The sequence below is a fragment of the Lagenorhynchus albirostris genome, chromosome X (genome assembly GCF_949774975.1).
Source record: "Lagenorhynchus albirostris chromosome X, mLagAlb1.1, whole genome shotgun sequence".
In the NCBI taxonomy this organism is placed as follows: Eukaryota; Metazoa; Chordata; class Mammalia; order Artiodactyla; family Delphinidae; genus Lagenorhynchus; species Lagenorhynchus albirostris.
The window spans coordinates 59,768,534-60,056,891 of record NC_083116.1 but is presented as its reverse complement, the minus strand read 5'-3'; the positions used below and the strand labels follow the sequence as shown (position 1 = coordinate 60,056,891).

At 35.7% G+C, this 288,358-nt stretch overlaps 1 protein-coding gene across 1 annotated transcript; it reads right to left on the bottom strand.

Moving 5' to 3' along the window:
• Positions 1-46,520: 46,520 nt before the first annotated feature.
• Positions 46,521-195,458, bottom strand: HDX (highly divergent homeobox). Its single transcript, XM_060138433.1, has 9 exons — positions 195,312-195,458; positions 188,954-190,072; positions 148,173-148,226; positions 111,204-111,350; positions 80,278-80,485; positions 68,719-68,798; positions 65,777-65,860; positions 51,781-51,903; positions 46,521-46,646 (listed from the first exon to the last, which is right to left on the bottom strand). Exons 1-9 carry the CDS (start codon positions 195,456-195,458, stop codon positions 46,521-46,523), a joined length of 2,088 nt encoding a protein of 695 aa, XP_059994416.1.
• Positions 195,459-288,358: the final 92,900 nt, after the last annotated feature.

Sequence of the window (288,358 nt, the reverse complement as noted above, 5' to 3'; positions counted from 1 at the left end):
CTTATAATTCGAATGTTGTTGCATTTAATGTTGTCCCAGAGGTTTCTGAGACTGTCCTCAGTTCTTTTCACTCTTTTTTCTTTATTCTGCTCTGCAGTAGTTATTTCCACTTTATCTTCCAGGTCACTTATCCATTCTTCTGCCTCAGTTATTCTGCTATTGATTCTTTGTAGAGAATTTTTAATTTCATTTATTGTGTTGTTCCTCATTGTTTGTTTGCTCTTTAATTCTTCTAGGTCCTTGTTAAACGTTTCTTGTATTTTCTCTATTCTATTTCCGAGATTTTGTATTATCTTTATGATCATTTGTCTGAATTCTATTTCAGGTAGACTGCCTATTTCCTCTTCATTTATTTGCTCTGGTGGGTTTTTACCTTGCTCCTTCATTTGTTGTGTGTTTCTCTGTATTCTTATTTTGCTTAACTCACTGTGTTGGGGTCTCCTTTTTGCAGGCTAAAGGTTCATAGTTCCTGTTGTTTTTGGTGTCTGCCCCAGTGGTTGAGGTTGGTTCAGTGTGTTGTGTAGGCTTCCTGTGGAGGGGACTGGCACTTGTGTTTTCATGGATGAGGCTGGATCTTCTCTTTCTGGTGGAGGGACCATAGCCATCTGTGTGTTTTGGGGTGTCTGTGACTTTTTATTATTTTAGGTAGCCTCTGTTAATGGGTGGGGCTGTGTTCCTGTTTTGCTAGCTGTTTGGCAAAGGGTGTCCAACCCTGTAGCTTGCTGGTCATTGAGAGGAGATGGGTCTTTGTTTTGAGATGGAGATCTCTGGGAGAACTTTAGACGTTTAATATTACATGGAGCCAGGAGGTCTCTGGTGGACCAATGTTCTGAACTCGACTCTCCCACCTCAGAGGCACAGGCCTGACACCTGACCAGAGCACCAAGACCCTGTCAGCCACACACTCAGAGAAAAAGGGAGAAAAAAAGGAAGGAAGAAAAAAATAAAATAAAGTTTTAAAAATAAATAATTATTAAAAATTTAAAAATTAAAAAGTAATAAAAGAAAGAAAAAATAAGAAAGAAGAGAGCAACGAAACCAAAAAACAAACAACCAATGATAGCAAGCGTTAAAAACTATACTAAAAAACAAGCAAACAAATAAAAAAACGGACAGACAGAACACTAGGACAAATGGTAAAGGCAAAGCTATACAGACAAAATCACACAAAGGAGCATACACATACACAGTCACAAAAAGGGAAAAGGGGAAAAAATATATCTATATATAAGAAAAAAAAGGAAAATAGCAGGAGGAAGCAGGCAACCAAATCAAGAAACAAATCCACCAATGATAATAAACTCTAAATATTAAACTAAAATAAACTTAAAATCAGAAACAATTTAGATGAAGAAAGCAAACCCCAAGTCTACAGTTGTTCCCAAAGTCCACCGCCTCAATTTTGGGATGAATCGTTGTCTATTCAGCTATTCCACAGATACAGGGTACATCAAGTTGATTGTGGAGATTTATCCTGCTGCTCCTGAGGCTGCTGGCAGAGAATTCTCTTTCTCTTCTTTGTTCACACAGCTCCTGGGGTTCAGCTTTGGATTTTGCCCTGCCTCTGCATGTAGGTCACCTGAGGGCATCTGTTCCCTGCCCAGACAGGATGGGGTTAAAGTAGCAGTTGATTAGGGTGCTTGGCTCAATCAGGCCTGGAGGAGGGAGGGGTATGGAATGTGGGGTGAGCCTGTGGTGGCAGAGGTCGGCATGATGTTGCAACAGCCTGTGGCAGGCTGTGTGTTCTCCTGGGAAAGTTGTCCCTGGATTATGGGACTCTGGCAGTGGTGGGCTGCACAGGCTCTTGGGAGGGTAGATGTGGATAGTGACCTGTGCTTCCACACGGGCTTCTTGGTGGTTGCATTAGCAGCCTTAGAGTTTCACGCCAGTTTCTGGTGTCTGTGCTGATAACCGCAGCTTGTGCCCATCTGTGGAACTCGTTTCAGTGGTGCTCTGAATTTCCTCTCCTTGTGCACCCTGAAACAATGGTCTTTTGCTTCTTAGGCAGTTCCAGACATTTTCCTGCACTCCCTCCTGATTAGCTGTGGCACACTAGCCTCCTTCAGGCTCTGTTCATGCAGCCAACCCTAGTCCTCTCCCTGGGATCTGCCCTCCCAAGCTGGAGCCGCAGCTGCCAGCCCCCATCTGCCCTTGTTGGTGAGCAGACAAGCCTCTTAGGCTGGTGAGTGCTGGTCGGCACCAATTCTCTGTGTGGTAATCTCTCCACTTTGCCCACTGCACCCCTTTGCTGTGCTGTTCTCCGTAGCTCTGAAGCTTCCCCCACTGCCACCCTCCTGTCTCCACCAGGGAAGGGGCTTCCTAGTGTGTGGAAACTTTTCCTGCTTCACAGCTCCCTCCCAGAGGTGCAGGTCCCATCCCTATTTTTTGTCTCTGTTTTTTCTTTTGCTCTACCCAGGTACATGGTGGGGGGGGGGTTCTTGCCTTTTGGGAAGCCTGAGGTCTTCTGCTAGAGTTCGGTAGGCGTTCTGTAAGAGTTGTTCCACATGTAGATGTATTTCTTATATATTTGTGGGGAGGAAAGTGATCTCCACCTCTTACTCCTCCGCCATCTTGAAGGTCTCTTTGGGGAAAACTCTTTAAAAATAATGAAAAGAAATTTGTTGGCAGGGCGTGTAAGGGCAGGCTGAAGCTGCTCTGGCGTGAGGCGATCGGACGTAACATGTGTTTCTGAATTAGATGCTGGATCACACAAAGCACATTAGTGGGGTCACTGGTGAAATTTAAATAAGGTCTGTAGGTTAGATACTACCATTGGATCATTGTTAATTTCCTGATTTTGATAGTCATGCTATGGTTATGTATGATGAATCTGATGAAGGGTACTTGATAATTCTTTGCAACTCTTTCTGTAAGTCTGAAATTGTTGTAAAATGCAAAGTTAAAATAAAACTTAAAAATTGGTTCATATTTCTGAACACAGCAGATACTTTTGTTCTTTTATTAACTTGCTATCACATTTCAGAGAGACAAGATGCTCCTTAATATTGGCTTGTCATGTCAATATGTCATGTATTGAGCACGTCCCATATGATAGGTACTGGGAAATGTGGAAGACACTAAAATAAGTAAGACCTAGTCTCACGTCTCAGGGTAATAGAAAAAAAAGACATACTCAACCAAGATGAAGAGCTGTGGATACTGTTATAAGAGAAAGGCAGATCACGTGTTACAGGCACTCAGAAGAAGGAGAGCTTATTTCCTGCTTTAGAGTATCAGAGAAAATGCAATTGTTAAAATAATCTTTGGGCTAGGCTTCGAAGGAGGGCAGGATTTTGACAAGCATGATTTGGGGATATTGTGGTAAAGTATATATAATGTTAAGAGAATAGCATGAATAAACTTCAGAGGAAGAAAGAAAATTCAATGGCTCCAACACAACACATTTGTACATTTTGTTTTGGGTCACCTTATTGGGATATTGTTTGATTATTATAATTTTTGATTGCTCATGAAAACTGTAGGCTCATATCCACAATACACTAGATTTGGAAGGTACCTTAGAGGTCTTCTTACCCAGCTACCTCATTTTAGTGCTGGAGAAAATGAAGAGGCTCTTTCTTATAAGGATTCACACAGTTAGTAACAGAAGTAGAACTAGGACTCAGAGCTTTTACTTCTAATTTTAGTATTCTATCTACTCTAACATTGTGAAACTTATAAATAAGCATTGTGATATCAGCCAGACACATTACCATGCAGATACAGGAATTCTCCAGATTCCTATCACCCCCAGAATCTAGTCATACTGCAATTCTGTCCTCCTTTTCCTATGCCCCTCCTATTTTCCTTATGAAGTTTTATACTGAAGATTGGGCAGAGAGGCACAGTTTCAGGGTGCTCTGTGACAGCCAGCAAGTAGCCAGCTATTAGCTAACTTTGATGGCGCTGAAATTCTATTCTCATGTAAGGCCACTCATGTGTTCATTTCTTCTGACTATAATTGGTTGATGAATCATTCCTTAGTCTGAAACAAAACAATCAACAGAAAGCCAAATTATCCTGTCATTTGTATCTTTTCAGGTAAAGCCTTCATAACCATCCTACACACCCTTCCTTCAGATTCACATGCTTTCTTTTTTGAAGAGATGACATGAATTCTGAAAATGCATTTGCTAAAATAATAATATCCTCAGAAGGCATGAAGCCATGCCAGGGCACCAGAGAAGGAGAGTGAGGGAATTAGGTCAGAGGCTGGGAATTAATACTTTCTACTCCTTACACATGCAACTGACTGTGTCTTCTCTGAAGGCCCATCAGACAATTTGTTCCTCACTGTAAAAACCTCCCTATTATCTTCATGAGTGTAGGTAAAATTTGTGCACATAGCTCAGTCAATTGTGAGAAGGAGGCAATGGAGACTTAGAGATCTTCTCACCTTACTGCTCACTAGGCCTGCAGGGTCAAAGGGAGGCCTAGAGACCCTTTTAGAATTCTAAGCAGTCTGCTGGTAAATCTTAAGATTCATAGTTCAGTGGAACTAGCCTCAGTCATGCCTAAATTCAAGGTTAAGTCCATTTAAGTTTGATCCCAAGAAACCAAGCTGGCAGTGAATAGTAATTAGAAAAGAACAAAGAGATGATGGGAATGGAAGCAGAACTTGTCCTTTCTCAGCAGAAGAAACGTTGAGGTTTCCATTGTTAATGGGTTACTAAAGAAGGGGGAAAAAAGCAGCTAGCTCTATAACTCTCCTATTCAGGAGCAGCTTCTTTATGATCAGGATCACAGCCAGAGCTTCAGAAAATCCTGACTTCCAGGCTGATGTGCATGTATCCCCAAAATTAGTATGTTCAAGAAAGTAAATTGAGGACAGATATGATGAAGGAGGTCAAGATTAAAGTCTTATGTTACCATTCTTGTTTTTGTAGATCTCCAAATTTTCCATGCCATCTACTTCAGTTCTTTTCCACTGACAGAAATGCCTGGGGAAAAAAATACTCATTTCCAATTTTCTCTTCCTACTTAACACTACTCTCAGTTCCTTTCCCTCCAACCACCAATATTTGCCTGTCCTCTGTCACAATTTCTCAGAATCCTGCTCAAGGAAAAACTAGTTGAGATGGTTGAGACTAATGATGGTAATTAGTCAATCACTAATCCCCTGCCCATTTCAGGTAACATTTATATTCTAACAACGGCTTTTAATCCTTTGTTGATGGAAGTAGCAAGTTAAGGAAGGGGCAACACTTTGGGGATGGGATGCCTCTTACTGCTCTTCATATCACTGCATGGAGCTGGCCATCTATTTCACTCTATGCGTAAGGCTGCGCAGTATAGTAGGGAGCCATCTGGATAGTGCTAACAACAAGGACACTACAGCCAGTTTCCCATTCTATAGTCCATGGGTATAGCTTAATGAGTTAATAATGCAAAGAACAAACATATCAAGCTGAGTTTTTAACATGTGGCTAGATTCAGTGAGGAAAAGTGTTACTAATTTGAGTTTTTCTTGAATTATCCCCACCCTCCCCATATATATATATATCCCCTTGCGATCTCCCCTAGGATTGCTAAAATAATTTCCAACATAATATTCATTATTTAGCTTTTTCTAACCCACCCCACTCTGGATTCTGTTATTTAGTCATCTTTATGGATGGGCACCATCTGAGAATTATGAGAACAACCATGAGGTATGGGACTTTTAATCTTTATCTCATGTAGCTGCTTTGTAGATGGTTCTAGCCATTCTGAGCCAGGGAAAGTATTCATAATTCAGATGCTATCATATGAATAGGATTTTCTGCTTTATATATTGGCTACAAATCAGTTTTTGAGATGGTAAATCAGAAACTGGGAGCCACTTTAAACAAATTAAACAGCACCATAGTCAATTTGTTATTCATTTCTTTCCACTGTTCCTGTAATAGGTTCAAAGTAACAGAGTTGTGCATCTCAGCCCTGGGGAGGCAAATTGTCTCCAGGGGCAGCGTGACATTCTCTAAAAGGAAATTATATTTAATTCTTAACAGAAAGAAATAAATATAACCCAGAAAAACATTTTTTAGGAAGCAGGTGGGGCCATGAGTTTAGTAAAATCAAACAGATGACAAGGTTGTCCTGACTTTCCCCAAATCAGAAATAAATGCAAGAGTGTATATGTGAAGCATGCAGGTGGTGAGAAAGCAGAAGACAAAGTACTCTCAACTAAGTCTCTCAATACACCAGACTCAGGGGAAAGCTGGACTAATAATATGTGTCTTACACAATCCCCTGAATGTCAGAGCCACAGGCAGAGAGTTCTTTTGCAGCAGGAAATTCCAAAAGCATAAAAGCTATTTTGACTCAAGGCAGAGTAGAACATTTTCAGGACCTGAGGAGTGACAGGTGTGTCTTCTGGGTAACAGCATGATTAGAAATACCCACTGCACAGCTGTGTGTGTTAAGGGAGGATCAAAGAATGAGAGATCCTTGATTCTCCTATAGGGAGATGACAGTTGACTAAATATCTAAGGGGTTCCATTTTGATATTTTGCTCAAGGTCCTGGATTTAAATTAACTGTTATAAGAGGCAGGGGAAAGCACCTCAGAGTTGTGCAGTGGGAATAAGTCAAATGTTAACACTTTCAACATGTTCATGAACAAAGTTGTAAAGTTCCCTTGCAAGGCATCTTAGGGCATTAGGAAAAAAGAGCTAGTCTAGGTGAAAGAATATCTGAGTGCTAGTCCTGGCCTCTGCTATTGGTGAGCTATTTGGTCTTGGGCAATTTTCTTCTTCTTTTTGGGCCTCAATTTCTTTAATTTATTATTATTGTTATTATTATTTGTGGTACGCGGGCCTCTCACTGTTGTGGTCTCTCCCATTGCGGAGCACAGGCTCCGGACGCACAGGCTCAGCGGCCATGGCTCACGGGCCTAGCTGCTCCGCGGCATGTGGGATCTTCCCAGACCGGGGCACGAACCCGTGTCCCCTGCATCGGCAGGCGGACTCTCAACCACTGCGCCACCAGGGAAGCCCAATTTCTTTAATTTTTAAATAATTTATTCTTTCTTTGTATTTTTCAGACCTAATAAAATGGTGGGGTGCAAATTTGGGGTTGCTTAATTTTTATCTTACCAATAAAGATACTTTAGAAGATAATTTAAAAAATACTCTACCATCTACTATTGCCATCATCAAGAAACTAGGAACAAAATGGTACTTACCTCACAGGGTTGTTGTGAGGATTAAATGAATTAATATATGTAAAGTGTTTAGAACAACACGTGGCCCATAATAAACATTTAATTTATGATTGTTATTATCATCATTATTATTAATTCAATACACAAAAGATATTTTAACAAAATTAATAGGATTAATAAGAGCAAAATTATAGGAAAAAATAATTCTCAAAGTTACTTAAATTCAGGTTTATGAACAATTGAATTTGTCTTTATATTTCTCATAGAAAACTCATAGATCAGGACAGGTCTCACATTTGGTAATCACTGGTCTGGATAATATTAAATAGTCACTTCTAACACTAATATTTTATTCAGGGGGGCATTTAAAATATAAAAGATAACTAATTGATAATTTAACGTATTGAACTTCATGGGTCTTCATAAGATTTACCAGTAAATTTGTTAGGAGAGCCGCTGACTGAAACTGCCCGCCCTGGCCAGGCAAGATAGTAGCCATTTGCATGAGTTATCTTAACAACAGGAGGTCCTGGTAAGGAATGCGGAACTGACAAGCTGCCACCAACTGAAAAAATTCGGGAAAGGTCAAAAGGAGAGAGGAGACACCAACCCATATGTCCTACCAACCGCCCAGAATCCTTCTCACTGTAATCCATCTTGGCTGAGAGATGCATGCACCACCAGGAAAGACCCTGAGTCAGAATGATTGGACAGAGACAACCCGGAAACTAACCCCATCACCATAAAACTGGAGACTGTGAGCCATGTGGCAGAGCAGTCCTCCTGGGTTCCCTTACCCTTCTGCTCTTGACCCGGGCGCCCCTTCCCAAAAAAGTTTCTTGCTTTGTCAGTACGTGTGTCTCCTCAGATAATTCCTTTCTGAGTGTTAGACAAGAGCCCACTCTCAGGCCCTGGACGGGGTCCCCCTTCCTGCAACAAATTCAAGTAAATTTATGACAAGATTGAGAAATTTGCAAATCAATTTTTGGTGCCCCCTTCCAAACTTTAGCAGATCCCTTTTGTCTTTGTTTATCCAGAGCTTGTTCTGCCATACATTCTCACTAATTCCTGGTAAAGATTTTATATCACTAAAACTTTAACATTGCCACTCAGGCAAGGATGTTGGCTAGCTAGTTGAATTGAAGCTCCTTAAAAGCGCAACTCTTGAGGCAAAGGTAGGGGGTGGAGGGTAGTCCATTAAAGGCTTGATTCACAAAGTTAGTTGGGTGAATGTTTGTCCATAGGTCATCATATTGCTATAGGTGATGTAGCCAAATGAAAAAAAAAATCCTCCAAAATTTAAATATTACAATAAAGATCTACTTTCTTTGCTAATTACTGTAGTATCTTATTGAACAAAGTATTTTCCATAGAAAGTTAATTAGTTCTAACATTCCAGTCTTGCCTCCCAATTCTTCCTCACATGAAACTTCCATTTGGCCAAAATTGACCCCTTAATGTTCATGCTTTTGTTCTTCGTTTATGCCATTTTTTCTCTTTGGAAAACACCAGCCCCATCACTTTCCATCTCTGTCAATTAGAATTCTACTAATTTTTCAAAGTTTGTCTTTATTTATTTATTTAACATCTTTATTGGAGTATAATTGCTTTACAATGGTGTGTTAGTTTCTGCTTTATAGCAAAGTGAACCAGCTATACATATACGTATATCCCCATATCTCTTCCTTCTTGCGTCTCCCTCCCTCCCACCCTCCCTATCCAACCCCTCTAGGTGGTCACAAAGCACCAAGCTGATCTCCCTGTGCTATGGGGCTGCTTCCCATTAGCTATCTATTTTACATTTGGTAGTGTATATATGTCCATGCCACTCTCTTATTTCATCCCAGCTTACCCTTCCCCCTTCCTGTTTCCTCAAGTCCATTCTCTCCATCTGCATCTCAAAGTTTGTTTTAATCACCATTTTTTCCCATGAAGCTTTTCTTAATTCCTTCTCACTGGATATGATAGTCTCCTTCTTTGAGTCTTCATGATACTGTTTAATGTTATTTCTCTTTAGTTTAACACAATAATTAATCCTAATTTTATAAGCCATACAATTACCATGGGGTAACAGAAATAAAAATGAAGTACAAATTTCTTTTCACTAAAAGAGTAGTGAGCAATGTAAAAGCTAAGTCTGTGATGGTTAGTTGTGTTTTTCACCTTTCCTTAACAGTAGATTATTAGTTCAAACACTAGTACTAGGAACCTAGGCACAAGGAATATCCTCTCCCTGGAAGTTCTCTGAACACTTCCACCTGTAGGGGAGTAGAATTTGCCACCCCAAAATATGTATTCTTGGCATGTTAATTATTTTAAGCTGGTTATTGTCTAAGAAACAGCAGGCACATGGAAAAAAACTCTGAAAACCAAGTAGCAGTTACTCTTTTGTAAGAAATGTTTACACTTATAAGAAAAATCTCCATTTGTAAGCATGTCTCCCTCTCTGTACCAGGAAGAGGAGAATGACCAAACCTCTAGAAATCTATCAGAAAAAGCAAGGACAAATCTGAATAACAAACTTATCCTTGTTTACTCTGTTTTTTTCCTGGTGGCATTCCATAACTGACTCCTCATTCTCAACATCCCCTTTTGTCTTTAGCTGAGGATGGTATTTAAGGTGAGGGCTTCAGTCATTTTGGTGAGTTACTCAGTTTTCCTACATCTCTCCCATGTATACAAGTCATTAAAATTTTGTGTGATTTCCTCCACTTAATCTGTCTCATGTCAGTTTAATTCTTAAGCTAACCAAAAGAACCTAGAAGAGGGGAGGAAACATTTTTCCCTTACACACCCCACCCACACTCTGACCTTATTTTCAAAGAAAATGCAATTTTCTAAGTTGTTCTCCGAAAGTCAGATGGACTTCGCACTAAAGGTCAGCCTGAAAGTCATACTGGAAACTTTTCACACCTAGCTCAAGTGCAAGTAGAAATTTTACACACACATGAAGTGAAAGCCCAGAGGAGGTCTTAGGAAATGTGACCTTGAATATTTATAACATCTGGAGAAACAATGTGAATGTATCTGTATGGCTGTGCTGCCCCCTTGTAGTGAATGCAGATAAAAAACATTAAGGAGAACAGCAGTATCATTCATTTAAATTTCACAAATTAAGCCCCATTCAATGCTTGAGATGAATGGGATATAAAACTTTAGGCTTCCAAAGATAGAACAGTGATCAATCACTCACCGTCATTTGGCTCATTTTGCTGGCCTTTTAAAAGGTTGCCCACTTTTCTCAGCTGATTGAGTCATACAGCCAACTAGTTTGACAGATTCTTTTTACCCAGCTGACAGAATCGATTGGTTATTTTGATACCAAGTAGGCTCAGCTTTAATATCTTCAGGGAATCTTTCTAGTGAGCACATTATAGACAATATATTTCATTATAGATAGAAAAAGAAATATCTTTTAAAGAATTAATGGCTGCAGTTTATATCAGGGGATTAGGAATTTCAGATTTTATTTCAAGCATTGCTTACCATTTTCTAAATATTTATTTATTTATTTATTTTTGGCTGTGTTAAGTCTTCGTTGCTGTGTGTGGACTTTCTCTAGTTGTGGTGAGGAGGGGTTACTCTTCGTTGCGGTGCTTGGGCTTCTCATTGCAGTGGCTTCCCTTGTTGTGGAGCACGGGCTCCAGGTGTGCGGGCTTCAGTAGTTGTGGTACATGGGCTCAGTAGTTGTGATGCGTGGGCTCTAAAGTGCAGGCTCAGCAGTTGTGGTGCATGGGCTTAGTTGCTCTGCGGCATGTGGGATCTTCCTGGACCAGGGATTGAACCCAGGTACCCTACATTGGCAGGCAGATTCTTAACCACTGTGCCACCAGGGAAGTCCCTAGCTTTCCATTCTTAACATAAATTTGGATGAGTCATATAACCTCAGAGTGGCCTTATTTTCTTCATTTACAAAATATAAAATTATACCAGCTCTTTAATGTGATGTCATTGTATTTTATGGCTGTATTTTTCAATATCTGCTATGTATCCATATCAGTTCAAGCATCAAATCTTCAGTACGGTCACTTCCAACAAATAGGCCCCTGAGATCGTACTATTGGAGTCACTGCTGGCTAGCATAAAAGGGATTCTACCATAGTTCACACAAACTGGCTGAGAGCTAACCTATCCATGGTTTCAATCTCTTGACTGAGATTCATGTACATCACATCATTGTATTCTTTATGAAGGTACAGAGCAGAATCATTATTTCTTATTGCTTAAAGACGGGAAAGAGAACACTGAGGTAGTGTCATCTAGTTCTCTAAAGAACTAGAAGGCAGAATTATTTCTCACTGCTTAAAATGTAGTCAAACTTACCTCTCATTTTCCAGACTTTTCACGTGTAAAATGAGGAAAATAACATATATAACAGTATTTACCAATGGTTATCAACATTTACACCATCTATCTATTAAATACTATAGAAATATATATATAGTATTCTGGTCCATACTACATAAATAAATTTCTGGTCCATACTACCTAAAGAAATCTGCAGATTCAGTGTAATCCCTAGCAAATCTCAATGGCATTATTGCTGAAATAGAGGGAAAAAATTCTATAATTCATATGGAATCTCAAAGAATCCAAATTGCCAAAACAATCTTAAAAAAAAAAACTCAAAAATTTGGTGGCCTCATACTTCCTAGTTTCAAAATATACAAATCTACAGTAATCAAAACAGTGTGGTACTGGCATAGAGACAGACACATAGAACAATGGAACAGAATAGACAGTCCAGAAATAAACCCTTGTGTAGTCAGCTAGTCTTTGACAATGGCACCAAGAACACACAATGGGGGAAAAGACAGTCTCTTCAGTAAATGGTGTTGAGAAAATTGGATATCCACATGCAAAGAATGAAGTTGGACCTTTCTCTTACATAATGTAAAAAATTAACTCCAAATGGAATAAAGACTTAAAATTAAAATCTTAAACTATAAAATTCCTAGAAGAAAACACAGGGAAAATACTTTTGGACATTGGCATTGTCAATGATTTCTTGGCTAAGACATCAAAACCACTGGCAAAAGAATAAGGCAAATAGGACTACATCAAACTTAAAAATATCTGCATAACAAAGGAAACAATCAACAAAGTGAAAAGGCAACTTATGGAATGAAAGAAAATAATTGAAAATCATATCTGATAAGAGGTTAATATCTAGAATGTACAGAGAAATCCTACAACTCAAAAACAAGATCCCAAATAATCCAATTAAAAATTGGCAAAGGAACTGAATAGACATTTCTTCAAAGAAGATATACAAGGTAGAAGGACATGCTCTCACCTCCTCTTGCAAGAACACCAGAATCACAACTAGTTGCTGGATAATCATTGACAGGAAGACACTGGAATTCACCAAAAAAGATACCCCACATCCAAAGACAAAGGAGAAGCCACAATGAGATGGTAGGAGGGACACAATCACAATAAAATCAAATCCCATAACTGCTGGGTGGGTGTATCCCAGACTGGAGAACACTTATACCACAGAAGTCCACCCACTGGAGTGAAAGTTCTGAGCCCCATGCCAGGCTTCCCAACCTGGGGGTCCGGCAATGGGAGGAGGAATTCTTAGAGAATCAGACTTTGAAGCCTACTGGGATTTGATTGCAGGACGTTGACAGAACTGGGGGAAACAGACTCCACTCTTGGAGGACACACACAGAGTAGTGTGTGCATTGGGACACAGGGGAAGGAGCAGTGAACACAGGGGAGACTGAACCAGAGCTACCTACTAGTGTTGGGGGGTCTCCTGCAGAGGCAGTGGTTGGCTGTGGCTCACTGTGGGGACAAGGACACTGGCAGCAGAAGTTCTGGGAAGTACACCTTGGCATGAGCCCTCCAGGAGTCTGCCACTAGCCCCATCAAAGAGCCCAGGAAGGCTCCAGTGTTGGGTTGCTTCAGGCCAAAAACCAACAGGGAGGGAACTCAGCCCCACCGACCAGCAGTGAAGTGGATTAAAGTTTCACTGAGCTATGCCCATCAGAGCAACAGTCAGCTCTACCCACCACCAGTCCCTCCCATCAGGAAACTTGCACAAGCCTCTTAGATAGCCTCATCCACCAGAGGGCAGACAGTGGAAACAAGAAGAAATACAATGCTGCAGGCTGTGGAACAAAAACCACATTCACAGAAAGATAAACAAGATTAAAAGGCAGGGGACTATGTACCAGATGAAGGAACAAGATAAAACCCCAGAAAAACAACTAAAGGAAGTGGAGATAGGCAACCTTCCAGAAAAATAATTCAGAATAATGATAGTGAAGATGATCCAGGACCTCAGAAAAAGAATGGAGGCAAAGATCGAGAAGATGCAAGAAATGTTTAATAAAGACCTAGAAGAATTAAAGAACAAACAAACAGAGTTGAAAAATACAATAACTGAAATGAAAACTACACTAGAAGGAAGAAATAGAAGAATTGCTGAGACAGAAGAACAGATAACTGACCTGGAAGACAGAATGGTGGAATTCACTGCTGTGAAGCAGAATAAAGAAAAAAGAATGAAAAGAAATGAAGACAGCCTAAGAGACCTCTGGGACAACATTAAACACAACAACATTCGCATTATAAGGCTCCCAGAAGGAGAAGAGAGAGATAAATAACCCAATAAAATATTTGAAGAGATTATAGTTGAAAACTTCCCTAACATGGGAAAGGAAATAGCCACCCAAGTCCAGGAAGCGAAGCCAGTCCCTACAGGATAAACACAAGGAGAAACACACCGAGACACATAGTAAACAAATGGGCAAAAATTAAAGACAAAGAAAAAGAATTGAAAGCAGCAAGGGAAAAACAACAAATAACATAAAAGGGAACTCCCATAAGGTTAACAGCTGCTTTCTCAGCAGAAACAGTACAAGCCAGAAGGGAGTGGATTGATATATTTAAAGTGATGAAAGGGAAGAACCCATAACCAAGATTACTCTACCCAGCAAGGATCTCATTCAGATTTGATGGAGAAATCAAAAGCTTTACAGACAAGCAAAAGGGAAGATTATTCAGCACCACCAAACCAGCTCTACAACAAATGCTAAAGGAACTGCTCTAAGTGTGAAACACAAGAGAAGAAAAGGACCTACAAAAACAAACCCAAAACAATTAAGAAAATGGTGATAGGAACATACATATCAATAATTACCTTAAATGTCAATGGATTAAATACTCCAACCAAAAGGCACAGGCTCACTGAATGGATACAGAAACAAGACCCATATATATGCTGTCTACAAGAGACCCAATTCAGACTTAGGGACACATCCATACTGAAAGGGAGGGGATGGAAAAAGATATTCCATGCAAATGGAAATCAAAAGAAAGCTGGAGTAGCATTAATCATATCAGATAAAATAGACTTTAAAATAAAGAATGTTACAGAGACAAGGAAGGTCACTACATAATGATCAAGGGATCAATCCAAGAAGAAGATATAACAATTATTAATATATATTAACCTAACATAGGAGCACCTCAATACATAAGGCAATGATAACAGTTATAAAAGAGGAAATCGACAGTAACACAACAATAGTGGTGTACTTTAACACCTCACTTACACCAATGGACAGATCATTCAAAATGAAAATAAATAAGGAAAAAGAAGCTTTAAATGACACAATAGACCAGATAGATTTAATTGATATTTATAGGACATTCCATCCCAAAACAGCAGGTTACACATTCTTCTCAAGTTTGCATGGAACATTCTCCAGGATAGTTCACATCTTGGGTCACAAATCAAGCCTCAGTAAATTTCAGAAAATTGAAATCATATCAAACATCTTTTCTGATGACAATGCTATGAGATTAGAAATGAATTACAGGGAATAAACATAAAAAACACAAAGACATGGAGTCTAAACAGTATGTTACTAAATAACCAAGAGATCACTGAAGAAATCAAAGAGGAAATCAAAAAATACCTAGAGAAAAATGACAATGAAAACTCGATGATCCAAAACCCATGGGATGCACCAAAAGCAGTTCTAAGAGAACTGCTTAGAACTTAGGGAACATAGGGAAGTTTATAGCTATACAAGCCTACCTCAAGAAACAAGAAAAATTTCAGATAAACAATCTAACCATACACCTAAAGCAATTAGAGAAAGAAAAACAAACAAAACCCAAATTTAGCTGAAAGAAAGAAATCATAAAATCAGAGCAGAAATAAATGAAATAGAAACAAGGAAAACAATAGCAAAAATCAATAAAACTAAAAGCTGGTCCTTTGAGAATATAAACAAAACTGGTAAGCCATTAGCCAGACTCATCAAGAAAAAGAGGGAGAGGATTCAAATCAATAAAATTAGAAATGAAAAAGGAGAAGTTACAACAGAAACTGCAGAAATACAAAGCATCCTAAGAGACTACTACAAACAACTCTATGCTAATAAAATGGACAACCAGTAAGAAATAGACTATTTCTTAGAAAGGTATAAGCTTCCAAGACTGAACCAGGAAGAAATAGAAAATATGAACAGACCAATCACAAGTAATGAAATTGAAACTGTGATTAAACATCTTCCAACAAACAGAAGTCCAGGACCAGATGGCTTCACAGGTGAATTCTACCAAACATTTAGAGAAGAGCTAACGCCCATCCTTCTCAAACTCTTCCAAAAAATTGCGGAGGAAGGAGCACTCCCAAACTCATTCTATGAGGCCACCATCACCCTGATACCAAAACCAGACAAAGATACTACAAAAAAAGAAAATTACAGACCAATATCACTGATGAATATAGATGCAAAAATCCTCAACAAAATACTAGCAAACAGAATCCAACAACACATTAAAAGGATCATACACCATGATCAAGTGAGATTTATCCCAGAGATGCAAGAATTCTTCAATATATGCAAATCAATCAATGTGATACAACATGTTAACAAATTGAAGAATAAAAACCATATGATCATCTCAATAGATGCAGAAAAAGCTTTTGACAAAATTCAACACCATTTATGAAGAAAAGCTCTCCAGAAAGTGGCCATAGAGTGAACCTACCTCAGCATAATAAAGGCCATATATAACAAACCCACAGCAAACATCATTCTCAATGGTGAAAAACTGAAAGCATTTCCCCTAAGGTCAGGAACAAGATATGGATGTCCACTCTCACCACTATTATTCAACATAGTTTTGTAAGTCCTAGCCACAGCATTCAGAGAAGAAAAAGAAATAAAAGCAATTTAAATTGGAAAAGAAGAAGTAAAACTGTCACTGTTTGCAGATGACATGATACTATACATAGAGAATCCTAAAAATGTCACCAGAGAACTACTAGAGCTAATCAATGAATTTGGTAAAGTTGCAGGATACAAAGTTAATGCACAAAAATCTCTTGCATTCCTATATACTAATGATAAAAAATCTGAAAGAGATATTAAGGAAACACTCTCATTTACCATAGTAACAAAAATAACAAAATACCTAGGAATAAACCTACCTACAGAGACAAAAGACTGGTATGCAGAAAACTATAAGACGCTGATGAAAGAACTTAGAGATGATACCAACCGATGGAGAGATATACCATGTTATTGGATAGGAAGAATCAATATTGTGAAAATGACTATACTACCCAAAGAAGTCTACAGATTCAATGCAATCCCTGTCAAATTACCAATGACATTTTTTATGGAACTAGAACAAAAATCTTAAAATTTGTATAGAGACACAGAAGACCCCGAATAGCCAAAGCAGTCTTGAGGGAAAAAAGCGGTGCTGGAGGAATCAGACTCCCTGACTTCAGACTATACTCTAAAGCTACATTAATCAAGACAGTATGGTAGTGGCACAAAAACTGAAACACAGTTCAATGGAAAAAGATAGAAAGCCCAGAGATAAACCCACGTAGCTATGGTCAACTAATCTATGACAAAGGAGGCAAGGATATACAATGGAGAAAAGACATTCTGTTCAGTAAATGGTGCTGGGGAAACTGGACAGCTACATGTAAAAGAATGAAATTAGAACCCTCCCTAACACCATACAGAAAAATAAAGTCAAAATGGATTAAAGACCTAAATGTAAGGCTAGACACTATAAAACTCTTAGAGGAAAACATAGGCAGAACACTCTATCACATACATCACAGCAAGATCCTTTTTGACCCACCTCTTAGAGTAATGGAAATAAAAACAAAAATAAGAAAATGGGATCTAATGAAACTTCAAAGCTTTTGCACAGCAAAGGAAACCATAAACAAGATGAAAAGACAACCCTCAGGATGAGAGAAAATATTTGCAAATGAATCAACGGACAAAGGTTTAATCTCCAAAATATATAAACAGCCCATGCAACTCAATATTAAAAAAAAAAAACAACCCAATCCAAAAATGGGGAGAAGACCTAAATAGACATTTCTCCAAAGAAGATATGCAGATGGTCAATGAGCATATGAAAAGCTGCTCAACATCTCTAATTATAAGAGAAATGCAAATCAAAACTACAATGAGGTATCACCTCACACCAGTTAGAATGGGAATCATCAGAAAATCTACAAACAACAAATGCTGGAGAGGGTGTGGATAAAAGGGAATCCTCTTGCACTCTTGGTGGGAATGTACATTGATACAGCCACTATGGAGAACAGTATGGAGGTTCCTTAAAAAACTAAAAATAGAATTAGTATATGATCCACCAATCTCACTACTGGGCATATACCCAGAGAAAACCATAATTCAAAAAGACACCTGAATCCCAATGTTCACTGCAGCACTATTTACAGTAGCCAGGTCATGGAAGCAACCTAAATGTCCATCAACAGACGAATGGGTAAAGAAGAAGTTGTATATATATACAATGGAATATTACTCAGCCATAAAAAAGGAACAAAATTGGGTCATTTGTAGAGATGTGGATGGATCTGGAGACTGTCATACAGAGTGAAGTAAGTCAGAAAGAGAAAAACAAATATCATATATTAACACATATATGTGGAACCTAGAAAAATGGTACAGATGAACCAGTTTTCAGGCCAGAAAATGAGACCCAGATGTAGAGAACAAGTGTATGGACACCAAGCTGGGAAAGCGGCGGGGTGGTGGGGGTGGTGGTTTGATGATTTGGATGATCTGGGATTGACATGTATACACTGATGTGTATAAAATTGATGACTAATAAGAACCTGCTGTATAAAAAAATAATTAAAATTCAAAAATTAAAAAAAGAAGATATACAAATGGCCAACAAACATATAAAAAGCTGTTGAAAATCACTAATCATTAGAGAAATTTAAATCAAAGTCATAATGAGATATCACCTCACACCCATTAGTATCACCATTTTCAAAAAAACCAAAATAAGTGTCATGAATTTGTAGAGAATTGGGAACTCTTTGTGCTGCTGGTGTGAACATAAAATGGTGCAGCCACTATGGAAAACAGTACAGAACGTCCTCTAAAAACTAAAAAATAGAATTACCATATGATCCAGCAATCCCATTTCTGGATATATATCCAAAATAATTGAAAGCAGGATCTCAAATAGGTATTTGCACATTTGTGTTCATTGTAGCATTATTTGCAGTACTCAAGAGGTGGAAGCAACACAAATATCCATCAACAGTTAAATGGATAAAGAAAATGTGGTATATACGTACAATGGAATATTATTCAGCCTTTAAAAAGAAGGAAATCCTGTCCGATGCTACAATATGTATGATCCTTGAAGATATTATGCTGAGTGAAATAATCCAGTTACAAAAGAACAAATACTGAATGATTCCATTTAAATGAGATATCTTGAATAGGCAAAATCATCAAAACAGAATGTAGAATAGTAGTTTCTAGGGGTTAAGATGAGGGGAAAATTGGGAGTTGTTTTTCAATCAGTATAGAGTTTCAATTTTTCAAGATAAAGAAGTTCTAAAGGTCTGTTACATAGCAATGTGAATATAGTTAACACTTTACTAAACTGTATACTTAAAAATGGTTAAGATGGTTGTATATTTTGTGTCTTTTTACCACAATTTAAAAATATTCTAGAAAGAATGATAAACTTATTTAAAAATAAACGGTATGAATAATTAAATGAGAAATCATTTTCATGAAATGTCATGCTATATGCTCCCCAAATCATTTTAATTAATACTTTAAAGTTTCACATCTTTGGATGGAGATCAAGATGGCTGAGTAAGAGGACGTGGGGCTCATTTCTCTCACAAACACATAAAAATACATCTACATGTGGAACAATTCTCACAAAAAGCTAACTGGAAACTGGCAGAAGGTCTCCTCTATGACCAAAGCTGCAAGAAAGACCCCCACATAACTGAGTAGGACAGGAAAAAAAAGGCATCAGTGCCCCTGGGAGAGATCTGTAAGGAAGAGAAGGTCCACAAAGGCAGACACTCACCCTGGGGAGACACTTTGCCTGCTGAGAAATCCACTGGGACAAATAGAGGGTATGGAAAAGCCTAGACTCTACTCAGGAGGAGCATTTGTGCTGGCTTGCTAACAACCAGGGTGGAGAGAGATTTTCACTGGCAGCTGCTGCCTCCCTGTACTTCCCCATCTAAAGGGACAAACACCTTGGCCCACTCCACACCACAGACTGGAATGAGATCAGGGCAGAAAGTTGGTCTAGTTGTGCAGAGACAGACAAGGGCACCTGGGGTGTGATCCAGGGGGAACTGTGGAGCTCGTTGTCAGTGCACACAGAGTGGGGGCAGGTCTGACCATGGTGAACATTGTCAGTGCCTGCACAGGGCAGCACCACAGGAATGTGCAGTGATTGGGCACTGAATCTCGGGCAGACAGGCCCTGGGGGAGGACTTGATCTAACTACATGGAGAAAGCCCAGAGGGTCTGGAATGTCATCTCATGGTTCATTTCCTCGAGGGATCCTCCCACTCCCCAACTCAGCTTGGCCCCGGATCAGGGGCTGACATGTCCTGGGAGAAGTCTGCCACAGAGACAGCCCAGGTCTTAGGTGGCAGCATGGCCACCTCAATTCCTGTAACCGTAATGCCCCGGCCCCCAGCACCAGTCTATTTCACAGCAAAGTCTTGCACCAGGTCTGGGACAAACACAACAGAGAAAGGGGAATGACCTTGGGCTGCTTCTGGGGGGAACCTTGGATGCCTGCATGGGAAGTGCATCAGTGCACTGTGACCACAGAGGTCTTACTTGCTTCAGTAGTCACCTCCTTTGAGGCAGGGCATGCTCTCAAGGGCAATGTAGCCTGATCAAGTCCCACCCTCAGGGCTTCTACTCCAACAACTGTGGAGCAGACCACACTCCTGATAGGATGGTGACAGTTTCAGAGCAAAGAGGAGGCCCCACCTCACATCCAGCATAGACTATGGACACCACAACACCAATCACAGCCCCTATCAAGGGGATAATGGCCAGCATACCCTGAGGAAAGATGTGGCTAGCATCCGTACTAAAACCAGCCCTTGCACCAAAACTATTGGACACACACAGTCTACACAGGGAGGCTCCCACATAAAAACACCCCTTCAAGATGACAGTAGATAACTATTTTTCCTAAATTCATAGAGATCTGGCTATGAAGAAGAATGAAGCAGAAGGAAGGAAATAATAAAGATCAGAGAGGAAATAAATAAAATAGAGATTAAAAAATAGAAAAGATAAATAAAACCAAGAGCTGTTTTTTTGAAAATATAAACAAAATTGATAAATATTTAGACAGGCTCACAAAGAAGAGAGAGGACCCAAATAAATAAAATAATAAATGAAAGGGAGAAATAACAACAGATACCATAGAAATACAAAAAATCATAAGAGAATATTATGAACAGTTATATGCCAACAAATTGGACAACCTAGAATAAATGGACAAATTTCTGGAAACATACAGCCTGTCAAAACTGAGTCAAAAAGAAACATAATTTGAAGGACTGAAGAGCTTCACTGGGAAATTCTACCAAACATAAAGAGAAGAACTTCTCAAACTAGCCTTCTCAAACTATTCCAAAAAATTTAAGAGGAGGCAATACTCTCAAATTCATTCTATGAAGCCACTATCACCCTGATACCAAAAACAGACAAAGACACTACAAAAAAGAAAATTACTGGACAATATCTTTGATGAATATAGATGCAAAAATCCTCAACAAAATACTATCAAACCATATCCAGCAATATATAAAAAGGATCATACACCATGATCAAGTTGGATTCATTCCATTGTCACAAGGATGATTCAACATATGCAAATCAGTCAACATGGTACACCACATTAATAAAAGGAAAAATAAAAACCACATGCTCATCTCAATAGTCACAGAATTTTGTTGACAAAATTCAGCATCCATTTATGATAACTGTCACCAAAGTGGGCACAGAGTGAACATATCTCAACATAATAAAAGTCATTTATGACAAACTCACAGCCAAAATAATACTCAAAGGTGAAAAACTGAAAGCCTTCCTGCTAAGGATGCCCACTCTCACCACTTCTATTCAACATAGTATTGGAAGTCCTAGCCAGAGCAATCAGACAAAAAAAGAAATAAAAGTTATCCAATTTGAAAGGGAAGAGGTAAAAAAAACCCATGACATCTTTCACAGAACTAGAACAAATAATCCTAAAATTTATATAGAACTACAAAAGACCCAGAATTGCCAAAAGCAATCCTGAAGAAAAGGAACAAAGCTGAAGGAATAACCCTTCTAGATTTAAGACTATACTACAATGTTACAGAAATCAAAACAGCATGGTATTAGCACAAAACAGACATATAGATCAATGGAAAAGAATAAAGAGCCCAGAAATAAACCCATGTACCTATGGTCAATTAATTTACAACAAAGGAGGCAAGAATATACAATGGAGAAAAGACAGGCACTTAAACAAGTAGTGATGGGAAACCTGTAGAGCTACATGTAAATCAATGAAATTAGAACACTCCCTCACACCATATACAGAAATAAACTCAAAATGTTTTAACGACCTAAATATAAGACATAACACCATAAGACTCTTAGAAAAGAGCATAGGCAAGACATTCTTTTACATAAATCATAGCAATCTTTTCTTAGATCAATCTCCCAGGGGGAAAAATAAATAAATAAAAGCAAAAATAAACAAATGGGACCTAATCAAACTTAAAAGCTTTTGCACAGCAAAGGAAACCACACACACAAAAAGAAAAGATAACCTATGGAATGGGAGAAATTATTTGCAAAAGAAGCAGTCGACCTGTGGTTAATCCAAAATATACAAACGGCTCGTACGACTCAATATCAAAAGAACAAACAACCCAATCAAAAAATGGGTGGAAGACCTAAATAGACATTTCTCCAAAGAACACATACAGATGATCAGCATGCACATGAAAAGATGCTCAACATCACGAATTATCAGAGAAATGCAAATCAAAACCACAATGAGGTATCACCTCACACTGGTCAGAATGGCTATCATCAACAAATTTACAAAGAATGCTAGAGTGGGAGTAGAGAAAATGGAACCCTTCTACACTGTTGGCAGGAATGTAAATTGGTTCAGCCACTATGGAAAACAGTACAGAGGTTCCTTAGTAAAAATAGAGCTATCATATGATCCAGCAATCCCACTCCTGGCTATATATCTGGAAAAAGATGAAAACTCTAATTCGAAAGACATGTGCACCCCAATGTTCATAGTAGCACTATTTACAATATCCAAGACATGGAAACAATCTAAATGTACATCAACAGACTATTGGCTTAAGAAGATGTGGTACACACACACACACACACACACACACACACACAATGGAATATTACTGAGCCATAAAAAGCATGAAATATTGCTATTTGCAGTAGCATAAATTTACCTAGTGATTATTATACTTAGTGAAGTAAGTCAGACAGAGAAAGACAAATATGATATGATAGCACTTATATGCAGAATCTAAAAAATAATACAAATGAATCTGTATATAAAAGTGAAACAGACTCACAGACATAGAAAACAAACTTGTGGTTACCAAAGAGGAAAAAAGAGGGGTGGAGGGGTATATTAGTTGTATGGGATTTACAGATACAAACTACTATACATTAAATAGATAAGCAACAAGGATTTACTGTATAACACAGGGAACTATATTCAGTATCTTGTAATAATCTATAATGGAAAATTATCTGAAAAAGTAACTGAATTACTTTGCTGTACACCTGAAACTATTACAATATTGTAAATTAACTATACTTCAATAAAAAAAGAAAAAAAAAGGTTCACATCTTTGTATACATTTCTAAGATACTGTATTTCAATCTTTAAGCATGACTTAATTGTAACATTTGGCTTAGTCATATGATCTGTGTAAAACTATTTTATTGCAGTAAATTACTGCAGTCAAAGAAGGAGGTGCAGCTCATTCAAATTTCTTCATCTTGTATTCTCAAATTTATAGTTATGCAGTCTCACTCTAAATGTTATTATATTGGTCTCCTGACTCTGGCAACACAGGAGCTTTAATTTAGTCAGGAGGTTCTCAGGAGTCTCAAAGGGTCATGTCATAGCAATTCACCTCTGAGTCCCCTCTACCTTTTTCTTTAAGATGATAGGATACAGATTACATTACAGCTCTAAGATGCTATCATTTTATGCGCTCTCAACTCCTTGTATATAATTCAGCCACATGGAGACAACACCCTTGTAAAACTGGAATAATCCTTATCTGAAAATGAGGTGTCAACTTATTATAAATTATTGGAATTGTACAGTCAAATGAGTGGTGCTCCCTTCAAAGTAATAACTTTGAGAGCTATGTGTTTTGTTCTAATGGTGCTGCCTTTGCTCTAAACAATGCAAGAACTTCTCTTTTGGAGCTTCCAGCAGAGCAAATTTATGAGCAACATGAGGAAATCAGTCCTACCACTTTATAGTCATGCCTCGTATAATGTTCGGGACAAAATGGCAGGACTGTTTCTCTCAGTGGGCACTCATCTGTGATTACATCCTTGCTACCATTATAAATGAGGGAAAATTCAGACCTGGCTTAAATGCCCAACTATTTCTGAAAACTTTGTCTGATTCTCTTCAATCAGAGGCAAACCCTCCCTCCTCTGAACTGCCAGGGTACCTCGTTGATACCTTTCTCAGGACACTGAGGTCATATTATTTTTGGTTACAGTTAATTCTACACCTTTCCCTCTTTTAAATAAACCTCCTTAGGAACATGTCTTATTTAGCTTTATATATCTCTCACAGAGTAGGCTATCAACAAATATTTATTGAATGAATAAATGAATGAAAGACCCAAAGGGAACCATCTTTTGACATTGAATAAAAAACTTTCTGGGCCTCATCTATGAAATGGGAACAGTAACAATCATATCTAGTCCACAAGCATGCTGTGAAGACCAAATCAGAAAAACTGAAAAAATGCTTTGAAATAGCTAAATGCTATAAAAATGTAAGGTATTGTTATTAATTCATTTTTTGTAAAAATGAAACCATTCAAAACTTTCAGCACATATTTATTGGCACTGTAGTGAAATAAAAATGAATCTCACAACTTTACTGCTTGTAAGGAGTTTCCAACCTTCTTCATAGCACTTTATCACTCCCTAAATTATATATTAATCAATATGTTTTTTTGTCTCTTCCACTAGAATGAAAGCTTTAAAAAAATAGAGATGTAATCTATCATGTTTAATGCTGTATCCCCAGTAAATGTTTGTTGAATGAGTGAATGAATGAATGGCTATACCTAGGAGAAAATATAGTACTTTAGTCAGTATTCAACAAATATTTACTGAGTTCCTACCATGAGTAAGACACCAGAGGATCCAAAGGTGAAAAGAAAATGCTCAGACATCTAACATAGAAGGCAGAGTGTGAACAGAAAGATGAAAGAGTTATAAGCAAAGTTCTGTGTGACTCTATAAGATTTCACGGAGTTGGCATTTAATCTGGACGTTGAAGTATGGGCCAAATTTGGGCCAGTGGAGATGAGGTGAAAATATTTTAAGCAGAAGTAGTCTCATGAGCAAAGCATAAAAGGTAGGAAGGTTTAGGTACATTTGGGAAATCCAGATAGTTCAATATAACTGGAGCATAGGATCCAGAGAAAGAAAATGGTTGAATCCATACTGGGGAGGGCTTTGAATACCAGAATAATTCAGCTAAACAATATTCCTGTTTGAAGAAAGAGGAGTATTGTACAATATTGCTGGGAAGCATGGGTTAGACTTGATGACTTAGAAGTTCAGTTTGGACCCATTATTTCCTGACCTTTTAATGCTGTTGCCAGGGTTAAGTTATTTTACTTTAAAATCCAATTATAACAAAAGTTAGGGTCTGAGAGTTTGGTGTTATTCAAAGATCTTTTCTGACCCTGTAGAAAACAGTTTTGACATGTTTGGAGAATCCGCTTTTTTGTTTTTGTTTTTGCTTTTTTGCCAGCAATGGAAAATCTCAGATAAAACAGGGAACAGCAGAAATAAGACATTTCCTTTTGTTGTGTGGTCTTCATAACTTTGACCAGAGACTTACTTATATTTTATTGTGTTTTAATTTCCACAAATCAGTACAAATCAAATAGTATCAAACTCTGGCAAAGAAAATGTAAATGAGATTTTGAGAAAATGCTTTCCAAAGACTAATGATCAGAAGAAATATGTAAGAAGGAGGTCACTAGGGTCAGTCTCAGCTGGTTACCCAATTTCAAGGATAGTACCAATGCCTTCTTAGAGGAATATATGTGAACCTGAGAACAGTTCTCTTCTTTAGCAGATCTCAACAGTGAGATTTTTATTTCTTCATTCTAGTTCCACTTCATTTTCGCACACACTCCGGTCTATAAAACATTTGGGAATGGGAGTTGTTGCTTTATTTGTCCCCCACTGAACATTTAAATAAATGAAAATGCAAACCAAGTCATTGCTTTAAATAGTCTCCTCCTTGTACACCCACTCTTATGTAGAACTGAGTCCTTGATGTCTGCCATCTTTATCCATCCATCCATCCGTCCATTCATCTATCTGTGCATCTATCCATTAAAAAACCATTTACAGAGTAGGTACATTTTCAGATACCACGTCAGGTACTATGGGTTCTGTGCTTTCTCTTAACAAAGTAACCTACATTTATTTTCAGTATATCCACATGTGAAATCTAGAATGGGTATAGAAAACAAACATATTAACCTATAGATGGAGCTATTTGAAAACTTTTAAACATTTAACAATATACTGATTTATTTTAAACTCCCAGTAACTGAATGGATTACCTCAAGAGAAGTGTTCCTTTTAAAGTCAGTTTGCTTGAGGAGTTGTAGTTAATCATTGAATTGAATCTTTCTTTCTCTCTTTAAGGAAGTCCAAGAATCTAAGAGTTAGAATGAACCATGCAATCTGATCATTAAAAGGCTCATTTACTTCATTCTGTATGACAGACTCTAGGTCCATCCACCTCACTGCAAATACCTCAATTTCATTTCTTTTTATGGCTGAGTAATATTCCATTGTATATATGTGCCACATCTTCTTTATCCATTCATCTGTTGATGGACACTTAGGTTGCTTCCATGTCCTGGCTATTGTAAATAGAGCTGCAATGAACATTTTTGTACATGACTCTTTTTGAATTATGGTTTTCTCAGGGTATATGCCCAGTAGTGAAATTGCTGGGTTGTATGGTAGTTCTATTTTTAGTTTTTTAAGGAACCAAGTCAGAAAGAGAAAAACAAATACCGTATGCTAACACATATATATGGAATCTAAAAAAAAAAAAAGGTTCTGAAGAACCTAGGGGCTGGACAAGAATAAAGACGCAGACGTGGAGAATGGACTTGAGGACACGGGGAAGGGGAAGGGTAAGCTGGGACGAAGTGAGAGAGTGACATGGACTTATGTATACTAACAAATATAAAATAAATAACTAGTGGGAAGTAGCCGCATAGCACAGGGAGATCAGCTAGATGCTTTGTGACCACCTAAAGGGGTGGGATAGGGAGGGTGGGAGGGAGACGCAAGAGGGAAGAGATATAGGGATATGTGTATATGTATAGCTGATTTACTTTGTTATAAAGCAGAAACTAACACACCATTGTAAAGCAGTTATACTCCAATAAGGACGTTAAAAAAAAAAAAGGCTCATTTACCTACCATTCTCCAATGAGGAAAATCTGTTATATTTGTTCTTAAATATATAGTGTGATTTTTTTTGTTGGTTTTTAACTGACACAGTGATGATCAATAAAAAGAGCACTGAATTTAGAGTGAGAATTTTGGGTATAATTTTCACTTCTACAATTTATTAGTCACATGACCAGAGGCAAGTCATTTAATTCTTTATGAGTCTCAATTTCTTTATTGAAAATATGAAAAATAAAGCTGCCTTGTCTACCTCATGAGGTTGTTATGAGAATCAAAATAAATAATGGATATGAACACCCTTGTTAATCTGCCAAAGACTCTTTAGCTATAAAAAGGAAATTTTTTTCTTCTTCAGCCTGCATATCCAGAAGGATCAATCTGTATTGGTTAAAGTTAAGCTGTTGGAAATTTTCAAAGAATTGTTGTAGAAACCTAAGGAGAAGAGAGATATTTCAAGTCAAGGGCAAAAACAAAATAAAACAACCCTGCAAAACCCCCTTATTTACAGCAATGCATTAAGCAGGCTCAAGGTCATCCATATTTCCTTCTGGATGGTCTTTTTTATTCCTCTAATCTCCAATTCATCTATTTTGCTTTGAGTTTAAAACATGTCTGAGTAGTAGAGCTGCCCCTAAGGGTTGGTGGTTATTACTCGAGGCCTCAGGATTTGTGTGTGTGTGGTGGAAGCTCACTCTAGGAACTAGGAAGTGACTAAGAGAAGCAGACTACAGAGGAGAAGATGATGACTCTCTTAGATGATATTTAAACAAACAAACAAAAAAATAGAGGCCTAAGTCCAGTCCATAAACTTTCACACTAAAGTGAATAGACTGAAAGAGACATAAGGATAAAGATGGTTCCTGCCTTGCTAATAATTGTCTTAATGAGTGGCACATTGTAAATGTTTTATAAATATTTGTTCACTGACCTTCATCTTATAACAAAGGGAAGGACTTTACAACTCTAACTAACCCTCCCACAAAGCCTTCTAAATTTGTACATTTTTTTGTGTCTTCGTTTCTGTTTAATGACTAATTTAATCTAAATATAAATGTCTGAGGAAGAGCAAGGGGTAAAGCACAAGTATTGTCCTAGTGTCCCCAATCAAAGTGGTTTTATACAAATGCTGTTGACCTGTTCCATTTCTGACCTGGGCCAATTCACCTCCCCCTAGGCAATCAGGTGTTCCCCTATTCCTGGGAGGTCACCATATTGATACCAAACTTAGTGTGGACTACAACCCAGTTCTCCCTCCTACCCCTCCTTGTTACTTGAATGAGACCTCAATAGGTTTCCAATCTGTGCACTTTCCCTCTGACATGGGACATTACACCCAGGAAAGGTCTTTCCTGGCATTGACGGACAGAAGCTGCTGAAACTGGAAAACCTGACTCTTGATCAGTGATGCTTTCAGAGAAAAATCGTGATCAAAAGAGGGAAATATAAAAACTAATAAGTAGAAACATCAATTAAAATAGAGTTGGGAGCTTAGAAAGGGGTGCTCTCAAGCCCTATGATGATAGCAGGGCCCAACAGGAAGAAGAAATTCTCCCTCTTCTTGCCTGGTAAGAGCTCAGCCAGTGAGGGACTGTAACAACTCATCCAATGAAAGGCACTATACTTTGAATTCTCAATTCCTCCAATGGACTTTTTGTTTAACACAGCCATCCCAACTTCCTTTTCCCCTCTTTAAAAATGTTCTCCTTTGCTTGCTGTGTGGGGACTTGCATGTGGCTTGCCATGGTTGCAGACCCCAAATTGCAATTATTTACTAATCCCAAATAAGCCCACTTTTGCTGGAGAAATAACTGACAGTATATTTGTTTAAGATCAACATTACAAAACAGTGTCTCTTCTGGCCTGGTGAATTTTAAAAGGGTGCCCCTTTTATGCTGCCTTCCATTCTGAGGTTGCAAGTCTTAACAAGGGGTGCACAAATTGCATTTCAGCACCCATTTTATCCCTTGCCTGGGTACATAGGTACAATGTGGAAACTGTACAATAATATGCACCACCACTACTCCCAATATTATCACTATCTCTTAGAGATAGTCCATACTCTTCTAGAAACAGCTCTGATAACTACTAATTACTGCTAATAGTTTAATTTTCTTCTTTATTAGTAATTTTGTGATCTTGTGGTTTAGCTTGCATATCAAAAGTATTGAAAATTTACTCTTTACTCTTTATTCCCTTTTGGAAATAGCCATGTTCTTAAAACATCCATCTTTCTAAAGGCAATTTGCACACTGTATGAGAAGATCTATTTTATATTAACCTTTCTGCAACTGTGCAGAAAGTTTAAGTACAGTTGTAATCAATGATAGGTTGTTTTATAACACAGACATAGAGGAAGGCATAATTAATGTCTCCTGAAAATAGAAGACTTCGTTCTTTTTTTTTTAAGACCAGTTGTTAAGAATTCAAGAAGCAGAATATTTCTTTGCTCAGCAATTTAGAGATTTTAAGGGATGTAAATGACTATAGTTGGCCATTCCTAAACATGTTATTAGTTATACAGATCTCCAAATTTCAATAGGATGCTAATTTGAATAAAGTAAAAGATGTGAGAGGTTCTTTAGTATGGTTTCAGTATTTTAGCTTTTCTAGTATGTAGCTCAGGCTTCTTTAATTGTATAGAAATCCAGAGCAACACCATTAGTAGCTCTACTTTACTCCTGACTGACTATATTGCAACTGGAATTTTATTTCTTTCCAGGTGCAACAATCTCATATTCTACAGGAGAGTGACCAGGTTAGCTTTGAGTTTAGTTATGAAGTCAAATGTGGAATTGTTGGAAATTGCTATGACTGTTTGACATGGGAAAATGCTTTTTAGGGATGAAAATTTGAGTTCTGGATGGAGACAGAGGCCATGTTTATTGGATTCAAGTATTTACAGGGATTTTACATACAAAATGGAGAATTCCTCTGTGTCAATTAAGAGGCAAAATTTAGATTAATATGTAGACGTTATAAAAAGTCTGAATTTAATTATTTAGAATGCTTGAAGGATGTCACAATGGAATAGACTGTCTTTTTAAGGAGAGATCACTAGAAGTGTCCAAGTAGAATCTGGAGGACTATATGCTGTGATATTTGAAAGGATCTTTGTTAGCTTAAAAATTGATCTGGTGTTGTTTAAAGTGTCTTTCTAGTCTGAGGCTCTATACCGAAATTGACCTAGTGGATTTTGTCCATAGGATTAGTATTTTTAGAATAAGATATCACTATCAACAAGTATATTTGATTGAATATTATATATAGAGTACTGTATTCATTCTTAAAATTAGATATATGGTCACCACAATTTTTTGATTAGATATTGGTGAAAAACAAAACCTCCAGCCCTTAAGATAAAATGTGAGAAAGTCTGCTTTCTAAACATTGCATATTGTGATTCCATTTTGTTTCTGGGAAGTGTAAAACACACACACACACACACACAAGAACTACTAACTCTGGGAACAGGTAACCTCAAGTAGCCGCTTAACATATAATTGTTTGGTACAAAGGGTATAAGACAGTGAACACAAGATTCCTGGGTTCTATCCTGGCTCCTGAGCTCTTATGTAACTCTTGGACCTTGGACAACTTACTTTCCTCATGATAAAAAATGTTCAGGGCTTCCCTGGGGGCACAGTGGTTGAGAATCTGCCTGCTAATGCAGGGGACACGGGTTCAAGCCCTGGTCTGGGGGGATCCCACATGCCGCAGAGCAACTAGGCCCGTGAGCCACAACTACTGAGCCTGCGCATCTGGAGCCTGTGCTCTGCAACAAGAGAGGCCGCGATAGTGAGAGGCCCATGCCCTGCGATGAAGAGTGGCCCCCGCTTGCCACAACTAGAGAAAGCCCTCGCACAGAAACGAAGACCCAACACAGCTTAAATTAATTAATTAATTAATAAACACCTACCCCCAACATCTTCTTTAAAAAAAAAAGTTCAATGATATTCAGTCTTAAAATATTTCTGTGCTACTGTTAGGCTTTGGAGTGCTATGGAGACTCAAGAATATCCAAACTCTACCATACCAATAACCCTTTCCCCACTGTGAGGTCACTGAAAGAGAAATCACATGAGAAACAATGGTAAATGAGAAAGTAAAGTGTGACTGTATTATTAACTGGGTTTGTAAAAACCTAGTGCTGAGATAAGTGTAAAAATGATTGGAAAACAAGTTTAGACTGGGAACTTAACAGAGGTCTTTTTCCTGAGCCCAAATCAGTCAGATCAGCCACCAACTGGCTGCATAGTATAGCATACTGAAAAGATGTGCTTGAGAAGAGGTGAGCAGGCATCAGTGGACCATGCCTTTTGACACTCTTTAGTTCATGGAAGGAGGAGGTAAAAAAGGTCCAGAGAGAGAGAGACAGAGACACCAACATTAATGATATTTTCACAGATCGTTGCCCCACCCACTAGCAACAGGTGACCCAATTATTTTCCTAGAATCTGATCCATCAGCTGGTGCCATTCCTATTTGTGGATTGTTGTTATGTGTGTTATGTGTGTGTGTGTGTGTGTGTGTGTGTGTGTGTGTGTGTTGCTTTAGATAGACTTTTACTGTGACCTTAGAGGCCTACATCTTCCTTAGAAGCCTACATCTATTGTCATCAAGACATGGTTTTAGTGTCTGCACTAGGCACCAGTTGTTCTGTTCTAACATAGAATCCTTTCTAATTTTCTGAAAACCCAGACAGGTATTGATTCATGAACAACCAACTCAGTCTGGGGCCACTGCTGTGGTAGTAAGGGTATGGGGTAGTCATTTCTTATTCTATGATGAAGGAACTAAAATTTTCAAGGCTATGGAAGACGTCAATGTAAGAAAAGAACTTAAAGTGTAGGCTTTTTATATATGCAAAGACCAAGGCTGATACATATCAATGAAGTCCTTAAAATTATGAAGATTATTAATGAGTAACGGCAAATCACAGAACAATGAAACTATGTATAGTCATTACTTAAAACTTTAATACAGAGTTTCTCCAAGTGTGAGCTGAGGGCCACTATATCACAATCACTTGGGTAAATGACAAGGTTAAAAGAAAGTAAAAAAGCAAAACAAACAACAAAACCCCAAACAAACCAAAACCCCAAGTCTCAGGTTTCTAGAATCTCTGGCTATGAGGCCTAAGAACTTGCATTTTAAACAACTCCCTCCCCAATGATTCTTATGCAATTTTAACTTTGAGAACCATTGTTTTAAAGAGGTAGTTTAGAATCAGTAAAATAAGGTACTATTCTATAATCTAGTATGATGGAAATCATACTGATCTGGGTAGGAGGAGACCTAGGGTCTAGTTCTAGCTTTGCCTTTTATCATCTGTGAGATATTGGCTAAGTGATGTCATCTCTATGAGCCCCATTTTCCTTCTTTTTACAATGAGAGATTTGATCCAGAGAAACTCTAAGGTCTTCAGCTCTAATATTGTATGAATCTACACAGAGGACATTAAATTAATTGAACTTCTTCCAGGAGGTCATAGAACCTAGCACCCAGCACAATTCCTGGCACATAATATGGATTCAATATCAATTATGTGAATGAAAACAGAAAATATAAACATGTTTAAACTGGAATTGAATAAGTTCTCAGGTGACAGATATGTAATGAACAATGCCTTAATAAAAGCTAGGAAAATGTTTGGGAGCTCTCTTTAAACCCATGAAGACAAATCATGTATTTTTCCCCACATCATCTTTGGTGACCCTCAGGGATGAATTCTTGGCTGGATCCAATCAACTCAAGCTAACCCTCTTACACAAAGCTTCTTTTGACAACTGCCCCTGATTTAGGTCCCCTCCAAACAACTCCTCACCAACCTCTTAGTAACCACACCATGACATTTAACACTCAATTGTAAGTTGCCTTGTATGTTACATTTTATCTGTTTAAGCATAATTTTTAAAAGTACACCAGGATCCTGGAAGCCAGTGAAAATACTCCTTTCCATATGGCCCCCAGAGCCTATATAATGTTGAATATATAGGCAATCAATGAGTATTAATAGATGGTAATCATTTTTCTGTATTGCTTTGTAAGTTGTAAAGTGCTTTTAAAACTAGTTCATGATTTTCACAACCACTGTGAGAGGCAATCAGAACACATATTATTTCCATTTCATAGATGAAGAAATTGAGGCTTAAAGAATTTACAGCTTGAGCAAAATCACATAACCAGTGACCTTTCTTTTCTACCACACTACAATGTATCTTACTGGAGAAAAGAGAGGCTGGGGCATAGGTTTTAAGATCCAGGAACTTTCCATCTCAAGAATTTCAGCCCCTTCTACTAAAAATGTTGGTACTAGAAAATACCAAAAGGAGTGGGGAGATAAAAGCCCAGAATATTTTGAGTTTCAAATTAGGATGAGGAAGAACATTAATTACTGGATAAGTAGCTTTATTACATTTTGACCTTGATATTGTCTTGGTTCTAAGGTTTTCTAAATTCCTTTACCTAGACTTTTTTTTTTCCTTCCTAGTTTCCAGCAAGCATTTATATCCAGATGGGTCAATGTATCTTATCCTTGTGAACCCGAGGTCTCTTTCTTCTTATGTCTGAAATTTTGTTATTGCTGTTGTTGCCAGTTTTCCAGTTAAGATGTGTGTTAATGCTTTAAAAATGAAATATGAATATAAAAATTTATAAGGCCATATAATAAAATAAATCCATTGAAATATTTATCTAATTTCTCCAGCACCTATATTAATAGATTTAGTAAAAGAGCCTTGCATCTAGTAACCAGCCTTAGGGAAGGTAAACAGCCCTTTCCTCTGACCCAGTGTGTCAGTGAAGATACAGGTTGTACAATCCTTGACACAGGGGTGAACTAAGTATTTTCAAATGGCATTTGATTAGAAAGAATAACCCTTCCTTAGAAAGCAAAATGTGTGCCTATGAATAGACTGGAAGGAAACCTGCCTGTAAATATAGAACATGTAGTTAGAAAACCATAATGTGTTTTCAAATGATAAATAACATGTGCTTGAACAAAACAAGTTAATGTATTCCAGAACCAGTAATAACTGGCTAGAATTCACTTTTTTTTTCTATTGCTCTAAAAAATTCCCTTGTGCCAGCTTACAGTCTAAGTCCTGCACCTACCCCAATCCCTGGTAACCACTGATCTGATTTCTGTTTCTATAGTTTTTTCTTTCCCAGAATTTCATATAAATGGAATAATACAGTATGTAGCCTTTTGTGTCTGGTTTCTTTTTACTTAGAATAATGTTTTTGAGATTCATCCAAGTTGTTGCATGTATCAGTGATTTGTTCCTTGATTCACTTGATTAGAAACTGAAGACAAACCACTAAAAAGCAAGTAATCTAAAATTTCTGCAGGTAATTTCAAAAATCTGTCGGAAATTCACCTGCATACACATACATCATTAAGCTGGAGACCAGCACTTGGTGTATAAACAGTCGAATGTTTAAAGAAATATCATTTTCCACAACGAGTTTAACTCATGTAAGATTATAAAACTGTACACATACAGATAACAGATCAATGAAAGTGGATGAAATATCTTATATGGCATCAATATTTTATTCAATGCAAGATATGTCTGATTTGCTCCAGTTCCCACGGCAGCTCTTTGATAGAGAGGAAGAGCTATTAAATCTTTAAGGCAGTAAGAAGAATACTGAGGGCACTACCAATAAACTGTGCCATCCTTTGAATGTGACAACCCTGCTAGTAAGAAACCAAATACAGGTGAAATTGTTTTGAACTGTGTTTTGATTCTCCTAGATGTTTGTTTTGAGCCATTTTTGTCCAGGGTAAAATTGGTAGTTGGGTATTACATTTGGATCCCCTCAATTTCCTTTCTGTAAGTAATAATAATAGCATTGGCTAACATTTACTGAGCACTTACTGTGTGCTAGGCACTGTGCTAAGCACTTTATGGTAGGTTATCATATTCCTCACAACAACGCCATGAGATAGGTATTATCACGTTCACATTTTGCAAAGAAACTTAAACACAGAGAGTTCAAATAACTTCTCCAAGATCACAGAGCCAGTAACTATAAAACTCAGATTTGATCCCATGACTTAACTCCTACAATATTCTATCCTAACCCCTGCACTATAATACTCTACATACATTTAACCGTCTATATTTTAGAGCCTAGATTTCCCTCTTTCCTGCCCACCAGACACTTAGTGCCTTCCATTGTTATGCCTCCCTCAAGACTTCTAGAGGTTCTAGAGGTATTTATCCCTCTCTGGTTTTAATTACCCACCTCCCCAGCTATCCTTCTCTCAGTGCCCCGATCTTCTTCACCTAATGTTGTAAAGAATGCGGCTGATTATAAAAGAGGACATCGACAGTACAACAATAATAGTGGGGGACTTTAATACCTCACTTATACCAATGGACAAATCATCCAAAATGAAAATAAATAAGGAAACAGAAGCTTTAAATGACATAATAGACTGGATAGATTTAATTGACATTTATAGGACATTCCATCCAAAAACAGCAGGTTACACTTTCTTCTCAAGTGCGCATGGAACATTCTCCAGGATAGATCACATCTTGGATCACAAATAAAGCCTCAGTAAAGTTAAGACAATTGAAATCATAACAAGCATCTTTTCTGACCATAGCACTATGAGATTAGAAATGAATTACAGGGGAAAAAAAACGTAAAAACACAAACACATGGAAGCTAAATAGTACGTTACTAAATAACCAAGAGATCACTGAAGAAATCAAAGAGGAAATAAAAAAAATACCTAGAGACAAATGAAAATGAAAACACTATGATCCAAAACCTATGGGATGCAGCAAAAGCATTTCTAAGAGGGAAGTTTATAGCTATACAAGCCTACCTCAAGAAACAAGGAAAGTCTCAAGTAAAAAATCTAACCTTACAACTAAAGGAACTAGAGAAAGAAGAACAAACAAAAAACAAAGTTAGCAGGAGGAAGGAAATCATAAAGATCAGAGCAGAAGTAAAAGAAATAGAAACAAAGAAAACAATAGCAAAGAGCAATAAAACTAAAAGCTGGTTCTTTGAGAAGATAAACAAAATTGTTAAACCATTAGCCAGACTCATCAAGAAAAAGAGGGAGAAGACTGAAATCAATAAAATTAGAAATGAAAAAGGAAAAGTTACAACAGACACCGCAGAAATACAAAGCATCCTAAGAGACTACTACAAGCAACTCTATGCCAATAAAATGGTCAACCTGGAAGAAATGGACAAATTCTTAGAGAGATAAAGCCTTCCAAGACTGAACCAGGAAGAAACAGAAAATATGAACAGATGAATCACAAGTAACAAAATTGAAACTGTGATTAAACATCTTCCAACAAACAGAAGTCAAGTACCAGATGGCTTCACAGGTGAATTCTATCAAACATTTAGAGGAGAGCTAACACCCATCCTTCTCAAACTCTTCCAAAAAATTGCGGAGGAAGGAGCACCCCCAAACTCATTCTATGAGGCCACCATAACCCTGATACCAAAAGCAGACAAAGGTACTACAAAAAAAGAAAATTACAGACCAATATCACTGATGAATATAGATGCAAAAATCCTCAACAAAATACTAGCAAACAGAATCCAACAACACATTATAAAAGGATAATACACCATGATCAAGTGGGATTTATCCCAGGGATGCAAGGTTTCCTTAATATAGGAAAATCAATCAATGTGATACACCATATTAACAAATTGAAGAATAAAAACCATATGATCATCTCAATAGATGCAGAAAAAGCTTTTGACAAAATTCAACACCGATTTATGATAAAGACTCTCCAGAAAGTGGGCATACAGAGAACCTACCTCAAGATAATAAAGGCCATATATGAAAAACCCACAGCAAACATCATTCTCAATGGTGAAAAACTGAAAGCATTTCCTCTAAGATCAAGAACGAGACAGGGATGTCCACTCTCACCACTATTATTCAACATAATTTTGGAAGTCCTAGCCATGGATATCAGAGAAGAAAAAGAAATAAAAGCAAAACAAATTGGAAAAGAAGACGTAAAAGAGTCACTGTTTGCAGATGACATGATACTATACATAGAGAATCCTAAAAATGCCAGCAGAAAACTACTAGAGCTAATCAATGAATTTGGTAAAGTTGCAGGATACAAAATCAATGCACAAAAATCTCTGGCATTCCTATATACTAATGATGAAAAATCTGAAAGAGAAATTATTAAAACACTCCCATTTACCATTGCAACAAAAAGAATAGAACACCTAGGAATAAACCTACCTAGGAAAAAAAAAAAGACCTGCATGCAGAAAACTATAAGACACTGATGAAAGAAATTAAAAATGATACCAACAGATGGAGAAATATCCCATGTTCTTGGATTGGAAGAAACAATATTGTGAAAATGACTATACTACCCAAAGCAATCTACAGATTCAATGCAATCACTGTCAAACTACCAATAGCATTTTTTATGGAACTAGAACAAATCATCTTAAAAGTTGAATGGAGACACAAAAGACCCAGAATAGCCAAAGCAGTTTTAAGGGGAAAAAAAGGAGCTGGAGGAATCAGACTCCCTGACTTCAGACTATACAACAAAGCTACAGTAATGAGGCAATATGGTACTGGCACAAAAACAGAAATATAGATCAATGGAACAAGATAGAAAGCCCAGAGATAATCCCATGCACCTATCATCAACTAATCTATGACAAAGGAGTCAAAGATATACAATGGAGAAAAGACAGTCTCTTCAATAAGTGGTTCTTGGAAAACTGGACAGCTACATGTAAAAGAATGAAATTAGAACACTCCCTAACAACATACACAAAAATAAACTCAAAATGGATTCAAGAACTAAATATAAGACCAGGCACTATAAAACTCTTAGAGGAAAACATAGGAAGAACACTCTTTGACATAAATTACAGCAAGATCTTTTTTGATCCACCTCCTAGTGTAATGGAAATAAAAACAAAAATAAACAAATGGGACCTAATGAAACTTCAAAGCTTTTGCACAGCAAAGGAAACCATAAACAAGATGAAAAGACAACCCTCAGAATGGGATAATATATTCATAAACGAATCACTGGACAAAGGATTAATCTCCAAAATATATAAGCAGCTCATGCAGCTCAATATTAAAGAAACAAAGAACCCAATCCAAAAATGGTCAGAAGACCTAAAAAGACATTTCTCCAAAGAAGACATACAGATGGCCAAGAAGCACATGAAAAGCTGCTCAACATCACTTATTATTAGAGAAATGCAAATCAAAACTACAATGAGGTATCACCCCACAGCAGTTAGAATGGGCATCATTAGAAAATCTACAATCAACAAATGCTGGAGAGGATGTGGAGAAAAGGGAACCCTCTTGCCTTGTTGGTGGGAATGTAAATTGATACAGCCACTATGGAGAACAGTATGGAGGTTCCTTAAAAAACTAAAAATAGAATTACCATATGATCCAGCAATCCCACTACTGGGCATATACCCAGAGAAAACCATAATCCAAAAAGACACATGCACCCCAATGTTCATTGCAGCACTATTTACAATAGCCAGGTCATGGAAGCGACCTAAATGCCCATCGACATTCAAATGGATAAAGAAGATGTGGTACATATATACAATGGAATATTACTCAGCCATAAAAAGGAACGAAATTGAGTCATGTTTTGAGACGTGGATGGATGTAGAGACTGTCATGCAGAGTGAAATAAGTCAGAAAGAGAAAAACAAATATCGTATATTAATGCATGTATTGGAACCTAGAGAAATGGTACAGATGAACTGGTTTGCAGGACAGAAGTTGAGACACAGATTTAGGGAACAAACGTATGGACACCAAGGGGGGAAAACCGCTGTTGGGTGGGGATGGTGGTGTGCTGAATTGGGCGATTGGGGTTGACATATATACACTGATGTGTATAAAATTGATGACTAATAAGGACCTGCAAGAGGAAAGAGATATGGGAACATATATATATATATAACTGATTTACTTTGTTATAAAGTAGAAACTAACACACCATTGTAATGCAATTATACGCCAATAAAGATGTTAAAAAAAAAGAACCTGCAGTATAAAAAAAAATAAAAAAAACAACTAATACTAAACTTTCTTTGGGTTATTTGTATGGAAAATGTTAATATAAATGTTTCAGACATTACATGAAATTTCTAAAAATCTTATATGTTCTGGTATAATGTTATGTCATAATTCTAGTTATTACTTTAAAATGTATATTTCAGAAAAAACTAAATTTCCTTGTCAATTGCATCATTATGAACTTTCATCAAATCTTTAACCGTGGTCATTTTTTTTTTTTTTTTTGCCATACGCGGGCCTCTCACTGTTGTGGCCTCTCCCGTTGTGGAGCACAGGCTCCGGACACGCAGGCCCAGCGGCCATGGCTCACGGGCCCAACCACTCCGCGACATGTGGGATCTTCCCGGACTGGGGCACGAACCCGTGTCCCCTGCATCGGCAGGCGGACTCTCAACCACTGCACGCCACCAGGGAAGCCCTAACTGTGGTCATTTTTAAGTCTTTTGTCATTTACAGACAGTTCTGGGTGTACTCTGATGCTTTCGCAAAAATGTTTCTATTAAAGGGTTTCATCTTCAAGGAATTCATGGAAAAGACTAAAAAGTACAAGTTTCTGGTAACTGACTATACTGCTGAACTGAATGAATAAGCATTTTCAGAACTCTAATGGAAAACTAATGAATTCATAAAAGTGCTAACAAAAGATCAATATAAAAAGAAAATTTAATTACATGGGACTGAGTGAACTGATGAGGATGATTATAAATTTTGTGACTTTCTGTTTGAATAAAAAAAAAATCCCACAAGGACTCCGAGGCAAAAAATATACAAATCAATTTTCACTTCAAAGTAAAGGAGCTGTTACAGTGGAGGATTACTGGACTGAATGTCAATATTATGACATAGTATGACTGTGTTTCGTGTTTGGTAATTGCAATCATTGTTGCTTTTGTTGTGGTCATCCACTTACGATGCTTGGTGTCAGTTTATCTCTTGTAAAAATGAAATACAGTGTGTGTGTGTGAAAAAAAAATCTTACAATTTTATCCATCAATTATACCTCAATAAAGCTGAAAAAAGAACAGGAGAATCTGGGAAAAAAAAAGGAATGCAGCTGATTAGGCAAATGCTATTATGGTATGAATACCTTATAGATCCCCTTATCTTTGTCAAAGATGATCACATTTTATACCAAATTATTCCCAATTAATTACTACCAATAAACTTCCAGAAGAGGCCTGGGAGGTGAGTAGGGACAAGAGAACCTTCCCAACATCGATTATTTTATACCATTTAAGCCACATATACAGTTGACTATATCCACCCACATCTTCCCCCCGGGTGCTCTGTGACTACTGATAGACTTCAAGACAAGATTTGAACATGGTGACCCTGTAGCAGAAGGTTTTTTCCCTTTTGTATAAACTAACTGATCTGAATGGAGATCAAACCTGTGACCTGGATCTCAGAACTCTGCTAAAAAGAGTTATTGATACCAGTTCTGACATTATTGAAGCACTGCATTGAATGGTCTCCTAACAGCTTGTAAGTATTAATAAGCCTCCCTACAGATGTAACTTTTAAATAGGGAGTGACCTGGGTACTGGGAAAGATTAGAGTTTCACATGGCCTAGATCACAGAGGAGGTACTTGATTATGATAGTCTTGGTATACATTGTATTATATCATAAAATGGAGATATAAATATTGATTGCTATTTCACAACAAAATCCAGAATTGGTAACATTTTCCAAACTTCCAAAACTGGATGAAACAGAACACTGTAATAAAAAGAAACAGTCTTACTCTTTAGAGAAAAATTGGAATTACATTCCAACTGATTTCAAAAAATTATTACTCCCAGTTCATATTGGTGTACACAGTATGTGACCTTTCATACCTAAAAATGATTTTGTTTTATTTTTCGAGTTTAGAATAGTTTACTAGTATAGGTAATAAAAACATTACTTAGGTAGAAGTATCAAGGAGAAGTACCTTGTAACTTGCAGCCAAAATATAGCTACTTTATTATTGTGAAAGTAGATTAGTAGCATCATTTGTTTTAAATCTAAGTTTAAAAGTACAGTATTTATGTAAAGCAGCTACTTGTTAATTCTCTAGAATAAATGTATTTTCATCAGTAGAAGGTTTGATTTTTTCCTGTATAAATTAAAAAAAAATCCCCTTTAGGTCCAAATGTAATTGAGACTAAAATATCTTTGTGACAAATGGTCACATGGGAAAATGCTCTCAATACATTGTTAAGAGAAAAAGCAGGACACATAACTGCATAATCAGTATAATCTCACTATTGCTGAATATATGCAATATGCACAAGAAATGACTTAAATATACTAAGATGAATTAAATATACTACGATGATAACAATGATTATTATTGGGGAGTGGGATTGCAAGTGTTTTTTTCTTTATATTAGCTACATTTTCTAAAATGTCTGCAAAGAACATCTATTACTTTTATAATATGATATAAACAAGAAATATAAAAAACTAGTCTCAAAGAGTGTGAAAAACATCATTCAATTTTATGGACATACTCATCCATCAACTTGTATTTTAAATATATTTGTAATGATTCCCATTCATTTTAATAAAATCAAAGGATTTCACCACCTTAAGTCAATGACTGCAGATCTGAGAAAGACATGGGTCATTTGAAGTGCATTTTGTCCTTCCAACATTCCTGAAAATGTATCAACTGGGAAGGAAAACTGCTGATGTGCTACTTGAAGCTCATCCCATGCCCTCCCACATTTGATAACATGAAAAGTTTTAATTGGCATAAGACTTTAACCAAAAAAATATGGGTGTATTTCACCCAAACTAAAACCATGTTCAACGGATGTCAAAAAGAGAGCCAGAAGTTAGATGCAACCACTGACACTTAAAAAAAATCTGTTGTAAAAATAGCATTCTTTGTTTATACTGTGGAGATTTACTTGCTGTTTTTACCATTTGAATCTGTTGTCTATTACTGAATATTCACTCTATTCCACTGGTGTTGGAGTAATTCTTTGTTATGTAAAGCCAATTAAAGATGATACACATGTCAGCTTGGAAATCAACCAAATTTCCACTTGAGCACTCCGTGTTCTCCCTTTTCTGACTCCAAATACCTTATTATTCTCTGCATTTTTTGGTCTTTTTATCACAACCTTATTTTGGGGAGGAAAAAATTATCTGTAAAAGGGGAACAATGATTAAAACACAAAGACTTAGAAAAATAAACATTACAAGAAAGAGATGCCTTTATTAGTTGGAAATCATTTATTGCCTCTATAAAAGTTTAAATAAAAACACTACAAAATTTCACATTATACAGCCTGATGTGGTTTTAACATGATAGTATGTTTCAGAGGTAGTGCCAGTAAAATAGGACACAAGATTACTAAAAGTAATTAACAAGTTAATGCAAAATAAAATTTCAATGTGGAGAAATATATACTCAGTATACACTTTAATGGAACAATCATAATATATTTCCATGAAAATATCACTTTATTCTCTTTTATCCCTTAGCAAATCTGTTCTTAATAAAGGTTTGTTTTGGGCAATGGTATATTGACTGTAGGCTCACAAGTTAGTAGGCTCCTCCATTATAACATCACAGAGCATAGCTTAGTGAAGAGCATGATACAGTGCTGTCTGCCAAGGATAACACCAACTTCAAAGATAAACCCATTTATTCATAACTCCTACTGATAACTCCCTTAAAAGGCTAATTTATCAGAATTTGGCACTTTTAGGATCTGAATGAAAATCTAATATTTAAAAAAAATAAGCAATATTCCCTGTATACCACCACTGCAATATGGAGGAAGGACAGGAGTTAGAGTTTTCAGAATTCTTCTTAAATATGATCATAAGCTGTCAGGCCAAGGTGAGGAAACTATTCCTGGAAATGGGCTGAATGCTCCCTCCTCCCTAAAAAGGGCAACAAAGTCAATCTTAGAGGCTAGAATTCTTTTAAATATACCACTTATGCTTTCTCCTACAAACTTACATACTGCTGACTGTGAAAGTGTCTTAAAATAGATGTTACTGTCTTTGGAGAAATTACCTCTTGGACATCTTTTGAGGTCTTGGTAGTATACAGAGCTTAGGATGTAATTGGGTTGCAGCCTTTTCTTCTCCAACAATAACAAACATTTCTATCACAAGATTTCAATGATAGTACAAAATTCCTTCTGTTGATAACTGACGTTACAACAAAACATCCCTAGGTTCCATGAAGAGGCCGATTTCCTTTCAATGTTTTCCTTGCGTGTGCTAATTTTCCTATTCTCCAGGGTAACTGCAGTTCTCATTTTCTTGGGACTAATGTTAGCTTGGCTGAAATAAGAGAGGTACTTCAGGGTTTTTTTTTTTAATACACATTTTGAAAGGTAAGTGCTCTCTTTTTTTTTTTTTTTCTGGCAGAGCCATTGGGAGCTCAGAGTCTTAACCACTGGACTGCTAGGGAAGTCCTGGTAACTGCTTTTAGATACACATTCCCTGTTTAGAAACAGGCCAAAAGCAGACATCAAAGGATAGTTAAAAGAAAAGGAAAAAAAATCATGTTGGCATCTGTCTTTGTGAGAGATAGTATGGCGTCAGATACTATGTTCTGTTTTATTATTGTGTCAAAGCCCTAAAGAAAGAAACACTAGTTGTTTTTCTCCTCCCAGTCATGATGATGTTCACAAAAGGAGTCCATAAACTGCTCTAAAAATCTCAAAATCTAAAAATCTCTCTAAAAATCTCAAAATCAATTCCAATCTATACGTGTGAAAATATATTTTCTTCAAAGTAGATTTTTAATACTTGACCTTGGCATCATTTTCAAAATCTATGGTGTATAATTTCAATTTGCCAATTTTGATTTCTTTTTCTGGATACATCTATTTCCTTTGGTTCCTGCTACAGAAAAACTGTATTTCGTTTTAGAAATGTTTTACATTCAATGATAGTAAAATAAATAATTTTAGGGCTGAAACACAAATGTCAAGACAAAAGGATTCTTAAGTGTACTGTTATGATTTATGCAGTTTCTATTTTAATGGAACTTTAAACAGGGACAAGGGAATCATCTATGCCATACCTAGTAAAATCCTTAAGTCTATTAAAATTTCTACTTAAATAATTTTATTTCTATCCTTGAAAAAGTGAAAAGAAATAATTTATTTGGAAGTTTATGGCTTGCTGAGGAGTAGAAATCCAATGTCCCTATTGCAGGAGTTCAATGAATATTTTTTGATTTATTGACTAATTGCTGAAGTGTGACAAGCGTAATCCATAGAGTTCAAAGATGTAGGAGAGAATCACCTATCTTTACTTAGTAACAAAAACTCAATAATAAGGTGCTTAAATTGAAGCAGGAGAAATTATAGTTTAAAGATAAACTCAACAACTAGTAAAAAGGATGGTAAGAGAGACTTGAAGAGCTGGAGTTTGTTCATGTTACCTCAAGAAATGGTTTCTCTATTTGCTGTATATAGTAGAGACTCTTTATCTCATAGGGAATTAGAGTGACTGATAAATTTAAACGTAATATCCAAGGTTCTGTTACTCGGCCCTCTTTTCTCTGAATGGAATTTGTCCTGTCAACAAGGAGTACTAAAAATTGTTTATGAAGAACCATACAGCTCTCAGCTAAAAGGGAGCATACCTAACAACTGAAATATTTCTGCTAACAAAGAACCATAACAGTAGCATGGCAGCAATATTAAATCAAACAAATAGCTGACAAAGTGAATGATTATCAATGAACCTTACCTATTTGTGTGTGTGGGAGGGGACATTTCAAGGTCAAAGACATTCATGACTGCATTTTTGTATTCATAAGTTGGTACCTGTGAATTCCAAGATCAAACTTGATTTTACTTACAAATTACAAAAATATCTGACATAGAAGCTTGATGGCCAAAAGAGACATCTAGTTACTTCATTAATCTTTTAGGTATAGATAGTAATTTAATCATGTGATACAATTACACACTGCCAACTCACAAATATGTGATACTGTGTGCTCAGGGAGAAACTAGCATTTTCCCTTCTATGGGTCATGGTAATGCCATCTGGTACCCTGGAAGGGAAGGTCTGCAAAAAATTGTCTACAGTGTGGTGCTATCTGGTAGCTACTAATAGAGCAACTGGGTAGCATGCCCATTTTAGGAGTGTACTCATAGAATAGTATCCAGGAAATTCAGAGGACTGTGATTTACAACCAAAGTAGTATAATTCTTTTTGGATATTATCCTTGGCTGATGACTCTGTACAAGTCTTGCATGGAAATGAGGTAAATTTTGTGGCAAAGTTAAGTGACTAGAAAAAAAAAAACAACACAAAGAAAACTCAGTGGCTTACCTTGACTTCTTGTTTCATAAAGTGTAAGAACTGAAGAAATATTATGGTGATGGTGATAAACTTGTAATATTTGTGCAACATTTCGTCTAACTCAGTTATATAAATTTACCAGTAGAATGTGAATCTTATCAATATTTGTCATTTGCAGCAATGAAGACTCCCATTAAGATTAATCTTTTACAACATTTTGTTCTATACACTTAATAATTTATTTGACTTCATGTCCATGAATTACTTTTCCATAATGCTTCCCTTCCCAAAATATTTGGGTTACATAATGGAAGAATACCAATAATTTACAATTATATAGTAGTAATCACTTCAATTTTCAAACATTAACTTAAGTCAAATTCTCATAGGAGTTTAAAAATAAATCCCAAGATTCATCCAGGTTAAAAAACATTTTTAAGGTTTTGTTTTCAATTTTCAGTCCACTTTCCTGAATAAAGGTGTATGTAGATAACAGGAAAAGGAGAGAGGAAGAAAGAAGACGTAATGGCTACAAAAACAAGACTAATCAAGCTTCAGTAACTTGATAAGCTATGTTGAAATATCTTTGTTTTTGTGTCTGGTCAAAACTATTACTAAAACTAAGATTCTTCTATAAAACCAAAAAGACCTTTCAGAAATTAGACATTATTCATTTCATAGCTAAACTGCTCAAAATTAATTACATTTTTTTCCCAGAGTTCCATCAGTTTGGAAAAAACTCTCAAACAATGCTTTTAAATTTTACATACATCTTTTTGCACCACAGCCATCATATCTTGTTAATCCTTCAGTATACGTTGTTCGACAATATCTTTTTCCAACTGAAGAATTTCGGGACAACAGAATGCAACTATCTTGAAATGCATACCTGTTAGGTAGCCAAAAGGCTGTATCACATATCCTCCCCCCACCCAATCACAAACTGTCTGAGGCATTTTTCTCTGATAAAGAAGACACACTGAATGAGGTATCATCAGGCTCCGGTGAGGCATGATTGAAATCCATCTCTTCTAATTCAGGAGGTAAATCTGACAGCAGTGCCTGAGTCAGAAAAATCAATTGTTTTGAATTAGTATGTGGACATATTTTTTCCAATTTTATAGTTGTGGTCCTTTCACATTGATTTATTTTTACAGATTTAAATAAAGGAGCATTTCTCTTTCAGGGCCTTATACAATATCTTACCTAAGAGAAAAATTCTTCATACATTATTAAGGAAGTAACAAAATACTAGATCTTGAGAGCGTGGATTATATAGAGTAGAATCCTGAACAAAAGGGAAATAAGGAGAGAAATGAGCAACTATTCTGAACCAAATGCTTTGAAGTGTTTGAGATAAGTGATTTTCATACTAGTTTTGAGTGTTCACTGATAACTGCTAAAGGGCTTTAACATTATATTCCTTATTAAAATAGTCCTGCTTGGTTATGCTGTGTCCTTCAGACTAAAACACATTTCACAAAAGAGTATTTTGTACTTCAGTGGGAGAAAGAACTTAGCAGTTAGGGGGAAATTTCAGCTATTCTACTTTAGATTAAACTTTAACAATTTAAAAGTCCAAGTGATTTTTTTTCTTTTCTTAGGCCATGCCCATATCTACAGATGGTCAAGAATTCACCAAGACACTGCTGAACCAGTGAATTTGGCTGTGTAATGATGTATCTAGAGGGCTGCTCATTTTTCTGCTGGAGTAATTAGGATAAGCCAAGAGCCATGAACTAAACTTTGCCATGGTGTAATTGTTTCATCTGGAGTTGCAGAACATGCATTCATACTAGAGAAATAAATAATTAATCAAGTTTTATCTGGTTGGTAGTGCTGATGCCCATTTGACCATCAGAAATTGCAAATTAAATGATTAATTTGATGCTCCTAATACCAAAAATAATGTAGCATATCTCGGCAATTTTTAGACAACGTTACTTGTAGTGTGGGCTTTGGGTGCAGTAGTAAACAAAGATCAAGGGAACAGGAACAAATGTAAGCTTGCCACTACCCAAATACGGAACAGAAAAACAGGGCATGTTAGAGAACACATGAAATCCACTGTTGAAATAAGACATTACTCTCCTATTCTCTTTATTAAAAGAAGTGACAGCTTATAAATCCTACAGTTTTTGTCTTAGAGCAAAGAGGAAAGATTAGAGCTTTCTTTCAGGCTTCAAAAGGAAAGACTAACTCCTTCTGAACAAAAATTTATTATTTATTTTATGCTATTAAATTGTCCATGAACTTCTTGATGAAACTGAGCGTACTATTTACAAAGCAGTCACCTAAAGGTACTACATACTCTCTAAGGTTTCTAGATCGCAGTCATAGGACACAGAGCCCTTTTCTGCTAGATCACTTGTTTACCACTAACCCAGTCTAGGTGAAACAAAGACTTTGCTGATATTGGTTGGTCATAGTTTATGAGAAATACATCACTGGATTTATTTCATTTTGCAAGTGTGAAGAAGCCCCATTAAAGAGGGCAAAGTGTTACAATTAACATAGCTTAGAGTACTGGAAAGTCCAAGTAGATGAGCAAAGTTAATGACATTCTAAATTCTAGTGGGGAGACCTTCAAATCAAAGAAGCACTACTTTTTATTTCTTTCTCATTGCACTTATTGCACCTAATGTAGTTGACTAAAATGAGTGTAGTATGAAATAGGAAAACTTTAATATCTGAGGCAGTATAAGGCACAACTAATGCATGAAGTCCACTTTAAAATTCTCCTTTTCAGTATCTTCTGGATTGCAACATTGGCACACTGAACAAATCTTCAGATTATGTCAGTTGCTAGAACTGTCTTTTTCATAGACCAAAGTGAACACAATGAGCTCTCTTCACTTCAGGTTCTTCATCAGTCAGAGCCTGACCTAGTGTCACTCTTCCTAAGAGATTAAGGCATTTCCCAAATATATCATCAGTCTCTATAATACTTATTCTAGGCCCTAGGGTGTGAATGCCAAGTTCCATAATGTTAACCATTCTTATCCTCCTTGCAAAGTGGAGAAATCGAAGTTCAAGAAAGGCAATTGACCTGGCTAGAATCACATAGTGAATTACCAAGGGAAGAAAGACCATAACTAATGACTTAGCACAGTTCTGGGAACATTATTTTTATTTTAAAATGGCTATTGATTAAAAATTTATTTGGATAATCAAATATTTCAGTCAGACATTATCATATATTTTTAAATCCTGGACTGCTTCATTGGAGCAAAGTATTCTGTGGAACACTCATCTCACTCAACTTACCAAAATCAAGATTAATAGAAAAACAGGCTTTTTAAATGAGAAACCAGTGACAATATGGTTCTCTTTTATTAGGCAGAATAAAAATTAATTCCTTCCAGAAATAAACCTCTAAGTATTTCATAGTATAAAGATTAGTAGTTTAAGAGATGACCTGGATAACTTTTGTGGACTACTATAGGTGTCTTCTATATTTTTAGACCATATTTTGAGATCCATTATACCCAATCTCAACTATGAAAATCAGTAGTTTCTATCTGGGGGCTGATTATATAGGCCATGATTTTCAGTACAATTTTTTTTTTTTTTTTTTTTTTTTTTTGCGGTACGTGGGCCTGTCACTGTTGTGGCCTCTCCCATTGTGGAGCACAGGTTCTGGACGCGTAGGCTCAGCGGCCATGGCTCACGGGCCCAGCCGCTCCGTGGCATGTGGGATCTTCCCGGACCGGGGCACGAACCCGTGTCCCCTGAATCGGCAGGCAGACTCTCAACCTCTGTGCCACCAGGGAAGCCCTTCAGTACAATTTTTATATAACTGTCTCTCTTTCCCCCTAGCCAATGTTTGATTCATATCTTAATTCATCAGCCTTTTATCAGAGGAAAAGTACAAGAAAAAGAGAAAAATACAATGTACCATAGGTACTTTTCTTATTTGTTAGTGGTTTTGGGGAAAGAATAAAGCCAGGTTAGAATTAGAAAATAACGTGCAGTTTGTGTGCCACACCTTGATATCAAGAGACGTAAACAACTGCTAAGAAGCTGACCATTCCAAACCATTCTAAGACTTTTGAGACCAGGACCACACTCCAAGTTACTCCCATAGTTGGGCCTAATTCTGATTTTTTTTTTCTTTTTAACATTTATTTAATTAAAATTTACAGTTCCTTTGGGACCATGTTCAAGTGGCAGGTACATATATACACTACCAAATGTAAAACCGATAGCTAGTGGGAAGCAGCTGCATAGCACAGGGAGATCAGCTCGGTGCTTTGTGACCACCTAGAGGGGTGGGATAGGGAGGGTGGGAGGGAGGGAGATGCAGGAGGGACGAGATATGGGGATATATGTGTATGTATAGCTGATTCACTTTGTTATAAAGCAGAAACTAGCACACCACTGTAAAGCAATTATACTCCAATAAAGATGTTAAAAAAAAACAAAACAAGGGCTTCCCTGGTGGCGTAGTGGTTGAGAGTCTGCCTGCTGATGCAGGGGACACGGGTTCGTGCCCCGGTCCGGGAGGATCCCACATGCCACAGAGCGGCTGGGCCCGTGAGCCATGGCCGCTGAGCCTGCGCGTCCGGAGCCTGTGCCCCGCAACGGGAGAGGCCACAACAGTGAGAGGCCCGCGTACCGCAAAAAAAAAGCAGAAAAACAAAACAAAACACTACCACCTTATTTGTTTACAAATCTGCAGTTTTGGTTCTAAAAAACAAATACATGTTCAATATGCCATGGAATATGCATAACTCACATAATAAAGCAAAATGCTTAAATAAAGCTGTCAAAGGTAACTGAAAACTACTGTCTTGGGATGTTTGTGTATGTACAGCATGGGGGGAGCACAATTCATGAAACTGGACACATAATGTACATGCTGGTTTAAGCCTCATGAGTAAATTCTTTTCTAGTTTAAATTTTGTGGTTCAGTACTTTGGTGAAATATATAACGACTTTTTTCTTATAAAAAAAGGAGAATTGTTGGAAGCTAAAACACTAATCTTTTTCCCTAGAGATAACTCAGTTAGGCTGCGTACATGCAGTCTTGCTTGAATATAAGGGATAAATGTTTGTACTCCGGCTGAATAAAAAACTCTGAGACTGTGTGACATACTACTTACACTGGATTTCTCTGATAAAGAATCAACATGGTAGTATACAACTCAGAGGCAAATTTAGTATCTTTTAGTATTAAATGGAACATTTAACATAATTCTATATTCCTTTTTAGCAAGATTAATAAATTATTTCACAAATTTTAACTGAAGAAATGAGACAGAAAATGTGCTTTGGGAGGAATTTGTAAACAAAAATCCACAGCGACAAACAAAAGATGTTGCATTTCATCTTTGGGGTAGAGCAGGGGTCCCCAACCCCTAGGCTGCAGACTGGTACCGGTCCTCGACATGTTAGGAACCGGACCACACAGCAGGAGGTGAGCAGCGGGTGCGAGAGGGAAGCTTCATCTGCCGCTCATCTCACCATCGCTCCCCCTCGCTTGCATTACCACCTGAATCATCTCCCCCACAACCACCTGTTCCGTGGAAAAATTGTCTTCCGTGAAACCAATCCCTGGTGCCAAAATGGTTGGGGACGGCTGGGGTAGAGGAATCAAACACTATCGTTAAATTGGGAAAAGTGAATGTTGCACTGTGGTCACAAAGAATTTCACAAAGTAATCTCACGTTTTTTTAGTGATGAACAACATATCATGAAATAAAAGGTATTCAAACACTTGTGAACTCTAGTAGGGGCTGGAATGTAACTGAAATCCAGAAGGGAGGCAAATGCCTCACTTCTTTCATTCACGAAAGGTCCCCAAATATGTGTCTCTCCAGTTAGTGTAGCCCAATCTCTACAAACATTTTGAGAATTTCTTTAAAACTAATTAAATGAAATAATATGAACAAGATGGGGAATACAGTCAATAATTATGTAAAAAATATTTTAAATGTTTTCCCTACTTAGTGGTGGCTTGGAATTAACAAAGTATGTTAATCAGTTATTTTGATTTTCCACTAAAGTAGCACACAAAATCTGAGTATTTTTTCCCAATCAAACTATGCTTTAAAAAAAGTCACAAAGTAACAAATTCTTCCTTGATGCCAAGTAGGAATGAGGTATAAAAACAAAAAAATATGTAGAACCCAAGTGTGACATGCTACTTTTCAACATGATACATTACAGCTTACTATTCTCTTCTGTCACTTACCTGCTGTTGTTCCTTATCATCAGCTTTTATAGCTAGTATCAAGCTTCTTACAAACGTCTGAAGTTTAAAATATTTTTGCTTTTGAATCTCTAGTTCATTTTCAATGAATCTGACTTCTTCATTCTGAAGGAGAAAACATCGAATAATACAATTACTCTATGCAAACCTAGGACTGTACATGTTTCATGTACAATAAAATTTTTAAAAAGCAATCAACTTAGAGGGACAATAAAGAAGATAACATTTTACCATAAAGGAATATAAAGCACAGAAGTAAATTATCCTTTTACTCAAAGGCTGCCTTTTAAGCAAATCACCAACAGAAAATAATCTGCAAGGTCAAAAATCCAATCAAATAAATTCCAGTAAGAGAAAAATCAAGAAACAGTTCCCTTCTTGGAAAGACTCCTCCTACATTAAACCTAATTAGCATTTGGATTAGGATTAATAATAGAGCTCAATTAACCCCAAGTAAAGAGTGATAGCAGATGCAGTAATGCTGAATGTACTATTCACAAAGCCAAATACTGAGGTTATTATTTTGTACCAAGAAAGGACTCAAAATTTTAATAAGACTGTCTTAAGTAGTTTTCTGAGGTCCCCACCTTTATGTAAGAGTTTGTTATTTAGAAAATATCTCCAAATTTACCACTGATTTGAAACCCAGTCTCCACTATTTTTCCTAGTTGTGTAGGAAAAGAACAATAGACTAGGTTTTGGGAGGATTTTAGTGTCAGATCTACTGATAATTGTGTAAACTTGGGCAGACCAATTAACCTGTGATTCTATTTACTCATCAATAAAATGGATATAATACTAGCAGTCTTTGGGAATTCTAGCTTGAGGGTTATAAGGCTCAAATAAGATAATGGCCATGAAATTGCTCTGAATAGATTTACTATTTAAGCTACAATAGTCAAGAAAGTGTGGTATTGTCAAAAGGGTGGACATATAGATCAATGGACAGAACAGAGAGTCCAGAAATATTTATTATATATTACTTTATACATATATAATACATATATATATGTACATATACATATTTGGTTGATTTTTGATGAAGATGCTGAGGTAATTCAATGGACAAAGAAAGAACAGTCTTTCAAAAAACAGTGGCTGAACAACTGTAAATCCATACCCCCTCCAAAAATGATTATTAACCCTTACCTCACACCATATACAAAATTTAATAAGAAATGGATCGTAGGCCTAAATGTAGAACCTAAAACTATAAAACTTCTAGAGGAAAACAGAGGAAAAATATCTTTATGTCCTTGGGTTAGGCAAAGATTTTTCAATAGGACACAAAAAGCATGAAATTTAAAAGAAGGATTTCATAAAAAAAAAACAAAAAACACAGCCTTTGCTTTTCAAAAGACACTTAAGAAAATAAAAATACATGCTACATATTAGGAGAAAAAATTTGTAAATCACATATCTGATAAAGGACTTACATTCAGAATACATAAAGAGCTCTTGTAGCACAAATATAGGACCAGCAACAGAATAAAAGCAGGCAAAATATTTGAACATACACTTTATCAAAGAAGAAATGTGAATGGCCAATAAATATGTGAAAATGCTTAATATTGTTTATCATTAAGGAAATGCAAATTAAAATCCCAAAGAGATACTACCACCAACATACTACAATGGCTAATGTTAAAGAGACTGACAATAGCAAGTGTTGATGAGAATGTGGAGCAATTAGAAGTCTCATACTTTGCTGGTGGGAGTGTAAAGCAGTACAGCAACTTTGGAAAATGTTTTGGCAGTTTTTTATAAAATTAAACATACCCTTTTTTACCATCTGACTCAGCAATCCTACTCTTAAGTATTTACCCAAGGGAAGTAAAAACACATGTCCACAAAAAGACAGACATGAATATTCATAGCAGCTTTATTCATAATAACCCCAAACTAGAAGAAACACAAGTGTTCATCAGCAGATGAATAACAAATTGTGTTCATGGTTACACAACTGTGTCCAATTGTCAAAACTAAATGTATGAAAAGGTGAATTTTATTGTATGTAACTTACATATCAAAAAAACTGATTAAAAAATTTATTACCCAGCCCTCTTGCCAAAAACTTGAAAATAAGCTGTACGTATTCTCTGCAACAAGAGAATCTGTCTCAAAGAGCATAGCAGGACCTTTAACAGCATTTGCTCAAAAAGCTGCATAAAATTAGTTAATTCTATGGGAATTCTTGTTTCAATTGAGAGGATACAGTTGTATTAATCATATTCTATCTATGAATATGTTTACTGCATCAATTATTTTATCAGCTCAGTTTAGAACTTATTTTACCTAATAAAACTGCTTCCTTTTCAGACCATTTAATATCAAGTGAATGATCTGCAAATGATGATTCAAGCTAAATTCCTTGTTCAAAGGCACTCTACAGTAATCTAAGTTATAAGCAAGCATTATAATAAAATTCCATGTGCTCCTGCTGTAATACACTTGACTAATTCTAAACTTTTTGTATTTTTAGTATTCATTGTCAGAACAGCAGTATTAGTAAAGTGCTGACCAGGAAGTCTTTTTGAATACAGGAGATATCTATCATCATTATCATAGTGTCCTTTGAAAGTGCAGTCCCCTAGAGCTACACTCACAGTCCATTAGAAAACATTTTAAAAACAGTAATTCACATTTGCAAAAGTCAGGAAGCATCTTTTGGTATGCAGATCTCTTCTCATGAAAATATTCCTCCTCCTCAGTATTTATGCAATGTTTTTAAAACATAAACAGCTTTAAGATAATTTAATATTTCAGACATTTTCTTCTTGGAGCTGCTTTTTGCAAGCCTATTAAACACTTCCTAGATTACAGGCAGTAATTTATGTGTACTTTCGAGATTTTCCTAAGCAAATGGTTTGCGAGAAGAACTAGTAAGATAACATCAGTCACTGCATTTCACGAAAAAAGACCTAGCTCATTTTTCTTTTTAAAATCTTCCCTACATTCCCACTAAACTTTGTCAATTCTCCAAGATAACTGTAGGGAGCACTCAAGGCTTCATGAGAACCGGGGCTTTGATCTCTGAGCAGGCTATTGATGGATGCCAAACATGAGGTGTTATTTTATGATATAGCTACTCATGCCTCAGAAACTCAGCTCATCACTTGTGTTATAAACATTTGGGGTTAGTTAGAACTCCTAGCAATATGGATTTCTAGCAAATATCTCAGTCAGAAACTCCACTATGCCCACACTGAATAGTGATGTTTGCATAGTAGTAATTACCAAACACACATAAAAAACATTCTTTCATTTTGCTACAGTGAATCCCAAGAACAACGAGACATTGTTCAATTTAGTGTGGGGGGAAATAAGTTATAATAATACAGCTGCAGATCTTAATTGATTTTATATAATTGAGCACTTGCATAATAATATTAAAAGTATTTCCAAGGATAAATTAATTTATTCACTCACTCAGGAACTACTTACAGGACACCTAGGTCCTAGGCACTAGACCAGGTAACATAAACATGAATAAGATAAGTATCTACAAGAAGCTTATGATGAATATATTCAAGAAACCAGCAAGGTGATTTTGATCCCAAAACAAAGAACACTAGCATGTGTATGCAAACAGAATAAAAGAATGTTCTCTCAATGAAGATTACATTTCCAAACTGGTAAGTCTATTTTATTTATTTATTTTTCTGGCTGCACTACACGGCATGCAGGATCTTAGTTCCCTGGCCAGGGATCGAACCTGTGTCCCCCTGCACTGGGAGTGCAGTCTCAACCACTGGACCACCAGGGAAGTCCCTGGTAAGGCTATTTTAAATCAACTTACTGAAATCAGCATTGAGAACTGCTATATGAGGTTTCACTTACAGGTACTTCAGAATTAAGGTAACAAAATTCACTGATGAAGTGAACCGAAATATCTCAAATAATGATTATAAAGAGACATATTTTCTATATACGTGCTAATTTTTGAGAGTTAAATATTACTCAGCCATAAAAAGAAACGAAATTGAGCTATTTGTAATGAGGTGGATGGACCTAGAGTCTGTCATACAGACTGAAGTAAGTCAGAAAGAGAAAAACAAATACCGTATGCTAACACATATATACGGAATGTAAGAAAAAAAATGTCATGAAGAACCTAGGGGTAAGACAGGAATAAAGATACAGACGTACTAGAGAATGGACGTGAGGATATGGGGAGGGGGAAGGGTAAGCTGTGACAAAGTGCGAGAGTGGCATGGACACATATACACTACCAAACGTAAAATAGATAGCTACTGGGAAGTAGCTGCATAGCTAAGGGAGATCAGCTCGGTGCTTTGTGACCACCTAGAGGGGTGGGATAGGGAAGGTGGGAGGGAGGGAGACGCAAGAGGGAAAAGATATGGGAACATATGCATATGTATAACTGATTCACTTTGTTATAAAGCAGAAACTAACACAACATTGTAAAGAAATTATACTCCAATAAAGATGTAAAAAAAAAAAAAGGTCATGTAGGATGGTGATGTTTTATAAAAGATATCCTTAATAAGGTAGCGAAAGACCCCTTGTTCCCGCAGAATTTACCAAAATGGAAAACACTGGGACGAGGGGAAGATGGCGGAAGAGTAAGACGCGGAGATCACCTTCCTCCCCACAGATACATCAGAAATACATCTACACGTGGAACAACTCCTACAGAACACCTACTGAACGCTGGCAGAAGACCTTAGACCTCCCAAAAGGCAAGAAACTCCCCACGTACCTGGGTAGGGCAAAAGAAACAAAGAAAAAACAGAGACAAAAGTATAGGGATGGGACCTGCACCAGTGGGAGGGAGCTGTGAAGGAGGAAAGGTTTCCCCACACTAGGAAGCCCCTTCGCGGGCAGAGATTGTGGGTGCCAGAGGCGGGGAGCTTCAGAGCCGCGGAGGAGAGCGCAGCAACAGGCGTGTGGAGGGCAAAGCGGTAAGATCCATGCAGAGGATTGGTGCTGACCGCCACTCACCAGCTCGACAGACTTGTCTGTTCACCAGCCGGGGCGGGTGGGGCTGCGAGCTGAGGCTCGGGCTTTGATCGGAGGGCAGGGAGAGGACTGGGGTTGGCGGCGTGAACACAGCCTGAAGGGGTTAGTGCACCACGGCTAGCCGGGAGGGAGTCCGGGAAAAGGTCTGGAGCTGTGGAAGAGGCAAGAGACTTTTTCTTCCCTCTTTGTTTCTTGGTGCGCAAGGAGAGGGGATTAAGAGCGATGTTTAAAGGAGCTCCAGAGACGGGCACGAGCTGCGGCTAAAAGCGCAGACCCCAGAGACAGCTAAGGCTGCTGCTGCTGCCACCAAGAAGCCTGGATGCGAGCACAGGTCACTATCCACACCTCCCTTCTGGGGAGCCTGTGCAGCCCACAGCTGCCAGGTTGCCGGGATCCAGGGACAACTTCCCCGGGAGAACGCACGGCGCGCCTCAGGCTGGTGCATTGTCATGCCGGCCTCTGGCGCCGCAGGCTCGCCCCGCACTCCGTGCCCCTCCCTCCCCCCCGGCCTGAGTGAGCCAGAGCCCCCGAATCAGCGGCTCCTTGAACCCCATCCTGTCTGAGCAAAAAACAGTCGCCCTCCGGCGACCTACACTTAGAGGCGGGGCCAAATCCAAAGCTGAGGCCCTGGGAGCTGTGAGAACAAAGAAGAGAAAGGGAAATCTCTTCCCAGCAGCCTCAGAAGCAGCCGATTAAAGCTCCACAATCAACTTGATGTACCCTGCATCTGTGGAATACATGAATAGACAACAAATCATTCCAAACTGAGGAGGTGGACTTTGAGAGCAAGGTTTATGATTTTTTCCCCTTTTCTTCCTTTTGTGCATGTGTACGCTTCTGTGTGAGATTTTGTCTGTATAGCTTTGCTTCCACCATTTGTCCTAGGGTTCTATCTGTCCGTTTTTCTTTTGTTTTTTTTAAATTTTTTTCTTAATATTTAATTTTAATAACTTTATTTTATTTTACTTACCTTCTATCTTTCTTTCTTTCTTTCTTTCTTTCTTTCTTTCTTTCTTTCCTTCTTTCTTTCTTTCTTTCTTTCTTCCTTCCCTCCTTTAGACAATGAATCATCCCAAATTGAGGAGGTGGACTTTGAGAGCAAGATTTATGATTTTTTTCCCCTTTTCCTCTTTTAGTGAGTGTGTATGTGTATGCTACTCTGTGAGATTTTTTCTGTATAGCTTTGCTTCCACCATTTGTCCTAGGGTTCTATGCGTCCATTGTTTTCTTTAATTTTTTTCTTAATAATTAATTTTAATGTTAATAACTTTATTTTATTTTACTTATCTTCCTTCTTTCTTTCTTCCTTTCTTTCTTTCTTTCTCTTTCTTTCTTTCTTTCTTTCTTTCTTTCTTTCTTTCTTTCTTTCTTTCTTTCTTTCTTTCTTTCCTTCCTTCCTTCCTTCCTTCCTTCCTTCCTTCCCTCCTTTAGACAACGAATCATCCCAAATTGAGGAGGTGGACTTTGAGAGCAAGATTTATGATTTTTTCCCCTTTTCCTCTTTTTGTGAGTGTGTATGTGTAAGTTCTGTATGAGATTTTGTCTGTATAGCTTTGCTTCCACCATTTGTCCTAAGGTTCTATCCATCGGTTTTTTGTTTTTTTTTAAATTATTTTTCTTAATAATTATTTTTTAATTTAATAACTTTATTTCACTTTATTTTATTTTATCGTCTATCTTTCTTTCTTTTTTCCTTCCTTCCCTCCTTCCTTCCTTCCTTCCTTCCTCCAACTGTTCCTCCCTCCCTCCTTCCCTCCTTTCTTTCTTTTGTTCCTTCTTTATTTCTTTCTTCCTTCCTTCCTGCCTTCCCACCTTTCTTTCTTTCTTTCTTCCTTCCTTCCTTCCTTCCTTCCTTCCTTCCTTCCTTCCTTCCTTTCTTTCTTTCTTTCTTTCTTTCTTTCTTTCTTTCTTTCTTTCTTTCTTTCTTTCTTATAGTTCTACTAATTCTTTCTCTCTACTTTTCCTCCCTTTTCCTGAGCCATGTGGATGAAAGGCTTTTGGTGCTGCAGCCAGGAGTCAGTGATGTGCCTCTGAGGTGGGAGAGCCAACTTCAGGACACTGGACAACAAGTGACCTCCCAGCTCCACATAATATCAAACGGCAAAAATCTCCCAGAGATCTCCATCTCAACGCCACCACCCAGCTTCACTCAACAAGCAGCAAACTACAGTGCTGGATACCCTATGCCAAACAATTAGCAAAACAGGAACACTACCCCAGCCATTAGCAGAGAGGCTACCTAAAATCATAATAAATCCACAGACACCCCAAAACACACCACCAGATGTGGACATGCCCACCAGAAAGACAAGATCCAGCCCCATCCACCAGAACAGAGGCACTAGTCCCCTCCACCAGAAAGCCTACACAACCCACTGAACCAACCTTAGCCACTGGGGACAGACATCAAAAACAATGGGAACTATGAACCTGCAGCCTGCAAATAGGAGACCCCAAACACAGTAAGATAAGCAAAATGAGAAGACAGAAAAACACACTGCATATGAAGGAGGAAGATAAAAACCCACCAGACCTAACACATGAAGAGGAAATAGGCAGTCTACCTGAAAGAGAATTCAAAATAATGATAGTAAAGATGATCCAAAATCTTGAAAATAGAATAGACAAATGCAAGATACTTTTAACAAGGACCTAGAAATACTAAAGATGAAACAAACAATGATGAACAACACAATAAATGAAATGAAAAATACTCTAGATGGGATCAGTAGCAGAATAACTGAGGCAGAAGAACGGATAAGTGACCCGGAAGATAAAATAGTGGAAATAACTACTGCAGAGCAGAATAAAGAAAAAAGAATGAAAAGAACTGAGGAAGTATCAGAGACCTCTGGGACAACATTAAACGCTCCAACATTCGAATTATAGGGGTTCCAGAAGAAGAAGAGTAAAAGAAAGGGACTGAGAAAATATTTGAAGAGATTATAGTTGAAAATTTCCCTAATATGGGGAAGGAAATAGATAATCAAGCCCAGGAAGCACAGAGAGTCCCATACAGGATAAATCCAAGGAGAAATATGCCAAGACACATATTAATCAAACTATCAAAAATTAAATACAAAGAAAGCATATTAAAAGCAGCAAGGGAAAAACAACAAATAACACACAAGGGAATCCCCATAAGGTTAACAGCTGATCTTTCAGCAGAAACTCTGCAAGCCACAAGGGACTGGCAGGACATATTTAAAGTGATGAAGGAGAAAAACCTGCAACCAAGATTACTCTACCCAGCAAGGATCTCATTCAGATTTGATGGAGAAATTAAAACTTTTACAGACAAGCAAAAGCTGAGAGAGTTCAGCACCACCAAACCAGCTTTACAACAAATGCTGAAGAAACTTCTCTAGGCAAGAAACACAAGAGAAGGAAAAGACCTACAGTAACAAACCCAAAACAATTTAGAAAATGGGAACAGGAATATACATATCGATCATTACCTTAAATGTAAATGGACTAAATGCTCCCACAAAAAGACACAGATTGGCTGAATGAATACAAAAACAAGACCCATATATATACTGTCTACAAGAGACCCACTTCAGACCTTGAGACACATACAGACTGAAAGTGAGGGGATGGAAAAAGATATTCCATGCAAATGGAAACGAAGAGAAAGCTGGAGTAGCAATTCTCATATCAGACAAAATAGACTTTAAAATAAAGACTATTACAAGAGACAAAGAAGGACACTACATAATGATCAAGGGATCAATCCAAGAAGAAGATATAACAATTGTAAATATTTATGCACCCAACATAGGAGCACCTCAAAACATAGGGCAAATACTAACAGCCATAAAAGGGGAAATCGACAGTAACACATTCATAGTAGGGGACTTTAACACCCCACTTTCACCAATGGACAGATCATCCAAAATGAAAATAAATAGGGAAACACACGCTTTAAATGATACATTAAACAAGATGGACTTAATTGATATTTACAGGACATTCTATCCAAAAACAACAGAATACACATTTTTCTCAAGTGCACATGGAACATTCTCCAGGATAGATCATATCTTTGGTCATAAATCAAGCCTTGGTAAATTTAAGAAAATTGAAATTGTTTCAAGTATGTTTTCCAATCACAACGCTATGAGACTAGATATCAATTACAGGAAAAGATCTGTAAAAAACACAAACACCTGGAGGCTAAACAATACACTACTTAATAACGAAGTGATAACTGAAGAAATCAAAGAGGAAATCATAAAATACCTGGATACAAATGACAATGGAGACATGATGACCCAAAGCCTATGGGATGCAGCAAAAGCAGTTCTAAGAGGGAAATTTATAGCAATACAAGCCCACCTTAAGAAACAGGAAACATCTCGAATAAACAATGTAATATTGCATGTAAAGCAATTAGAGAAAGAAAAACAAAGAAAAACCCCCAAATTTAGCAGAGGGAAATAAATCATAAAAATCAGATCAGAAATAAATGAAAAAGAAATGAAGGAAACAATAGCAAAGATCAATAAAACTAAAAGCTGGTTCTTTGAGGAGACAAACAAAATAGATAAACCATTAGCCACACTCATTAAGAAAAAAAGGGAGAAGACTCAAATCAATAGAATTAGAAATGGAAAATGAGAAGTAACAACTGGCACTGCAGAAATAGAAAAGAACATGAGAGATTACTGCAAGCAAGTCTATGCCAATAAAATGGACAACCTGGAAGAAGTGGACAAATTCTTAGAAATGCACAACCTGCCAAGACTGAATCAGGAAGAAATAGAAAATATAAACAGGCCAATCACAAGCAGTGAAATTGAAACTGTGATGAAAAATCTTCCAAAAAACAAAAGCCCAGGACCAGATGGCTTCACAGGCAAATTCAATCAAACATTTAGAGAAGAGCTAACACCTATCCTTCTCAAACTCTTCCAAAATATAGCAGAGGGAGGAACACTCCCAAATTCATTCTACGAGGCCACTATTACCTTGATACCAAAACCAGAAAAAGATGTCACATAAAAGAAAACTATAGGCAAATATCACTGATGAACATAGATGCAAAAATCCTCAACAAAACACTAGCAAACAGAATCCAACAGCACATTAAAGGGATCATCCAACATAATCAAGTGAGGTTTATTCCAGGAATACAAGGATTCTTAAATATACACAAATTAATCAATGTGATAAACCATATTAACAAATTGAAGGAGAAAAAACATATGATCATCTCAATAGATGCAGAGAAAACTTTCAACAAAATTCAACACGCATTTATGATAAAAACCGTGCAGAATGTAGGCATAGAGGGAACTTTCCTCAACATAATAAAGGCCATATATGACAAACCCACAGCCAACATCATCCTCAATGGTGAAAAACTGAAAGCATTTCCACTAAGATCAGGAACAAGATAAGGTTGCCCACTCTCACCACTCTTATTCAACATAGTTTTGGAAGTTGTAGCCACAGCAATCAGAGAAGAAAAGGAAATAAAATAATCCAAATCGGAAAAGAAGAAGTAAAACTGTCACTGTTTGCAGATGACCTGATACTATACATAAAGAATGCTAAAAATGCTACCAGAAAACTACTAGAGCTGATCAATGAATTCGGTAAAGTTGCAGGATACAAAATTAATGCACAGAAATCTGTGGCATTCCTATGCAGTAATGACGAAAAATCTGAAAGTGAAATCAAGAAAACACTCCCATTTACCACTGCAACAAAAAGAATAAAATATCTAGGAATAAACCTACCTAAGGAGACAAAACACCTGTATGCAGAAAATTATAAGACACTGATGAAAAAAATTAAAAATGATACAAATAGATGGAGAGATATACCATGTTCTTGGATTGGAAGAATCAACATTGTGAAAATTACTCTACTACCCAAAGCAATCAACAGATTCAATGCAATCCCTATCAAACTACCACTGGCATTTTTCACAGAACTAGAACAAAAAGTTCACAATTTGTATGGAAACACAAAAGACCCCGAATAGCCAAAGCAATCTTGAGAACGAAAAAAGGAACTGGAGGAATCAGGCTCCCTGACTTCAGACTATACTACAAAGCTACAGTAATCAAGACAGTATGGTACTGGCACAAAAACAGAAAGATAGATCAATGGAACAGGATAGAAAGCCCAGAGATAAACCCACGCACATATGGTCACCATATCTTTGATAATGGATGCAGGAATGTACCGTAGAGAAAGGACAGCCTCTTCAATAAGTGGTGCTGGGAAAACTGGACAGGTACATGTAAAAGTATGAGATTAGATCACTCCCTAACACCATACACAAAAAGAAGCTCAAAATGGATTAAAGACCTAAATGTAAGGCCAGAAACTATCAAACTCTTAGAGGAAGTCATAGGCAGAACACTGTATGACATAAATCACAGCAAGGTCCTATTGACCCACACCCTAGAGAAATGGAAATAAAAACAAAAATAAACAAATGGGACCTAATGAAACTTCAGAGCTTTTGCACAACAAAGGGAACCATAAACAAGACCAAAAGACAACCCTCAGAATGGGAGAAAATATTTGCAAATGAAGCAACTGACAAGGGATTAATTTCCAATATTTACAAGCAGCTCATGTAGCTCAATAACAAAAAAAAGAAACAACCCAATCCAAAAATGGTCAGAAGACCTAAATAGACATTTCTCCAAAGAAAATATACAGACTGCCAACAAGCACATGAAAGAATGCTCAACATCATTAATCATTAGAGAAATGCCAATCAAAACTACAATGAGATATCATCTCACACCAGTCAGAATGGCCATCTTCAAAAAATCTAGAGACTATAAATGCTGGGGAGGGTGTGGAGAAAAGGGAACACTCTTGCACTGCTGGTGGGAATGTGAATTGGTACAGCCACTATGGAGAACAGTATGGAGGTTCCTTAAAAAACTACAAATAGAACAACCATGTGACCCAGCAATCCCACTACTGGGCATATACCCTGAGAAAACCATAATTCAAAAAGAGTCATGTACCAAAATGTTCATTGCCGCTCTATTTACAATAGCCCAGAGATGGAAACAGCCTAAGTGCCCATCATCGGATGAATGGATAAAGAAGATGTGGCCCATATATACAATGGAATGTTACTCAGCCATAAATAGAAATGAAATTGAGCTATTTGTAATGAGGTGGATAGACCTAGAGTCTGTCGTACAGAGTGAAGTAAGTCAGAAAGAGAGACAAATACCGTATGCTAACACATATATATGGAATTTAAGAAAAAAATGTCATGAAGAACCTAGGGGTATGACAGGAATAAAGACACAAACCTACTAGAGAACGGACTTGAGGGTATGGCGAGGGCGAAGGGTGAGCTGTGACAAAGCAAGAGAGAGGCATGGACATATATACACTACCAAACGTAAGTTAGATAGCTAGTGGGAAGCAGCTGCATAGCACAGGGAGATCAGCTCGGTGCTTTGTGACCACCTGGAGGGGTGGGATAGGGAGGGTGGGAGGGAGGGAGATGCAAGAGGGAAGAGTTATGGGAACATATGTATATGTATAACTGATTCACTTTGTTATAAAGCAGAAACTCACACACCCTTGTAAAGCAATTGTACACCAATAAAGATGTTAAAAAAGAAAAAGAAAACACTGGATCATTAAATGTCCTTTAGAAGTCAATTAAAATGATAATTCAAATTTCTGGGCTGGATACTCTGGCCTGTTCAGGTCTTCAGCTTGAAACCTTCTCAAGTGGGCTCGTGCCCCGGAGTGGAAATGTACTAGAAAGAATCCTCTGAGTTCTGGGTCCAGCCTTATCTGAACTGTTTGCGTGTACTAAGTGGAGCACACTTAACAGCTGTGCAATCCGGTCCTCTCGTTTGTAGTTTCCATAGCCTGTGCCAAGTGGTGGCTTGCAGAGCCATTTTAATTCTGAACTGGGCATTTAGAAATATTGTATGACCATGTGGGAGTGATTACAAGGATCTCCTGCACCTCAGAACCAACAACTTTATAATTTTATTAGCTGAAAATACAGTTTAAATATAGGATTATATTGTGCTCTTTGACCACTTAGCAAATAAATTTCAAAAACTAATTTCCTTCTGTGTTTACAATGTTCAATATTTTAAAGTCTGACATGTTATGAACATTTGGAAAACAGAATCTTTGAATGACATAACTTTCAATTATAGTAAAACTGAAAATATTTTTGAGAAAATGACAGCTGTTGTCTTTTCTGATTAAATGTTATTTATTGTTAATATCTTAAGATTACTAGTCTCTGCTTTGAAGATGTATGATATTTAAGAAAATAGCTTTTGTACATGAAATGGATGAATCTGTTGCCAAATTTCAGAAGGCCCCAAATTACATAGTAAGACAGGATATTGATTAACAAAGGGAAAACAATTACACCTCTATGCAGAAAACATATTGACATATTAGACTGATAGTTTATGTCAAAATTTAATAAAAACAAAATTATGTATGGCACACTGTCAAAGTAAGTCTTTCAGTTCAGTAACAAATGACATTAAGAAAAGGTAATTTCTTTTAATATTCATTCAGTATTTGCTTTGGGAATTGTTTTTAAACTTCTAAAACAGGTATATTCTTATATTCAAAAAATGTCTTCAGAAATTGAAATTCAAGATAAAATTAGCAAGGGACACTGGAGAAAATACCCCCTTTACCATCATTTAAAAATGAACATGGACTTTAAAAAGCCATTGTCATACATTTCACATTAACCACCACTATGCCTTATCTTGCCATACACCATCAATAATTACTCCTGTTCAGCAAACTGTGCTTAAAACCATAACCACTAAACCAGCCAGCATTAATTAAAATGTCCAGCACTCTGACTGATATCCAAGTGCCTGAGAGAGTCAATGCAGAGTCCCAGTATACCTAATTTATCAAATAGAAGTGAAATAAACCGGTATGGAGGTACTGTAAAAGTCTGCCTCCTTTAATACCTTCTCTTAAAAAATTCAGAATCTGAAAATACTTTTACCTTATAATCCAAGAGAGAATTCACTTGTTCTACTTCAGAATTACTTATCATGTCACTTTCTTCATCATCAATAATTTCTATTTTCTGTAACACAAGTAAAGAAGTTTTCCTAAATATATATCTGATCATCACTATACTCAGTAATGTATAGAGCATATATACATTCAATATTCAGTTTTAGTGATGAGGTTATCTAGTCTAGGTTATCCAGAATAACTCTAACTGACTGGTTCCTCAGCTTTACACCCAGTATGTGTCTGAGCCACCTCCCTTAGTAACAGAAAATTATTGTAATACTATTTAAAACAGAAAAAAAACACTTTCACAATATCCCTGAAATAATAGGCATTCGAACTCTGCTTAAATAGTGCCCTCCAGGAAGGGAGCTTGCTTCCTATAAGGGTAGTCTATTCAACGATAACCAAATTTAATTGGTTGGAAGGGCTTTCTTTTTTAAGTTTCCATATATCTCTTTGCAAATTGTAATGTAAAATATCAACATATGACATGTATTGCAAAGTCAAATACAGCTTTAAAAAGAAATTCACTTACTTACGGCACTCCATTAGTTATACAATTAAAAACAGACATTTATAGTGTAATGGCAAAAAGAGCAGGATGATTTGTTTCCTTCACTAGACAGTGAGAAAGAGGAGAGAGCAAGAACAAGAGACACACTAAACTGCCCTTAGCTTTAGAATTAAGGTACAGCATAATTTGTACAGTATCTCGCACACAGTAGGTACTAATTAAATATTTGTCAAAAGAATGAACAAAACAGCTTAGCACTGATGGAAAAAAAAATGACCAATAAGCTCCAACCATGGAGGAAAGGCAAGTTCTCTAATCATAGAACTTTTTTTAAAAAAAGAAAAAGTAAAACGAAAAAACAAAATTGGCTTTAATTTTTCTTTTGCATATGAAAAACACAGTTAAGAAAAAACACTTTTAAACATTTAAGTCCTGCCAACCCAAAAGAAAATTTAAAAAAGAGAAAAGCTAAGCTAGAGTTAGTCACTAGGCAGTCTTTTAAGAACAATCACATTAATAGCAACATGTCGTAGGCAGAATTTGAAATCAAGTTTCCTACCCAGCAATAGATATGGTGATTAAAAATCACAAATGAACTGGGAATGATCATATTTGATATATTGCCTATGAGGATATGATACCATAACAGCGTTTGTGACCTGCTGGTTTCTGAGTCAGGAGGACAGCTGCAATGAAGTTGCTTTCTACTGCTGCCTGGAGATGAATCTAATGTTTTGTTTTCTATTATAATCACTATAAACTTGGGGCTTAATCGTGTAAGCTCTCACCAGAATGCAGATTTGATATCTTTTTTGATGTTGTTTTTTTAGATTTTTCTATTTGGATTGGTTCTTGGAAAAAAGAGCTAAGTAATCCAGGGAGGAAGGCCCCAAGGACCACTGTATAGATTTGCGCATATAAATAGGTCTTATATGTCTTTGTGATTTGTCATCCATGAATAATTGGGGACACTCAAAAGTTATAGGCAGAGGAGATCAACTTTTGAAAGTTTGGAGTTTTGTCTCTGAAAATCAATTGCTCTTGAAAAATTAGGTGCCTAAGTGACTGTGGATCATCCCATGCCACGACTTCATTCATTATCTTCAAATGTCTGCCACAGGGGAGATCCAATGCTGAGAAATTCAGACTAAAAGTGAACATGTCTTTGGGGGAAAAGAGTTCCAATTTGTAAATAATTGTATATAATTTGTAATAGTATTACTCAAATCTGGAGCAAAGGAGATTATTACTTGGTGAAATTAAGAATATTAGCACAATTAATAATTGTGGAAAACAATTATTACTAGCTATCTAATGAAAACACAACTTTGCCTCAGAATAAAAGTATGTTTTCCTATATGTCCATTGAATTTACTCTTAGAAGGGCCAAATATAAACTTAAATCAGGACTGAAATCAGTAAAATGCAATCCTAAATTACACTCTGTATGTGGAAAATACTGTTATATATTGTTGATATCTAACAAAAAAAGAACAAAACTGTATTTTATGTGCTCAACTTTTATTAAGGAGATGTGACAGAATTATAGTGTCAGATAAATAATGTTTGTAATGGAAGCCAGGGTAAATCTTGAAGTTACAGCCATTTTGTAACAGAAAAATCCATTATAGGGACCATTTGTAAAGTTTGCAATCAAGCACAAGCACAAAACTCTGATTCAAAAGCAAAAGCACAATGACATTTGCCTTTATGTCTGACTTTAGGTTAATACCATCTTGATTTCTGTATTATTTGTTGGAGTCAGAATATAAACAGATGCTGCTGATACAGCTGCTTAGAGAAGATCTCTACATATCAATGTTTACATTTTCACAAAACTCAGTTTAATCCACATGTAGGCTGTATCTGCTTGCTATTCAGTTTCTTAATACTGCCTTTCTTCCATTGCTGCAATTTTTAAGATGACCAGCAGAGTCCAATTTAACTAAAAAGAAGAAAAGTTTCCAAAAACAGTATAGATAGGTATGGTCTGAACAAAGAACACAAGAATCAGGAATCCTTGGATACAAGTCCCAGAACTAAGTAAGCCTTCCTCCATGGTCTCAGGCTAAACTTTTTTAACTCTGCCATCTGTCAAATGAGAAAAAATCTGCTCTTTGCTAAATGTGTTGAAGCAAAATAACTTGTTATGTATAAAATGTCACATGTGTAGTAAGCATTAGGTTTTTATATTTGCAAAGCTCCTAAATTAAAAAAAACGGTATAAATGACATTGCTTTAAATTTCATTTATTAAACCCTATAAGACATATCATTGCATTGGTAACAGATCCGTTTTGGTTTGTGAAGTGGAGCAAGACTTTATTCTGACAATGCTGATATTGTCACCAACTGGAAACAAATCCTTGGAATCCATCATATAATGAGGAAAGAATTTCAAAACGTACATACCACATTATCTGAGGATACTGTATGGTGGTTCTCCTCCTTATGAGCCCTTGCCTCATTTAGAACAACTTCACTGGACTCCTCTACAGAAACAAAGAAGGCCATGATTTCATTTTTCATTCCTTAAAACTTTATTGAGAATGCTTTTTTCAAAATCACTTAAATAATTTCTCTATTGTAAAAAGACACAAATGGCAATTCTACTTCTAACAATGTATTCTAATGAAATAAATGTGGATGGATTTGAATTTAAGGATGGTCATCACTGTGCTGCTTATAATTTAAAAAATGAAGTAACCTATATGCTTAACAATGAAGGCTTGGATAAATCGTGTAGGGTTTATCCTTACAATAAATACTAGAAAGCCACTAAAAATGAAGTAGAATAATAGTTGATAATAAAGAGAATATTCATGATCTATTGGAAAGAGAAAAACTGAAGGTGACAAAATCTACTCTATAGGTACACTGTGATCTTAATTTTATAAAAGAAAACAAGTACACATTTTCATGGAGAAAAGAAATACTGATGTTATTTACACCAAAACATTGCCATTATTATTTCTGATTGAAATTACAGGCAACTTTTATTACTCTTCATTTTGTCTAATTTACTTGCTTTAATAATTCTTATTTTCTTTCATTTGCTTATATATTTAAGCTTTATATTTTATATTTTAAAATATTTATATTTTAAAATATTATAAAAATATTTATATTTTTCATTTGCTTTATATTTAAATATTTTCTACAATAAACATGTATTGCCCATTTTAATAAGAAAAAAGTGATACAAATAATGTTCAAATACATGATATAAAGCTATAAATATAGTATATTTTCAATTTTGTAAAAAGGGATGTGTATATGCGTGTACACACACACAAACAATCCTGTATATATGCAGAGAAAACACTGGCATAAATATTCTCTCAACTCCATTTCAAGAGAGGATATCACTGAGGGGTAGGAATATTTCTAACTTTTTCATTGTATGTTCCAATATTTTATATAATGAACATGTATTCTTTTTATGATCAAAATTTAGTATTCTGATACTGTAGGGGGAGTGGCCAAGATGGCAGAGTAGGAAGACCCTGAGCTCACCTCCTCCCATGGGCACACCAAAATTGCAACTATTTCAGAGCAACTACCCATGAGAGCAGCATGAAGACTAGCAGGAAAGAATCTTAACTGCTAGACATATAATGAAGGAGCCACAAGAAGAGGGGTAGGAGGGGCAAAGACACAGTATAGTGAAGAACCATACACCTGGGGAAGGTGACCCACAAACAGGAGGATAATTATAATTGCAGAGGTTCTCCCCAAGGAGCAAGGGATTGAAACCCCACATCAGGCTCCTCAGCCCAGGGGTCCTGCACTGGGAAAATGAGCTACCCGGAAAGTTTGGCTTTGAAGGCAGGGCTTACTTTCAGGAGAGCCAGAGGGCTGTGGGAAAAAGACTCCACTCTTAAAGGGCACACACAAAATCTCACACCCTCCAAGATCCAGGGCAGAAGCAATAATTTGAAAGGAGCCTGGCTCAGATGTACTTGCTGATCTTAGAGAGCCTCCTGGAGAAGCAGGGGGTGATTAAAACTCATCTTGGAGACACAGACGCTGGCAGTAGCCATTTGGGGGAGTTCATTCCACCATAAGGACATTGTTGCTGGTAAGCACTACTTTGGAATCCCCCCTCTAGCTTATTAGTGCCAGGACCCACCCTGCCCACCAACTGGTGGGCACCAGTTCTGGGATGCTGCAGACCAAACAGCTAGCCAGGAAGGGACACAGCCTCACCCATGAGCAGGCTGACTGCCTTAGGATCTCCTAAGCTCCCAGCTGCTCCAGGACCTGACTACATCCACCAGAGTGCCCAGGACCTGGCCCAGGTCACCAGTGCACCTGTGCTAACCCCAGGACTCCCAGGGCCCTATAGCCAGAGACTGTGGGACACAACTCTCTCCATCAGTGAGTGGCACTGTCACCACTTTTATTCAACATAGTATTGGAAGTCTTAGACATAGCAATCAGATAAGAAAAATAAATAAAAGACATCTAAATTGGAAAGGAATAAGGAAGACTCTTACTGTTTACAGATGATATGACACTATACATAGAAAATACTAAATATACCCCTAAAAAGTACTAGAACTCGTCAATGAATTTGGTAAAGTTGCAGGATAACAAATTAATATGCAGAAATCTGTTGTGTTTCTATACACTAACAGTGAACTACCAGAAAGAGAATTTATGAAAACAATCCCATTCACAATCGCATCAAAAAGAATAAATTACTAAGGAATACATCTGACTAAGGAGGTAAAAGATCTGTACTCTGAAAATTATAAGATACTGAGGAAATAAATTGAAGATGACAAAACAGATGGAAAGAAATTCTGCGTTCATGGGTTGGAAGAATTAATATTGTTAAAAGAACCATACTACACAAAACAATCTACAGATTCAATGCGTTCCCTACCAAAATACCAATGGCATTTTTCAGAGAACTAGAAAAAATAATTCTAAAATTTGTATGGAAGCACAAAAGACCCCAAATAGCTGAAATAATCTTAAGAAAGAAGAACAAAACAAGAGGTAGCACGCTCCCTGATTTCATACTATACCATAAAGCTACAGTAATGAACAGTAAGATTCTAGTACAAAAACAGATACATAGATCAACAGAATCAGAGAGCCCAGAAATGAACCCACAATTATAAGGGCAATTAATCTATGACCAGGGAGGCAAGAATATACAATAGGGAAAGTACAGCTTCTTCAATAAATAGTGTTTAAAAAACTAGTCAGCTACATAGAAAAGAATCAAAATAGACTACTTTCTCACACCATATACAAAAACTCAAAACAGATTAAAGGTTTAACTGTAAGACCTGATATTATAAACTTCTAGAAGAAAACATAGGTAATAAGTTCCTTGACATCAGTCTTAGCAGTATTTTTTGGATATATATCCTCAGTCAAGGAAAACAAAAGCAAAAATAAACAAATAAAACTACATCAAACTAAAAAGCTTTTGCAGAGTAAAGGAAACTGTCAACAAAACAAAAAGGCCGCTTACTGAATGGGAGAAAATATTTTCAAAGGATGTATCTGATAAGGGGTTAAGATCCAAAATATACAAAGATATCATACAACTCAATATCAAAAATACAAACAACCCAAGTAAAAAATAAGTAGAGGACCTGAATAGACATTTTTTTTTCGAAGAAGACATACAGATGACCAACAGGAAAAGATGCTCAACATCACTAATCATCAGGGAAATGCAAATCAAAACCATTTTGAGATATCACTTCACATCTGTCAGAATGCCTATTATCAAAAAGGCAAGAAATAACAACTGTTGGCGAGGATGGGGAGAAAAGGGAACCCTCGTGTACTGTTAGTGGGAATGTACATTGGTGCTGGCAGATACTATGGAAAACAGCATGGAGACTTCTCAAAAATTAAAAATAAAACTACCATATGATCTAGCAATTCCACTTCTGGGTATTCACCAAAGAAAATGAGAACACTAATTCAAAAAGATATATGCACCCCTATGTTCATTGCAGCATTGCTTACAATAGCCAAGAAATGGAAGCAATTTAAGTGCCCATTCTAGATGAATGGATAAGGAAAAATCTGGTATACACACAGACACACACACACACACACACACACATATACACACAGTGGAATATTACTCAGCTATAAAAAGAATGAAATCTTGCCATTTGCAAAAACATGGATGGGCCTAGAGGGTATTATGCTAAATGAAATAAGTCAAACAGTGAATGACAAATACTGTGTGATTTCACTTATATGTGGAATCTAAAAAACAAAACAGAGGAACAAACTAATCAAAAAGAAATAGAGTCATAGATACAGGGAACAAACAGGTGGTTGTCAGATGGGGTGGGGTGTGGGCAGGACAGAAATAGTTGAGGAAGATTAATTGGAAGAAACTTTCAATTACAAAATAAATTAGTTACAGGTATGAAATGTACAGTGTGGGGAATTGTAGTCAATAATTATGTAATATCTTTGTAGTGACAGATGACAACTATACTTGTCATGGTGAACATTTTGAAATGTATAGAAATATTGAATCACTATTTTTTATATCAGGAATTAACAAAGCATCATAGGTCAATTATACTCCAGAAACAAACTCATACAAAAAGAGATCAGATTTGTGGCTACCAGAGGCAGGGGTGGGTGGATGGGAGATTGGATGAAGGTGGTCAAAAGGTACAAACTTCCAGTTATAAGATAAATAAATACTAGGAATGTAATGCACAACATGACAAAGATAACTAACACTGCTGTGTGTTATAAATGAAAATTGCTAAGAGAGTAAATCCTAAGAGCTCTCATCACAAGGAAAAAAATTTTCTATTTCTTTAATGTTGTTTCTATATGAGGTGGGGGATTTTTACTAAAACTTTTGTGGTAATCATTTGATGATATATGTAATTCGAATTATTATGTTGTACACCTTAATCTTATACTGTGCTGTAGGTCAATTATATCTCAACAAAACTGGAAAAAGAAGTTTGCATACTGTAAGTATGAATGAGTAGTCAATCACTGGCTGTCATACTAATAAAACAGCAATGAAATTTTTTTAAAAACCCTGATAGTTTAAAAATGAGAAAAGAAAAAATAAAAGAAAAGTTAACTCAGAAAAATCAGTGTACTAAAAAGTTCTCTGTGCTGAGCTAGGAGAAGTGGCTAATTCACAGTATAGTGTGTCTACAAGATAATCCTCTGTCTTAAGATTTCCCCTACCTCTATCCCTTAGAAAAATAGGGCTAATGTTTCTCTCTTTTCTTTCTGCACAGCCATGTCATAGATTGTTTGGATAAATACTAGTGGAAGTTCTCAGCCCCTCGGTAATGAACAATTTATTTCACCATAGAAAGCAGAACAGAAATAGTTATCAGTTCTCCTAAGATTTTTTGAGTCCATTCCTTCCCATGGAAAGACATATAAGGGTGCAGTGTATGAACATGGGAAATGACTAGGAGGAAAACATTGCTCATCCAGGAACTCACATATGAGTGCATTGAGAATTAAAGATATTCAGGGAAGTTTTACCAGAGTTTTAATGCAAAGTCCACTAAAAATTCAACTGATTTTTTTTCTATAAAAGAATGGTTCCTAACCCTCCTACACTGTGGGTGGGAATGTAAATTGGTACAGCCACTATGGAGAACAGTATGGAGGTTCCTTAAAAAACTAAAAATAGAGCTACCATATGACCCTGCAATCACACTCCTGGGCATATATCAGGAGAAAAACATGGTCCAAAAGGATACATGCACCCCAATGTTCATTGCAGCACTGTTTACAATAGCCAAGACATGGAAGCAGCCTTAATGTCCATTGACAGAGGAATGGATAAAGAAGATGTGGTACACATATACAATGGAATATTACTCAGCCATAAAATGAGAATGAAATAATGTCATTTGCAGCAAAATAGATGCACCTAGAGATTTCCATACTGAGTGAAGTAAGTCAGACAGAGAAAGAAATATCATATGATATCGTTTATATGTGGAAACTAAAAAGAAACGATAAAAATGAACGTATTTACAAAACAGAAACAGACTCACAGACTTAGAGAATGAAATTACGGTTACCAGTGGGAGAAGGGTGGAGGGAAGGGATAGTTAGGGAGTTTGGCATTGACATGTACACACTGCTATATTTAAAAAGGATAACCGACAAGGACCTACTATTTAGCACAGGGATCTCTGCTCAATGTTATGTGGCAGCCTGGATGGGAGGCGAGACTGGGGGAGAATGGATACATGTATATGTATGGCTGAGTCACTTTGCTGTGCAACTGAAACTATCACAACATTGTTAATTGGCTATACTCCTATATAAAATAAAAAATTAAAAAAAAGTGGTTCCTAGATCGAGGAAATTTTATTAATTATTAGGACATTTCAAATCACCGTATTTCAAGTCCTGTGTAATCAGCAACTAAATGAAATGAAGGAAGGGAAAATTGTCATCAGATTTAGATGCAGAGCTGGTATTAGTACTGGTGCCCTATAAATAGGAGTTATATTGCTCATCAACAGATCTTTACTGGTATCATTCCTTAGAGGTTTGCCTTACATTTCTGTTCTCACTTGCTCATAGCTTGGTAAACAGTTCTGCTTTACCAGCAACAGATTCATCCATGATTTGATGATTCTTTTATAAGATGCATATAAAAACTGTTTTGAGGATTTCTAAAGTAAAAAGGTATGAAATTATACAGCTGAATAAAGCATGTTTTCTTTTGCTTATAGGTAGCTTACACATCTGTAAAAGTTTGAAAGCTAAATACTGTCAATATGTCTGGTTATTACTCAACAAAAGCAGCTCTCTTAAATGGAAAATAAATAAGTAGAATACTAATCAGTGAAAGCTCTAGTGGGCACTTTATGTGGTGGCCACATGCTCACACTAAGTAGCTGTACGCAGAATTATCTTTCATGTGCATATCCACATACATAATAGGTACAGCTGAAAAGAGGCTTTGTTATAAAATTTAACGAATTTAACATTATAGATGTTGTTTCTATACTTTAGACAGTTCACTTCTCAGGATAGTATAAATCTTTAAAGTTGCTCAACCATAAATATATTTTGGTAGACACAAAACTTGAAATTAAGGAGCTGAGTCATCTATTACATTTGCTAAAGTTTGCAGTTCAGTGTGGGGGGTGAATCCAGGTAGCCTTTTCGTTTTCAATGCCAACCACATATCCTTTCACTTCACCTCCACACATGGAAAGGCAAAGGAAATGGGAGAAACGAAGGTGGAAAGTAGGAGGAAATTAGAGGTAAGTCAGAAGCTCTGTATCAGGGAAGTACCTACTCTCCCAGAAGCAAAAGAATGGACTTGAAACCGCTAAAAGATCAACAGCACTTTTTTGTGACTTTGGCTAACCCTGCCTTTTACTGTGTTTTAAAAAATAATCCTTGTTTTTGCTCGTAGAGTTCTTTTCTAGAATATTTTTAAGTGATTTTAATTGTTTTTTGACATGTAAAATGTGAGCCCTGATTTAAAGACATTTTTTTTCTTCTAAGACATTTAAAAGACTCTAACCCTATTGAATCAACAGCTGTATTATAAAGGACCTTGAGTTTCAAGTTGTTAGTTTTCTGAAATAGTATGGGAAGCTACTCTGATTATCTTGCCTCCATATCTCTAAGATGTAATTAATGGAAACTCAAAGTAAACATACATTCGACTACAGTTTCATAATTGGAAGAGAATATGGTCAGCATATTTTAAAGGTATTATGTTAATCTAGGCCGGATGATACAATTCCCTTAATTGTCACAAAAGAATCACACAGTTAAATCAGATTAGTATTCTCCATCAGTAAAATGAGGATGATAACAGGACAGCACTAGTAGGAAACCATACGGAAAAAGACTCTTCTCAGTATTTGAAAATTCTTTTATGCTTTTATTTTGCAATTTCTGATGAGAATGAAAAGGTTACCATGCAGCTGTGAAAAATAAGCCACCGAGAGGAATCCTAGGCAATCTCACTTCCCATCAAGTGTTTTTTGATTCATGCATTAAATTATCTCTCATTTTTCTCATTAGATCTTGATTACTATGTCAGCTGTCTAGAGAGCAAGCTATTAAATGACAAAGGATGCTAGCGTAGGAGCAGTGGTCCATTAGCAACCTTAAAATTAACTCACTTTTTTCCCATTAACTATTTTATTTTTTAAAATTCCCTTTTAGGTGGGGAAGATGGAGTTGGGGAATGAAACTCCCCTTAAGGGCTTATATAATTTCCTTTTATCAGAATATTTCCTCACAGTTCTCTGACCCACCCATAGAAACACACAAATCCCTACCTCCCCACTATCCCTCAAATAGCTGCCAGACATCATTCTCTAAGGATCTATTTAGAATCACTGAAAATATTTGTACACAAAAGCTGCACATAATTAATGTATACAATTTGGTGAATTTGAACTTGTATATACTTTTGTTACCACCACCACAGTCCAGGTAATAAATGTATCCATCATCTCCAAAAGTTTCCTTGTGTCCCTTTTTTTGTGTTACAAATGCTTAACATGATTTACCCTCTTAAGTTTTTAAGAATACAATCACTTATTACTAACTACAGGCACTGAGTTGTTCAGCAGTTCTCTGGAACTTACTCCTCTTCTGTAACTGTAACTTTATATCCATTGAAAAACAGCTCCCCATATCCCTCTCCCTCCACTCCCTCATACCACTGTTCTATCGTCCACTTATGTACTTTTAACCACTTTAGATGCCTTATACGCAACCTCTATGAGACCATTGAGATAATGATGCCTCTTCCTTCTGAAATCGTTTTCTTTCCTCGGTTTTGGTAATAACATACTATCCTGATTCTCCTATATCTGAATGTTCTTTCAATGGCTCCTTTTTCTCCTCCAGAAATCTGGATATTTCTCAACACACTGTCCTTGTCTATCTTCCTTTCTTGTTTTCCATTTCTCACCTAACTAAATTATCTTTTTCTATGGCTAGACATTTTTTTTTGGCCTCGATATGGGTGACTCCAATATTTCTTCTCATATCTTACCCCTTCTTCTGAGCTCCAGACCCATATTATCCAAGGGTATGCTGGTCAGCTCCACATGGATGTCCTGTCCTCATTTAAAACTCAGCCCATGCAAAACTGCATTCATCTTCCCACATTATCCTATCCATTTAGTGCAGTAACAAAAATCTTAAATGAATTTGGGGAGGGGTATTGGGTAAAGGTATGAACTAAGTTCATCTAGAAGAATCAATGTACTACAAGAGCTAAGAATGAGAGCCTTTCCAGATCTTCAGATATCTTATAAAACCACAATTATAAACAATCAGATCAATCTAACATAATAGGAAATCCAGAATTTAATCCATGTGCGTATGTATACATACATGAATTTGTGTCTATCTCTCTCTCTATTTCTCTATCATCTATCTATCATCTATCTATCTATCTATCTATCTATCTATCTATCTATCTATCTTTGATTAAAAAAAGCTACACAAACTCACTGGAAAAATGCTGACTTATTCAACAAATAGTGTAGGGGCACTTGGTTAATCATTTGGAAAAAACAAAATTAGGTATTGTCTTCACGTATCTTAAAGCAAAACAATTTCTAGGTGGGATAAATATCATGTTGTAAAAATGAAGCCATAAGGATACATGAAGCAAATATGGGGTATGTTTACATAATTGTAGTACAAGGAAGGATTTTGTAATCCTGTCACCAAAGTCACAAACCATAAAGGAAAGAATTGGTATATTTAACAATATAAAAATTACAAACAAAAGTGCTGACATTTGAAAACCCCATAAGCAAATTTAGAAGGCAAAAATAAACTGGAAAATATAGTGTGAATAATACCCTGACCGATAAAATAAAAACAAACAAAATGGGCCAATGCAAAATTCTCTCTTTCTATTACAGATGTAACACCCCCACTATATATTATATGATTCATTTATATGAAATGCCCAGAAAAGACAAAGTTATATAGTCAGAAATCAGATCTGTGGTTGCCTAGGTTTGGAGGTGGGAGTGGATACTGGCTGAAAATGGGCTCAAGGAAATTTTTTGAAGTGGTGAAAATATTCTATAATTGGATTTTAGTGATTTGAAGAGATTATTCTAAAATTTGATTTTAGTGATGGTGATGGTTGTACAACTCTATAAACTTAACTAAAAATCATTGAACTCTACTTTTGCAATGGATGAATTTTATTCTATGTAAATTAAACCTCAATAAAAGTGTTCATAAAAAAGGTGTCAGAAGAGGACTCTTTCTATGCTTGAAGTCAAATGAAAAATACTTCTCATGGACAAATGGTATGATTACATGTTATTATTTGAATTCTCATTTAGGGAAGCACTGAGAAGTATTATAAAGATGATCCAGCCTAATTCCCTTATTTTGCAGATGAGAAAACTAAAGCCTGATGAATTAAATACTTTGCCTGAAGTCACATAATCAGCTAGTGGAAGATCTAGGACTCGTACCCAGATTGTCCAACTACTAGTCTGGTATTTGTCACATTACATCATACTCTCTTTGATTACAATGCATTTAAATTGCTCTGACCCAAATTGACTAGAATTCCAATAAAATTAAAACGATCATATACTATAATTTATGGATTGTTGTAATAACCAATATTTTGAATCATGGAGATCATTATTGTGGTAGATGAGTGTCACTTTTTGTGATGACAATGTGGGAGACTGCTTAGGTGGAAGCATTAAAGATCAAAAAGGTAAAATACAACTGTTGGTGAGGATATGGAAAAAACGGGGTAGAGCCATTATGAAAAACAGTATGAAAGTTCCTCAAAAAATTAAGAAAGAAACTACCATATGATTCAGCGATTCCTCTTCTGTATATATCCAAAGGAAATGAAATCAGTACCCCAAAGAGGTATCTGTGCTTCCATGTTCATTGCAGCATTCGTCACGGGATGGAAACAACCTAAGTGTCCATTAACAGATGAATGGATAACGAAACCGTGGTATACATATACAATGGAATATTAGTCTTTAAAAAAAATCCTGCCATTTGCAACTACTTGGATGAACCTAGAGGACATTATGCTAACTGAAGTAAGCCAAACACAGAAAGAAAAGCATTGCATGATCTCACATGTGGAATCAAAAAATGTCAAATACATAGAAGCAGAGAGTAGAATGGTAGGTACCAGGGTGAGGAGGTGGGGAAAATGGGGAAATATTGGCCAAAGGGTACAAAATTGCAATTACATAGGATGAATAAGTCTAAATAACTAATGTAGAGCATGATGACTAAAGTTAACAATACAGTTGACCCTTGAACAACATGGGGGTTACAGGCACCAACCACCCTGCACAGTTAAAAATCCAAGTATAAATTTTGACTCCTCCAAAACTTAACTATTAATAGTCTACTGTTGACCAGAAGCCTTACCAATAACATAAACAGTTGATTAATACATATTTTGTATGTTATATGTATATTACATATATTTTATGCATTCATGACATACCTTTTTCTTAACTTTTTCGATATTTCTAGGCTACATGGTTTGTCTGCAAGTTTTTCCAAATTGTTGCAAATCTCCAAAAGTTTTTCCAATGTATTTATTGAAAGTAGACCAGTGCAGTTCAAAGCCATGTTGTTTAAGGGTCTACTGTACTATATTGAATGCTGGAAATTTGCTTTGGAAGTAGATTTCAGGTGCTCTCACCACACACACACAAAAAGGTAACTATGTGAGGAGATGGATATGTTAATTAGCTTGACTGTAGTAATCATTTCACTATGTACATGTATATCTAAATATGTTGCACACTTTAAATATATACAACTATCATTTTAAAATAGAATAAAAATATGTCTGTTCTTTTCAAATATTTAACCAAATGTTTTGAGGACTTTAGATTTGAAGTGCGGTAAGCTGAAAAGCAAGTAAAAAACCATCAAATTCACAGAAGATATCATTAGGAGATGGAGCATATAAAATACCTTGCGAGCTTCCTTCAGACAAACAGATGGATACTTCATCATTTCTGTCATTATCCTCTCCTACTTCAGGACCAGCTTCCTCTCCTGGTGTGAGTGCAGATAAAGAACCAGATTCGGGCTGCTCAGAAAAATCAGCAGGGCCTCCTCTTGGAGGTGGAACTTCAATCCCCATTAAACGATATTTTCTTCTTCGATTCCCAATCCAAGTCTTTATAAGAGAAATAGAAGAGAAAGTTTTGTAAAAATAGAAACCTTAGCAGTTCTAGCCATTAAAATAATGAATGGATACAGCATAAAATATGATTAAAAAGAATAAGTAGATACCTAGAATAATGCAGTTTTATTATTACTCAATAAGCTAAAATAAAAGTAGCTGCTTTTATTTTAAAATACCTTATTAGAAGAAATATTTATCTAAATACTCAGACTTTCAAGCAACATGCAACCTGTCGCAGAACACTTTTTTGTTTTTGTTTTTATTTCTGGTGAAAATTATCCACCAAATATTTCAAAAGAAACATGAATTGGTTCTTTTCTGAAAGGGACCAGACATGCAGCTCTAGCTATAGTTCATATCCCATTTCCAGTCTTGCTCTTTGTACGTGAAAATGTGCCTTCTAGTAACTTTGTTTGGCTCCATAATGACTACCTGCGTATTTTAAGTATTCTAAAATTGCATTTTATTAGATTTAGAATCAATTTTTAAAACTTTTTATAGTAAAATAAATTTCGAGTTACAGGAAGTTGCAAAAATTGGTCTTCATTCAGTTTCCTCCAGTTTACATTTTACATAATTATAGCACCATAACAGAAAAAGGAAATTGATATTGTACAATATATGTGTACAATTCTATGTTCCTTTATCACACCATTCTTCTCCTCCCTCCCACCATCCTCAACTCCTGGCATCCACCAATCTGTTTTCCACCTCTATAATGGTGTCATTTTGAGAAAGTTATATAAATGGAGTCATACATGTGACTTCAAAAATTTCAAAAAATTGGCTTTTCTCATTCAGCTTAATTTCCTGGAAATTTATTAAAGTCACATACATCAATAGTCCATTCATTTTTATTGCTAAGTATTCTTCCATGATACTTATGTACCATTTTGTTTCTGTTTCTTTGCAATGTTTTTTTAACCCTTCACTTGGAGGACACTTGGGTTGTTTCTAATTTTTGGCTATTATATACAGCTAAAAATCTTCTATGAACAATCATGTACAGGTTTTTGTGCTGATGTAAGTTTTCATTTCTCTGAGATAAATGCCCAAGAATGCAACTGCTGGGTCAAATGGTAATTATATGTTTAATTTTAAAAGAAACTGCCAAATTGTTTCCATAAAAGTTGTGCCATTTTATATTTCTACCAGCAATGTATGAGAGATCCAGTTTCTTGGCATTCTTGCCAGGACTTCGTATTATAAGTAATTCTTTTTCTTTTAGCTGTTCTCATTGGTGCATGTAGCAATAGATCATCAAGTTCTTAATTTAATTTCCCTAATGGCTAGTGATGTTGAAAATCTTTTCATGTGCTTTTTGCCATCCATATATCAGTGAAATGTCTCTTCATGTCTCTTGTACATTTTGTAATTTTTGTCTTTTCTTTAATATTAAGTTTTGAAAGTACATTATATATTCTAGATATGAATTTTTGTCAGATAAGTGGTTTTGCAAAATTTCTCCCATTCTGTAGCAGATATGAGTTCTTTGTCAGATATGTGGTTTGCAAATATTTTCTCCTCATCTGTAGCTTGTATTTTCATCATCCTTGTCTTTTACAGCACAAAAGTTTTTTTTTTAATTTTGATGAAGTCCAAGTTACTGCTTTTTTCTTTTATGGATTATGCTTTTAGTCCTATTCCTAAGAATTCTTCACCAAGCCCTAGGCCACAAAGATTTTCTCCTATGTTATCTAAAATTTTTATAGTTTTATTTTTTAAACTTAAATCTCTGATCCATTATGAATTCACTTTGTATAAGGTGTGAGATTTACATCAAGGTTAATTTATGTTTTCCTATAGATATCCAATTGTTCCAGCACCATTTCTTGAAAAGACTTCCTCCATTGAATTGCTTCTGCACCTTTGTCAAAAATCAACTAAGTTGGCCATGGTTGTGCAGGACTATTTCTGGGCTTTCCATTCTGTTCCAATGATCTATACGTCTTATCACCCTGCCAATACCACAGTCTTGGTTACTGTAGTTATATAATAAGTCTCAAAATTGGGTAGATGGATTTCTTCCACTTTATTGTTTTTGTCAAGAACTGTTTTAGCTATACTAGCATATTTCCTTTCCATGTGAATTTTAGAATTATCTTGTCTACATCAACAAACAATCTTGCTGGAATTTTATAGGAATTATGTTAAACCTGAATATCAATTTGGGGGGAATTTACATTTTTACTATGTCGAGTCTTCCAGTACATGAACACAGAATGTCTCTCCATTTATTTAGAATTTCTTTTATTTCTTTCATCGGTGTTTTGTAGTTTTCAGCATACAAATCCTGTACATGTTTTGTTAGAGTTACATGTAAGTATTTGATTTTTTGAGGGATTGCAAATAATTTACTCATATCTTAAATTTCAATTTCATTGCATTTATTTTTACTATATAGACATGCAATTGATTTTTATATGATGATCTTGTATCCAGAGACTTTGGTGAATTCACTTATTAGTTGTAAGAGTGTTTTGTAGATTCTTTATGATTTTCTACACAGCTAATCAAGTGTATCTTTTATTTCCTTTTCTTGATTTATTGTGCTGGTTAGAACTTCTACTACTATATTGAATAAAGGTGTTTAGAGTGGACATCTTGTTTTTGGTCTCAGAGGAAAAGCATTCTATTTTTCACCATTAAAGTATGATGTTAGCTGTAGGTTATGGGTACTTGTAGATTCTTTTTTGGGGAGACTTTTTTGAATTCAATTTCCTTAATAGTTATAGGGCAACCTAAATGTCCATTGACAGATGAATGGATAAACATGTGGTATATATATACAATGGAATATTACCATATTCCATAAAAAGAATGAAATAATACTATTTCCAGCAACACAGATGGGCCTAGAGATCATTGTATTAAGTGAAGTCAGACAGAGAAAGACAAATATCATATGATATCACTTATATGTGGAATCTAAAATAATGATACAAATGAACTTATTTACAAAACAGAAATAAGACTCACAGACATAGAAAATAAACTTATTACCAAAGGGGATAGCGGGGTGGGGGAAGAGACAAATTAGGAGTTTGGGATTAATATATATACACTATTATATATAAAATAGATAACCAACAAGGATCTACTGTATAGCACAGGGTACTATATTCAATATCTTGTAATAACCTATAATGGAAAAAAATCTGAAGAAGAATATATATATATATATACATATATATGTATATACATGTAACTGAATCACTTTGCTGTACACCTGAAACTAACACATCATTGTAAACTAACTATACTTCAATTAAAAAATGGTTAATAATAAATAAATGAATGTATATATTTTTATGTTATTCTTTAGGTCCTGTGGTCCCTAGCAGATGTGAGGTCTTTACACCCTTCACAGTCTTCTTATATTTGTTTTATATATAATGTCTAGGGATTTTAGTTGTACTTACTGGGAAGGATAGGGAAAATTATGTCTACTCCAACATTTTTTGGAAGCTGCAGTCTAAAACCAATTTTATTCTCAAGTTTCTCATGTAATTTTCAAAAAGCTCATTTTATATGATTAGAGTTTGTAACCTTTATAATTTTGCCATATGACTCTACAAAGTAGAATTGTCACGCCAATCTACAAAGTGGAAGAAGAATTCTTAAAACCTGTATATTCTCTTTTAGTGTAGAAAGTCATTCAATAGCATTTCATAATTTCAGATCTAAATTTGATTATGGTACCATTTCTTTGTATACCAAGTAGAATTGCTTCTATACAACAAGGTCCACTTCAATACAAAGCCACCTTAGATATTCTCTAATGTAAATAAAAAACATGAATAAAGTTAACTTTTACGTGGTAAGATTTTGCAAAAAAAAATCCAGGGCAAAACAGAAGAACTATTCAGTTAGTCCAAGAAGATTAATTCTTCTTTATAATTTTTTTTTGGGGGGCATTTTCTCTTCAAATTCAGGATATGTAGTACCTTTGATGTATTTAGCATTCAATGCTAAATGTGAAACCTGAAACATATGGATTGCTTTGTAGGCTCCCAAGTGAAAATTACCTGGTAGAAAAGGAAAATATTTATGGATATTATTTTTTCTAGTTTTGCTAAATTCTCCCATAGGTGAAACACTATTTTAAAGAGTATAGTTCCATTTCAATTTCCCAGTATATGGTCTCATTGAGAATAAGCTACTAGACTTCAGAAAAAGTAAAAAATTTCAACTTCTTACTAAAGTTCCATTAAATTGTCATGTACTTTCTCTATTTCCTGTCTTTGAATACGACGCTTATCAAATACTGATGCTTCTTTTTCACAATAATCTTAGACACAGATGCTTGGGAAAATGATGGTGTGGGCAGAAGAAGAACGATACCAGTTTTCTTAGGATGCTTTTGGCTTCCTTTGGGTCATAAAGGCTTGGGAAGAGAGAAGAAGACAGAAAACAGAAGCCAATGTCCATTTATTTTCAACTTCTTTTTTCACCCTTCTTGGGAGAAATGAATGATTATATACTGTATAATGATAAAGGTATAATAATATGTGAACATTGGGACTATATGGAAATTTATTACATACTAGGGCTGACATAGTTCCTCTCTGGCTATTTCTCAAAACTGGAAGGCACCAGGAAAATAATTCAGTATACAAACATAATCTTAATGGGTTTATTACATTTTCAAAGAATCATAGATGATGGAAGAGATCTTGGAAGCCAACTAGCCTAACCTTCCATTTAAGGTAAAAGTTTCTTCTTCAGCATTATAGGTGGATGGCTATTCAGTCTTTGCATGAAAATAATAGGAACATGGAACATACTACTTTATAAGGTTCCTCAGTCAAGTTTTTGGATAGTTTTTTTTTCCAAAAATGTTCTCCCTAAAACTGAATCAGTATCTATTGTCTTATTAATTCTAGGCCTTGGTTCCAGTTTTTCACTCTGGATCCACCTTACTCCAAATAGCCTCTTCTACATTCCAGCTATCAATTATGTAAAGAGTATTTATTCCTATTTCTGGCTGTGCCATGTGGCTTGCAGAATCTCAGTTCCCCGACCAGGGACTGAACCCAGGCCACGGCAGTGAAAGCGCCAAATTCTAATCACTAAGCCACCAGGGAATTCAAGTATTTATTTCTTTGTTTCAAAATAAATACCCGTAATTTTTTATAATACAGTTTTTCAACCATTTTATATGACCCATGGTCAAGTTTTTTTTATCACTCTGGGACTCAGATTCCTTAACTGAGGAAACTGGAAATTGAGATAATTGGTTTCCAAATCTTTAGTCTCCTGGATAAATTTTATCCCTCCAAAGTTGCTCATAAATTTATAAAATAAGTATCTTCTATAACCATTTGTAGAATAAGTATCTTCTATATCCATAACTCCAATGTATTGACAGCTCAAATATATTGGCTATTTAAAATGATGACTCTCAGGCCCTATAAGTTTCTAAGTACATTTCTATTAAAATAATTAAAAAATAATATTCCAAACTGCCATTAGTTTAAATGTATATTATTATATATTTTTATTCTGTGTGCTATAAATAGAGGGCACACCTTTCTATTAAACATTCATTTGTTTGAAGGAAACCCTCTTACAGTGTTGGTAGGAATGTAAATTGATGCAGCCACTATGAAAAACAGTATAGATATTTCTCCAAAAACTAAAAATAGAACTACCATATGACCCAGCAATTCCACTCCTGTACATATCCAAAAAAAAAAAACCACTAATTCAAAAAATACATGCACTTCAATGTTCTTAGCAGCATTATTTACAATTGCCAAGATAAGGAAGCAACCTAAGTGTCCATCAACAGATGAATGGTTAAAGAAGATGTGGAACACACACACACACACACACACACACACACACACACACACACACACACTGCAATACTACTCAGCCATGAAAGAACAAAAAAATTTGCCATTTGTAGCAACATGGATGGACTTGGAGGACATTATGCTAAGTGAAATAAGTCAGACTGAGAAAGACAAATATGTATGATATCACTTATATATGGAATCTAAAAACTACAGCAAATTAGTGAATATAACAAAAAAGAAGCAGACTCACAGATACAAAGAACAAACTAATGATTACCAGTGGGGAGGGGAAGGGCAATATAGAGATGGGGCAGTGGGAGGTACAAACAGTTGGGTGAAAGGCTACAAGGACGTACTGTATAACACAGGGAATATAGCCAGTGTTTTGTAATAACTGTAAATGGAGTATAACATTTAAAATAGTATAAAAATTTCATTCTTTCATTCCACAAATATTACTGAACATCAAGTACATACCAAGCACTGTTCTAGTGCTGGGGATAGAATAGTGAAAAGGCAGACCTGATATACACCCTTGTAGAGCTTGAATTTACAATCCAGAAGATGTATACACAATAAACAAATAGACAAGAAAAATACAAATCACAAAATTTGACCAATTACTATGGAGGGAAAGAACCAACTAGAATATTTAGCCACAGTGACATAGTGTAGTGAAGTGAAATCCTTTCCAAATTTGCCTATCATCAGAATTGCTGGGGCAAAGGAAATATATAGATTCCAAGGTCCTTCCCTGAAAATCCTGATTAGTAGGCCTAGGATGGAGTGAGCTGTATATTTTTTTAACATATTTATTGGAGTATAATTGCTTTACAATGGTGTGTTAGTTTCTGCTGTATAACAAAGTGAATCAGCTATACATATATATATATCCCCATTTCACCTCTCTCTTGTGTCTCCCTCCCACCCTCCATATCCCACCCCTCTTGGTGGACAGAAAGCACTGACCTGATCTCCCTGTGCCATGTGGCTGCTTCCCACTAGCTATCTATTTTACATTTGGTAGTGTACATATGTCCAAGCCACTCTCTCTCTTCATCCCAGCTTACATTTCCCCCTCCCCATGTCCTCAAGTCCATTCTTTACATCTGTGTCTTTATTCCTGTCTGAACCTAGGTTCTTCAGACCTTTTTTTTTTTAGATTCCATATATATGTGTTAGCATACGGTATTTGTTTTTCTCTTTCTGACTTACTTAACTCTGTATGACAGTCTCTAGGTCCACCAACCTCACTGCAAATAACTCAATTTCCTTTCTTTATATGGCTGAGTAATATTCCATTGTATATATGTGCCACATCTTCTTTATCCATTCCTCTATCAATGGACACTTAGGTTGCTTCCATGTCCTAGCTATTGTAAATAGTGCAGCAATGAACATTGTGGTACATGACTCTTTGTGAACTATGGTTTCTCAGGGTATATGACCAAAAGTGGGATTGCTGGGTCATATTGTAGTTCTATTTTTATTTTTTTAAGGAACTTCCATATTGTTCTCAATAGTGGCTGTATCAATTTATATTCCCACTAACAATGCAAGAGGGTTTGCTTTTCTCAACACCCTCTCCAGCGTTTATTGTTTGTACATACTTTAACTATGGCCATTCTGACTGTTGTGAGGTCATATCTCATTGCAGCTTTGATTTGCATTTCTCTAATGATTAGTGATGCTGAGCATCCTTTCATGTGTTTGTTGGCAATCTGTATATCTTCCTTGGAGAAATAACTATTTAGGTCTTCTGCCCATTTTTGGCTCGGGTTGTTTGTTTTTTTAATATTGAGCTGCATGAGCTGCTTGTATATTTTGGAGATTAATCCTTTGTCAGTTGCTTTGCTTGCAAATATTTTCTCCCATTCTGAGGGTTGTCTTTTTGTCTTCTTTATAGTTTCGTTTGCTGTGCAAAAGCTTTTAAGTTTCATTAGGTCCCATTTGTTTATTTTTGTTTTTATTTCCATTTCTCTAGGAGGTGGATCAAAAAGGATCTTGCTGTGATTTATGTCATACAGTGTTCTGCCTATGTTTTCCTCTAAGAGTTTGATAGTGTCTGTTCTTATTTTTAGGTCTTTAATCCATTTTGAGTTTATTTTTGTGTATAGTGTTAGGGAGTGTTCTAATTTCATTTTTTTACATGTAGCTGTCAAGTTTTCCCAGCACCACTTACTGAAGAGTCTGTCTTTTCCCCATTGAATATTCTTGCCTCCTTTATCAAATATAAGGTGACCACATGTGTGTGGGTTTATATCTAGGCTTTCTATCCTGTTCCATTGATCTATATTTTTGTTTTTGTGCCAGTACCATGCTGTCTTGATTACTGCAGCTTTGTAATATAGGCTGAAGTCCAGGAGCCTGATTCCTCCAGCTTCATTTTTCTTTCTCAAGATTACTTTGGCTATTTGGGATTTTTTGTGTTTCCATACAAATTCTGAAATGTTTTGTTCTAGCTCTGTGACAAATGCCATTGGTAGTTTGAAAGGGATTGCACTGAATCTGTAGATTGCTTTGGGTACTAGAGTCATTTTCACAATATTGATTCTTCAAGTCCAAGAACATGGTATATCTCTCCATCTGTTTGAATAATCTTTAATTTCTTTCATTAGTGTCATATTTTCTGCATACAGCTCTTTTGTCTCCTTTCAGTTTATTCCTAAGTATTTTATTATTTTGGTTGTAATGATAAATGGGAGTGTTTCTTTAACTTCTCTTTCAGATTTTTCATCATTAGTGTATAGGAATGCAAGAGATTTCTGTGCATTAATTTTGTATCCTGCTAATTTACCAAATTCATTGACTAGCTGTAGTACTTTTCTGGTAGCATCTTTAGGATTCGCTATGTATAGTATCATGTCATCTGACAACATTGACACTTCACTTCTTCTTTTCCAATTTGGATTACTTTTATTTCTTTTTCTTCTCTGATTGCAGTGGCTAAAACTCCCAAATCTATGTTGAATAATAGTAGTGAGAGTGTCTTCTTCCTGATCTTAGTGAAAAAGGTTTCAGTTTTTCACCATTGAGACCGATGCTGCCTGTGGGTTTGTCATATATGGCCTTTATTATGTTGAGGTAAGTTCCCTCTATGCCTATTTTCTGAAGGGTTTTTATCAGAAATTGGTGTTGAATTTTGTCAAAAGCTTTTTCTGCATCTATTTAGATGATCATATGGCTTTTATACTTCAGTTTATTAATGTGGTGTATCGCATTGATTGATTTGTGTATATTGAAGAGTCCTTGCAACCCTGGGATAAACCCCACTTGATCATGTTCTATGATCCCTTTAATGTGCTGTTGGATTCTGGTTGCTAGTAATTAGTTGAGGAATTTTGCATCTATGCTCATCAGTGATATTGGCCTGTAGTTTTCTTTTTTTTGTGACATCTTTATCTGGTTTTGGTATCAGCGTGATGGTGACCTCATAGAATGAGTTTGGGAGTGTTCCTCCCTCTGCTATGTTTTGGAAGAGTTTGAGAAGGACAGTGTTAGCTCTTCTCTAAATGTTTGATAGAATTAGCCTGTGAAGCCATCTGGTCCTGTGCTTTTGTTTGTTGGAAGATTTTTAATCACATTTTCAATTTCAGTGCTTGTGATTGGCCTGTTTATATTTTCTATTTCTTCTTGGTTCAGTTTTGGAAGGTTGTGCTTTACTAAGAATTTGTCCATTTCTTGAAGGTTGTCCATTTTATTGGTATATAGTTGCTTGTAGAAATCTCTCATGATCCTTTGTATTTCTTTTTGTTATTTTTTTGAACTTTTGACTTTTATTTATTTTTATTTTTTTATACATCTTGTTCTTATTAGTCATCAATTTTATACACATCATGGTGTACATGTCAAACCCAGTTGCCCAGTTAATCACCCCCCCCACCCCACACACACTGCTTTCCCCCATTGGTGTCCATATGTGTCTTCTCTACATCTGTGTCTCAATTTCTGCCCTGCAAAGCGGTTCGTCCATACCATTTTTCTTGGTTCCAGATATATGCGTTAATATACACATTTTTTTTCTCTTGCTGACTTACTTTATTCTGTATGACAGTCTCTAGGTCCATCCATGTCTCAACAAATGACCCAATTTCATTCCTTTTTATGGCTGAGTAACATTGCATTGTATATACGTACCACATCTTCTTTATTCATTCGTCTGTTGATGGACATTTAGGTTGCTTCTGTGACCTGGCTATTGTAAATAGTGCTGCAAGGAACATTGGGGTGCATGTGCCTTTTTGAATTATGGTTTTCTCTGGGTATATGCCCAGTAGTGGGATTGCTGGGTCATATGGTAATTCTATTTTTAGTTTTTAAGGAACCTCCATACTGTTCTCCATAGTGGCTGTATCAATTTACATTCCCACAAACAGGGCAAGAGGGTTCCCTTGTCTCCACACGCTCTCCAAAATTTGTTGTTCGAAAACTTTCTGATGATGCCCATTCTAACTGGTGTGAGGTGATACCTCATTGTAGTTTTGATTTGCATTTTTCTAGTAATTACTGATATTGAGGAGCTTTTCATGTCCTTCTTGGCCATCTGTATGTCTTCTTTGGAGAAATGTCTATTTAGGTCTTCTGCCCATTTTTGGTTAGGGATGTTTGTTTTTTAAATATTGAGCTTCATGAGCTATTTATATACTTTGGATATTAATCCTTTGTCCATTGATTCCTTTGCAAATATTTTCTCCCATACTGAGGGTTGTCTTTTAATCTTGTTTATGGTTTCCTTTGCTGTGCAAAAGCTTTGAAGTTTCATTAGGTCCCATTTGTTTATTTTTGTTTTTATTTCCATTACTGTAGGAGGTGGATCAAAAAAGATCTTGCTGTAATTTACGTCAAAGAGTGTTCTTCCAATGTTTTACTCTAAGAGTTTTTTTTCTTTTTTTTTTGTGGTATGTGGACCTCTCACTGTTGTGGTCTCTCCCATTGTGGAGCACAGGCTCCGGATGCACAGGCTCAGTGGCCATGGCTCACAGGCCTAGCCACTCCATGGCATGTGGGATCTTCCCAGACCAGGGCATGAACTTGTGTCCCCTGAATCGGCAGGTGGACTCTCAACAACTGTGCCACCAGGGAAGCCCTCTAAGAGTTTTATAGTGTCTGTTCTTACATTTGGGTCTCTAATCAATTCTGAGTTTATTTTTGTGTATGGTGTTAAGAAGTGTTCTAATTTCATTCTTTTACATATAGCTGTCCAGTTTTCCCAGCATGATTTGTTGAAGATACTGTATTTTCTCCCTTGTATATCCTTTCCTCCTTTGTCATAGATTAGTTGACCATAGCTGTGTGGGTTTATCTCTGGGCTTTCTATTTTGTTCCATTGATCTATATTTCTGTTTTTGTGCCAGTACCATATTGTATTGATTACTGTAGCTTTGTAGTATAGTCTGAAGTCAGGGACTCTGATTCATCCAGCTCAGCTTTTTTGCCTCAAGACTGCTTTGGCTCTTCAGGGTCTTTTCTGTCTCCACACAAATTTTCAGATTTTTTGTTCTAGTTCTGTAAAAGATGCTTTTGGTTATTTGATAGTGATTGCATTGAATCTGTAGATTGCTTTGGGTAGTGTAGTCATTTTCACAATATTAATTCTTCCAATGTAAGAACATGGTATATCTCTCCATCTGTTGGTATCATCTTTAATTTCTTTCATCAGTGTCTTATAGTTTTCTACAGGTCTTTTGTCTCCCTAGATATGTTTATACCTAGGTATTTTATTCTTTTTGTTGCAGTGGTAAATGGGAATATTTCCTTAATTTCCCTTTCAGATTTTTCATCATTAGTGTATAGGAATACCAGAGACTTCTGTGCATTAATTTTGTATCCTGCAACATTACTAAATTCATTGATTAGCTCTAGTAGGTTTCTGGTGGCATCTTTAGGATGCTCTATGTATAGTATCATGTCATCTGCAAACAGTGACAGCTTTACTTCTTCTTTTCCAATTTTTATTCCTTTTATTTCTTGTCCTTCTCTGATTGTCGTGGCTAGCACTTATAAATCTATGTTGAATAATAATGGTGAGAGTGGCCATCCTTCTCTTTTTCCTGATCTTAGAGGAAATGCTTTCAATTTTTCACCATTGAGAATGATGTTTGCTGTGGGTTTGTCATATATGGCCTTTTTAATGTTGAAGTAGGTTCCCTCTATTCCCACTTTCTGGAGAGTTTTTATCACAAATCGTTGTTGAATTTTGTTAAAAGATTTTTCTGCATCTATTGAGAAAATCATATGGTTTTTATTCTTCAACTTGTTAATACGGCGTATCACATTGATTGACTTGCGTATATTGAAGAATCATTGCATCCCTGGGATAAATCCCACTTGATCATGGTGTATGATCCTTTTAATGTGTTGTTGGATTCTGTTTGCTAGTATTTTGTTTAGGATTTTTGCATCTATATTCATCAGTGATATTGGTCTGTAATTTTCTTTTTTTGTAGTATCTTTGTCTGGTTTTGGTATCAGGGTTATGGTGGCCTCATAGAATGAGTTTGGGAGTGCTCCTTCCTCCGCAATTTTTTGGAAGAGTTTGAGAAGGATGGGTGTTAGCTCTTGTCTAAATGTTTGATAGAATTCACCTGTGAAGCCATCTGGTCCTGGACTTTTGTTTGTTGGAAGATTTTTAATCACAGCTTCAATTTCATTACTTGTGATTGGTCTGTTCATATTTTCTATTTCTTCCTGGTTCAGTCTTGGAAGGTTATAACTTTCTAAGAATTTGTCCATTTTTTTCCAGGTTGTCCAACTTATTGGCATAGAGTTGCCTGTAGTAGTCTCTTAGGATGCTTTGTATTTCTGCGGTGTCTGTTATAACTTCTCCTTTCTCATTTTTAATTTTATTGATTTGAGTCCTCTCCCTCTTTTTATTGATTAGTCTGGCTAATGGTTTATCAATTTGGTTTATCTTCTCAAAGAACCATCTTTTAGTTTTATTGATCTCTGCTATTGTTTTCTTTGTTTCTATTTCATTTATTTATGCTCTGATCTTTATGATTTGTTCCCTTCTGCTAACGTTGGGTATTCTTTGTTCTTCTTTCTCTAGTTCATTTAGGTGTAACATTAGATTCTTTATTTGAGACTTCTCTTGTTACTTGAGGTAGGCTTGCAGAGCTATAAATTTCCCTCTTAGAACTGCTTTTGCTGCATCCCATAGGTTTTGGATCGTCTTTTTTTTCATTGCCTTTTGTCTCTAGGTATTTTTTGATTTCCACTTTGATTTCTTCAGTGATCTCTTGGTTATTTAGTAACGTATTGTTTAGCCTTCATGTGTTTGGGTTTTTTTAAACATTTTTTCCCTGTATTTCATTTCTAATCTCATAACATTGTGGTCAGAAAAGCTGCTTGATATGATTTCAAATTTCTTAAATTTACTGAGGCTTGATTTGTGACCCAAGGTTTGATCTATCCTGGAGAATGTTCCATGTGCACTTCAGAAGGAAGTGTAATCTGCTGCTTTTGGAAAGAATGTCTTATAAATATCAATTAAATCTATCTGGTCTATTGTGTCTTTTAAAGCTTCTGTTTCCTTATTTATTTTCATTTTGGATGATCTGTTCATTGGTGTAAGTGAGGTGTTAAAGTCCCCCACTATTATTGTGTTACTGTTGATTTCCTCTTTTATAGCTGTTAGCAGGTGCCTCATGTATTGAAGTGCTCCTATGTTGGGTGCATATATATTTATAATTGTTACATCTTCTTCTTGGATTGATCCCTTGATCATTATGTAGTGTCCTTCCTTGTCTCTTATAAAATTCTTTACTTTAATGTCTTTTGTATCTGATATGAGTATTGCTACTCCAGCTTTCTTTTGATTTCCATTTGTATGGAATATCATTTTCCATCCCCGCACTTTCAGTCTGTATGTGTCCTTAGGTCTGAAGTGGGTCTCTTGTAGACAGCATATAGATGGGTCTTGTTTTTCTATCCATTCAGCAAGCCTGTGTCTTTTGGTTGGAGCAATTTATCCATTCACGTTTAAGGTAATTATCAATATGTATGCTCCTATGGCCATTTATTTATTTGTTTTGGGTTTACTTTTGTAGGTCTTTTTCTTCTGTTGTGTTCCCCACTTAGAGTAGTTCCTTCAGCATTTGTGGTAGAGCTGGTTTGGTTGTGCTGAATTTTCTTAGCTTTTTCTTGTGTGTAAGGCTTTTGATTTCTCCATCGAATCTGAATGAGATCCTTGCTGGGTAGAGTAATCTTGGTTGCAGCTTCTTCCCTTTCATTACTTTGAGTATATCATGACACTCCCTTCTGGCTTGTAGATCTTCTGCTGAAAGATCAGCTGTTAACCTTATGGGGATTCCCTTGTGTGTTATTTGTCATTTTTCCCTTGCTGCTTTCAGTAATTTTTCTTTGTTTTTAATTTTTGCCAATTTGATTACTATTTGTCTCAGCATGTTTCCCCTTGGGTTTATCCTGTGTGGGACTCTCTGTGCTTCCTGGAGTTGGATGGCTATTTTCTTTCCCATGTTAGGGAAGGTTCTGACTGTAATCTCTTCAAATATTTTTTTTGAGTCTTTTCTCTCTCTCTTCTCCTTCTGGGACCCCTATAATGTGAAAGTTGTTGCATTTAATGTTGTCCCAGAGGTCTCTTTGGCTGTCTTCATTTCTTTTCATTCTTTGTTCTTTTTCTGTTCCGCAGCAGTGAATTCCACCATTCTGTCTTCCAGGTCACTTATCCCTTCTTCTGCCTCTGTTATTCTTCTATTGATTCCTTCTAGTGTAGTTTTCATTTCAGTTATTGTATTGTTCATCTTTGTTTGTTTGTTCTTTAATTCTCCTAGGTCTTTATAAACATTTCTTTCATCTTCTTGATCTTCGCCTCCATTCATTTTCCGAGGTCCTGGATCATCTTCACTATCATTAATCTGAAATCATTTTCTGGATGGTTGCCTACCTCCACTTCATTTTGTTCTTTTTCTGGGCATTTATCTTGTTCCTTCATTTGGTACATAGCCCTCTGCCTTTTCATCTTGTCTATCTTTCAGTGAATGTGATTTTTATTCCACAGGCTGCAGGATTGTAGTTCTTCTTGTTTCTGCTATCTGCTCTCTGATGGATGAGGCTATCTAAGAGGCTTGTGCAAGTTTCCTGATGGGAGGGACTGGTGGTGGGTAGAGCTGGCTGTTGCTCTGGTGGGCAGAGCTCAGTAAAACTTTAATCTGCTTGACTGCTGATGGGTGGGGCTGGTTTCCCTCCCTTTTGGTTGTTTGGCCTGAGGCAACCCAACACCAGAGCCTACCCGGGCTCTTTGGTGGGGTCAATGGTGGACTTTGGGAGGGCTCACACCAAGGAATACTTTCCAGAACCTCTGCTGCCAGTGTCCTTGTCCGCATGGTGAGCCACAGCCACCCACTGCCTCTGCAGGAGACCCTCCAACGCTAGCAGGTATGTCTGGTTCAGTGTCCCCTGGGGTCACTGCTCCTTCCCCTGGGTCCCAATGTGCACACTACTTCATGTGTGCCCTCCAAGAGTGGAGTGTCTGTTTCCCCCAATCCTGTCAGAGTCCTGCAATCAAATCTCACTAGCCTTCAAAGTCTGATTTTCTAGGAATTTCTCCTCCTGTTGTTGGAACCCCAGGTTGGGAAGTCTGACGTGGGGCTCAAGACCTTCACTCCAGTGGGTGGACTTCTGTGGTATAAGTGTTCTCCAGTTTGTGAGTCACCCACCCAGCAGTTATGGGATTTGATTTTATTGTGATAGTGCCCCTCTTACCATCTCATTGTAGCTTCTACTTTGTCTTTGGATGTGGGATATATGTTTTGGTGTATTCCATTGTGTTCCTGTTGATGATTGTTCAGCAGTTAGTTGTGATTCTGGTGTTCTCTCAAGAGGGAGTGAGAGCATGTCCTTCTAATCTGCCATCTTGCTTCCAAATCTCGATTCTTTGTATTTCTAGAGAGTCAGTTGTTTCTTCTTTTTCATTTCTAATTCTACTGATTTGAGTCTTCTCCCTTTTTTTCTTGATGAATCTGGCTAATGGTTTATCAATCTTGTTTATCTTCTCAAGGAACCAGCTTTTAGTTTTACTGATCTTTGCTCTCGTTTCCTTCATTTCTTTATCATTTTTTTTCTGACCTGGTCTTTATGATTTCTTTCCTTCTCCTAACTTTCGGATTTTTTTGTTCTTCTTTTTCTAATTGCTTTAGGTATAAGTTTAGGTTGTTTATTTGGAATGTTTCTTGTTTCTGGAGGTAAAATGTATTGGTATAAACTTCCTTCTTAGTACTGCTTTTGCTGCATCCCATAGGTTTTGGGTTGTTGTGTTTTCATTGTGATTTGTTTCCTGGGATTTTTTGATTTCCTCTTTGATTTATTCAGTGATCTTTTGGTTGTTTAGTAGTGAATTGTTTAGCCTCTATGTGTTTGTGTATTTTACAGATTTTTCCATGTAATTGATATCTAGTCTCAATGTGTTGTGTTCAGAAAACATACTTTGTATGATTTCAATTTTCTTAAATTTACCAAGGATTGATTTGTGACTCAAGATAAGATCTACCTGGAAAATGTTCCATGAGCACTTGAGAAGAAAGTACATTCTGTTGTTTTTGCATGGGATGTCCTATAAATATCAGTTAAGTCCATCTTGTTTAATGTATCATTTAAAGCTTGTGTTTCCTTATATATTTCCATTTTGGATGATCTGTCCATAGGTTAAAATGGGGTGTTAAAGTCCTGTACTATGATTGTGTTACTGTCGATTTCCCGTTTTATGGTTGCTAGTATTTGCCCTAGGTATTGAGGTGCTCCTACTTTGGGTGCATAAATATTTACAATTGTTATATCTTCTTTTTGGATTGATCCCTTCATCATTATGTAGTGTCCTTCTTTGTCTCTTGTAATAGTCTTTATTTTAAAGTCTACTTTGTCTGATATGAGAATTGCTATTCCAGCTTTCTTTTGATTTCCATTTGCATGGAATATCTTTTTCCATCCCCTCACTTTCAGACTGTATGTGTCCCTGGGTCTGAAGTGGGTCTCTTGTAGACAGCATATATATGGGTCTTGCTTTTGTATCCATTCAGCCAGTCTATGCCTTTTGGTTGGAGTATTTAATCCATTTACATTTAAGGTAGTTGTCGATATGCATGTTCCTATTATCATTTTCTTAATTGTTTTGGGTTGTTATTGTAGGTATTTTCCTTCTCTTGTGTTTCCTGCCTAAATAAGTTCCTTTAGCATTTGTTGTAAAGCTGGTTCGGTGCTGCTGAATTCTCTTAACTTTTGCTTTTTTGTCAAGATTTTAATTTTGTCATTGAATCTGAATGAGATCCTTGATGAGTAGAGTAATCTTGGCTGTAGGTTTTTCTCTTTCTTCACTTTAAATATGTCCTGCCACTCCCTTTTGGCTTGCAGAGATTCTGCTGAAAGATCAGCTGTTAACCTTATGGGGATTCCCTTGTATATTATTTGTTGCTTTTCCCTTGCTGCTTTTAATAATTTTTCTTTGTATTTAACTTTTGATAGTTTGATTAATATGTGTCTTGGTGTGTTTCTTCTTGGATTTATCCTGTATGGGACTCTCTTTGCTTCCTGGACTTGACTGACTATTTCCTTTGCCATATTAGGGGAGTTTTCAACTATAATTTCTTCAAATATTTTCTCCATCACTTTCTTTTTTCTCTTTTTCTTCTGGGACCCCTATAATTCGAATGTTGGTGCATTTAATGTTGTCCCAGAGGTCTCTAATACTGTCCTCAATTCCTTTGATTCTTTCTTTCTTTATTCTGCTCTGCAATAGGTATTTCCACTATTTCATCTTCCAGGTCATTTATTCGGTCTTCTGCCTCAGTTATTCTGCTACTGATTCCTTCTCAAGAATTTTTAATTCCATTTATTGTGTTCTTCATCATTGTTTGTTTGCTCTTTAGTTCTTCTATGTCCTTGTTAAACGTTTCTTGTATTTTCTCCTTTCCATTTCCAAGATTTTGTATCATCTTTACTATCATTACTGTGAATTCTATTTCGGGTAGACTGCTTATTTCCTCTCCATTTGTTTGATCTGGTGATTTTTTACCTTGCTCCTTCATCTGCTGTGTGTTTCTCTGTATTCTCCTTTTGCTTAACTTACTGTGTTGGGGTCTCCTTTTTGCAGGCTGCAGCTTCATAGTTCCAGTTGTTTTTGGTGTCTTCCCCCAGTGGCTGAGGTTTGTTCAGTGGTTTGTGTAGGCTTCCTGTGGAAAGGATTGGTGCCTGTGTTCTTGTGGATGATGCTGGATCTTTTTTTCTTGTGGCAGGGCCACATCTGGTAGTTTGTTTTGGGGGTGTCTGTGACCTTTTTATGATTTTACAGCCTCTCTGTTAATGAGTGGGGTTGTATTCCTGTTTTGCTAGTTGTTTTACATAGGGTGTCCAACACTGTACCTTGCTCGTCATTGAGTGGAGCTGGGTCTTAGCACTGAGATGGTGATTTCTGGGAGAGCTTTCATTGGTTCATAGTACATGTATCTGGGAGGTCTCTTTTGGACCAATGTCCTGAACTCGGCTCTCCAACCTCAGTGGCACAGGCCTTACACCTGGATGGAGGACCAAGACCATGTCAGCCACACAGCTCAGAAAAAAAAAGGAGAAAAAAAGAAAGGAAGAATAAAATAAAATAAAAATGTTATTAAAATAAAAAATAATTATTAAAAATTAAAATAATATAAGGTAATAAAAAAGGAAAAGCAAAGAAAGATAGAAGAGAGCAACCAATCCAAAAAACAAACCACCAATGGTAACAAGTGCTAAAAACTATACTAAAAATCAAACAAACAAACAAAAAATGGACAGAGAGAATCCTAGGATAAATGGTAAAAGTAAAGCTATGCAGACAAATCACACAAAGAATCATACACATACACCATCAGAAAAAGAGAATAAGGAAAAATAAATCTGTATATGAGAGAAAACTAAGGAGGAAGAGGGCAACCAAATCAATAAGCAAATCTACCAATGATAATAAACTCTAAATACTAAACTAAAATAAACCTAAAATCAGGAACAAATTAGATGCAGAAGGCTGACCCCAAGCCTACAGTTGCTCCCAAAATTCACCACCTCAATTTTGGGATCATTTGTTATCTAGTCAGGTATTCCACAGATGCAGGCTACATCAAATTGATTGTGGACATTTAATCCACTGTTCCTGAGGCTGCTGGGAGAAATTCCCCTCTTTCTTCTTTGTTTGCACAGCTCCTGGGGTTTGGCTTTGGGTTTTGCCATGCCTCTGCATGTAGGTCGCCTGAGGGTATCTGTTCTTTGCCCAGACAGGATGGGGTTAAAGTAGCAGTTGTTCAGGGGTCTCTGGCTCACTCAGCCCGAGGGGAGTCAACGGTATGGAATGCAGGTTGAGCCTGTGGTGGCAGAGGCAGGCATGATGTGGCAAGAACTTGAGGTGCACCGTGTGTTCTCCTGGAGAAGTTGTCCCTGGATCAGGGGACCCTGGTAGTGGTAGGCTTAACATGCTCCTGGGAGAGGAGGTGTGTATAGTGACCTGTGCTTGCACACAGGGTTCTTGGTGGCTGCAGCAGCAGCCTTAGCATTTCATGGCCGTCTTTGGTGTCTGTGTTGTTAGCCTGCTAGTGCCCATCTCTGGAGCTCGTTTAGGCAGTGCTCTGAATCTCCTCTCCTCGAGCACCCTGAAACAATGGTCTCTTGCCTCTTAGGCAGGTCCAGATTTTTCCCAGACTCCCTCCCAGCTAGCTGTGGCACACTAGCCCCCATCAGGCTGTGTTCACACAGTCAACCCCAATCCTCTGCCTGGAATCTGACCTCCAAAACGAGAGCCTCAGCTCCCAGCCCCCACCTGCCCTGGCGGGTGAGCAGACAAGCCTCTCAGGCTGGTGAGTGCTGGTCGGCGCTGATCCTCTGTGAAGGAATCTCTGTTTTGCCCTCTGCACCCCTGTTGCTGTACTCTCCTCCATGGCTCCAAAGCTTCCCCCCTGCCCACTGCCTGTCTCCACCACTGAAGGGGCTTCCTAGTGTATGGAAAGTTTTCCTCCTTCACAGCTCCCTCTCAGATGTGCAGGTCTCATTCCTATTCTTTTGTCTCTGTTTTTCCTTTTTTCTTTTGCCCTACCTAGGTACGTGGGGAATTTCTTGCCTTTTGGGAAGTCTGAGGTCTTCTTCCAGCCTTCAGTAGGTGTTATGTAGGAGTTGTTCCACATGTAGATGTATTTTTGATGTATTTGTGGGGAGGAAGTTGATCTCCACGTCTTATTCCTCCGCTTTCTTGAAGGTCCCCCCCCACCTTTGTTTTTGAGTCTTGTTAATCAGTATATTTTTCTTTTTTACACTCTGACATATGCCCCATCAAGCGTTTATAACTGCTGTCCTCAGAGAAGCTCATGTAGAAAAATATGTACAGGGTGATACATTAAGTAAGAGAGATAAATGCTGCACCTTAGGAAATGATCAATTCCAATTTCAGTACTTGCCAGAGGCTTTAGCTTTAACGAGATTTTGTATTTTTAAGAAATATGCAAAGTAATTCTTATGGCAAGGCATAGACTTGTGAAATGGAAATGACAATAATGGTAGACTGGTAATAAAGAGATCTGGCCTCTAATCACTGACCTTAGGTGAGTCATACTCCCATCTATCTACACTTTTCTTATATAAAATAAGAGTATGGTATTCAATCTCAAGATGCCCACCAGCTTTAAGTCAATATCCATGTTATATAATAGAGAGTTTACAATTTGTTTTTCATACACATTGGTGGTGGAGGGTTATATTTAATGAAAAAACAAGCTAAAAACAGTATAAGTGCAAAGAATTCTTCTATTTAAATTCATTTCAAATTTAGCCATGATCCTAGGAAAATAAACATAATCTAAAATGTAAAAACATACATCTGTTTACCATGAAATTTACTTGTCTTTCAAAATGTGTTTTTAACATTCAAACATGTGTTGTTTATATAAATATTTGACCATACAAGAGTTTGTTTTTATGTATGTCCACTACAATGAAAACACAGATGGAAAAGGCAGGCATTAAACTGAATTGCAGAGAGATAGGGGAGGGAACAAACTTTTACGGGTGACTTATGGTGCTTTACACTTATTATCCACATATGTTATCTCAAAACCACCCTCTGTTATATTATGTCCATTTACTGTTAACTGAAGCACAGAGACTAAAAAATTTGACCATGCTATATTGCAAATTCTGAAGGAGAACTGCGTTTTTCTCATGGCATCTAGAAGAGTTCTGGCACATAATAGGTGTTCGGTTTACCTTTCATGAATGAATGTCAGTAATATTAGGCAGGAACCTGGGAAAACATTCCACATTAAAGAAATGTATGTACATAATATTCAATGAAATTAAAGGGGAAATATACCAAATTTGCTTCTTAGACTTTTTTAGAAATATAAGATATAACAAGGAAACATGAATCTAAAATTTCCACATTATTCCACAAGTAATGGCTAACTATACATCCTGAGGCAAAGTTCATTTTGGTGATCAATAACTAGAAGGTCTATTAGACTTTTAAACATCTACATAGTTTCTACCACAATCTCAGGAATATATTTATGTGGGAAACATATTTTTATTTGCAGTTTATCTAATATTACAAAAGAAGTCCTATTACAGCACATAACCTTTTCAAAGTTTCTTTCTGCTGTGGGCATGCTGCATTTTGGAAAACCATTAAAAATAAAAAGATAGTAAGCTGTTCACTATTCTTTCCTTTAGTAGAAGTTTTAATAAGCCATAAGCAAGAAGAAAATGGTAATACTTCTTTCTTTTTCTGTATGTTAGTATTTTTATAGGGATAAAAATTTCTGCACAGTATCCATGGCTTTGAAATTTTTTAACCTCAGTTATGCCTAAAACTCCTTTATATCAAATAGAATCTTAGTGAGGAACCCTATGGTTATCTTATCTTTCATTTTGGAAGAGTATGTTTTTAGTAATATTCTGTCTCTGTGTCCTCTCTCCTGCAGTATGGGGTCTCAAGGAACCCTTATGACAGTCCATGGATCCTGAAAGCTGCTGTCATGGCACATGGAGTTTATTAGTATCAGTGGCAGATTGAATAAAAACAAAAATGAAAAAACCTCAAAAAAGAAAAGTTGGAAGATAAATTTGAGAATATCTTACTGAAAGTATAGCAAAAGAACAGACAGATTGAATATGGAAATCTCAGGGTAACAGTTGTGCTCCAGGTGCAGAGTAACAGTTTGGAGCAGATCAGAAGTTCCAGGAAAATTTCTTTAAGATGATAAAATTGTTGTACTACCAAATGTGTATGAATGTATTGAAAGGAAGTATGTACAACTGGGGAAGGTTTTGAGGATAAATTAGTAGTAGTACCTAGAAAGTTAAGCAAGCAAACATACAAAAACCAAAACCAAAGTAAATAAAGAACTCCAAGGAAACAGAATAATAGTATGCAGAAAAGGACAAAAATCATATTATACCACGCAAGTCAAATGTGTAAAGCATTTACATAGTCATAATAATGTTAACACAAAATATCAAACTAACCAAAATTATGGAATAATTATACTGTGAGGATAAGAAGAGAAGAAGTATGCATGTAGGTGAAAGGATCAATAAAGAGATCTTGAAAGAGTTAGACAAAATGCCTTGCATTTCATAGTCAAAAATCAATCAACAATGCCTAACACTGAAAAATCAAGAAGTAGTGATATAAACAGATAGATGAGACAGCTAGGTGTTCCCCAATATCTTTCTCCCTCTTCCAATAATAACTGAAAGTTTAGCTGGGCACATGACTCTCTACAATATAACTACATTTGCAGCTTCCCTTGTAGTTAGGTATGACCATGTGACTAATATTTAGCCAATGGGATTTAAGTGAATATGTCTTGTGGCAGTTTCTGGGAATCCCTTTTAAAAGATAGCTAGTACACACTTTTTGTCCCTTCTTTCTCCCCACCTCTGTCATGCTGCCTGGACTGTAAATGCCATAATTTTGGACCTTGAGGACCAGGGCTACATCATAGGGATGGCAGAATGGAAGATGGAAGGCATTAGAGTCTCTTGAGGACTTCACAAGGCAGAAGGGCCATGCCAGCTCTGGACTTGTACATGGAATTGAAATATCTTGTTTAAGCCGTTGTTATTTTGAGTCTTTTTGTTATTCACAGCAAAACCTAATTCTAATTAATATACCACATTATTCAGATGGTGGTAAATACCAAAGGAATCATCTTAAAGAGTAGAAAGTACTCTGGCTATCGGGAAATGGTAGGAGGAGAGGAGTAAAGAATGTTGGTTTTGTAGCAAGTTCTACAGAACTTAGCTCCTTAAGCTATGTGCATGTATAACTTTGATTTAAAGAAACATTAAAAACAGTGACAACAAAAACACATGCTCTGTATTTCCCTAATTGTGGCTTTTGATTAGGCTCCTCATACCATGATACCACTCCAATTCCTCTTCAGTCATTTATATTCTTTTGTCACCCCTTTTGCTAGACTTTAAGCTCCTTAGAAATAGGACAAGTGTCTAACGCATTTCTAGTTCCCTGTTCGTATATATAACACATAGCATGCTCAGTAAATACAGGATTTTATTTGATTTCTCATCTGAATCCTAAAAAAAAATAAAAAGCATGGCTCTGGACAGAGCAGTATTTATTTTGAGAACACTATTTATTTTGAGAAATGTGCTCTATGATTTCTCCCTATATTTCTCCCTCTTTCTTCATATATGTATGAGAAAATACTTTATTTCTTCCTCTGGAAGAGTTCTGCATTTTGTCCTTTTTCTTTAATAGTACTTCATTCTTGATTTTCTGTAATGATCCTCCAGTGTGAGCTGAATCCTACTTATACTTGCTCACAAGAGTCAATTGTTAGCATCTCTTTTGAACTCTGCATTGAAGAAGCCATGGAATCAGCCATGGCAGGAATCTTTATATCATAGAAATCAACAAATGTTATAAATCAGGGCTTTTTTTCCTTAAATAGCTGGTTGTTAAATACCACCATACGTCTGCCACTATCTAAATCTTATACAAGTATCTTTTAAATGGAATGTAAACTACAGTTCCCACAACTGATCAATATAATTTTTCAATCTATCATTCATTATATAATATGTGAGATGTACAGTACTCCCCTATTATCTGAATGAATGCCTGAAACCAGGGATAGTATCGAACGCTATATATACTATGTTTTTTTTTCTATACACACACCTACAATAAAGTTTAATTTATAAACTAGGCACAGTAAGAGAATATCTAAGTTGCCAGCATCACTACTCTTGAGATTTGGGGCAATTATTAAGTAAAATAAGGGTTACTTGAACACAAGCACTGAGATACCATGACAGTCAATCTGATAACTTAGATGACTACTAAGTGACTAATGGGTGGGTAGCATATACAGCATAAATACACTGGAGAAAGGGATGATTCACATCCTAGGATGGAGCAGGAGGACACAAGATCTATCATGCTATTCCAAACAGAGCACAAATGAAAACTTATGAATTGTTTATTTCTGGAATTTTCCATTTAATATTTTCAGACTGCAGTTGAGCACAGGTAACTGAAATTGCAGAAAGCAAAACCACAGATAAGAGGGGAGTACTGTATTTCAGATCACCTCATGCAATTTTATGAGACTTATGTGCTGCCAGCTGTGCTAAGAGGGCAGATATCTCATGCAATTTTAAAAACAGTGTTATCGAGATATATTTAACATGCCATACAACTCACTCATTTAATGTGTACAGTGAAAATATTTTTAACATATTCACAGAGTTGTGCAACAATTACCACTAGCTAATTCCAGAACATTTTCATCATGCCAAAAACAAACCCTATACCCATTAGCAGTCACTCCTCATTCCTCCCTCCCACCAGCCCCTAGCAGCCACAAATCCACCCTCTGTCTCTATAGATGTGCCTATTCTGGACATTTCATATAAATGGAACTATAAAATATGCAGTCTTTTGTGACTGGCTTCTTTCATTTGGCATAATGTTTTCAAGATTCATCTATTTTGTAGCATGTTTCAGTATTTCATTCCTTTATATGGCTCTATAATATTCCATTATATGCATATATCACATTTTGTCTATTCATTCACTTGATGAACATTTTTTCCTACTTTTTTGCTATTATGAATAATGCTGTTGTGTACATCCATGTATAAGTTTTCTTTAAACAACAAATATTTGTCTAGATCAAGGCACCAGTAGACCTGGTGTCTGGTGAGAGTCCACTTCCTGGCTTGTAGACAGCCAACTTCTCCGTGTGTCCTCACAGGGCCAAGAGAGAGAAAGAGAGATGTGGCTCTTTTCATTATGGCATTAATCCCATCTTGAGGTCCTCACTCTCAGGAACTAACATAACCTAATTACCTTACAAAGGCCCCACCTCCAAATATCATCATATTGTGGATTAGAGTTTCAACATCTGAATTTGGAAGTGACACAAACAATAAGTCCACAGTAGTAATGTTTACCGAATATTCACTAATAAAAGACAAAACTGGCAATGTGATTTCTACTTTTTTCACTGAGATCACACTGCATAAGATCAAGTTATACTTGAAGATTCAATGAAAGGAAGAGCTTATTTGTGAACTACCCAGACAAGTGTGATAATTTTTGCTAAGATTAAAACTTTTCATATCAATAAAAATGATTATTTTATACACTTTTCTAACATGAATCAATGTGCAGATTGTAGGCGTAGTCACCAGTTCTATATACAAGGATTTCAAAAATTACAAGAAAAATTTGAAGGATACTTTGTTGATATTCATAAGCTTAGAGTTTCTTTTCAATTTATAGTATGCCTTTTTGATTTTCATGTTAATGATGGTAAGCTGACACAAGAATTGGCAGTTTTATTTAATTTGAATAGATATAATCTTGAAATTGGTAAACTTTTCTTCAAAGTCAAATCAATTTTTCCTAAAAAAGATGAATCAATGTTCACACTCAAGATAGCTTTACCTCATTCTGTATAGGTAGCGTCACAAGATGCATCCAATTTGCTCTCCGTACAAACTCATTACTGTTACATTATCGGTACTTGAACTCTGCAGCTATCTCCAGCAAGGGTGGCAAGGGTGTCTTATTGTGTGTGTTACTTATAATCAGAAATAATACATCATCAAGTTCAAAACTTTTATTCCTGGAGGTCATTAAAATTCATCTTTTTGTTTTCATGAGGCATCATCCTCAAGTGTGTTCTGGGTAGCACTGATTCTTGGGGGTACCAACAGGAAAAAGCAGAATTGTTTTGGGAACAAGTAGACTGGAGAAACACTTGGTTATGGAAAGTTAATAAATTTCATTACAGCAGAACTTCACAGAGCCTTGGAGTATGTTGATACTTATACTAATCTCCTTGGGACATGGGAAAGGTATAGTATTAAGTGTTTTCCTAAGTAATTTGGAACTGGCTCCCTGAAGGGACCAGTGATCCTTAGAATATATTCAGTTCTCATTTCTTTCACCCCAGTGAAGCAGGTAATTTGTTCTCTCTCTCTCTCTCTCTCTCTCTCTCTCTCTCTCTCTCTCTCTCTCTCTCTCTCTCTCTCTCTTTTTAAACAGCTGTGAACACTGAATTTTAGAGAGTGACACCCAAAGTTATCCCATTAGTTACTGGTTGAGCTGTGAACGCTGTCACCGTAATACTAAAGTGTTAATTGAAATTCCACCTTGTATTATATGTAGAATTCAGAATTTCTGACCATTATGAATAATCAGTCTCTTAACATAGATGAATATTTTTATTGTTTCTTTGGTCCCTAGTTTATGTTTGTAGTACCATAGAACCACTTGAAGTAATACGATATAGCAACTTTTTGCCAACTTTCCAAACAAGTTAATGTTAATAATGTAACATGTAGTAGAGAGGCCATTAGTGGAGAATGCCAAAAACCTCCAAACAAAGCAAATATACTGTCTTTTAAAAATTTTATGACAGAATATCTCTCGTTATTACATGCTGGCCAAATTTTGTAGTGTAAGTTCCCCATTGTTAGAAGCCCTTGTAATAATCTTTCATTAAGACTAAAGATAATGTTAATTTTACAGGACACACTTCTTTTTTTTTAAATTGAAGTATAGTTGATTTACAATGTTGTGTTAATTTCTGCTGTACAGTAAAGTGATTCAGATATATATATATATATATATATATACATATTCTTTTTTATATTCTTTTCCACTATGGTTTATCACAGGATATTGAATACAGTTCCCTGTGCAATACAGTAAGACCTTGTTGTTTATCTCTTCTGTATATAATAGCTTGCATCTGCTAACCCCAAACTCCCACTCCATCCCTCCCCCACCCTCTGCCATTGGCAACCACAGGTCTGTTCTCTATGTCTGTGAGTCTATTTCTGTTTCGTAGGTAGGTTCATTTGGTGAGGACACACTTCTTAAATAACAAAACCAAGGGCCTTGTGTCTCACTTTGGAAACAAAGGGTAATGTTCTACTTTGTCAATCTTGATCAATAAAATATTATTATAGAAACACAGAGAGTTCTAGCTAAATCCTTCTAAAGGAGTTTGGCGATTTCCCAGGGACTTTTGAATGGTCATTTTTAGAAGATCACGAGGTTGGATTCAACAATACTCCAGTGCTGGTGCATTGATATTGCTGACTAATTATTGGGGGATATAGTTATCCTTTCTTTTCTTTATATGATAGACATTATACCAGTTAGTGATTTTCTTTTGGAATTCACAAAGTTCAAGTGGTAATGTAAGGTCCAGAACTGACCTGCTTATAACTTCAGTGAATAATTTACCATCCATGAGTCTTATTTTCAGTAATCAGGCAACATCAGATGCCATTATGTACTAAAACTTGTATAAAAATATTGTTGGATAAAAAGAAAGTACCATTTCATGGTTGTTTTCCTCTTGTATGACTTACCTCTTCAAGTAGAGCAAGAACTAAGATTTACATTTTCATTCTAGCCCTATGGTGACTAGAATAGTAAATGACATCCTATATATTCGATTAATACTTGATATATCAGTTAGTTTTAATTATTTATTAGCAACATTTTTATCTGAAAGGTGTGACCTTGTTCTTCTATACCTCATAGGACTATTGCAAAGGAAAAATAAAATGTCACAAATGTGAAGACACTTAAAGCAATGACCCCTTAACTGATGTCCCTGTGCAATGTCAGTCTTTTGAAAAAAGTATTCTGTAGTCATATATGTTGAAATGATGTTGCATAATTCTACACCTCTCTCTTCAAGCACATTTTTTTTACATCTTTATTGGAGTATAATTGCTTTACAATGGTGTGTTAGTTTCTGCTTTATAACAAAGTGAATCAGTTATACATATGTTCCCATATCTCTTCCCTCTTGCATCTCCCTCCCTCCCATCCTCCCTATCCCACACCTCTAGGAGGTCACAAAGCTCTGAACAAACTGTATTATCTGCAATAAAGAAACAAGCTGCTCTGGTCTGAATAACAAAAAAAAATGATGAATTGATGTTATCAATGTAGATGTAAACACTAAAGGAAATACCTTTTTTTTTTTTTTTGCTTGATGCAATTATTGGAAACATTTTAAGTATGTTTGCAACAACTTAGTTATGTGACTCTACAGTTGGGAAGTAGCCTTGGGGGGGTTCCAAGACCCATCGGGGATACCAAAATCCACAGATACTCAAGTCCCATAGTTGGCCCTCCATACGAGAGATTTTGCATATCCATGTATAAGTTTTTGAGTGGACATACTTTTCATTTCTTTTGAGTGTATACCTAAGAATGGAATTGCTGTCATATGGTAACTCTATGTTAAAAATTTTGAGGACTGTTTTCCAAAGTGGTTAAAACATTTTATATTTTCACCAGAAGTGTATAATGTTTCCAATTGCTCCACATCCTGGCCAACACTTATTACCTGTCTTTCTTATTATAGCCATCATAGTGGGTGTTAAGAGGTATCTCATTGTGGTTTTGATTTCCATAATGACAAATGATGTCGAACATATTTTAGTGTATTTATTGGCCACTTGTACATCTTCTTTGGAAAAATGACTATTCTAATCTATTGCCCATTTTTAAATTGCACTATTTGCCTTTTTATTATTGATATGTAAGAGTTCTTTACATATTCTGGATAAGATCCTTATCAGATATTTGATTTGAACATATTTCCTCCCATTCTGTGGGTTATCTTTTTCACTTTATTGATGGCATTGTTTAAAGCACCTCATACAATTTTTTAAATTAATTTTTATTGAAGTATAGTTGATTAACAATGTTGTGTTAGTTTCAGGTATACAGCAAAATGAATCAGTTATACATATATCCATTCTTTTTCAGATTCTTTTCCCATAGAGATTATTACAGAGTATTGAGTAAAGTTCCCTGTGTTACAGAGTAGGTCCTTTTTGTTACCAATTTTATATATAGTAGTGTGTATATGTTAATCCCAATCTCCTAATTTATCATTTCCTGCCACATTTTCCCTTTGGTAACCATAAGTTTGATTTCAAGATCTGTGAGTCTGTTTCTCTTTTGCATATAAGTCCATTTGTATCATTTTTAAAATTACATCCCACATATAAGTGATATCATATGCTATTTGTCTTTCTCTGTCTGACTTACTTCATTTAGTGTGATAATCTCTAGGTCCATTCATGTTGTTGCAAATGGCATTATTTCATTCTTTTTATGGCTGAGTAATATTCCATTGTATATATGTACCACAACTTCTTTATCCATTCCTCTGTTGATGGACTTTTAGGTTGCTTCCATGCCTTGACTACTGTAAATAGTGCTTCAGTGAACATTGGGGTGTATGTATCTTTTTGAATTTTGGTTTTCTCTGGATATATGCCCAGGAGTGGGATTGCTGGATCATATGGTAGCTCTATATATAGTTTTTTAAGAAACCTCCATACTGTTCTCCATAATGGTTGTACCAATTTACATTCCCACTAACAGTGTAGGAGGGTCCTATTTTCTCTACACTCTCTCCAGTATTTATTGTTTGTAGATTTTTTGATGGTGGCCATTCTGACCAGTGTGAGGCATTTTTCAGAGAACTAGAGCAAAAAATTTTAGAATTTGTATGGAAAAACAGAAGACCCCAGATAGCCAAAATGATCTTGAGAAAGAAGAATGGAGCTGAAGGAATCAGGCTGACTTCAGACTATACTACAAAGCTACCATAATCAAAACAGTAATCAAAACAGTATGGTACTGACACAAAAACAGATACATAAATCAATGAAACAGGACAGAAAGTCCAGAGATAAATCCATTCACCTATGGTCAACTAATCTATGACTAAGGAGGCAAGAATATACAATGGAGAAAAGACAATCTCTTCAATAAGTAGTGCTGGGACAACTGGACAGCTACATGTAAAAGAATGAAAATAGAACCCTCCCTAACACCATACACAAAAATAAACTCTAAATGGATTAAAGACCTAACTATAAGGCCAGACACTATAAAACTCTTAGAGGAAGACATAGGCAGAACACTTTTTGACATAAATCACACCAATATCGTTTTTGACCTATCTCCTAGAGAAATGGAAATAAAAACAAAAATAAACAAATGGGACCTAACAAAACTTTAAAGGTTTTTCACAGCAAAGGAAACCATAAACAAAATGAAAACACAACCCTCAGAATGGGAGAAAATATTTGCAAATGAAGTGACTGACAAGGGATTAATCTCAAAAATATATGAACAGCTCATGCAGCTCAATATGAAAAAAAACAAACAACCCAACCAAAAAATGGGCAGAATCTCTAAATAAACATTTCTCCAAAGAAGACATACAGATGGCCAAAAAGCACATGAAAAGATGCTCAACATCACTAATTAGAGAAATGCCAACCATACAACTTTTTAAGGCTTTCATTTATGACACTCTTCAACCACAACATGAAAATTATTGAAAATACCTTACCCGAACTATTTCACAGTCAACACTCAATTCAGTTGCCACTGCTTCAATTTTCTCTCTACAAACAGAGCCAAGGCTGGTCATGCCATTGTCCCAGTACTTCTTAAGGGTGGCTAAGTCTTGGTCACTGAACTGAGTGCGGTCTTGTAGCTGTAAAAAACATTTTAAAAAATTAGAATACTCAAAGGAAAAATATTAAATCATCAGAGTGATATGTGCTAGGTTACTTTCAACAAATAAATTAATTTCACAATTCTTACTCTGTGTTCCCCCTTCCTGAAATGGGCATTATCATGGTATTTATTACTATGACATGAAAGTGTGCTAGAATAAAATGAGTAAAAAATTTACCTGATAACAATTAAGCAATGTTGATAAAAATGGTTGTAGTCACATAAATAATACATATTAATTGTAGAAAATACAGATATATTTAAAAAGAAGAGAATTTAAATCACTAACAATCCTGGAAATTACACTTGTTAATTCTAATATATGTTCTTTCAAACTTTTTTCTATAATACGTATATTCACATTCACACTACATATATTTAAAAACATACCAGAGTCAGGATCATGTCACAGTGTTGTCTTTTGATAAATTAATCTAGATTTACCACAGATTGGCTCCTACTAATGTTATAATAAATTAAAAGACTAAATAAGATAAATGTAATAAGATAATGTTGTTTTCAAAGAACAATCATATTTATGGCTTCAGAAAGTTTCAGAATAAGCCCATCCTTTTTACTCTTAGGGTTTTTTTGAACCAATAAACTATGGACTTTATATATTGTTTGAATTCAACGAATCCTGGAGGCATCCCTAGGAAATAAATTAGAAGCATGATAGAATAATGACCTCTATTTGTGAATAAGGAGTCATGAAAAGAAAGGTCAAAGGACTTATTCAACAGGGCACAGAGAGACCATAGCAGAGCTAGAAGTAGAAATATATCTGATTATTTTCTAGTAGCTTTATCCCTATGGTGTCTCCAATTAACTCAAGGGGTGGTAAAAAAATCTGAAAATTAACTTTAGTTAAAAATATAGGGACTTCCCTGCTGGTGCAGTGGTTAAGAATCTGCCTGCCAATGCAGGGGACATGGGTTCGAGCCCTGGTCCAGGAGGATCTCACATGCTCTCATGGAGCAACTAAGCCTGAGCCACAACTATTGAGCCTGCATGACACAACTACTGCAGCCCCCGTACCTAGAGCCTGTGCTCCGCAACAAAAGAAGCCACCATAATGAGAAGCCCGCACACCTCAACTGCAACAAAGAGTAGCCCCTGCTCATGGCAACTAGAGAAAGCCCATGCACAGCAATGAAGACCCAATGCAGTCAATAAATAAATTAATTTATTTAAAAAAAAATATATATATATGTATGCTGTTGAGGGGATATATGTATACATATAGCTGATTCACTTTGTTTTACAGCAGAAACTAACACACCATTGTAAAGCAATTAGATGTTAAAAAAATAAAAAGGAAAACAAAAGAAAAATGCTGACACGTGGAAGAAATTCTGCAAGAATATATAATAACCAACTGTATATAGGGAAAACAGAAGATTTTAACTTCCTAAGTTAAATATTGTTTAAACAATTTAATAGGAACCTTTATGACCAAAATTTTAAATAAAAATAAAATTTGAAAACTGAATATCTATATCTATCTATCTATCTATCTGTCTATCTATCTATCTATCTATCTAACTATATGCTGCAAAATCCTGTATGTGTGTGTTTGTGATGAAAGAATGTGGTGAGAGCGAGAGTGAGAGACAGAAAAAGCCTGTGAGACTGAATGGAGGACAAAAGTGGCAAATCATTATGGCATGAGATGTGAGGTTCTGTTGCTGCCTTCTACCTAAGAATAAATGATCTGGCCCCACAGAGAGGTTAGACTTCAAAGACTTCCTAGACATAAACTGCTTTCAATGTTTCCTTCCTAACTGAAATTTAAAATGGAACCCTCTCCTAAATTAGATATAGGTAACAACAGAAAATAATGTACACAACATATAAACCATGACTCAAATAAAAGAGTTATCATAACTAAAACTGATACAATACTAAACAACAGGTGCAAATTTGTCTTAAAGCTACAGTCTTTTGAAAAGAAATGTTAGCTATCAGGAGGAAAAACAATATATGAATTCTCAGTTTACCACCAAGAAAGTGAAATTAGATTGTACAATTAGCATGTGTCTTTTCATAAGACATATAGTACAGTTTTTCTTTGAGTGTGTGTCAATCAATTTCCTTTCCAGCTAGATCTGTTCTTCCCCAAGTTAAAAAAAAAACCTGATGAGTAACAGTTATTACAAGTATTGGTACTAAATTACATGTTTCCAATAAAAGAATCAAAACATGTCATCCAAGTTTCTTTTTTAATCAAGTGAAATAACCCTCAAGTTATAATATTTATAACATAAAAATCTCATTACATGTCCCTCCTATATTGATTGTACAATATTTGTGGAGCTAAAATTCTCAAAGCAAAACAAAGAGCAAAATAAATGGTAGTAAGGTTCTAGGTAGATTCAAACAATTCATAACAGGCAGCATAAATATTCCCATATTTTTCCATTGAACCAAATTCTCCACTATAATTTAGCCTACATTATTGTCAATTGGAAGGAATAATGAACAGAACACTGAACACACTGAGCCAATTAATTTGTAATTCATTTAGAGGACATCCAAAGCTGATTCATCCCTTAAATTGAACTAAATAAAAGCTGATTTGATTTGTTGGAAATGTCCTGCATTAGCAATGCTGAAGGCAACTTATGACAACGCCTGATAAGTAGAAGCTTATGGGGGAAAGGGCAGTTATTTTTAAAGCTCCTAAGAGCATATTTTAACTAAGAAAATAAATAAGGTAATAAAAATCAATTAACATTAAAACTGAATACTCATTTACTGAAGAAATAAAATGTGGGCACTTAAAGGAGAAGGCGAATTCTTCCCCGAGGAGCCTGAAGTTGAAATCAGTTTTGTCTCTCTATTGAAATCTAGAACCTAGGGGTAAGACAAGAATAAAGACATAGACCTACTAGAGAACGGACTTGAGGATATGGGGAGGGGGAAGGGTGAGCTGTGACAAAGCAAGAGAGAGGCATGGACATATATACACTACCAAACGTAAGGTAGATAGCTAGTGGGAAGCAGCTGCATAGCACAGGGAGATCAGCTCGGTGCTTTGTGACCGCATGGAGGGGTGGGATAAGGAGGGTTGGGAGGGAGGGAGATGCAAGAGGGAAGAGATATGGGAACATATGTATATGTATAACTGATTCATTTTGTTATAAAGTAGAAACTAACACACCCTTGTAAAGCAATTATACCCCAATAAAGATGTTTAAAAATATATATATAAAGCCACTTTCACTTTACAAGACAACCCTCAGCCTTAACTGCTGACTTAAGTGAGGGAGACATATTAGTCAATATCTTGCTGATTTTGTTCAGAGTAACATTCCAGTAACCCTGGAAATCCAGGTGAAAGCTGAGGTTTGGCCCATGTGACAAGACAATTGTTTTGATTTCACCTGGATTATATTGTAACACAATAGAAAAAAATCTTCTGGCCTCTTCACCAGCCTCTAGGACACTTCCAGGAATTTAGTTCTTTTATTTTTCTCTTAAAAATAAAACTAAGTGACAAAACTCTGATATTGGGGAGCAGAGTTTCCTGTTTTAAGTATGTATCTTAGTTAAATGTGGAACTGAATTATATATTTGTACATAGGAGTAACCCTTTCGAAGTGAGAACTATTAAAAAAATTCTAGCTCAATTAGCACTTCCTTCACCTTACTCCTTCAGCTTTCCATATGCTGTGCACTACTCTGCCTTATCCCAATAATCAGTCCAGATATTAACCCATGGTGTTGAGATTTCAAACTTGTTTTGTGAAAGCTTGTTCATTTTTCCACTAGACAATGTGCTGCTTAATAGCAGGTATCATGCCTTTTTACTTTTATTTTCATTGTAAAAATAAATATGCACTTGATTAAAAAAAAGCCAAACAATTAGAAAGGTATAAAATGAGCTACAGTCTCTCTCCTTCCTTAGTTACAAACTTCCAATCCTGACACCAAAGGCAACCACTGTCAGTAGTTTCCTGGGTAAATTTCCAGGGTAAAAATGCATATACACTTAGAAAAAAATTGATGATACTATAACTTAATTTTTTTCACTTCGTATATCTTGAAGATGTTTCTATATCATCACATACAGATATACTTCAGTCTTTTTAACTTCTACATTGTGCTCCATCATATGGACACTATACAATTTATGTAATTGTTATCTAATATTTTCTAATTATATTATCTAATTTAGTTATCTAATGGCGAACATTTAGGTGGTTTTCAGGTTATTGCTATTAAAATCAATGCTGAAATGGACATTCTGGTACCTATATCTTGCTTTATATTTGCAATTATATATAATAGGAAATTCCAAGCCATATGTTTTTATCACCTCCACTTCTTCCAGTTGACAAGGAAGGGATTCCTGCTTAAAGTTATAGGGATTGATAAACAACTGATTCTCAACACTAGACAGATGAAATCAACAGTAGTGTATTAGTCACACATACTCACAGCCTATAAGAGGAGAACACTGTATGCCATGCAGGGCCATAGGATAATTCTACTTGGAAACAGAATGAACAAGCAGAGGCTGTGGTGTAAACCCTAGGCATGGTGAAATCTCTGTTTCCCACAGGAGAATGTGATTGACTTGTTTGAATCATTCTGTGTGCTAGCAGGGAACTGTAGCTTGCTATTCAGGGATAAGCAGCCACTGTGCCTGGTCCCCATGCTAAGGAGAGTTGTTTGAATATGGTACTTTATCTTCAGGAACACGATGATAAGGGGAACTTGTGATTGGGCCATCATTCAAGACCCACTCGGCTTTCCCTAGATATCAAGACACATATAATATGGGGATTTAATTTTAGGTCTTATACCACAAAATGGAATTGGTTGGCCAAAGAGTATGTGCATTTAATTTTCTTTTTTTTGTAAACATAGAGAAATTGCCTGAACAAAGGCTGAAATGTATGATAGTCCTTATTTTCCTACATCTTTATCAATGCTAGGTATTATCCAACTTTATAATTTTTGCTAGTTTAGTGAAACATGGTATCGTGCTCTTTTGATTTATATTTCTTTAAGAAAGACCAAGCGTTTTTATATGCTTATTGGCCTTATTTTTCTGAGAAATGCTTTTCTTTTTTATTATTTTTTAAAAATTTGTATATCCTTAGTGACCAGGAATGTGCTAAACATATGTTAGATATCTTTTTTGTAAACAATGATATTTTAAATCATATGAAATACATTTTCTATGATTATCAATGCATTACCCTTTTAAACTGTATGATTTAAAAAAATGTATGCTTTACAGATATATTATTCCATTCAATTTACTTATTGATACAGTACCCACCTCCAGTGAAAATGTCTTCTTATCTATAAGAGATTGAATATGGGGTCCTCATAAAGAATACTATTTTGTGACTTCCGGGTGGAAATTTAATTTAACTATTTTTTTCCAAATTGTGATCAAACACACTAATATAAGATGTACCACTTTATTTTTAAGTGTACAATTCAGTAGTGGTAAATACATTCACATTGTTGTGCAACCAATCTCCAAAGTTTTTCATAGCCATTAAAAAACAACTCCCATTTCCTCATCTCTCCATCCACCTGGCAACCAGCATTCTACTTTCTGTTTAAATGAGTTTGAATACTCCAGATAGCTTATCAAAGTGGAACAATACAGTATTGGTCTTTTTGTAGCTGCTTTATTTCACTTAGCATAATTTCCTCAAGGTTCACTCATATTATAGCATGTGTCAGAATTTCCTCTCTTTTTAAGAATGAATAATATTCCCTTTCATGTATATACCACATTTGTTTATCAATGTTTCTGCTGATGGACATTTGGGTTGCTTCCACATTTTGGCTATTGTGAAGAAAGCTACTAAAAATGTCCATGTTCAGGTATCTGTTTGAGTCCCTTCTTTTAACTCCTTGGGGTACACACCCAGAAATTGAATGTCTGGATCATATGTTAGTCGTATTTTTAATTTTTGGAGGAACCATCATAGCACTTTCCATAGTGACTGCACCACTTTACATTCCCATCAACAATGTACAAGTGTTCTACTTTCTCCATAGGCTCACGAACACTTGTTAGCTTAATTTTTTAATAGTTACCATGCTAATGGGTATGAGGTGATATTTCATTGTGGTTTTTATTTGCATTTTCCTGTGATGTTGGACATTTTTTATACACCTGTTACCCATTTGTATATTTTATTTGGCAAATGTCTATTGAAGTCTTTTGCCCATTTTTTAATTTAAACATCTTTATTGGAGTATAATTACTTTATAATGGTGTGTTAGTTTCTGTTTTATAACAAAGTGAATCAGTTATACATATACATATATCCCAATATCTCTTGCGTCGCCCTCCCTCCCATCCTCAATATCTCACTCCAGCTAAGTCAAAAAGCACCTTGCTGATCTCCCTGCACTATGCAGGTGGTTCCCACTAGCTATCTGTTTTACATTTGGTAGTGTATATATGTCCATGTCACTCTCTCACTTTGTCCCAGCTTACACTACCCACTCCCCGTATCCTCAGGTCCATTCTCTAGTAGGTCTGTGTCTTTATTCCCATATTTCCCCTAGGTTCTTCATGACCATTCCTTTTTTTTTTAGATTCCATATATAGGTGTTAGCATACAGTATTTGTTTTCCTCTTTATGACTTACTTCACTCTGTATGACAGATTCTATGTCCATCACTTCACTACAAGTATCTCAATTTCATTTCTTTTTCTGGCTGAGTAGTATTCCATTCTATATATGTGCCACATCTTCTTTATCCATTAATGTATCAATGGACACTTAGGTCGCTTTCATGTCCTGGCTATTGTAAATAGAGCTGCAATGAATATTGTGGTACATGACTCTTTTTGAATTATGGTTTTCTCAGGGTAAATCCCTACTAGTGGGATTGCTGGGTCATATAGCAGTTCTATTTTTAGTTTTTAAGGAACCTCCATACTGTTCTCCATAGTGGCTGTATCAATTTACATTCCCACCAAGACTGCAAGAGGGTTCCCTTTTCTCCACACCTTCTCCAGCATTTATTGTTTGTAGATATTTTGATGATGGGCACTCTGACTGGTGTGAGAAGATATCTCATTGTAGTTTTGATTTGCATTGCTCTAATGATTCATGATGTTGAGCATTGTTTCATGTGTTTGTTGGCAATCTGTATATCTTCTTTGGAGAAATGTGTATTTAGGTCTTCTGCCCATTTTTGGATTGGGTTGTTAGTTTTTTTGATATTGAGCTGCATGAGCTGCTTGTAAAATTTGGAGATTAATCCTCTGTCAGTTGCCTCATTTGCAAATATTTTTTTCCCATTCTGCGGGTTGTCTTTTGGTCTTGTTTATGGTTTCCTTTGCTGTGCAAAAGCTTTTAAGTTTCATTAGGTCCCATTTGTTTATTTTTATTTCCATTTCGCTAGGAGATGGGTCAAAAAGAATCTTGCTGTGATTTATGTTATAGAGTGTTCTGCCTATCTTTTCCTCTAAGAGTTTGATAGTGTCTGGCCTTACAATTAGGTCTTTAATCCATTTTGAGTTTCTTTTTGTGTATGGTGTTAGGGAGTATTCTAATTTCATTCTTTTACATGTTCCTGTCCAGTTTTCCCAGCACCACTTATTGAAGAGGCTTTCTTTTCTCCACTGTATATTCTTGCCTCCTTTATCAAAGATAAGGTGACCATATGTGCGTGGGTTTATCTCTGGGTTTTCTATCCTGTTCCAATGATCTATATTTCTGTTTTTGTTCCAGTACCATACTGTCTTGATTACTGTAGCTTTGTAGTATAGTCTGAAGTCAGGGAGCCTGATTCTTCCAGCTTCGTTTTTAATTATCAAGATTTCTTTGGCTCTTCGGGGTCTTTTGTGTTTCCAAACAAATTGTGAAATTATGTTGTGCTAGTTCTGTGAAAAATGCCAGTGGTAGTTTGATAACGTTTGAATTGAAACTGTAGATTGCTTTGTGTAGTAGAGTCATTTTCACAATGTTGATTCTTCCCAACCAAGAACATGGTATATCTCTCCATCTATTTGTATCATCTTCAATTTCTTTCATCAGTGTCTTACAATTTTCTGCATGAAGGTCTTTTGTCTCCTTAGGTAGGTTTAATCCTAGATATTTTATTCTTCTTGTTGTATTGGTAAATGGGAGTGTTTTCTTAATTTCACTTTCAGATTTTTCATCATTAGTGCATAGGAATGCAAGAGATTTCTATGCATTAATTTTGTATCCTGCTACTTTACCAAATTCACTGATTAGCTCTAGTAATTTTCTGATAGCATCTTTAGGATTCTCTAGTTATAGTATCATATCACCTGCAAAGAGTGACAGCTTTACTTCTTCTTTTCTGATTTGGATTCCTTTTATTTCTTTTTCTTCTCTGATTGCTGTGGCTAAAACTTCCAAAAGTATGTTGAATAATAGTGGTGAGAATGGGCAACCTTATCTTGTTCCTGATCTTAGTGGAAATGGTTCCAGTTTTCAACATTGAGGACAATGGTGGTTGTGGGTTTGTCATATATGGCCTTTATTATGTTGAGCAATGTTATTAACTTCGCTCTCTGCCTACTTTCAAGAGGTTTTTTATCTTAAATAGGTGTTGAATTTTTCAAAAGCTTTATATGCATCTATTGAGATGATCATATGTTTTTTCTTTAATTTGTTAATATGGTGTATCACATTGATTGATTTGCATATATTGAAGAATCCTTGCATTCCTGGGAAACATCCCACTTGATTATGGTGCATGATCATTTTAATGTGCTGTTGGATTCTGTTTGCTAGTATTTTGTTGAGAATTTTTGCATCTATGTTCATCAGTGATATTGGTCTGTAGTTTTCTTTTTTGTGACAACTTTCTCAGGTTTTGGTATCACGGTGATGGTGGCCTTGTAGAATGAGTTTGGGAGTGTTCCTCCATCTGGAAGGGGAAGGAACAGTTTTGGAAGAGTTTGAGAAGGATAGGTTTTAGGTCTCTCTAAATGTTTGATAGAATTAGCCTGTGAAGCCATCTGGTCCTGTGCTTTTGTTTGTTGGAAGATTTTTAATCACAGGTTTAATTTCAGTGCTTGTGATTGGTCTGTTCATATTTTCTATTTCTTCCTGGTTCAGTCTTGGAAGGTTGTGTATTTCTAAGAATTTGTCCATTTCTTCCAGGTTTTCCATTTTATTGGCATAGAGTTGCTTTTAGAAATCTCTCATGGTCCTTTGTATTTCTGCAGTGTCAGCTGTAACTTCTCCATTTTCATTTCTAATTCTACTAATTTGAGTCTTCTCCCTTTTTTTCTTGATGAGTCTGGCTAATGGTTTATCAACTTTGTTTATCTTCTCAAAGGGCCAGATTTTAGTTTTATTGATCTTTAGTATCATTTCCTTCATTTGTTTTTAATTTATTTCTGATCTGATTCTTATGATTTCTTTCCTTCTGCTAACATTGGGGCTTTTTTGTTCTTCTTTCTCTAATTGCTTTAGGTGTAAGGTTAGGTTGTTTATTTGTGATGTTTTTTGTTTCTTGAGGTAGTATTGTATTGCTATAAACTTCCCTCTTAAAACTGCTTTTGCTGCATCCTATTGGTTGGTGTCATTGTGTTTTCACTGTCAATTGTTTCTAGGTATGTTTTGATTTCCTCTTAGATTTCTTCAGTGATCTCTTGGTTGTTTAGTAGTGTATTGTTTAGCCTCAATGTGTTTGTATTTTGTACAGATTTTTTTCTGTAATTGATATCTTGTCTCATAGCACTGTGGTTGGATAATATACCTGATATGATTTCAATTTTCTTAAATTCACCAAGGCTTGATTTGTGACACAAGATATGATCTATCCTGGAGAATGTTCCATGATCACTTGAGAAGAAAATGTATTCTGTTGTTTTTGGATGGAATGTCCTATAAATGTCAATTAAGTCCATCTTTTTTAATGTATCATTTAAAGCTTTTGTTTTTTTATTTATTTTCATTTTGGATGGTCTGTCCGTTGGTGAAAGTGGGGTGTTAAAGTCCCCTACTCTGATTGTGTTACTGTCGATTTCCTCTTTTATGGCTGTTAGCATTTGCCTTATGTATTGAGGTGTTCCTATGTTGGGTGCATAAATGTTTACAATTGTTATGTCTTCTTCCTGGATTGATTCCTTTATCATTATGTAGTGCCCTTCTTTGTCTCTTGTAATAGTCTTTGTTTTAAAGTCTATTTTGTACCTGGTATGAGAATTGCTACTCCAGCTTTCTTTTGATTTCCATTTGAATGGAATATATTTTTCCATCTACCCACTTTCAATCTGTATGTGTCCCTAGGTCTGAAGTGGGTTTCTTGTAGACAGCATATATATGGGTCTTGTTTTTGTATCCATTCAGCCAGTCTATGTGTTTTGTTGGAGCATTTAATACATTTGCATTAAATATAATTATCAATATGTATGCTCCTATTACCATTTTCTTAACTTTTGTGTTTGTGTTTGCAGGTCTTTCCTTCTCTTGTGTTTCCTGCCTAGAGAAGTGCCTTTGGCATTTTTTGTAAAGCTGGTTTGATGGTGCTGAATTCTCTTAGCTTTTGCTTGTCTATAAAGGTTTTAAATTCTCCATGAAATCTGAGTGAGATCCTTGCTGGGTAGAGTAATCTTGATTGTAGGTTTTTCCCCTTCATCACTTTAAATATGTCCTGCCACTCCCTTCTGTCTTGCAGAGTTTCTGCTGAAAGATCAGCTGTTAAACTTATGGGGATTCCCTTGTATGTTATTTGTTGTTTTTCCCTTGCTGCTTTTAATATGTTTTATTTGTATTTAATTTTTGATAGTTTGATTAACATGTGTCTTGGCATGTTTCTCCTTGGATTTATCCTGTATGGGACTCTCTGTGCTTCCAGGACTTGATTAACTATTTCCTTTCCCATATTAGGGAAGTTTTCAACTATAATCTCTTCGAATAGTTTGTCAGTCCCTTTCTTTTTCTCTTCTTCTTCTGGGACCCCTATAATTTGAGTGTTGTTGCATTTAATGGTGTCCCAGAGGTCTCTGAGACTGTACTCAATCTTTTCACTCTTTTTTCTTTATTCTGTTTTGCAGTAGTTATTTCCACTCTTTTATCTTCCAGGTCACTTACCCGTTCTTCTGCCTCAGTTATTCTGCTATTCATCTGTTCTAGAGAATTTTTAATTTAATTTATTGTGCTGTTCATCATTGTTTGTTTGCTATTTAGCTCTTCTAGGTCCTTGTTAAATGTTTCTTGCATTTTATCCATTCTACTTCCAAGATTTTAGATAATCTTTACTATCATTATTCTGAAATCTTTTTCAGGTAGACTGCCTATTTCTTCTTCATTTGTTAGGTCTGGTGGGTTTTTGCCTTGCTCCTTCATCTGCTCTGTGTTTCTCTATCTTTTCATTTTGCTTAACTTACTGTGTTTGGGGTCTCCTTTTCATGGGGTGCAGTTTCATAGTTCCTGTTGTTTTTGGTGCCTGTCCCCAGTGGCTAAGGTTGGTTCAGTGGGCTGTGTAGGCCTCCTATTGGAGGGAAGTGGTTTCTGTGTTCTGGTGGATGAGGGTGGATCTTGTCTTTCTGGTGGGAAGGTCCACATCTGGTGGTGTGCTTTGGGGAGTCTGCAGCCTTATTATGATTTTAGGCAGCCTGTCTGCTAATGGGTATGGTTGTGTTCCTGTCTTGCTTGTTTTTTGGCATAGGGTTTCCTGCACTGTAGCTTGCTGGTTGTTGAGTGGGGCTTGAATCTCAAGTCTCTTATCATTGAGATGGAGATCTCTGGGAGAGTTTTGCCATTTGATATTACATGAATCTGGGAGGTCTCTTGTGGCCCAGTGTCCCTGACTTGGCTCTCCCAATTCAGAGGCATAGCCCTGATGCCTGGCTGGAGCACCAAGAGCATATCATTCACACGGCTCAGAATAAAAGGGAGAAAACAAGAAAGAAAGAAAGAAAAAGAAAGAAAGAAAGAAAGAAAGAAAGAAAGAAAGAAAGAAAGAAAGAAAGAAAGAAAGAAAGAAAGAAAGAAAAAGAAAGAAAGAAGATAAAATAAAGTTAAATAAAATAATGTTATTAAAATAAAAAATAAAAATAATTATTAAAAATTGTTTTTAAGTAATAAAAAAAGAGAGAAAGAAGAGAGCAACCAAACCTAAAAACAAATCCACCAATGATAACAAGTGCTAAAAACTATACTAAAAACAAAAAACAAACAAAAAAAACACGGACAGACAGAACCTTAGGACAAATGGTAAAAGTAAAGCTATACAGACAAAATCACACACAGTAGCATACACATACACCTTCACAAAAAGAAAAAGTGAAAAAAAATATATATCATTGCTCCCAAAGTCCACCTCCTCAATTTGGGATGATTCGTTGTCTATTCAGGTATTCCACAGATGCAGGGTACATCAAGCTCATTGTGGATATTTAATCCACTGCTCATGATGCTGCTGGGAGAAATCTCCCTTTCTCTTCTTTGTTCACATAGCTCCTGGGGTTCCGCTTTGATTTGGACCCATCTCTGCTTGCAGGTCACCTGAGGGCGTCTCAGAGAAGATGGGGTTAAGGAAGCAGCTGCTTTGCGTGCTCTTGCTCACTTAGGCCATGGGGAGGGAGGGGTATGGAATGCAGGGTGAGTCTGTGGCGGCAGAGGCCAGCGTGACTTTGCACCAGCGTGAGACGTGCCGTGTGTTCTCCTGGGGAAATTGTCCCTGGATCACAGGACCCTGGCAGTGGCAGGCTACTCAGTGTCCCGGGAGAGGCTGTGTGGATAGTGACCTTTCCTTGCACACAGGCTTTTTGGTGGCTGCAGTAGCAACCATAGAGTCTCAGGCCCATCTCTGAGGTCCGTGCTGATAGGCGCGGCTCACGCCCATCTCTGGAGTTCCTTTAAGCGGTGTTCTTAATCCCCTCTCCTACCACACCAGGAAAGAAAGAGGCAAGAAAAAGTCTCTTGCCTCTTTGGCAGCTCCAGACATTTTCCTGGACTCCCTCCTGGTTAGCTGTGGCGCACTAGCCCCCTTCAGGCTTTGTTCACACAGCCAACCCCAGCCCTCTCCCTGGAATCTGACCTCCAAAGCCCAAGCCTCAGCTCCCAGCCCGGCCCACCCTGGCAGGTGAGCAGACAAGCCTCTTGGGCTGGTGAGTGCCGGTCAGCACCGATCCTCTGTGCGGGAATCTCTCTGCTTTGCCCTCCGCACCCCTGTTGCTGCGGTCTCCTCTGTGGCTCCCAAGCTTCCCCCCTCTGCCACCCGCAGTCTCCGCCCGTGAAGGGGCTTCCTAGTGTGTGGAAACCTTTCCTCCTTCAGAGCTCCCTCCTATTGGTGCAGGTCCAGTCCCTATTCTTTTGTCTCTGTTTATTCTTTTTTCTTTTGTCCTACCCAGGTACGTGGGGAGTTTCTTGCCTTTTGGGAGGTCTGAGGTCTTCTGCCAGCGTTCAGTAAGTGTTCTGTAGGAGTTTTTCCACATGGAGATATATTTCTGATATATTTGTGGGGAGGAAAGTGATCTCTGTGTCTTAGTCTTCCACCATCTTGAAGCTCCTCCCCTTGCCCATTTTTTAATCATGTTATTTGTTTTTCTGTTGTTGAGTTGTAGGAGTTCTTTATATATTCCTAATATTAACACCTTATCAGATAAGAGATTTATCTTTTAAGTTCTCATAATTTTTGTTCCTTGAAGTTCTGAGATATATTCCTATGATGATTAATTTTATGTGTCAACTTGACTGGGCCATATGGTGCCCAGACATTTGGTTAAACATTATTATGAGTGTATTTTGATGGTGTTTCAAGATAAGATTAACATTTCAATCAGTAGATTGAATTAAGCAGATGACCCTCCCTACTTTGGGTGGGCCTCATCCAAACAAATGAAGACATGAATAGAATAGAAACACTGAGTAAGAGGGTACTCCTTCTGCCTGATTGCTTGAGCTAGAACACTGGTCTTTTCTAGCTTTTGGATTCATACTGAAACATTAGCACTTCTTGGGACTGGAGCCTGCTGGCTTACAGACTGAGCCTTGCACTATCAGCTGTCCTGATTCTCAAGTCTTTGGACTTCAGCTGGAAATACACTCTGGCTTTCCTAGGTCCCTAGCTTGCTGACTGCAGATCTTGGGACATCTTAAGCCTCCATAATTGTGTGAGCCAATCCCTTATAATCTCTCTCTCTCTCTCTCTCTCTATCTATCTATCTATATCTATATATATATACACACACACATATATATATACTTTCTCTCACCCCTTATATAAATATACATACACATATGTACATACATACATCTTATTGGTTCTGTTTCTCTGGAGAACTCTGACTAATCTCTTTATAAACCTAAGGACACTTGTACTTTAATCTTGAGAAGAACATCCTTCAACTTTACACTATAGGTGTCTGGGCATAGGGTATCTTGAACCTTTAGTCCTAGGAATACTGTCATCCAAATCCTTGACTCAATGTCCTTCAAAAGCCACCACTTATAAGACCTTACTGTCATTTTTTGGTTTCACTCTTTTAAAAAGATCAACAGCGAACTCTAGAATTTAAACTGACAGTGTCCAGCTGACATTTTTCTTGTCTCACATACAGTTTCAATCACAATCTTCTGCTACAGGAACACCATACAAAATGTATCAGGCAGAAACAGAAAACTTCTTTATACTGATGAGCAGATGTAAAGCAAAAACCCTTATTATCATAGGTAAGTTTAAAAACATTGAATGCAGATAACTAGACTTTTAAAGAATTCCCTGGAGAAACTGACTCATCCTCTTTGGAAAGAATCAAATAAGGGTTTTTTTTCTCTAAACTTAGCAGGCAGTAGTCTCAATACAAAATAAAGGAATTGTTGGTAACTCTCTACATACAAGAGCAAATTTGCTGAAAACAAAACACAAGACAACAAAATCTCACATCACTTCAACATGTATACAAAACTTCTCTAGCAACAAAAATTAAAAGCCAGAGGCAGCAGAGATTCTGATTTTGACGTGCATATAGTAGGGGCTTAGATCTGGTAACAAGTAGTGAGCTGTAATGTTACTCCTTAGTGCAAAATAGTGGGAATCATAAAATCCTAGATTTTAATCTTAACTTTGTCTCTTCTTAGTTGTGGGCAAGTGACTTAATCTCTGAGGCTTAGTTTCCTTATCTGGATATGGGAATAATACTACCTACCTCATAGGATTGCTAAAAAGATTAAAAGAGAAAACCCATATAAAACAAAACATGCTCATAGAGGGATCAAATAAACATTAGTATCCCCCTGGCACCTACTCCACCCCCGACACACCTACCTCTATCCTAAACAGGAAGAAAGTACAAGGTGCTATTAGGGGGAGACTAATTTAAAAGAAGAATCACATATACCTGAGGGAATAATCTGCTATTTTAGAAAACAAAACAAAAAACAGCTGTAGCTGGGCATGCTTGGAATTTGCCCCAGCTTCTTTGTGAAGGACATCTAATCCTGCCTATTTTTTTCTTATTTTAGAAATTATACCTTTGCATATATTCAAGACAGAGGATGTAACTTTTTTTTTTTTACTATTTATATTTTAGTCACAGTTCCCAGGGAACATAGATGTCACTTGGATGATAGCTAGCATTTGAAGAAAGTCTGATTTCCTGTCTTGCCAGTATCACATCACCATTCAGAACGTCTTCTAGAGATCCCCCTGTGATGGCTGCTCAGGTTCACATTTGGTACTGCCAGCTATTATGTGCTGTCTGAGGAACTTTCTTTGTTGACTAAATTAAATATTGGGAGTCCAATATTTGGGAGTCCTGAAGCAAAGTTCTGGACCTAAAAGGCAAACTGCTGCAGGATCCTTCTGCAATATGGCACTTGGTCATCTGCTCTTTGCCACTACTTCTGCTGCTTACTTCCTATAGTTCTTATACATTGGTTATATTTCTCCATTATTAATTTAGTAATTAATAAAATTAGGAAAAAGTTAAAAAATAAATCAAAATAGGATGCCCACATCGAAGGATACAAATGAACTTATGTACAAAAAAAAATAGAGTTACAGATGTAGAAAACAAACATGGTTACCAGGGTGTAAGCGTGGGCGTGGGGAGGATAAATTGGAAGATTGGGATTGACATATGCATATTACTATATATAAAATAGATAACTAATAGGGACCTACTGTATAGCACAGGGAACTTTACTCAATACTCTGTAATGGCCTATATGGGAAAAGAATCTAAAAAAGAGTGGATATATGTATAACTGATTCACTTTGCTGTACACCTGAAACAAACACAACATTGTAAGTCAACTATACACCAATAAAAATTTTAAAAATGTAATTTGAGAGGAGTCTCTTATTGATACAATAGAATAAACCTGTAGACATCTTGGAATGTTCAGATCTAATAAAACAGCAGACACTAGGACAGAAAGGAGAATACAGGATCATAGAATTAGACAGAAAGCGGGTAAGCATAGTAGCAAATCAGGTAGTTCAGCACTGAGGAAAACTTACATAATTTTTCCTTACATATGTCTCACAATCTTAATCCAGTAGCAGAAAGTGCTGTTAAATTTTTCAGTGTTAAGTACATTTTTGGCATCATATATGGATATTAAGTTATGTACATCCATATTTAATAAGCAATTTTAAGACATCAAATGACAGTAACTTTTTGCATAACCTTAAGTGAGAAGAAAAATCAGTGGTAAACCTTCCACTAGATGCGAAATTTTGTCAGACAGTCAATTAACATTACTGGGTGTCTACTGCGTGATACATAAGCATACAGGTTTACTGTTTATAAGTTTACATTTGCTGTCACTAAAACTCATGTGTGGCTGAGGATTCTGTAATATAAGTTTGAACCCCAGCAGACTTTTGCCACTTAAATTCTTCTTTTCTTTAATTTCACTGCATTGTACAGGTTCTTTTTTGTTCTTAAATTCTCTTTTAAAAAATATTTTTATCTTACTGAACTAAGGTATAACACAGACCTAAAAATGAGAATTATTCTTGTAAAATGTAATTAAACTCCAAAAGGTTTATCAGAAGGTATGACTTTTCAGTCAGGGTTCTTACCTGAGAATGGGAAAGCTTTTGCAATGAGTATAAAACAAATATAATCATAACAATTAAGATGTTTCATTTGCAGCATGTGAGAGACAAGACAGTTTAATTTAATAAAATATCTATACAGCAGGAAATTATCCTGCCACCCACACTACTATCCTAAAACACTCAGGTGAAAGAAAAAAGTCCATAATAACCTTTACAACTGTATTTAAAATATTTATACCTTTAAATGACAGCATTAATATAATGTCATTAAATTGCCCAAACTTAGACCTACTTTTCTTGCCTTAAAGTATGCTATTTAAAAATAACTTATTCATAAAGGCTGATGTTTTGAAAACAGATTAAAACAAAACAAAAACAAGTCCATAAGCATTTTCTAAAGAATAAGGCCTAATTTAGGGGAAAACTATGTCTTACCAGCCAGGATGTCCCTAACCTACTCAAGTGTGAAAGAATGAAGAACAGAGCTATTCTGAAGACTTGCACAATAGATTAAAAATCCAAATTCATTTGACTGGTGCATTTTTTATTGAAAACATTTATTGTTTTTTTAATTTATCTATTTTTTACATGGAGTTGAAATCAATTGATAGCAAGTGAAAGATGATATATATTTTTAAACATTTTTTGAAATTGAAGTATAGTTACTTTAAAATGTGTTAGTTTCAGGTGTACAGCAAAGTGATTCAGTTATACATATATATATATTATTTTTCAGACTCTTTTCCATTATAGGTTATTACAAGGTATTAAATATAGTTCCTTGTGCTATACAGTAGGTCATTGTTTTTATCTATTTTTAATTTGTATTATCTTTATTATTTTTAAATTTTTATTTTACATTGGAGTATATTTCATTTACAATATTTTGTTAGCTTCAGGTGTACAGTAAAGTGATTCAGTTATACATATACATATATCTATTCTTTTTCAAATTCTTTTCCCATTTAGGTTATTACATAATGTTGAGTAGAGTTACAGTAGGTCATTGTTGATTTTCTATTTTATATATGGTAGTATGTATATATTAATTCAAAACTCCTAATTTATTTCTCTCCCCGTGCCCTCCCACTTCCCCCTGTGATTCCCTTTAATAACCATATGTTTGGAAAACCTTGCTTTTAAATGGGCTTCGATCCATGTTTAGAAACACCAGAATCTAGTAGGTAATGTGGCTAAGCAAAAAGATTTAGTTTCTGAATCTTGACACTTTGAACATGATAGCTAAATAGCATGTATATTAAAAATCCAAATTACAAAGTGCATTTTAATCACTTAGAAACTTTACCTTAAAAAAAGAAAAATAATTCTTAAAATAGTTTTGATAACCAAATTAGGTTGTGACCATTTTGAAAATATGAACAATTATATAAATTTCAAAAGTGGTATATATAAGATAAAAAGATAGCTTTCTTCTCAATTCTGGCCTTTCCTAATCTATCTATAGAATGATGCCATCACCAATACGGGAAGAAAAGCTTTTGGGAATGCAGACTTACACTAGCAAATGTTTAGAATTAACATGAATGTTTACAGATGACTGAAATTAAGTCACCCAAAGGGAGAAGAGACTTTTCTTAGGTGATTTTATAATATCACACATGAATTTTGAAACCTGATTTCATACATGATAACATAAACCATAAATAGAGAAATCTGCACCCAATCAAGATCTAAAAACAACTTCCAAAAGAATGTACATTAGTTTATTGCTTTTTGTGGTAAAATTGAAAAAAAAGTTATTTCAAGTCTACTGTAATTTTATATTAATATGCATTATATGCAGTTTTCACTGTTAACTTCAGTAATAAGTACTAAAAATGTTAAAAGTCATCAAGGCCATATGTTTGGCTACATTTACCTGCTACTGTTGTTATTATTTTGTTAATATTACATTGTATACCTAGAAGCATCAACCATCCCAATCTCTATTCACACACACATCTAGTTCTAAAGCATATAGTCCTATGGAATCTTAAGCTGCTGTTGATAAGTGTAATAAAAAATTCTATTTTTTCCAGTAAATTATTAACCTGTGATTGATGTTAACTAAACTTATTGTGGTTAAAATTTCATGCTATATACATATCAAATCATTATGCTGTACATATGCTTCAACATGTACGTATTATGCTTGGATGTATGCAATGTTATATGCCAATTATGTCTCAATAAAACTGGGAAAAATAAAATAAAAAATAAATGTCATTAAGGCAATAATTCATATCCAGTTTTACTCTGTCCTATGTTAAATAAACTTTTAGAGAAAAAAATTTTAAAATGTTAATTCCTGTTTCCAATGTTGTAGCTTAGTAGCCTCTGTTGTGTTGTACTTGTAATGGTATAAGTTTTTTAACATATTCCAAAAATTTGCTTAGCTTTTAACTGTAAGCTACTAGAGGGCACAGATTGAAAGACTTAGCTTTTCTTTGTATAATGCTTAGCATAGATTTAAGAGCATAATTCAGGGGCATGTGGCTCATAGAACTGCAGAGAAAGAGATCTCTAGCAATTCCCCAGTCAAGGCTGGACAATTTCAAAATTACCCAGAATAAATAAGTATCAGTATTCATCTAGTGTTACCCAGTGTACAAAACGAGGATCTATGCAAGTAACCAGGAGATTTTAATTTGTGGCAACTTTTGCAATCTATTGTAATTAAATTGTAAGTAAAAGAATAAAAAGATTGGCTTAATTACTTTTCATACAAACATCTTCTTGAATAGGAAAATAGTTTAGAGAGGTAGTCAGAAGAAATTCATAACTTTATCATGCTTAACAATAAAGTATTCAAATGGAGACTTGTCTCATAACAAGACTTAAATCTATAATGTGGATAAGTGTTACTGATTAAAGCAGATAAATGTAGAACTTGAGAACTACTCTTCAATGAATTTAACTTGAAAGGCTGAAATATTGTGCAATATAATGCAGGCATTATGCATATCTCTACAGCCTTCTGAAGAATGGGAAATGGAATCATACAGTGTAAAGCCTTTTCAAATTGGCTGCTTCTCTTAGCAATATATGTTTAATATTCATCAATGTCTTTGCATGACTTCATTGATCATTCCTTATTATCACTGAATAGTATTCCAATTCTATTCAGCGTACCAGTTTGTTTATCCCTTTGCTTATTGAAGGACATCTTTGTTGCTTCCAGTTTTTTGTGAGTATGAATAAAGCTGCTATAAGCGTTTGCATTAAGGATTTGGGTAGAAATAAAATTTCAAATCAGTTGGGTAAATACCTAGGAGCGTGACTAATGGATCATATGGTAAGACTATGTTTAGCTTTGAAAGAAACTGCCAGACTGTCTTCCAAAGTGGTTGTACTATTTTACATTCCCACCATCAATAAATGAGGGTTCCTGTTGCTCATCAGAAATTGCTATCTTAGCATTTTGAATTTAGCCATTCTAATGGATGTATAATCTTTAACCTAAAACATACAATCGAAAATCACATGGAATTTTCACACAAAGACACTGGTACTTTGCAAAATCATATTTGTGTGAATTTTCCCCCAAATAACCTTTAAAATTATAATTTTATATTTGAGCTTAAACGTGTGTTTATGATAAAATTTATGCTTTCTTAGAAAATATTCTAAAAAGTCTGGAACTATTTGCTCCAATATGACTTTGGGAGAAATCAAAGTAACTAATTTTATCAATCACCTTAGAATGAACTATTTGCTACTTGCATACAGAAAATGTTAGACTCTGGTCAAGTTTTCTAGTAAATTTGACTCTGAAACATCAAGTGATTGTAATCTAAATAAGCAAATTAAGAAACACTGATAGATAAAATAAGGGTTAAATAGAATGTCCTTTGTACTTTATGTAACACTAAAAAAAGGGTGGAGGACATGGACGAAGGTTGTCAAAAGGTACAAACTTCCAGATATAAGATAAATAAGTATTGGAAAGTAATGTACAACCTGATGACTATAGTTAACACTGCTATATAGTATATTTGAAAGTTGTTAAGAGAGTAGATCCTAAGAGTTGTCATCACAAGAAAAAAAATTTTTTTTTGTATCTATATAAGATGATGGATATTGACTAAACTTACTGTGGTAATCATTTCACAATATATATGTCAAATCATGCTGCACACTTCAAACTTATAACAGTGCTGTATGACAATTATATCTCAATAAAACTAAAAAGCTGAAACTTATTTTGCTGACATTGAGACAGCCAATTCAAAAACAAAACTGAAAAATAAACAAAAATAAAACTAAAAAATCCAGAAGAATATATTGCAGAATTATCATTTGGGAGCTATAGCACCACCAGAAGAAAATCCAGGTCCCTACTCCATATTAACAAACAACAAAGAGGAATCAGTGCCCGAAAGAGATTTCAAGTTCTGAGTAAGACCAAAATCAGATTTAGTACGGACCTTAGTTTTTACTAATTTGGATATATTGCAACAGACTTGACACCAAGTACAGAAATTTGAGTTATCTAATAGCTCAACAGTAAACCACAAAGTATAGGCTTAGTAACCAACTTCTTAAGTAACAATTTTTGGGTATATACAGCCAGATAATGTATGTCTTTCAACAGACATACACAATGTCTGTAAATTAAGCTCTTTAAATTTAAACTCCATTACAATTAAATAACAAACCAATATATATGTAGGTAAGTAGTTTAAAATGTTTATCATGTAAACATGATATATTAAAGTCTCAAAGAAGTTTTACATGACACCCACTCGACAGAAGATGGATGTGTTTTACCAGTTTCACACAATACTGTCAGAAAAAAAAAGAGTACACATTAATTTAGAATAGGGAAAAGACAGAAAGGAAAAGACGCTGTGATACTTTAAAGTATCTCTGGGGACTTCCCTGGTGGTGCAGTGGTTAAGAATCCGCCTGCCAATGCTGGGGGCTCGGGTTCGAGCCCTGGTCCTGGAAGATCCCACGTGCTATGGAGCAACTAAGCCCATGTGCCACAACTACTGAGCCTGTGCTCTAGATCCCGTGAGCCACAACTACTGAACTCTCGTGGGCAGCAACGAAGACTCACACAGCCATAAATAAATACATAAGTAAAAAGAGTTTTATAAAAAACTTAAAGTATCTCTGAATAAATCAGACTGATAATCTTATTTTTAAAAATTCATAATTCTTATTTTTTGGCTAACCCTTTATAAAGAGAGCCTATCTTAATTAACTGGCAAGTAACTGTTCTGACCATCTAATTCCTGAACAAAAAAAAAGGATTAATCTAGTTGTTTCTTAGACCATAAAAAATATCTGAATTATAAAGATACTTTTTAAAATACACACTTTGTGTTGTTAAAAATATACATAGCTCCTGTGATTCCTATTACATACAATTCATACTATTTTCCCAATACCATAGCTGTGTCACAACCATAATATATTTAAGCAATGGTATGAGTCAACAAATTTAGAAACAATCAGCACAGTTTTTGAAAAATCATCAAATTGATTATTGTCCAGTGACTGATCAATCTTAAGTCAAAATAGCAGATCTAAGGTCCTCAGATAGAGAATACTGTAATGTAATACATTACCCATTCATTTCAACATGCTTACAGGTAAAGGCTCAGAACTTTGCTAAGTATTATAGGTGATAGAAGAGAGGCTTGCTGGGAAGACTGGATAAACAGAAATTGAAGGCTAAGTGGAATTGAAGACTGAAATGTGTGGTACAAACAATAAGTGCTATGGAATTTCAGATGAAAGAGAGCTAGTAGGTGGTCACTGGGGAGGATTGTGAGTTGAGGCTTGAGGCATGAGTAACAGTTGACTACAGAGAGATAATAGAGGAAGTGAGAAAGTGAAAGTGTAGGTGAGGATACCAGAGAATACAAAAGATTTTCTCAAGTGACAAAAGGAGACAACAACCTCCACTGAAAAATGTATTTAAACAGGCAAGGTGGAACAAGAAAATAGCGAGCTCTAATGCTAGAATAAGTTTTATTAGATTCCAGAGGCAATGAGGAGACACAGTAGTTGCATCAACAGAAGAAGGACATGAAAGAAATTATATAAATGCTAAACAGGGTTATAGAAACCAAACTGGGGTAACATATTTCAAATATCACAAGGGAAAGGAATATAACTATGAATTCCAAATCAAAGCAAAGACTGGTATATAATTATTAAATAATGGACAAATAATTCATATATAAGTAATACACTATATTTTTTAAACCGTTACATTTCATAATAGTTAACTCTAAAGAAATTCCACAATAGTGTTGCTGAGACTGCAAAAGCAAAATACCTTTTGAGTAATGGAACAGTTAAGTATAAACATGCACACACACTGCAGCAAATATTCTTTCACTGTAATGAGGACTATTTACTACTGCGGTCTGTCCTTCCCACCCCTAAACCCTTGCAATTATCCCTACTCTGCTTCCTTTTTTCTACATAGTACTTAAAACCTTCTGAAATACAATTTATTTGCTTATTTTATTTGTTTACCGTGTATGTCCCCTGACTACAAAGTGAGCTCCACAAAGGCAAGGATCTTTGCCTGTATGGTTCCTAATATATGTCAAATGCTTACATCAATTCCTGGAACAGAGTAGGAACTTCAAATAAAAATATCTGTTAAATGAATAATTGAATGAATGGATGAATATGGGAATTTTATTAAAATTAATTATAATCTATTGCATTCTCAGTTTAAAGAAGCAAGATATAAAGAGTTGTTTAAAAATAGGTGAAAAGGAGAAAGCAGGAGGTACCATGTAAATATTTATATGTTTAACTACCTTTATCTTCCAATTTTCTTGAATATCTTCAATTTTCTTGAATAGTTAAAAAGGTTTAACTACCTTTATCTTCCAATTTCTTAAATATTTATATGTTTAACTACCTTTATCTTCCAATTTTCTTGATTTGAGTGAGAAGTTGAAAGATGAGGTGTGTGAAGTAGAAAGAATAAGGAGAATTAACTATAACTTGACAGGAGATCTTTTCCTTCATTGAAAGGGCATATCACTTATTTTCACAATATAGAAGGGTAATTAAATAGGCAGAGAATGAAGCGTACACTTGTTCCACTGGGTTTTGTGTTGTAAAAAAAATCCATCTTTGCATACATATTATATGAAAATTTTAATGGAATAATAATTGAATTGAGATTTTACTTGTATTGATTTTACATAAATATGAAGGGAAAAATTTAGTTAAAAAATTTTGTTTATAGGCAATATTCTAAAAAGAAAAAGAGCTACAAAACAAGAATTATAAGATTTTATATCAAACTCCATCTATCAATGATCTATTCTTTTTAGAAAAACTTAATTCCCATCCGAAATTTAGATGACCAAGATCATTCACCTTTTAAAAATATAAATATTCATGAGTCCAATTTATTTTCCTTAAAGTTCTAAATATTTTACATGAGAAAAATTTCAACCTCTGATAGACCAGACAAGTATCTTCTTTTTTGACATAGTTTTCACATTTTAAATATGTGTCTATGTACAAGTTAGTAACTTTAAAAAGGTCCACCTAAACAGATATGGAAAAAAGAAGAAATGCTTCTTAAGAGTAACATTATCTGAATTAAAAATGTCTTTCCACTATATTTTTATTTGTATTCCATGGTTAGTTGTTGCACATGTACTATGACTTCTTCAGAGACTCAGTCTGATGACTGCAGTGGCAGCTTGATTTGTGATATTGTCCTATTGCTTTCTTATTTTGGAGCTATGGATTGAGGGTCTGACAGGCTTTATATTTTTACAAAAGTATTAGAGAATGCTATTAATCTATTTGGAAAATATATTTTTTCTTCTCTTGGTGCCAACTTAGTTTGAAGCATAAACTATAATCCTTTTTAATAAGCTGGACTCTAATCCCAGAACCATAGTTAGTAAACCTAAAAAATACATTCAACTACAACATACACCATTATTGAGCACTTTCAAATTTATTTCATTTAAACCCCAAAATAACCATCAGTGGTACATATTATTATCTAGATTTTTGCAGATTTGGGAATTGATGTCTAGAGCGGTTAAATAATTTGCTTAAGGTTACACAAGTAGTAAGTTGTGGGACATGGTTTTAAATCTAAAAAGCCTACAGTACTAACCACAGACCACATGCATACATGAATCCCATGTTCAAGTGACCTTTGTAAATTTAATATTTAAATGACCCCTGCCTAGGTGACTAACTTTTAAAAAATTTCAGATTCTATCTGGTCAGCAGTGTAGGTCCAGCATATGACATATGGCTTATTGCAACAAATATAACTCATACAAAAATAATTATTAAGCTACAGACTGTGGCCAAGATAAACAAGGTTCATATTCTCATGGAGTTTAAAATCTGGTGGTGGAAAAAAAAACACAAGCAAACAAATAAATGTGCTACTTTGGGTTAATGTTTTGTGCAAGAAGAAAATTAAATAGAGTAGTAGGATAAAGAGCAACTTGGGCTAGAGAGGAGTTTTTAGATAGAGTGATAAAGGAAAACCTCTCCCAAAAGAGGTGACATTTGAGCTGTGCCTTGAATAGTGAGACACATATACTACATACATAAACACATATCTATATAAAATATCTATATACAGTTATATCTCTACACATAGGTGTTTTTAAAAAGTTCACAGAACTTCACTATTACATGTTCAAGATATGAGACAATTACACCAAAATTAATAACAAAGTGGGCTAAACAAATGGCCACTAAATAATACTCTCTTGCTACTATCATGCATTCATGAGCATTTTACAAGTTTAGTTTAGTGTTTAGATTTATGGTTTTAACTCAGAAGGTTTCCTTCCTATTTATCAAATTAAACTATTGATTTACAAATTTATTTCATTTGAAACTAAGTAAGAAAAAAACACTCAAATTAAAAAAATTTAGAGGCATGTAAAGGGTCATTTCTCAACAGTGTTTCTATCATTATTTTTTACAATTATTTTTATTTTATTGTTGTAAGGACACTTAAGATGAGATCTAAATGTAGCTTTGTAATATATTTTGAAAAGTGGAAGTGTAAGGCTTTCAAGTCTGTCCTCTTTAACACTGATTTGGTTGAGTCCTTTGTGATTCCACTGCACTTCACTTTATTGCACTTTGTGGATACTGTGTTTGTTTTTTTTTTTTTTTACAAATAGACAGTTTGTAGAAACCCTGCTTCGAGCAAATCTATTGGTGCCATTTTACCAACAGCATTTGCCCATTTCAAGTCTGTGTCACATTTCGGTAATTCTCGCAATATTTTAAACTCCTTCATTATTATTATATTTCTTATAGTGTGATCAGTAATCCTTATTGTTACTATTGCGAAAAGATTACAACTCACTGAAGGCTCAGCTGATGGTTAGCTATTTTTAGCAATAAAGTGCTTTTAATTAAGGTATGTCCATTTTTTTAGACATAATGCTAGTGCACACTTAATAGACTACAGCATAGCATAGACATAACTTTTATATGCACTGGGAAACCAAAAAAATTGTGTGACTCACTTTATTGCAATATTTGCTTTATTGTGGTAATCTGGAACTGAACCCAAAATATTTCTGAGGCATGCCTGTACATCTTTTACCTCCTTAGTTAAGTTTACTCCTAAGTATTTTATTATTTTTGATGCTATTGCAAATGGGATTATTTCCCCAATTTCTTTTTCAGATAGTTCATTGTTAGTGTATAGAAACACAGCAGATTTTTGTATCCTGCAACCTTACTGAATTCAGTCATTAGTCTTAACGGGGTCTTTTGTAGAGTTATTTATGGCTTTCTGTGTATAAGATCATGTCATCTGCAAAGGGAGATCATTTTACTTTTTCCTTTCCAATTTGGATGCCTTTTATTTCATCTTGCCTAATTGCTCTGGCTAGGACTTCCAGTACTATGTTGAATAGAAGTGGTGAGAGTGAGCATCCTTGACTTGTTCTTGATCTTAGAGGAAAGTTTTCCATTTTTCCCCATTGAGTGTGGTGTTAGTTTTTGGCTCTTCATATATGAGCTTCATATATGAGCTATATCATTGAGGTCTTATCCTTTTATTCCTAGTTTTCTGAGGGTTTTTTATCATGAAATGGTGTTGAATTTTATCAAATGTTTTTTCTGCATCTATTGAGATGATCATGTGAGTATCCTATGTTATTTTAATATATTGCATTACAGTAATTGATTTTCACATGTTGAAACATCCTTGCATCCCTGGGATACATCCAACTTGGTCATGATGTATGATCTTTTTAACATGCTGTTGAATTCAGTTTTCTAGTATATGTTCAAGGATTTTTGCATCTACATTCATCAGGAATATCGGTTTGTAGTTTTCTTATAGTGTTTTTTTAAGTTTTTAAAATTTAATTAATAAATTAATTTATTTATTTTTGGCCACATTGGGTCTTCCTTGCTGCATGTGGGCTTTCTCTAGTTGCAGCGAGTGGGGGCTACTCTTCGTTGTGGTGCACGGGCTTCTCATTGTGATGCTTTCTCTTGTTCCACAGCACGGACTCTAGGCACAAAGGCTTCAGTAGTTGTGGCATGTGGGCTTCAGTAGTTGTGGCATGCGGCCTCACTAGTTGTGGCATGCAGCCTCACTAGTTGTGGCTTGCAGGCTCTAGAGTGCAGGCTCAGTAGTTGTGGTGCATGGGTTTAGTTGCTCCACAACATGTGTGATCTTCCCAGACCAGGGCTTGAACCTGTGTCCCCTGCATTGGCAGGTGGATTCCTAACCACTAGTGCCACCAGGGAAGTCCCTCTTATAGTGTTTCTGGCTTTGGTATCATGGTAATGCTAGCCCCTATAAATGAGTTTGGGTGTGTTATCTCCTTTGTTTCTGTAGCTCCCAGAGGTTTAGTATATGCTGTGTCTCATCAGGACTCTGAGACAAGTGAGATAGAAAACAGTTCTTCAGATAGCACCTGTAAAAATTAGGATATTGGATGGTTGGTGCATGTCTTTCCCTACTCAGGAAGAAGCCGTGAGCTGAGGGTTTCCTCCCAATCATATGGTTCTGTGCCAGGGGTGGGGATTATGATGAGAAGGTATCTCCAATTTTCTTACCAGTTTAACTTGGCTAGTTTCATACTTGCCCTGAGTGCAGGAGCCTCTAACTTTTGTCTTGATTTCTCACAAAAGGAACTGAACTGTGTATTGCTGTTGAATTGGGATGTCACGTGGGGAAGGAGAATCTTGCTGACACCATTCCCATTATTACTTTTTATTTATTTACTTTTTTTTGCGGTATGCGGGCCTCTCACTGTTGTGGCGTCTCCCGTTGCGGAGCACAGGCTCCGGACGCGCAGACTCAGCGGCCATGGCTCACGGGCCCAGACGCTCCGTGGCATGTGGGATCTTCCCAGACCAGGGCTCAAACCCGTGTCCCCTGCATCAGCAGGTGGACTCTCAACCACTGCGCCACCAGGGAAGCTCCCATTATTTTTTTAAAGAGAGTAAAACTAGAGTTTCAAAGGTTTAGTTTAATATTATTTTATGTGACTCGTATTGCTCTTTTTTTCTGAGAGGAACACATTGTATTTTTGGTGGTTTTAAATTGTATTACATGTTTAAAACATGGTGTTCTCATGCTTTCACTGGATTTCTTAGAAATCCTGAAATTACGTTATTAGCAGAATTGAAAATATATTGCAATTAACCTAAGTGAGTAGATCACTAAGTACCAATCTGTATTTTTAAGTTCTCCTTTCTGCTGAAAGTTACAATATGAGAATATATTTTAAGAAAATCTCAGTGTGTAGATAGAAGTGACAGAAAATTAGAGAGGATTTAATTGAAATTGTAAATAAATCATGTAGCTTCATCGACCTGCAGCCTTTTGGGAAAAAAGTCATTTAAAAAGTTTGGTGGAGGGCTTCCCTGGTGGCGCAGTGGTTGGGAGTCCGCCTGCCGATACGGGGGACGCGGGTTCGTGCCCCAGTCCGGGAGAATCCCACATGCCGCAGAGCGGCTGGGCCCATGAACCATGGCCGCTGAGCCTGCGCGTCCGGAGCCTGTGCTCCACAGTGGGAGAGACCACGGCAGGGAGAGGCCCACGTACCGCAAAAAAACCCAAAAACCACAAACCAAAAACAAACAAACAAAAAAGTTTGGTGGAATTAATTTTCACAATATGGCTCAGTTATTGCTAGACAATGGAGTCTGATCAGTGTACCACCAACCACTAGAACCAGGACAGTGTTTCACAACCTTGGCTCATCATAAGACCCACTGGGCCATTTATTAAGAATACTATTTCCAGGTTTTCCTCTAGAGCTTCTGATTCAGTATATCTTGGGTAGTATCCAGACATTTATTTTTAACAGGTCACCGTTACCCCCAATGTACAAACTCCAATGATTCTTATGATCAGGCAAGGTTGGGAAACACATACTGACTGGACGGATCTTCACGTTACTGACTTTTCTCCAGGCTTGCCCTTCATTCCAGGGGCTGAAGAGAATAGAGTTGCCATTAGAATCCACTTGCAATGACTTACTTAAAAGGTTATACTTCCATATCCTTCCAAAACTGACTGAAACAGATAATTAACTACATTCATCCTTTCACTTTCCTTTTAGTCAGACCCTGTTGCAGGCAGGTTGAGACTCCAACTAAATCTAAAAAGAAAAAGGCGTTCTTACTCAAAAACAAAACAAAATGAAAAACAAAAAGCTGAGGACTTCTGCTGAAAACAAACAGTATCTTTTCCCCTTTCCTGATGCTACTATGAGGCAAAATACTAAAGATAGTGGAACTACAAGACATAAAAGACTTGAGTTCTAATCCAAATTCAATCATTTACTAGATATACAATCTTTTCAAGTAACTTAACCATCTTGAATTTAGCTTTTTCATCTATAAAGTTTCAATAGAAACGCCTACCCTATCTACCTCTCTACATTTTTGCAAGGATTAGAATGAGATAATCTAAGTAAAATGCCTTTGAAGTATAAAATACTATACATATGCTAATATGATTTTTACTATTGAAGAGCCACAACCTAATATGAGTAGTATTAACATACATAAATAGTTTGTTATAATAAGAACAACCAGAACCATTTGTAGTTTTCAAAAGTCAAAAAGACACTAACCAGATTTTTTAAATTCTATAGTAATTCCCTAATTTATATAGACTTACTTTGATTCCACAAGTGGCAGCATACACTCATACAGTCTGATTATACAGAAAACAAGCAAATGAAAATTCCTAATTTCTTCTGTATTGGTAATTACACTACATTTTCTCAGTTCCAAATGCGCTCTTCTATACAATGTTTTTCATGGGACTCTGCAAAGTATATTTCTGCTTACCAAATGTCTTTGAATGAGATTCTGACAATAGAGAGCAGTAGAAGGAGACTGGAAGGCTGAGGAAGAGAAGATGGTCCTTCCTGTTTTGCTTCCTATTCCTATCAGTATCACCCAAGGGACAACCCTTCGTCCTGACATTGGTTGTTGGTAATAGCTGCAGCTGGTTCCTGCTTTTCTACACTACCAGAATCAACCTCATTGTGCCCCCAGAGGTACCAGCATTAGCTGGCAGTGTACAAAACTCAGAAATGAGTCCCATCTCAGCAAACCTCTCCTCTAATTTTGTAGTTTCTGAAAATACAAACTTATCTTTGTTTTCCTAGCCCAAGGGGTGATAGTTACTTTCCTGAATTTAACACTCTTGAAGCTTCACAGTTTCCTTTTTGCTTTTTAAAATCCTCTAAAACCTGTCTAAATAATTTATCATATTAAATTTTTCTGGCGAGTTTTCTGTTTTCCTGCTTGGACCCTTACTGATACTAACCATCAATTTAACAATCAGTTTCACAAAGATGACTTTTCAGGATGGTGTGCATGGACAGTAACTGTAATATGAATAGAATGTTAAACACAGTGTGTATAATGATGTCAAGATATATACTAGTGAGATAGAAAAAAAAAAAGCAGCCACCGTCATCCAAAATTAAACGGATGTTCAGAGCTAGACCACAATATTATTACATGCTGGCCTGGCACTCACAGTCAGGCTATTTTGTTCTCTTGTTGAACACATTGTTTAATTTCACAGACTACAATCTAAAACAAGATTATTCAGAGACTATGATAAGATGAAACAAAACAAGGCTTCTTCATAATTTTGCCTCAACAGACAAAACCAAGTTTGCAATGCCACACGCAAAATACCCTATCACAGAATTGCTCCCACTTTCTCACAGCATCCAATCTAGAGCAAATCCTCACTTCCTTATACCCTCCCTTAAATCACCCAACCAAAGCCCAAATCCTCCAGTAAGTTATTTTAACATCTTCTTACTTTGATGTGTCATGGTTCTCCATGGTATGTGTTTTCCTTTGCTGCAACAAGTAATAAACACAACTTATTTAACTACTGGTTTATTCTTAGTGGGTTTGACTGAGGGACACTGACACTGGTAAAATTTTCCTTGGAAGTGGGTGAGAGAATTTTCAGAGGCAATAGCTATATTCCATTGTGTATATAAAGTGTGCTTCCAGAAGAGGCTAGAAAGTGACCAACATGGGCGTTTCTCACAATGGCATTTTATATCTGATTATGTAATTATTTCATGAATACCTCTCTTCTTATTAAATCTAGGTCATTAGCTCCATGAGAGCAGGGAAAACATCTGTTTTTTCTCACCATTGTATCCCTAAGATCAAGCACAATGTCTGGCACACTGTGGACCTGTGTAGTACAATAGAAATATAATATTAGACACATATGTAGGCTTATATTTTCTAGTAGCAACATTAAAAAAATGAAAAACTGATGGTAAAATTAATATTAATAATATACTTTAACTCAATGTATTCAAAATTTTATTTAAACATGTAATTAGTATAAAAATTGAGAATTTTACATATTATTTCTACTGTACAAAATCTTTGAAATCATGTGTATTTTACATTTATAGTACATGTCAGTTTGAATGTTAAATTTTCATCATACAAACTTGATCTATATGTAAATTTCATAAGATTTACAGTTGAAAAAGAAGATTCAAATACCTAAGTTTTCTAATAACTGAATTGTTTTTTTTTAAGCTTTATTGAGGTATAATTAACGAAAACTAAATTACACATATTTAAATTGTACAATTTGATGTTTTGATATGTGTATATGCTCAAGAAACAATCTTGGACGAACATACCCATCATCCTTAAAAGTTTCTTAATGCCCCCTTTCAATCAATTTGCCATACCGTTTGCCCTCTTACCTTACCATGCAACCACTGATCTGCTTCCTGTTTGCATTTTCAATAATTTTATATAGATGGAAGCATACAGTATGTACCCAATTACATCTGGTTTCTTTCATTCAGGCTGATTATTTTGAGATTCGTTCATGTTGATGTGTGCCTCAATAGTTCATGTTTTTAATTGTTGAGTACTATTTCCCTATATGAACAAAAACAATTTGTTTACCCATTCACCTATTAATGAACATTGTTTGTTTCTAATTTTAGGCTATTATAAATAAAGCTGCTATAAACATTCATGTACAAATCTTTGTATGGATATGTGCTATCACTCCTCTTGGGTAAATACTTATCAGAATAGCTGGATCATAGGGTAGGTGTATGTTTAGCTTTTTAAGAAACTGCCAAACTGTTTTCCAGAGTGGTTGTACCATTTCACATTCCCACCATCAACGTTTGATTGTTCCTTTATCTCCATATCTTTGCCAATATTTGTTATTGTCAGCTTTATAGTATTATATTTTCGATTCCTTCATATCCTTACCAAAACTTGGTATGATTAAAAAATTTTAGCTATTATAATGAGTGGTCATATTGTGGTTTAAATTTACATTTATCTTGTGACTAATGTTGTTGAGCAGCTTTACATGCTCTTATTGGCTATCTCCATATCTGCTTTGGTGTAGTGTCTGTCAAATATTTTGCCCACTTTTTTATTGGGTTGTGTTCCCTTATTACTATTATTATTATTATTTAACATCTTTATTGGAGTATAATTGCTTTACAATGGTGTGTTAGTTTCTGCTTTATAACAAAGTGAATCAGTTATACATATACATATGTTCACATATCTCTTCCCTCTTGCATCTCCCTCCCTCCCACCCTCCCTATCTCACCCCTCCAGGTGGTTGAAAAGCACCGAGCTACTCTCCCTGTGCTATGCAGCTGCTTCCAACTAGCTATCTATTTTATGTTTGGTAGTGTATATATGTCCATGCCACTCTCTCACTTTGTCACAGCTTAACTTTCCCCCTCTCCATATCCTCAAGTCCATTCTCTAGTAAGTCTGTGTCTTTATTCCCATCTTACCGCTAGGTTCACTGGCATTTTTCATAAAAGTAGAACAAAAATTTTCACAATTTGTATGGAAACACAAAAGACCCCAAATAGTCAAAGCAATCTTGAGAACGAAAAATGGAGCTGAAGGAATCAGGCCCCCTGACTTCAGACTATACTACAAAGATACAGTAATCAAGACAGTATGGTACTGGCACAAAAACAGAAAGATAGATCAATGGAACACGATAGAAAGCCCAGAGCTAAACCCACCAACATATGGTCACCTTATCTTTGATAAAGGAAGCAGGAATGTACAGTGGAGAAAGGACAGCCTCTTCAGTAAGTGATGCTGAGAAAACTGGACAGGTACATGTAAAAGTATGAGATTAGAACACTCCCTAACACAATACACAAAAAGAAGCTCAAAATGGATTAAAGACCTAAATGTAAGGCCAGAAACTATAAAACCCTTAGAGGAAAACATAGGCAGAACACTCTATGACATAAATAACAGCAAGATCCTTTTTGACCCACCTCCTAGAGAAATGGAAATAAAAACAAAAATAAACAAATGGGACCTCATGAAACTTCAAAGCTTTGGCACAGCAAAGGAGACCATAAACAAGGCCAAAAGACAACCCTCAGAGTGGGAGAAAATATTTGAAAATGAAGCAACTGACAAAAGATTAATCTCCAAGATTTACAAGCAGCTCATGCAGCTCAATAACAAAAAAAACAAACAACCCAATCCAAAAATAGGCAGAAGACCTAAATAGACATTTCTCCAAAGAAGATATACAGATTGCCAACAAACACATGAAAGAATGCTCAACATCATTAATCATTAGAGAAATGCAAATCAAAACTTCGATGAGATATCATCTCACACCAGTCAGAATGGCCATCTTCAAAAAATCTAGAAACTATAAATGCTGGAGAGGGTGTGGAGAAAAGGGATTACTCTTGCACTGCTGGTGGGAATGTGAATTGGTACAGCCACTATGGAGATCAGTATGGAGGTTCCTAAAAAACTACAAATGGAACTACCATATGACCCAGCAATCCCACAACTGTGCATATACCTTGAGAAAACCATAAGTCAAAAAGAGTCATGTACCAAAATGTTTATTGCAGCTCTATTTACAATAGCCTGGAGATGGAAGCAACCTAAGTGTCCATCATTGGATGAATGGATAAAGAAGATGTGGCCCATATATACAATGGAGTATTACTCAGCCATAAAAAGAAACGAAATTGAGTTATTTGTAGTGAGGTGGATGGACCTAGAGTCTGTCATACAGAGTGAAGTAAGTCAGAAAGAGAAATACAATTACCGTATGCTAACACATATATGTAATCTAAGAAAAAAAATGTCATGTTCCCTTATTATTGAATTTTGAGAATTCTTTCTGTATCCTGGACACAGGTTCTTTATCAGCTGTACCATTTGTAATTATTTTCTCCCTATCTGTGGTTTGTCTTTCATTCTCTTAATGTTATCTGTTTATAAAAACAACTTTACTACAGTATTATGTTTACATAATATAAACAGTTTTTCAACTGTAAATCATGAAATTTACATAGAGATCAAGTTTGTATGATGAAAAGTTAACATTCAAACTGACATGGACGATAAATGGAAAAATACACATGATTTCAAAGATTTTGTGCAGTAAAAATATGTAAAAATCTCAAATTTTATACTAATTACATGCTTAAATAAAATTTTGAATATGTTGAGTTAAAGTATAGAGTTCAATGATTTTTAGTAACTTCACTTAGTGGTGAAAACATCATCATTTATCAGTTTTAGAACATTGTAATCTCTGTAATATATCTCTCATGTCTATTTCCAGATATTCCATATTCCTAATCCCTAACCTCAGGCAACTACTGATCTATTTCCTGTCTCTATGAATTTGTATTTGTCTTTGGACATTTCATATAAATAGAATCATATAATATGTGGTCTCTTGTGTCTAGCTTCTGTCACAGTGCATAATCTTTTTGAGGTTCATCTATGATGCATCATGTGTCACTAGTTAATTCCTTTTTATTACTGAATTTTATTACATTGTATGGATATACTGTACTTTGTCTATCCATTTACAAGTTGATGGACTTTTATGTTGTTTCCAATTTTGGACTATTATTAAGGCTGTTACATCAACTGCTGAACACATGCATTCAATCCCACATGTAGAAGTGTTTTTGTTTCTCTTTGGCAGATACTGATGTGTGGAATTGCTGGGTTGTATGGTAGTTTATGCTTGACATTTTCAGAAACTACAAAACTGTTTTCCAAAGTGGCTGTATCATTTTACATTCCCACCATCAATGTATGATTGTCCCTTTATCTTCATATCTTTGCCAATATTTGTTATTGTAGAGAGTGTGAAATACCTTATTTTGGTTTTAATAGGCATTTCCTGAATGACATATGATTTTGAGCATCTGCTCATGTATTTATTAAAATTTTATGTATCTGCTTTGTTGAAATATCTGTTCATATCTTTTGTCCATTTTATGATCAGATTGTTTGTCTCTGTAAGAGTTTTTTGTATATTCTGGATACAAGTCTTTTAATGGATAAGTGATTTGTAAGTATTTCCTTCTAGGCTGTTGCTTGTCTTTTCATTTTCTTCATGGTGTCTTTTGAAGTGCTAAAGTTTTGAATTTTGTTGAGATCCAATTTATCCATTTTTAAATTCTATGCACTATACTTTGTTGAACAGACTATCTTTCTCCTCTGCAATGAATTGTCATAACATCTTTGTATAAAATCAATTGACTATAAATATAACAACTTATTTCTGCACTCTCAATTCAGTTCCATTGTTCCAAAGCTATCTACCATACAATAACTTGAGCTATCTTTCTAAAAGTCTGCTCATGTCTTTTTATTTTTTTACTTTTGAAATCCTTTAATAGTTTCCCTTCTAAGGAAAAGTTACATCAAAATCTCCTGCATGTTAAAATGCAGATTAATGGGTCCTATACAGACCAACTGAATGAGCTTCTTTGAGCAAACTCAAAAAAAAGTTTTCAAAAAACATTTTAATGAAATTCTGTTATATTAATATTTTAAGAATCATAACAGTTGCAGCAGAAAGCCAGAAAATAGTATTGTTAAAATATTAGTTACTCATCACTTCTAAACACTGAAATACACACAAATAATAAATAGTAATGTAAATTATTTAACTTTGAGATGTTTATATCAATCATGATTCAATTCTATGATCAAATTAACTGGGCTTATTACATGTAGAAAAATTATGGTATTTTATGAAATACCTTTAAAAATTTTTTTAAACTACAAAAATCTGCTCAAAGATTATACAATGTGCTGGTTACTGCATTTTATTTAAGGTTATCTTTTTAGTGTATATAAATATTATAATCTCAAAATATGTCCTTCGAGGTTAATTAACTTATTGAAGTGCAGTTTTGCCAACTTTACAAATATCATAACAACTTTCTCAATGGCATTCTTACTAACGAGACGGGGGAAACCCATTTGCTGCTTTAAATGAAAGATTACTTACTGCTCTTTTTCTAGAACACCCTGTAATCCAAGGCACAGTAAGGTTTCCTGAAATCTGTGGAAACAACAAATGGAATCTCAGTAAGGTATGCATTGACACTATTGGAATGCTGATCAACACCAAAGAATTCATACAAGATGTCAAGATAGGTCTGCATTCAGAGCATATCTCCCATGTGGACAATGCTGTTACCTTATTGAAAGCAAGAGATTTAAAAGGCTTTCCTTTGTGGGAAAATTCAAGAAGTAGTGCAGTTGCTCTGAAAATTCAAGAAAATTTTGAAGACATTTTTCGGGCCTGGAAGTACCTGGTTTGGAAGGTTTGGAAATCTATGGACAATAAAATTATTATAATAAAAATGCAGTGTTCTGTGGAATAAATGTTACAATAATTAAATAATTAACTATAGTCATCATACTGTATATTAGCTCTCTAGGTTTATTCATCTTACATAACTGCAAGTCCCTTTTTACATAGAAACTACTAAGGTGAATAGCTAGTAACACCTTATTACATCAGCATTGCTGCTCAAGGAGATAGATGCTACTCTCATAGGATTCTGGGGAGTGTTTAAAGAGATCAAGGTGCTTCTGTGAGCTATGGCTCAGGTTAGTCTGGACTTAACCATACCTTTTCCTGGGACACACAAGAATTGGGGAGTACTCCATACTCTCACTTTGCCCTCTCCTCCCCTTCCAAACATGTGCTTCCTGAGAGACCGACAAGTCAAATCAGCCTTGCTAAGTGGTAGTGGTGGTGGGAATGTGGTATTCAATCAAACGTTTATTGGTTTTGATAAATTATATTCAGTGATGGCCAATTAATTTGTATTATGCTTACTGATAAGAAGTGATGATCAAACAGTCAAAGTAAATAGTAGAGTAATATCCTCAATTATTCAAATTTCAGGTAAAAGAATACTGTCCCTGGCCACCAGACCTTCCATTTTACTTTGAGTTCAAAATGCATCAGTATGGTAGGGACAGGCTAAAAATGATATAAACTCCAAATAATAGTTGTAAGGAAAATTTTTACTAAAGTTAAAATCCCATTATGGTAAAATGACAATTAACTAGAATCCTTGAGGGTCATGAGAAGGTTTGAATAATTGATTTTTTTAAATGGTGAACAAGAGTGAAGAGAAAATTTCTACAGAAAAATTCTTTAAAAAGTATACTTCTTGTCCTCCTACTAATACTTGGTATATGATACAATGTTTGCAAAGTAAATTGACTGCTAGTCTCAATGAAGGAGGTAAATCTGCTAAAATAATCACATAATATACTCTTGAAAGAATAGAGATATCCAACTACTTTGGAATATTTGTGCACATACTTCCATCTATTAGTGAGGATATTTTAAAACTGATTATGTAAAGTTGCTAGAGAAAACATGTTAAACCAAATGCATTGTAACCACCCCATAAACTAGTAACTAATAAAAAGTTAACATGAAACCATAACAATGATACACATAATAAACATGGTAATTGAATTTCTTTAAACATGGACCTTATATATTTTAAGAATATAAAATGTGGTTTCTTGATTAAATCAGTTGTATGTAACCAAGAAAATGGAAGACTCCTATAAACACCTTAACATACAAATATTATAAATTCCATGTGATTTGGGAAGAGATGAAGTTTCATTTTTTTGTTTTATAATTCTGTGACACTAGTTACATGATACTCAAATGCTATATTCAACTACCCTCTATTATTTACTTTAAATCTATTCTTCAGTTCCTTATGTTTCTGCTAAAACTTAAGAATGGTCAAGCATAGTAGCTAAATTTGTAGGCTTTTTTGAATCATAGTACTGTATAAATGTTTCCCTCAAATTTGGAATGTTTTCTTTGGTGCGAGAATGATGAGAAGGTTTCTCCCTCACCAGAAGCTATAAAATACAGTATTTAAAATGAGTCGGAAAATATACTTATCATTTAAGTGATATTTAAGTTCCAAACACACTTTTCAACACCCTGGTTTGGAAAACTGCAAAATGAATCTACAAGACAAGACTAATTTAACAAATATATTAGAATTTACATATCCAAATGAGTACTTTGTGTTTCAAAATAAAAATCTTTGGAAGTTATAAAGTCATTACAGTGATGTTGCTATTGTTGAAAGCACTTTGGGAACTTTTCTTTTGGAGTTGTTAGTTCATGACTCACCTAGATATTCTGTCTCATTCATATTCTCTTTGTTTTAACTGAAAATATAACAGCTCAGATTGAACATCCATATTATTCACTAAACGTGTCTCAGAATGAATTCTATTTTCCAAAATCAAATTTTCCCTGAAATGTTTGTCACCACTGAAAGCACTTATAAGAATCCCACAGGTCCTTAAAGCAATTGTAGAAGAACTTCAAAAACTTTTTGACAAATTGAACATTATTGAAATAAGTATAGATAACTTTCCAAGGTAACCAATTTGAATTCTCTTCAAATATTTATCAGGCATCTCTGTACTAGGTGCTGTTTTAGGTGCTACAGGAAACAAAAAGATGGGTAAAACATAATTTCCTGGAGGGCAAGAACTATGATCTAGAGGGAAAGATAAGACTGGTATATGAATGATTGTAATACAAAGATAAATATGATAAGTGCCACAAGGGAGGTACAATAAATGAAGTGCAATAGGAGTTAAAGACATGGCAAAATTACATCAACTTGAGAATTTATATCTCAGCTGAACCTTAAAACATGAGTAGAATCTTGATAGAAATAAAAGAGCATTCCAGGAGTAAAGAATGGCATGAATACTGTGGAATAAAAGGATAAGGTGTGTTTGGGAATGGTGAATTCAGCTAGAACTAGAAAGGGAGTTAGGGTCTTTGTGGAGGCCATGAATGCCAAGGTACATTTATATCTAATTCTATAGAAAATGGGGAGTCATTGAAAGTTTTTAAGCAGATGAGTTATATGGTCAGAATTGTACTTTTATACATTAGGATGATTAATGTGACTAAATGTGTATAATGAATTGAATAAGTATGGAAACTTTCACAATAATTTAGGCAAGAGGTAATCTAGGCTTGGAACTAGGTTAAAGGAGGTAGGAATTGAGAAGAGAAATATAAAACATATTTCTAAAGAAAGGTCTTGTGCATGAGATAGAAGATAACTAGACAGTCTGGAGATTACTGGAATAGTCTTTTTATGGCCATCATAAAACTGCCTCCACAAATGGCTGTCCTGCTCAAACTAATGGAGAGTTGCAGAGTCACAACTTTGAATGTGAATGCAAGGAAGTGCCTAATGTTGGAAATCTGCTTCTCTTGGCTAAAAGTGGATACACTAACGTATGTAACACACTAATTTTAATGTAAACTGGAGTCACATCATATGGATAGTTAAGATTTGTGAATCCAACTATAACACTTACCTTTCTCATGGAAAATTATACTTAAAATAGATACCATATATCAGAATATTAATTATACTTTTTATACACACATTATTATACATGGTTATACATTCACAGGAAAGCATGCATATAGTTACTTTTGTGGATGATTTAGGAATTTTTAAAAGCATTTTTACTATATTTCATTTTATACGATTTAGACCCTACATATGACTCTGTTGTAATATTTCTTCTAGACTATGAGATTCTTAAGGACAAAGTATCATGTTTAAAACAATTTAGTCTAATTATTTTTATATAGTAACAGAGAATATACACAAAAAAGCATTTGTTTGATTTCAAAAATCTTTGTTAGAAAGACAATTCTACACATATCATAGGTATTATATTTTTAAAACTTCAGGGCAGTTCATGGGTCTAACAAAGCTCTTATCTGAAATATACTATATTTTATATAAGCCAGGAAAATTAAGTATATTATTAATAAGCATATGCTTAAAGAGAAATTGATTATCTGAAACCCTCAGACAATAACCATGTCTCTCAGCAAAGTTCATCAGTAAGTGATTCATAAATTAATGTTTTAGCTTTCCATCAGTTGTTTTGGTATCACTTGAGCATTAAAACCTATCAAACCTATCAAACATTCTGCTTTAATCAGCAGGGCTTCATAGACGTCTTTCAATTATGAATTATAGAGCATAGAGGACACTGCTGGGCGTGTGGTAGGCAATCAATAAATATATGTTGATTGAATTAACTTGTGCCTTTATTATTAACTAGCTTCACTTGCCATAATTCAAAAAAGGCCAAGAGTGGAAATATACAAGAGACCATTATATAAGGTAGGCAGTTGGGAGGAAGGGGGTTCGTTGTTTCTGGTTGAGAACAATGTGTTCTGGAGCAAAGAAGAAAAGAAGTACTGGCTTATTTAAAAATATTTCCCCCTCGTCTCTCTACCAAGTCTAGAAAAGCTTTCAGAAACTAAATAAGCTTACAATTGAAATTTTAATATTACTACTTTTGGCTAAGGAACTAACACCCTTTTTTAAGCATATGGATTGTTCTTATATTAAGTCATATGAAATTAGTGTTTAGAAAAGTTTACTAGCCTGACAAATTCTTGTAATTGACAACCAAGATGCATTTGTTTTTTTCTATATAATTTTTCTAGTTAAAAATTCACAAACCATAAGAGATTAAGATCAGAGAAACTGGAATTCTGAGACATTTCAATGGAATTATAAAAAGTACACATACATGGCATAACAAGCCTGATTTCACCACACTGATTCTAGAGATACTGGCTGTTAAAAATAATGGAAGGATATAAGTAAAATAATATAAATTATTATGTGGAATGATTAAGTTCTGATGCCAAGGACCTGGGGAGTTTACAATTATAAGTCTGGATCCCCTGAAATATTTTAAAATATTATCTCAATGCTACTCATGTAAAAAAAAATTGAGAAAATATAAAAATTCTTTACTAACTTTAGAAAATAAAGTATCAAATGTTAGCTTTAAGTTCTACATATATTTTTACAACTGAAATTAAATGTTTTATTACATGTATACTCAGAGATCAGTTCCTTAAAATACAGCAAAAGATTTATAGCTCTTACCAAGCTACAATCCTTGCTGGGCTAGACTAGCATTCTTAACATGAATCATGGTTTCATGTCTTTGCTTTTGCACATGGATCCATGTTGAACCAAAACATAGGCATTTAAAAGAAATCAAACATCCTGGTTGTTTGTTGCACTAACACTATATGTACTGATACACTTACTCTGTAATTTAAAAAACAAACAGCAGAGACAACAGCAAGATGAAAGTTTAAGCAGACCTAGAGTCTCATCCCTCTTCCCTGGAAACATCAAATTAAAAACTACAGATTGACAAGGATAACATCATGGTAGAAATTAGTCAAATATCTTACAGCAACCAAGCAAATAAACAACAAGAAAAAGCCATACTAAAAATGTAGGAAATTTCACAACATTTTAAAAAGTGTCACACTCTCTTCCTTGTGTAGCATGACATGGATCAGGAAAAGTATTGGCCTTGTCACCAGTCCCCTTATGTGAACCAAAGAGAACAGAGTAGACAGAATTTACAACATTCTAACCTGGCTTTGGGCTCCTTGAGAGATTCATCTCTTTAGCTCCTAACTTGGAGCTCACATAGCCAAAAGTGGGACGACTCAGATCTCAGGCTAGGAGAAGTAGCAGGAAGCATCAGGCAAGACTCAAGAAAATGGCAAGAAGACTATAGACCCACATACACCTGGAGAAAGAGATTACTGATTGATGAATATACTAGATCATCTAAGGGTCTAGGATAAGCAAGAATGAGAATCTTCAGGAAATAAAGATATTTAAAAGTAGCTGTGTACAGAGGGGAGTCAGTACAAAGCATGCACAGAGGACCAGGGGAGACACATGCCCAGGAAAGGCCTACAAAGACCTTAAGCCTTTACACCAGTCTAATTAGTGAAAGTCTTCAACCGTGCAGACCCAGACTACAAAGACTGGGGGAAGTGGTGGTTTATTCAAATGCTCAATTTAAAAAAAGATCACAAAATATACAGAGAAATAGGAAAACATCAGCCATTCAAAAGAACAAAATAAATGTCCAGAAAATGTCCCTGAAGAAACATGAACATTGGATTTACTACACAAATACTTTAAAACAATTATATTAAATCTGCTCAAAGAAATAAAGAAAAAGAAATAAGGGTGACAATATATGTATAAAATGAGAATATCAGCAGAAATAGAGATTATAAAGGAACCAAACAGAAATTTTAGAGCTGAAAATACTGTAACTGAATGGAAAAATTAACTGAAGGCGTTCAGCAGAAGACAAAAGAGGTGGAAGAAAGGATCAATGAACTTGAAAAGAGGTCATTTCATATTATGAAGTTTGAGGAGCAAAAAGGAAAAATAATTCTTATCAATAAAAATGTAAACAGGGCCTAAGAGACTAATGGGACATCAAAAGCAGACCAATATATATGCATTATAGAAGTCCCAGAAGGAAGAGAGAAAGGCAAAGAGACAGAAACATGATTTGAATAAATACCTGAAAACTTCCTAAATTTGAGAAAAGTAATTGATATACAAATCCAAGCAGTTTAAAAAACTCCAAGTAGGATAAACACAAAGAATTCCACACAGAGACACATTATAATCAAACTGTCAAAAGACAAGGACAGTGAAAGAGTACTGGAAGCAGCAAAAGTGACTCATCACATACAGGGGATTCTCAATAAGATTATACGGGGATTTCATAGCAGAAAGCTTGCAGGCAAGAAGGAAGTTGGATAATATATTTAAAGTGGTAAAAGAAAAAATTATCAGCTGAGAATTATATATCTAGGAAACTGTCCTTCAGAAATGAAGGAGAGGGCTTCCCTGGTGGCACAATGGTTGAGAGTTCACCTGCCGATGCAGGGGATATAGGTTCGTGCCCCTGTCTGGGAATATTCCACATGTTGTGGAGCCACTGGGCCCGTGAGCCATGGCCGCTGAGCCTGTGCTCCGCAGCGGGAGAAGCCACAGCAGTAAGAGGCCCGCATACCGCAAAAAGAAAAATAAAAATGAAGGAGAAATTAAGACATTTCTAGATAAATATAAGTTGAGTGAGTTTATTACCACTAAATATGCTCTGCAAGAAATGCTAAAGGGAGTCCTTCAAGTTGAAATGAAAGGACACTAGACATTAAATTGAAGCCATATGAAATTATAAATTTCTCCAGTAAAGGTAAATACATGGACAAATATAAAAACAAGTATTAATGTAACGTTTGGTTTGTAATTCCACTTTTCATTTTTCTACAGGAATTTAAAGATGAAGGCATGAAATAATTATAAATCTGTTAATGGGTACACAATATATAAAAATGTAAGTTGTGATATCAGTAAAATGGTAGGACAGAACTGTAAAGGATTAAAGTTTTTGTATGCAATTGAAGTTGTTACTATCAATTTAAAATAGATTGTTATAACTTTAAGACATTATATGTAACCCTCATGGTAAACACAAAGAAAATATGTATAGAATATATACAAAAGGAAATGAGAAAGGAACCAAAAAGAGTTACTATAAAAAAGACAGTTAAACAGGAAGGAAAGTAGTAATGGAGGAAATGAGGGACAAAAATATTTAAGGCATTCAGAAAATAAGTAACATAATGGCAATAGTAAGTCCTTCACTATCAGTAATTACTTTAAATGTAATTGGATTGACTTTCCCAATTAAAAGACAGATTAGAAGAATGGATTAAAAAAACAGTATCCAACCATAGTCTGTCTACAACAGACTCACTATAGATCTAAGGAACCTTACCTTACACCATATACAGAATTAGCTCAAATGGGACAAAGGCTTAAACATAAAAGCTAAAACTATAAACTTTTTAGAAGAAAATAGAACAGCTTCCTGATATTGGATTTGGCAAATGATTTCTTAGATATGACACCAAAAACATAAGAACAAAATAAAAACTAGATAAATTGAACTAGATCAAAATTAAACACTTTTGTGAATCAAAAGGATACTATCAGTGGAACGAAAAGGTAACCAATGAAATGGCAGAAAATATTTGTAAATCATATATCCAATAAGGAGTTAATATATAGAATATATAAAGAACCCTTACAATCTACAACAATACAGAAGCAATCTGATTTTAAAAAGGCAAAGGAGGATCAAATTAAAGGAAAGAATGGAGTAGGGAGGAAATGAAAGTATAAGAAGAGAAAAAAATACAAAAGAGACTGGAAGAAAAACAATAGAAAAATCAATGAAAACAAATTTTTTTAAAAGAGCAATACATTTAAAAAGTTCAGGCAGATTGACTGTAGTATGTTGACTGGTGACTCTCAAAAAGATATGTCCATGTCTTAACCACTGGAATCTATGAATGTGACTTTATTTGGAATGAGGGCCTTTGAAGATGTAATTAAGTTAAGGATCTTGAGGTGTGATCATCCCAGGTTATTCAGGTGGACTCTAAATCCAAGGACTAGTATCCTTACAAGAGAAAGAAGAGAAGAGATGAGAAAAGGTCATGTGAAGATGGAGGCATAGATTGGAATTATGCAGTTACAAGTAAAAGAATACCTGGAGCCACAAGAAATTGAAAGAGGCAAGGAAGTATTCCCCCCTTGAGCCATCAGAGGGAGTATGACCCTAATGACACCTTGATTGCAGATTTCTTGACTCCAGAACGGTGAGAGAATAAGTTTCTACTGATGTAAGCCACTCAATTTGTGGTTATTTGCTATAGAAACTCTAGGAAATTAATACACTAACCAAAGGAAAAGGAAAGAGAAATGAGGAACACAAATTACTAAAATTAGGAATGAAAGAAGGCACTCTCTACCAAACTTAGAAACATTTAAAACATGAAAAGGGAAACTATGAAAACCCTTATGCCAACAAACTAGATAACTTATCCAAAATAGATATCTAGAAAGACCTAAAATCCCCAAAGTGATCCAAGAACAAATAGAAAATCTGAATGGGCTTAAACAAATAAAAAAATTGTAATACCAAAATCTCCAACAAAAAAGTCTCAGCGGGCTTCCCTGGTGGCGCAGTGGTTGAGGGTCTGCCTGCCGATGCAGGGGACACGGGTTTGTGCCCTGGTCCGGGAGGATCCCACATGCTACGGAGCGACTGGGCCTGTGAGCCATGGCCGCTGAGCCTGAGCATCCGGAGCCTGTGCTCCACAACGGGAGAGGCCGCAGCAGTGAGAGGCCCGCGTACCGCGAAAAAAAAAAAAAAAAAGTCCCAGCTAAGATGGCTTCATTGGTGAATTCTACCAAGCATTTAAAGAATTAATAACAATTCTTTACAAACTAATCCAAAAATCAGGAGAGAACACTTCACAACTCATTCTATGAGGCCAGTATTGCCCTGATATCAAACCAAAGTATTATAATAAAGAAAGCTATAAGCCAATATCTCTTATGAATATACCCCCAGAAATCTTCAACAAAATAGAAGCAAACAAAATCCAGCAACATGTAAAAAGGATTTACACCATGTTTAAGTGAAATTTATCCCAGGAATGCAAAGTTGACTGAACATCTAAAAATCAATTAACATAATATATCATATTCCTAGAATAATGGACAAAAATCACATGATAACCTCAATGGGCATAGAAAAAAACATTTTAAAAAGATTATTCACAATGACCCACTGGGGCTTATCCCAAGAGTTTATGGTTGGTTCAACATATAAAAACTAATCAGGAGTGAAGCCACTAAGATGGGACATAAGTCTTTCCTGACTTTGCTCCCTCTCACAAGAACAAATAACAACTATTGCTGGACAAGACATCACAGAGAAAATCTTAGAACAGTGCAGTGAGGATGGAGCAGCCCCTTGCACCACAGAGAACAAGACAGACCACATTAGAATGGTAAGAGGAACGGCTACATGCTGACCACATTGCCCCTCCCCCAAGCTGACACAGCACCACACCAAGAGGTTTCCTCTGAGTCTACAGTTCTTCCAGTGGAAAGACAGCACTCAGGGTAGACATCCAGCATCCCCTGCACTGTGGGTCACTTCTTGGTATTCCCCACTCTGGTCTATCCTACAGGGATTATGGGGTAATTTGTGGGGCTTGACCACTATGAATCTGATTGTGATGGAGGAAAGGGGAGAGGCTAGCAACAACCAGAACTTGAATCTTTGTAGACCAAGTTCCTACCTGGAACACCCAAGTAGTGGCTCCAAACAGTGGCTTTGCTCATCTGCAAAGCCAAGTCAATGGCATAGTCTGACCAGGGAACTTGACAGGGTGCAGGTCTGCCTGATTTTGGTCCTAAAAGGAAGAGCATTCCCATCCTGGAGCCTGGTCTTCCCCGACCCAGGCAGGGTAGCTGAGTCATAGCCCAATCCACTGTTGAGCATAGCTCCCAGCCCCACCTTATCAGAAAGGCTGGTCAGAAGACCTGAAAACTACATAGTCCAACAACACTCAAGCAGAGTATGGCAGGCAGAACTGATCACCCACAGAGAAAACCTAGGGGCACCGTTCAGCCAGAAGACTTGACGAGGGGGTCAGCTGATTCAAGATGACAAATAAAGAGCCTTGCCTAGCTTGGAGTCAGTTTACCTGTTCTGCCCAGGCAGGGGAGTTAATTCTAGCTCCACCCTTTGCTAAGTATAGCTCCAGGCCCCTCAAGACAAGAGACCCTGACCCAGAATACCTGAGAGCCTTCTTGGGGCTGGCCCTCCTGTTCTTCCCAGGCAGGGGAGCTAGTTAACAAGCCTGCTCACTGCTGAGTGTACCTCTCTGTCCTGCCCAACAAGAAAGCCTGGCCAAGACACCTGGAGAGCCCAACAATGGGTGGAGAGTCCAGCAGGCAGAATTGATCATCGACAGAGCAAAGCCAATGGTCCCATTCAGCCAGGGAACTTGACAGAGTGGGTTACCTTGAGTCAAGACCAAAAACAAAGAGCTTTACCAGCTTTGTAGCTGTTTCTCCAGCTACCCACAGGTAGGGAAATGAACTCATAGTCCTGTTCACAGCTCTCAGTCTGCCCAATCAAGGAACTTAATGAGAGTACACAGAAAGCTACACAGCTAATTCAACAGCCCCATGCACAGTGGCACTCAAAGAGAGCACAACCCATGGCTTCCCCATCTGCAAAGCAAAACCACAGGACTCATCTGACCAGGGAATTCAGTGCACACTCTGGCATGATTCTGTTCCCCAAAGAATGAGCTGTATAGGCCCTTGGTGCTATCCTGCTGCCCTGCCAGGGCAGAGAATCTAATTCATAGCCTCACCAACTACTGAGTATAGTACCTAGATCTGACTATCTAGTAAGCCTGTCCAGAGAATACAGACAACTGCAGAGCTGTTATATCCTACAGCCTCACTTGGGTAGGAAACCAAGCCAGCAGTACTATACAACCATTCTCGGCCAGCTGCATCCCACCCAAACAAAAAGCTTGGTCAGTGGCCTCATCTAAAAATAGACCCTGATAGCAAGCTCTGCCACCTGTCTGAGGACATAACCAGCAGACACATCCAGAAACCCAACCTGAGATGACTGGTGAAGAACTGTCTCTGCCAGAGAGAACCTGTAAAGTCTGAAAGACACAACTTACTCAAATGTGCAGATACCAAAGAATCAACAGTCATAAAATACCAGGTAAACATAATACCTTCAAAAGGAACTAATAAAACTCCAATAACTGTGCTAAAGAAATGGAAATCTTTGACTTTTCATACAAAGAATTCAGAATAATGTTCTTAGAGAAGTTTAGTGAACTACAGAAACATATGTACAAATGAAATTAGAAAAACAGAACATAAACAAAATGAATTACAAAGAAACAGAAACAATAAGAAAACAACAACAACAATTAACCTTAGAGACGCAAATTACAGTGACTGAAGAATTCAATAGAGAGCTTCAAAGGAAGACTTGATCACACAAAAGAAAGATTCAGTGACCTAGAAGACCGAGAAGACATTTTAAATTATCCAGTCAGAGAAGCAAAAACAAAAAAAGAATTTAAAAGAATGAAGAAAGCCCAAATAATTTATATGACACAATGAAAAAGAATATATTATGGGAATTCCAGAAGGAGAATATTTTGAAAGTAGCAAAAGAGAAGAGAGGAGTTATATACAAGGAAACCCCCATAAGACTAAAGGCAGATTTCTCAACAGAAACTTCAGCCTAGAAAAGAATGGGATGATATATTCAAAATATTGAGAGAAATAACCTGTCAGCCAAGAATTCTATATCTGACAATGCTATCCTTCAGAAATGAAGAAAAAATATTTTCTTGAATAAACGAAAGCTGAGGGATTTCACTAGACTTGCCTTAGAACAAAATGCTAGGGGGAGTTCTTTGAGTGGAAGTTAAAAGACACTAATTAACATCATAAAAATGTACAAAGGTAGCATAAAACTCACTGCAAGTGGTAAAGATATAGTCAAAGTTAGATTCTGTAATATGGTAATGGTAGTGCATAATTCACATACAACTGTAGTTTAAAAGTTAAAAAATAGAGACAGTAAAAATTAACCATAACTATAATAATTTGTTACTGGTTGTGTAATATAAAACCATGTAAAGTATAATGTCTATAGCCTAAAATGTCAGTTGGAGGAGAATTAAAAGTGTAAAGTGCAGCCATTATGGAAAACAGTATGGAGGTTCCTAAAAAACTAAAAATAGAACTAACACTCCTGTGTATATATCCAAAGAATATGAAAACACTAATTTGAAAAGATACATGCACTCCAATGTTCATAGCGGCATTATTTACATTAGCCAAGTTATGGAAACAACCTAAGTGTCCATGAACAGATGAATGGAAAAAGAAGATGTGGATGGAATGGAATATTAAAATGTAATATTACTCAGCCATAAAGAAGAATAAAATTCTGCCATTTGTAACAGCATGGATGGACCTAGAGAGTATTATGTTTAATGAAATGTCAGAAAGAGAAATACAAATAATCTATGTCATCACTTATATGTGGAATATAAAAAATAAAACAAATATATATAACAAAACAGAAACAGATTCATAGATCAAAAAGCAAACTAGTGGTTACCAATGGGGAGAGGAAAGGAGGTACAGGAAAAATAAGGGTATTAGATTAAGAGATACAAACTACTATGTATAAAACAGATAAGGAACAAGGATATATTGTACAGCACAGAGAAATATAGCCATTATTTTGTAATAACTTTAAATGGAGTACAATCTATAGAAATATTGAATCATGAGGTTGTACACCTGAAACTAATATAATACTGTAAATGATCTATACTTCAATAAAAAGTATAAAGTTTAGGAATGCTATTGAAGTTAAGTTGTTATCAATTAAAAATAGGGTGTTACAATTTTAAGATGTTTTATGTAAGTCTTATAGTAACCAGAATGGAAAGATCATGTAGTAATTACAAAAAAAGAACATAATAAATCAAGGCATACTGATACTAAAGGACATTAAAAAAAACATCAGGATAAGAAACAAGGAACAATGGATCTACAAAACAGCCAGAAAATAATTAGCAACTGGCAATACTAAGTCCTTGATTATCAATAATGAATTTAAATGTAAATGGATTAAATTTCCAATCAAAAGAAACAGAATGGCTGAAAGGATGAAAGAACAAGATCCACTGATAACTTACAAGACCCTCAGTTTAGCCTTAGACACACACATAGACTTACAGTGAAGGGATGGGAAAAGACATTTCAAGCAAATGGTAAACAAAAGAAAGCAGGGGTAGCTATACTTATAATAGGAAAAGTAGACTTTAAAATGAAATTGGTAAAAGGGAAAATGAAAGTCATTATATAATGATAAAAGGTTCAACCTATCAAGAAACTATGATTATAAATATGTATGCACCCAACTTTGGAGCACCTAAATATATAAAGCAAATACTAACAGAAGTAAAAGAAGAGATAAACAGCAATGCAAGAATAGTTGGGGACTTTAATACCCTACTTTCCAAAAGGAATAGGTCCTTCAGGAAGAATATTAGTATAGAAGCAGAGGATTTAACCAATACTGTAGACAAAATGGTTTTAACAGATATATACAGAATATTTCATTTGATAACAGAAATAAGCCAAAGCATTTATGGTCAACTAATATTTGGCAAGGGGGCCAAGAGTATGCAATGGAGAAAAGACAGTCCAATAAATGGTGCTTGGAAAATTGGATTTCACATGCAAAAGAATGAAACTAGACCCCTATCTAACACACTGACAAGAATTAACTGAAAATGGTCTTAAATGTAAAACCAGAAGCCATAAGACCCCTACAAGAAAATAGGAAAAATTCTCCTGACATGGATCTTGGCAACATTTTTTTTATATATGACACCTAAAGCACAAGCAACAAAATAAAAAATAAACAAGTGGGACTACATCAAACTAAAAAGCTGCTGCACAGCAAAAGAATTATCCACAAAGTGAAAAGGCAAACTATGGAGTGGGAAAAAAAATGTTTGTAAACCATATAGCTGAGAAGAGGTTAATATCCCTAGTGTATAAAGAACACATACAACTTAATAGCTAAAACCCAAGTAACCCAATTAAGGCATGGGCAAAGGACCCGAGTAGACATTTCTCCAAAGAAGATATATAAAAGCCCACCAGGTACATAAAAAAAATGCTCAACTTCACTAGTCATTAGGGAAATGCAAATTAAAACCAAAACAAGATATCACCTCAAGTCTATAAGAATGGCCATCATCAAAAAGCAAGAGCTAACCAAATGCTGGCATGGATGTGGAAAAAAAGGAACATTTGTGCAGTGCTGGAGAGATTGTAAATGGATACAACCTCTATAGAAAACAGTATGGAGTTTCCTCAAAAAATTAATAATAGAACTACCATATGATCCAGCAATTCCACTTATGGGAAAATGTCCAAAGGAAATGAAAACACTAAAATGAAAAGACACATTTACCCCATGTTCATAGCAGTAGTATTTACAGTAGTGAAGATATGAAAATTACTGGCTCATCTAAGACCTAAGATGGCGGCCCTTGCATAGGGTGTAATGGCTGCAGGCATACCAGATGTGGAAATGTGGCCAAAGAATGACTCTACTAAGGAATGCCCAAGAACTTACTGATATCTGTGTTGTGATTTCTAAAAACTTTAAAGAGTACAGCTGAAGCCCCCACTTCACCATATGCCACAATCTCTGTGCATTGAAAGCAGAGACCGCGGCAGCCTCCTTAAGGTCACTATGCCCTGGAGCTACTGGCTGGAGCCCCAGCCTCAGCCGCAGCACCCCCATCACCAGTCCCCTTCTCCACCACCTCAGCCAGAGCCACCTCGCACACTGCATGGCCACCAAAGGTGGAGTGAGAGTGACTTGATGCCAGGAGGGAGACCCCAAAGGGGCCGCAGCCACAGGAGGCTGAGTCCTGGCTGCTGCAGACCTTACCCAAGGCCTTCGACTGTACCACTTATGCCATGTACCAGCTGAGAGTCATGTGCCTCCTGGACCCCATCCTGCCTTGTGTCGCTGACCCAGTCGCCCAGTTGACAGAATGAGGTGAAGACTGAAAATTGCTCAGCAAGACCAGGCATAGCAAGGGCCTCTTCTCTTGTAATTTCACTTGCCAGTGACCACAATCTTGATAATTCCGTGTGGCTGACAGGGTCTTGGTGCTCCATCCTGGTGTCAGGCTGGAGCCTCTGAGGTGGGAGAGCTGAGTTCAGTACACTGAACAATGAGAGACCTCCCAGCCCCACATAATATCATAGAGAAAGAACTCTCCCAGAGATCTCTGTCTCAAAGCTAAGACCCAGCTCCACACAACAGCCAGCAATCTCCAGTGCTGAACACACCATGCCAAACAACTAGCAAGACAGGAACACAAACCCACCCATTAGCTGAGATGTTGCCTAAAATCATACTAAGCTCATAGACATACCAAAACACACCACCAGACCTGGTCCTGCCAACAGAAAGACAAGATTCAGTCCCATGCACCAGAACACAGGCACCAGTCCCCTCCACCAGGAAGCCTACACAACCCACTGAACCAACATCACCCACTGGGGGCAGACACCAAAAACAACAGTAAATACGAACATGTAGCCTGAAAAAAGGAGACCCCAAACAGAGTAATATAAGCAAAATGAAAAGACAGAAAAACACACAGCAGATGAAGGAGCAAGATAAAAACCCACCATACCTAACAAATGAAGAGGAAGAAGACAGTCTACCGGAAAAAGAATTCAGAATAATGATAGTAAAGATGATCCAAAATCGTAGAAACAGAATGGAGAAAGCGCAAGAAACATTTAACAAGGACCTAGAAAAACTAAAGATGAAACAAGCAATGATGAAAAACACAATAAATGAAATTAAAACTGCTCTGGAATGACCCAGCAATCCCACTACTGGGCATATACACTGAGAAAACCAAAATTCATAAAGAGTCATGTGCCAAAATGTTCATTGCAGCTCTATTTACAATAGTACGGAGATGGAAACAACCTAAGTGCCCATCATTGGATGAATGGATAAAGAAGATGTGGCACATATATACAATAGAACATTACTCAGCCATAAAAAGAAACGAAATTGAGCTATTTGTAATGAGGTGGATAGACCTAGAGTCTGTCATACAGAGTGAAGTAAGTCAGAAAGAGAAAGACAAATACCGTATGCTAACACATATATATGGAATTTAAGAAAAAAATGTCATGAAGAACCTAGAGGTAAGACAGGAATAAAGACACAGACCTACTGGAGAATGGACTTGAGGATATGGGGAGGGGGAAGGGTGAGCTGTGACAGGGCAAGAGAGAGGCATGGACATATATACACTAACAAACGTAAGGTAGATAGTTAGTGGGAAGCAGCCGCATGGCACAGGGATATGGGCTCAGTGCTTTGTGACAGCCTTGAGGGGTGGGATAGGGAGGGTGGGAGGGAGGGAGACACAAAAGGGAAGAGATATGGGAGCATATGTATATGTATAACTGATTCACTTTTTTATAAAGCAGAAACTAACACACCATTGTAAAGCAATTATACCCCAATAAGATGTTAAAAAAAAAACTGCTCTGGAAGGGATCAATAGCAGAATAACTGAGGCAGAAGAACAGATAAGTGACATGGAAGATAAAATAGTGGAAATAACTATTGCAGAGCAGAATAAAGATAAAACAATGAAAAGAACTGAGGACAGTCTCAGAGACTTCTGGGACAATATTAAATGCACCAACATTCGAATTATAGGAGATCCAGTAGAAGAAGAGAAAAAAAAGGGACTGAAAAAATATTTGAAGAGATTATAGTTGAAAAATTCCGAATTATGGGAAAGGAAATAGTTAATCAAGTCCAGGAAGCACAGAGAGTCCCATACAGGATAAATCCAAGAAGAAACATGCCAAGACACATATTAATCAAACTGTCAAAAATTAAATACAAAGAAACCATATTAAAAGCAGCAAGGGAAAAACAACAAATAACACACAAGTGAATCCCCATAAGGTTAACAGCTGATCTTTCAGCAGAAACTCTGCAAGCGAGAAGGGAGTGGCAGGACATATTTAAAGTGATGAAGGAGAAAAACCTACTACCAAGATTACTCTACCCAGCAAGGATCTCATTCAGATTTGATGGAGAAATTAAAACCTTTACAGACAAGCAAAAGCTGAGAGAGTTCAGCACAACCAAACCAGCTTTACAACAAATGCTAAAGGATCTTCTCTAGGCAAGAAACACAATAGAAGGAAAAGACCTACAACAACGAACCCAAAACATTTAAGAAAATGGTAATAGGAACATACATATCAATAATTACCTTAAATGTAAATGGATTAAATCTTCCCACCAAAAGACACAGACTGGCTGAATGGATACAAAAACAAGACCTATATATACGCTGTCTACAAGAGACCCACTGCAGACCTGGATACACATACAGACTGACAGTGAGGGGATGGAAAAAGATATTCCATACAAATGGAAACCAAAAAAAAGCTGGTGTAGCAATTCTCATATCAGAAAAAATAGACTTTAAAATAAAGACTATTAGAAGAGACAAAGAAGCACACTACATAATGATCAAGGGATCAATCCAAGAAGAAGATATAACAATTGTAAATATTTATGCACCCAACATAGGAGCACCTCAATACATAAGGCAAATACTAACAGCCATAAAAGGGGAAATTGACAGTAAAACATTCATAGTAGGGGACTTTAACACCCCACTTTCACCAATGGAGAGACCATCCAAAATGAAAATAAATAAGGAAACATAAGCTTTAAATAATACATTAAACAAGATGGACTTAATTGATATTTATAGGACATTCCATCCAAAAACAACACAATACACATTTTTCTCAAGTGCTGATGGAACATTCTCCAGGATTGCTCATATCCTGGGTCACAAATCAAGCCTTGGTAAATTTAAGAAAATTTAAATTGTATCAAGTATCTTTTCCGACCACAATGCTATGAGACTACATATCAATGACAGGAAAAGATCTGTAAGGAAATACAAACACATGGAGACTAAACAATACACTACATAATAACGAAGTGATCACTGAAGAAATCAATGAGAAAATCAAAAAATGCCTAGAAACAAATGACAGTAGAGACAGGACCCAAAATCTATGGGATGCAGCAAAAGCAGTTCTAAGAGGGAAGGTTATTGCAATACAATCCTACCTTAATAAACATGAAACATATCGAATAAACAACCTAACCTTGCACATAAAGCAATTAGAGAAAGAAGAACAAAAAAAACCCCCAAAATTAGCAGAAAGACAGAAATCATAAAGATCAGATCAGAAATAAATGAAAAAGAAATGAAGGAAATTATAGCAAAGATCAATAAAACTAAAACTTGGTTCTTTGAGAAGATAAACAAAATTGATTAACCATTAGCCAGACTCATCAAGAAAATAAGGGTGAAGACTCAAACGAATAGAATCAGAAATGAAAAAGGAGAAGTAACAAATGACACTGCAGAAATAACAAAGATCATGAGAGAATACTACAAACAACTCTATGCCAATAGAATGGACAACCTGGAAGAAATGGACAAATTCTTAGAAATGCACAACCTGCCAAGACTGAATCAGGAAGAAATAGAAAATATGAACAGACCAATCTCAAGTACTGAAATTGAAACTGTGATTAAAAATCTTCCAAAAAACAAAAGCCCAGGACCAGATGGCTTCACAGGCGAATTTTATCAAACATTTAGTGAAGAGTAAACCTACCCTTCTCAAACTCTTCCAAAGTATAGCAGAGGGAGGAACACGCCCAAACTCATTCTACAAGGCCACCATCACCCTTATACCAACACCACACAAGGATGTCACAGAGAAAAAAAACTACAGGCCAATATCACTGATGAACATAGATGCAAAAATCCTCAACAAAATACTAGCAAACAGAATCCAGAAGCACATGAAAAGGATCATACACTATGATCACGTGGGGTTTATTCCAGGAATGCAAGGATTCTTCAGTATATGCAAATCAATCAATGTGATACACCTTATTAAAAAATTGAAGGAACAAAACCATGTGATCATCTCAATAGATGCAGAGAAAGCTTTCAACAAAATTCAACACCCATTTATGATAAAACCCTCCAGAAAGTAGACATAGAGGGAACTTTCCTCAACATAATAAAGGCCATATATGACAAACCCACAGCCAACATCATCCTCAATGGTGAAAAACTGAAAGCATTTCCACTAATATCAGGAACAAGACAAGGTTGCCTACTCTCACCACACTTATTCAACATAGTTTTGGTAGTTTCAGCCACAGCAATCAGAGAAGAAAAGGAAATAAAAGGAATCCAAATCGGAAAAGAAGTAAAGATGTAACTGTTTTCAGATGACATTATACTATTCATAGACAATGCTAAAGATGCTACCAGATAAATAGTAGAGCTAATCAATGAATTTGGTAAAGTAGCAGGATAAAAATTAATGCACAGAAATCTCTGGCATTCCTATACACTAATGATGAAAAATCTGAAAGTGAAATCAAGAAAACACTCCCATTTACCACTGAAATAAAGAGAATAAAATATCTAGGAATAAATCTACCTAAGGAGACAAAAGACCTGTATGCAGAAAATTATAAGACACTGATGAAAGAAACTAAAGATGATACAAATAGATGGAGAGAAATACCATGTCCTTGGATTGGAAGAATCAACATTGTGAAAATGACTCTACTACCAAAAGCAATCAACAGATTCAATGCAATCCCTATCAAACATATCATAACACTAGCATTTTTCACAGAACTAGAACAAAAAATTTCACAATTTGTATGGAAACACAAAAGACCCTGAATAGCCAAAGCAATCTTGAGAATGTAAAACGGAGCTGGAAAAATCAGGCTTCCTAACTTCAGGCTATATTGCACAGCTACAGTAATCAAGACAGTATGGTACTGGCACAAAAACAGAAATATACATCAATGGAACAGGAGAGAAAGCCCAGAGATAAACGCATGCACATATGGTCATCTTATCTTTGATAAAGGAGGCAGGAATGTCCAGTGGAGAAAGAACAGCCTCTTCAATAAGTGGTGCTGGGAAAACTGGACAGGTACATGTAAAAGTATGAGATTAGATCACTCCCTAACACCATACACAAAAATACGCTCAAAATGGGTTAAAGACCTAAATGTAAGGCCAGAAACTATCAAACTCTTAGAGGAAAACATAGGCAGTACACTCTATGACATAAATCACAGCAAGTTCCTTTTTGACCCACCTCCTAGAGAAATGGAAATAAAAACAAAAATAAATAAATGGGACCTAATGAAACTTCAATGCTTTTGCACAGCAAAGGAAACCATAAACAAGACCAAAAAAACAACCCTCAGAATGGGAGAAAATATTTGCAAATGAAGCAACTGACAAAGGATTAATCTCCAAAATTTACAAGCAGCTCATTCAGCTCAATAACCAAAAAACAAACAACCCAATCCAAAAATGGGCAGAAGACCTAAATAGACATTTCTCCAAAGAAGATATACAGACTGCCAACAAACACATGAAAGAATGCTCAACATCATTAATTATTAGAGAAATGCAAATCAAAACTACAATGAGACATCATCTCACACCAGTCATAATGGCCATCAACAAAATATCTATAAACAATTAAGGCTGGAGAGGGTGTGGAGAAAAGGGAACACTCTTGCACTGCTCGTGGGAATGTGTATTGGTACAGCCACTATGGAGAACAGTATTGATGTTCCTTAACAAACTACAAATAGAAATACCATATGACCCAGCTATCTCACGAGTGGGCATATACCCTGAAAAAGCATAATTCAAAAAGAGTCATGTACCAAAATTTTCATTGCACCTCTCTTTACAATAGCCAGTAGATGGAAACAACCTAAGTGCCCATCATTGGATGAATGGATAAAGAAGTTGTGGCACATATATACAATGGAATATTACTCAGCCATAAAAAGAAACGAAATTGAGCTATTTGTAATGAGGTGGATAGACCTAGAGTCTGTCATACAGAGTGAAGTAAGTCAGAAAGAAAAAGACAAATACCATATGCTAACACATATATATGGAATTTAAGAAAAAAAAATATCATGAAGAACCTAGGGGTAAAGCAGGAATAAAGATGCAGACCTCCTAGAGAACGGACTTGAGGTTATGGGGAGGGGGAAGGGTGAGCTGTGACAGTGCGAGAGAGAGGCATGGGCATATACACACTAACAAACGTAGTAAGGTAGATAGCTAGTGGGAAGCAGCCGCATGGCACAGGGATATTGGCTCGGTGCTTTGTGACAGCCTTGAGGGGTGGGATAGGGAGGGTGGGAGGGAGGGAGACGCAAGAGGGAAGACATATGGGAACATATGTTTATGTATGACTGATTCACTTTGTTATAAAGCAGAAACTAACACACCATTGTAAAGCAATTATACCCCAATAAAGATGTTAGGAAAAAAAAAAAAAAGAAAATGTGGCACATATATACAATGGAATATTACTCAGCCATAAAAAGAAATGAAGTTGAGTTTTTTGTAGTGAGGTGGATGGACCTAGAGTCTGTCATACAAAGTGAAGTAAGTCAGAAAGAGAAAGACAAATACCATATGCCAACACATATATATGGAATCTAAAAAAAAAATGTCATGAAGAACCTAGGTGTAAGATGGGAATAAAACACAGACCTACTAGAGAATGGACTTGAGGATATGGGGAGGGGGAAGGGTAAGCTGTGACAAAGTGAGAGAATGGCATTGAGTTATACATACTACCAAACGTAAGGTAGATAGCTAGTGGGAAGCAGCTGCATAGTACAGGGAGATCAGCTCAGTGCTTTGTGACTACCTGGAGGGGTGGGATAGGGAGGGTGAGAGGGAGGAAGTCGCAAGAGGCAGGAGATATGGGAACATATGTATATGTATAACTGATTAACTTTGTTATAAAGCAGAAACTAACACACCATTGTAAAGCAATTATACTCCAATAAAGATGTAAAAAAAAAAATCTTCCAACAAACAAAAGTCCAGGACCAGATCGCTTCACAGTGAACTTCTATGAAACATTTAGAGAAGAATTAACACCTATCCTTTTCAAAGTCTTCCAAAATACAGCAGAAGGACGAACACTCCCAAACTCATTCTATGGGGCCACCATCACCCTGATACCAAAGCCAATCAAAGATGTCACAAAAAATGAAAACTACAGGGTAATATCACTGAGGAATATAGATGCAATCCTCCTCAACAAAATACTAGCAAACAAAATCCAGTAGCACATTAAAAGGATCATACAGCATGATCAAGTGGGGTTTATCCCAGGAATGCAAGGATTCATCAATATAAGCAAATCAATCAGTGTGATAAACCATATAAAAAAACAGAAGGATAGAGCTTCCCTGGTAGGGTAGTGTTTGAGAGTCCACCTGCCGATGCAGGGGACATGGGTTCGTGCCCCAGTCTGGGAGGATCCCACATTCCACAGAGTGGCTGGGCCCGTAAACCATGGCTGCTGAGCCTCCGCATCCGGAGCCTGTGTTCCACAACGGGAGACACCACAACAGTGAGAGGCCCGCATACCGAAAAAAAAAAAAAAAACGGAAGGATAAAATCTTTTGATAATCTCAGTAGATGGAGCAAAAGGTTTTGACAAAATTCAACACCCATTTATGTTAAAAACTCTTTAGAATGTAGTCATAGAGGGAACCTATCTCAACATAATAAATGCTATATATGACAATCCTTCAGCCAGCATCATTCTCAATGGTGAAAAACTGAAACCATTTCCTTTAAGGTCTGGAACAAGACAAGGTTTCCCACTGTCACCACTATTATTCAACATAGTTTTGGCAGTTATAGCCAAAGCAATCAGAGAAGAAAAAGAAATAAAATGCATCCAAATTGGAAAAAAAAAAAGTAAAGCTGTCACTCTTTGCAGATGACATGACACTATACCTAGAGAATCCTAAAGATTCTACCAGAAAACTACTAGAGCTGATCAATGAATTTGGTAAAGTAGCTGGATACACAATTAATGTACCGAAATCTCTTGCATTCCTATACACTAATGATGAAAAATCTGAAAGAGAAATTAAGGAATCACTCCCATTTACCATTGCAATTAAAAGAATAAAATACCTAGGAATAAATCTACCTAAGGAGACAAAAGACCTGTATGCAGAACACTATAAGACACTGATGAAAGAAATTAAATACAATACAAACAGATGAAGAGATATATCATGTTCTTGGACTGGAAGAATCAACATTGTGAAAATGATTATGCTACCCAAAGCAATCTACAGATTCAGTGCAATCTTTATCAAACTACCAATGGCATTTTTCACAGAACTAGAACAAAAAATTTCACAATTTGTATGAAAACTCAAAAGATCCTGAATATCCAAAGCAATCTTGAGAGAAAAAAACTGGAGGTGGAGGAATCAGTCTCCATGACTTCTTACTATATTGCAAAGCTATGTATTCAAGACAGTATGGCACTGGCACAAAAACAGAAATATAGGTCAGTGGAACAGGATAGAAAGCCCAGAAGTAAATCCAGGCACATATGGTCATCTTATTTTTGATAAAGGAGGCAAGAATATACAGTGGAGAAAGGACAGCCTCTTCAATAAGTGGTGCTGGGAAAACTGGACAACTTTATGTAAAAGAATGAAATTAGAACACTTCCTAACACCACCCACAAAAATAAACTCTAAATGGATTAAAGACCTAAATGTAAGGCCAAACCCTATTAATCTCTTAGAGGAAAGCGTAGGCAAAACACTCTATGAATTAAATCACAGCAATATCCTTTTTGACTCACCTCCTAGCGAAATGGAAATAAAACCAAAAATTAACAAATGGAACCTCATGAAATTTAAAGGCTTTTGCAGAAAAGGAAACCATAAACAAGACAAAAAGAGAATATTCAGAATGAGAGAAAATATTTGCAAATGAAGCAAGTGACAAAGGATTAATCTCCAAAATATACAAGCAACACATGCAGCTCAATATCCAAAAAACAAACGACCCAATCCAAAAATAAGCAGAAGACCTAAATAGACATTTCTCCAAAGAAGATATACAGATTGCCAGCAAGCACATGAAAGAATGCTCAACATCACTAATCATTAGAGAAATGCAAATCAAAACTACAATGAGGTAATACCTCACACCAGTCAGAATGGCCATCATCAAAAAATCTACAAACAATAAATGCTGGAGAGGGTGTAGAGGAAAGGGAACCCTCTTGCACTGTTTGTGGGAATGCAAATTGATATGTTCACTATGGAGAACAGTATGGAGGTTCCTTAGAAAACTAAAAATAGAACTACCATATGACCCAGCAATCCTACTACTGGGCATACACCCTGAGAAAACCATAATTCAAAAACAGACATGTACCACAATGTTCATTGCAGCACTATTTACATTAGCCAGGACATGGAATCAACGTAAATGTACATTGACAAATGAATGGATAAAGAAGTTTTGGTACATAAATACAATGGAATATTACTCAGCCATAAAATGAAATGAAATTGAGTTATTTGCAGTGAGGTAGATGCACCTGGAGTCTGTCATACAGAGTGAAGTGTGTCAGAAAGAAACAACAAATACTGTATGGTAATACATATATATGAAATGTAAATAAAAAGTGATTCTGATGAAGCTAGGGGCAGGAGAAGAATAAAGACACAGACTTAGAAAATGGACCTGAAGATATGGCATGGGGCAGGGGAAGGGTAAGTCGGGATGAAGTAAGAAAGTAGCATGGACAGATATACACTACCAAATATAAAATAGATAGCTAGTGGGAAGCAGCTGCATAGCACAGTGAGATCAGCTCAGTGCTTTGTGACCACCTAGAGGGTTGGAATAGGGAGGGTTGGAGGGAGACACAAGAGGGAGGGGATATGGGGATATATGTGTATACATAGATGAATCACTTTGTTAATTTGTTAGCAGAAACTAACACAACATTGTAAAGCAATTATACTCCAAAAAGATGTTAAAAAATAAATAAATTACAGATTTGTTTTTAAAAAAATGGAAATAACCTGTCAGTTGATGCATGAATGGGTAAAGCAGGTGTGGTATATATATACCATAGAATATTATTCAGACATAAAAAAAAACAAGGAAACCATATAATTTGTAACACCATGTAGGTACCTGAAGGCATTATGCTAAGTGAAATAAGTCAGAGAATGAAATGCTGTATAATCTCACTTATATGTGGAAACTACAAAATAAAAAAAATCACCAAATTCATAGAAAAAGAGATTAGACTTGTGTTTACCAAAGTTGGAATGTGGGAGGAGGGAGAAATGGAGGAAGGTGGTCAAAAGTTACAAACTTCCAGTTATAAGATAAATAAATACTAGGGATGTAATGTACAACATCATGATGATAGTTAACATTGATGCATTATAAAGATGTAAGTTGTTAAATAGTCATAAGAGTTGTCACCATAAGAAATATTTTTATTCTATTTATATGAGAATATGGATGTTAGCTGAACCTATTATGATAATTATTTCACAATATATGTAAATCAAACCATCATGTTCTAAGCCTTAAACTTATACAGTGATGTGTGTCCCTTAAAAAATTAAATAATTTAACTTGCTTCATTTTAAATTAACAAATGTTTTTATCATGAATGGGTGTTCAGTTTTGTTAAATGTTTTTTTCTGTGTCTATTGAGATGTTCACATGATTCTTTTTTTTCATTTTATTAATGTATGGTAACAATATGTTGATTAACACCAATATATTGATGTTAAATACGTTGAATATGTTGAACATAGGATATGTTGAATATAATTGTTGAATATGTTGAACAAGGATATGTTGAAATATCCTTGCATCCCAGGGATAATTCCCACTTGATCATGGTGAATCATAATTTTAATATATTGCTGAATTCAGTTTTCTATTATTTTATTGATAATTTTTGCATTTATATTCATCTGGGATATTGGCCTGCAGTTTTCTTTTCCAGCAGTATCCTTTTTTCTGGTTTTAGTATCAGGACAATACTGTTTTCTTAAAATGAGTTTGTGGGTGTTCTCTACTCTATGATATTTTTGGAAGAGTTTGAGACAGATAGGAGTTAATGCTTTTTTTAATGTTAGGTAAAATTCACTGGAGAAGCCAAATGGTCCTGGGCCTTTATTCATTGAGAGATTTTTGATTACTAATTCAATCATTTTATTAGCAATTGATCTTTTCAGATATCTTTCTCTTCCTGATTCAGTCTTGGCAAGTTGTATGTTTGTAAGAATTTTTCCATTTCTACGTTATGCAATTTTTTGTGTATACTTGTTCATAGTAGCCTCATGATCCTTTGTATTTCTGTGGTGTCAATAGTAATGTTTCCTTTTTCAGTTATAATTTTGTTGATTTGGTTTCTCTCTCTTTTATCCTTGTGTAGTATAGCTAAAGGTTTCTCAAATTTGTTTGACTTTTCAAAGAACTCTCTCTTGAATTTTTTAATATTTCTTATTTTTTCCTGCTCTCTATTTCATTTATTTCTGATCTTATATTGATTATTTCTTTCCATCTACTACCTTTTGGCTCAGTTTGTTTTTCATTTTCTAGTTCCTTGAGGCATAGAATTAGATTGTTTACTTGCAATCTTAATTGCTTCTTAATATGTAGACATTTATTGCTATGAATTTCCCTCTTAGAACTGCTTTTGCTGAATCCCACAAGTGCTAGTATGTTGTGTTTCCATTTTAGTTTGTCTTGAGAAACTTATTTCCCTTTTAATTACTTCTCTGATTCTTTGGTTATTCAGGAGAGTTGTTTAATTTCATTTTGTTCTTAAATTTTCCAGTTTTCCTCTTGTTATTGATTTCTAGTTTCATGCCATTGTGGTCAGAGAATACTTGGTATGATGTAAATCTTCTTGAATGTGCTAAGACTTGTTTTGTGGCCTAACATATGGTCTATCCTAGAAAATGTTCTATGTGTGCTTGAGAAGAATGTGTACTCTGCTGTTGTTAGAATGTTCTGTGTATATCTGTTAGGTTTATTTGGTATAGTATTGTTCATGTGCACTGTTTTCTTATTGTTTCTCTCTCTGGATGCTATATCCATTGCTGAGAGTGAGGTATAAAATCCCTAACTATTATTTTATTACTGTTTATTTCTTCTTCAGCTCTGTTAGTTTTTCCTTTATATATTTAGATGCTCTAATGTTGGGTTCATACATATTTACAACTGTTCTATCTTCTTGATGGATTGACCCTTTTATCATTATATGACACTCTGTCTCCTTTTACCATTTTCACTTTAAAGTCTATTTTGTTTGATATAAGTATTGCTACCTGTGCTTGCTTTTGGTTACTATTTGCTTAAAATGTCTTTTCTCCATCCTTTCTCTGTTAATCTATGTGTGTCTTTAAGTCTAAAGTGAGCCTCTTGTAGGCAGCATATTATTGGATCTTGTTCTTTCATTCATTCAGACTTTCCATGTCTTTTAATTGAAGAATTTATTCTGTTTATATTAAAAATAATTATTAATAGGTAAGCACTTACTATTGCCATTTTCAAAATTGTTTTCTGAATATTTTGTAGATCCATTGTACCTTGTATTTTATGCTGCTGTCTTTTTTGTGTTTTTGTCTCATTTGATATCAGCATGCTTTGAATTCTTTATCATGTTCTTTTGTGTAATTACTACAGGATTTACCCTCGTGCTGAACATGAGGCTTACTTAAAATATCTTAAATATATAATGCCTTATTTTAAACTGATAAACTTAACTTTAATAGAATTTCTTAATTTTACACTTTTAATTCTCTTTCCCTTTACATTTCATATGGTTGTTGTTACAATTTACAAGTTTTTTTAATATTGTGTAACTAATAACATAGTATTGCAGTTATGTTTACTTTGGCTATGTTTTTAACTTTTAAACTAGTTGTAAGTAAATTATGCACTGCTATTACCATATTGCAGGCTATAACTATGACTATTTATTTAATATTGCCAGTGAGATTTATGCTACCTTTTTATGTATGTTCTTAATTAGTGTCTGTTTACTTCCACTCAAAGAACGCTAGCATTTCTTGTAAGGCAGGTGTGGTGGTAATGAACTCCACTGGCTTTCATTTGTTCTGGAAAGTCTTTATCCCTCCTTTGTTTCAGATGGACATCTTTGCTGGTATAGGATTCTTGGTTGACTTATTTTATTTCAATATTTTGAATATGTCATCCCAGTCTCTCCAGGCCTGAACAATTTTTGTTGAAAAATCTACCAATAGTTGTATGAGTATTCTTTTTTATGTAACTACTCTCTTTTTTCTTGTGCTCTAAAATTCTGTCTTTGCCTTTGACTTCCATGAATTGAATCATAATGTTTCTTACTGTGGTCCTATTCAGGTTCAACCTGTTTGAGATTCTTTGGGCCTCATGCCTCTGGCTGTCCTTTCCTCTCCTCAGGGTTGGAAAATTTTGAACCATTATTGTTATGAATATATTTTCTGTCCCTGTATCTTTCCCTTATCCTTCTGGAATTCTCATGATATGAATATTTTGCTTTTCATCATATCCCATAATTCCCATCAGCTTTTTTCACTCTTTTTCATTCTTTTTTCTTTTTGCTCCTCTGGGTAATTTCCATTGTCCTGTCCTCCAGGTCACTGAATGTTTCTTCTTTATCTTCAAATCTATTTTTTTAACCTCTACTGAATTTTTCACTTCAGTTATTTTATTTTTCAACTCTAGGATTTCTGTTTGTTTGTTTGGTTTTTTTTTTTTGATGCTGTTATTTCCTCATTGAACTTGTTTTGTTTATACATTATTTCCCTTATTTCATTAAGTTGTTTCTCTGTGGTTTTGCACAGTACATTAAACTTCCTTAAGATATCACTGAATTATTTCTGACAGTTCATAGGTCTTTATTTCTTTAGGGTCAGTTATGGAGCTATATTATTTTCCTTTGGTGATGTCACATTTACCTAATTTTTTAGTGATCCTTGATTCCTTAAGATGGTATCTGTGCATTTGAGTAAGTGGTTTCCTCTCTCAGACTTTAAAGTTTCTCTTTGGCAGAGATAGTTCTTCACCCATTAACTCAGGTTGGATTTCTGGGCATGTCTGCTGGTAATGTCCTTGAGCAAGTGGGACTTTTATCAGGGTCTATTTTTGGGCAAGGTCACTGTCCGAGAGCTCTGAGGACAGAGATACAGGTGTGTGCCACTGGTTCAGAATAGTTGGATAGAACCACTGGCTTGGTTTCCTACCTATGTGAGGCTATAGAAAGTGCTCTGCAGTTGCTTGGACTCTTTGTTCAGGTTAACTAAGTGTTTAGGTCTGGGATTTATATTCCAGTGTAAGCATGGCTACGAATTTGATTCCCTGCCTTGTCAGGGCAGCAGAAAAGGCCCCACAATTTGCATATCACCTTGTTTGAGGACCAAAATCAGGCAAGACTATGTTCTGATTTCTGTGGCCATACAGGGCTACAGATTTTCTTCTGCAGCTAGAGAAAGCCATGGCTGTGCTCTCTATTTAAGTTCTACTGTAAGCAGGCTGTTGGATGGGCTATATACCTTCTCATGTGCACTGGGTTAGGTTCCCTCTTCAGTTGGACTGAAGGTTATATTCAGAAATGGATGGGGCTGTGAATTATTTTCCCTGCCTAGGCTAAGCAAAAGAATCATCTCCAAGGTCAGAAAGCCTCTTTGTTTGTTGTCTTAACCAAAGCCAACCCATACCCCAAGTTCCCTTACTGAACAGGACCACTGATGTTGTTCTGCCAACTATTGGCTCTATCTGCCCACCTCTTACCTCAAGTGTTACTGAGCCTCACAGCTTTCAAGAGTTGTCACCAGCCCTTCTGGGCAGACGGGGCCAGAAGGCACTCTCCACAGCAGGTGTGTCAGCAAAACTCCTCTTTGAGAATCCAAATCAGGCAGATCTTTACCCCGCCATGTTCCATGGTCAGAATGTAGCCCCAACTTGGTTCCACAGATGAGCAGAGCTGCTGGGTGGGATTACTATTTGGTCCTTCATATGAGCAAAGCTGCTGGTTGGGATTACTATATAGCGAATATACTATCATATTTGCAAATATGAATGCAGTCTTCCAAGATCTGTATGTTGGTTTTTGCAAGCTTCTCCCCCCATCACATTCAGATTCCCAGTGGTCAAGCCACACAGATTCCCCTGAGAACGTCCATGTTGCAGAGTAGTTGCTCCTTCAAAGTGCTGAAGAATGCTGGGGGTGGGCTGGTTGTCCCCCTATTTTCTCTCTTCCCACTAGAGGAACCAAAGGCTCAGCTGAGACCTGTCCACATGGTGCTTTGCTGGCCTGGGTGAGAGACAATGCAGTCTATATGTAGCTCCTTCTCTTACCCTTCTAATGCAGTCTGTCTTGGTCTCTGTGGTGCAGCAGGATGATTCATCCTTATCTCCATGTTCAAGGATTCTCTCAGTAGTGTCTTATTCTTGAGTTGCTAGGTGTTGTTAGTTTTCATTTCTTGTTAGTTGTTTTTGTTGTGAGGGGAAGTGAAGTCAGGAACAAACTATTTTGCCATATGGGTGACATCAGAATCCTCATGGTAAAAACTTTTAGCAAATTAGATATAGAACGAACACACTTAAACATAAAGAGACCATATATGAAAAGCCCACAGCTAACATTATACTCAATGGTGAAAGGTTGAAAGCCTTACTTTTCAGATCAGGAATAAGACAATGATGTTGACTCTCATCACTCTTATTCAAGCTAGTACTGGAAGTCCTAGCCAGAGTAATAGGGCAAGAAAAAAAAGATAAAAGACATCACAAGTGGAAAGGAAGAGGAAAGGAAGAAATAAAATTGGCTCTATTTTCACATGACAAAATTTTATGTATAGAAAACCCTAGAGCCTACCAAAAAACTGTTGGAGTTAATTCATGAATTCAGTAAAGTAGACTGAGACAACATTAACATATAAAAATCAGTAACATTTCTATACACTAACAATTGAATTATCTGAAAAAGAAAATAATCCCATTTACAATAGCATTGAAACAATAAAATAGGGCTTCCTTGGTGGTGCAGCAGTTGAGAATCTGCCTGCCAATGCAGGGGGCACAGGTTCGAGCCCTGGTCTGGGAAGATTCCACATTCCATGGAGCAACTGGGCCCTTGAGCCACAATTACTGAGCCTGTGCATATGGAGCCTGTGCTCCACAACAAGAGAGGCTGCGATAGTGAGAGGCCCACACACTGCAATGAAGAGTGGCCCCTGCTTGCCACAACTAGAGAAAGCCCTTGCACAGAAATGAAGAACCAACAAAGCCATAAATTAATTAATTAATTAATTAAAAAAACAATAAAATACTTAGGAATGTATTAAACCAAGGAGGTGAAAGATGTCTACTCTGAAAACTACAGGACATTAATGAAAGAAATAGAAGACACAGATAAGCAAAACAGTATCCTGTGTTCATGGATTGGAAAAATTAATATTGTTAAAATGTCAGTACTACTCAAAGCCATCTATAGATTCAATGCAATCCCTATCAAGATTCCAATAGCATTTTTTATAGAAGTAGAAAATAATCCCAAAATTCATGTGGAACCACAAAAGACTCCAAATAGCCAAAACAATTCAGAGAAAGAGCAAGGCAGGAGGTATCACAGTCCCTGATTTCAATCTATATTAAAAAGCTACAGTAATCACTATGGAAAACAAGATGGAGGATCCTCAAAAAATTAAAAATAAAACTACCATATGACATAGCAATTCCACTTCTGGGTATTTTGCTGAGTAGAACAAAAACATTATTTCAAAAATATATATGCACCCCTATGTTCATTGCAGCATTATCCGCAATAGCCAAGACATGGAAGCTACCTAAGTGCCCATTAATAGATGATTGAATAAAGAGAAATCTGATACACACACACACACACACACACACACACACACACACACACTGTAATATTACTCAGCCATAATAAAGAATGAAATCTTGCCATCTGTGACATGGATGGACCTAGAGGACATTATGCTAAGTGAAATAAGTCAGACAGAGAAAGACAAATATCACATGATTTCACTTATATGTGGAATCTAAAAAACAAAACAAATGAACAAACATAACAAAACAGAAACAGAGCCATAGAGATAGAGAACAAATAGGTGGTTGCTGGGGGTGGGGGTGGGGAATGAGTGAAATAGGTGAGAGTTAAGAGGTACAAACTTCCAGTTGCAAAATAAATGAGTCAGGGGGAAGAAATGTTCAGCTTAGGGAATATAGTCAATAATCATGTAATATCTTTGTATGGTGACATGGTAACTAGACTTATCATGGTGATCATTTTGTAATGTATGGAAATATCAACTCACTATGTTTTATACCTGGAACTCACATAGTGTTGTAGGTCAATTATGCTTCAACCAACAAATAAACAAGCTCATAGAAAGAAATCAGATTTGTGGTTACCAGAGTCAGGGAAGGGGAGAAGGAGAATTGGATGAAGGTGGTCCAAAAGGTGCCAACTTCCAGTTATAAGATAAATAAGAACTAGGGATATGATGTACAATATGATTAATATAATTAATACTGCTGTATGCTATATATGAAAGTTGTTAAGAGAATAAATCCTGAGTTCTCATCACAAGGAAAAACACTTTGTTCTTTTTTTAAATCTGTGGCTATATGATATGATGGTAATCATTTCATGATGTATGTAAGTCAAAACATTAAGCTGTACACATTAAAACTTATATGGTGCTGTATGTCAATTGTATCTCAATAAAACTGGAAGGAAAAAAGCGATAGTAATCAAAACAGCATGGTACTGGCATAAAAACAGATGCATAGACCAATGGAGCAGAATCAAAAGCTCAGAAATGAACCAATCCATATATGTTCAACTAATATTTAACTATGAAGACAAGATCACTCAGTGGAGAAAAGACAATCTCTTCAATAAATGGTGCTGGGAAAACTGGATATTCACATGCAAAAGAATGAAACTAGACCACTATCTTACACTACTCCCCAAAATTAAGTGAGAATGGATTAAGGACTTAAATATAAGACTAGAAACCATAAGACCCCTAGAAGAAAACAGAAAAACAATCTCCTTGACATGGATCTTCACAATGATTTTTTTGTATATGACACCTAAAGCACAAGCAACAAAATCAAAAATAGACAAGTGGAGCTACATCAAACTAAAAAGCTTCTGCACAGCAAAAGAAATGATTGATAAAATGTAAGGACAATCTATGGAATTAGAAAAAATATTTGCAAGCCATGCATCTGGTTAGAGGTTAATATCCAAAATATATTTAAAAATTCATACAACTCAATAGCAAAAAACAAATAATCCAATTTAATAATCCAATTAAAATATCAATAGATATTTTCCAAAGAAGATAAATGAATAGCCAGCAGGTATATGGAATGTGCTCAGCATCACTAATCATAAGGTAAATGGAAATTAATCTCACAATGAGGTATCACCTCATGCTTGTTATAATGCCTATCATCAAAAAGACAAGAGATTAAAAATGTTGTCAAAGATGTGCACACTGTTGGTGGAATTGTAAATTGGTATTGGCACTACACAAAACAGTATTAAGGATCCTCAATAATTTAAAAATAAAACTACCATATAATCAAGCAACTTCACTTCTGGGAATATATCTAATGGAAATGAAAACTCTAACTTGAAAAGATATTTGCACGCTCATATTCATAGCAGCATTATTTACAATAGCCAAGACGTGGAAACAACCTAAGTGCCCATCAACAGATTAATGGATAAAGAAGTTGTGAAATATATATAGAATTGAATATTATTCAGCCATAAAAAAGAATGAAATCCTGCCATTGGCAGTAACATGAATGGACCTCAAGGGCATTATGCTACATGAAATAAGTCAGACAAAGAAAGACAATTAGTTGTATGATCTCATATGTGAGATCTAAAACAAATGAACAGACAAAAAAATCAGCCTCATAGAAAAGGAGATCTGATTTGCAGTTCCCAGAGGCAGGAAGTGGGGGAGTGGGAATTGGACGAAGATGATCAAAAGGTACAAAGTTCCACTTACAAGATAAATAAGTACTAGGGATATAATGTACAGTGTCATGACTATAGTTAACACTGCTGCTGTATGGTATATTTGAAAGTTGTTGAGAAAGTAGTTCCCAAGAGTTCTCATCACAAGGAAAGAAATATTTTTTTTCTTTTTCTTTTTAAAATCTATGCATTAGATAATGGATGTTAACTAGACTTATTACTTAGTAATAATTTCACAATATATGTAAATGAAATCATTATGCTGAACACTTTAAATTTATACAGTACTGTACTTAGTAAAACTGAAAAAGATATGCAAAATAAATATCAAAAAAAGAAAATGAAAAGAAAAAAATGTAATGCTCCATATTAATATAAAAATAAATGGAAAAATGCACATGAATATACCTCTTTAGATACAGAAATAGCATTTGACAAAAATCCAGCACATTTTCATGATGAAAGCACTCTAAACCAGGAATAAAAGGGGTCTTTTATTCTTTATCATCCTGATAAAGACCATCTACAAAAACACCACAGGTAACACCATATTTAATTGTGAGATGCTGAATTTTTTTCCATTTAAGATTAAGAAGAAGAGAAAGATGTCTTACCACTTCTACTTAGCATTGGATTGGAGGTTCTAGCAATTAGTCAAGAAAAAGAAAATGTAGTAAGTTTTTACACAAGTAAAACTATTTGTGCTTATAGATGGTATGATTTTACATAAATACAACCCTAAGAAATCCACTAGTGTCTAATATAACTAATAGATTAGTTCAGTACTTTTTCAGGATACAAGATGAATGTACAAAAATCAATGAACAATCCAACAATTAAATTAAGAAAGAAATTCCATTTAAAATAATGTTAAAAGTTATATACTTATATATAAATTTAGCAAAATAAGTGCAAGACACATTTCTTTTTAACACATTGTTAAAAGAAATTAAAGAAGACCTAATAAGTGGAAAGGCATACCATGTTCATGGATCAGAAGACACAGTATTATTAATATGGCAATACTCCCCAAATTGATCTACAGATTGAATATGATCTGTATCAAAATTCCATCTGTTGTTTTTGCAGAAGTTGATAAGCTGATCTTAAAATTCATATGCAAATTTAAGGGACCTAGAATAGTTAAAATAATTTAGATAAAATAGTAGACATTTGGAGGACTCACACTTCACAATTTCAAAACTTACTACAAAGTACAGTAATACAAACAGTGTTGTATCAGCATAAGAAGAAACATATATATCAATTCAATAGAACTGAGAGTCCAGAAATAAACTCTTCCATATGATTAATTGATTTAGAGAAGGATGACAAGACCATTCAATGGGGTAAGTATAATCTTTTAAACAAATGATGATGGGACAGCTGGATATTTATATGCAAAATAATCAAGGTGAACTCCTACCTCATATCATACACAAAAACAAGATCAAAACAGCTGAAACGCCTACATATAAGAGATACAAGTATAAAATTCTTAGAAGAAAACATATAAGTCAGTCTTTGTTATTTTGGCTTAGATAATAGGTTCTTAGATACAACACCAAAAGCACAAGTAATGACAGAAAAAAATAGATAAATTGGACTTCATCAAAATTAAAATTTGTGTTTAAACAATACCCTCAAGAAAGTGAAAAGGAAGCATATGGAGTGAGAGAAAATATTTGCAAGTCATATATCTGATAAGGACCAGTATAGAGAATATGAAGATCTAAACACAACTCAAAGAACAATTTACAAAATGGCCAAATTCTCTGAATAGACATTTCTCCAAATAAGATATTTGAATGGCCAATAAGCACATGAAAAGGGAGTTAACATTGTTAGCTGTTAGGGAAATGCAAATCAAGATCTCCCTGAAATATTTCACACCCATGATACTGGCTATAATCAAATGACTGACATGACAAGTGTTGGTCAGTATGTGGAGAAATTAGAATTCTTTTACATTGATGGTTGGATTGTAAAGTGATACAACCACTTTGGAAAAACTTTTGGCATTTCCTCAAAACTTTAAGCATAGAATCACAATATGAACTAGAAATGCACTCATAGATATATACCCAAGAGATATGAAAACATATTTCCACACAGAAATTTGTATATGAATGTCCATAGCAGCACTATTCATAATAGACAATATGTAAACAACTCAAATGTCCATCAACTAATGAATGGATAAACAATTTATGCTATATAGACACAATGGAATATCATAGAGCAATGTAAAAGAATGAAGTGCTGATACATACTATAGCATGGACCTTGAAAACATTATGCTAACTGAAAGAAGCCAGTCATAAAAAACATTATATTGTATTATTCCACTTATAATAATATTCAGAATAGGTAAATCCATAGAGAAAGATTAACGGTTGTCTAGTACTGGGATGGGGGATTTGTTGTGCTAATCAGTATGTAGTTTATTTTTGAAGTAACAAAATGTTCTAAAATTCGATTGTGGTACTGCTTGAACAGAGCTGTGAATATATTAAAAACTATTTAATTGTACACTTCTGATGTGTGACTGCTGTACTATGTGAATTATATCTTAATAAAGTCATTTAAAAATGATCCATGATAACTACACCTATTCAACACAGATTACTATTGCTTTTTTAAAGTTCACTATTTGCCTGAGAGTTATTTTAGCAAAGTCAATCTTACTGGCCCTCACTTTCCTCAGGTCAAAATACCATTTTTATTGGTTTAGAATGTCATGATGTTTAAAGTTTTTACAACTATTAAATTTCCATGTTTATTTAAAAAGTGAACTTAAGCACACAAATACTGAATAAATTTGGAGGGTAATACCAAATTACTCCCACTGGTGGGGGATACATTGTACTTTTTTAGTAGCTTTTAAAGAAAGCTCAAAGTGCTCTATGTCTATTAACTTCTAAGTTCTTAAGAAGTTCACAAGAGTTGGGAATACAGTTAATTTTTAAGTAACAATAATAATTACAACAAAATCCTGAATGTATAGCACTTGTTTTCCAAAATACCCCAATATCTTCACATAGATTATCATCAATTATTAATCTGTAATCAACACAGCACTCAAGATGGGCTGACATAGACATAATATGAAAAGTGAAAGGCACTTTGGAGACCAATACAGTTTCAATCTAGCTCCAAAGGAGTGAGGTCAACCCATAGAGATTTTGAAATAGAACTGGGCTATAGTATCCTGGTATAGTTACCTCCTGACAGTTTCCTTACCATCACTTCAACTCTTAATATGGTATTCCAAAGTGACTCCAAAACAGTGCTGATTTCAACTCTTTAGCATCCTCATGGATTTCCTCAGTTTGTACTCAGTCACCTATATAGCTTGCAACTAGGCTATACTCTAGGAATAGGACCTCGGCTTGAAGATACCTGGTACAACAGAGAGAAGAGGCAGATATCTCTGTTATATTATAGTCCCAGGGTCAGAAACTAAAGAGAATTGCTTGCTTGCTTATAGTTTCATAGCTAGAAAGTTGACAAGATGGTCATAGGTTTTATTTTTCTAAGTCCAGATCTACTAATAATATAGCTTGGTAATAGAGTGTCATCAGAATCTTGGAGGATAACTACCATGGACTGAAAGTTTGGGTCGCAGCTGAATTCATATGTTGAAACCTAATCCCCAAAGTAATGGCAATTGGAGGTAGAGGTTTTGGGAGGTGATTAGGTTGTGAGAATGGAGCCCTCATGAATGGGATTAGTGTCCTTACAAAAGAGACCCCAGAGGGCTCCCTTACTACTTCTGACACATAAAGACTCAGTGAGAAGATAGCGATCTATGAATTAGGAAGCAGGCACTCACCAGGTACTAAATCGGCCAGCACCTTGATCTTGGGCTTCCCAGACTCTAGAACTGTGAGAAATAAATGTTTGTTGGGTTTCAAGTCACCCAGTCTAGGATATTTTTGTAATAGAAACCCAAATGGACTAAAACATTAGTCTTCATGGACTACACTTCCCCAGGCTACCTTGGTTCCCTAAAATCTCTACTAATTAAAATAAAGGTGGGGCATGAAACTAATATCATATTGTGTCTACTATACTTCAATGTAAAAATATATAAATAAAAACAAACAAAAAAGAAAGGTGGGGCAAAGTGATGCCCCAAGAGTTCTATGCAAAGACTCTCTACCATACTGTCTCAGATCAAGTTGGAGGAGTTCTGTTATAATATAAATAGAAATATATGGGCTTTTAATACATAGATTATGGTGAGGTTGAAAGCTGATCACCAATCTTCTTTCAGCCAGCACTACAGCTATTTCTTCCTCAATCACACTGTGATAACTGTGGGCTGTGCAATATTTTACTTGAAATGGAATATAAAGAAGACCTGGACTAGCAGAGTTTCATTAACTTTCCAACTATGATGTCATAAGTACAAGAAAATTTATGTGCCAGGGAATGTATACGGAAGCTTGCACAGATTGTATTATTTCATTTATAGCATTCCTGTGAAGTATATATTATTAAGTGCATTATACAAATTAGGAAACTGTTACCCAGAGATGTTATGACACTTGCCTGAGGTCACATGAGTAGAAAGTAGCAGAGCCTAGATTTGAATCCAGGTCTGTCTGGCTTTAAGCCCATGCTCTAAATTATGTCAGATTGTCTTTCTTTAAAGAGATTACTTTTCCAAAAATATTGCTAAGTTTTATTCCATTTAAAATGATCTTTTATATAAAATAAATTTTATTTCTTTAAAAGTTCTGCCAGGAAAAAAGATAAAGACTGTAAAAAGGTCTTTTTTTTAGGCTAAATTATCCTTTAGGGAGCAATCGATTTACGAAAAATTAAAACTTAAACTTTGCACTCTCAAGCCTCCAAATATTCTAATAAAGTTGAAATTGTTAGGCTGCATGGTAAAGCAGAAAAAAAAACCCACATGATATATTTCTGAGTTGGAATCCTGGTTCTGTCTTGTATTGGTTGTATAATTCTAGACAAGATATTAAAACATGGATAACATGCTTATATGACCAGATTGCCATGAAGATTAAATGAGATCAGGTATATAAATTTACTGATGGTGCCTAGTACATGCAAGGCCCTCAACAAATCATAAATGTTATTATTATTACAATTATTAGGAACAACACTGCTGAAGGGGTAAAAAGTACAAAAGAGGTGAATGAAAAGGGGCATTGGGAAGGATCTTAAAGGTATAGTTCAATGTTACTTTAAGCATGCTTTAGGAAAGAGCAAACACAGAAAAATGAAAAGATCCTTAATAAGAAATGTCTACTAATGATGACGATGGAGTACTATTCTGTTAGAGATAGGTGCCAGAGGGATACTTCCTATACTCTATTATTGCTTTTCATTTTGTAGCAGGGAGCTATAAGATAAAAGGAGTCAAGAGAAGTTGGTTCCTTATACTGGTTGATAATAGCCTGGAAGCATTTTAAATACAGATAAAAAATACTGTGGTTGAACAAATTAAAGGGTCTAGCTAGCAGCAAGAAAAAATGGCAAACATTCCTGCTTCGCTATTCAAATTCTCTAAAGCAGATTTTTTCAGAAAGAAGATCTATGGCCTTAAGAGATATTCTGAGGTAGGTTTATACCTCACTGTTGAGATTATCTGAAGCATATCTAAACAACTAAATATGTGAAACAGTAAAAAAATAATGCTTATTTTTTGCACAGGTCGAAAATTGCTTTAATTCGTACTTTGAATGTGTCTCTTCCCTCTAAACATTTTAAAAAAGACAATTTGATTAACGTTGCACTTAATGTTTTAATAAAGCATTTACTTTTAGAAAAAAAACAGCTGGCTGAGTTACTGCAGGCTCTGATTTCTCAACCATTGTCGCCTAGAGAAATGATTGACTTGCCTGACTATGTACTCAGGGAAAGCACCACTCATCTAGTGACATCTTCCTAAACTGCAAGTAAAAGTCATAACAGGAATAATCTATGTTCAAGAGGATGAGTCTAGCCAATTCAGTCCTATTTTAGTGATAGGAAATGCCATGCTTCCCATAAGGCTATTATTTCCTGAACAAAACTATTTGAAATGTCAGGAGATAGTTACCATGTTATAAAAATTATTATATTCCATGAAAAAAAAAAGGATGCACCATTTTTAAACGTGACAAAGAAAGCACAAGATTCTTTAAAGAGTTGACCCCAAACCACTATTTAGAAGCAAACAAATCAAAGTACTTCAAAATATGAGTTGTGACCCAGATCTCAAGTCTAATTGATTACCAACACAATTTTTTAGACCAAACAAACTTTCATAAAACCTTTATAAAATAAACATACACATTACCTGGTAATTGTTTTGGTTTTGTGATAACCTCAATTGGTTTGATGATGCAAAATGTGAAGAAAAATTACTCCGTGATGGATTTGTATTACTGTACATTGTAGTAGATGCTTTATGTAATGAGGTCCGTGGTGTCAAATTGTATTCTCTGTTTTGATACAGTACATTGTCTGACAAGTCTCTAATATTCACCATTGGTGAATTTGGCATATTTCTTCCTGGTCTGGGCAAAACTGTACTTTGGTTCTCAGCTTGAAGGGAACTGCCACTTTCATAAAATCTTGAGTAGCTTGGTATCTGTGCTCCCATCAATGCCAACTCTTCCTCTCTGGCATACTCATCATCAGCATCTCCAGTCTCCATTGCAATGGACAAACAAGTTCCTTCTGTTGAACTAGGAGGCTTCTGTGGGGCATTTCCTCCCAGAATTCTCTGGGGGTAATCACTAACTGCCAATGAAAATACTTCACGGATTTCCAAGTTTTGTGTTCTGCAGTAAGGGTCTCTAATAGGTGGCTTTTGCCCGCATAAGTTATGTGATGCTAGACCCGTGTGTTCAGGCTTATATGATCTTTGAATTCCGACTGGTTCAATTTTGCAAGGTTGGTGGCACACAGATGGCTTTTGTGGTACCGTCAACTCAGAGGCTTGCATTGAAGAGCTTCCATAGTGTTTCTTTGTGTGATTGTATACGGAGTTTCCAGCATTTAGCACACTTGTCTGTCTGGACAAAATAATTGTTTTTTCACCTAAGAGCAGAGAGGCATTTTTACAGTGTGCTACTTGTCTTTGAACAGGAATGTGCAACTGAAACTCAGTATCATTTTTACTGGCTGTTTTCTGACTAGGGATTTTATGTGCTTCTGTAATTTGTGTATTTGTATGTTTGGTTGTCCCTTGCCTACTTGATGAACTGGCTGGACTGTATATACCAGTTACAATGACATCATTATTGGGTGATATCCAAGAAGACTGTTGTCTTGAGGTTGGAGCAATATTAACCACATTTCTGACTGTAACGTCTGGAGCTGCTAAAGGAGTACCAGAAACAGTTCCTGTTGTTGCTGCTCCTGATTCAGAATTCTTACTACTCATTTTTCTTCTCTTATTGCCAACCCACGTCTGGAAGGATAAAAAAAATGATATTATGGAAAAGTTCTTAACCAAAAAACAAGAAAAAACAATTCCTATGTGATAAATTATATTCTCATTTGTCATAAAATCAAGGCCTATACAAATTTAAAAGAAAAAAATAAAAGAAAAAGTAACTAAAGTATAAGGTCAGAGATAATCAGGGACCAGCACGTAATAAATATCTAGGAACTTTGATAGGAGAATTGTATTATTCTTCTTTTCCTCAAAACCCTTCCAATTAATGTGTAGCAAGAACCCTAAAATGTTTATATCCCTTGACCTAGTAAATTCATTTCTGGGAATTTATCCTAAAAGTAATCCTAGATGTATACAAAGTTTATATGCAAAGATGTTCATCATATTTATGTATAATAGTGAAAAATTGGAAACATACTAGAGGTAGGATGTTTAATGACATTGGAAAATGCTCATAGTATTGTTAAAGAAATATACACTAGGCATCTTCAGATTTAACAACTTCTATGAATATATCATAACTTGGTTAATTTAACATTGCTAGATATTTAGATTACTTTTAGAAATATTCACTATTTTAAACCATATAGCAATACACTTCACTGTGCATGCATCTTTGTACTATTGGTCCATTAGAATGCCATCTTTAGAAGGAAAATTGCTAGGCTTTTTGATATTTTCAAACTACCCTCCAATGTATAAGAGTTCTGGTTTCCCCACACCCTCAACAACACTTTGCATTATCTTTTTGTAGTCTCTACTAGCCCAGGAGTTAAGAAAAGGTATATAATTGCTGTTTTGATTTGAGGTTCTCTGGTTACTATATCACTTTGATAGAGTTGCTTACTGATTACCTCTACTAATTTTTATATTAGGGTATTTGTCATTTTTAATTGATTTATAAGAGCAATTTCCTACTGGAGGTAGCAGCACTTTGTCACAAGTTGCAAATATTTTTCCCAGTTTGTCATTAATTTGTGGTAGTTATTTTCTTCTTTATGTTTTTCTCGATTTACCAAATCTTATACAGTGAATATGTATTACTTTTATAAACCAAAAATTAATAAAAATAATACCAGTGGTTGGCATTTAGAATTTGATTACAAACTATGTACTTTTATATAAGTAATTTATTATAATAATCTTAGTATTATTACACTGAATCATGATTCTTCTTAAAATATGCAATAAGAAATATTATGTTCCATAAAATTATTAGTAAACTTTATAATTATTTCAAAATGCATACCATATTATAAACTACCAAAACACATTAATCTATTAAGAATTTCAAAAAATAAATAAGTGAAAACATTAAATGAACTAGCCTTGCACAAACAGGGTGCAGAGTGTATTTGGTTAATTTTGTGTGATGTGCTTTTGAAAACCACATAAATTATCCAATTTTCAATGTATATTTATATTATATACAACATTAAATGTTGTAATACTATAAATAAAAGCTAACATGTATTGAATCTCCATTATGTGTTTTCATATATATTAGCTCCTTTGCTAGGTATTATTTTCTAATTGTATAAATGAAGAAACTGAGATTCAGAAATATTAACTAGCTTGTGGAAAGATATCCTGTCAGCTACTGGCAGAGCAAGGAATCAAAATTAATTTAACTTGACCTCAAAGAACATTCTCCTTCCACTATGGTGAGAAACCCCTGAAATGGAGTTGGCCACTTCTGTTGGACATTTTACTTTTATAATTAGTACTTATCTAATAAAATGTCCCAGAAACTGAGATGCTCCATTTTGCTTCACATGAGGCTGTGGGAATTTAAAACTCACTCTTATTTAGCTTTACTAAACAGCAGAAGTGAGAATTATAAGCAGAGGGACAAATGAATATAAATGTCACAAGAGAAGGAGGCAGGGGAGAAAAACTAAAAGGTTCTAAAGTATACACTCGAGAGAAATATCTAAAAAGAAATATGTGGCTGCTTCCCACTAGCTGGATATATGTATATGTGTAGCTGATTCACTTCGTTATACAGCAGAAACTAACACAACAATGTAAAGCAATTATACTCCAATAAAGATGTTTAAAAAAAAGGGAAATGTTTGGGGATATATATAATTTCAATTTATGGTTCAAAAAAGTGAATATTACAGATATTCAAAATAAGTCACTGTGTTATGGCTTTTCAAATAAAAATATGCATAGGAAGCATGATGTATTTGTTTGTAATTTCAATATTTTAAAACTTTCAATGGGAAAGCATAGTGAATTGGTAAGATTTAAACTCAAGATCTACTACATCTGGAGGGCAACTCTGGACAAGATTTCTAAGAAAGCAAACAACCTACCATGTTCTCATCACAATACCTACCTTAACATAGGAATTTTAAGTGATCTTAGTGCACTGCAAATTTATGGCTTACTTTTATAGTTTTATAGTTCATATATATAGTTACTTATATAGTTTACTAGATATCTATATTGTATACCCATAAAAAAGTAAAATGCAATAGTAAAATGAATATCACATGAATATGAAACTCAGCTATCTAACAACTTCACTTGTGCAGAATGCAGCCAATATAGATGTCACAAGACCCATGTACTTTACTGAAAAGACAACACTTGATCTTAAAACATACCTTATCTTATTTTACACATAATTTTACCAAACCTGGTATCTTTTTTTTTTTTAACAAAACAGGATGGGGCTTTGGTAATAGTGATTGCTGTTGAAAACACCTTGATAGCACCAAAACTAAGAATATTCATTAAATATTACTCACTAAAAAGGAGAAGAAAGGAAAAATAAAAGAGAATTGTTGTGAGAAATCATTAAATGGTCTGGGGTTCTTTAGTAAAGGAGAAAGTCACTCCATATAACTTACCGTGTTGTAAGCATTATTGTTTTATAGCACAGTACAATAATTGATTTCCATAGTAAAACCCTGAGTCAAAAAGTAAAGGTTCAGTTATTTTCAATAGTCTCTATTGAAGTAAAGTAGGAAAGTATATAGTTAAGAAATATATTTTAGTAAAATGTTGAAAATAAAGAAAATGCATTACCTAAGGGTTATCAGTAACTGAATTAAATTTTACTAAAAGTCATTCAGTTACAGGATCCAAAATTTACCATTGCCTATAGGATGTAAATTTCTCATTCCAAATGTTTCATTGGTGAGAGAGAAAAAATGGGTCAATCAAATTGATATGATGAGCATTTGGGGTTTGGAACTAATAAAGTGATACTACATAGAAAAAAAGAAAGGCAATAAATTTGGGTCACCAATCCTTGGTGTCCATTAAATTCTTTTTCAGTCCTTTTTTAGAAAGTCAATGTCTCCAAACTTTTCCTTTTCCTATACCTCCTTCTTTGTTTTCCTGTTCCTTTACCCCACTATATATATATATATATATATATATATCATGGATGTTTTAACCTTTTAAGTTCTTTTTACATTGGGATCAAGTTCTTAGTACAGTGAGATTTTAGTTCTTTTGAGGAAAAAACACAATAAATACTGTATTAAAATAATAAAGGAAGATCTCTTTGAAGTAGAACATGTAGACCTAGCAAAATACTAGGCTCAAATACTATATTAAAAATAATAAAGGAAGGTCCCTTTCAAGTAGAACATATAGACCTAGCAGAATATCAGGGGCAGGGGAGGTTGTGGAATAATGGGTCTATAAACAACTCCCTTCTCCTCTGGCTGGAAAAGCTGCCAAAATTGTGTTAAAATTTAGATTAGAAAGACTGAATTTCTGCAGAATAAACACTCTCCTAGAACAGAGAAAATGAATCTGTTTCACACCATTCCTTATAACTTACATAACATTTTACTTGTAAGCTTACGTTCTAGAAAGTTTATTTCTTTCATTTCCATTACTTGTTACAGATTTCACACCATTTGGAGCAAGATATAAACCTTTGTATTTCAACACTCTCAATATTCAAGTACAATCAAGTAAATTATTAGGGGGAAGATTGCAATAGCAAATTGTAAATATGAAAGGTCACAGTCCACAAAGCAGCTGCCTAAGAAGACTTTTCATCTTAAAGTAATGGTAAAATAAGACAGAAGAAAAGAAAGAAGTTATTGCAGAAAAAAATGAGTTTGTACTTATAAAATGGAAAACTCATCAACTTGAAATATTACACATTTTAAAATAATTTTTCTAAGTCAATTACATTTTTTCTCGAGGTTTTACTAAAGGTATTGCAAATAGGGAATTTAGAGCTATCAACAGGAGATATTTCTAGTTCTTACAAAAATCTGAGTATGATGGTTGATCTCAGCAAACAAGAAACAGATATCCTGGATATTTCCCTCCTAGAACTGGTGGCATAATTCCCTATTTGAAGGTGAATATATCCTTCAGTCTTTAAATAATAGATTTTCCAAAGAATTCTTCTTATCAAGAGATTTTTATCTTTGGGGTCTTTAAAAGTTCCTCCAACAGAAAAATAAACTTAAATAGAAGTCCTTCTCTTACCAATTTAGCCTAATGAATGACAAGGATGGGAAAACTGCTAATCTTTGAATCCCTAAGGTTTCGCTCCAGGGAGATTTGTAGCCCGTTCAGACAATCATGAAAGGACCTATGCACTCACTATGAAATCTGTGACTAGCTCTGTTAGGTTTATCTCTTGCCTCCTCTCTATCACCTTCTCACTGCCTTTCCCAAATGTGTAGCAGCTCTGATTTTTACAGCTGAATAACAATGGTTGTGATAAAGGAAATTTTCCTCCCTAGGGATTTCTTGTCCCTTACTTGCTAACCCATTAAAATGCATACATTTTACTTAAAAGGAGGAAGAGATATTCATAAAAAGGATAGGTTTTCCTAAAAAGACAAAAATACTAAATTCATAAATACCTGCTGGAAAAATTTAAACGTAACAAGAAAATATGCTAACTCCCTTGGTAAATGCTTGTTTTACTAATATCAGTTTGGAGGATTATATCTAGATAAATTCTAGGTGTAAACCAAGCATGAGATCAGCAACTAATCCTAAAGGTACCTATTAGTTCAAAGGACTGGGATTTTTAAAAGATATACTTAAAATGCAAAAGTTTTAGTGCTTTCAAGGTATTTATAGAAAACAAAAACATACTAAATGATTAGGTATTTATTAAAAAATAGTAATTTTATACCAGGAAAATGAAGCTGTTTATAGTTAGTGACTTCACACCCTGATAGTTTTTTTCATATTAAGCAATTATGACTTGTAGTACAAAGCTATAAATTCAAGAGTTTAAGACCTCAATACTTACCCTGACTACACTGAAGTCCAGCTTAGTCTCCTGTGCACACTGTAATATGAGCTGAAAGCAATTTTTACTTTGATTTGTCATTCCATTTTCATAATAACGCTGTAAAATCCTTTGTTGTTCTACAGTAAATACAGAACGTAGATTCATCTAAAAATAAAAGAAGATATTCTGAAAATTTGAATAAAAATTGGGTTTGTGTAGAATTTGCACGTTTTTGTTTTTTGATACAATTTCAATGCTTTCAAGCTGCAAGATTTCTTTAAGTGAAATAATCCCAGTAATGGGCAATAATTTGTGTGCTAAAGGGAGAGAGGTTCTCATAATAATGAATATTATGCATAATGTGAACCCTTATTGAATTTGTTCAGAAAAAGTATCAACTTTAAAGACAAAAAAAAAAAAAAAAGCAGAAAGCCCTTATCTGGTTAGTGTCAGTGCATGGAGAGAAAAAGCTTCTTTCACCAAAATAAATATTTATGGCTAGTAAAGCCAGAGATTGTGGCATGGTAGTAGCCATAGGTGGTCAATTATCAACAGGGACACTCACTGTTCTTTGTCAAGCAAGGCATCTGGCATATGTCTTACAGCCAAAAGCTGTGCTCCGAAACAAAAGGGTGCGTTTATTCTTTTATTTTTCTGGGCTAAAGGGGTTCATTTAATATATTAAGTCAAAATCTCTCTTTAAAGCTTAAAAATAAACAGGAAGTTTTAGTGACTGAAAATGTATTTGCTTTAGGCAATACTAACCAAAATAATTATTTTTAATAGCTGTAGTATATAAACCAAAATTAAAAATCATGTATAGTTTACTAAAAATATACCAAGTACTTTTAATCGACAACATCATAATTAGACAAGAGAAATTTTAAAAACACATTGCTCTTCTTGCCAATAGGCAAGATGTTTAATATTAAGGGAGAACAACTCTGTGAATCTCACAAATAGAAGCAGGTCAAACTCTTCATAAAGGAGATGAATTCTAGTAGTGCATTTTATAAAGAAGAACACTAATTAGATAAAGGCAATTTCAGGTTCCTCTTAAAAGCTGTCACACTAAAATTGTTATTCCTAAAAGCTGACAGAAAGAAAAGCCTTTGCAAGGAATGAATCTCTTCAAAATTAGGAAAACAGTGGCAACTAAAACAATATAAGCCAAACCAAACAGAAATCATTCTAGTATACTGGGTATGGAAAAAACTAAGTACATTGACATGGAAATAAAAAATAATTTCCATTTTTTGAATATTTTGAACAATAAAGCAGTTTCATAAAGAAATTAAAGAGAGTCACATAGCCATCCAGTGAAATCTGTACACGACTTGTTTTCTTGACCATGCAAACGTTTTCCTATATAATGTTAAGAGATCAGATGAGAGAAAATTGCCTGTGAGAGAGGGCAGGAACATTCAGAAACAAATAACTCCACTTTATGAAGGGCATCTCATTCAAGTACAACAATGTGGAAATGTAAACCTCTTATCTGCAACCAGACCAAATTTTCAAGGATGTTTGGGCCAGAGGACGATATTCATCAAAGCAATATTACTATCATGTTTGCCAGTTTTCAGAGCAATTTGGGGTTCCTTTTCCTAAGTGATTCAGCTACAGTCAGGAGAGGAGCCAGAAGATGACGGTCAAATACCTGAAATATCTCATCTGTTGTGGATTAAGAAGCAAGGTATTGGTATTCCAGTACTTTGGAATGAGATCTGAGGAGTGTGGTAAATTTCAATTCACTAATGCATAATACGGGTAATGGCTCTGATTCTTCTCTGTAGGGCTGTAACTACCATAAAAAAGCCTAGAGTACAAGATATGGCTGATCCCCAAGTGTATCACTATAGCTGCCTTATGTAGGAATGGTTTCCTATTGGCTGGCTACAACTGTTGCTCCAGTATGATATGAATCTTAAAAAGCATGGCAGATTAGTTATCTTGGTCTATGGAGTGGCAAGTTATTGAATGACTGCACAGCCAAAGTTCTTAATCGCTTGCACAAAAATCAGGAAAAAAATGTAAAAACTTTCATTTTAAAAGTTGGGTTGTTATTTATGTGGAAGATAAAATGAAAATCCATTGGATTCATAGAAAGTGAGGTCTACTGTATTGGGGTAGGGAAGGTAATTAACTGAACTAGGGGATTAAATATTGAAATAACAAGTCATTTAGCTTTACCTCATGATTTCCTAGTCTAATCCTCTTTGCATTGTACTACCCACTGAGCATATGCCAGCCCACAAGGAATAAGACAACTTGTGTCCTACTCTCAACTCCACTGGAGACTATTTGGTAAATCACTTAATTTCTATGAGCATCCATTTCCTAGTTTGTAAAATTCTGGATTATATGACTTGTTTTACTTACCAGTATGGATTGTTAAAAGTAATTTAAGATATGTGAACTCATTTTTCTTACATTTTTTTTCAGCCACACCCCGCGGCTTGTGGGATCTTAGTTCCCCAACCAGGGATGGAACCTGTGCCCCCTGCAGTGGAAGCATGGGGTCCTAACCACTGGACCGCCAGGGAATTCTCATTTTTCTTAAGTTTTAAAGCATGTTATAGTTGTAACATATTTATATTTTAAAGGATAACTAGGCCCTTCAGTTTATCTATCATATTCAGATATGGAATTTCTTAGGTTGCTCTCAGCTTTAGGATTTGGTGTTTTAATGAAGACCCTGAGCCATTGGCAAAAGATTAAACTATGCTCAGTATGTTCTATTCAAACAAGCAGAGCAATGAGTGAAATATTTTAGATGTATTGCTTTGGAAATACTGAAAAATACAGCTTTGAGGAATGAAATAGCTAAAATATAGCTAAGGCTCTGTTTTTACATTGGAATATTTCAGATAAATTCCTATGTAACACTGTCCTTATATATCTGATATCATACTTAAAACCAGCTCTAATAATGCCCTAATAATGTTTTAAGTGGCTAAATCATTTGAAAAGTACAAAAAAATTTTACTCATTAAGGACTCGTTCTTGGAAAACCTGGTTTTAAAAATGGAATGAGTCCATAAAATCATCACCAATTCAAATAGAATACATTCTTGCCAACACTAAATATTTGAATTTTGGGTAAGCCATCAACTTTTTTGTTTGTATGTTTACAAAGAGTTGAGCTTAGGTTAATATAATACCTTGAATAACTTTATCTTGGCCAACATGTCTCTATTAACATTGTCCTTTTAATCCATTATTATTATTCGCTTTTAAATTTACATACAGTAAAAATCACTATTTTTCATGCATGGTTTTATGAGTTAAAACAAACATATATAGCCATGAAACCACCATCACAATTAAGGTACAGAACAGTTCTATCATTCTGAAAAAAACCTTAATGCTGCTTATTTATAATCAATCTCTCTAGCCACCCAGCCCCTGACAATCCCTATTCTGTTCCTATTATTTTGTTTTTATAGAATGCCATATAAACAGAATAATACAGTTTGTATTTTTTCTGAGACTAGCTTCTTTCATTTAGCATAATGTATTTGAGATTCATCTGTGTTGTCTGTACCAGTAATTTGCTCCCTTTTCTTGCAGAGTAGCATTCCATTGTAAGAATATACCACAGTTTATCCATTCATCCATTGAAGGACATGTGGGCTGTTTTAAGTTCTTAGCTATTATGAATAAAACTGTTAAAAACATTTGTGTGCAGGTTGCTGTCTGAAAATATGTTTCCATTTCTCTTGAATAAATACCTAGGAGTTGGACTGCTGGGTCATATGGTAAATGTATACTTAACTTTATAATTCAAATATAAACGCTTTCCAAAAGTACAAATTTGCTTTTGCACCAACACTCTATGAAAGTTTCAGTTCTTTCACTTTCTTACCAGAATTATAATCACATATTTCTAAAAAATTAGTCATTTTAATAGTTCTGTAATTGTGTATTATTATTGTGGTTTTAATTTGTATTTCCCTAGTGATAATAATATTGAGCATCTTTTGCTATTCTTATTTGTCATTCATACATCTTCTCTGTAGAAGTGTCCAAATATTTTGCAAATTTTTAAATTGGATTGTTTGTTTCTTATTATTTAACTTTTAGGGTTCATTACATATTCTGGACACAAGTCCTTTATGAGAAATATGATTTTCAAATATTTTATCCTCGCTTGTGCCTTGTTTTTATTTTATTAACAGTGTATTTCACAGAGCAGTTTTTAATTTTGATGAAACCCTATTTATCACAGCTGTTTAGTTTTATGGATTGTGCTTTTAGTGCCATACCTTAGAAATCTTTGTCTAGCACAAGGTCACAGAAACTTTTTCCTATGTTTTCTTTTAGTAGCTTCATATTTTTGCATTTCGCATTTAAGTTTAGGATCCATTTGGAGTTGATTTTTGTGTAAGGTGTGAAGTACAGGTCGAAGTTTTGTGGGGGTTTTTGCATATGGATATCCAATTGTTCCAGTACCATTAATTGAAAAAAACTTTTTATTGAATTGCTCTTTCATCTTTGTTAAGAATCACTTGACCATATATGTGTGGCTCTTTTTCTGAACACTCTTTTCTGTTCCATTGATCTATGTGTCAATTCTTTCATTAAAACCACACTGTCTTAACTACTGTAGTTTTATCATAACTGTTGAATCAGGAAGTGTGAGCCTTCTAATACTGTAATTAAAAAAATCAATTTAGCTATTCTACATCCTTTACATTCTCATATGAATTTTAGAATCAGATTGTTGGTACTAACAAAAAATTCTGCTGGGATTGGATTGAATCTATAGATCAGTTTAGGGACAATTGCTCTGTCTTCCAAATCATGAATATGATATACTTCTCTCTAATTATTTAGACCTTGTTTGATTTCTCTCCTCAGAGTTTCATAGTTTTCAGTATACAGATTCAGTACATAGTCTGTTAAACTTATACCTGTGTATTTCTTATGTGTGTGTTGTTTGTTTGAAGGGGAAGGGGGGTATTATAAATGGTATTTTTAAAATCATGGTTACTATAGTTTAAAATAATGTAGTGTATATTTGAAATTTGCTAAGAGAGTAGATCTTAAGTGTCCTCACTACACCAAAAAGAAATAGAACTATGTGAGGTGATGGATATCATATATGCATTACCTTGATTGTACTAATCATTTCATTATATATATATATATATATAATCAAACCATCATATTGTATACCTTAAATATATACAATTTTCATTTGTGAATTATACCTCAATAGAGCTGGAAATTTAAAAAATTTCCAATCGTTCGCTGTTAGGATATCAACATACAATTTAATTTGGTATATTCACCTTGCTAAATTAATTTACTGATTCAAGCAGCTTTTTTGTTGATTGTCTGGTATTTTCTAAACAAATATGTCATCCACAGAGAAAGGCTTGTTTCTTCTTTTCCAATACATTTCCCTTTTCATTCTTCTTTTTTTTAACATCTTTATTGGAGTGTAATTGCTTTACAATGATGTGTTAGTTTCTGCTGTATAACAGAGTGAATCAGCTATATATATACATATATCCCCATATCTCCTCCCTCTTGCATCTCCCTCCCACCCTCCCTATACCACCCCTCTAGGTGGTGACAAACCACCGAGCTGATCTCCCTCTGCTATATGGCTGCTTCCCACTAGCAATCTATTTTACATTTGACAGTGTATATATGTCCATGCCACTCTCTCACTTCGTCCCGGCTTACCCTTCCCCATCCGCATGTCCTCAAGTCCATTCTCTACGTCTGCGTCTTTATTCCTGCCCTGCCCCTAGGTTCTTCAGAACCACTTTCTTTTTTTTTTAGATTCCATATATATGGGTTAGCATACGGTATTTGTATTTCTCTTTCTGACTTACTTCACTCTGTATGACAGACTCTAGGTCCGTCCACCTCACTATAAATAACTCAATTTTGTTTCTTTTTATGGCTGAGTAACATTCCATTGTATATATGTGCCACATCTTCTTTATCCATTCATCTGTTGATGGACACTTAGGTTGCATCCATGTGCTGGCTATTGTAAACAGAACTGCAGTGAACATTGTGGTACATGACTCTTTTTGAATTATGGTTTTCTCAGGGTATATGCCCAGTAATGGGATTGCTGTGTTGTATGGTAGTTCTATTTTTGGTTTTTTAAGGAACCTCCATACTGTTCTCCATAGTGGCTGTATCAATTTACATTCACACCAACAGTGCAAGAGGGTTCCTTTTTCTCCACACCCTCTCCAGAATTTATTGTTTGTAGATTTTTTGATGATGGCCATTCTGACTGGTGTGAGGTGATACCTCATTGTAGTTTTGAGTTACATTTCTCTAATGATTGGTGATGTTGAGCCTCCTTTCCTGTGCTTGTTGGCAATCTGTACATCTTCTTTGGAGAAATGTCTATTTAGGTCTTCTGCCCACTTTTGGATTGGGTTGTTTGCTTTTTGATATTGAGCTGAATGAGCTGCTTGTAAATTTTGGAGATTAATCCTCTGTCAGCTGCTTCATTTGCAAATATGTTCTCCCATTCTGAGGGTTATCTTTTTGTCTTGTTTATGTTTTCCTTTGCTGTGCAAAAGGTTTTAAGTTTCATTAGGTCCCATTTGTTTATTTTTGTTTTTATTTCCATTTCTCTAGGAGGCGGGTCAAAAAGGATCTGTGTCTGGCCTTACATTTACATCTTTAATCCATTTTGAGTTTATTTCTGTGTATGGTGTTAGGAAGTGTTCTACTTTCATTCTTTGACATGTAGCTGTCCAGTTTTCCCAGCACCACTTATTGAAGAGGCTGTCTTTTCTCCGTTGTATATTCTTGCATCGTTTATCAAAAATAAGGTGACCAGGGCTTCCCTGGTGGTGCAGTGGTTGAGAGTCCGTCTGTCGATGCAGGGGACATGGGTTCATGCCCTGGTCCGGGAGGATCCCACATGCTGCGGAGTGGCTGGGCCCGTGAGCCATGGCCACTGAGCCTGCACGTCTGGAGCCTGTGCTCCACAATGGGAGAGGCCACAACAGTGAGAGGCCTGCATACCACACAAAAAAAATTAATAATAAGGTGACCGTATTTGCATGGATTTATCTCTGGGCTTTCTATCAGGTTCCATTGATCTACATTTCTGTAGGTACTGGTCTTTTATTTCTTTATTGCACTGGCTAAGACCTATAGTATAATGTTTTAATCAGAGCTGTGAGATTGGACATTTGTTCCTTTTTCTCAATTTTAGAAGAAAAGTGTTCAGTCTTTCACCATTGAGTGTTACATCAGCTGTAGGTTTTTCACATGCTTTACAAGTTTAAGGAAATTTCCTTTTATTTCTATTAAACTGAGAGTTTTTATTATTATTACTGTTACTATCATCATTATAATGAATGGATATTGAATTTTGTCAAATGCTTTTTCCTGCTTGTATTGAGATAATTGCATATATTTTGTTCTTTAATCTTTTGATATGGTAAATTATGCTGGTTGATTTTCAAGTGTTGGATGAGTATTTTGTTCCTGAATAAACCCCAGTTGGTGGTGATATATTATTCATTTTATATATTTATTTCATTTGGAAATATATTGTTGAAAATTTTTGAGTCTGCATTCATGAGGGATGTTTGTGATTTTCTTTTCTTGTATTGCATTTGGTTTGGTACAGGCAATGAGTTAGGAAGTGTTCCTTCTACTTATATGCTCTGGAAGAGTTTACATAGAATTATTATTTTTTCATTAAATCTTTGTTAGAAATCACCAATGAAGCCCTCTGAGAATGGAATTTTCTTTGTTGGAAAGTTTTAAGCTATGCATTACATTTCTATATTATTCAGACAATCTGTTTCTTCTTGAGTGAGTTTGGGCAGTTTGTGTCTTTCAAAGTATTGGCCCATTTTATCTATGTTGCTGAATTTAAAGGTGTAAAGTTTCTTATATACTATTCCTTTATCATCCATTGAATATTTATAGGTTCTATTGTGTTGTATTTTTCCTTCTTGATATTGGCAATCTGTTTCTTTTGTCTTGGTCAGTTAACAAGAGGCTTATCACTTTTATTGATCTTCTGAAATAATTAGCTTTTGGTTTCATTGACTTTTGTCTATTGTTTTTCTGTCTTCATTTACATTTACTCCTGCTCTTACCATTACTATTCCCTTCATTCTGCTTATTTGGACTTAATTTGCTCTTCTTTTTTCTAGTTTCTTAAGGTGGGAACTTAGATTATTGATCTTTGAGCTTTCTTCTTTTCTAAATATAAGCAATTAATGCTATAAATTTACTTCTAAGTACTGCTTTGGCTGAATTCTATAAATTTTGATAGGTTGGATTTTTTAACAGCCTTATTGAGGTATATCTGATGTACATACAGCTGTACAATATTTAATGTCTACAATTTGATGAGTTTGGCCTTATACAAAAACTAGTGAAACCATCACCATAATCAAAGTAATCAGCATATCCAACACCTCCCAGAGTTTCCTTATGTCCCATTGTTTATTTGTTCTGTAATAAGAACACAACATGAGATTAACCCTGTTAACAAATTTTGAACTGCACAATACTGTATTGTTAACTATAGGTATTATGTTCTACAACAGGTCTCTAGAATTTTTTCATTTGGCATAACTGAAACTATGTATCCACTGAATAACAACTTCCCATTTCCCTCACCCTCCATCCTGGCAACCACCGTTGCATTCTCTGCTTCTGACTATTTTAGATAGCACACATAAGTGGAATCATGTGGTATTTGTCCCATGACTAGCTTATTTCACTTAGAATAGTGTCCTCCAGTTTCATCCATGTTGTTGTAAATGGCAGAATTTCCTTCTCTTTAAAGACTGAATAACATCCCATTGTATGTATATATTACATTTTCTTTATCTGTCGATGGACACTTGGCTATTTCCATATCGTGGCTATTGTGAATAGTGCAGCAATAAACATGGGCATGCAGATATTTCTTCAAGATCTTGATTCCAATACTTTTGGATAGTTGTCCCTTGCTATCTTTGGGGGATTGGCTCCAGGAACCCCCACAGATACCAAAATCCAAGGATGCTCAAGTCCATTACTGTTGGCCTTCTGTATCCACCTATCCATGGGTTCCACATCCATGGAAACAAAGGGATGACTATATACCCAGATGTGGGATTGCCAGATCATATGGTAGTTCTATTTTTAACCATTTTGAGGAATCTCCATGTTGTTTACAATAGCTGCTGAACATTAATTTACATTCCCACCAACAATGTACAGGGGTTCCAATTTCTCCACAGCTTTGCCAACACTTTTTATCTTTTGTTTTTTTAATAATAGGCCTCCCAACAGGTGTGAACACCATACACCAAAAAGTCAACTCAAAATGAAGACTTAAACATAAGACCCAAAACTGTAAAACTCCTAGAAGAAATCATACAAAAAAAGCTTCTGGACTTTGGTCTTGACAACAATTTCTTGGATACGTCACCAAAAGCACAGGCAACAAAAGCAAAAATGGACAAGTGGGACTACATCATATTAAAAATATTCTGCAAAGCAAAGGACAGTCAACAACCAACTAGAGTAAAAAAAAAAAGGCAACCTACAGAATGAAAGAAAATATTTGAAACCATATATCTGATTAGGGTTACTTTCCAAAATATATAAGAAACACCTAAAACTCAATAGCAAAATAACTAATTATCCAATTAAAAATGGGCAAAGGGCTTGAACAGACATTTCTCTGAAAAGACAAACAAATGGTCAACAGGTATTTGAAAGATGCTTAACATCATTAATTATCAGGGAAATGCAAATAAAAACTATCATGACACAGGGTGTGTTTTAATTGTCATTCAGTTCAAAATATTAATTTTCCTCTTTATTGTTTAAAATATTTAAGTATTTTCCAGATATCTTTGTTATCGATTTCTAGTTTAGTGTGGTTATAAATAGAGAATATACTTTATATTATTTCAACTGTTTTAAATTTTTTAAAGTTTATGGCACAGGCAGAATATGGTTTCTTTTAAAGAATGTTCCATGAACATTTGAAAGGAATGTATCTTTGGCTATTGTTAGGCAGATAGTTCTAATAATGTCAATTAGGTCACGTTGCTTAATAGTGTTGTTCAGATCTTCTGTATCTTTACTGATTTCCTGACTTATTCTATCAATTACTGAAAGAGGAAAGGTGAAGTCCCCAAGTATAATTGTGCACTTGTCTATTTCTACTTTTAATTGTATCAGTTTTGCTTTATGTATTTTGAAGATCTGTTGTTAGACGCATATTCAACTAATATTGTTACATATTTTTGGTGAATTGATCCTTTATTCATTATGTAATACCCCTTCTTTATTCCTCATACGATTCCTTTTTCTGTATTTTAATTTGTCTGACACTAATGAATATACTTCAGCTTTGTTTTGAATAACCTGTCATAGTATATAATTTTCTTTCATTTTATTTTAATTTATGTCTTTACATATAAAGTAGATTTCCTATAAGTGGAATACAGTTGGGCTTTAAAAACCCAATATGACAGTATGTGTATGACAGTATGACAGTTAGTGTGTTTAGATCACTTACATTTAACGTAATTACTAATATGGATGGATTTGGGTGCACCATTTTATTAGTTGTTTTCTGTTTGTCCTTCTGATTTTTTGTTTTGCTGTTCCCCTTTCTCCAACTTCTTTTTTATTATTTTAATACGTCTTTGTAATGTTTTAATTCATTGGCTTTTGGTCTACATTTCTTTCCATATTTTTGAAGTGGTTTTTCCACTGACTTTGTTTTCCATGTTTTGTCATGAGAAATCCATGGTCATTTCCAAATCTTTGTTTCCCTATGTATTTTGTTTTTCTCCAGCTTTTTTCAACACTATATCTTTGATTTTTAGCAATTTGATTATAATGTGTCTGGGCATGATTTCCTTTGAGTTTAACTTGTTTCAAGGGATCTCGAACCTGTAAATTTTTATCTTTCTTAAGTGTTTTGTAGAATTCACTAGTGTAGTAATTTGGGCTTGGAGATTTCTTAAAAGAAAGATTTTTAATCACAAATTCAAGTTCTTTAATAAAGTGCTCAGTTATTGTATTTCTTCTCAAACAAGCTTTGATGATTTCTGTCTTTCAAAGAATATATACATTTACTTTAAGTTGTTTATTTATAGGCGTAAAGTTAATAGTCCAGTAGTATATTTTTAAATGTCTGTACAGTCTGTAGTGATATCCTTTCTCTCATTCCTGATATTGGTAATTTGTGTCTTCTCTCTTTTTTGTGTACAGCCTTTTCTCAAATATCCATGTTTTGGTTTCATTGCATTTCTCTATTTTTTTAAATTGAAGTATAGTTGATTTACTATATTGTGTTAGTTTCAGGTATACAGCATAGTAATTCAGGAATTTTTGCAGCTTATATTCCATTATAAGTTATTACAAGATACTGGGTCTAATTCCCTGTGCTATACAGTATATCCTTGTTGCTTGTCTGTTTTATATATAGTAGTTTGTATCTGTTACTGTTTTCTGTTTCATTTATTTCTGCTCTCATTATTTACTTTTTTCTGCTTGCTTTGGGCTTAATTTGCTCTTCTAGTTATCGTTTGTTAAAGTGAAGCTCAAGTAACAGATTTTCAAGCTTTCTACTTTTCTACTACAAGTTTTTAATGCTCTAAATGAACTTTAAGTGCTGATTTAACTGTATTCCACATATATTGATATATTGCAATTTCATTTTCACTGATCATACAGTGCTTTCTAATTTCTCTTGTGGGCTCTCCTTTGACCCATTGGTTACCTACAACTGTGTTGTTTACTTTCCAACTATTTGGGGATTTCCCAGATATCTTTGATTTATTGATTTTTAGTTTAATTCCTTTATGATCAGAGAACATCCCTCATATGACTTCAACTTTTTAAATTTTGATGGTTTGTTTTATGGCCCAAAATATGGTCCATGTTGATCAATTTTCTATGTGCTTCTGGGAATAATGTGTACTCTGCTCTCTTTGGGTGGATTCAATTAGGTTGAGTTGGTTGAAAGTGTTGTTCAAGTCTTAAACAGTTATTAATTTTCTCTCTACTTATTTTAGCAATTACTGAGAGAAGCTGTTAACATTTCTAATTGTATACTAGTCTGTTTCTCATGTCTCTTTTAACAGTTTTTGATTCATATATTTTGGAGCTCTGATATTAGGTACATAAATATTTAGGATTTTTATGTTCTCTTAATTAATTGATCCCCTTATCAATATGAATGATGTTCTTTACTGCTGATATTTTTTTCTCTGAAACCTTCTTTATCTGATATGAATATAGTCAACTTTATTTAGATTCATTGTATATATTTTTTCATTTACTTATGTTTAACCTATCTATTTCTTTATACTTAGGTGGGTTAGTTGTAGACATTTATAGATGAGTTAAAGTCTAATGTGACAGTACCTGCCTTTTAACTGGTATGTTTAGACCATTTTGAAATTAATATAATTATTGATATGGTTGGGCTTAGATACAATCTATTTGTTTTCTATTTGCCTCATATGTTTTTTGTTCCTTTTTTTTCCTTTTTTCTATTTTGATTTTAATTAAACATTATTTATAATTCTATTTTATCTTCTTGGTTAGCTCATCCCTCTTTGTCATGTTATTTTAATGGTTGTTTTAGTGACCATGGTATACACCTTTAATTTATTATCAAGTTAATTTATCATAATATTATATATACTACTTCACATATAATAGAAGAATCTTACAATAGTATACCTGTAGTTCTGTTCTACTGTCTTTTGTGCTATTGTTGTCATACATTTTGCTTTTACATATGTTATAAAACCTCTAATAAATGGTTATTTAAAAAAATTAAACAGTTATCATTGAAAGTGATTTTCAAAAATTAAAAATCATACATATTTACCTACATATTTTTTACTTCCATTGTGTAGGTCCAAAGTTCTTTTTTTAGGTGCAAATGCAAGGAGCTTTACTGTAGTAATGCCCTTCATTTTCTTTAATTCTCTACAGGTTACATTCAAAACAAAAACATAATAATGAAGAAAAATTAATTTCAATTTGGTATCATTTTCCTTCTGCCTGAAAGATTTCCTTGAACATTTTTGGTAGTGTGTTTCTGCTGTCAGTGCATTTTGTTTTTCTTTGGAATGAGTAAGAAAACCTTTGTTTTGCTTTGATATTTTGATATAGAATTCTAGGTTAACAGATTTTTTTTTAATCTTTCAGTGCTTTAAACATGTCATTCCATGGTCTTCTGACTTGCATTGTTTTCAACAAGAGGCCTCCTATCATTCTAATGTTTGTTCCCCAAAAGTGATTGTACATAAAGGTGATATTTTTTGCCCTGGATACTTTTAAGCTTTTTTTCTCTGGATTTGAGCAGTTAGATTAGGAGATGCCTTGGAGCCATTTCCTTTAGCTTTCTTCTTCTCAGAAGTTGTTAAGCTTCTTGACTATGTGGGTTCATAGTTTTCATCAAATTTGGAAAAATTTCAACTGTTAATTAAAAATAATTTTCTTCACCTTCTGGGACTCAAAAAACATGTATATTACATTGAGTGATATTGTCCCACAGCTCATTGTTGGTCCATTCACTTTTTTTTCCCATAGTTTTACTTTTGTCTCTAGAATTTCAATTTGGATCTTTTAATAAATCTTCCATTTCTTTCCTCATCAGGCTTGTGCTTTCCTCTACCTTCCTGAACATAGAGAATACAGTTTTAATAGCTGCTTTTACATTCTCTACTAATTCTAAACTCTATTATTGTTCATTCTGTTTTTTTAAATTATTTCTTCACCAAATTATGAGCTGTATTTTCTTGTTTCTTTGCATACTTTCTGTAGTTTTTCATTTAATGGCAGATATTGCTAATGATGCTCTTGGATACTGGATGTTTTTATATTCTTTAAATATTTTGGAACTTTGTTCTGGGATATATTTAAATTACTTGGAAATTGATTCATCTGAGGTTTGCTTTGTTAGGCAAATCCAAAATTTCCTTTAGTATAGGGCTAATTTGTCTCATTACTAAAGTAATACCTTTCTGAGGACCTTCCTAGATATTCCATGAAATATAGTTTTCCAGCCTGGTGGTTGAAAACCTAAACTATTCCGTCTCTGAGGATTGCTTGCCTGATCATTTCTAGTGGTTCTTTCCCCATCTGCAACACACTGGCGTTGATCAGTATTCAGCCAAAGATTCAAGGGGCCCCTCTACAAGTCTCCAGAGCTCTATCTATGTGCAGTTTTCTCCTGTGAGCATTCTCCCCTCCAGTACTCTATACCTCAAATTCTAGTCACCCTGTCCTCTGTGAACTCTGAATTCTGTCTCCTCAACTCAGAGAGACTTCCAGGCTGTTTGGTTCCCTTTCCCTTGGTTGTGGTCTGGATACTTTCTCCAGGCAGTGAGTTGGGACATTCACAGGGCTTATCTTATTTGTTTCCCTTCTCTCAAAACATCGTGGTCCTGTGCTACTTTTTGTCAAATGTCCAAAATCCACTGTTTCATACATATTTTTGCTGTTTTTTTTGTTTGTTTTTAGATATTTAAGATGAGAGGGTAAACCCTGTTCTTGTTACTTCATCATAGCCGTAAGCAGAAGTTCAGGTGGCCTTTTGGAGTGGTGGAGTGGGAACACTATGTTAGGAGTGAGGACATCTCTGTTCCTATTAAGCTTCACTACTTGCTAGTTTTGTGACCTTAGCAAAGATAATTGACCTTTTGGGCCTTAGTTTCATCTGGAAAATAAAGTTATAAAATCTGTCCTACTCTTCTTCACATGATGAATTATCTTAATTAAAATACTTGGTAAACTATAATGTGCTATGCAAAAGTTATTTTTGTTAATTGTAAACATTTATGTAACCAACTTGTCATTCCTAATAGTAATAATTAATTTAACATATACCAAACCACTCCCACATCATGTGTATATAAACCTCAAATAAAGGAAACATACATTAATATATTCTCATGGCAAAAGGAAGACAGATCCTGACCCTCTTCTATGTAATGAGAGTTTGATCTTTTAAAGTTTTGGAGAATGAAAAACTTAAGCACAACACCAATGGGCATGGTGTCCATGTATGTAGGTGCCTCTGCATAATTTTTTAATGTAATATTTAGCAAACGCTTGATTAAATATACAATAATGAACTGACACTTTGAATTTAATGAAATTTGAATACATGTAAAATAATTGCTATGGTGGACTTCCCTGGTGGCTCAGTGGTTAAGAATCTGCCTGCCAATGCAGGGGACATGGGCTCGAGCCCTGGTCTGGGAAGACCCTACATGCCGCGGAGCAAGTAACCCTGTGTGCCACAAATACTGAGCCTGTGCTCTAGAGCCTTCTAACCACAACTACTGAGCCCACGTGCCACAAATACTGAAGCCCGTGCACCTAAAGCCTGTGCTCCACAACAAGAGAAGCCACCGCAATGAGAAGCCTGCGCAGTGCAACAAAGAGTAGCCCCTGACTGCTGCAACTAGAGAAAGCTCGCACACAGCAACAAAGACCCAACACAGCCAATAAATAAATAACTTTATTAAAAAAAAGAATTTATGGTAAATCTGTTTTCAGAAGCTGTCACTTTAATGTATCATTTACATTTAATGATCCTCATCTTTACAAACAGCAGCTCTATTTAGTTATTTTATAATGAACTTGCCAGAATTTGCAGATATTGCAAAAAATAAATTTCAACATCTTCTAAGCATAAAGTCAAGTAAGAGGCATTGCATCTATTCAAATACTATAAAAGGACATTCATTATTTGTTCATTGGGCTATAACTACTGAAATGCATTGCACACATCTCTTATCTTCCATTTTAGAGGTATAATTGGCCTCTATCACTTAGGTGGAAACATGAAACAGGAAATTTTAACTACAACCCAGAAAACTTTCTCAGGGCACAAAGAAATTGTACACTGACCTCACTTTAAAAAACACTTAAGAATTCTATATAATTAACGTTCATATTTTCCAGCTACATGAAAGCTAAATATATATTCATAATGACAGGGGCACAAATTCCAAGATAATATTATGTATAAAGTTTTCATATAAATAGATGAAAAGATATATCTACAGTGACATATATCTCTATAGCCACATGTCTAATGTCTAAATTCAAAGATGATGAATGTTTGTTCAAAAACAATCACTGGCAAGTAGATATACTAATCTCAGATTTTTTCATCAATTATAATAATTTGTTAGCTTTTAATGACACTTGCTTTTATCACAAAGTGGTAATGTTAAAATAATAAAATACCTTTAAACTACAAATACCTTATCAAACACTCAGATGTCAAAACTCATAACAAAATAAGAAAGATCAACTTCAAACAGATAATCAGTTGGACAACAGAAGCATAAACAGGGCCTCAATCGGATAATTGATTTCCTGTTGTCTTTAGCTCTGCTTTCATACAATCCCACATGCATACACTCAAACAGAATAAATGACAATTAATGACCAGTGATATATAGCATCTCCTGATGAGTTAAATACTACCTTGATCCATATATATTTGTGACTGAATTCTATTTCTGTTTTACATTTCTAGCCCCAAGCAAATCATGCAAGCAAATCATTTCTATCTTTCACTAGTTCATGATAGTGATTCCACTGCCATAAGCACTGACCCCTAACATCCTGCAATTAACATTCTAATACCTTTAAATATAGGTTGCATTTTAATTTACTATTGAGGGTAGCTTTATAAAATTTCTCATAGCTGTACATTGCAAAAGTGATTGTTAATAAATTACTCATTATATCAAAATAATATGTCTCTTTAATTTCACCATACTGTGAATTTATCCTTATTTGTTCTCTCTTAATTTTTTCTATCATCCACACAACTCTCTCCTACTCTATCCTACCTCTTCTTTCACTCCCAGCAAGAATTTCCATTGGTAACTAAAATTTGTTTTTAAAATGTTAAAGCCATATTTATTCACTTAAACTAGATATTCTTTTGGTGTTTTATGAGTTAGATTTACATAGTATATGTTAAGATTTAAGGGTAGTTTTACCTAGAAGCAAAGAGATGGACTGTTTGACTCTCATACTTTCCATTCCTGATTTTATTGCAAAAATTTTGGGGGAAAAAGTATACATCCTGTTCTTTGGGGGTTGGACAAAGATTTCTCAAAGCACCCCATCTGGTGGTAAGTAGGTAACAGTATATAATTACACACATGTATAGTGTTGAACCAACACACACACATATCTAATTCATCAAATAGTGGAAGCATAAATTTATCCCTACAAATAATTTTAATAGACTAAGTACTGCTTAATGGTTTAAAAGCCTCATGGATTGCAACTAAAATCTGATAGTCATAGGTAAAGTCTTATCTTTCTTCTTCCTTTAAAAGAAGAAAACAAAATCAAAAACAAAATCTTTCCTATATTGTCCAAATCCACCTTTGGGTCTCTGTCTGAGGAACTCTGCCTTAAGGTACTCAACTCATTCCATCAAATGTATTTTAATTGTGATTTATGACTATAAAAGAGAAGTTTTATCATTATACCTGGAGGAAAGGCTCTGTGTGTAAGTGAACACATGCAGATTGTGAGGTTTTCTTTTCAAGGTTATCAGTGAAATAAAACCCTCAAATTTAAAAATTTTCATAAAACTTGCAGACCTCTGAGAACACGTCCTTGGACCCCTAGGGTTCTGCAGACCTCAATTTTTAGAGACACCACCCTATGTTAAGCCTATGACATTAAGATAGAAAACATACGTTATTACCAAATCATAGATGTATATATGTTTGAAGAATGGGATAAACAGTGACCTCTAATGTTTTTGCCAGCACTGCATTTCTCCTGCCTAGTCATGTGTTTCACTTGGATATGAGCACAAAATGAGATATTGTTACATAACAAATGTGCTTCTGTGTATTTCGTCACAATGCTATTCACTGGTGTTAATCAGACCAGATCTGAACACATGGACTATACTATCCAAGGTTTAATCATGACCATATTCAGCAATTGTTATTTTACCACTAATATTTAATTCAGGTAACCAGATAACCATTTGCAAAAATATTCTCAAGGCTATTTGGAAACAATAGCTTCACTTGTGAATTGTCAGAACACATATTGCTTCAATATACTTTGCAGTAGTGAGAAGTCGAGAAACACTTTTTGCAAAATAACCCTTTCTTCTCCAAGTCACTGCTCTCAAAAGCAGCCAATATATAAGTGAATTACCAAAGATATTTTAATTTAGTCACTTAAAATTTTATTTATTAAGCATATATTTGCATATAGAGAGCTATTAATTTACTGTGTTCTGAACCTAAGTCTTAAACCAATTTCAAAGGAGTCAAGAGAGTCAAAAGAACAAAGGTGTTTCTCAATAATATCTTTATTACTTCTTTTTAAAGTTGAAGGTTAGGAAGTGGGTGATGAATGGCAGGGATGGTAGTTATTAAAATACTGTTTCCTGAAGAGAACATTAACACAATTTTGCCTGTACTTAATACTTTTTATTAATATATGGATTTAATAACTTCTTAAAATTTAATTAATAAATAAAATCATAGAATTTTAAAGCTAGGGATATCCTTAGGTATTATGAAGATCATGCCTTCATTTCACGGTTGAATAAACTGAGGGCCAGAGATGTGATGTATTTCAGAACTTGTTTTATGAAAAATGTCTAATGTGTATTATAAACTCTTTGATGCCTAATTCACTTTATCCAACACCTAGACTATTAAAGAACACAAACTTAATAAATAAGTGCTTTTGAGGATGATATCAACTTAAATATCAACTAAAGGACTACCCTGACTATATTAGTTTGCTACAGCTGCTATAACAAAGTACCAAAAACATGGTGGCTTAAATAGAAATTTATTGTCTTGCAGTTCTAAAGACTAGAAGTCTGAGATCAAGGTGTTGGTAGGGTTGGTTCCTTCTGAGGACAATGAGGGAAGGATGGGTTGTAGGCCTCTCTTGTAAATGGCCATCTTCATGTTTAGATGGCATTCTCCCTGAACACTAACCAATTACTTATCCCAATAACAAGATTAGAGGCTGACTTCCTTTATCAGCCAAAAAGGCCATCAATTCCTGTGCTGACCCTTACCCCGCTGCACCCCGAGGTATCTATATCCTCATTCCTGGAACCTGTGAATATGTTAGAGTCCACGGGAAAAGTGAATGAAGGTTGAAGGAGGAATTAAGGCTGCTAATCAGTTGACCTTAAAATAAAGAGATTATCCTAGATTATTTTAGTGGGCCCAGTGTAATCACAATTATCTTTAAATGTGGAAGATGGAGGCAGAAGAGTAAGTGTCACAGTGATGCAATGTGAAAGATGTGATCAGACATTGCTGACTTTGAAGATGAAAGAGGGCCACATGCCAAGGAATGTGGATAGCCTCTAGAAGCTAGAAAAGGAAACAGATTCTTCCCTAGAGCTTCCAGAAAGGAAAGCCCTGAAGACACTTTGATTTTCACCCTGTGAGACCTCTTTCAGATCTCTAACCACCAGAACTGTAACATAATACATGTGTTGTTTAAAGCCATGTGTTTGTGGTAATTTATTACAGGAGCAAATAGAAAACTAATACAGTTCCTCTTGAAGGTATTAGCAACAGTGACCCCAATAAATCTATACTCTTCTGTAACACTGTTGACATGTCAAGTAATTAGGATAAATATCATTTTAATGGTAAGGTCATTACTATCAACAAAATAAGTGGGTTCAGTCACTCTTAACAATTTTACCCATCACATAGGTGTAGCTATCTTCTCAAAGAGACAACGTTGACTCCAGAATGGAGCAAAACTGATGTATATTAGCCAGATAATACTTTGATTACATATTACTTTACACATGTGAAAATGGACAAAAGGAAATTCAGAGATTTCTATAACTACCAGCTCTTAAAAATTTTAAGTTGTACAAGAATTCATATTTCACTTTGTATCAGTGTTTCTCAGACTCTTATGTGCATATGAATCACCCAGGGATCTTATTAAAATGCAGATTCTGATTCAGTAGGTCTTGGGTGGAGCCAGAGATTCTGCAGTTTCTAAGAAGTCCCCAGGTGATGCCCATACTGCTACTCCATGGAACACACTTTGAATTGCAAGGATTTAATAGACACAGATGCACCAAACCCTACCAGATAAGTAAACTGGCTCCAAATCACAACCAATACTGAGTTCAAAAGTAGTCTTTCTCTACATTAAGTACTACTAATTGCAAAAAGGGAGAAACAAAAACAAAAATGACCTTTAGCATCTCTTAAGCGTTCATTGGTGATAAAAGTGAGCCTCTAGGTTCTAATTAAAATGCTTGACTGATTATTTTAATAACTTACATACATATTCAAAAATAACTTCATGTTGTCTTAGAATAGTGGGGATGAGTAAAGTCTGAGCATTCTATACCTAATGTAATACTTCCCATTAATGTAGAATATATTTCTTCTTCCACATTTTACAATTCCTCAGATCTCTTCCAATTGTTTCTCTGTTGAGGAGATTTCAACACAATAAATGATTGGTCTATGAAAGGGCAAAGCTATTTGGAGAATGGGTCTGGGATAATTACTTTCCTAAATGGCATAGCTATTTCATCCATGAAGCACACTGTAGGTAGACCAAGCTAACCAAGTAAGAAAGTATAATATATAAAGAAATATATTAAAGCAATATATTAGTGTTGGAGAAAAGTTATGATCTATCCTTTCACAAAACCCAATGAAGAAACACTTTCACCATTGCTTGGTACTTGACAATAGAAAAAGTAGTGTATGGGTCTACAAGCCTTCTGCCACCGAAGGCACTGGAGTCAAAACAAGGATCCCTTTCTCTTAAAAGTCATTCTATCTGTTCAAAATTTTCATTTCCACTGAGAGAGAAAGGAAAATGTCATAGGCATTACAGACTCATAAAGAGAGTAAGTCAGGGAGAAATTTTACACACAGACAAACACAATTTTTGAAAACAAATGAAGAAGGGCCTCATTCTAGCTCTCCAGCCTATAACCTAGTAGTTAAGAATGAAGCCTCTAGAATGACACTTGCTTTGAAGTACTGGCTCTGCCACTTACTACTTGTATGACCCTGGACAAGCACCATGCTTGTCTACCTGAGAAAAGTGCCTACCCAGGGCATGTAAGTCACATGTTTCCATGGCTGTTTTAAGAACCATAAAATAAATTTCCCCCAATCCCAAGGGAAGAGAGGCTAAGAAAATGTTTTCCTCAATTTTTGCCACTCTAACAAATAACACATTTAAAGATTCTAAGGATCAACCCAATTGGACATAAGTCTCATGTAAAACAACAGGAGATCAAGAAGGTAAGACAGCTCTGCTGTTGTAGATTTCTTTACAGATGTCAGATGTATAGTATTTGATTGACAATATAATGCCAATTGTTCAGTTGCCATGTACTTAGATCTCTGGTTAATCCAGGCAATTTTGCTACTAGTTGGCACAAGGATGATTCCATTTGCACAGACAAGTTTCAGTTTATTGTCTTGAAATTTTATGCAGTCTAGAAAGGTCTCAGTCAGTGACAGTATCTGAATACACTAGCCTCTCCAGTCCCCTTTGTATGCAGAATATATGTCTCTAGAATTTTCACTGTTTACTTCCAAATCACTATGCCTAGATAGAGTGTACTCAGTGCAAGTATAAGACACCACCAATTTCATGTTTAGCTAACTGACTCCACTGTAAAATCAAAATCAACAATTCAAATATTTTTACCTTGTTGGGGATTACACTACATAAAAATATAATTCCCTCTGGGAATACAATTTTAAAAGCAGAATTAATTAAATATATATATTTAAAATATTCATAGTTTACTTACAATAGGCTATGACAATAGCTTTCAAATTTACAGAATATAATACCCTTTTGGACTGCTTTTCATCCATGTTCCTAAACCTCAAACATTGATGGGATATTGGGATGGTGGCTCAAAGTGAAGCAGCAGTCCAAGTGAAATCTGTAGAAAGCCTCTGTATTAAACCACATTCACTTTCTTTCAAATAAAACTGAGCTCCATGGAACAATGCAGTTTGAAGCCCAAGGGGTAAGGAAGTGACAACTGATATATTATAAAATAGCAATTATGGCAGCCATCACAATGATTAGCTCTGATTCAAGATGAAAACTATCAGTGACAGTCAATGTAAAGCAGCAAACACAAGACATCCTGTAATAAAAAGAGTGAATAATTAGTGGATTTAAGAGAAGATGCATAATGAAATGTTATCAAAGAGAAATATAGACAATGGAAAATGTCTTAGTATTTTTTAAACTGAGAAAATTACACACAGAACCACTTCTGGGATAATGTTCTCTTGGTCTTATTTATCAGGACAGAACATATTTGCAGGCTACCCAATATATAGAGATGTCTGTTTTTCTGTATTGCATTTTCTTTGAATCATATTGAGGTTTATTCAGTCACTGAAGGGTCCCTTGCTTGACTAATGATGAATAATTTTTCACATATATACAGTTCTTTCGATAACTGTATTACTTTGTTTCCCAAGAAATTGGAAAACAAAGACCATATATAGCTGTAGATATTTCAAATAGTCATCCAGATGCTTTGGATAAAGAAGTATATAGTAGATGGTATGGTCCCAACTCTTAAGAACAGGTTTAAAATCCAGTTGAGGAGTCTAGTCTAACACACACATACATACACACACACACAATAAAATTTAAAAATAAGAAGACAGTATAAGGCAGGCTATAAGAAAGTGACAAATATAAGAACTGATGTAGGAGTTCTAGAAAAGGTGAGCTTAATAATGGTTGGATTAGACTTGGAAGGTACTTACAGAGAGGTGCAACTTAAGTTGAGCTTCCAAAGTGGGTAAGACGTGAATAGGCAAAGAGAGTGCATCTTAGGTGAAGGGAGTGGTAGTGATACAAGGAGCAAAGCTCTGGAGGTAGATTGTTCTGGCGACATTAGGGAGAGTTGTGCACTGAGAAATAAACTAAGATAAAGTTCCTGTGGTATAATAAAGTCAGATTACAAAGCTCTTTGCAATCCAAGTGTAACTGGGCTTGGAACAATAGAAAATAAGAAGCCAATAGTATTTTGGTGGAGAAAAATGACTTGATGAAGGAAGTGATCAAGCCGTTAGTCTGACAGGATGAATTAGAAAGCTGGCTAGGAGGCTCCTGGAATGACTGGATGGGTGGTAATGAGAGACTAGACTGTAAAATAAGGGAAAAATGGTAGGAGAGGCTTTCAAAGGAAAACTCACCAGAACTTGATAATCCCTTAACTATGAGAAATGGAGAAAAATCCAGATTCCTCTGTAAAATAGGAGTTCATGATCAGACAGTGGAGCAGAAGTATTAACACTACTATACAATTTCTCTACCAAGGACAGACAGGCAGGATGTTTCTCATGGTTGCCGAGTGATATAGCCCCTCCCAATGAAGGGGAGTCATACAGGATCTCTCAAAATAGGATTTGACCTTGGTGGTTCTAACAGAGACACAGAGGAAGAAGGAAGGACTTAGCGCCAAACCTGAAACCGAGACCAAAGCTTTAAAAGAAACCTTTCCAAGAAGGAAAAAAAAAAAAAAAAAAAAGACAAGAAAGGAAAATTTCTTACTCTGAGTCTCTCCAAAGAATTTGTTTCAAAAATCACTGAGCGGCACGCCAAATCAGAGTTCCTTGAAGACTAAAAGTTGGATTCACTTGAATAATTGTTTCTATTCTCCAAATGGTTTTTCATCTCAGTAATTTCTATTCCAAACTCCTGACTTCTTTCCATTATTCTAAACCTGATAACTGTAGATTAAGAATTTGCCTTCTTACATTTTTCAGGCCCACTCTGGGGCTGCATATGCTCATTAGGCCAGATTCAAAGTAACTGGCAGATTCTTTCCATCAACTAGCGCTTGAAACATCACAAGGCCAACTTACCAACCCTTCGCATATTCTGCCCAGACAGACCTCAGCCCAACCCCCTCCAGCGAAACGGAAAAGGCGCATGCGCAAACGCAAACTCCACGCCTGTACTCCTTGCCACGAACTCCGCCCTACCACCCCCACCTCCCCGCAGAGGTTGTTATTGCGCAGGCGCAGCACCTCCAGCGCGTTTGAGCAGGGCTGTGAGAAATCTGCAGTCCAGTGAAATCTAGAAGTGTTAGAATTCACTCCCCCTCCTTTCTTCGGAGGCAGAGGCGCCACTTTCTCCTACTCAGGGGCCAGAAGCGCGTCCCAAACGTCGCACTCTCTCGGAGCAAGGTCCTTCGTTCTCTGCCAGTGTCTACTGTATCCCTATCCTCATCTCGTTTTTAATCTCACGCTGCCGCCAGGCTTCACTCGGAGGATAGAGGCAGTTGGCTCCCCCAAAGCCGCACCAGTTTGTTGGCAGCCTCTTTAGGCCTCTGAACCTCCGTGCCCCCCACTGGGCAGAGCATTAGATCGGTGCCTTGCTCGCCCTCCTTCGCCCTTCACACCTACCCATGCTGGGTGCTTACCTCGGGCGTGGTGCAGTGACGGGAGGGATCAGAGGATCCCAGATCAAGCCAGGGCTGGGGCAGGCGTATTCAGCGAGATTTTTCCTGGGTCTCCACTGCCTCCTCAGACAATGAAATCAGCGTGTCCGATCATCAATTCTCATCATGATCGTGACGTCACAAAAGACAGCGGCCAATGGGAGCCGAGATCAGCTCCGGACAGTCCCTGGCCTCAGCCCAGAACCCAAGAGTGGGGAGGGGGGAGGAGAAATAGCTGCCTGCAGTGGGGCTGCCTCTTCCCAGCACATATCAGCTGCATCCAAAGCCAGGCCTCTCTGTACCTCTCCCTTCCTGAGTAGAAGTGAACGCCCAGCATCCCTGTGACTATAGTGGTTATATGCCAGCCATTTGAGCAGGTGCTGCCTGGTCTTCCGACTTGAGATTCGCTTGCAGCAGAATTGTTGCACGCTGCCAAAATCAGATGATAACATACAGAAATATAGTTTTTTTGTTGTCAGTGTTCAATTGACAAATGTATATTCAGTGTTACTGAAATCAAGAAGGTGTCCACTGAGCCTTTAGAATTTGTCGATAAGAGTGAGTGTACTGTTTTTTGTCTCCAGTTGACTCTGGCGACTGAAGAAATTTAAATTATTGCTTCTGTTCACCTAACCTTAATATCTGTTCTGCTGGAAGTTACTTGAGTAATCACCATTACACCATTACAGGAAAAAAACCCCTCAAGCCATATGTTACATCAGTTAACACACTTGATACACTCCCAAAATATGCTGGATGCCAAGAGAGATGTAGAATTCATTGGTCCTCTGCTATTATAGAACTTATAATATCATTCGGAAGATGTGACTAGCACACATTAAACTTTCACAACAATATAATAAAGTACATGATCATGTGCTCAGTCATGTAGTCATGAACTACAGACAAGAGTTACATCGTTAATGGCTGAAAACATCAGTGAGGTGAGGAGAGTTGGGAAACATTGTATGTTGTAATTGAAATTTGAGCTATTTCTTGAATGGTGGATAAGAGAGGATGGAAAACACTGTCTTAAAGGGGAAGAAATGGGCAAAAGTATATATATATATATATATATATATATATATATATATATATATATATATATATATATATATATATATAAACTGTGAGGAGGTCCATGATGAAATCAGCCTAACAAATAGAGGGTGTATGTTGAGGACTAGTGGGAGATAGGACAGACTGATACTAAAAGCCTTTGAAAGTAGGCAGAGAACTTTGATTTTTGTAAAAGCCACCAAAGGCCTTAGGGCAGGGTACATCAGAACTCTCTAGTCGATTATTTATAGAGCAGCTTGAGTGTTTTTTTTTAAACAAAAGTCAGATCATGCCCAGCTCCAGATTATTCAATGGCTTCCACTCACATATACTACAAAATACAAATTAGCCCCTTCCCATCTCTCTCACCTCACTTCCTGCCACTCTGCCACTAACTAACTTTCCAATCACACCAGCCTTTTCTCCATTTCTCAAACAAGTTAAATTCATGACCACATCAGGGCCCTTGCACTATTGCTCCCTCTGAACTTTGTAGGACGCAGTTCTTCATTTGATTCACATCTCTCCTCAAATGTAACCTCTTTAAAGTATATTAATTTTACGTAACTTCTTTAAAAAGTAACTTCTTTAATTTTTTTTTAATGTTCCCAGAATGGCTCCTTTTTTTTGACAGTCTTAACATACTGAGGAAATAAGCTTGTTGATGCCCCAGAGGACAAATAGGAAAATACAACTCATCGGAAATATCTTAAATAACAAGTAACAGATATGTTTTTCCCACATGAGAAAATAATATTCTAGCTGATTCTTTTTGTCTTAACTGTTTATAGTGTCAAATTGTTACAAGAGAAAACCTCTTGGATATATTTTCATACAAACCCCATGCTTATGAAATCAATCCTATGGATTTAATTCACTGACCAGCTAATTTTTATTCTTTTCCTGAATTCTTCTGAAGGAAAGAATGCCATTCCAAAGAATAGCACAGCTGATCTTTTTGCAGACCATTTATATCTTTAAAAAAAATTTTTAAAACACCTTTATCAGAGAATAATTGCTTTACAATGGTGTGTTAGTTTCTGCTTCATAACAAAGTGAATTAGCTATACATATACATATACCCCCATCTCTTCCCTCTTGTGTCTCCCACCCTCCCTCCCTATCCCACCCCTCCAGGTGGTCACAAAGCACCGAGCTGCTCTCCCTGTGCTATGTGGCTGCTTCCCACTAGCTGTCTATTTTACATTTGGTAGTATATATAAGTCCATGCCACTCTCTCACTTGGTCCCAGCTTAGACTTCACCCTCCCCATGTCCTCAAGTCCATTCTCTACATCTGCGTCTTTATTCCTGTCCTGTCCCTAGGTTCTTCAGAACCACTTTCTTTTTTTTTTTTAGATTCTATATATATGTGTGTGTTAGCATATGGTATTTGTTTTCCTCTTTCTGACTTACTTCACTCTGTATGACAGACTCTAGGTCCATCCACCTCACTACAAATAACTCAATTTCATTTCCTTTTATAGCTGAGTAATATTCCATTGTATATATGTGCCACATCTTCTTCACCCATTCATCTGTCGATGGACACGTAGATTGCTTCCATGTCCTGGCAATCGTAAATAGAGCTGCAATGAACATTGTGGTACATGACTCTTTTTGAATTATGGTGTTCTCAGGCTGTATGACCAGTAGTGGGATTGCTGGGTCGCATGGTAGTTCTATTTTTAGTTTTTTAAGGAAACTCTATACTGTTCTCCATAGTGGCTGTATCAACTTACATTCCCACCAACAGTGAAAGAGGGTTCCCTTTTCTCCACACCCTCTCCAGCATTTATGGTTTGCAGGTTAAAAAGTAACTTCTTTAAAATTTAAGGAGGTTGCACAGTAACCATATTTCAAATTGTGATCCTCTCAACACTCCCTATACATACCTATACCCCTTCACTTTTAATATTTCCTTATAACACTTATTACTAATATACTCTATATTTTTAGTTATTGAAAATGTAAGGTCCATGAAAGTGGGCTTTTCTGTCTGTTTTATTATTATATACCTGGCATCTAGAAGAGTCCTGGACACAAAGTAGAGAAATCAGTAAGCACTTTTTGAACGAATGACTGAAAGAAAATTTTTCAAGTGGTCGGTCAGTCATCAATTTGCAGTTTGACAGATTGGGGATAGGCTGTAGTGAGAGAGGTCTGTTAGATAACTGTAGTAGTAATCCAGGTTCTAGATGACTTGGGGTGAGATCAGGATGTTAAGAGCATAAATAAAGAGAAATAATTGAAGTTGAGACATTTCAAAGAAGGAATGATAAGGGTGAAAGTGGAAAATTCAGAGATGACCAACCTATGATGGATTAACATATTCATTAAGTACCTACTGCATACCTTGAACTGAGGTGATCTGAGAGAAAAAGAAGGGCAGCTTCCCTACCCTTGAAAAATTTATAGCCCAAATGACGAGAAGACATATATGAAACCAGAGTACAAAAAGAGGTAATTAAATTCATCTATTGATCATTCTTCTTTTCCCTTCACACTCCATATTCAAGCCACCAGTACGCTGTATCTTCAAAAATACACTCCAAAGATGAGCACTCCTCACTTCCACCATTACTACTACACAAGTCACTTCTAGATCGAACCAACACAAAAGCATCGTACATGATTTCCTATCATCTTATATTGTCCTTCTTTAATATTGATACTTATTTTTATCATCAGTTAAAATAGTCTTCACAAAGTTGAATCAGATCATATCATTCCCCAGATTAAAGCTCTCCAAATGCTTCCCATTAGATTAACGATAAAGTTCTAAATCCTTGTTATGGTTATTTTCCACCATTTTTTTCTGCCCTAGTTCACTATGTTACACTGGCCTTTGCCTTTACTCCACTCCCCTCTTTCTGGAAAGCCTGTTCCCTCTTTATAGATGTTACACTTGTGCCTTCTTTGAAAACTCTTTTCTCAGATCTCCACATAGCACACTTCTCCACTCAGATTGTCTTCTAAAATTTACCTCCTCAGATGTGTCGTCAGGGACCAATCTATTTAAAATGGCATCCCCTCTATGACATAACTCATAGAAAGATCCTTTTTGACCCACCTCCTAGAGAAATGGAAATAAAAACAAAAATCAGCAAATGGGATCTAATGAAACTTAAAAGCTTTTACACAGCAAAGGAAACCATAAATGAGATGAAAAGACAGCCCTCAGAATGGGAGAAAATATTTTCAAATGAAGCAACTGACAAATGATTAATCTCCAAATTTCAAGCAGCTCATGCAGCTCAACACCAAAAAAACAAACAACCCAATCCAAAAATGGGCAGAAGCCCTAAATAGACATTTCTCCAAAGAAGATATACAGATTGCCAACAAACACATGAAAGGATACACAACATCACTAATCATTAGAGAAATGCAAATCAAAACTACAATTAGGTATCATCTCACACCAGTCAGAATAGCCATCATCAAAAACTCTATAAACAATAAATTCTGGAGAGGGTGTGGAGAAAAGGGAACCCTCTTGCACTGTTGGTGGGAATGTAAATTGATACAGCCACTATGGAGAACAGTATGGAGGTTCCTTAAAAAACTACAAATAGAACTACCATACAACCCAGCAATCCCACTACTGGGCATATACCCTGAGAAAACCATAATTCAAAAAGAGTCATGTACCACAATGTCCATTGCAGCTCTGTTTACAATAGCCAGGACATGGAAGCAACCTAAGTGCCATCAACCGATGAATGGATAAAGAAGAAGTGGTACGTATATACAATGGAATATCACTCAGCCATAAAAAGAAATGAAATTGAGTTACTTGTAGTGAGGTGGATGGACCTAGAGTCTGTCATACGGAGTGAAGTAAGTCAGAAAGAGAAAAACAAATACTGTATGCTAACACATATATATGCAATCTAAAAAAAAAAAGGTTCTGAAGAACCTAGGGGCAGGACAGGAATAAAGACACAGATGTAGAGAATGGACTTGAGGACATGGGGAGAGTGAAGTGTAAGCTGGGACGAAGTGAGAGAGTGGCATGGACATGTATACACTACCAAAAGTAAAATAGATAGCTAGTGGGAAGCAGCCACATAGCACAGGGAGATCAGCTCGGTGTTTTGTGTCTACCTAGAGGGGTTGGAGGGAGACACAAGAGGGACGGGATATGGGGATATATGTATATGTATAGCTGATTTACTTTGTTATAAAGCAGAAACTAGCACACCATTGTAAAGCAATTATACTCCAATAAAGATGTTAAAAATAGATAAATAAATAAAATAGCATCCTCAAATCACTCTCTATCTCCTCTATCCTCCTGCTGTGCTTTATTTTTCTTATACCACTGTAGGAAATCATATAATTTGCTTACTTGCTCATTTTGCTTTTCCCCAAAGGGGTAGTGATTTTATCTTTTTTATTTACTGTTATAGCTCCAGTATCTAGTAACCATACCTGGCATGTAGTAGGCACTCAATGAGCCTTTTTTATTCAGTGAATGGATATAAGAAAGCATAGATTGTATGGTATAATCTATGCTAGAGTAACAAATATTCAGAAGTCAGAGATGTTTCTAGTATCATGGCTTAGGAATATGTACCTACCCTGTTCACAATATATTAATTAAATCCATGTTTATTGAATTTTTAGATGAAAACAATCTGGGAGGAATAATTAAAGCATATATATTAACCAAGATTTCAAAGATCTCAAAAGACTCAACATACAAATGGAACAAGAATAAGTTTGGCAGGGCCCAACAGTAGGTCTTACATTTATGTTTACAAAAATCAGTTGCAGAAGTACAGGATGGGCAATAAATACCTAAGGTGGGAAATAATTTATTTCAAAATGTTATAAATTCAATATGAGCTAGTATACCATAGATGTTAAGCAAGATAATTGAGACAAACTGCATTAAGAAAAAGCATCTAAAACAAGGAAGTTCTACTATCCTCTACCTTGATCAGACACATTTGCTCTTTTCAGTTGATTGCCCCTCATTTTAAAAGAAACATTCACAAACAGCTCCATATAGAGAAGAGCAATTAGGAATGATGGGGCACCTAAAAAATATATGATATGAGGCAAGGCTCCAGGAACTGAGGTTGCTTAATTTAAAGAGGGGAAGATCTGGAGAGAATATAACTGTCTTCAAATATTTGAAAGACTACTGGGGAAAAACACATGTGATTTATTGTGTGGTTCTCCAGAAGGCAAAACCAAGGCCAAAACAGACAACTAACAGGGAGACAAGTTTCAGCTTACATTCAAGCATTCAAAAATGATAGGGACTGCTTTGTAAAGTCAAAAGGCCTCAATCATTGGGAATGTACACAAATAATGAATATCAATCAATTAATGAAGCCTTAATTATATTGAGTGACTACTAAAGTTCATTCCAACATAGACTTTACTGACTTCTGCATCATGTCATATAGGAATTAAGAAAATGCCTTAAAGGTAGAAGTGGATTTGGTTTCTTAGGATTTGGTTTAGTGGAGTTGAATGGGAGGAAATTTCCAGGTTGGAATTCCACTAATAAAAGGCAAAAAATTTACTATTCTTCAGTAGGTAGAATCTAAATAAAACATTTCACAGTGTATTTTGGGTCAGTATAGGGCTGCATACACCAAAGGAAGTGCTTTCAACTTTCATTTTCCCTGTTTAAACTTTTCCCACTAGTAAGCAATTCATTTACCTATTCATTTTAACCAAAGCAACTATTTATTGATACAGGTGAAACCTTCCTGTATAAGTCCAGAACACAGCTCTAAACAATATAGCTTGGTAGGTTAAAAAAAACTAATTTCTAAGCTATTTCAAATTAGGTTAATTTCTCTGATCAAGCTGATGTCATTAACCAGAAGCTCAATGCTTTTTTTTCTAGATTGCTCATGTTCTTTATGTCTCTTTCACTTTTTGCTGCACAACTTTTAGGCATTTTGGAGTTTACGGACATCTCCAATAGAAGTTGTGCACCAAAAATGGATGAGAAAATTAAAATAAAGTGTCCTCCTTTTAAACTTTCTTGATTCAAAGCGTGAAGGAAATAGTTTAAAAATCAAAACACAATGTTAAATGTATAGGTTCTCCCAGTGCACCGTTCTCACATTGTAGCAGTCGCTGTCAGTTGCCCACCCATCCACCTCCCCTCCTGCCCGCCTCCCTCCCGTTTCTTGTTAACAGGACAGGCAGGTTTGAGCCTGCAGGAATAACTCATAATTGATCTCCAGTGTGTCTCAACAGATGCTTATTAAAAGGCTTTTAGGATCTCTGGTCCCCACTCATTAAATGACAATAGCCATTGTTGATAACTAAAAATTCCCTCCCCTCTCCCCCACACTCCCCTACATTTTCAAACTCCTGTTACTCCTTTTTGCCAAATATTCACTTTCCTAAATTCTCTTGCAGCCAGTGATGACCACATGACCTGGCTAATAAGAAGAAAGGGGAGTAAAGTTCCACTAATAAAAAATAAAATTCTGCCTTGTCCTCTTCTCTTTCTGCATTGAATATAATGGTGTCGGATGTCATGTTTGCGGTGCAACAGCCATATTTAGACCCTGAGTGTATTCGTTTTCTAGGGCTGCTGTAACAACTTACTACAAACACAGTGACTTAAAACAACAGAAATTAATTTCCTCACCGTTTGGTGGCCAGAAATCTTAAATCAAGTCCACAGGGTTGGTTCCCTCTAGAGGCTCTAAGGTAGAATCCATGCCTCTCTCTTAGCTTCTGCTAGTTGTTGGCAATGCTTGGAGTTCTTTGGCTTGTAGACACTTCACTCTAATATCTGCTTCTATCTTCACAGCACCTTTATCTGTGTTTCTCCTTCCCTTCTCTTCTAGGGACACTTGTCATTGGATTTAGGGCCTATCCTAATCCAGGATGACCTTATCTAGAGATCCTTAACTTAATTGTATCTGCAAAGAATCTTTATCCAAATAAAGTCACCTTCGTAGTTTCTGAGTGGACATACCTTTTGGGAGAGCACCGTTTCACCTACCACAATGAGGTAAGACATCTAGGATAGAAGCTCAACATTTGAGAATGCCAGAGAAGAATGCTAGAAAGATTGGGGTTTGTGATGTTATCATACACTCTGATGGTTTTTGAGCCACTCATACAAGCCTGGAATTTCTCACCTCAATTAATCAAGAAGTTTTGGAATAAGAGCTAACAATTCTTCTTCAGACACATGTGCTCGAGATTTCCCTGCAGTTCATTGTTGCTTTTACTTAACAATCAATTTACTGGAACCTGGCAAATTCAGCAATAAAACTGGGAAATTCAATTTACTGTAAATGATGATTTTTTGTTGACTAGAGAAGATATAAGAAACAGGAAAAAATGAGGGCACTGTATCATTGTGTTGCCTTATTTTGACTGGAAATGCTTAATTTCAATTATTCATGGTAGAATTTTATAGGAAGGTGGCTAATACGCTCTAGGAAGCTGCATTAAGGGAACACGGAGGGAGCCAAATGGCAGCCTGTGAGCTCACAGTCCTCCACACAAAACCCTTCCCGGGGGTGAGATATGGAAAACAGGAAGGAAGAGTAGAGTTCTTCTTGCAGTCAGGTAGCTGGCATTTTCTGTGTTAATCCTTTTAAAATTAGCCAAGTAGCATATATATTTTCTTTGTCCTTTTAATTTCTTTATATATGTCTTAAAATATGTAGAATTTTATCCAGATGCATAAATGCAATTGTATGTGGTTCCTCTTTGTTTTTTCTTTTTCTTTTATTATTAACACCCCCTTCCCTTTCTTGTCTTTCCTTTACCACCAGGTTTCTACCCCCGACCTACTTGCTCCCAGAGCCCATGGTTACAACCTGGTGTGTGTCCATATCTTTCTCCATCTACACACATACTGGGTGAAGCCATAGCCAGGCCTGCCCACAGAAAGCTCCTAAGTGGATATAAATGGAAAAGGCCTGGATCCTGCAAATGCAGGAAGTCACACAACCTGAGATTCAGGCACCAAAAAGGGAGCTCCCTCAGTGTGGACCAGCAAGTTTCAGCTCCCAGGCCCTGAGCAGCGACCCTGGCAGACAGGGCTTGTGGAGGAGCAAGATTGCTGACTGATGTGTGTGTGGTATAAGCAGATGCTGGCAGGCCTTTATGGGGGTAGAAAACAAAAGCCCAGGAATGCAACCTCCTCACCTGGCTGGAGCCCTCTGCAGGAAGAAAAGTAGGTGACCACAAAAAACCACCCTCTTTCAGATGTTCCCTTTGTCTGGGCTGTTCTCATATACTTTTTAGGTTCAATGGAGCTTGTGAGTAGGACTAACAGCATTCAAGGGTTTCATTCTGCCATCTTTGAACCCAGTTTAGGTTCTCAGTTTCAGGCATAAGGCCTAAATCAAGAGTAATTTTTAAATTAGTTTATATATCGAAAATTGGGTTAGAATATAATATGCATTCTTCTGTATCTTCCCTTTTCTAGCTTAAGCAATTGTCTCCGATGCAACTGGCATGGCACCCATGCATCCTTCTGCTATTGCATAATATTCCATGGTGTGTGTATCCCATTCCTGTTCATGAGCGTCCTCACCATTTCCAGTTTTTCTTTTTTCTTTCTCTTCTTTTTTCTTTTTTTAATGGCTATGAAAATTTCTACAATAAGCATCTGTCCTGAAGCACAAATGCTTTTATTGCCATGGAATGGATTCCCACGAATGAAATTACTGCAACATGGATGAACCTTGAGAACATCATGCTAAGTGAAAGAAGTCAGTCACGAAGGACCACGTGTTATACCATTCCATTTACATGAAATGTACAAAATAGGCAAATCCAAGGAGACAGAAAATAAATTGTTGGTGGTTGGCTAGGGCCTGGTGGTGAGAGTGGTTATAGGGAATTGGAGTGATTGCTAGTGGATGCAGGGTGGGTGTGGGTTCCTTTTGGAGTGATGAAAATGTTCTAAAATTGGTTGTGGTGACACGTGCACAACTCTGGATATACTAAAAAACATTGGAGTGTACACCTTAAAGGTGTGAATTGTATGGCATGTGAATTATATCTCAATAGAGTAATAGAAAAAGAATGAGAAAAATAAATAAATAAATTTATAGGTTCTCAATGGATTTCAATTATCCATGACAGTCTTGTTCTTAGTATTTTGGTTAGTTAAAGAGATGTTGCTTGAAGGAACTTCCTACACCTTACTGTGGGGGCAGGTCAAAGTACAATTAAGAGGAAAGTATTCTCTCACACAATGTTTAGGGGAAAACCCCTGAGAAACATTAGTCTGTCCTCTTCTGCTATAATAATTCTGTAAATGACCTCTGCAGAATACTAAATTTCTACTTTGTACTTTACTTATTAAGGTAGCTCATATAGAAAAAGTATTAATGAAATTTGTTCACCTAGCAAATTTCCAAAATGAAACTGATTTCTGAGCTCCACTGTGGTTTTTGAGATATGATATATTATTAATATTCCTGTTTGTTTCTACTTAAATTGAGCATATTTTCCCTGGATCATCACCTGGGAACTTTTAGGAATACACTTTTTGGGGCCCCATATACAGATTCAGAAACTCTGAAAGTGGGGCCCAGCAACCAGTGTTTAGCAAGCCATACAGGAAATTCTTATGTATGAAAAAGTTTGGGATCCAGTATATTAAGATCTAAGTATGAGGGGGAATGATGGAGGCAATTTTATTCCACAAACACTTATTTAGCTCCTGTTATGTGTCAGCCACAGAGAATTTACTAAAACATGATTTCTTTTCTCAAAATATTCATATTCTAGTACAGCAGTCACAGACTTAAAGAGAAAACGCAAAATAGTGAGATAGAGATGGGATGGAAGCGGGGGTTGAGAGTGGATCTAGGAAAACTACAACTACAAATATGAGTGATCAGCATTTGCAGCGTGGAGTTCTGCTTCTGAGGTGTCAACAGCTATATTCCTGATATTTCTCTGAATGTTTTTCCTTTTAGTCATGTTACTGATGCCAGAATAAAGTGAGGGGCCAGAGCCTTAGTTATTCTACTTTAGCAGTTCTGCAAAGCAAACCGCTAGGGAAAAAAAAAAAAAAGCCCAAACCAAAAAACAATAAAACAAAACCAAAAAAAAAAATTCAACATTTTCCATACATCCATAAAATGTCCACTTATAAACATCTCTCTTTAGATGGCACAATGAAATGGATTCCTTTTTTTCTCTATTTCCATATTGAAATTTACTTGTAGCATATTGACAGATATCTAAGGCACCTACATAATTACATTGACTGACTTCTACAAGCAGCTTGAAACTTCTTTATATGGGGAAAGAAATATACTGCTTTATCAAGGTTAAACTGCCTTTCTTTAAATTCTAAAATGGTTCTCAACCATCTAGGGGATTAGGGATACTTTTGTTAATATGACATAGCCATGGATACTTTCCCCAGAAATATACTCACATAAAAATTTGCATGACATTTATTGTGGGAGGAGACCATGGATTTCATATAGATTATCTGTGAACTTGCTGACCTGGGTATATTCTAGGAAATAACTTTCCTGTTATGTGCTTTGAGATGATACACAAAGTGATTTATTTGGTAATGAGTGCTAGTAGTAGACTAGATAAATTGCCAGGAAAGGGACTAGTTATTTAATTAGCACTATGAAGTGTGGGCCATCCCAGAATGCCTCAAATCATTTGACAAGCTTTTGAAAAACCACTCTGCACTAAAAATATAAAGGATTGAGGTGGCTACTTTTCAAGTAGATTGAACAAGGAAACACCTATCTCATTTTTCACATCATCTTACCATCACTTTTTCTGGATAAGGAAGAAAAAATGAATTACCTAAGGTCAATGGATCAGTAATTTACTAAATGATATACTTTTGATCAAATACAGTTGATGATCTTTTGGGGTTTTTTTGTTTGTTTTTGCGGTACACAGGCCTATCACTGTTGTGGCCTCTCCCGCTGTGGAGCACAGGCTCCGGACGTGCAGGCTCAGCGGCCATGGCTCACAGGCTCAGCCGCTCCACAGCATGTGGGATATTCCCCGACCGGGGCACAAACCTGCGACCCTTTCATTGGCAGGCAGACTCTCAACCACTGCGCCACCAGGGAAGCCCGATCTTTTGAAAGTGACTATTAACAATCATGTCATTTCCAGGACTAGGTAGTGGATGAAAGTTGAAGCGCTAAGGACTGGTAAGATGAATTAAAGGATCTAAGTGCTGTGTCGAAGCCAAGGTGGAACCAATGGTCTGAAACCATTTGAATAAAACAAAGTAAGTGCACATAAAATGTCCAATAGTGAGAACAAGACAGTGAGGCCAAAATTATAGGCAGTTGGAGAAAACGTATCAGACATGTAGCAAAAGACAGCAGGCAAAATTCTGGATCCAGAGGTGCCAGACTGGATTACAGAAATCAAGAATTCAGTTAAAGAAAATAAGCATCAGAAAGCATGAAAAATACTGGGAAAACAGCATTAGGATCTAAGTTGGCAGGCAAAAAGTTGGGAAGATTCAAATACAAAGGTCAAGTTAAAAAACAAACAAACAAACAAAAAACCCAGAGACCAAAAAAGATAAATTCAGGCCAGGTCAGTTTGCTTTAATAAACAATAAAGAAAGCTCAATAACAAAGAAAACAAACAACCCAATTCAAAAATGGGCAGAAGACCTAAATAGATATTTCTCCAAAGAAGATATACAGACTGCCAACAAACACATGAAAGAATGCTCAACATCAATAATCATTAGAGAAATGCAAATCAAAACTACAATGAGATATCATCTCACACCAGTCAGAATGGCCATCATCAAAAAATCTAGAAACAATAAATGCTGGAGAGGGTGTGGAGAAAAGGGAACACTCTTGCACTGCTGTTGGGAATGTGAATTGGTATAGCCACTATGCAGAACAGTATGGAGGTTCCTTAAAAAACTACAAATAGAACTACCATATGACCCAGCAATCCCACTACTGGGCATATACCCTGAGAAAACCATAATTCAAAAAGAGTCATGTACCAAAATGTTCATTGCAGATCTATTTACAATAGCCAGGAAATGGAAGCAACCTAAGTGTCCATCAACAGATGAATGGATAAAGATGTGGCACATATATACAATGGAATATTACTCAGCCATAAAAAGAAACTAAATTGAGCTATTTGTAATGAGGTGGATGGACCTAGAGTCTATCATGCAGAGTGAAGTAAGTCAGAAAGAGAAAGACAAATACCGTATGCTAACACATATATATGGAATTTAAGAAAAAAAATGTCATGAAGAACCTAGGGGTAAGACAGGAATAAAGACACAGACCTACTATAGAATGGACTTGAAGATATGGGGAGGGGGAAGGGTAAGCTATGACAAAGCGAGAAAGTGTCATGGACATATATACGCTACCAAACGTAAAATAGATAGCTAGTGGGAAGCAGCCGCATAGCACAGGGAGATCAGCTCGGTGCTTTGTAATCAAATAGAGGGGTGGGATAAGGAGGGTGGGAGGGAGGGAGATGCAAGAGGGAAGAGATATGGGAACACATGTGTATGTATAACTGATTCACTTTGTTATAAAGCAGAAACTAACACACCATTGTAAAGAAATTATACTCCAATAAAGATGTAAAAAAAAAAGAAAGTGAGTGGTCAGGAGCCTAAGTAAGTCAAGAAATGGCAGCCGGACCTAAGGGAAGATGGTGGAAGAGTATGATGCAGAGATCACCTTCTTCCCCACAGATACATCAGAAATACATTTACACGTGGAACAACTCCTACAGAACACCTACTGAACACTGGCAGAAGACCTCCCAAAAGGCAAAAAAGTCCCCATGTACCTGGGTAGGGCAAAAGAGAAAAAGAATAAACAGAGACAAAAGAATAGGGATGGGACCTGCACCAGTGGGAGGGAGCTGTGAAGGAGGAAAGGTTCCCACACACTAGAAGCCCCTTCGCGGGCGGAGACTGCGGGTGGCAGAGTGGGGAAGCCTAGGAGCCGCAGAGGACAGCAAAGCAACTGGAGTGCAGAGCACAAAGCCAAGAGATTCCCGCACAGAGGATCAGGGACGACCAGCACTCACCAACCCGAGAGGCTTGTCTGCTCACCCACAGGGACGGGTATGGGCTGGGAGCTGAGCCTCCAGTTTCGTAGGTCAGAACCAAGGGAGAGGACAGGGGTTGGCGGCATGAACACAGCCTGAAGAGGTTAGTGCACCATGACTACTGGGGAGGGAGTCCGGGAAAAAGTCTGGACCTGCCGAAGAGGCAAGAGACTTTTTCTTTCCTCTTTGTTTCCTGGTGCGCAAGGAGAGGGGATTAAGAGAGCTGCTTATAGGAGCGCCAGAGACCCGGGCGAGCCACGGCTAACAGCGCGGACCACAGAGACGGGCATGAGATGCTAAGGCTGCGGCTGCCGCCACCAAGAAGCCTGTGTGTGAGCACAGGTCACTCTCCACACCTCCCTTGCGAGGAGCCTGTGCAGCCCGCCACTGCCAGGGTCCTGGGATCCAGGGACAAACTCCCCGAGAGAACGTACAACGTGCCTCACAGTGGTGCAAAGTCGTGTGGGCCTCTGCCAACGCAGGCTCGCCCCACAATCCGTACCCATTCCTTCCCCCGGCCTGAGTGAACCAGAGCCCCGGAATCAGCAGCTCCTTTAACCCGGTCCTCTCTGAGCAAAGAACAGACACCCTCAGGCGACCTATATGCAGACGCAGGGACAAATCCAAAGCTGAGCCTGGGGAGTTGTGCAAACAAAGAAGAGAAAGGGAAATCTCTACCAGCAGCCTCAGGAGCAGCCAATTAAATCTTCACAATCAACTAGATGTACCCTGTATCTGTGGAATACCTGAAGAGACAACGAATCATCCCAAATTGAGGAGGTGGACCTTGAGAGCAAGATTTTTTATTTTTTCCCCTTTTCCTCTTTTTGTGAGTGTGTATGTGTATGCTTCTCTGTGAGCTTTTGTCTGTATAGCTTTGCTTTCACCATTTGTCCTAGCGTTCTACCCGTCCTTTTTTTTTTAACTTTTCAAAAAAATGTTTTTCTTAATAATTATTTTTATTTTTCTAACATTATTTTATTTTACCTTACTTTATTTTATTTTATTTATCCTCTTTCTTTCTTTTCTTTCTAGTTTTTCTCCCTTTTATTCTGAGCTGTGTGGATGAAAGGCTCTTAGTGCTGCAGCCAAGAGTCAGTGCTGTGCCTCTGAGGTGGGAGAGCCAACTTCAGGGCACTGGTCCACAAGAGACCCCCAGCTCCACGTAATATCAAATGCCGAAAATCTCCCAGAGATCTCCATCTCAACACCAACACCCAGCTTCACTCAATGACCAGCAAGCTACAGTGCTGGACACCCTATGACAAACAACTAACAAGACAGGAACAAAACCCCACCCATTAGCAGAGAGGCTGCCTAAAATCATAATAAGGCCACAGACACCCCAAAACACACCACCAGACGTGGACCTGCCCACCAGAAACACAAGATCCAGGCTCATCCACCAGAACACAGGAACTAGTCCCCTCCACCAGGATGCCTACACATCTCACTGAACCTACTTTAGCCACTGGGGACAGACACAAAAAACAACTGGAACTACGAACCAGCAGCCTGCAAAAAGGAGACCCCAAACACAGTAAGATAAGCAAAATGAGAAGAGACAAAAACACACAGCAGATGAAGGAGCAAAATAAAAACCCACCACACCTAACAAAAGAAGAGGAAATAGGCAGTCTACCTGAAAAGGAATTCAGGATAATAATAGTAAACATGACCCAAAATCTTGGAAATAGAATAGAGAAAATGCAAGAAACATTTAACAAGGACCTAGAAGAACTAAAGATGAAAAAAGCAATGATGAACAACACAATAACTGAAATTAAAAATATGCTAGAATGGATCAATAGCTGAATGACTGAGGCAGCAGATTGGATAATAGACCTGGAAGATAAAATAGTGGAAATAACTTTTGCAGAGCAGAATAAAGAAAAAAATAACTGAGGACAGTCTCAGAGACCTCTGGGGCAACATTAAACACACCAACATTCGAATTATAGGGGTTCCAGAAGAAGAGAAAAAGAAAGGGACTGAGAAAATATTTGAAGAGATTATAGTTGAAATTTTCCCTAATATGGGAAACGAAATAGTTAATCAAGTCCATGAAGCACAGAGAGCCCCATACAGGACAAATCCAAGGAGAAACATGCCAAGACACATATTAATCAAACTGTCAAAAATGAAATACAAAGAAAAAATATTAAAAGCAGCAAGGGAAAAACAACAAATAACACACAAGAGAATCCCCATGAGGTTAACAGCTGATCTTTCAGCAGAAACTCTGCAAGCCACAAGGGACTGGCAGGACATATTTAAAGTGATGAAGGAGAAAAACCTACAAACAAGATTACTCTACCCAGCAAGGATCTCTTTCAGATTTGATGGAGAAATTAAAAATTTTACAAACAAGCCAAAGCTGAGAGAATTCAGCACCACTAAACCAGCTTTAAAAAAAATGCTAAAGGATCTTCTCTAGACAAGAAACACAATAGAAGGAAAAGACCTACAATAACAAACCAAAAACAATTAAGAAATGGGAATAGGAACATACATATCAATAATTACTTTAAATGTAAATGCATAAAATGCTCCCACCAAAAGACACAGACTGGCTGAATGGATACAAAAACAAAACCCATATATGCTGTCTACAAGAAATCCATTTCACACCTAGAGACACATGCAGACTGAAAGTGAGAGGATGGAAAAAGGTATTCCATGCAAAAGGAAACCAAAATAAAGCTGGAGTAACAATTCTTATATCAGACAAAATAGAATTCAAAATAAAGAGTATTAGAAGAGACAAAGAAGGACACTACATAATGATCAAGTGATTGAACCAAGAAGAAGATATAACAATTGTAAATATTTCTGCACCCAACACAGGATCACCACAATGCATAAGGCAAATATTAACAGCCATAAAATGTGAAATCGACAGTAACACATTAATAGTAGGGGACTTTAACATCCCACTTTCACCAGTGGACAGATCATCCAAAATGAAAATAAAGAAAGAAACACAAGCTTTAAATGATACATTAAACACGATGGACTTAACTGATACTTATAGGACATTCCATCCAAAAACAACAGAATACATTTTTTTCGCAAGTGCTCATGGAACATTCTCCAGGATAGATCATATCTTCAGTCACAAATCAAGTCTTGGTAAATTTAGGAAAATTGAAATTGTATCAAGTTTCCTTTCTGACCACAATGCTGTGATACTAGATATTAATGGCAGGAAAAGATCTGTAAAATATACAAACAATTGGAGCTAAACAATACACTACTTAATAACGAAGTGATCACTGAAGAATTCAAAGAGGAAAACAAAAAATACCTAGAAACAAATGACAATGGAGACACGACAACCCAAATCCTATGGGATGCACCAAAAGCAATTTTAAGAGGGAAATATATAGCAATACAATCCTACCTTAAGAAACAGGAAACATCTCGAATAAACAACCTAACCTTGCACCTAAATCAATTAGAGAAAGAAGAACAAAAAACCCCCAAAGTTAGCAGGAGAAAATAAATCATAAACATCAGATCAGAAATAAATGAAAAAGAAATGAAGGAAACTGTAACAAAGATCAATAAAACTAAAAGCTGGTTCTTTGTGAAGGTAAAAAAAAAATGATAAATCATTAGACAGACTCATCAAGAAAAAATGGGAGAAGACTCAAATCAGTAGAATTAGAAATGAAAAAGGACAAGTAACAATTGACACTGCAGAAATACAAAAGATCATGAGAGATTACTACAAGCAACTCTATGCCAATAAAATGGACAACCTGGAAGAAATGGACATATTCTTAGAAATGCACAACCGGCCAGGACTGAATCAGGAAGAAATCGAAAATATGAACAGACCAATCACAAGTACTGAAATTGAAACTGTGATTAAAAATCTTTCAACAATATGCCTGCTAATGTAGGGGACACAGGTTCGAGCCCTGGTCTGGGAGGAATCCACATGCCACTGAACAAATAGGCCCATGAGCCACAATTACTGAGCCTGAGCGTCTGGATCCCATGCTCCGTAACAAGAGAGGCCGCGATTGTTAGAGACCCGTGCACCGTGATGAAGATTGGCCCCACTTGCCACAACTAGAGAAAGCCCTCACACAGAAACGAAGGCCCAACACAGCAAAAAAAAAAAAAAATTAATTTATAAACTCCTACCCCCAACATCTTAAAAAAAAAAAATCTTCCAACAAACAAAAGCCCAGGACCAGATGGCTTCACAGGCGAATTCTATCAAACATTAAATGAAGAGCTAACACCTATCCTTCCCAAAATCTTCCAAAATATAGCAGAAGGAGGAACACTCTCAAACTCATTCTATGAGGCCAACATCACCCTGATACCAAAACAAGACAAGGATGTCAGAAAGAAAGAAAACTACAGGCCAATATCACTGATGAACATAGATGCAAAAATCCTCAACAAAATACTAGCAAACAGAATCCAACAGCACATTAAAAGGATCATAAACCATGATAAAGTGGTGTTTATTCCAGGAATGCAAGGATTCTTCAATATACGCAAATCAATTAATGTGATACACCATATTAAAAAAATTGAAGGAGAAAAAATATATGGTCATCTTAATAGATGCAGAGAAAGCTTTTGACAAAATTCAACACCCATTTATGATAAAAAACCCTGTAGAAAGTAGAAATAGAGGGAATTTTCCTCAACATAATGAAGGCCATATATGACAAACCCACAGCCAACATCGTCCTCAATGGTGAAAAATTGAAACCATTTCCACTAAGATCAGGATGAAGACAAGGTTTTCCACTCTCACCACTCTCTTTCAACATAGTTTTGGAAGTTTTAGCCACAGCAATCAGAGAAGAAAAGGAAAAAAAAAGAATCCAAATTGGAAAAGAAGAAGTAAAGCTGTCACTGTTTGCAGATGACATGATACTATACATAGAGAATCCTAAAGATGCTATCAGAAAACTACTAGAGCTAATCAATGAATTTGGTAAAGTAGCAGGATACAAAAGTAATGCACAGAAATCTCTGGCATTCCTATACACTAATGATGAAATATCTGAAAGTGAAATCAAGAAAAAACTCCCATTTGCCATAGCAACAAAAAGAAAAAAATACCTAGGAATAAAGCTCCATATGGAGGCAAAAGACCTGTTTGCAGAAAATTATAAGACACTGATGAAAGAAATTAAAGATGATACAAATAGATGGAGAGATAAACCATGTACTTGGATTGGAAGAATCAACATTGTGAAAATGACTCTATTACCCAAAGCACTCTACAAATTCATTGCAATCCCTATCAAACTACCACTGGCATTTTTCACAGAGCAATAACAAAATATTTCACAATTTGTATGGTAACACTAAAGACCCCAAGTAGCCAAAGCAATCTTGAGAACAAAAAATGGAGCTGGAGGAATCAGGCTCCCTGACTTCAGATTATACTACAAAGCTACAGTAATCAAGACAGTATGGTACTGGCACAAAAACAGAAATTTAAGTCAGTGGAAGAGGATAGAAAGCCCAGAGATAAACCCATGCACATATGGTCACCTTATCTTTGATAAAGGAGGCAGGAATGTACAGTCGAGAAAGGACACACTCTTCAATAAATGGTGCTGGGAAAACTGGACAGGTACATGTAAAAGTATGAGATTAGATCACTCCCTAACACCATACACAAAAATAAGCTCAAAATGGATTAAAGATCTATATGTAAGGCCAGGAACTATCAAACTCTTAGAGGAAAACATAGGCAGTACACTCTATGACATAAATCACAGCAAAATCCTTTTTAGCCCACCTCCTAGAGACACGTAAATAAAAACAAAAATAAACAATGGGACCTAATGAAACTTAAAAGCTTTTACACAGCAAAGAAAACCATAAACAAGACCAAAAGACAACCCTCAGAATGGGAGAAAATATTTGTAAATGAAGCAACTGACAAAGGATTAATCTCCAAAATTCACAAGCAACACATGCAGCTCAATAACAGAAAAACAAACAACCCAATCCAAAAATGGACCAAAGCGTTAAATAGACATTTCTCCAAAGAAGATATACAGACTGCCAACAAACACATGAAAGAATGCTCAACATAATTAATAATTAGAGAAATGCAAATCAAAACTACAATGCAATATCATCTCACACCAGTCAGAATGGCCATCATCAAAAAATCTATAAACAATAAATGCTGGAGAGGCTGTGGAGAAAATGGGACACTCTTGCATGGCTGGTGGGAATGTGTATTGGTAGAGCCACTATGGAGAACAGTATGGAGGTTCCTTAAAAAACTACAGATAGAACTACCATATGACCCAGCAACCCCTCTATTGGGCATATATCCTGAGAAAACCATAATTCAAAATGAATCATGTACTAAAATGTTTATTGCAGCTTTATTTAAAATAGTCAGGAGATGGAAACAGCCTATTGTCTATTATCAGATGAATGGATAAAAAAGATGTGGCTCATATATACAATGGAATATTACTCAGCCATAAAAAGAAACGAAATTGAGTTATTTCTAATGAGGTGGATGGACCTAGAGTCTGTCATACAGAGTGAAGTAAGTCAGAAAGACAAAGAAAACTACCATATGCTAACACATATATATGGAATTTAAGAAAAAATGTCATGAAGAACCTAGGGGTAAGACAGGAAAAAAGACACAGACCTACTAGAGAATGGACTGGAGGATATGGGGAGGGGGAAGGTTAAGCTGTGACAAAGTGAGAGAGTGACATGGATATATATATATATATATATATATATATATATATATGTATATACACACTATCAAACATAAAACAGATAGCTAGTGGGAAGCAGGCGCATAGCACAGGGAGATCTGTTTGGTGCTTTTTTTACCACCTAGAGGGTTGGGATAGGGAGTGTGGGAGGGAGGAAGTTGCAAGAGGGAAGAGATATGGGAACATATGTATATGTATAACTGATTCACTTTGTTATAAAGCAGAAACTAACACACCATTGTAAAGCAATTATACTACAAGAAAGATGTAAAAAAAAACTTGTAGAAACCAGTTAAAGATAAAAAAAAAAACAAGAAATGGCAGCTATAGAAGCCTAAAAGTCGTAGCTTCTGAAAGTCGGATTCTGACAATAAACCCCAAAGGAAAGGAGAGAAGGGGAAGATGGCGGAAGAGTAAGACCCGGAGAGCACCTTCCTCCCCAATGATACATCAGAAATACATCGACACTTGGAAGAACTCCTACAGAACACCCACTCAACGGTGGCAGAAGACCTCTGACTTCCCCAAAAGCAAGAAACTCCCCACGTACCTATGTAGGGCAAAATAAAAATGAATAAACTGAGACAAAAGAATAGGGAAGGGACCTGCACCAGTGGGAGGGAGCTGTGAAGGAGGAAATGTTTCCACACAGTAGGAAGGCCCTTCACAGGCGGAGACTGTGGGTGGTGAAGGGGGGAACATTCAGAGCGGCGGAGGAGAGCATAGCAACAGAGGTGCAGAGAGCAAAGTGGAAAGATTCCCACACAGAGGATCAGTGCCAACTGCACTCACCAGCCCGAGAGGCTTGTCTGCTCACCCGCTGGGGCCGGGAAGGGGGTGTGGGAGCTGAGGTTCGGAATTCGCTAGGATGCCGGGAGAGGACTGTTGGCGTGAACACAGCCTGAAGCGAGCTAGCGCACCACGGGTAGCCAAGAGAGAGGCCAGGGAAAAGTCTGGACCGGCCAAAGAGGGAATAGACTTTGTTTCCTGGTGCGTGTAGAGAGGGGATTAAGAGTGCTGCTTAAAGGAGCTCCAGAGATGGGCGTGAGATGCGGCTAACAGCGTGGACCACAGAGACGGGCACCAGACACCAGACGCGAAGGCTGCTGCTGCCACCACCAAGAAGCCTGTGTGCGAGCAAAGGTCACTATCCACACCTCTGTTCCGGGGAAACTGTGCACCCCACCACTGCCAGAGTCACGGGATCCAGGGACAACTTCCCCGGGAGAACGCACAGCACACCTCAGGTTGGTGCAACATCCTGCCGGCCTCTGTCAGCACATGCTCGCCCTACACTCTGTGCCCCTCTCTCCCCCAGGCCTGAGTGAGCCAGAGCCCCTGAATCAGCTGCTCTTTAATCCCACCCTGTTTGAGCGAAGAACAGATGCTCTCTGGTGTCCTGCACACAGAGGCGGGGCGAAATCCAAACCTGGGCCCCAGGAGCTGTGCGAACAAAGAAGAGAAAGGGAAATTTCTCCCAGCACCCTAAGGAGAAATTGATTAAATCTCCACAATCAACTTGATGTACCCAGCATCTATGGAATACCTGAATAGACAATGAATAATCCCAAATTGAGGAGGTGGACTTTGAGAGCAAGATTTATTATTTTTTCAACTCTTACTCCTTTGTGAGTGTGTATGTGTATGCTTCTCTGTAAGATTTTATCTGTATAGCTTTGCTTTCACCATTTGTCCTAGGGTTCTGTCCATCCGTTTTTTTGTTTGTTTGTCTGTTTGTTTTCTTTTTTAAAATACTTTCTTCTTAATTTTTATTTTAATAACTTTATTTTATTTTATCCTCTTTCTTTATTTCTCTATACTTTTTCTCCCTTTTATTCTGAGCCGTGTGAATGAAAGGCTCTTGGTGCTGCAGCCAAGAGTCAGTGCTGTGCCTCTGAGGTGGGAGAGCCAACTTCAGGACACTGGTCCACAAGAGACCACCCAGCTCCATGTAATATCAAACAGCGAAAATCTCCTAGAGATCTCCATCTCAATAACAACACCCAGCTTCACTCAACGACCAGCAAGCTACAGTGCTGGACAACCAATGCTAAACAATTAGCAAGACAGGAGCATAACCACACCCATTAGCAGAGAGGCTGCCAAAAATCATAATAAGGCCTCAGACACATCAAAACACACCACCAGACGTGGACCTACCCACCAGAAAATCAAGATTGAGCCTCATCCACAAGAACACAGGCACTAGCCCCATCCACCAGGAAGCCTACACCACCAACTGAACCAACTTTACCCACTGGGGATAGACACCAAAAACAACGGGAAGCACAAATCTGCAGCCTGCAAAAAGGAGACCCCCAAAACTGTAAGATAAGCAAAATGAGAAGACAGACAAACACACAGCAGTTGAAGGAGCAAGATAAAAACCCACTGGACCTAACAAATGAAGAGGAAATAGGCAGCCTACCAGAAAAGATTACAGAATACTCATAGTAAAGATGACCCAAAATCTTGGAAATAGAATAGAGAAAATGCAAGAAACATTTAACAAAGGCCTAGAACAAATAAAAAGGAAACAAGCAATGATGAACAACACAATAAATGAAATAAATACTCTAGAAGAGATCAGTAGCAGAATAACTGAGGCAGAAGAATGGATATGAGACCTGGAAGATAAAATAGTGGAAATAACTACTGCAGAGAAGAATAAAGAAAAAACAACTGAGGACAGTCTCAGAGATCTCTGGGACAACATTGAACGCAGCAACATTCAAATTATAGGGGTCCCAGAAGAAGAAGAGAAAAAGAAAGGGACTGAGAAAATATTTGAAGAGATTAAAGTTGAAAACTTCCTTAATATGGGAAGTGAAATAGTTAATCAAGTCCAGGAAGAACAGAGAGTCCCATACAAGATAAATCCAAGGAGAAACACACCAAGAAACATATTAATCAAACTGTCAAAAATTAAACACAAAGAAAACATATAAAAAGCAGCAAGGGAAAAACAACAAATAACACACAAGGGAATCTCCATAAGGTTAACAGCAGATCTTTCAGCAGAAACTCTGCAAGCCACAAGGGACTGGCAGGACATATTTAAAGTGATGAAAGAGAAAAACCTACAACCAAGATTACTCTACTCAGCAATTACCTCATTTGGATTTGATGGAGAAAGTAAAACCTTTACAGACAAGCAAAAGCTGAGAGAGTTCAGCACCACCAAACCAGCTTTACAACACATGCTAAAGGAAATTCTCTAGGCAAGAAACACAAGAGAAGGAAAAGACCTGTAATAACAAACCCCAAACAATTAAGAAAATGGGAATAGGAACATACATATCGATCATTACCTTAAATGTAAATGTATTAAATGCTCCCACCAAAAGACACAGACTGGCTGAATGGATACAAAAACAAGACTCATATATATGCTGTCTACAAGAGACCCTCTTCAGACCTAGGGACACATACAGACTGAAAGTGAGGGGATGGAAAAAGATATTCCATGGAAATGGAAACAAAAAGGATGCTGGAGTAGCAATTCTCACATCAGGCAAAATAGATTTTAAAATAGAGAATATAAGAAGAGACAAAGAAGGACACTACATAATGATCAAGGGATCAATAAAAGAAGAAGATATAACAACTGTAAATATTTATGCACCCAACATAGGAGGACCTCAATACGTAAGGCAAATACTAACAGCCATAAAAGGGGAAATCGACAGTAACACATTCATAGTAGGGGACTTTAACACCCCACTTTCACAAATGGACAGATCATCCAAAATGAAAATATACAAGGAAACACAAGCGTTAAATTATACATTAAACAACATGGACTTAATTGATTTTTATAGGACATTCCATCCAAAAACAAAACAAAAAAATACACATTTTTCTCAAGTGCTCATGGAACATTCTCCAGGATAGCTCATATCTTGGTCACAAATAAAACCTTGGTAAATTTAAAAAAAATTGAAATTGTATCAAATATCTTTTCCAACACAACACTATGAGACTAGATATCAATTACAGGAAAGACCTGTAAAAACTACAAACACATGGAGGCTAGACAATACATCACTTAATAATGAAGTGATCACTGAAGAAAACAAAGAGGAAATAAAAAAATACCTAGAAACAAATGTCAATGGAGACACGACAACCCAAAGCCTATGGGATGCAGTAAAAGCAGTTACAAGTGGGAAGTATATAGCAATACAATCCTACCTTAAGAAACAGGAAACATCTCGAATAAACAAGCTAACTCGTACCTAAAAAATTAGAGAAAGAAGAACAAAAAATACCCAAAGTTAGCAGAAGGAAAGAAATCATAAGGATCAGATCAGAAATAAAAGAAAAAGAAATGAAGGAAATGATAGCAAAGTTCAATAAAAGTAATAGCTGGTTCTTTGAGAAGGTAAACAAAATTGATAAACCATTAGGCAGACTCATCAAGAAAAAAAGGGAGAAGACTCAAATCAATAGAATTAGAAATGAAAAAGGAGAAGTAACAACTGACACTGCAGAAATACAAAAGATCATGAGAGATTACTACAAGCAACTGTATGTCAATAAAATGGACAACCTGGAAGAAATGGACAAATTCTTAGAAATGCACAAACTACCAAGACTGAATCAGGAAGAAATAGAAAATATGAAAAGACAAATCACAAGCACTGAAATTGAAATTGTGATTAAAAATCTTCCAACAAAAAAAAGCCCAGCACCAGATGGCTTCACAGGAGAATTCTATCATACATTTAGAGAAGATCAAAACACCTATACTTCTCAAACTCTTCCAAAATATAGCAGAGGGAGGAAAACTCCCAAACACATTCTATGAGGCCAACAACACCCAGGTACCAAAAATAGAAGATGTCACAAAGAAAGAAAACTACAGGCCAATATCACTGATCAACATAGATGCAAAAATCCTCCAAAAGATACTAGCAAACAGAATCCGACAGCACATCATACACCATGATAAAGTGGGGTTTATTCCAGGAATACAAGGATTCTTCAATATATGCAAATCAATCAACTTGATATACCAAATTAACAAACTGAAGGAGAAAAAGCATATGATCATCTCAATAGATGCAGAGAAAGTTTTTGACAAAATCTAACACCGATTTATGATAAAAACCCTACAGAAAGTAGGCACAGAGGGAAATTTCCTCAACATAATAAAGGTCATATATGACAAACCCACAGCCAACATCGTCCTCAATGGTGAAAAACTGAAACCATTTCTGCTAAGATCAGGATCAAGACAAGGTTGCCCTCTCTCACCACACTTATTCAACATACTTTTGGAAGTTTTAGCCACAGCAATCAGAGAAGCAAAGGAAATAAAAGGAATCCAAATCAGAAAAGAAGAAATAAAGCTGTCACTGTTTGCAGATGATATGATATTATCCATAGAGAATCCTAAAGATGCTACTATAAAGTGACTAGACCTAATCAATGAATTTTGTAAAGTAGCAGGATACAAAATTTATGCACAAAAATCTCTGGCATTCCTATACACTAATGATGAAAATTCTGAAAGTGAAATCAAGAAAACACTTCCATTTACCATAGCAACAAAAAGAAAAAAATATCTAGGAATAAACCTACCTAAGGAGACAAAAGACCTGTATGCAGAAAAGTATAATACAGTGATGAAAGAAATTAAAAATGAGACATATAGATGGAGCGATATACCATGTTCTTGGATTGGAAGAATCAACATTGTGAAAATGACTCTGCTACCCAAAGCAATCTACAGATTCAGTGCAATCCCTATCAAATTATCACTGACATTTTTCACAGAACTAGAACAAAAAATTTCACAATTTGTATGGAAACACAAAAGACCCCGAATAGCCAAAGCAATCTTGAGAACAAAAAATGGAGCTGGAGGAATCAGGCTCTCTGACTTCAGACTATACTACAAAGCTACAGTAATCAAGACAGTATGGTACTGACACAAAAACAGAATTATAGATCAATGGAATGGGATAGAAAGCCCAGAGATAAACCCACGCACATATGGTCACCTTTTCTTTGATGAAGGAGGCAGGAATGTCCACTGGAGAAAGGACAGCCTCTTCAATAAATGGTGCTGGGAAAACTGGACAGGTACATGTAAAAGTATGAGATTAGAACACTCCCTAACTCTGTACACAATAATAACCTTAAAATAGATTAAAGACCTAAATGTAAGGTCAGAAACTATCAAACTCTTAGAGGAAAACATAGGTAGTACACTCTATGATATAAATCACAGCAAGATCCTTTTTGACCCACCTCCTAGAGAACAGGAAATAAAAATAAACAAATGGGACCTAATGAAACTTAAAAGGTTTTGCACAGCCAAGGAAACCATAAACAAGACCAAAAGACAACCCTCAGAATGGAAGAAAATATTTGCAAATGAAGCGACTGACAAAGGATTAATCTCCAAAATTTACAAGCAGCTCATGCAGCTCAATAACAAAAAAACAAAAAATGCAATCCCAAAATAGGCAGAAGACCTAAACAGACATTTCTCCAAAGAAGATATATAGATTGCCAACAAACACATGAAAGAATGGTCAACATCATTAATCATTAGAGAGTTTCAAATCAAAACTACAATGAGATATCATCTCACACCGGTCAGAATGGTCATCATCAAAAAATCTAGAAACAATAAATGCTGGAGAGGGTGTGAAGAAAAGGGAACACTCTTGCACTGCTGGTGGGAATGTGAATTGGTATAGCCACTATGCAGAACAGTATGGAGGTTCCTTAAAAAACTACAGATAGAACTACCATATGACCCAGCAACCCCACAACTGTGCATATACCCTGAGAGAACCATAATTCAAAAAGAGTCATGTACCAAAATTTTCATTGCAGCTCTATTTACAATAGCGACGACATGGAAGCAACTTAAGTGTCCATCATCAGATGAATGGATAAAGAAGATGTGGCACATATATACAGTGGAATATTACTCAGCCATAAAGAGAAATGAAATTGAGTTATTTTTAGTGAAGTGGATGGACCTAGCGTCTCTCATACAGAGTGAAGTAAGTCTGAAAGAGAAAGACAAATACCGTATGCTAACACATATATATGGAATGTAAGAAAAAAAAATGTCATGAAAAACCTAGAGGGAAGATGGGAATAAAGACACAGACTCACTAGAGAATAGACTTGAGGATATGGGGAGGGGGCAGAGTAAGCTGTGACAAAGTGAGAGAGTGGCAGGGATATATATACACTACCAAACGTAAAATATATAGCTAGTGGGAAGCAGCCACATAGCACAGGGAGATCAACTCTGTGCTTTGTGACCACCTAGAGGGGTGAGATAAGGAGGGTTGGAGGGAGGGAGACGCAAGAGGGAAGAGATATGGGAACATATGTATATGTATAACTGATTCACTTTGTTATAAAGTAGAAACTAACACACCACTGTAAAGCAATTATACTCCAATATAGATGTAAAAAAAAAACCCAAAGGAAAATATGAAGTGTTTGGGATGTCATATAAGAATTTATAACATCTTTCTTTCAAACTTAAATGAGTATCTTTGTTTCCATTAGAGTTAATTTTCTAAATGACACAGAAAATTTATTTGCTAAAGAAATTTTTCATGATTCCTTTTGAAAAATTTACACTATTCTATACAGCTGGCTTCCATTATATAGACTGTATGAAAGTGATATATCATCATTTTATAAGCTTGCCTTAAGAAGTTTTTTTTTCTTTTGTTTTTATTGAAGTAAGGTCGATTTACAATATTATATTATTTGCAAGTTTACAGCATAGTGATTTAATATTTTTATAGCTTATACTCCGTTTAAAGTTTTTATAAAATAAAGCTATATTTCCCTGTGTCATACAATATATCTTTGTTGCTTACCTGTTGTATACATAATAGTTTGTGTCTCTTAATCCCGTATCCCTATCTTGCCTTTCCCCATTCCTTCTCCCCACTGGTAACCACTAGTTTGTTCTCTATATCTGTGTGTCTGTTTCTGTTTTGTTATATACATTTGTTTGTTTTATTTCTTAGATTCTACATATAACTGATAGCATAGAGTATTTGTCTTTCTCTGACTTATTTCACTAAGCATAATACTCTCTAGGTCCATCCACGCTGTTGCAAATGGCAGAATTTCATTCTTTGTTATGGCTGAGTAGTATTTCACTGTATATATATGTCATATCTTCTACCATTCATCTGTTGATGGACACTTAGCTTGTTTCCATATTTTGGCAATTGCAAATAACACTGCTATGAACAATGGGGTGCATGTATCTTCAAATTAGTGTTTTCCTTCTCTTTGAATACATACCAAGGAGTGGAATTGCTGAATCATATGGTATTTCTATTTTTAGTTTTTCGGGAAACTCCATACAGTTTTCCATAGTAGCTGCACCAATTTATCATTAAGGTTCCATTTGTTTATTTTTGCTTTTATTTATTTTGCCTTGGGAGACAGATCCAAAAAAATATTGCTACAATTTATGTCAAAGGGTGTTCTGCCTATGTTCTCTTCTAAGATTTTTATGGTTTCCAGTTTTATATTTAGATCTTTAATCAACTCTGAGTTTATTTTTGTACATGGTGTGAGGAAGTGTCCTAGTATCATTCTTTTACATGTAGCTGTCCAGTTTTCCCAGCACCACTTATTGAAGACACTGTCTTTTCTCTATTGTATATCCCTGTCTCCTTTCTGGTAGATTAATTGACCTTAAGTGTGTGGGTTTACCCCCCCACACACCTGCATTGGAAGTGTGGAGTCTTAACCACTGGACCACCAGGGAAGTCCTGAGGAATTTTATTATTAATATTTTTCCTTCAATAGAAATCCCCAGTCTGCTTCCCATCTGTGTTGTTTTGTTTAGATTCACATCTCTTTGCTGAGTACTGTAATTGAGATTATTATTATTTTTTTTTTTTGGCTGTGCCAGGTCTTCGATGCTGCGCGTGGGCTTTTCTCCAGTTGCGACAAGTGGGGGCTACACTTCGTTGTGGTTCACGGGCTTCTCATTGCAGTGGCTTCTCTCGTTGCAGAGCATGGGCTCTAGGTGCGTGGGTTTCAGCAGTTGTGGCTTGTGGGCTCTAGAGCTCAGGCTCAGTATTTGTGGCACATGGGCTTAGTTGCTCTGCGGCATGTGGGATCTTCCTGGACCAGGGCTCGAACCCATGTCCCCTGCATTGGCAGGTGAATTCTTAACCACTGCACCATCAGAGAAGTCTCGAGTTTAATTTTTCATCACCACAAATTTATTTGGTGACACAATGTATAGGAAAGGAAATGTAATTAGCTTGTTTGAGTTATGCTGTAATAAAACCCATTTTTTTCGCAGCTGGTATGATACATGAGAGCCTTCTATAGGTTCTAAAAATCTAAATTGACAGTGTGAGCAGTAAGATTTCTAGTTAGGATTCAGCAATTTAGTATGACAACAGCCATTTTCTTAACATTTACCATATTCAATTGGCAATCTAGCCTTAGGTTATGCATAGTTGGTGCTTATGGTAGTCTGCCTCTATTTTGTTCTTCACAGCCAAACCTTTAGTGTTAAGATCTTGTGTAGCAATTTCAAAAGCAGTTATTTGTGTCTTTAAAACCTGGAGAATCTGCTACATTTAATAAATGGTAGCTTCAATGGATCTGCCATTTTAATATCTTTAATTTTTAAGTATTAATGTAGAGTCTTTTATATCCCTACCCACCTGTATCCCTCTTCTTGTCCTCAAAAGCATTGTATCCAAAGAAATTTGATAATTTAAAAACTAGACACATTAAATATTCTTCTAAGTGGGTAGGAAGAAGAATAGGTGAATAATGACAGTGATATGCTGGAGCATACTAGCACTTCCTCAGGAGAGCTGATTGTGTGCATCTCTTTTCAATTCTGTCACTTTGATAGCTTCAAGTCAGCTATGGTGGGGATAGTAACATAATGCAAATCAGCAAACAGTACAAATCAGGGCTTCATCTTCACCAGAGAGCCAGTTTAAGTATTTACAAGCACACCGAGTGTATAGGAAAAGGAAAATATGAGGACAGAATATGGAGAAGTAGTTTGAAGCTAACTGGAAGGGATTAGTTAACTTACTTTTGTTACAATTAAAATATGAGGTACAGCCAAAAAATGAGTCCATATTTGGAAGGGGTGAAAACATTTCATTGTATTTGTGCTTACAAATTCACTTTTCTAATTTAAAATAAAGTAACTTAGTTACTAAGTGAATTGAATCTAATTAACTCTTTTGGAATAATGTAATCGAGTAACTAAGTTATTTGATAATGAGAATAATTCACCTCATCTTAACTTTTACCTCTAACTTGATAAAAAAATATCATAAATATTCTTAAATAATGTGAAACCTGGGAGAGCAGGTTTCACATTATTCTAAGAATGTTGATTTGAGAGAGGTAAATTGACAAGGATGTTGGTCAAGAGAGTTTTAAATTTAAGCTGGTCCTGGCAAGGTCTACATCAAATGGGTGAGGGTTGTGACTGAAATTTTAAAGCAAGACCTGGAACTAAGTGATCAGAAATGGAGGAAGGAGCTGCAGAAACGGAGTTGGATGTTGACATAATGTGTAAAATATTATGAAACTAAAAGTAACGCTTATCTGAAGTGGGTGTTAAGATAGCATCAGGCCAGGGGAACTCTCTTTTAGAGACCTGTGGCTTAGACCTATGTGTAACTCAGTGCCTTCATTAGTGAGGCTACCCTGGATATTCTGAACAAGCTCCCCTGCAGATAATGGTCAATAACTCTCAAATCTTAAAGATAATCTTTACCTGGACAAAATACTCATTAGTATTCTAATACTAATGGAAAAAAATGTTTAATATAACTTAGAATTATAGGGCTTCCAAGGACCACAAGCATTCATCTAGGCAATTCTCCTGTTTCTAAAGAAACCTGTTCCTAAGCAACATTCTAGTAATATTTTTAATCTGTGTATGTCATGAGCAATAAACTACAAAAACTCAGCATACATGAATAATTTAATGTGGTAATCAAATAAAACTTACAAAGTCAGGCCTTTTTAACTCAAATCTAATCTACATTTATTAAGCTCCCACAATATTGAACACCATCCTGGATATATTCCCATATGTCATCACATTTAATCTTCAGGAGAGGAGGGAGTTAACTCTGTTTTACAGTTAAGAATATTAAATATGAGTAATCACTATGTTACTGAATGCACTAAAGCAAAATTTGCAAACATTTCATTTAAATGATCTTAATTATCATGAGTTTTGTATAGTCAAACAGAGGTTTTAGATTTTTTTTTAATAACCAGCACTTACAGAAAAGCAAAGCCCACTTTTTCCTGTCTTAGGTTGTATTTCTGTTTCCCTTTTCTCACACCATACCTAGTGATGGTAATACTTGCCCTTTCATTGAATGATGACCTCATACCAGATATTAAATAAATTCTTTATATATATTCTCTCATTTAAGCTCCACAACAATGTTGAGATATTATTATCCCCGTTTTCAGAGGAGGAACCAAGTCTCAGAGAGGTTAACCTCACAACATTTGTAAATAAGGAAATCAGGATACAAACTTAGCAGCACCTAACTTCAAAGTCCATCATTTATATAAGCACTTTTTTATATTGCCTTCTGTGCTCATGTGATATTCACATTCTTTAAAAAGAGATACTTTTGGGGAAATCTGACTATGTACTGGGTAATAGATGATACCAAGAAATCATTTCCATTTTATTAGGGATGAGGTTAACAGTGATTATGTAAGAAAATGTCCATTCTTAAAGAGATACATACAGAAATATGTAGAGGTGAAAAGATGTGATGTCTGGGTTTTGCTTTGTACTATTTCAGCAAAAGAATGGTTTAGATAAAGCAAATTTGGCAAAGTAATGACAACTGTTGAATCTGAGTTATGGATGTATGGGGGCTTCACCATTCTTCTCTCTTTACATTTGTGTATATTTAACATTTATATAATTATTATTTTTAAAGAAGTCATGAACCTAATATAATCAAGCCCTCTATGGCCCTATTGTTCCTCAGTTCCACCTCAATGGCCAAGAGAAGAGGTTCTCATATTCTTATCTGCCTCATGCCTTCTATCTAAGGGGTCATACACAGCAGAACAAACAGGTGCATACTTCTTATTTCCTGACAAGAATGAGCTACTTTAGGTCTTGGGTGCCAAAAGGTATTGAAGGTAATAGAAATTTATAACTACAGAAAGTTATAATATGTTCATTATACCCTGTCGGTTCATCAAAAAAAAAAAAAGTCACACTCCCTAGGCATTCTCTTAACACCTTACACAGACTTAATTTACCTCATACAACTTATCACTATATGATATTATATTATATATTTACATGTTAATTGTCTTTTTCCCCCCACTATACTATAAGTTCCATGAGGGAAAGGATCTTGTCTGACTTGTTTACACCTACATTCCAAAAAGCTGGAACAGTGCCTGACAAATAGTAGGCACTCAATAAATATTTTTTGAATGAATGAACAAATGAATAAAGGGCTAGCTGCAATCATTTGTGAATTTCTGTCACTAAGCAAGGAAAACATTAATACATAAGATTCATTACTACATGCTCAAGTATAAATAAGTAAGTTGGGAGCTCAGGAAGAGGTAGCTTTCCTGTGATGGCTGATGATGGTGGTACAAATGTGTTCAGGTGTCAGGTGTTGTAGATGGCTTGAATAATACAGTACCAATTCCCATTCTGAAGAAGGGTTAGGACAGTGAGGATCTCTAACCATCTTCAATCTTGGATAGAGGTCTACATGGACCAAGGCTAAGGACATTGAATCAGACCATTAAAGGATTTAGAATCTCAGTGTCTGAAGTCTCCAGAATTACTTGAGGTCACTGACAATGTTGGAAAGAGGGCCCCAGGTATCTTGCTCCTCAGAGAGATGGAGATCCTTACTCAGTGTTCACTGATGTATATTTGTTACCTGGGTCTGGGGCCGGGACTGATACCCTGCTTCAGCTTTGTTCATCTTGCCCTAGAGTAAGGAGAAAAAAAAAGAAACAATTTCTTACATTTCTACCCTATGCTCTGGAAAACTTTAATGCTAAAGTGAACTTTAACGATAGCAGGTGAGTCCCTTTATTGGACTAGGCGTAGAGGGAGAGAACACATAGACAGTAAGACCATGAAAGGGATAGGAGATGAAGAGGGGTAGATGCTACAGAGAAAAAGTGGAAGCAAAGACAGATTTTGTCTACTTATCAATTTGCAGCATGAGTATTTGAGTTCTTATGTGACTGCACTCTTAATTATCTCTCTAAAATGATACACTTTCAATCTCTGTGACAAATATCAAATTTTAAGAAAGAATCAAAATTTTAATAAATAATATATAAATACCTTAAGAAAGGCTACCTGACATTGGAATAGCTAGAATGGGAATAGAGTATGTTACATGTTTTATAAGAATGGAGTGAACACACTAGCACAACACTTGTGAAATTCCTTATAAATGTGAAGAAACTATTAGATCGTGTACAAATAGGACTACATGTACATCTTTTTAAGGAACTAATATACAAATTTAGTGAGTGGCTGAAGTGTTAAAGTGGAAATTATTCAGTTTTAAAGCCCATGTTCTATAAATGAAGACTTTTTAAATCTAAATTACTTCATATGTTAGATAGTAACACTACCTTACAAACCACAACTTTATAAAAAGCAATACCATACCTTGACAACAGAAAAAGAATATTATAGGCACTTCAAACATGTGGTCAAGGAATTTATAGAAATAAGAACAATTTATCTGAAGTAATAATATGCTCATTATGCCTTGCCTACCCTACCTCCCTATCAAAAACAAAAAAAGGGTAAATCCCTAGTCCAGGAAAGTGCTACATAGAGAAGAACAGCTTGGGTGGGTTGGGGGACTACAAGCTCCTGTCAGACATGCCATTGCTGAAATACTACAAATACCCCAAGGACCATGAATTTGGATACCATCTGAATTGTAGTTAAGCCTGTTGATGTAAAATTTCCAAGCTACAGGGCAAGACTAATGTTGGTTACACACTATCCTTAGAGTAATTAAAAGCCTAAATCTCTCCACTACCACCATTACTATCACCCACTCACCCTCTGTATTATACTTCCCAGTAAGAGAAATAATGATAATGATTGAGAAAAAATGGAGTTCTCACAGACATAAAATTAGACATGCAGTGTCATGAGGAGGAGCTTTTATTAAATCAAATAAAGAGAATATAAATAATACTAGACTAGTACAATATCTCTTTTCCTTTCCAAATTAATGTGGAAAGGTTAATGTGATTAGATAGGACTGAAAAACACTGGACCAGGGTAAATCCAAGGGAAAAGCTGATGTGAGCAGCTTAGAAAATTCTGCTTCCAGAAGACTTAGGTAAAGGGAGTCACAGAGTGGGTACTCAGACTTCTCTTTAATCTGAGCATTGGGCTGAAGGAGCAAGAGTGGCCTCGAGGTTCAAACATAGTTTGGCTCAGTTTATTGTAACTTTACTGTGTATATTCCTTAATATAAACCTGGGAGACTACTATTTCCAGCATTATGGTCAGAAACATGAAAAATCCCTTACTATAGTACACTTAGAAATGTTGGAAAAACAGCAACATCCTTTTAAATGCATAGGCAAGCTTGCAAAAAAGTAAGGGAAGGACTTACATTTCAGTAATGAAAGGTGAGGTTATTCTCACCAAACCCTCCTGAGAAAACAAATTAAGATACTGGATAAAATATTTGTTCAAAAAATATCTTTAGAAACAACAAAGAAATGATAAGATAGTTTGGAACTTCCAGGCAAAATTTGAAGGAAAAGTAAAAATGCAGAGAGGTAAGAGCACAGAAGCTATTTTGCCCCTGAGAGCATTTGGCCAACCAGATAAACTTGAACTTTGGAAGCTGGGTCCTCAAAATATAGACCCTCAGGGTACTCAGGGTAAAAGTAAAACATAAGTATACTATTTTTGTGACACAAATACCCATCACTTGTATCATCCAGAAAACCTCAAGCTGTGAATTTAGTTTAACAAGGTAACAGACTTGTAGTGTCCCTAGGCATCCAGAAGCAGATGCAAATTGTCCCTGAAAAATGTCACTTTTATTCTAGGTCTCAAGTTACTTCCACAGTTAATTGTTCAAGGTACAATAAGCAACATGCAATGATACTCAAATATATAAAGAACCTACATATCAAAAGGAAAACTAGTGGAAAAAATAGCAGATTCAAAAAGACTTCAAATAATAAAATTATCAGAAATACCTTTAAAACAACTATGGTTACTAGTATTAAATAATTAAAAAGAGAATATATTAACAATTTGAGAAGGAATAAGAAATTATAAAACGTGGCTCAGCAGACTTGATAAAGCAGATTTGATGGAACTTATAAAAGTAAAAAATACAATAGCAAAAATTTTTAAATAAGTAAAATGCATGGCTTTTAATAGGAAATTGGACATAACTGAAGAGATAATTTATGAACTGGGATATAAATCAAGAGAAATGAGCCATGATGGAAGCATAGAGAGATAAAATGATTGAAAATATGGAAAAGAAGAGATATGAGAAATAGAATGAGAACGTCTAACATGTGGTTAGTTAGAGTCCCAGAAGGAGGAAAGAGAAATGATGGGGTAGAAGCAATATTTAGAGGGATATTGGTTATGAGTTATCCATAATGCTAAGAAAAGTTTGGAAGTAAAAAAATAGAAAAAATATACCATAAAATTTTAATTTTTAAAAAGTGATGTAGCTATTTATTTTTAATTATTGTGTTTTATCTATTTGTTAAAAAATGCATATATCTATGGCAGTCAAAATAGGCTTTAAAAAATCATGAAAGAGGGCTTCCCTGGTGGCACAGTGGTTGAGAGTCCTCCTGCCAATGCAGGGGACACGGGTTCGTGCCCCGGTCCAGGAAGATCCCACATGCCACGGAGCAGCTAGGCCTGTGAGCCATGACCGCTAAGCCTGCACGTCCGGAGCCTGTGCTCCGCAATGGGAGAGGCCGCAACAGTGAGAGGCCCGTGTACTGCAAAAAAATAAAAAATAAATAAAATAAAATCACAAAAGAAGAAGCAGATTACTTCATGGTGATAGTTTCAATTCACCATGATAATGTGAGAAAGCAAACATATGCATATAATAGCATAGCCGTAAAATGTTTAAAGTAAAACTTGAGAGAAACACAAAAGGAAACAATGACGTCTCATTATAAAAGAAGTAGGAAGAAACCAGTAAACATAGAAGATTTGAATAAGATGATTAATAAACTTGGCAAAATGTTTCCAACAACCGCAGAATATACACTCTTACACACACAACATATTATTTTTTTAAAAAAATTACAGAACTGGGCCTTGAAGCTAATTCTGGCAAATGCAGAAATCTATATAATAATAAAATATGTGGCTTCAGCTAAGGGGCTGGGTACTGGATGGTAAGAAAACTGATACTGGAGCTTGGGAAAACAATGATTCATGCCACTAAGTGACAAATACTTTGATACAATGGTTTCCTGCAATAATTGCGGAAACAAATCATGTTATAGCCACAAATTTCAAACACTTAAAAATTTATAGGGACAGTTCCCTGGCAATACTTATTAAGACAGACAGAGAGTTGTGGCGGGGGGGTGGGGAAGGAGAAGGGAGAAAGAAAATGTGGAGGGGAACATATACCCAAGATTAGGAATAAAAAAGGAGTTACAATTATGTTGTAGATATTTCAAAGAGACTATAGTGAATAATTTTATGCCAATAAATTTGAAAATGTAGAAAAAATGGACAAATTCTCCTAAAAATACAATTTTTTCAAAACTGACTCAGAAATAAAAGCCCTGAATAATGCTATAACCTTTAATAAAACTAAATAAGTTGTCAAACTTTTTTTCTACAAAGAAAATTCCAGATTTAAGCTTAGATAGTGATTTACACCACACAAATAGAAATATAGAACAATGGAGCGGATAGAAAGCCCAGAGATAAACCCATGCACCTATGGTCAACTAATTTATGACAAAGGAGGCAAGGATATACAATGGAGAAAAGACAGTCTCCTCAATAAATGGTGCTGGGAAAACTGAACAGCTACATGTAAAAGAATGAAATTAGAACACTCCCTAACACCATACACAAAAATAAACTCAAAATGGCTTAAAGACCTGAATGTTAGGCCAGACACTATCAGACAGAGGAAAACATAGGTAGAACACTTTTTGATATAAATCACAGGAAGATCTTTTTGGACCCACATCCTAGAGTAATAAAAATAAAACGAAAGATAAACAAATGAGACCTAATTAAACTTAAAAGCTTTTGCAGGGCAAAGGAAAACATAAAAGAGACGAAAAGACAACTCTCACAATGGGAGAAAATATTCGCAAATGAAGCAACTGATAAAGGATTAATGTCCAAAATATACAAGCAGCTCATGCAGTTCAATATCAAAAAAAAACCACAATCAAAAAATTGGTAGAAGACCTTTATAGACACTTCTCCAAAGAAGACATACAGATGGCCAACAAACATATGAAAGGATGCTCAACACCACTAATCATTAGAGAAATGAAAATCAAAACTAGAATGAGGTAGCACCTCACACTGGTCACTATGACCATAATCAAAAAATCTACAAACAATAAACTGGAGAGGGTGTGGAGAAAAGGAACCCTCATGAACTGTTGGTGGGAGTGTAAATTGATACAGCCACTATGGAAAACAGTATGGAGGTTACTTGAAAAACTAAAAATAGAACTACCATATGACCCAGCAATCCCATTACTAGGCATATACCCAGAGAAAAACATAATTCAAAAAGACACATGCACCCCAATGTTCATAGCAGCACTATTTACAATAGCCAGGATATGGAAGCAACCTAAATGTCCATCAACAGATGAACGGATAAAGAAGATGTGTTACATATATACACAATGGAATATTACTCAGCCATAAAAAAGAACAAAATTTTGTCATTTGTAGAGACGTGGATGGACCTAGAGACTGTCACAAAGAGTGAAGTAAGTCAGAAAGACAAAAACATCATATATTAACACATATGTGAAATCTAGAAAAATGGTATAGATGATTCTATTTGCAAAGCAGAAATAGAGAAACAGACATAGAGAACAAATATACAGATACCAAGGGGGAAAGGGGATTGGGAGGAATTGGGAGATGGGAATTGACACATATACACTCTTGATACTATGTATAAAATAGGTAACTAATGAGAACATAGTATAGCACAGGGAACTCTATTTAATGCACTGTAATGACCTGAATGGGAAGGAAGTCCAAAAGGGAAGAGCTATATGTATATGTATTGCTGATTCATTTTGCTGTACAGTAGACACTAACACAACATTGTAAAGCAACCTACTCCAATAAAAAAATATTCTTAAAAAACAATTTTTGGTATGCAAATTCTTCAAGAGAACATGTAAAAGAATGAAATCTCCCCAACTCATTTTATGAAAACAGAATATCCATGACACCAAAATCCATCAAGGAATGTACAAGTAAAAATAATTAAAGACAGGGCTTCCCTGGTGGCACAGTGGTTGAGAGTCCACCTGCCGATGCAGGGGACACGGGTTCGTGCCCCCGTCTGGGAAAATCCCACATGCCGTGGAGCGGCTGGGCCCATGAGCCATGGCCGCTGAGCCTGTGCGTCCAGAGCCTGTGCTCTGCACTGGGAGAGGCCACAAGAGTGAGAGGCCCGCATACCGCAAAATAATAATAATAATTAAACGTAACATTACTAATGAACACAGATATAAAGATTCTATACAAAATATTAATAGAGTACAACAATGTGTAAAAAGGATAATATGCTATGACCATTGAACTTTTTCTTGAAAAGTAACATATATTTAACATTAGGAAATCAAATAATATAATTCATCACTTTAATAGATTGAAAGAGAAAACTTATGAAAATTTCTCTGTAGATTAAAAATGTTTGATAAAATTCAACATCTTTTTATGACTAAAATACAAACAAAACTTGTAGTAGAGGAAAAATAGAAACAAATTTAATCTCATTCTAGGTAAGTAGCCCCCAAATCAAAAAGCAAAAGCTATATAAGATTTCATATTTCATGATGAAACATTAAGAACTTGCCTTTTGATATCAGGACACAAAATAAGGATAATTGCAAAAAAAAAATAAGGACAATTGCTATCACCATTTCTACTCAACAGTTTGCTAGAAGTCCTAGTCAGCACAGTAAAGCAAGACTGTGAAATAAAGGTATAAGGAGTGGGAAGGAAGAAAATAAAGTGCCATTTTTCACAAATAATGTAATTGTCTATGCAGAAAGTCAAAAGAATTTGTCAATTCTTTTTTTTTTGCCGTACGTGGGCCTCTCACTGTTGTGGCCTCTCCCATTGCAGAGCACAGGCTCCGGACGCGCAGGCTCAGCAGCCATGGCTCACGGGCCCAGCCACTCCGTGGCATGTGGGATCTTCCGGAACTGGGACATGCACCCGTGTCCCCTGCATTGGCGGGCGGACTCTCAACCACTGCACCACCAGGGAAGCCCTGTCTATTCTTTTAATAACAAATGACCTCAACATGTTCCTGCATATAAAAATCAGTAGTTCTTTAATGTACCAACACCAAGCAGTTAAAATAAGATTAAAATATCTATTTCTGTATTTACATATCTAGGAATAAATATAAGTTAATATATGCAAGATCCTTCCACATAGAAACTTTTTATACTTTATTTAGAGACATTAAAGAATACTTAACACCTTAAGAGATATAGCACGTTTAAAGATTGGAAGACTCAGTATTGTAAAGATGTCAGTTCTCCCCAAACTGATCTACAGATGCAATGTAATTACAGTGTAAAAAAATGCAATTTTTAAAAAGAACTTTGAAAAGCTGATTCTGATATGTACATGTATGTAGAAATGGCCAAGAACAGCCAATACACTCTTGAAGAAGAATGTGGGAGAAATTGTTCTACCAGTTATCAAGAATTATGTTAAATTTTACAGTAATTAAGATAGTATGGTCCTGATTCTGGAAAGGACACATAAACCAGTGGAACAGAAAACAGACCAGAAAAAGTTTCATGAATATAAAGACATTGCATATATGACAGAGCTGGCATTAAAGATTAGTGGGGAATTAATAACTTTTCAATAAATGGTCTGAGGTACAAGGTATCCATGTTGAAAAAAGTAAGTCAAACTCTGCCTCATATCAAACCAATAAATCCAACTATGAATTGCAAAATCATAAAGATTTTCAAAGACAGTACAAGCTCTTCATGATGTCAAGGTAGGGAGGAACTTCTTAAATAAAAAACAAAATTTATAGGATGCAGTGAAAACAAGGCTTAAAGGAAAACTTATACGTCTAAATGCATATAGTGAAAGAGAAGAAAGATCGCCAATGAATAACCTAACTCTACACCGTCAGGAACTAGAAAAGATGAACTTTGAGAAGATCAACAAAACTGACAAATATTTAGCTACATTGGCTAGCCAAAAGAGAAAGGGGGAGAGACAGAGAGAGAGGGTAAGAGAGAGAGGGAGAGATGACTCAAATTATGAAATCAAAAATGAAAGTGAGGACATTACTGCTGAGTTTACAGAAGTAAAAAAGGATTATAAGAGATTATTATTATTTTTTATAAAAGATTATTATGAACATTTCTACACCAACAAATTGGATAATTTAGATGACATGGACAAATTCCTAGAAACAAACAATCTACCAAAAGTGATTCATGAAGAAAAAAAATCCGAATAAACTTATAACTACTAAGGAGGTTGAATCAGTAATCAAACACTTCCCAATAAAGGAAAGCTCAGGACCAGATGGCATATTTGGTGAAATCTGCCAAATATTTAAGAATTACCACCAGTCCTTCTCAAATTCTTCCAAAATATTGGAGAGAAGGGAACACTTCCTAAATCATTCTGTAAAGTCTGCTAGCTAAGCCAGACAAAGACACTACAAGAAAAGAAAACTACAGACCAATATCCCTTATGAATACTGATGCAAAATGTATCAACAAAATACTGGCAAACCAAATTTGGCAGCATATTAAAATGATTATACACCATGACCAGGTGAGATTTATTCTTGGAATGCAAGGATGGTTAAACATATAACAATCAATCAATGGAATATACCACATTAATAAAATGAAGGAATGAAAAACAAGTGGTCATCTTAATTGATGCAGAAAAATTATTTGACTAAATGGAGCACCATTGATTGATAAAAATAATAGACTAGGAATAGTAATAAAATTCTTCAAGAAAATACAGACCATATATGAAAAATCCACAGCTAATATCATAGGCAGTGGTAAAAGACTGAAAGCTTTCCCACAAGATCAGGAACAAGACAAAGCTGCCTGCTTATGCCACTTCTCTTCAATACAGTATTAGAAATTTTATCTAGAGAATTAAGGCAAGAAAAATGCATAAAAGTCATCCACATTTGAAAGAAGTAAAATTATTTTTGTTTATAGACAATGTAGAAAACCCTAAAGATTTCACAAAGAATTTTTAGAGCTGATAAGTGAATTCAGTACAGTTGCAAGATACAAAATCAACACAAAAATCTATTGTATTTCTATACACTAACAATGAACAGTTCATAAAGGAAAATAAGAAAATAATTCAATTTACAATAGATTCAAAAAGAATAAATACTTAGCAAAAAATTTAACCAAGAAGGCAAAAGACTTGAATACTAAAGATTTTAAGATATTACTGAAATAGAGAAGATATAAATAAATGGACAAAATCCCATTTTCATGGACTGGAAGACTTAGTTAAGAAGACTATACTACCCAAAGTGATCTACAGGTTCAATGCAATCCCTATCAAAACACTAATGACATTTTTTTGCAGAAATAGAAAAACCTATCCTAACAGGTTGATGGAATCTCAATAGACCCAGAATAACCAAACAATCTTGAAACAGAATAACGAAGTTGGTGGCCTCACATTTCCTGATTTCAAAAATAACTGCAAAGCTACAGTAGTCAGAACAGTGTGGTACTTATATGAAAACAGACATGTAAACCAATGGAATAGAATAGAGACCCCAGATAGAATCCCTTACATATATGGTTATATAATTTTTGACAAGTGTGCCAAGACCATTCAATGGGGAAAGGACAGTCTTTTCAACAAATGGTTCTGGGAAAACTGGATATCCACATGCCAAAGAATGAATTTTGACTCTTACAACATGTACAAAAATTAACTCAAAGTGGATCAAAGATCTAAACATAAGAGCTAAAGAAAACATTGGACTTGAATAAACATTTCTCCAGAGAAGATACACAAATAGCCAATAAGCAAATGAAAAGATGTTAAGCATCATTAGTCATTAAGGAAATACAATTGAAAAACCACGATGAGATACCACTTCAAACCCATTAGAGAAATAAGTGTTTGTGAGGATATGAAGAAATTGGAAATTTTGTGCATTGCTGGAGGGAATGTAAAATGTTGTACCAGCTGTGGAAATCAGTATGGTGGTTTCTCAAAAAGTTAAAAATAGAATTAATATATGTTCCAGTAATTTCACTTCAAGATATATACCAAAAAAATATTGAAAGCAGGACTCAGACAGATCATTGCACACCAATGTTCACAGCAGCATTATTCATGATAGCCAAAAGTCCAGCCAAAAGCCAACCCAATGTCTATCGAAGGATAAATGAATAAAAACTGTAATATATATACTATATATATTCATATACATGTATATACATATATTTGTGTGTATACACATACACCAGGGAATATTACTCAGCCTTAAAAAGGAAGGAAATTCTGACACATGCTAAAACATGGATGAACCTTGAGGATATTATGCTATGACAAATATTATATGATGTTTTTATATGTGGTTCCTAGAGTAGGCAAATTCATAGAGATAGAAATTATAATAAAAGTTACCAGGGACTTAGGGGTGAGCAAGAATAAGGAGTTATTGTTTAATGAGTACAGAGTTTATTTTGGGGATGAGGAAAAAGTCCTGGATAGTTGTGATGGTTGCACAACTTTGTGAATGTACTTAATGCCACTGACGTGGACATGTAAAATCTAAAAATGACTAAAATGATTAATTTTATGTTCTGTATATTTGCTGCCATGAAAAATAAATCATGATAATTGTAATTAGTAATCACTGAGCATATGCTCTGTCATGTACTATACTAAGAACTTTAATATATTACCTCCATTTTTTCCTCAAAAAATCTTAACTGCATAGAAAGATATCATAAGTGACTGGAAAAAATGTAGGCTGAGAGAACATATATGTAATTATCTATTACTTACAGATACTTGTTATACATAAAAGTCCTACAACTCAATGTGGAATAAAACCCAATACAAACAATCAGAAGACATTAATAGACTTTTCATAGAAGGGTAAACATGAATGTCCAATAAACATATTGCAATCTCTCTAAAGATTAAGGAAATGCACACTAAACTGACAATGAAACACAAGGTCACACCAATAATATTGGCAAAAATTAGAAGTCTGATAATAACAAATGATGGGAAGAATGTGAGGCAACAAGAACTCATACAACTGTAGGAGTGCAAAATAATAGAAATGTTTAATATTTGGCAATATGTGACAATGAGGGGACAAGGATAATGACATAGGGGTAAGAAATTTCAATTGTATAAATGATAGATTTAAGAGTCTGAACAAGGTTGTTATTATTATCTATACATTTTATGAGTCTGAAGTATTTTACTATTTAAAGAAATAAAAAATGAATTATTAAAAAAGTGGTATATGAAGATTTGGGTTCTGGAAATACCTTCTCTAATACGACTAGCCTTCAGATACTCAAATATAATTATCTGACAGGAAAAATAATCTATATCTATATCTCTATATCTATATGTATCAAAATCCTTCCAACTCTCACAGCTCTCATAGCAAATTCAGTCATTACAAGTAAAGCTGAACCAGTTTCTGGATCTTGTAAATGTCTCTAATAAGTTTTCATGATAATTGATTTTCTACTTCCTTGACAGTTTCATACCAGCACCTGGACCATTAACAATATGTTAAACCTAATGGGAGGTATCTGTCATGAACCCCATTTAAAGAAATCAAGAAATACGCCACTCCCTTTAGAGCTCTAAATCCTTGGGATGTATAGGCAGTTACTGTTCACAGATTCTGCAGATCCTAAAGGTTTAATCACTTGTTATATCCAAATTCAAATATTTTAGTCCAAAAAACTATTTTTGAATCTGCTAGCACAGCAGTTACTTAATTTAAACTCTTCAGGGTCTTGAACCATAATTTCTGGCTAAGTTCTCCTGGCCTTTGACATTTCAAACTCATCTGTAAACCACTCGGATGCCAACCTTAACAATAAGAGATGAGGCCTCAGGGCACGTTCTATCCTTTGTTTATAATTAACAACTTGCCAAATAAAAAACATTCTAGGCTACTAATTAAAATTTTATTCTGATAAGAGCACTTAACATATCTATATTTGGAAGTACACAATAAAGTAACACTAACTATAGGCACAATGTTGTACAATGGATATCTAGAATTTGTTCACCTTATATAACTGAATCTTATACCCATAGAACTGGAACTCCCATTTTCCTCTCCCCTCAGTCCCTGGCAACTACCATTCTACTGTCTGTTTCTGATTTGAACTATTTTATAATCATTCTCATATAATGGATTCATGCAGTATTTGTCCTGTGGACTGGCTTATTTTATTTAGTATAATGTGCTCCATGTTCATCCAGGTCACATATGGCAGGATTTACCTCCTTTTAATAATATTACATTGTATGTATATACTACATTTTCTTTATCAATTCATCCTTCTATGGACATTTAGGTTGCATCCATAGCTTGGTTATTGTGAATAATGCTTCAATGAATATGAGAATGCAAATATATCTTGAGATCCTGATTTCAATACTTTTGGATGTATGTCCAGAAGTGGGACTGCTGTATCATATTTTGGGAAAACCAAAAAAAATTATCTAAAAATGGATTAAAGAGTTAAACTAAGACATGAAATTGTGAAACTCCTAGAAAAAAAAACATAAGGGAAAAGCTTCATGATATGGTTCTAGGCAATGATTTCTTGGATACAACACTAAAAGTACAAGCAACAACAGCAAAAGTAGACAAGTGGGACTAAACCAAACTTAAAAACTTCTGCATGGTCAAGGAAATAATCAGCAGAATGAAAAGGCAACCTCTGGAATTGGAGAAAACATGTGTAGCATATATCTGATAAGGGGTTAACATCTAAAATATATAAGGAGCCCCTACAACTCAACAGCAAAAGAGAAAAAAAAAAAGAAAGGAGAAAACTTCAAATTACCCAATTAAAAAATGAGTAAAGATTTGAATAGACATTTCTCTAAAGAAGACATGCAAATGGCCAACAGATAAATAAAAATATGTTCAATATAATTAATCATCAGGGAAATGCAAGTCGAAACCACAATGAGCTATCACCTCACATCTGTTAGAATGGCTATTATAAAAAAAAAAAGCCTAAAGATAACCAGTGATGGCAAGATTAGGAGAAATTGGAACATTATACACTGTTGGTGTGGATGTAAGTTGGTGTGCAGCTACTGTGGAAAACAGTATGGAGGTTCCTCAAAAAATTAAAAATAGAATTATTATATGATACAGTAAAAGATACCTAGTTATTTACCTTCAATATACTGATTTGTAGGCAGAGAATGAATTTGAAAACTTTTTCAAAGTTTGTTCATTCAAGCTCAATAGCTTGAATACCTAAGAAAGAGTCAGGAGTGCCAAATTTACAAATACAGCTCACTATTATAAAGCTCTGTTATGGGACAGAAAGTAATGTCTAGGGTTAAATGCCCTACCACTAGGATGTAGGGGCTACATCCCCTACCACCATGTCAAGGAAGCAGGAATAGAAAAAACTCCAGCCAAAATCAAATTTATAGAGATATCAAACTCAGTAGAGTTGGGTGGTGACATCACAACTAAGTACATTGTTTGAAAGGTTTAGCAGAAACAGAAGTTTTGTTGTTTCCTAAATTGTGTTCTAGATTAAACTGAAGGCTGTTTTTGTATCCTGGACTGAAATCTACATGAGCACAGACACCAGAAGAATTGTGTTCACCATTCATTTCCCCAGTGCTTCATACATTGCTTAGCGTACAGTAGCCACTTAATAAAAATTTATTGAATAAATAAATCAATATTTCTCTGATGCTAACTACTTAATTAATTCATTTTTCATTGTTTAGAGTTATTATGAAAAAGCCCTGGTGCTCAAAGGTTCAAAACCTTCAGCTTCATATTGATGTTCCAATGAAGCTCAGACCACAGTGTTTCATCATGTGATTTGAGGCTAAGTTTCTGGACATTTAAAAAATTGACAACTTGTATGCCCTTGGAGCATGGAGGGTTTTCAGGATCCCAGAACTTGCTAAGTAATTAGGGCCATGTCCTGTTTTAACAGTTCCCTCAGTGAGACCTAAAACCAATGCCATCCCAATATAGCAACACGTATGTGGATCATATGAAGAATGTTGGATTTGGATCCCAGGTTTCCATAAACCATACTCCTTTAAACAAGTCATATCAATGCTTCACATCTCACTGATAAAATAAGGGAGTTGAGCTAGAATATCTTTAACTATCCTTTCAGCACAAACTGTTTAAATCATTGAACTGACATGTTGCAAGTACAGAAAAGGAACTTTAAATATTTCTGCTGAGTATCAATGATAATAATAGCAACAACAGTAATAAAGAATATTTACACAGTACTTACTATGTGCTAAATGTTTCATATGGATTATTCTAGGGGTTCTTATATAATATTTTCATTTAATTATGTATATTTTGATTCAAAATTACAGGGCTTTAAAAATATATACTTTTTTGGGTTAACACATCTTCATTTTAGAAAACTTACAAAATAAAAAATAACACAAAGCAAAAAAATAGTAAAGTTTTGGTGTATATCTTTCAAGTATGTGTGTGTGTATGTGAATTCATATTTTTATAAACCAAATTCAAATAATATTGAAATCCTATTTTATAATTTATTGCTCAACATGAAGTGAAATTTTCATTAACATGAATTTTAATAACAGCATATCATTAAATTATATAGCCTACCATGATTTAATCAATCCCCATTTCTGGACATGTTGGTTATCTTCAGTTTAGTGATATTATAATTCTGAAATGAATACCTTTATGCATAAATTATTTCAAGTGCTGGGTCAAGGATTATGCACATTTTAAAAACTCTGCATACATACTGCCAAATTTTGCTTCAAAAAATTTTACCAGTTTACAATACCACCAGCAGCAGACCTTTCATTTTACCTTTTCTGACTCTGAATATTATTATTATAAATTGCCAAACCTATAAGGAAAAAATGAAATTTCATTTTATCTTTCATTTCTTAGATTACTGTAATTTTTAAAAAATTAATCTGTGAATTGCTTATTTATGATCTTAGCTCATTTTTCAAAATCAAGTGTTAGTTGAGTGGGAGTAGGAGAGAAATAGTTGAGGGAGATTAAGAGGTATAAACTTTCAGTTGTAAAACAAATGAGTCACGGGTATGAAATGTACAGTGTGGGGAAGATAGTCAATAATTATATAATATCTTGTATAGTGACAGATTGTAACTAGACTTATTATGGTGCTCATTTTGAAATGTATAGAAATATTGAATCACTATGTCGTGTACCAGGAACTAACACAGTGTTGTAGGTCAATTATACTTCAAAAGGAAACAAGCAAACAAATAAACTCATAGAAAAAGAGATCATATTTGTGGTTATCAGAGTTGGGGGGTGGGGAGGGAAAATTGGGTGAAGATAGTCAAAAATTAAAAACTTCCAGTTATAAGATAAATAAGTACTAGTGATGTAATATAAAACATAATAAATATAATTAACATTGCTGTATGTTATACATGAACGATTTTAAGATAGTAAATTCTAAGAGTTCTCATCACAAGGAAAAATTTTTTTTTCTATTTCTTTAATTTTGTATCTATATGAAATGGTGGGTGTTCAGTAAACTTATTGTGGTAGTCATTTCATGATGTAAGTCAAATCATTATGCCGTACACCTTAAGCTTACACAGTGCTGTATGTCAACTATATCTCAATAAAACTGGAAGAAAAACAAATATATATATATGTATATATTAATAGAAAAAATAAAGCTAAGGAAATGGAAACAAAATCAAATGTTAATCTCTACTTAATTGGCTTATAAGAACTCTGCCTTATGGACATTAACTCTTTGCCTATAATACATGTTGCAAATACTTTTTTCCAGTCTATTATTTGTTTTTGTTCATGGTGTTACCAAAGCCATTAATCATGTCCCATTTTTTTGCCTAAAGACACAGAAATATCTTTATTGTTATAGCTCAGATAATGTGCTATTCATTTATTTTTGATATTTTAGAGTTTCAAAGTTTATATTTAGCTCTTAAATTTATTTAAAGTTTATTTTTGGTGTATGATATAAGAATTAAAACCATTTTTTCAAATAATTGTCAACACCATTTCTTGAATAATTTGCCATCTTTTCTCCATACATTGTTAAGAAAACACTCTTTAAAATCTACTGTTTAGATTTAGAATTTTCTTTTGGTTTTATAGTTTTCTTTTTGTCTTCCAATAACTCTGTGAAGTGAGTATTACATTCCTATTATACATAGGGTAAAAGTGATTTTCAGAGATGTTAACTGACTTGCTTAAGGTCAGATAGCTAATAAGTGACATAGTCCAGGCTGGAAACCAAGTGGTTTGACTCAGATTCATTTATTTTTGCCTCATCAGTACCAGAAAGGGAAGACAGTTCAAACAAGTATTTGTAGGAGACCAAGTTTCAGGCCATTTATAGGTTTATAGTTGTAGGTATAGTTTCCATACTTTAATTTGATAAATTACCAAAATTGCATTTTTAAATTTTTAGTGGATTCAGTAAACACATCCTCAAAACATACCTCACACAATCAATCTTAACATAGCGCTCTCAATTTTACAGGTATATTTTTGACTTCAGATTTTTTGCTGATTTCACCTTTGTAGAGAAGTGATATTTTACTGTATATGTAATGAAATGATATGCCATCTACTAGCAAGCTTTCCAATATCTTATATGTACACATTTAAAAAGCCTCTGTTTTTGAGGAGATAATGTTAGAAAAATGTATTAATTCATACGTTATGTAGCCCAATGACACGTGAAATTTCTCTTGGCCGTTTTGTAGTTTGATGTAATCACAGAGTTCATAAGAAATTGGGTCTTCAAATAAGAAATTTTCATTCTGGGTAATGATGCTTTTTTGTCTAAGATGCCTAGAGCTAGGGTCAGAGAATCATATAGCCCCAACTTCACTATGATAATTTTTCTGGGCTGGCTCACAATAAGGTTGCTATCATCACAGAACTTATTGCAGTGGTATTGCAGAGCAAAGGACTGCAGAAGAAAATTCAGTTTCCAATACTCCCCTGTCTTCAGAGCAGCATGACACTTTTTCTTATGTTCTCACTTGCACATGGAGGCAACAGACCCAGACTTAACTTCCTATATAAAAGACAGTGAGGCTTTTCTAAGTTACTAACACCTTTCTTTACTAATTTTCTCCCTGACCCTTAAAAAGCCAAAGAAGTGTTTCATTACACCTACAACAACCAGCAAAATCCTGCAGGCAATTTTATTTAACTTAAACACTCTAGAGCTTTACATTTAATCCCTGGACACTTCTGAAAATTCAGTTCAGAGGATAGACTCAGAAGTAAGAGGAAAATCTACTTTTAAGTAAAAGAGAAATTTACATGTGAAAACAATTTGGAGTTAAGCATTCAATTATGTGATTCAGGTGAGATCAATTAAAAGGCATTTCAGCCAAATAGTCAAAACAACTTTGAGAAAGAAGAACAAAGCTGGAGGTATCACACTCCCTGACTTCAACCTATACTATGAAGCCATAGCAATCAAAACAGTATGGTACTGGCACAAAAATAGACATGGAGATCAATGGAAGAGAAGTAAGAGTCCAGAAATAAGCCCACACATATATGGACAATCAATTTATCACAAAGGAGTGAAGAACATACAATGGAGAAAGGACAGTTTCTTCAATAAATTGTGCTGGGAAAACTGGATAGCCACATGCAAAGGAATGAACCCAGACCACTATTTTATGCCATATACAAAAATTAACTCAAAATGGATCAAAGACTTGAATGTAAGACATGAAACCATAAAATTCCTAGAAGAAAACAAAGGCAGTAAGTTCATTGGCATTAGTCTTAGCAATGCTTTTATGGATCTGACTCCAAAGACAAGGGAAGCATAAGCAAAAATAAACAAATGGAACTACATCAAATTAAATAGCTTCTTCACAGCAAAGGAAACCATCATCAAAATGAAAAGGTAACCTCCTGAGTGAGAGTAGATATTTGCAAATCATATATCTGATAAAGAGTTAATATTCAAAATACATAAAAAACTCAAAACACTCAACAAAAAAGAAAACCAAACAACCTAATTAAAAAATGGGCAGAAGATCTGAATAGACACTTTTCCAAAGAGACATACAGATGGCCAACAGGTACATGAAAAGATGTTTAACATCACTAATTATTAGGGAAATGCAAATCAAAACCGAAATGAGATATCACCTCACACCTGTTAGAATGACTATTATCAAAAAGACATGAAATAAAAAATGTTGGAGAGGATATGAAGAAAAGGGAACTCTTGCATATGACCCAGGTTTTCCACTTCTGGGTATTTATTTGAAAAACATAGAAGCAATAATTTCAAAAGATATATGCACCCCTATGCTCATTACAGCATTAATTTATAGCCAAGATATGGAAACAACATAAGTATCCATCGATGGATGAATACATAAAGAAAATGTGGCATGTATATATAAAATGAAATATTACTCATCCATAAAAAATAATGAACTCCAGCCATTTGCAACAACATGGATGGACATTGAAGATATTATGCTAAGTGAAATAAGTCACATGGATAAAGACAAATTACTGTATGATTTCACTTATATGTGAAATCTAAAAAAGGAAGAAAGAAAGGAACAAACAAAATAAAACAAAAACAAATGCATAGATACAGTGAACAGATTAGTGGTTACCAGAGGGGAAGGGAGTTGGTGGGTGGCCAAACGGGTGAAGGGGGTCAAGAGTATGGTGACAGATGGCAACTAGACTTGCAGTGCTGATCACTTTGTAGTGTGTACAGATAAATTATAATGTGTACACCTGAAACTTATATAATAAAAAATGCAGTTCAATGAACTGTCCTAAAAATATCTTCCATGAAAGAGTTACATATCCACTTTTTATTACACAGGATATGCTTTTACCCTGTTAATCTAGTATCTAATTCAGTATTAAGAAACATTGACTTACTGTAAAGGCTTCAGATTTATTTTTCTCAGGTAAGAAAATTTTAGTCATCCCCTGCTCTAAATATTACTGATGGATACCTGTTAGAGATGGTGACTATTGTTTCTTGTGATCCGTGTGCCAAAAGGATATTAAATTATTTTACAAATACATATTCTTACTCTTTCTTCTTCCTCAAAGAGCAAACACCACAAATTAAGACTAGAACTAGATTTTCTATAGCATTACAAATATTATTATTTGTAGATGATTGATATTTGGATGAAAAGTATGAAGCCCTGCATACGTCTTAGAAATAGCATACTCTACTTTGGCATCATAGAAGCAATCATGTTACTAAAAAAGTTATCTCTACCCTCCTCCAGTCTACTAAAAATATCCTAAAGAAAATGTCCACTGAGAGTAGTATGACATTTTTCCAAAAGAACACTTACTACCATTATTGTTGGTAATAATCATGTGTTCCTTCTCTTACCCTGTAACTTCTTATTTTGATCTACAGATTCATATTTCCAAATGCCTTCTGATTATCTATTGCTATGTTAAAATTAACCCATCAAAAAATGGAATTAGGGGCTTCCCTGGTGGCACAGTGGTTGAGAGTCTGCCTGCCAATGCAGGGGACACAGGTTCGTGCCCCGGTCTGGGAAGATCCCACATGCCGTGGAGCAGCTGGGCCCGTGAGCCATGGCCACTGAGCCTGCGCGTCCGGAGCCTGTGCCTCGCAATGGGAGAGGCCACAACAGTGAGAGGCCTGCGTACCGCAAATAAAACAAAAAACAAACAAACATAAAAACCAAAACGGAATTGCGGTTAGTAGATGTAAGCTTTCATATATAGAATGGATAAACAACAAGGTCCTACTGTATAGCTCAGAGAACCATATTCAACATCCTATGATAAACCATAATGGAAAATAATACTTAAAAAAATGTATATATGTGTATTACTGAATCAATTTGCTTTATGGTAGTAATTAACACAACAATGTAAATCAACTGTGCTTCAATATTTTTTAAATAGAATTTATATTTATTTATCTTCTTGTATCCCCAACTCTATTAATAGCATTGCCATCTTCACAAGAATCTAGAGTTACCATATACACTTTATTCTTTTTTGTTTTTTTCTGTCACATTATATTTATTCATTTACATATTTTTAAACATCTTTATTGGAGTATAGTTGATTTACAATGTTGTGTTAGTTTCAGGTGTACAGCAAAGTGAATCAGTTATATGTATACATATATCCACTCTTTTTTAGATTCTTCTCCCATATACACCATTACATAGTATTGAGTACAGTCCCCTGTGCTATACAGTAGGTCCTTATTAGTTATTTATTTTACATATAGTAGTGTGATTATGTCAATCCCAATCTCCCAATTTGTCCCTCCCCACCTTACACCCTGGTAACCATAAGTTTATTTTCTACATCCGTAACTCTATTTCTGTTTTGTAGAAAAGTTCATTTGTACCCTTTCATTAGATTCCACATATAAGTGATATCATATGATATTTGTCTTTCTCTGTCTGACTTACTTCACTCAGTATGACAATCTCTAGGTCCATCCATGTTGCTGTAAATGACACAATTTCATTCCTTTATATAGCTGAGTAATATTCCATTGTATATATGTACCACATCTTTTTTATCCACTTCTCTGTTGATAGACATTTAGGTTGCTTCCATGTCCTGGCTACTGTGAATAGTGCTGTAATGAACAATGGGGTTCATGTATCTTTTGGAATTATGGTTTTCTCAGGGTATATGCCCAGGAGTGAGATTGATGGGTCAATGGTAGTTCTATTTTTAGTTAAGGAACCTCCATACTGTTCTCTATAGTGACTGTATCAAGTTACATTCCCACCAAGAGTGTAGGAGGGTTCCCTTTACTCCACTCCTTCTCCAGTATTCGTTGTTTGTAGATTTTTTGATGATGGCCATTCTGACTGGTGTGAGGTGATGCCTCATTGTAGTTTTGATTTGCATTTCTCTAATAATTAGTGATGTTGAGCATATTTTCATGTGCTTTTTGGCCATCTGTATGTCTTCTTTGGAAAAATGTCTATTTAGGTCTTCCATAGGGTCACCATATACTCTGTGTTCACCTCCTCACATCTAAATAGTTAAGTATTTTTGATTTGCCTTTGCAATCTTTTTCATATCTGTCTCTTTCCTTAAATGTGTGCTAACATTATTATAGTCTCAGACCTCATAATTTCTCACCTGAACTGTTACAATGGTCACAAATGTTTTCCACACCATTAATATATTTCCACTTCAGTATAGTGTTCACATTGCCTTCAGGAAAAAGGCTAAAATCTAAAAAATCTGGCTCCATTTTTACTGTGCTGATACTTAACTTTCTTTATTACCTACAGCATAACCCCCAAACTTCTTATAGAAGAGCAGTATTAAAAGTCCTCCATAATCTGTTCTTAACCTACCTTCTAGCTTCCCCTCTCTATAATATTTTCTCTGAACTCCCACATATCTTACACTCAAGTTTTATCACACTATGCAGCAAATTTAAATAACAGCACATCCACTGTGAAGTGTTCCCAAACCTTTCACCAGAGAAGCTCTGTCTTATATTTTGTTTCTTTCCTATTTATGCTCTCACAACACTATGTACCTCTGATAATGTGATTGGTAGTTTAAGAAGTTCCTTTCAGTCATTAACATAGTGAAATTAATAACAGTCTAGTTTCTTCCAAATCCTACTTGAGGCTTTTGATATTTGAGATAGTGTAAGGGATATATTAAAGATTGTCATTTAGGATTTATAAGCTATATCCTTATACTAAGTTAGAGGCCCAGAAATCTACTTATCCAGACCAACATAGTTAAATTCTTCATAAACATCTTTATAGAACTACATTTGAATAGTTTATTGTGGATCCTATATAAGAAAGTATTATGAAAAATGTTTTTGCATTCGTAACTATAGCACTTGTCACCATCTACTTGGTATTATGATAGTTTGTATGCATTTCTTTTTCACTATCTTGTTAACTGGTGAGCAGGGACTATATCGTCTTCATCTCCTCACATACAACATTGCTCTTCATATAGAAAGGTTTTATATAACTGTGTCTCCTTGAATTATAAAAGAAAATAATTTTTAGTTTATAAAATAAATTATTTATTAATGATTAATTTTAAAGCATATCAAATATGATTTCTCACAAAAGCACATATTCAATTCCAATGCTGAAGGAACCCATCTACTCAGAAAAGAAATGTGCATATGAAATAGTGTTAATGCAAATTGGAATGAAGACAGAATTTCATTATTTTTTAAGGCTGAGTAATATTCCACTATATATATATAATGGAATATTATATATCCACTATATATATATATATATATATATATATATATATATATATATATCACATCTTTATCCACTCATCTGTTGATGGACACTTAGGTTGCTTCCATATGTTGGCTAATGTAAATAATGTTGCTATGAACATTGGGGTGTATTTATCTTTTTGAATTAGTGTTTTTGTTTTTTCCAGATACATACCCAGGAGTGGAATTGCTGTATCATATGGTAATTTTTTTTTAGTTTTTTGAGGAAATTCCATACTGCTTTCCATAGTGGCTACACCATTTTACATTTCTACCAGCAGTGTACAGGTTCCCTTTTCTCCACATCCTCTCCAACATTTGTAACTTGTAGACTTTTTGATGATAGCCATTCTGACAGGTGTGAGGTGATATCTCATTTTGGTTTTGATTTGCATTTCCCTAATAATTAACGATGTTGAACATCTTTTCATGTGCCTGTTAGCCATTTGTATGTCTTCTTTGGAAAAATGTCTATTCAGGTGTTCTGGCCATTTTTTGATTGTTCAATTTTTTTTGATATTGAGTTGTTTGAGCTGTTTATGTATTTTACAGCAATATGGATGTAACTAGAGAATATTATGTAGAAAAATAAGTCAGGTAGAGAAAGATAAATACTATATGATATGACATATGCAGAGTCTAAATATAATACAAATGAATGTATATGCAAAACAGAAACAGACTCATAGATATGGAAAACAAACTAGTGGTTACCAGAGGGGAGAGGAAAGGGGTAGGGGGAAGTTAGGGGTATAGGATTAAGAGATACAAACTATTATGTATAAAATAGATAAGCAACAAGGATGTATTATATAGCACAAGGAATTATAGCCATTATCATGTAATAACTTTTAATAGAGTAAAATCTGTAATAATACTGACTCATTACACTGTGTACCTGAAACTAATATAATATTATAAATTTACTATACTTCAGTAATTAAAAAACCCTAACATAATAAAAAAATATTTGAATGATGGTTAAATTACTTCGTGCTTTGGATTGCCCAGTCATCCACTCCCTTCCATTAAACGTTAATATAAAACAAAGGATTTGGAGCTCTTATATATAGTTGCATCCTGTTATTGTCCTATAAAGTAACTATCCATCCACAATTTAAATTCAGGAAGGATTCATACTCTATTCCTCAAGAATAATTAACAAATATTTTCTTAATTGAATCACTTATTTCTTTATTCCATGGCTGTTTTCTAAAATGTGTCAACATTTTGCTTATCTGTTCTAGAATAATGTATGTTTTGGGGGGTTTGGTTTGTTCTTTTTATATTATGGAGCGCCTCATAACAAGACTGATGATACATAACATGGGAAAGATGATGCATATTCATAGTCTTGCAGGATATGTTTATAGGTAATATTATAGTAGTTTCTGCCAAAGATTGAAACTATCATACTCTAAGTTTACCTCAATCTTGTCTGCACAAATGTATACTCAGCCATACAAAGGGAGTGTCAATTTTCTGAAACTTATTTTTCCTTATACTGTGCTGTGCTCATTGCTTCCCTCAAAATACACTGGTGAAAAGTAGAAAATTTGTAAGAAACAAAAAAAGTGAAAAGATGTTAGAAATTTAAAATAAATAAAAGTTTGATTTACAATAAAGGTCAACATTTGTCTTTAAAATAAAACCTGAAATTTGGTAGTACAAGTTAATATTTTTAATGTGCATCCATTTTAACACAAATAGTTCTGTTATTGAAATTAGGTTTTTCTCATAATCAAAGAGGTATGTAGCTGCAAGTAAGGTTTTAAAATTTTAACTAATATCATGTTTAAGAATATAATGTAATAGTGAAGTATTTACATGGGGATTATTATTATTATTATATGCTACACATAATATTATTTTCTCTTTTCACATTATGGATTAGAAATGTTTTATAACAGGTCTCATGTGAAGAAACATATTGTGTCAACTATGAGAGGGAATATTTTGTTTTAAATGTCTGAGGTATTAAGTCTAGTTCTTTTTTCAAGTATGGAATTCTAAAGAAAAGAACAATGGTACAATCAAGATGTTAAAAATAATCTCTTTTTTTCTTCACTTGTATTCTTAGGTCTGAAAATATCACCTTTTCATTTGAAGCTTTAACTTAGTCGCTTTTCCTGACATTCTGCAGCTTACAGTGATTTCTCTCTTTCCCAGACTCCTACTGAACTTAGAACCAGCACCACACAATTTTGCTCTTAATTGTTATTATAGTTTCATGAGTCAGTCTTCTCAACTAGATTGTAAGCTTCTTAACTGAAGAAATCATGTCTTACATTTCTCTTGCCTGGAACAAAATTGGAAAATTGTTTGTTAATAAAAGTAGCCAACAATTTTCTCCCTTTTGAACCTTTCCACTCCTCTCATTTGGGGCTGCTCAAGAAAGGTCAGCCTCTTATAAAAATGTTTACCAATGTATTCAACAATATCCTCTAGTGTTAAAATAGAGTTAACAGCTCTGAAACATCAAGATGCATTTCACGTGCATTCTCAATTTTACAATGTACTTTAGTGTATGGTCTCCAGAAATACTTTCTATCTAGAAGTGGAGATGTTCTGTTCTGTATTGAAAATTCATTCAGCATCATGTATTGGACAGCTATGATGGATTAGATATTGTTTAAGGAATAAAAATAAATGTGAAAGGCCTCTGACCATTAAGGAAGATAATTTATTCCCAGTTCTGTGCTAGCTGGTTTGCATAATATGACTTATTCTTACACTTCAAAGAATGTATCATCATCCTTATTTTACAGTTGTGTAAACTGCAGTTCAGAGAAGTTAAGTAATTTTCCCAAGGTCATAGCTTCCAAATGGCAGAAACAGAATTTTAACCCATGTCTATCTTCAAATCCTGAGCTTACAGTCTTATAAGAGATATAGCAATATGAATAAATGCTTGCAGTGTAATGTGATTAAGTGCTATAATAGAAATACATATACCAAATACTGTGGGAGCACAGGAAAATGAGTAGAGCACAGAGAAGGTAGTGACTCACACTGCTTAAAAAGAAATGAGACATAATTCTCAAGTCAAATAACTCATTTCTAAGCTCTCAGAGTACCATGTTACTTTCTTAAATAGCACTAGTCACAGTTATTTTGTATTTTATGGGTAGTTATGTGATTGTCTCTTCAGGTCCCTCTGATAAACTTTAAACTCTATGACTACAGAAACTATTCCTAATTTTGCACAATATGCACATAACACAATACCTGACACATAGTAGAAACCTAAGAAATATTTATTGAATGACTGGATGAATGAATGTTGTGAGATTTGAATTGAGTCCTGAATGGTGAGTAGAAAAGTATAAGGTAGAGAAGAGGTGAAATGGCCTTTCAAGAAGATATAGACTGGGTAATAAAGTTCTTGATTGACTGAATAAGCTTAAATCATTATTTTACTGTTTTCTAGGTCTGTATCCCAAGAAACTAAGGACTGTTCTCTATCATCAAAAAAAGTTACTCCAGATGTGATAGAATGTGCAGATTATACTCAATGTTTTACCTTGCCCTGAATAGGACTCTAGAGCAAAGATGGGACAATTGGTAGAGTTTCCAGTAATTTGGAAGAATGGTTCAAATATACATTTCCAGACCAGAGTACTGTATTTAAATCTGACATAATAGAGTTACTGGAAACCATCATATGACATTAAATAATACTTTAAAATTTAACATCAGATCCATTTGACATTAGTTGGCTCCAAAAATAAATCTAAAGCTTCAAAGTATTGAAATAATTAAATGACAATAAAGATACTTATAAAATCTTTACAATCTTATATACTTTTAAACAATCAAATTTTTGGAAGAATGCTATTGGTCAAGAATCACATTCCAAATACATGTATTTTCATTAAACTCAAAAGCCTTTGCACAGCAAAGGAAACCATAAACAAAATGAAAAGACAACCCACAGATTGGGAGAAAATATTTGCAAACGATGTGGAATTGATCTCCAAAATTTACAAACTGCTCATGCAGCTTAATGTCATCAAAACAAACAACCCAATCAAAAAATAGGCAGAAGACCTAAATAGATATTTCTCCAAAGAAGACATAAGATGGCCAGGAGGCACATGAAAAGATATTCAACATTGCTAATTATTAGATAAATGCAAATCAAAACTACAATGAGATATCACCTCACACCTGACAAAGTGGCTATCATCAAAAAATCCACAAAAAATATATGCTGGAGAGGGTGTGGAGAGAAGGGAACCCTCCTACTCTGTTGGTGGGAATGTAAATTGGTACATCCACTGTGGAGAACAGTACAGAGGTTCCTTAAAAAGCTGAGAATGGAGCTACCATATGACCCTGCAATCTCACTCCTAGGCATATATCCAGAGAAAAACATTGTCCAAAAGGATACATGAACCCCAATGTTCATTGCAGCACTGTTTACAATAGCCAAGACATGGAAGCTACTTAAATGTCCATCAACAGAGGAATGGATAAAGAAGATGAGGTACTTATATACAATGGAATATTACTCTCCTATTAAAAAGAATGAAATAATGCCAGTTGCAGCAATATGGATGGACCTAGAGATTGTCATGCAGAGTGAAATAAGTCAGACAGAGAAAGAGAAATATAGTATGTTATCACTTATATGCAGAATCTAAAAAGAAATGATACAAATGAACTTATTTACAAAACAGAAATAGACTCACAGACTTAGAGAACAAACTTATGGTTACAGGGGTGGGGAGGGGAATGGTGGGGGGAAGGGATAGTTAGGGAGTTTGGAATTGACATGTACACACAGCTGTATTTAAAATAGATAACCAACAAGGACCTACTGTATAGCACAGGGAACTCTGCTCAACATTATGTAAAAATCTAAATGGGAAAAAGTTTGAAAAAGAATAGATACATGTATATATATAAATGAATCACTTTGCAATACATCTGAAACTATCACAACATTATTAATCAACTATACTCCAATATAAAATAAAAAGTTAAAACAAAACAAAACAAAACCAATACATGTGTTTTCTCTTTTATAAACTGTAAACACTTTAAATACAGAGATGAGCAAATTTCGTTTTCACTACTTGGAAAAACATGTATTGTAATTAGTGGGCTTGTCCCAAGTCAACTTGAAGGAACATTCTCCCTTCTACATAATTCTGGCTCATTAGTTATACATAGAATTGAGGATAAGGTAATGAAATAAGTACAGATTTATAATATCAATATTAAAATTGATAAGCTAGTTTCCAAAATGAATTAGAGCAGATCTGCATCATTAGAGTTGTGAAACATGAAACCTATTTGTAAAAATTTAACATTTATGTGACCCAGCTAGGTTGCATAGGAGATGTGGCTCTAATTATATCCTGAAATATATTTTAAGGGTCCAAATTGCTTCCTTATTAACTTGAGGATTTTACAAAATCATAATATCACTTTTTTTTTTTTTTTTTTTTGCGGTACGCGGGCCTCTCACTGTTGTGGCCTCTCCCGTTGTGGAGCACAGGCTCCGGATGCGCAGGCTCAGCGGCCATGGCTCACGGGCCCAGCCGCTCCGCGGCATGTGGGATCTTCCGGGACCGGGGCATGAACCCGTGTCCCCTGCATTGGCAGGCAGACTCTCAACCACTGCGCCACCAGGGAAGCCCAATAATATCACTTTTAAAGCTTTATGTTGTAAGGTAAAGGTAATTAGAGTGCCCGCAAAATTAATTTTTAGGTCTGCCCTCAATTTTGTTCTTTCAAAAGTTTGTTATTCCCAGACTGAACAGACTTGGTAAAAGAAAATTTTCATGCAATTATCTACAAAAAACAAAGGCATTATTTACTCTGATAATATTGACACATAAAATGAATAAATGAAATTTAAAGTATTAGAAAACTTCGTGCAAATAGGTATTGATAAGTTCTAAAAGTAAAAGTTTCCTTGTGCATCATCTTACTAAAGTGATGTAGTAAAGATGGTGAGAACTAGAACTGATTTAAATTAGCCTTTTAATTACTAATAAGCAAACATTAGAAGACCAAGTCTCTTCTCTGAAGAAAGTCCCGTTATTGTATGTACGTGTATAGACATATATTTTTATTAATTTTTACTGGATTATAGCTGCTTTACAATGTTGTGTTAGTTTCTCCTGTACAGCATAGATTCCCTTCCCATCTAGGTCACCATATAGGGCTGAGTAGAGTTCCCTGTGCTATACAGTAGGTTCTCATTAGTTATCTATTCTATACATAGTAGGGTATATATGTCAATCACAACCTCCCAATTCATCCCATCCCCTCCTACCCAACTTGGTAACCATAAGTTTGTTTTCTATATCTATAGCTCTATTTCTGCTTTGCAAATAAGTTCATCTGTATCATTTTTCTAGATTCCACATATAAGCAATATTATACGATATTTGGCTTTCTCTGTCTGACTTACTTCACTCTGCATGACAATATCTAGGTCCATCCATTGCACAGCAAATGGCAATATTTCATTCTTTTTATGGCTGAGTATTATTCCGTTGTATATATGTACCACATCTTCTTTATCCATTCCACTGTCGATGGACATTTTGGTTACTTCCATGTCCTGGCTATTGTAAATAGTGCTGCAGTGAACATTGGGGTGCATGCATCCTTTCAACTTATGACTTTCTCTGGATATATGCCCAGGGGTGCAATTGCTGGATCATATCGTACCTCTATTTTTAGTTTCTTTTATTTTTAACATCTTTATTGGAGTATAATTGCTGTGCAATGTTGTGTTAGTTTCTCCTGTGTAACAAAGTGAATCAGCTATACGTATACAGATATCCCCATATCCCATCCCTCCTGCGTCCCCATCCCACCCTCCCTGTCCCACCCCTCTAGGTGGTCACAAAGTACCGAGCTGATCTCCCTATGCTATGTGGCTGTTTCCCACTAGCTATCTATTTTACGTTTGGTAGTGTATATATGACAATGCCACTCTCTCACTTCGTCCTACCTTAACTTTCCCTCTCCCCATGTCCTCAAGTCCATTTTCTACTCCTGTGCCTTTATTCCTGTCTTGCCAGTAGTTTCATCAGAAATAATTTTTATTAAGATTCCATATATATGTGTTAACATATGGTATTTGTTTTTCTTTTTCTGACTTACTTCAATCTGTATGACAGATGCTAGGTCCATCCACCTGATTACAAATAACTCAATTTCGTTTCTTTTTATGGCTGACTAATATTCCATTGTATATATGTGTCACATCTTCTTTATCCATTCATCTGTCGATGGACACTTAGGTTGCTTCCATGTCCTGGCTATTGTAAATAGTGCTGCAATGAACACCGTGGTACATGACTCTTCTTGAATTATGGTTTTCTCAGGGTATATGCCAAGTAGTGGGATTGCTGGGTCATATGGTAGTTCTACATTTAGTTTCTTAAGGAACCTACATATTACTTTCGATAGTGGCTATATCAATCTACATTTCCACCAACAGTGCAAGAGGGCTGCCCCACTGTCCACACCCTCTCCAGCACCTACAGTTTATAGATTTTTATGATGCCCATTCTGACCAGTGTGAGGTGATGTCTCATTGTAGTTTTGATTTGTATTTCTCTAATGATTAATGATGTTGAGCATCACCTCATGTGTTTGTTGGCAATCTCTATATCTTCTTTGGAGAAATGTGTATTTAGGTCTTCAGTCCATTTCTGGATTGGACTTTTTTTTTGATACTGAGCTGCATGAGCTGCTTACATGCTTTGGGGATTAATCCTTTGTCAGTTGCTTCAATTGCAAATATTTTCTCCCATTCTGAGGGTTGTCTTTTGGTCTTGTTTATGGTTTCCTTTGCTGTTCAAAAGCTTTTAAGTTTCATTAGGTCCCATTTGTTTATTTTTGGTTTTGTTTCCATTTCTCTAGGAGGTGGGTCAAAAAGGATCTTGCTGTGATTTATGTCATAGTGTGTTCTGCCTATGATTTCCTCTAAGTGTTTTATAGTGTCTTCCCTTACATTTAGGTCTTTAATCCATTTTGAGTTTATTTTTGTGTATGGTGTTAGGGAGGGCTCTAATTACATGCTTTTACATGGAGCTGTCCAGTTTTTGCAGCATCTCTTATTGAAGAGGCTGTCTTTTCTCCACTGTATATTCTTGTCTCATTTAACAAAGATGATAAGGTGACCATATGTGTGTGGGTTTATCTCTAGGCTTTCTATCCTGTTCCACTGATATGTGTTTCTGTTTTCCTGCCAGTACCATACTCTCTGGATTACTGTATGTTTGTAATATAGTCTGAAGACATAGAGCCTGATTCCACCAGCTCGGTCTTCCTTTCTCAAGATTGCTTTTGTTATTCGGGGTCTTTTGTGTTTCCATACAAATTGTGAAATTTTTGTTTCTAGTTCTGTGAAAAATGCCAGTAGTAGTTTGATAGGGATTGCATTGAATCTATAGATTGCTTAGGGTAGTACAGTCATTTTCACAATAGTGATTCTTCCAATCCAAGATCATGGTATATCTTTCCATATATTGTATCATATTTAATTTCTTTTATCAGTGTCTTATAGTTTTCTGCATACAGGTCTTTTGTCTCCTTAGGTAGGTTTATTCCTAGGTATTTTGTTCTATTTGTTGCAATGGTAAATGGGAGTGTTTCCTTAATTTCTCTTTCATATTTTTCATCATTAGTGTATAGGAATGCAAGAGACTTCTGCACATTAATTTAGTATCCTGATACTTAACCAAATTCTTTGATCAGCTCTAGTAGTTCTCTGGTAGCATCTTCAGGATTCTTTACATATAGTATCATGTCATCAGCAAAGAGTGACAATTTTACTTCTGCTTTCACATTTTGCATTCCTTTTTTTTTTCTACTCTGATTGCTATGGATACAACTTCCAAAACTATGCTGAATGATACTGAAGAGAGTGGGCAACCTCGTCTTGTTCCTGATCTTAGTGGAAATGGTTTCACTTTTTCACCATTGAGAATGATGTTGGCTGTGGATTTGTCATATGTGGCCTTTATTATGTTGAGGAAAGTTCTCTCTATGCCTACTTTCTGGAGAGTTTTTATCATAAATGGGTGTTTAATTTTACCGAAAGCTTTTTCTGCATCTATTGATATGATCTTATGGTTTTTCTCCTTCAATTTGTTAATACGGTGTATCACATTGATTTGCGTATATTTAAGAATCCTTGCATTCCTGGGATAAACCCCACTTGATCATGGTATATGATCCTTTTAATGTGCTGTTGGATTCTGTTTGCTAGTATTTTGTTGAGGATTTTTGCATCAATGTTCGTCAGTGATATTTGCCTGTAGTTTTCTTTCTTTGTGACATCTTTGTCTGGTTTTGGTATCAGGGTTATGGTGGCCTTGTAGAATGAGTTTGGGAATGTTCCTCCCTCTGCTATATTTTGGAAGAGTTTGAGAAGGATAAGTGTTAGCTCTTCTCTAAATAATTTTTAGAATTCGCCTGTGAAGCCATCTAGTCCTGGGCTTTTGTTTGTTGGAAGATTTTTAATCACAGTTTCAATTTCAGTGCTTGTGATTGGTCTGTTATATTTTCTATTTCTTCCTGGTTAAGTCTCAGAAGGTTGTGCTTTTCTAAGAATTTGTCCATTTCTTCCAGGTTGTCCATTTTATTGACATATACTCCCTTGTAGTAATCTATCATGATCCTTTGTAGTTCGTCAGTTGTTACTTCTCCTTTTTCGTTTTTAATTCTGTTGATTTGAGACTTCTCCCTTTTTTTCTTGATAAGTCTTGCCAATGGTTTATCAATTTTGTTTATCTTCTCAAAGAACCAGCTTTTAGTTTTATTGATCTTTGCTATTGTTTCCTTCATTTATTTTTCATTTACTTCTGATCTTTCTGATTTATTTCCTTCTGCTAACTTTGTGGTCTTTTTTTGTTCTTCTTTCTCTAATTGCTTTAGGTTTAAGGTTAGGTTGTTTATTTGAGATTTTCCTTGTTCCTTGAGGTAGGATTGTATTGCTATAAACTTCTTTCCTAGAACTTCTTTTTCTGTATCCCATAGGTTTTGGTCCATCTTGTTTTCAATGTCATTTTTTTAAGGTATTTTTTGACTTCCTCTGATTTCTTCAGTGATCTCTTGTTTATTTAGTAGCATATGATTTAGCCTCCATGTGTTTGTATTTTTCATAGTTATTTTTTCCTGTAATTGATAGCTAGTCTCATAGTGTTTTGGTTAGAAAACATACCTGATACAATTTCAATTTTCTTAAATTTACCAAGGCTTGATTTGTGACCCAAGATATGATCTATCTTGGAGAATGTTCCAGGAGTACTTGAGAACACACTGTATTCTTTTGTTCTTGGGTGGAATGCCCTATAAATATCCATTAAGTCTATGTGGCCCAATGTGTCTTGTAAAGTTTGTGTTTCCTTATTTATTTTCATTTTGGATGATGTGTCCATTGGTGAAAGTGGGGTGTTAAAGTCCCCTACTCTGATCGTGTTACTGTCGATTTCTCCTTTTATGGCTGTTAGCATTTGCCTTATGTACTGTGGTGCTCCTATGTTGGGTGCATAAGTATTTATAATTGTTATGTCTTCTTCTTGGATTGATCCCTTGATCATTATGTAGTGTCCCTCTTTGTCTCTTGTAACATTCTTTATTTTAAAGTCTATTTTGTCTGATTTGAGAATTGCTACTCCAGCTTTCTTTTGATTTCCATTTGCATGGAATATCTTTTTCCATCCCCTCACTTTCAGTCTGTATGTGTCCCTAGGTCTGAAGTGGGTCTCTTCTAGACAGCATCTATATGGGTCTTCTTTTTTTATCCATTCAGCCAGTCTGTGTCTTTTGGTGGGAGCATTTAATACATTTACATTTAAGGTAATGATCGATATGTATGTTCCTATTCCCATTTTCTTAATTTTGGGGGGTTTGTTATTGTAAGTCTTTTCCTTCTGTTGTGTTTCCTGTCTAGGGAAATTCCTTAAGGATTTGTCATCAAGCTGGTTTGGTAGTGCTGAATTCTCTTAGCTTTTGCTTGTCTGTAAAGGTTTTAATTCCTCCATCGAATCTGAATGAGATCCTTGGTTGTTAGAATAATCTTGGTTGCAGGTTTTTCCCTTTCATCACTTTCTATATGTCCTGCGACTCCCTTCTGGCTTGCAGAGTTTCTGCTGAAAGATCAGCTGTTAACCTTATGGGGATTCTCTTGCATGTTATTTGTTGCTTTTCCCTTGCTGCTTTTAATATTTTTTCTTTGAATTGAATTTTTGATACTTTGATTTACATGTGTCTTGGCATGTTTCTCCTTGGATATATCTGTATGGGACTCTCTGCACTTCCTGGACTTGACTATTTCCTTTCCCATATTAGGGAAGTTTTCAACTATAATCTCTTCAAATATTTTCTCAGTCTCTTTCTTTTCCGCTTCTTCTTCTGTGACCCTTATAATTTGAATATTGGTGCATTTAATGTTGTCCAAGAGTTCTCTGAAACTGTCCTCAATTCCTTTTATTCTTTTTTCTTTATTCTGCTCTGAAGTAGTTACTTCCACTCTTTTATCTTCCAGGTCACTTATCCGTTCTTCTGCCTCAGTTATTCTGCTATTGATTTCTTCTAGAAAATTTTTAATTTCATGTAATGTGCTGTTCATCATTATTTATTTGCTCTTTAGTTCTTCTAGGTCCGTGTTAAACACTTCTTTTATTTTCTCCATTCTATTTCCATGATTTTGGATAATCTTGCCTATCATTTCTCTGAATTCTTTTTCAGGTAGACTGCCTATTTCATCTTCATTTTTTTGGTCTGATGGGTTTTTAGCTTGCTCCATCATCTGCCTCTTAGTTCTCTATCTTCTCATTTTCCTTAACTTACTGTGTTTGGGGTCTCCTTTTCACATGCTGCAGGTTTGTAGTTCCCGTTGTTTTTGGTGTCTGTCCCTGGTGGGTAAGGTTTATTCAGTGTGTTGTGTAGGCTCCCTGGTGGAGGAGACTGGTGGCTGTGTTCTTGTGCATGAGTCTGGATCTTGTCTTTCTTTTGTGCAGGACCACATCTGGTGGTGTGTTTTGGGTTCTCTGTGAACTTATTATGATTTTAAGCAGCCTCTCTGCTAATAGATGCAGTTGTGTTACAGTCTTGCTAGTTGTTTGGCATGCAGTGTCCATCATTGGAGCTTGCTGTTTGTTGAGTGGAGCTGGGTCTTAGCATTGAGATAGAAATCTCTGGGAGAGCTCTTGCTGATATTACATGGGGCCAGAAGTCTCTGGTGGTCCAACGTTCACCAGGTCCAATGAACTTGGCTTTTCCACCTCAGAGGTTTAGGCCTGATACCCAGCCAGAGCACCAAGATCCTGTCAGCCACACAGCTCAGAAGAAAAAGGAAAAGTATAAAGAAATAAATAAAATAAACTTTAAAAAATACTTAATTTTTTTAAAGTAGTAAAAAAAAGAAAACACAAAAGAAGAGTGCAACCAAACCAATAACCAAATCCACTAGTGATAACAAGCACTAAAAACTAACCTAAGATAAACATAAAAGTCAGAAACTAGTCCGTCACATACAGAAAACCCCAAGTCTACAGTTGTTCCCAAAGTCCACTGCCTCAATTTTGGGATGATTCAGTGTCTATTCAGTTATTCCACAGATGCAGGGTACATCAAGTTGCTTGTGGGAATTTAATTCGCTGCTCCTGAGGCTGAACAGATAAATTTCACTTTCTCTTCTTTGTTCACACAGCTCCTGATGTTCAGCTTTGTATTTTGCTCGCCTCTGCATGTAGGTTGCCCTCTGTTGTCTGTTCTTCACTGAAATAGGAGGGGTTAAAGGAGAGGCTGATTCGGAGGCTCTGGCTCATTCAGGCCGGGGGGAGGGAGGGGTATGGAATGCAGGGTGAGCCTGTGGTGGCAGAGGCCAGCATGACGTTGCAACAGCCT

Excerpts from the sequence above, each read along its gene's own strand:
- HDX (XM_060138433.1), bottom strand. The coding sequence starts at position 195,458 with ATGAATCTACGTTCTGTATTTACTGTAGAACAACAAAGGATTTTACAG. Across the intron at positions 148,227-188,953 it reads AAAACCAAAACAATTACCAG|ATTTCAGGAAACCTTACTGT; the intron begins GTAATGTGTATG and ends TTGTTTCCACAG. Across the intron at positions 111,351-148,172 it reads GGTGTTCTAGAAAAAGAGCA|CTACAAGACCGCACTCAGTT; the intron begins GTAAGTAATCTT and ends TGTTTTTTACAG.